Source organism: Dermacentor variabilis, chromosome 9 (assembly GCF_050947875.1).
Source record: "Dermacentor variabilis isolate Ectoservices chromosome 9, ASM5094787v1, whole genome shotgun sequence".
In the NCBI taxonomy this organism is placed as follows: Eukaryota; Metazoa; Arthropoda; class Arachnida; order Ixodida; family Ixodidae; genus Dermacentor; species Dermacentor variabilis.
Window position 1 is genome coordinate 106907450 of NC_134576.1, and position 288358 is coordinate 107195807.

The window sequence follows — 288358 nt, forward strand, 5'->3', positions numbered from 1 at the left end:
AAGGGCCACTTTATTTTTCGTCGGAAAAAAGATATTTTCCTGGGCTATAGGATTTTTTCAATTTTTCTGGGAAAAGTATTCTGCGCCTAATCGTTTATTTATCGCCTAAAACGGCATCAGCGCGAGCCCGGGGACTCATATATGCGGAGAACGAGCGCTTAAGAGCCACTGTATTTTTCGTCGGAAAAATGATATGTTCCTGGGCTATAGGCTTACCATTTTTTCAATTTTTTCGGGGAAAATTATTCTGCGCCTAATCGTTTATTTATCGCGTAAAACGGCATCCGCGCGAGCCCGGGGACTCATATATGCCGAGAATGAGCGCTTAAGAGCCACTTTATTTTTCGTCGGAAAAATGATATTTTCCTGGGCTATAGGCTTAGCATTTTTTCAATTTTTCTGGTAAAATTATTCTGCGCCTAATCGTTTATTTATCGCGTAAAACGGCATCAGCGCGAGCCCGGGGACTCATATATGCCGAGAACGAGCGCTTTCAAGCCACTTTACTTTTCGTCCGAAAAATGATATTTTCCTGGGCTATAGGCTTACCATTTTTTCAATTTTGCGGGGAAAATTATTCTGCGCCTAATCGTTTATTTATCGCGTAAAACGGCATCAGCTCGAGCCCGGGGACTCATATATGCCGAGAACGAGCGCTTAAGTGCCACTTTATTTTTCGTCAGAAAAATGATATTTTCCTGAGCTATAGGCTTACCATTTTTTCAATTTTTCGGGTAAAATTATTCTGCGCCTAATCGTTTATTTATCGCGTCAAACGGCATCCGGCCGAGCCCGGGGACTCATATATGCCGAGAACGAGCGCTTTCAAACCACTTTACTTTTCGTCCGAAAAATGATATTTTCCTGGGCTAGGCTTAGCATTTTTTCAATTTTTCTGGGAAAATTATTTTGCGCCTAATCGTTTATTTATCGCGTAAAACGGCATCAGCGCGAGCCCGGTGACTCATATATGCCGAGAACGAGCGCTTAAGGGCCACTATTTTTCGTCCGAAAAATCATATTTTCCTGGGCTATAGGCTTACCATTTTTTCAATTTTTCGGGGAAAATTATTCTGCGCCTAATCGTTTATTTATCGCGTAGAACGGCATCAGCGCGAGCCCGGGGACTCATATATGCCGAGAACGAGCGCTTAAGAGCCACTTTATTTTTCGTCCGAAAAATGATATTTTCCTGGGCTATAGGCTTAGCATTTTTTCCATTTTTCGGGCAAAATTATTCTGCGCCTAATCGTTTATTTATCGCGTAAAACGGCATCCGCGCGAGCCCGGGGACTCATATATGCCGAGAACGAGCGCTTAAGAGCCACTGTATTTTTCGTCGGAAAAATGATATGTTCCTGGGCTATAGGCTTACCATTTTTTCAATTTTTTCGGGGAAAATTATTCTGCGCCTAATCGTTTATTTATCGCGTAAAACGGCATCAGCGCGAGCCCGGGGACTAATATATGCCGAGAACGAGCGCTTAAGAGCCACTTTATTTTTCGTCGGGAAAATGATATTTTCCTGGGCTATAGGCTTACCGTTTTTCCAATTTTACGGGGAAAATTATTCTGCGCCTAATCGTTTATTTATCGCGTAAAACGGCATCCGCGCGAGCCCGGGGACTCATATATGCCGAGAATGAGCGCTTAAGAGCCACTTTATTTTTCGTCGGAAAAATGATATTTTCCTGGGCTATAGGCTTAGCATTTTTTCAATTTTTCGGGGAAAATTATTCTGCGCCTAATCGTTTATTTATCGCGTAAAACAACATCCGCGCGTACCCGGGGAATCATATATGCCGAGAACGAGCGCTTTCAAGCCACTTTATTTTTCGTGCGAAAAATGATATTTTCCTGGGCTATAGGCTTAGCATTTTTCCAATTTTTCCGGGAAAATTATTCTGCGCCTAATCGTTTATTTATCGCGTAAAACGGCATCAGCGGGAGCCCGGGGACTCATATATGCCGAGAACGAGCGCTTAAGGGCCACTTTATTTTTCGTCGGAAAAATGATATTTTCCTGGGCTATAGGATTTTTTCAATTTTTCGGGGAAAATTATTCTGCGCCTAATCGTTTATTTATCGCGTAAAACGGCATCAGCGCGAGCCCGGGGACTAATATATGCCGAGAACGAGCGCTTAAGAGCCACTTTATTTTTCGTCGGAAAAATGATATTTTCCTGGGCTATAGGCTTACCATTTTTTCAATTTTTCGGGGAAAATTATTCTGCGCCTAATCGTTTATTTATCGCGTAAAACAACATCCGCGCGAGCCCGGGGAATCATATATGCCGAGAACGAGCGCTTTCAAGCCACTTTATTTTTCGTGCGAAAAATAATATTTTCCTGGGCTATAGGCTTAGCATTTTTCCAATTTTTCTGGGAAAATTATTCTGCGCCTAATCGTTTATTTATCGCGTAGAACGGCATCAGCGCGAGCCCGGGGACTCATATATGCCGAGAACGAGCGCTTAAGAGCCACTTTATTTTTCGTCCGAAAAATGATATTTTCCTGGGCTATAGGCTTAGCATTTTTTCAATTTTTCTGGGAAAATTATTCTGCGCCTAATCGTTTATTTATCGCGTAAAACGGCATCAGCGGGAGCCCGGGGACTCATATATGCCGAGAACGAGCGCTTAAGAGCCACTTTATTTTTCGTCGGAAAAATGATATTTTCCTGGGCTATAGGCTTAGCATTTTTTCAATTTTTCTGGGAAAATTATTCTGCGCCTAATCGTTTATTTATCGCGTAATACGGCATCAGCGCGAGCCAGGGGACTCATATATGCAGAGAACGAGCGCTTTCAAGCCACTTTACTTTTCGTCCGAAAAATGATATTTTCCTGGGCTATAGGCTTAGCATTTTTTCAATTTTTCGGGCAAAATTTTTCTGCGCCTAATCGTTTATTTATCGCGTAAAACGGCGTCCGCGCGAGCCCGGGGACTCATATATGCGGAGAACGAGCGCTTAAGAGCCACTTTATTTTTCGTCGGAAAAATGATATTTTCCTGGGCTATAGGCTTACCATTTTTTCAATTTTTCGGGGAAAATTATTCTGCGCCTAATCGTTTATTTATCGCGTAAAACGGCATCAGCTCGAGCCCGGGGACTCATATATGCCGAGAACGACCGCTTAAGGGCCACTTTATTTTTCGTCGGAAAAATGATATTTTCCTGGGCTATAAACTTACCATTTTTTCTATTTTTCAGGTAAAATTATTCTGCGCCTAATCGTTTATTTATCGCGTCAAACGGCATCCGCGCGAGCCCGGGGACTCATATATGCCGAGAACGAGCGCTTTCAAGCCACTTTACTTTTCGTCCGAAAAATGATATTTTCCTGGGCTATAGGCTTAGCATTTTTTCAATTTTTCTGGGAAAATTATTTTGCGCCTAATCGTTTATTTATCGCGTAAAACGGCATCAGCGCGAGCCCGGGGACTCATATATGCCGAGAACGAGCGCTTAAGGGCCACTATTTTTCGTCGGAAAAATGATATTTTCCTGGGCTATAGGCTTACCATTTTTTCAATTTTTCGGGGAAAATTATTCTGCGCCTAATCGTTTATTTATCGCGTAAAACAACATCCGCGCGAGCCCGGGGAATCATATATGCCGAGAACGAGCGCTTTCAAGCCACTTTATTTTTCGTGCGAAAAATAATATTTTCCTGGGCTATAGGCTTAGCATTTTTCCAATTTTTCTGGGAAAATTATTCTGCGCCTAATCGTTTATTTATCGCGTAGAACGGCATCAGCGCGAGCCCGGGGACTCATATATGCCGAGAACGAGCGCTTAAGAGCCACTTTATTTTTCGTCCGAAAAATGATATTTTCCTGGGCTATAGGCTTAGCATTTTTTCAATTTTTCTGGGAAAATTATTCTGCGCCTAATCGTTTATTTATCGCGTAAAACGGCATCAGCGGGAGCCCGGGGACTCATATATGCCGAGAACGAGCGCTTAAGAGCCACTTTATTTTTCGTCGGAAAAATGATATTTTCCTGGGCTATAGGCTTAGCATTTTTTCAATTTTTCTGGGAAAATTATTCTGCGCCTAATCGTTTATTTATCGCGTAATACGGCATCAGCGCGAGCCAGGGGACTCATATATGCAGAGAACGAGCGCTTTCAAGCCACTTTACTTTTCGTCCGAAAAATGATATTTTCCTGGGCTATAGGCTTAGCATTTTTTCAATTTTTCGGGCAAAATTTTTCTGCGCCTAATCGTTTATTTATCGCGTAAAACGGCGTCCGCGCGAGCCCGGGGACTCATATATGCGGAGAACGAGCGCTTAAGAGCCACTTTATTTTTCGTCGGAAAAATGATATTTTCCTGGGCTATAGGCTTACCATTTTTTCAATTTTTCGGGAAAAATTATTCTGCGCCTAATCGTTTATTTATCGCTTAAAACGGCATCAGCTCGAGCCCGGGGACTCATATATGCCGAGAACGAGCGCTTAAGGGCCACTTTATTTTTCGTCGGAAAAATGATGTTTTCCTGGGCTATAAACTTACCATTTTTTCAATTTTTCAGGTAAAATTATTCTGCGCCTAATCGTTTATTTATCGCGTCAAACGGCATCCGCGCTAGCCCGGGGACTCATATATGCCGAGAACGAGCGCTTTCAAGCCACTTTACTTTTCGTCCGAAAAATGATATTTTCCTGGGCTATAGGCTTAGCATTTTTTCAATTTTTCGGGGAAAATTATTCTGCGCCTAATCGTTTATTTATCGCGTAAAACGGCATCCGCGCGAGCCCGGGGACTCATATATGCCGAGAACGAGCGCTTAAGAGCCACTTTATTTTTCGTCGGAAAAATGATATTTTCCTGGGCTATAGGCTTAGCATTTTTCCAATTTTTCTGGGAAAATTATTGTGCGCCTAATCGTTTATTTATCGCGTAGAACGGCATCAGCGCGAGCCCGAGGACTCATTTATGCGGAGAACGAGCGCTTACGAGACACTTTATTTTTCGTCGGAAAAATGATATTTTCCTGGGCATGAAAATGTCGTTTCAGCCAAGAAATTTAAGTTCTCTGTAAAGCGTTTGTTCTTCTTATTTGACTCCCCGCGCACGTGCTGATGCCGATTTACGCGCTAAATAAACAAATAAGCCCAGATCAATTTTCTCGTAAAAAAACCGGAAGAACCACACGCAGACACATTTGCAGTCGCACTGAATATTTTCAAGGGTGTTCGTTCAACTCGAGCAGGGATAGTTAAGCTCTTTTACTGATAAAGAAATCGGCGGCTTACTGGCACATGCGCTTGAAATTTGGTGCGATAACCCCGGAAGGTCGCCGGATTTTTCGACCCATGAGCCAGCTAAGGTTATTGGTGTAATAAGTGGTTATGCGCAGATAGGCTTACGCACACGCACACAAGAAAAGGAAACAAGAAAACGAAAAGAAATAGGCAAGTGCTCGTTACAGTGACGCCGTAGCAGTGTTCACACAGTGAATCGCTCGTGCTGAAGGAGTGCTGACGCCGATCCCCGCGATGAATAAACGGACCTGTGCCGATGTGCGCTTGTAGTGGTGCAGATGCTTCGGATGTGGTCTTCAAGTTTGGGGGTGGAAGTACATTTGTTGAGGATGAACTGGAAAGGGGAGATTTTCCTTCACCCCCTCCCCTCCGTTTTCGTGGACGGGGGTGCCCTCAGTTTTACGCGGAGCCTTTCGAGGAAGCAATGAACCTGCTTTTAAGGCAGGTGCGCCATTTCAGTGCGTTTTATGGCTGACACGCGAGAGGACTCTATAGGAAAGGAGGCAGTTTATATGGTTGCACGGCGCGGATTCTCGTTAGGCTTATTCCAGCGATGTCCATTCGTGCAGCGAACAGGTAGTTGAACTGAAAACCCGCCGTGGTTGCTCAGTGGCTATGGTGTTGGGCTGCTGGGCACGAGGTCGCGGGATCGGATCCCGGCCACGGCGGCCGCATTTCGATGGGGGCGAAATGCGAAAACACCCGTGTACTTAGATTTAGGTGCACATTAACGAACCCCAGGTGGTCGAAATTTCCGGAGTCCTTCACTACGGCGTGCCTCGTAATCAGAAAGTGGTTTTGGGACGTAAAACACCATAATTTAATATAACTTTAACCGAAAGCAGTGCAAGTTGATACCCAGTCACATTCACACATGGTTTGCGCTTGAAACACGCGGACGAAGGAAAGGCTTCCGAAGCCGCTGAGCAAGGGGTTCAACAGCCACACGATCGCTCCGAAAGCGCGTATCGCAGTCTTCAAAGGACCCACGACATTCGCAACCCAAGGTGTGAAAGCTGCAGGAGGCGTACATTCAAGAGAAAGAGGGGGAAACTTACGGAACGACTAACTGTCCGGTTCGTCGCTGTTGCTGCCCAGCTTGGCCGCTGGTCATTTTGTCCGTTATTGCGCACACGGCTCTGACCGTCGCGTCTGTCGACCACGGCGAGAGTCTATTAACCCCTTGAATAGCCGTATAAATCAGGGGCATCTATACAGAGAACTCCGGATTCTCCATACATTCCAGCTTCAGTACTGCAAAGGTTTTCGAGGGCTAGACGACCTCCGTAACACTTGGGCCCAGCAGAGGAGGAGTGTGCTGTCGCTCCATCCCATCTGTCACAGCCCGTTGAGAGTACCTCAGCTTGGGTACATTTTAGCGCATTCAATCGATTAAGTTGCTGTTGATTTGTTACTGAAATTTGCTTTATATTCGATATGCAAGAGTGATAAGTAAGAAAGCCTCATAGTCGCTGTTTATAAAGAAGTGAACTTCCTTCTGAACAACTGAAAGATACTTTAAGGATGTGCAAATCAGTAAGAAATTCCAGCCACTTACCTCCGCCTCGCTGTACGCTATACATGATATAGCTCGACCAAAACCAGCAGTCTGCTGTTCAAGCTATAGCAAGCGCCATACGACGAGGCACTGCTTCAAACCTTCCTGTGTTTTATTTCAACAAGATTTACAGCAAAATGAAATATAATAATCAAAGCATAATTAGCAGAAAACGTCGATCAATACTCGCCGCGCCCACCCTTTCAACCCGGCTTTCTGCAAAAGTTACACGGTGCGATGTTAAAACACGTGTGCCACTCGCGCATGACGGCGGCGAAGGCGGAAAGACACACATCTCCGAAAACTTTATGCTAATATCTCGACTGGTCACTAAGAAAAACGAGGAACATTTCGTACATATTTGGCATTAATTAGTCGACTGAGGAGATAAAAACTTTAGGTGCGCTCATTAGTTCAGCCCCCCCGTCCCCCTCCCTCGTCGAAACTTCTCAAACAACGCTACGGCCTCGTCTTGGACGTTCTGTGTCTCCTCTTGCGCCTCGTTCGGGGCGGAACCGAGTCCAGCGTCTCCTGCATCACCCTGAGCACGTCCCTATCGGTGCCGCTCGCTTTGCGGACGTCGGTGATGCCGCGGCTCGTCTCGGGCAGTCGCAGGAGCACGGCGACGCCGCCGAACACCGCCGAGCCGACGACGGCGAAGCCGAGGTCCTCGCGGCCCACGTCCTCGAGCATGGCGAGCGCCGAGGCGGCCACGGCGCCCAGCCGGCCGCACGCGTAGGCGCCGCACAGGGCGGTGCTGCGCACGCGCGTCGGGAACAGCTCGGCCACGTACAGGAAGTTGGCCGGAGCCAGGACGCGCGCGCAACACTGCGCCACGACCAGCAGGGCGTCGCCCACCACGCGCGGATTGGCCGAGATGGCGACGGCGAAGAGGAGGCAGGTGCCGCCCAGCAGGGTCATGGCGGCCACGAGGAACTGGAGCCTGCGGAGATATAAGCGCGATGGCCGATCGTGGCGCGCCGGACGGGTGAAACTTGGCGCGGCTCCGCAGTATACGGTCGACCGCCTTTAGGTCGAAGTGCCTGGGGCCCCTGAAATTACTCTTTGTAGAGGTCACTTCGCCCGAAGAGGCCGCGCACCACACAGCTCGCAATATAACCAGGACAGAATTATTCATTCGCTATACAGGTCATCTCGTTGTAGCGGGGTTTGTTATAGAGGTGCGCTCGACCGTACACGGTTACGAAACGAACCTATCTCGCGGAGAATTTCGTATAACCGGGACGTAATTATTCTTTCGTTATAGAGGTAATTTCATTGTAGCGGGTTTCTTTATAGAGGTGCTCGACCGTATACGGTTACGAAACGAACGCATCTTGTGGCGAATTTCGTACAGCCGGGACAGAATTATTCTTTCGTGATAGAGGTTATATTTCATGGTAGCGGGTTTCGTTACAGAGGTGCTCGACCGTATACGGTTACGAAACGAAGATATATCGTGGCGAGTTTCGTACAACCGGGACAGATTTATTATTTCGTTATAGAGGTCATTTCATTGTAGCGGGTTTCTTTATAGAGGTGCTCGACCGTATACGGTTACGAAACGAACATATCTCGTGGCAAATTTCGTACAGCTCGCAATATAACCGGGACAGAATTATTCCTTCGTTATACCGGCCAGTTCGTCGCAGCTGCTTTCGTTATAGAGGTGCTCGACCGTATGCGGCTACGAAACGAACATATCTTGTGGCGAATTTCGTACATTGCACCAATCGATCACGCCGCGCGCAGGACACCACCCAGCTGGAAAATCACCAGACCGCGGTCTAGTGTATCCTAGTGTGCCGCAGCGCTACTTGGTGTACGCACCTAAGTAGTTTGATGCCACCTTGTGTGCTAGCTGGCGCAGACTACACTGCTGTGGGTCTACCTGCTGGTGTGCACATGCAGCACTGTGGTACCCACAGCGTTTGCTTAGTGGCTTTGGTGTTGGATCCAATCCGAGGCGCTCAACCCCATTTCGATAGGGGGCGAAATGAAAAAAAATATATATGCAGATCCCATGCACGTGGGAATCGATGTAGGCGAAGCTTTCTGTGCTGATTGCTTTGATTGACGATAATTGGCGGTTATGTTGACGGCGAAAGCCTAATTTCTTCAACCTTCAGTCTAATACGAAAGTGGCGAGTTGATGTTAAACCTTACCTTGCGTGCACCACTGCTGCAAGCTTGTCTGCGTAGTGCACAGAACACAAAGGGAGAGGTGTTTGCTTGAGGCGTTGTTGTGCGCCATATTTCATAACCTCCGAGAGGGTTGAGCATTGTCACTGCCTCACATGGCACATCACATCGTGGCAGAAGCATTAAACTTGGATTGGATTATGGAGCTGTACGTGCCAAAACCACAACCAGATTATCTGGCTTGCCGTAGTGGCGGACCCCGGAATAATTTGGACAAGGGGGTGTTCGTTAACGTGTCCCTAAATCTAAGTGCATGAAGGTTTCATTTCCCCCCAGTGGAAATTAGGCTACCGCGGTTTGGGATCGAACCCGCGACCTCGCGCAATGCCATATTAAGATGATGATGATGACTGCGCAATATGTGTCGTCGTTCCGTACGTAATACGGAGATTCGCTTAAAGCAGCGGACTGCCTCAAATGGTGTGCGATAATAAGCGTTGTCACCCACCTGCCCCAGGTCATGAGCGCCAGGTACATGAACACGTATGAAGGCGCAGACAGGACGACGGACACGATGCTTATTGTCGCGTCCTTGCGCATCCTGCTAGACCAGGTGAGGCCGTAGAAACCCAGCATCAGCGTGAACGTCACGACGAACACTCCGGCCATGCGGGCGCCCCTGGCTCCCGCGCCGGGCGCGGCCGCGGGCGACGAGGTGCCCTCGCTGCGGTTGATGTCGGCGCGGAGCCTCTGCATGGCCTGCCTGGCCGTGACCCGGTGCACGTCGTTCACCCTGGCCGCCTCGAGCATGACCGCCTCGGCCTCGTCGACCCGGCACAGCACCAGCAGCCAGGCGGGAGACTCGTGCACGGCGCACGTCGCGAGCACCAGCAGCACCGTCGGCGACAAGATGACCACCTGCAGCACGGTCCAGGAGAGCGGGAACGCCGCCAGAATCAGCAGGAACACGTCGACCAGGAAGACGCCCAGCGAGCAGGAGATGCCCACGTAGAAGACGCGGTAGGCGAGCGGCACCACTTCGTAGAGGAGAATCAGGGCGACAACGAAGACGGTGCTGGCGCAGGCCGAACTCACGAACCTGGTCGCCAGGTAAAGCCAGTAGGAGCGCGTCAGGCAAGTGCACACGGTACTCAGCAGTAGCACCGCGACGCCCGACGCGATGACGAGCTTGCGCCCGTACGTGTCCGCCAGGCACCCGGCGACCGGCACAATGAACAGGGCACCGCTCATGTAGACCGCGTTGGCCAGGGACAGCAACCACGTCCGGTGGCACACCAGGTTCCAGAAGCTCCTCGCCGACCGGCGCGCTTGAGCGGCGTCGTAGTCCCACGCGTCGCACTCGACGGTCTCGGTGTCGTTCGGCTGGTGACCCGGACGGACGTACGCGAGGCACTCGCTGGGGCTCCCCGCGTCGTCGACGGGAACGCCGACGTTCTTCCAGCGGGCGGTGGAAAGGTCGGCGAACTTCGAGGGCGGTCGGCACCAGTGGTCCACGGGTCGAGCAACCAGGGAAGACGACTGGCTGTGGCAGTGCAGCACCATGAGCGTCAGCACGACGAAGCAACAGAGGAGACGCTGGAAGTCACCGTGGCCGTAGATGGTGGTGCCGCCCTCCAGCTGCTGCTGGGGTTGCGTGCCGTCGACGTCGCGGTCCTGTGCGCCGCTGGTCGCGGGCTCGCTCGACAGTTCCTTCAGGCCCCGGATCGCTGGGCCTTTCTTTATCCTGTTGGGAGTGCCGCTCATGCTCCTAGGCATCTTCGCGGCAGTCGCTGGGTTACGGACAGCGAACGATTCGTAGCGGTCGTCGCAGGTTACAACAATGCGCTAGCGCGCGCTGGTGTTCCACTGCGTGGGCTCGCTCGCTCGAGAGTTGCTGATGATGATGGCTACGGCTTTTTAGCGAATGACGCCACAGCTGCCCGGAATAATTGCGGCCTGTGCTGCTGATGATCGTGATGGTTTTCATACTATAGAACACAACCACAGCGGAACGTTTGCTCTGCTAGACCAGTTAAAGTCGGGCCGCGTCCTCCTCTGAGTTGTGGCCAGCTCGGCGCCCACAAGACAGAAATCAAGGAGCTCTACTGGCCACACACACACAAAAAAAAAAGGTAGACTGAAGAAGATGGCGCTTGCAAAACGTGCATTAAGCGTTCACTATTTCGTTGTGGCTTAAATTTAGGGCTTCAGTGAGGCCAATCCCACACGTGGCCCCATTGGTGGCAATGAAAAGTATGCACACAATAAAAACATCACCATCATGGAATTTTTTTTCTTTGAAAACGAAACACTTTTTGGTTCTCGCTTGCTGCGTAGCACCACCTTAGGGCGGTTTTTCTTAAAAACATTTTCTTTTACCAACCTTAAACCCCTATCTATCCGAATGAAGTCAGGTAGCAATGATTATGTTGCAATCAATAACGGTGCTACACAGCATTATGACGTAAGCAACGTATGGTATAAATAGGAGCGAATAAAGAGGATGTTGTGAGACTTCCTCGCCCCCCCCCCACACACACAGGTTGGTCTTAAAGCAAGCTTCCTGGAGTGGCAGGCCCGTCGCAGCTCTTTCCCAGCACAGGTGAAGCCTACCGTTGCCTCCTCATCACCTCTGAAAGAGAGATGAGGCAGATGGAGTACGATGATAACTTCAGTCATCGAGCGACGACTGCTTACCATCCGCAGTCCTACGGACTTACGCAGCGATTAAACAACACCGTCACACACACGAGATCTATGTACACGGTCGTCCACTTCCAATTTGAACACAGCTCCGGGCGGCCGCCGGCGCTCCGCGGAGCGCCGCTCGTGGGCGCCGGGGTAAACGCGCCGGCGCACTGGCAGCCACAAGCGTGGCCTCAGCCGCGTCGTCTGCTACAGCGCGCCAGCACACACTAGTGCTGACATACATACATACATACATACATACATACATACATACATACATACATACATACATACATACATACATACATACATACATACATACATACATACATACGTACGTACATATACCTTCTTGCACATACGCTCACCATAAGCGACAAAAACATTTTTGTGAGTTATCAGTGTGTGTGTGTATATATATATATATATATATATATATATATATATATATATATATATATATATATATATATATATATACAAGTGCTACGCCCTCCACTCCCTGTCGTTCTTTCCAGAATCTTTTTCGTGATGTTTTGTTCTTAAGCATGAATCCACACAAACCATAGCCTAATTTTCATCTTTTTCTGAGAGCACAGGTTACTACACGTTTGGCATCCGTCCTGTAAGCCATCTATAGCTGAATATTCGCGGAGGTTCGCCATGTGAATGAAGAAACACCGGGCAGCCGGCACAACACACAAGCGTGAGAAAAGCCGCAGAATGTCTTGCAGGCAGACAAAAAATTATACATCTCGAAAGCTATAGGCAAAGCATTGTCCTATGCACTAATACTGCGGAGCAATTGCAACAAATGATTAAGGAACTTAGCAGAGAAACTATAAGAGTAGAGTAGAACACTCACATGCACAAGACAAAGGTAATGTTCAATACCATGGCAAGAGAACAAGAATTTAGGATCAGAGGCCAAGAAAAATCAAATTATTCCCAATTTCCAGGAACTACAATCCGCTTCAAAGCCAACAAATGCACTGGTATGTCAATTATTATCCTGTTATGTTAAAGCAACTAGTCCCTATGTCAGTGGTAGGAATCATGCCGAGATGGATAACTGAGAAATCCCAAATAAAGCAACTCATTTAACGGAACAAAAGGGTAAATGTTGCAAAATACTGTACCACACAAGAACAGCTCAGCACTTTTTGTTACTTCCCGAAAATTTTTCACGAATATTCGCTTGCATGAAAACGTTAATGAAAACATACGCCTAGGTTTCAGATGGACATTTTATTGCAGCAGTGGCCATCATCATTCATTTCTGTAGACATGCCTTTGATATTTGCCATCGCAGTACAGAGACCCGTAAATCTTCAGCAGCAAAACGGCGACCACTCTTTTTTCAACGGTCTAGTCCGCTCATGGAAAGAACCGCATACGCGCTGACAAAAATCAAAGTGTCCGTGCTACCATGTCATTGTATTTCAACCCCTGTAATAACCCTACAGCGTGGAAGGCAGTGTTAATAAATAAATGAAATGAAATGCAAGCTCCTCAGCCAATTCCGGTCACTGCACTTCCGGTCAGTTCTAACTCAGCCATGTGATTACAACGGATGGCGCCGCACTCCCCGACAAGAGCCAAACTCGATCGCAGCTGCGCATTATGCAAACCCGTGCGCGCGCACTGGCTCACACTCTGAAACGAGCAATCAGGCCGTTGCTGAAGGTACCGCCCATCGGTCCTCGCCGCAAGCTTCCTCTGCGCTCAGATATCTTCAATTTGCCTAATGCTGCCCTTGACGTCGTCTGTCACGAGATAACGCCGCACGTGCCTCCAGCAGTCCTCGATCAGGTCGTCCAGTTGCATACGGCCGTCGTCGGGTGGATGGCAGACGACTCGCTCCCTGACAACTCCGGCGGCCCGCATGAATCCGTCCAAGGTTTCGGTTCTCTTCAGGCGTTCTCGCACCAAGCCAACGATTTCCGATCGGTCGATATAGGCCTGCCGAGCGACCTCGTCCAATAGCACAGGGTACCGGGAGACACGCTCCAGAGCTCCGGTGACGTACCTGCGCGTGACCAGTGCTGTTATTCTGAGTAACAGAAATTTCTTGTGTGTTGCACCGTGGTAGACATGGTTCAAGTTTGTGAATTCGCAGGCGCATATGGGAAACTTGCGCACTGCGTCCTTGCGGTCTGTGTTAAGGGCGTTAAACCCAGCAGCGACTGCTATACTGGGTTTGTACGAGGCCTCTAACTAACAAACAGGTCCTTAATACTCCCGATGGCTATGAGAACACGCTCGTACAGGTTCACTGCATCTTATGTATCGGTCGTTCAGATTGGCAAATGCACGCCAATTTTTTAAAAGCAGAAGCGAACTTCTCTCGAGGTCTGCGCAGACTTTCGTTTCACGAAAACTACGTCATCGCCCGACATGGCGGGCTCGCGGCAACTGCTGCCTTTACACAACTGAAACATACACTGACGTAGACAAGCGCATTTAATGCGTCAAAATGCCAAATTTCAATGAAAATAATAGTGCTAAATAAAGAACGACACGAAGGCACGCGTCCCACGTTCTATATACGCGTCTCAATAACATTTCAAAACGCTCAAGAACGCCGACATTGAACGCATGAATGATTTTTACCACTGCGTGTCTCATCTGATCGCGGGAGGTCGTGCCCAGTGCAGAACCACACGCTCATTCGTATCCACAAACACTCGAACGCGTCACAAGCATGGATTGGCTTGAGACTGGCTCGTATTGTGTCTGCTTCGGGCAGCATACGCGAACACATGCGCTCATCTCGCCCGCGCATCAAGTGCGGAATGCGCCAAATCGCTATAATAAATATTTTACCATGACTCGTTATTGCATCACTACCTGCTGGAGCTCCTCGAGGCCACACGTGATCATGTTTCAATGACGCGTGCGAGAACCATGCGTGCCTGCGTCAAGACGTACTGTTAGCGGTTCTTCCAGAACTGTCCCGACAGCTTCTTGTTCATGATGCGGAATTGTTCAATGAAAAACCAATTTTCAAACATTTATTAGCCTATGTAAACATATCCGCGCGTTCTGATCCAAGCTCTCGGAATGTACTCTTCTTTCACGGGTAATGGACATTCCAGTGCCATGTACTTGCGAACCTCTTCGTAAATGGTTTTGCTCTCCTATGTCATGTAAGTGGCCACAGATATTTCGCTAACCTAGTCTGCTTCAAAAATGAAAAAGGAATATTTTTTTTTTCAACGAGGGAGCTTCACTCAACGCCTATTCCTGTTTTCTTTTTGTTGTTGTTGTTGTTGTTTATATACAGGTAAACCTTAAAACGGCATTTATATGGCAGCTGCCGAAAGATGTCGAATTAAATGCGCTGCATCTAAAAGAAAATATGCAATTCTGCTGATTGCTGGGAAGAAACGCCTGCTTTGGTCCTCAAAGGTATTGCGAAAATTGCCGGAAATTCTTAAATTGCGAAAAATCTCAATGAACATATTTGTAACGCAATCACAAGCGAATGATAGCGCCTGCAATGACGCCAAGCTATGCCATTTATTTGGGCGAAACATGGCCGATGTTTACACTGCGATCTTGGACGACATGGTAACACGTAATAAGTTTTTTAGAGGCCGCTACAGGCAGGGGAGACGAAAAAAAAAAAAGAGACAAGCGACCATGTTTGTTTTACTTGTTTCTTTGCATCTGGCCGTCTCGTAGAGCGCTTTTGGTAAGTTTACGATGTCGTAACTTCTCACACCTCACTGTTGGAAGAAGACCTAGCTGTGCGAGGTTTTGTTGGGAAGCTCTGGGGGTCCGTAGACGCTCAGGTTCCTATGAGAGCGGGTAATGGACGGCGCATCTATTTTTCTGAAAATTTACGGTCCTGCAACGTACGTGAATATTTTACCAACGAACTTAGGATGTAGATTAGGTTAAGAACGCTGGGAGGCCAGAAAAAAAAAATCAGAAAAGTGAAGGTGGTGCAGAAGAGAATTCTACTAGGTTGTGGAGAGAAACGTATAGTATTTTCTACATGTACGTGTGTCACCTTACCTGTCCAAATGTGAAGCCTTCAAGAACCGAGCCGCTCGTGCGACGAGACCCGAGTTCCTCCGCGTCGTCTCGTTGACGGCGAACCAGTCTCCCGTCGTGTCCGCCTCTATGAAATAACCGCACACCACGCGCAGCAGCGTCCAGTTGTCTGCGATGTCCATCGAAAGGCGTCGAACGAAGACAGATGCGCCTTTGTTGGCCACGTCGATGAACTCGGCGAATCGGATGTTCCGGCTTCGTTTGAGCGAGTCGGCCAAGGCCTCGATGTCTGGCGTGCCAAGGTGCTTCGCGTAAACCCTCAGTTGCCTGAGGCTGTTGTTTCGAGCCAGGGACTCGGGTACGACTGACCACCACGGTCTCGTTCCCTCGGCTTCGACTGCGACGTCCCAGCCGACGTTAAGCGCGAGATGGCGCAGCGCGGTCGTCGAGCTTAGATATCGTGCAAGTGCCATAAAGAGTGTCATACTGTTCGACCACAGATCGATGCTCAGGTCAGTCACGTGTCCAAAGTTTGGCAAGACTCTCAAAGCGGCTACTAAGCGGTCGTCTGGTTCTTCTGCGGAAAGTTCTATTTTAGAGATTGCCTTGCAGTGCAGCAAGTCGACGTCGCGCGCGAAGGAGTAGAATGTGACGGAAACTTTTTCTTCCAAGCCAAGGCTTTCGACCTCTGCGTAGACGGACAGGAACTGATGGTGGTCGAATTCTGCATTGATGTTCACCTTTTTCAAGTTTTCTTTATTCGGCAGCGCCCTAATGAACGAAGCCCACTCTGACGGCCGGAACGTCTTCAAGGGAAAGCTGACTTCCTGCAATGTGTCGTTTTTAACGAGTGGAGGGACCCAGCAGCCGTAAACCGAAAGCGGCCCAACAGCAGGATCATCTCTGAGAGAAATGCTCAAGCTACTAATCACGGTGTTCTCGCTGATAAGTGCAGCTACTATTCCCGGGCTTTCTTCGTTTTCAATTAAACCGCCGATGAGGAGCTTGTCGATACTCTTGTTTTTCAGAATGCCTTCGAGAAGAGCCTTCTGCACAACCTCATTCGCCATTTCGACGGCCAAACGCTTTAGAGCCGTGGTCGTAGCAAGGTATTCGTATAGGGCGTACGGATAAGAGTCGCATATGATTTCGGAGTCTAGCAGATAGAGCTCTTTCAGTTTGTTTTTGTTTAATAGCAAGCCTGTGAAAAGTGTGTCCGCCACCGGTCCTATGAGCTGAAAGAAACTTAGGTATAGACTCTTAAGAGACGATGAAGCCTGCAGAAGCGTTGACAGCGCGGCTACAAATCCTTGTGGGGCAGCCTCGTATCTGATGCAGGAGGCGCAGTGAAGTTCTTCGATTCTCGTCAAGGAGGGTATGACTTCGAAAGCGGCGCCCAAGGATTTCATATCCTGGAAACGCAGTGTCACTGTCTTGGTCCCCGAGCTGTGCCGAAGAGTGTCAAGTACCGCCAAGCTTGTCACTTCGGCGACAGACAGCTTAAGACGGACGCATGCTACACAGCGATGTGTTCTCAGTAACCATCCAATGAGGTCTGGGTGCTGCGGCATCCGCGGTGCATCAAAATGTCCGGTCGTCGGTAAAACGTCGGGAAAATTTTGCAAGAAAAGCTGGCCGGCAGTTTCCGGCATTTCCCGCAGTTCGAATTGGGAATCATGAAGGAGCTCGTTCCAGTTCGACAGCTTGTCGACAATCTGACACGTTTTGTTTTCACTTGCCGTGCAGGGCACGAAGAGGTCAGTGGCTCCATCTCCCGAGCCTTCCATCATGTCACGTACCGTGGCACGTCACTTCTGGCGTTACGGCTTGTGTTACTGCGACATACACTCGGGAGTTCGGTGGAGCACCTGCATAATAAGAGGGTTAGAAATTGCTGGTTGCAGACCACATTGGACACCAAGAAATTGTTTTCCTTCCTTGTTTAGCCCCGTTATTAAATATTCACTTGTATGCACTTTGACAGCAGCCACCCACAACATGGTAAAACGGGCATCCCCAAGATTTCAAGCTTGCACGTGTCGCAGTATTTGTCCCGACATGCAAACATTTTGACACACACGCAGAACTAAAGCATGCGCTATTGCATCAAAATGAGGGCACCATTGACGGCGCCATAATACGTGATCGCTGCGTAAACAGGAACGACAGGAATCTCCCGTAGGCTCTAAGGCTCCCGTAAAGTGGGGCCGAAACGTCTTTTCTTTTTTTAACGCGATAGCGTTAAGGAGCTCGTGTCGCAGAAAAGCCGGTGTCGTCGGCGTCGGTGTCGGCGTCCGCGGCGTTGGCCGTGAGCGATAAATCACGGCAGGCACTTCATAAATAAAAAGCAACTTCCAAGATGGGAAACGAACCAGGTCTCCGGAGTGTGAGACGGAGACGTTACCACTGAGCCACGAGTTCGATGCTTCAAAGCGGTACAAAAGCGCCTCTAGTGAACGCGGTGTTGCCTTAGAAACGAGCTGTTTCTAAGTCTCAGGCGTGCGTCGCTTGCTCAGGCGCACATTTCGTTGTCGCGCCGAACGCTGCGTTGCTCGACGCTCACCGCGTCCGATGCGGGGCGCGTAGCCGCTGCGCCGTAGCCCATTGTCTTACACCCCTTGGCGGGTCGACGGGAACGCTGTCGCGTTCCACTCTTGAAGGCGAAGCTTAAGCGTCCTCCAATTTTTTTTTCAAAGATTGGTCGGCGTTTGATATTTCCCACCATAAATTTTCCCGACCAGACGGGTTTCCGACGAAGCCTGGATTTTAATGACAATCTATGAACCTAAATCTGTACCCGACGCTAACTCCGACAGAAACCTAATACAAACATATTCCTCACCATTGACACGGTTTAAGATAACTCTTTCCCAGCATTGTAAGTTAATAAGGCATAGTAACTGATTAAGCTCTGTCTTCATAGAGCTGTAGTAATGGTACACGTAGCTTCATAGAAGCTAGGTAGAGCTAGGAGCTAGAGCTGTGCCCACAATTATTGTTAAGACAACAGAGAACAACCCCGTTACATGCCCTTTCACAGCGAATTCGAGCGTACTGCGCTGCCTTCTAAGTAATGAATTCGTTGCTAATACGAACGCATTCAACAGGGGCGATGGCGTCCTTCTTATGACGCTTGATCAATTTCAAGGTTAAGTACAATGCGTTCGCCAATAGACTACTCCTCTTTTAGGTGAGCTAGGAGACCCGCTCGCTAAGACTATAGTGCTGCCGGATATGCTAGAAGCAGTGAAAAACGTTTGGCCGAATATTAGGCTCTGCGAACAACCGTCAAGTCTGATGCAGGTAATGAAATGCACACGCTGTGTTTAGATGCGTCGAGTAAAGTGCACAGTTCTCACTCACCAAGGTAGCTTTCAACCACAGGATCATCGGGTTCTTGACTTCGTTTGGTTTGGTTTGGTGCCTGTAGTTATAGCACAACCCACTACGGGGGATTGGCCATGAATCGGGCGGCATTAAGTCGAAAAAGAATAAATGCCTAAATAAGATTTTTTTTACTGAAGATGAGATATTAAATGAATTCTAATCGTCAATAATAATTTTCATGCTATAGTTTCTTAAATTTAGAAGTTAATATTTTTGGTTTCTTTCTTGACTGGTACCTTTTCGCTGTTCTTCTTCTTCCTTCAAAATTCTGGCAGGTACCCACGGAGGAAGGGGGGGGGGGAGGATTGGAGATGGTTCGCCGTGGAAACATAATATGAACTTCTTGATTTCCGCTAACTTATTGATCTGCACTGTCCATATTTAATTAGGAGTGAATATAAATTATTTTTCTGTTTCCGTTGCGGAGTGGTCATGCATCATCTCATGCAGGTCATGCATTAATAGTGGTCATGCTATAATTTTGACGAAGGTGCTATATCACTAAAATAACGCGATTTAGTGTTAATACTGAGGAAAACGTGCTTAACGTGAGTGAATGAACAAATGGAGAACTTTTAATTCCCCCGAAAAGTGGCTGTCTGAGCCCGCCCTTGGCACGCAGGCCGAGGGGGGATCTAGGACTGCCCCGCAGACTAGGGACTATTGAAGTTGCTTCTTCACGGCCTCAGCCTCCAGGCGGATGCACCCCACACACAAAAAAGAACGCAGGGTGCACAGAGCTGAAACCACAATAAGAAGAGTGAAAGATCAAAGAACTGATCAGGAAGCCTACGTCGAGGCACCGTTTTATTTATTTATTTGTTTCTACATTTACCCTCCCATTTCCAGCTAATGTGGCTACCTCTCTTGAGACTGTGCGCATCCCGCTTCACCACTGCTGAGCTTTTGGATTTCCTGTAGCTGTCCCTGTGTTCTATGTGCGAGGACCTGCCTTGAGCACGTTTTTTCCCCTTTCTTACATCACTTCTTGAGCGTCGAGCCGATGCTCATTCCGAGGGAGGGTGTATCATGGCATCTGCAGTCAGTGGGCACAATGCAAGAGAAGAGACAGGCAAGGACAAGAAGAAGTAAGCGTGCTGCCCACCCCGCTCGATAGCCAGGTCTCACCGCCGTGTTCTTAAGGAACCAGCTATCCTCAATCAACGTCGTCAGTTCCCTTTCAATACATGTGACAACAAACACACACACTTACACATACATACATACATACATACATACATACATACATACATACATACATACATACATACATACATACATACATACATACATACATACATACATACATACATACATACATACATACATACATACATACATACCTTTGCACATACGCTCACCATAAGCGACAAAAAGTTTTTTTGTCAGTTATCATATTATATATATATAAGTGCTACGCTCCCCACTCCCTGTCGTTCTTTCCAGAAACTTTTTCGTGATGTTTTGTTCTTAAGCATGCATCCATACAAACCACAGCCTAGTTTTCATCTTTTTCTGAGAGCACAGATTACTACACGCTTGGCATCCGTCCTGTAAGCCATCTATAGCTGAATATTCGCGGAGGTTCGCCATGTGAATGAAGAAACACCGGGCAGCCGGCACAACCACAAGCGTGAGAAAAGTCGCAGAATGTCTTGCAGGCAGACAAAAAATTATACTATCTCGAAAGCTATAGGCACAAAGCATTGTCCTATGCACTAATACTGCGGAGCAACTGCAACAAATGATTAAGGAACTTAGCAGAGAAAGTATAAGAGTAGAGTAGGACATTCACATGCACAAGACAAAGATAATGTTCAATACCATGGCAAGAGAACAAGAATTTAGGATCAGAGGCCAAGAAAAATCAAATTATTCCCAATTTCCAGGAACTACAATCCACTTCAAAGCCAACAAATGCACTGGTATGTCAAATATTATCCTGTTATTTTAAAGCAACTAGTCCCTATGTCAGTGGTAGGAATAATGCCGAGATGAATAACTGAGAAATCCCAAATAAAGCAACTCATTTCACGGAAGAATAGAGTAAATGTTGCAAAATACTGTACCGCTCAAAAACAGCTCAGCACTTTTTGTTCATTCCCGAAAATTTTTCACGAATATTCGCTCGCATGAAAACGTTAACGAAAACATACGCCTAGGTTCCAGATGGACATTTTATTGCAGCAGCGGCCATCGTCTATAGTCTGTAGTGGTTGCCATCATCATTCATTTCTGTAGACATGCCTTTGATATTTGCCATCGCAGTACAGAGACCCATAAATCTTCAGCAGCAAAACGGCGACCAATCTTTTTCAACGGTCTAGTCCGCTCATGGAAAGGACCGCATACGCGCTGACAAAAATCAAAGTGTCCGTGCTACTATGTCACTGTATTTCAACCCCTGTAATAGCCCTACAGCGTGGACGGCAGTATTAAATGAAATGAAACGCAAGCTGCTCAGCCAATTCCGGTCACTGCACTTCCGGTCAGTTCTAACTCAGCCATGTGATTACAACGGATGGCGCCGCACTCCCCGACAAGAGCCAAACTCGATCGCAGCTGCGCATTATGCAAACCCGTGCGCGCGCACTGGCTCACACTCTGAAACGAGCTATCAGGCCGTTGCTGAAGGTACCGCCCATCGGTGCTCGCCGCAAGCTTCCTCTGCGCTCAGATATCTTCAATTTGCCTAATGCTGCCCTTGACGTCGTCTGTCACGAGATAACGCCGCACGTGCATCCAGCAGTCCTCGATCAGGTCGTCCAGTTGCATACGGCCGTCGTCGGGTGGATGGCAGACGACTCGCTCCCTGACGACTCCGGCGGCCCGCATGAATCCGTCCAAGGTTTCGGTTCTCTTCAGGCGTTCTCGCACCAAGCCAACGATTTCCGATCGGTCGATATAGGCCTGCCGAGCGACCTCGTCCAATAGCACAGGGTACCGGGAGACACGCTCCAGAGCTCCGGTGACGTACCTGCGCGTGACCAGTGCTGTTTTTCTGAGTAACAGAAATTTCTTGTGTGTTGCACCGCGGTAGACATGGTTCAAGTTTGTGAATTCGCAGGCGCATATGGGAAACTTGCGCACTGCGCCCTTGCGCTGTGTGTTAAGGGCGTTAAACCCAGCAGCGACTGCTATACTGGGTTTGTACGAGGCCTCTAACAAACAGGTCCTTAATACTCCCGATGGTTATGAGAACACGCTCGTACAGGTTCACTGCATCTTATGTATCGGTCGTCAGATTGGCAAATGCACGCCAATTTTTTAAAGCAGAAGCGAACTTCTCTCGAGGTCTGCGCAGACTTTCGTTTCACGAAAACTACGTCATCGCCCGACATGGCGGGCTCGCGGCAACTGCTGCCTTTACACAACTGAAACATACGCTGACGTAGACAAGCGCATTTAATGCGTCAAAATGCCAAATTTCAATGAAAATAACAGTGCTAAATAAAGAACGACATGAAGGCACGCGTCCCACGTTCTATATACGCGTCTCAATACCATTTCAAGACGCTCAAGAACGCCGACATTGAACGCATGAATGATTTTTACCACTGCGTGTCTCATCTGATCGCGGGAGGTCGTGCCCAGTGCAGAACCACACGCTCATTCGTATCCACAAACACTCGAACGCGTCACAAGCATGGATTGGCTTGAGACTGGCTCGTATTGTGTCTGCTTCGGGCAGCATACGCGAACACATGCGCTCATCTCGCCCGCGCATCAAGTGCGGAATGCGCCAAATCGCTATAATAAATATTTTACCATGACTCGTTATTGCATCACTACCTGCTGGAGCTCCTCGAGGCCACACGTGATCATGTTTCAATGACGTGTGCGAGAACCATGCGTGCCTGCGTCAAGACGTACTGTTAGCGGTTCTTCCAGAACTGTCCCGACAGCTTCTTGTTCATGATGCGGAATTGTTCAATGAAAAACCAATTTTCAAACATTTATTAGCCTATGTAAACATATCCGCGCGTTCTGATCCAAGCTCTCGGAATGTACTCTTCTTTCACGGGTAATGGACATTCCAGTGCCATGTACTTGCGAACCTCTTCGTAAATGGTTTTGCTCTCCTATGTCATGTAAGTGGCCACAGATATTTCGCTAACCTAGTCTGCTTCAAAAATGAAAAAGGAATATTTTTTTTTTCAACGAGGGAGCTTCACTCAACGCCTATTCCTGTTTTCTTTTTGTTGTTGTTGTTGTTGTTTATATACAGGTAAACCTTAAAACGGCATTTATATGGCAGCTGCCGAAAGATGTCGAATTAAATGTGCTGCATCTAAAAGAAAATATGCAATTCTGCTGATTGCTGGGAAGAAACGCCTGCTTTGGTCCTCAAAGGTATTGCGAAAATTGCCGGAAATTCTTAAATTGCGAAAAATCTCAATGAACATATTTGTAACGCAATCACAAGCGAATGATAGCGCCTGCAATGACGCCAAGCTATGACATTTATTTGGGCGAAACATGGCCGATGTTTACACTGCGATCTTGGACGACATGGTAACACGTAATAAGTTTTTTAGAGGCCGCTACAGGCAGGGGAGACGAAAAAAAGAAAAAAGAGACAAGCGACCATGTTTGTTTTACTTGTTTCTTTGCATCTGGCCGTCTCGTAGAGCGCTTTTGGTTAAGTTTACGATGTCGTAACTTCGCACACATCACTGTTGGAAGAAGACCTAGCTGTGCGAGGTTTTGTTGGGAAGCTCTGGGGGTCCGTAGACGCTCAGGTTCCTATGAGAGCGGGTAATGGACGGCGCATCTATTTTTCTGAAAATTTACGGTCCTGCAACGTACGTGAATATTTTACCAACGAACTTAGGATGTAGATTAGGTTAAGAACGCTGGGAGGCCAGAAAAAAAAAATCAGAAAAGTGAAGGTGGTGCAGAAGAGAATTCTACTAGGTTGTGGAGAGAACCGTATAGTATTTTCTACATGTACGTGTGTCACCTTACCTGTCGAAATGTGAAGCCTTCAAGAATCGAGCCGCTCGTGCGACGAGACCCGAGTTCCTCCGCGTCGTCTCGTTGACGGCGAACCAGTCTCCCGTCGCGTCCGCCTCTATGAAATAACCGCACACCACGCGCAGCAGCGTCCAGTTGTCCGCGATGTCCATCGAAAGGCGTCGAACGAAGACAGATGCGCCTTTGTTGGCCACGTCGATGAACTCGGCGAATCGGATGTTCCGGCTTCGTTTGAGCGAGTCGGCCAAGGCCTCGATGTCTGGCGTGCCAAGGTGCTTCGCGTAAACCCTCAGTTGCCTGAGGCTGTTGTTTCGAGCCAGGGACTCGGGTACGACTGACCACCACGGTCTCGTTCCCTCGGCTTCGACTGCGACGTCCCAGCCGACGTTAAGCGCGAGATGGCGCAGCGCGGTCGTCGAGCTTAGATATCGTGCAAGTGCCATAAAGAGTGTCATACTGTTCGACCACAGATCGATGCTCAGGTCAGTCACGTGTTCAAAGTTTGGCAAGACTCTCAAAGCGGCTACTAAGCGGTCGTCTGGTTCTTCTGCGGAAAGTTCTATTTTAGAGATTGCCTTGCAGTGCAGCAAGTCGACGTCGCGCGCGAAGGAGTAGAATGTGACGGAAACTTTTTCTTCCAAGCCAAGGCTTTCGACCTCTGCGTAGACGGACAGGAACTGATGGTGGTCGAATTCTGCATTGATGTTCACCTTTTTCAAGTTTTCTTTATTCGGCAGCGCCCTAATGAACGAAGCCCACTCTGACGGCCGGAACGTCTTCAAGGGAAAGCTGACTTCCTGCAATGTGTCGTTTTTAACGAGTGGAGGGACCCAGCAGCCGTAAACCGAAAGCGGCCCAACAGCAGGATCATCTCTGAGAGAAATGCTCAAGCTACTAATCACGGTGTTCTCGCTGATAAGTGCAGCTACTATTCCCGGGCTTTCTTCGTTTTCAATTAAACCGCCGATGAGGAGCTTGTCGATACTCTTGTTTTTCAGAATGCCTTCGAGAAGAGCCTTCTGCACAACCTCATTCGCCATTTCGACGGCCAAACGCTTTAGAGCCGTGGTCGTAGCAAGGTATTCGTATAGGGCGTACGGATAAGAGTCGCATATGATTTCGGAGTCTAGCAGATAGAGCTCTTTCAGTTTGTTTTTGTTTAATAGTAAGCCTGTGAAATGTGTGTCCGCCACCGGTCCTATGAGCTGAAAGAAACTTAGGTACAGACTCTTAAGAGACGATGAAGCCTGCAGAAGCGTTGACAGCGCGGCTACAAATCCTTGTGGGGCAGCCTCGTATCTGATGCAGGAGGCGCAGTGAAGTTCTTCGATTCTCGTCAAGGAGGGTATGACTTCGAAAGCGGCGCCCAAGGATTTCATATCCTGGAAACGCAGTGTCACTGTCTTGGTCCCCGAGCTGTGCCGAAGAGTGTCAAGTACCGCCAAGCTTGTCACTTCGGCGACAGACAGCTTAAGACGGACGCATGCTACACAGCGATGTGTTCTCAGTAACCATCCAATGAGGTCTGGGTGCTGCGGCATCCGCGGTGCATCAAAATGTCCGGTCGTCGGTAAAACGTCGGGAAAATTTTGCAAGAAAAGCTGGCCGGCAGTTTCCGGCATTTCCCGCAGTTCGAATTGGGAATCATGAAGGAGCTCGTTCCAGTTCGACAGCTTGTCGACAATCTGACACGTTTTGTTTTCACTTGCCGTGCAGGGCACGAAGAGGTCAGTGGCTCCATCTCCCGAGCCTTCCATCATGTCACGTACCGTGGCACGTCACTTCTGGCGTTACGGCTTGTGTTACTGCGACATACACTCAGGAGTTCGGTGGAGCACCTGCATAATAAGAGGGTTAGAAATTGCTGGTTGCAGACCACATTGGACACCAAGAAATTGTTTTCCTTCCTTGTTTAGCCCCGTTATTAAATATTCACTTGTATGCACTTTGACAGCAGCCACCCACAACATGGTAAAACGGGCATCCCCAAGATTTCAAGCTTGCACGTGTCGCAGTATTTGTCCCGACATGCAAACATTTTGACACACACGCAGAACTAAAGCATGCGCTATTGCATCAAAATGAGGGCACCATTGACGGCGCCATAATACGTGATCGCTGCGTAAACAGGAACGACAGGAATCTCCCGTAGGCTCTAAGGCTCCCGTAAAGTGGGGCCGAAACGTCTTTTCTTTTTTTAACGCGATAGCGTTAAGGAGCTCGTGTCGCAGAAAAGCCGGTGTCGTCGGCGTCTGTGTCGGCGTCCGCGGCGTTGGCAGTGAGCGATAAATCACGGCAGGCACTTCATAAATAAAAAGCAACTTCCAAGATGGGAAACGAACCAGGTCTCCGGAGTGTGAGACGGAGACGTTACCACTGAGCCACGAGTTCGATGCTTCAAAGCGGTACAAAAGCGCCTCTAGTGAACGCGGTGTTGCCTTAGAAACGAGCTGTTTCTAAGGCTCAGGCGTGCGTCGCTTGCTCAGGCGCACATTTCGTTGTCGCGCCGAACGCTGCGTTGCTCGACGCTCACCGCGTCCGATGCGGGGCGCGTAGCCGCTGCGCCGTAGCCCATTGTCTTACACCCCTTGGCGGGTCGACGGGAACGCTGTCGCGTTCCACTCTTGAAGGCGAAGCTTAAGCGTCCTCCAATTTTTTTTTCAAAGATTGGTCGGCGTTTGATATTTCCCACCATAAATTTTCCCGACCAGACGGGTTTCCGACGAAGCCTGGATTTTAATGACAATCTATGAACCTAAATCTGTACCCGACGCTAACTCCGACAGAAACCTAATACAAACATATTCCTCACCATTGACACGGTTTAAGATAACTCTTTCCCAGCATTGTAAGTTAATAAGGCATAGTAACTGATTAAGCTCTGTCTTCATAGAGCTGTAGTAATGGTACACGTAGCTTCATAGAAGCTAGGTAGAGCTAGGAGCTAGAGCTGTGCCCACAATTATTGTTAAGACAACAGAGAACAACCCCGTTACATGCCCTTTCACAGCGAATTCGAGCGTACTGCGCTGCCTTCTAAGTAATGAATTCGTTGCTAATACGAACGCATTCAACAGGGGCGATGGCGTCCTTCTTATGACGCTTGATCAATTTCAAGGTTAAGTACAATGCGTTCGCCAATAGACTACTCCTCTTTTAGGTGAGCTAGGAGACCCGCTCGCTAAGACTATAGTGCTGCCGGATATGCTAGAAGCAGTGAAAAACGTTTGGCCGAATATTAGGCTCTGCGAACAACCGTCAAGTCTGATGCAGGTAATGAAATGCACACGCTGTGTTTAGATACGTCGAGTAAAGTGCACAGTTCTCACTCACCAAGGTAGCTTTCAACCACAGGATCATCGGGTTCTTGACTTCGTTTGGTTTGGTTTGGTGCCTGTAGTTATAGCACAACCCACTACGGGGGATTGGCCATGAATCGGGCGGCATTAAGTCGAAAAAGAATAAATGCCTAAATAAGATTTTTTTTACTGAAGATGAGATATTAAATGAATTCTAATCGTCAATAATAATTTTCATGCTATAGTTTCTTAAATTTAGAAGTTAATATTTTTGGTTTCTTTCTTGACTGGTACCTTTTCGCTGTTCTTCTTCTTCCTTCAAAATTCTGGCAGGTACCCCCGGAGGAAGGGGGGGGGAGGATTGGAGATGGTTCGCCGTGGAAACATAATATGAACTTCTTGATTTCCGCTAACTTATTGATCTGCACTGTCCATATTTAATTAGGAGTGAATATAAATTATTTTTCTGTTTCCGTTGCGGAGTGGTCATGCATCATCTCATGCAGGTCATGCATTAATAGTGGTCATGCTATAATTTTGACGAAGGTGCTATATCACTAAAATAACGCGATTTAGTGTTAATACTGAGGAAAACGTGCTTAACGTGAGTGAATGAACAAATGGAGAACTTTTAATTCCACCGAAAAGTGGCTGTCTGAGCCCGCCCTTGGCACGCAGGCCGAGGGGGGATCTAGGACTGCCCCGCAGACTAGGCACTATTGAAGTTGCTTCTTCACGGCCTCAGCCTCCAGGCGGATGCACCCCACACACAAAAAAGAACGCAGGGTGCACAGAGCTGAAACCACAATAAGAAGAGTGAAAGATCAAAGAACTGATCAGGAAGCCTACGTCGAGGCACCGTTTTATTTATTTATTTGTTTCTACATTTACCCTCCCATTTCCAGCTAATGTGGCTACCTCTCTTGAGACTGTGCGCATCCCGCTTCACCACTGCTGAGCTTTTGGATTTCCTGTAGCTGTCCCTGTGTTCTATGTGCGAGGACCTGCCTTGAGCACGTTTTTTCCCCTTTCTTACACCACTTCTTGAGCGTCGAGCCGATGCTCATTCCGAGGGAGGGTGTATCATGGCATCTGCAGTCAGTGGGCACAATGCAAGAGAAGAGACAGGCAAGGACAAGAAGAAATAAGCGTGCTGCCCACCCCGCTCGATAGCCAGGTCTCACCGCCGTGTTCTTAAGGAACCAGCTATCCTCAATCAACGTCGTCAGTTCCCTTTCAATACATGTGACAACAAACACACACACTTACACATACATACATACATACATACATACATACATACATACATACATACATACATACATACATACATACATACATACATACATACATACATACATACATACATACATACATACATACATACATACATACATACATACATACATACATACATGCATACATACATACATACATACCTTTGCACATACGCTCACCATAAGCGACAAAAAGTTTTTTTGTCAGTTATCATATTATATATATATAAGTGCTACGCCCCCCACTCCCTGTCGTTCTTTCCAGAAACTTTTTCGTGATGTTTTGTTCTTAAGCATGCATCCATACAAACCACAGCCTAGTTTTCATCTTTTTCTGAGAGCACAGGTTACTACACGCTTGGCATCCGTCCTGTAAGCCATATATAGCTGAATATTCGCGGAGGTTCGCCATGTGAATGAAGAAACACCGGGCAGCCGGCACAACCACAAGCGTGAGAAAAGTCGCAGAATGTCTTGCAGGCAGACAAAAAATTATACTATCTCGAAAGCTATAGGCACAAAGCATTGTCCTATGCACTAATACTGCGGAGCAACTGCAACAAATGATTAAGGAACTTAGCAGAGAAAGTATAAGAGTAGAGTAGGACATTCACATGCACAAGACAAAGATAATGTTCAATACCATGGCAAGAGAACAAGAATTTAGGATCAGAGGCCAAGAAAAATCAAATTATTCCCAATTTCCAGGAACTACAATCCACTTCAAAGCCAACAAATGCACTGGTATGTCAAATATTATCCTGTTATTTTAAAGCAACTAGTCCCTATGTCAGTGGTAGGAATCATGCCGAGATGAATAACTGAGAAATCCCAAATAAAGCAACTCATTTCACGGAACAATAGAGTAAATGTTGCAAAATACTGTACCGCTCAAAAACAGCTCAGCACTTTTTGTTCATTCCCGAAAATTTTTCACGAATATTCGCTCGCATGAAAACGTTAACGAAAACATACGCCTAGGTTCCAGATGGACATTTTATTGCAGCAGCGGCCATCGTCTATAGTCTGTAGTGGTTGCCATCATCATTCATTTCTGTAGACATGCCTTTGATATTTGCCATCGCAGTACAGAGACCCATAAATCTTCAGCAGCAAAACGGCGACCAATCTTTTTCAACGGTCTAGTCCGCTCATGGAAAGGACCGCATACGCGCTGACAAAAATCAAAGTGTCCGTGCTACTATGTCACTGTATTTCAACCCCTGTAATAGCCCTACAGCGTGGACGGCAGTATTAAATGAAATGAAACGCAAGCTGCTCAGCCAATTCCGGTCACTGCACTTCCGGTCAGTTCTAACTCAGCCATGTGATTACAACGGATGGCGCCGCACTCCCCGACAAGAGCCAAACTCGATCGCAGCTGCGCATTATGCAAACCCGTGCGCGCGCACTGGCTCACACTCTGAAACGAGCTATCAGGCCGTTGCTGAAGGTACCGCCCATCGGTCCTCGCCGCAAGCTTCCTCTGCGCTCAGATATCTTCAATTTGCCTAATGCTGCCCTTGACGTCGTCTGTCACGAGATAACGTCGCACGTGCCTCCAGCAGTCCTCGATCAGGTCGTCCAGTTGCATACGGCCGTCGTCGGGTGGATGGCAGACGACTCGCTCCCTGACGACTCCGGCGGCCCGCATGAATCCGTCCAAGGTTTCGGTTCTCTTCAGGCGTTCTCGCACCAAGCCAACGATTTCCGATCGGTCGATATAGGCCTGCCGAGCGACCTCGTCCAATAGCACAGGGTACCGGGAGACACGCTCCAGAGCACCGGTGACGTACCTGCGCGTGACCAGTGCTGTTTTTCTGAGTAACAGAAATTTCTTGTGTGTTTGTACCGCGGTAGACATGGTTCAAGTTTGTGAATTCGCAGGCGCATATGGGAAACTTGCGCACTGCGCCCTTGCGCTGTGTGTTAAGGGCGTTAAACCCAGCAGCGACTGCTATACTGGGTTTGTACGAGGCCTCTAACAAACAGGTCCTTAATACTCCCGATGGTTATGAGAACACGCTCGTACAGGTTCACTGCATCTTATGTATCGGTCGTCAGATTGGCAAATGCACGCCAATTTTTTAAAGCAGAAGCGAACTTCTCTCGAGGTCTGCGCAGACTTTCGTTTCACGAAAACTACGTCATCGCCCGACATGGCGGGCTCGCGGCAACTGCTGCCTTTACACAACTGAAACATACGCTGACGTAGACAAGCGCATTTAATGCGTCAAAATGCCAAATTTCAATGAAAATAACAGTGCTAAATAAAGAACGACATGAAGGCACGCGTCCCACGTTCTATATACGCGTCTCAATAACATTTCAAGACGCTCAAGAACGCCGACATTGAACGCATGAATGATTTTTACCACTGCGTGTCTCATCTGATCGCGGGAGGTCGCGCCCACTGCAGAACTACCACGCTCATTCGTATTCACAAACACTCGAACGCGTCACAGGCAAGGATTGGCTTGAGACTGGCTCGTATTGTGTCTGCTTCGGGCAGCATACGCGAACACATTCGCTCATCTCGCCTGTGCATCAAGTGCGGAATGCGCCAAATCGCTATAATAAATATTTCATCATGACTTGTTATTGCATTAATACGTGCTGGAGCTCCTCGAGGCCACACGTGATCATGTTTCAATGACGTGTGCGAGACCCCTGCGAGCCTGCGTCAAGACGTACTGTTAGCAGTTCTTCCAGAACTGTCCCGACAGCTTCTTGTTCATGATACGGAATTGTTCAATGGAAAACCAATTTTCAAACATTTATTAGCCTATGTAAACATATCCGCGCGTTCTGATCCAAGCTCTCGGAATGTACTCTTCTTTCACGGGTAATGGACATTCCAGTGCCATGTACTTGCGAACCTCTTCGTAAATGCTTTCGCTCTCCTATGTCATGTAAGTGGCCGCAGATACTTCGCTAACCTAGTCTGCTTCAAAAATGAAAAAGGAATATTTTTTTTTTCAACGAGGGAGCTTAACTCAAGGCCTATTCCTGTTTTCTTTTTGTTGTTGTTGTTGTTGTTGCTTATATATAGGTAAACCTTAAAACGGCATTTATATGACAACTGTCGAAAGATGTCGAATTAAATGCGCTGCATCTAAAAGAAAATATGCAATTCTGCTGATTGCTGGGAAGAAACGCCTGCTTTGGTCCTCAAAGGTATTGCGAAAATTGCCGGAAATTCTTAAATTGCGAAAAATCTCAATGAACATATTTGTAACGCAATCACAAGCGAATGATAGCGCCTGTAATGACGCCAAGCTATGACATTTAATTGGGCGTAACATGGCTTATGTTTACACTGCGATCTTGGACGACATGGTAACACGTAATAAGTTTTTTAGAGGCCGCTACAGGCAGGGGAGACAAAAAAAAAAGAGACAAGTGACCATGTTTGTTTTACTTGTTTCTTTGCATCCATGGCCGTCTCGTAGAGCGCTTTTGGTAAGTTTACGACGTCGTAACTTCTCACACCTCACTGTTGGAAGAAGACCTAGCTCTGCGAGGTTTTGTTGGGAAGCTCTGGGGGTCCGTAAACACTCAGGTTCCTATGAGAGCGGGTAATGGACGGCGCATCTATTTTTCTGAAAATTTACGCTCCTGCAACGTACGTGAATATTTTACCAACGAACTTAGGATGTAGATTAGGTTAAGAACGCTGGGAGGCCAGAAAAAAAAATCTGAAAAGTGAAAGTGGTGCAGAAGAGAATTCTACTAGGTTGTGGAGAGAACCGCATAGTATTTTCTACATGTACGTGTGTCACCTTACCTGTCGAAATGTGAAGCCTTCAAGAATCGAGCCGCTCGTGCGACGAGACCCGAGTTCCTCCGCGTCGTCTCGTTGACGGCGAACCAGTCTCCCGTCGCGTCCGCCTCTATGAAATAACCGCACACCACGCGCAGCAGCGTCCAGTTGTCCGCGATGTCCATCGAAAGGCGTCGAACGAAGACAGATGCGCCTTTGTTGGCCACGTCGATGAACTCGGCGAATCGGATGTTCCGGCTTCGTTTGAGCGAGTCGGCCAAGGCCTCGATGTCTGGCGTGCCAAGGTGCTTCGCGTAAACCCTCAGTTGCCTGAGGCTGTTGTTTCGAGCCAGGGACTCGGGTACGACTGACCACCACGGTCTCGTTCCCTCGGCTTCGACTGCGACGTCCCAGCCGACGTTAAGCGCGAGATGGCGCAGCGCGGTCGTCGAGCTTAGATATCGTGCAAGTGCCATAAAGAGTGTCATACTGTTCGACCACAGATCGATGCTCAGGTCAGTCACGTGTCCAAAGTTTGGCAAGACTCTCAAAGCGGCTACTAAGCGGTCGTCTGGTTCTTCTGCGGAGAGTTCTATTTTAGAGATTGCCTTGCAGTGCAGCAAGTCGACGTCGCGCGCGAAGGAGTAGAATGTGACGGAAACTTTTTCTTCCAAGCCAAGGCTTTCGACCTCTGCGTAGACGGACAGGAACTGATGGTGGTCGAATTCTGCATTGATGTTCACCTTTTTCAAGTTTTCTTTATTCGGCAGCGCCCTAATGAACGAAGCCCACTCTGACGGCCGGAACGTCTTCAAGGGAAAGCTGACTTCCTGCAATGTGTCGTTTTTAACGAGTGGAGGGACCCAGCAGCCGTAAACCGAAAGCGGCCCAACAGCGGGATCATCTCTGAGAGAAATACTCAAGCTACTAATCACGGTGTTCTCGCTGATAAGTGCAGCTACTATTCCCGGGCTTTCTTCGTTTTCAATTAAACCACCGATGAGGAGCTTGTCGATACTCTTGTTTTTCAGAATGCCTTCGAGAAGAGCCTTCTGCACAACCTCATTCGCCATTTCGACGGCCAAACGCTTTAGAGCCGTGGTCGTAGCAAGGTATTCGTATAGGGCGTACGGATAAGAGTCGCATATGATTTCGGAGTCTAGCAGATAGAGCTCTTTCAGTTTGTTTTTGTTTAATAGCAAGCCTGTGAAAAGTGTGTCCGCCACCGGTCCTATGAGCTGAAAGAAACTTAGGTATAGACTCTTAAGAGACGATGAAGCCTGCAGAAGCGTTGACAGCGCGGCTACAAATCCTTGTGAGGCAGCCTCGTATCTGATGCAGGAGGCGCAGTGAAGCTCTTCGATTCTCGTCAAGGAGGGTATGACTTCGAAAGCGGCGCCCAAGGATTTCATATCCTGGAAACGCAGTGTCACTGTCTTGGTCCCCGAGCTGTGCCGAAGAGTGTCAAATACCGCCAAGCTTGTCACTTCGGCGACAGACAGCTTAAGACGGACGCATGCTACACAGCGATGTCTTCTCAGTAACCATCCAATGAGGTCTGGGTGCTGCGGCATCCGCGGTGCATCAAAATGTCCGGTCGTCGGTAAAACGTCGGGAAAATTTTGCAAGAAAAGTTGGCCGGCAGTTTCCGGCATTTCCCGCAGTTCGAATTGGGAATCGTGAAGGAGCTCGTTCCAGGTCGACAGCTTGTCGACAATCTGACACGTTTTGTTTTCACTTGCCGTGCAGGGCACGAAGAGGTCAGTGGCTCCATCTCCCGAGCCTTCCATCATGTCACGTACCGTGGCACGTCACTTCTGGCGTTACGGCTTGTGTTACTGCGACATACACTCGGGAGTTCGGTGGAGCACCTGCATAATAAGAGGGTTAGAAATTGCTGGTTGCAGACCACATTGGACACCAAGAAATTGTTTTCCTTCCTTGTTTGGCCCCGTTATTAAATATTCACTTGTATGCACTTTGACAGCAGCCACCCACAACATGGTAAAACGGGCATCCCCAAGATTTCAAGCTTGCACGTATCGCAGTATTTGTCCCGACATGCAAACATTTTGACACACACGCAGAACTAAAGCATGCGCTATTGCATCAAAATTAGGGCACCATTGACGGCGCCATAATACGTGATCGCTGCGTAGACAGGAACGACAGGAATCTCCCGTAGGCTCTAAGGCTCCCACATAGTGGGGCCGAAACGTCTTTTTTTTTTTCAAAGATTGGTCGGCGTTTGATATTTCCCGCCATAAGTTTTCCCGACCAGACGGGTTTCCGACGAAGCCTGGATTTTAATGACAATCTATGAACCTAAATCTGTACCCGACGCTAACTCCGACAGAAACCTAATACAAACATATTCCTCACCATTGACACGGTTTAAGATAACTCTTTCCCAGCATTGTAAGTCAATAAGGCATAGTGACTGATTAAGCTCTGTCTTCATAGAGCTGTAGTAATGGTACACCTAGCTTCATAGAAGCTAGGTAGAGCTAGGAGCTAGAGCTGTGCCCACAATTATTGTTAAGACAACAGAGAACAACCCCGTTACATGCCCTTTCACAGCGAATTCGAGCGTACTGCGCTGCCTTCTAAGTAATGAATTCGTTGCTAATACGAACGCATTCAACAGGGGCGATGGCGTCCTTCTTATGACGCTTGATCAATTTCATGGTTAAGTACAATGCGTTCGCCAATAGACTACTCCTCTTTTAGGTGAGCTAGGAGACCCGCTCGCTAAGACTATAGTGCTGCCGGATATGCTAGAAGCAGTGAAAAACGTTTGGCCGAATATTAGGCTCTGCGAACAACCGTCAAGTCTGATGCAGGTAATGAAATGCACACGCTGTGTTTAGATGCGTCGAGTAAAGTGCACAGTTCTCACTCACCGAGGCAGCTTTCAACCACAGGATCATCGGGTTCTTGACTTCGTTTGGTTTGGTTTGGTGCCTGTAGTTATAGCACAACCCACTACAGGGCCATGAATCGGGCGGCAGTAGGTCGAAAAAGAATAAATGCCTAAATAGGATTTTTTTTTACTGAAGATGAGATATTAAATGAATTCTAATCGTCAATAATAATTTTCATGCTATAGTTTCTTAAAGTTAGAAGTTAATATTTTTGGTTTCTTTCTTGACTAGTACCTTTTCGCTGTTCTTCTTCTTCCTTCAAAATTCTGGCACGTACCCACGGAGGGGGGGGGGGGGATTGGAGATGGTTCGCCGTGGAAACATAATATGAACTTCTTGATTTCCGCTAACTTATTGATCTGCACTATCCATATTTAATTAATAGTGAATATAAATTATTTTTCTGTTTCCGTTGCGGAGTGGTCATGCAGGATCTCATGCAGGTCATGCATTAATAGTGGTCATGCTATAATTTTGACGAAGGTGCTATATTACTAAAATAACGCGATCCAGTGTTAATACTGAGGAAAACGTGCTTAACGTGAGTGAATGAACGAATGAAGAACTTTTAATTCCACCGAAAAGTGGCTGTCTGAGCCCGCCCTTGGCACGCAGGCCGAGGGGGGATCTAGGACTGCCCCGCAGACTAGGGACTACTGAAGTTGCTTCTTCACGGCCTCAACCTCCAGGCGGATGCACCCCACACACAACAAGGAACGCAGGGTGCACAGAGCTAAAACCACAATAAGAAGAGTGAAAGATAAAAGAACTGATCAGGTAGCCTACGTCGAGGCACCGTGCGGTAAACATGGGGCTGCAGTCTCGGCTGTCGTAGACGGTGATGGAATACCCAAAATCACGGCCTCCTCCCGCACCAGAGATGCAAGTACGGCTGAAGAAATCGCAACAGCGCTCGCTTGCGCTGGTACACAGGCGAGCATAATCATTAGCGATAGCAAAACAGCTATTCGGAATTTTTGTAAAGGAAGAATATCGGAGGAAGCTAGTGCTAGGGAAAGCTTAACATGAGTCTCCCAGTCGCAATGACGTACTCATGTGCACTGTGACACACTTCCTTTCGAGCTCGGCCAAGGGTACCTGCCCCCAAATGATAACATGTCAGTCACCGAGAGAGGAAAGCCCATATACGAAGTAGGTCTTTCTTTCGGAATAATATTTCCGGCAAAAGAGGAGGAAATGGTCCAGTGATTCTATATCCCCACATGATGCACAAAGGTTCCATGGTGCGAACCCACACCTACTCATGTACAGATTTAGTTGCGGTATTCGACATTGTAATTTTGTAATGGAAACTTCGCAATGCCCAGAGGGACAAGACCGGACATATTCCAGGGGAACGCTTAATGTTCGCAATCTGATGCAGCAAGGAGGAGCTCATTTTTTCCACCTAGGGCTTGTTGTCCCCTTTGGAATCTTGTTACCGCTAACAGAGCAAGGTTGGGTATAAACTTACTGCCCCACCAAGCGTTGCCTTTGCCAAGCTGTCTGCAGACTCATTACGTGCTATTCCACAAGGTTCAGGTATCCACAAAAACCGAATTTCTTTAACATGATGTGGAATAAAGAAGTGTATCGATCGGTGCAATAGTGAATTATTTGAGCTTTCTAGCGACATAAGAACGGAGAGGCAGTCTGTGAGCAATATTATGTGTGACATATTTTCGGAATTTTGCATACGGCCAAGCATAAGGCCATGATTTCGGCCACATAAACAAGGAGTGTAATCGGGTAGGCGGGTAGCAAAGCTCCATACTAGTGTTTGAGAGCAAATGCCTATCGGTATTCTCTCATCTCTTTGTGAGGCGTCCGTGGACACTACATTGTATGAGCGAAAATCTTCCAGATACTCATTCAAGAGTCAGACTAGTGTCTGTTTGGCTATGAATTTAGCATTCTTCGAAAAGACGTCATCGAACTTACAAGTATTACATGTTTTTGTTCAAGTGACACATTGAATTGATCACAGGTTAATGCTTATATTTGCTAGAAGACTCTGCGTAAATACGACTTGGAGGAGCTTGTATCTTGGCCACACAGAACAAAAAAATAGTGCCAGTTGAGCGACAAACACAAGTTAGCTCGTACCGGGAACATGTTCGTATGCTCTAAGAAATGTTTTTTGCTGTTAGGAGCTGAAATTTCGAGGCTAAATCTGGCATGTTTGCTTCTAAGCACAGCACACAGTTCACAACGTACTTAGGAACGCTAAGACACTGACGTATGGCCCGTCTCTCTACCATAAATAAAGGTTGCAACTTTTAATTTGGAGAGCAAAATATCGGCACGCCACCAAATTCAAGAACGGGACTTACATAAGCGCGATAAATGTAAAGTAGAGTATCCCTACGCACACGAAGCTTCCTGTTGCATTTTCTCGTCAACCAGCCAAGAGCGATTTCACCTTTTCTCACGACGTTTTTTTTTTATATGAGGAAACCAATCTAGGTCAGGATCGTAAATGACTCCCAGGTACCTTATAGTGTCCACCTGCGGACTCAGTTTATTCTGATACACAACGGATAAAGAAACCGATTGATGCGCGTAGGGAATACAAGAAGTGCACTTTTGTTAATGTTAAGTATCACGCGCAAATTATTCAGGCAGACCACAAAAAAAATTTAAATACGCTTGCAACTTTCCGTAAAGCATGCGAATATCTTTAGCGCAAGTAAATAATGCAATGTCATCTGCCTACACAAACAGCGTGAGATCCTGCATTCTTGGAATATCATGTAGTAGTAGATTAACAGTGGGGAAAGCACTGAACTCTGAGGTGCATCTCTGGTCTGGGAGAACCACTCAGAACGATGCTTTCCATCTGTGCAGAAAAATGCTCTTCCGTGCAAGAAATATTTGATCCAAGCGATGATGTACGATGGAGGGTTTAAGGCAGCAAGTTTATTCAGTAGAATGCTATACTCTACGCTGTCATAAGCTTTTGCAACATTAGTGTTACTACCCAGAGCTCACCCGTGCTCTGGGCATCTCGCTGTTATGCAATTTTTTATGTTTCTGCCATTTTCGTGAGTCATTTCATCAAGGATGAGCAAGATGTTCCCACGACCACCTGAACTAGGTCAGTCGTTTGCTTCATCGCTCACTATTGGACGACGTGCCTTTGGAAGCTCGGACCAGCTCGATTCCTGGGAGAGCTCAACGCCAGAAGCCATGGACTCTGACAGCGAGTACACCATAGCCATGGGCCGCCGTATGAAGAAGATGCGCCGTATGTCGACTGAGACTTCATCGAATCAGAGTGAGCAGGAATCCTTCATGATTTCTTACGTGCCGCTCTCGACGTCACACAGCATGAACTCCCTTAGCAGGCAGTTTCTAACCGAATATTTTGAAAGTGTGGCCCCTGGGCAAATCAACGAGATCAAGATCAACGCTCGCAAGAACATCCTCACAATAGATGTGAAAAATTCCGCAATACTGGAGAAGTTAAAGACCATTACACAGTTAAGCGCAATCCCCGTCCGCTCCTTTATTACTTACGGGAAGGAGACAACGACTGGTGTGATGTCCGACCTGGAGCTTGAAATCAAGCATGCGGACCTCAAGAGTCTTTTGAGGTCATCGGTGCGCATTCTTGAAATTTACCGCTTGGGGAACTCCCGATGTATCAAGTTAATATTTGCTTCTTCGACATTACCAGCATCTGTGAAAGTGGGCTACGTAATACACCGTATACGACCATTAGTTCCGAGGCCTGTTCAGTGCCTGAAATGTCTAAAGGTAGGACACGTGAGCGCTGTTTGTAGAAGTAAATCCACCTGCTCGCGTTGCGGCGGAGAGCATAGTAACACCGACTGTGATGCGTCTTCATTTAAATGTCCCAACTGTACTGCCTCTCAAGAAGCAACTTCGAAGGAATGCGCGAAGATGAAACAAGAAGTTCGTATTCTTCTAAAAGTGGCAAGAGACCAATCTCCACGTGAAGAGGCTGCTCAATCTGTTCGCCAAAGTGACTAACGCTTGCGAAAGAAGCGTCACAAAGCCATTTAAGAAGAATACATAGCGAGGCACAGGCGCCACGACCACCTCTGCCCGCGAGTGCATGGAGGACGCTAACGGCGCCTACTGCTAATTCAAGGTCGATGACAGCACACCGAAAAAATTCACATTGACCGGCGGATAAAGACACGGAATGGCCTTTGCTGCCCTCGAGGCCCACGGCCATGCCAGAGAGCCCTAGTGGTCCTCTGCGCCATGAAGCCAAGAATCATAGGGCCAATGAAACCGGTGACGGGACGGGCAAGCAAGGAGATGGACACAATGAGAAGGAAAGCGTTCAGAAAATGATGAAGCACCTTGTAGAATCAATGCGCATGTTTGTCGGTGGTCTCCGGAATCCGGCTGCTAAAAGTGCCCTGCAGGTGCTCGCCGTGCTGGAGCCGCTTATCGTAGCTCTTTACATGTTATAAAACTGTTGTTTGGCGCTTGTACTGCTCACGCTTCACGAAGTTTAAGGGGCATTAGCGCACCGAGTTTTCGCGCTCGCAAGTAGGAGCATGAAGAGGGGGGCGTAAAACCCCTTAAACTTCGTAAAGTAGCGACGCCCTCCTCCTCCACCTTCACTCCTCGTTTCTCCTCTCTTTCACGTTCCCTCCTCGACCGGGGCGCCGCCTACACCGCTCCAGCGTAGCAACGGCGCCAACATGCGCTTCTCGCCCCATCGTAGACGCTTCTCGGGCGAAAATGGCGCTGAAGCACGGCGCGAGGGCCCACGTGATGCTATTAGGCCAATAGCGAAGCGGCGTCGGCCAGCGCGCGCGAGGAGGAGACGGCATTCTTCAAGGCGTGGCGCTACTTTACGAAGTTTAAGGGGTTTTAGGTGAGCGAGATGTGCGCGCGTAGGGGGGCGGCTGCGCACAGCGCAGCCGCGCGCGTCCTATGTTGAAGGTAATTGGTGGTGGGTTCGAAGGCTAGTCGACCCGAGATAGCTGATGGCTTCGTGTGCGCTGTGTTCTCGCGCGCCTAGTTCGCGTTTAAGCGAGAGGCTGCAGGAAGGGGAAATCGCTCGCCGCTGCTGCCGCTCATCACGCCAGCGCGCTCCGACTGCGAGTGTCCACAGCCATCGAGTGAGACGACTTCATGCGTGCCTGTGCCCAGACGATACCGTGCTTGTTAATGTAGTTAGTAAGCGAATGTTTACACCACCTTACGCAGCTGATAAAGCTACTAACCTTACTGCACATAGTTGTCTAACAATTTGCTATCGCAATCAATGCTTCGCCTTTCGGGCAAAACGGCCATTTTTCTGCGAGCCTTCTCCAGCGCCAGGGCCACTCTGTCGAGATACTACGGCAAGCCCGGCTTGGAAGTAATGTGCGGGAAGTGCAAATGTCGAGCCGAGACGGCTGGTGCCTTGATGCAGTCTTCCCTCGCGCCTGTAGTGTTGGAGCTCGCGTAATCTCAAGTTTCGAAGCGCGGTGAAGCGAGAGGCATCACGAAGCGTTCGTTTCCCGTTCCCGGCGCTCATCACGCCAGCGTTGCGACGACTGCTCGTGGTCATCAAGCGAGATCTGTTCATGTGTGCCTGTGCGCGCGTGACACCGTGCTCAGTGGTGGCCCAGCCAGTTCAGCATTTGGAGCAGTTTTCGGAACAGCAAAGATCTCGTTCTGGAGCAGTTTAGGAGCTGACACACGAGCATTTTGGAGCAGTTACGGAGCAGAAACAAACTCAGTGCCCTTCCAAACAAGGATGACCAGCGAAGCTGTGTATGTAGGCCACTTAATGGCGAACTGCACTTCCGCTGCTGGTCGGCCTGGCATTGCACTATCTCCGGGATCGGCCCAAGTATGGAGATTTTTTTTTTGCTTGTCACGCCAACGACTACACGAAAGACCCACGAATACACGCAAAGTGCCTCAAGCAGCCAGTCGCACGACAATTTTGCGTGTATTCGTGGTCTTTCACGCTCGGAAAAACTTTTACGTAGCACGTATTCAGCAACGAAAAACTGTATCAGGAGTTTTTTTCATGCTGCTCTACAATTTTCTCACTGACACTTCATTTAACTATTACACTTAAATTGATTAATTAAGCCTAGTTGTAAAATTAGCCTGAATGCAAAAAAATATTCCGAGTATCTACGAGCGACTGTAAACATTACCTTGGTTCGGTCCAGCTGCGTCGCATTTGCACATTTTTAACGTTTGGCTCAAGTTACGTGAAACACTCTGTGCATTGACTCTGTGGCGTACTCTGGGGGTGTCACGGAATCCGAAAAATCGGGCGGCCGGAAAATCTGTCGTCGACTGTAGCTGCATGACCCTACTGAAAACATTGCACTTTTGTGCAGTTAGCGCAAATGGTACTTGAGCGGGCACAGCCAAGTCGAATTGCAGCAAAATGGCTGTCTGGCCATTACTGTATATGTAATGTAACTCGTAGACAAATTTTTACGGTATTTTATACGGCAATTAAAACTACAGGCCATTGTATATTTGTCTCTTTGCTACTGCTATCAACGCTTCACCTTCTGGGCAAAAATGCGACCCCCCCCCCCCTTTTTATTCTCAATGACGAAGAGTACTCATATCCTTTTACACTTGTTTTTACTTGGTTTTAATTTGTAAGCGTCATCTGATGATGACTACATGCACTAAGCACGGTCACTCATGGCCTCCAAGATGGGGCCGCGCAAATCTCGAACGCTGCGAGACACGCTGATGCACTCCCCTCGGTACGATGTGCATCGACGGTCATAATCGTCAAATTATGAACCGACCCACTTGCGATAATTTGTTTATAGGTGCTTCCTGAGAAGAGTCTATCCACCAGAAATGTTCTGGTAATTTCGGAACTATGTTTTACTGTCTAAACTTTCAAACCTCGACTTAACAAAATCGGCAATTTAACGGAGTTTTTCAATGCAAGTACAGATGTTATAATGAGGCTCGACTGTAAAGCCTTTTCTTTTTTTCACACTTGCAGCCTCACACTGGTTTCTGTGGTGATCGAGCCCACAAATTTTTCCGAGGCAGAGAACTGTGTGAAGTGTTTTTGTATGTACTCGGAACACTCATTTTCTCCCAACCGCAATGTATTCCTTTTGTGGCCGTTCTCGCGTCTTCGTCCCATCACACTCCTTCAATAAACGAACTCATCCAAATCAAGTTGTTGCTACCAATAAGTGCACATAAATATTTTTATTTAGGCAAAAAAAAGAAAGAAAAAAGCAGAAACTATCAGAAAGTTATTTTCGAAGTCAAGCGATAGGTTTCGGACAGGTCAGCTGCTGGGATACTTATTGGTTAGCCCTGTTGGGTTGATGGTGTGAAGCATGTGGGTGCTGTGATGTATGCAGGCCGCAGTGCACTTGGCTTCGGCATGCAGCGAGACGAGATGCCAATGTATTCATTTTTCCCTGCTCCTATGGTGGTTTCTTCAAGAAAGTGTCCCACTTTGAGATGGTGATTGACGACTGCACGGATGCTTATGATCAATGATAATATTAATAACAACACTGGCAGCAGCTACCCGCATTGTGCTACCAGTGTACCAGCAAGTTTCACCGTGCTCGTCTTCCCTTTTCCCTTACTCTTTTTTTGCCCTGTACGGTGGCAGGGAGAGCCAAGTCCGACATTTATACCTGCTTTTTAAAAAAAATTTTTTACGTGCTGGCGGGTTCTCTTCAATAACCATTAAACCCTTCTTCTCTCTCCAGAGCAAAAGAAAAAGTAACGGCTGGGAAGAAGGGTTTCACGAGTCATGTGCTGTATGCTGGTGCTGTACACACAAAATTTACGGGGGGGGGAGGCTGGACATCCAGACGCCTCCCTTGGATCTGTGCATGCCTATGGTTATATGTAGCACCATCAGATACCGCTGTCGCCAGTGCCCAGCATAGAATTGCTCATGTGGCAAAATGCTTTTTGTTTTCATCCCGTGTCCCAATGTGAGTGCTCCAGGAATGCCAGTTTAGCATTCACTTTTGCCAAAGTCGGAGATGGTGTGCATACACCGATGCACGCTCTCACCCCTCCTCCCATCTGGGACATGACCCCAAGAGTGAGGTGGTTGCAGTATTTATATAATTGCTATCGGAACGAAATAGAGGCGATGAGAGGTAAAAGAAACAAATGTGGTCAGCATAGACTTTATTACATGCTGCAAGAGCAAGAGGAAAAAAAAAAGACCTAGCAGGTTTTCTTAAGCAGATCAGGCAGGATTAGGCAAGATGGAAATGTCTTCCTTGTTCCTGATGCCATTCTTGTCCACAATCTGCACTCGGAAGGCAGGGAGGTTGACAAGAAAACGTTTCTGAACCTCACCAACACACTTCTTCAGCATACCGATCGCCTCGTCCTCGCTCATGTCTGCAAAGAGAAACCAGTGCCACCTCTTTGAGCAACCCTTTAAGTCACAGCATCTGTGCCACGGTTTCCAAGCGTTCGGGAGCATTCTTGACAAAAAAAAAATTCAGCAGGTGACAGCACAGCAGGAAAATCCCTTGTACGTAAGCTGAAGTTGTGGCTTGTTGCCACTATGCAGTGCACAGCACTGTGCGAAGTGCACCTGATGTTAAATGAGCAGTGCACACATATTTTTGAATAGGCTAGTTGGAGTGAGTCCATTGTAGTTGCCTGCCACTGAAAAAGCTCGACCACATGTTCCTGGCACATAAAAGCATGACACTCTGCAGGTATGGAGGTTGGGAAATGCTTATAATTTGTCTCCAATGTTTCTGTCTCGAACTGCCAGACCTGGTATCACTGACACTATCGCGACACCATGATAAATAAAAATGGCAATTTCGCTCTAAATGTGAAGCACGTAAAGTGACAGCAAGGTTTAGCGTTGCACTCAAGCTCCTCCGACAGTATTCTAACAACATGCAGGGGCAGCACCTAAGCACAACAAAGCTTGCGTAAAAAGTACCACTACATGGCAGAAACAGCACCCTGGCATCTGCCAGGCGTCTCACAATGCTGGCAAGTGGTGCTGTAGGCGTCGCACCTCAATGGTGCGCAAGGTGAGACTGATGCCCTCAGATTTGGTGCCCATTCTACTCAGACAAGTGTGTACACCAGGGTGTGGTATGCACACAATGGCTCAGGACAGCTAGTGTGTGTCCACACAACACTGATGGCACCAGCTGAAGGCAGACCACTGTTCTAGCTCTGCTGCAGACCCAATTGAGTGCAGCACGACGGTGCCTCTGCATGGCTTCCTCCTGTTTGCAGCCGGATGGACTGTGCTTCACTCGCGTTTCTGAAGACCTCTTAACCCTCCTTGTGCAGGATGTGCCAATGGTGACCTTAAGTGTCCGTATAATTGCGATCACAATAAATGCTCTTGCAGGAACGAAGCAAGCCTGTGTTCCACGATTCCATTGCCCATACACCTCCTGGGCACCGCAACTAGTAGTTCATGGAAACAAGTATTTAAATATTTAGGGTGCTCTACAGTTGCCAGTAGAAAGGGGACACACCATATTTCTCTTCGCGATTTAGTTTCCCATAATTCTCTCCAGGCATGACCTTCATGACTGCAAGAATGTCAAGAGTTGAAAATGTCTTATCTGTGCCATGGAAGCATGTATAGCAACGCGATTCGAAGCAAACAGTAGTACTGTATTCCAAGCAAACAGTAGTACTGTAGCAAACTCACTTTCCAGTGCTTTGAAGTGGCAGTACATGCAAAGTATACTGTGTATAATGATTCATTGTAACTACAGCAGTGCAACACAAACGAGGACAAATAAGAAAATGGGACAGGTACTCCTTATTTGTGATGCACCTACTGCTGTTATATGAAACCATTACCGACTGGCCTTGTTATCGGTCCTGTTCGTGCGCAGGTAGTTTTCAAAATGCCGTGGCAGCAGTGAGCCTGCAAGCCAAGGAACTTGCAGTCGCACGTACGATCAGGCTACTATGCCAGAAAAAAAAAAAGCCCATACAAATTTTCGATTTGTGGTTCAATGTACAGGACATTTCCACGTATTCAAATACAGTCAACATCCGATTTTCTAGACGGCGAAAACAAAAAAAATTTAGGCGGTCCGAAAAAAGAAAAGAAATGAATGCACGCCTTTTATTGTTCCCAATGGCCCAAATTGCCACAAACATGCCTGAAATACCTCTGAAGATGTGCCGTTACACTTATCAGGCTAATTAATGCTTGTGCTGTGACAGGAGATGGCAGGTGCACGCATGCATAATTAAGAAATAAATACTGTGTCCCGTAACAGTGGCCCCTTTCCACTCTTGGCAAGCCTCACTGCAATACACTGCCTAAGCTTGAGTGGGTAACATTGCTGCACCGCAGCAAAGCCGACTCTTCGGAACTGGCATTATGTAATGCTTGATCCTTGCCTTGCTTTCCACACTTTGAAGCCATTGGCGAAGATGACAAAGTCTGCACCTTCGCTGACAGCGGCAATTTCTTCAATGAAAAACACGGCACCGGAGAGCAGAGAGTTCGACAGCTAATATCAAAGCAGCTAGGCCTAGTGCTGCTGCTGTGGCGGCTACATTTGCCAGCGAATCGGCGTGTAAGGGTTTGAGGCGGTAAGGTCATCAAAATGGCAGTGGCAGCAGCTCTAAATGCTGTTTTGGAACTGTGATCACAGCAAAAAATCAGGAAAATTGGACAGCAAAGGGTTTCAGAGTTCAAAATTTCAGACATCCCTATCTACAGGCTCTAGAGGTACACAGAGGTGCCATAAAGGCATCTGAGTTATCAAGCTTGTCCAAAGAAACGGTTGTAGACTGCAACAGTAATGTGAAACATGCCTTTTCGTGTAACTTATGACGAAATTTGTTAGTAAAATTGTGAATAACTGCAGAGAAAAAGTGTAATAAAATCTCATGACTTTTGTTCTGGTGCACTTAGGTGAATCTTCATTGTCTTTTTGCCAGCAGGCTATTTCTGTAAGCAAAACAAGCTTTCCAGGGTCTCCGTTTTTAAACAGCAAGATGGTCTACAGTAAGCATGAATACGCACAGAATGCCTTTGGAAAGCAACAACTCTGAAAACAAATGTCCTCCACGTCTCTGCGGTGGAAAATGCCATTTTAATACATGGTTTGCACGAGGTTACTCAAGCCATGGAGTTTCACACAAAAAACACTAGAGGAATATTTTGCACTTGTCTCAGTGCATGTTACCATTACAGCTGCTCATTACAATAGTATTATTATGAGGCACGCTGTAATGGGAGACTCCATATAAATTTTGACCATCTGGGGTTCTTTTAATGTGCACCTAATGCAAAGTACAAAGGCGTTTTTGCATTCCGCTCCCATCAAAATGCAGCTACTGTAGCCAGGATTCGAACCCCTGCTCTTAGGATTAGCAGCATAACACCAAAGTCACTATGCCACCATGGCAGGTGATCTGTAATTGATGACAACCTATGAATTCAGTACAAGCTTTGCACATAAAATCACACTACAACCATGCTCTGTGCCTCCATGCTCCAACATAGTTCTCAAAAGATGAGATATGGAAAGAAGTTCACCTCTGCCATGGCATCATTGAAATTAGCAAACGTTGTTGGCTGGTGAATTTATTAGAAATTCTTTTTCAGTTAGAAAGTGGTTAATTTGCCCCTGCATTTTCTATAGTGCTGTAGATTCAGATGGTTCTTACCCCGCTCCAATTGGGTCTGGAGCAATACAGAGCCCTCTCAATATTTGAGCCAGAGAAAGCATGTCCTAGTTGAGCATTCAGCTGCTGCCAGAGCAATTGAAGTCACCAGGCGATGAATATTTTGTTATCTCAATCGCACTCCCAGCTCGAAGGTGGCCGCACCTCCAAGCACTTTGAGCTAGAGCGCAGTGCTCTGAATAAACTAGGTGAACGTGTTTCGAGCACTTGATTTAGACCAGCTGGACATGCCATTGGGTTATCGCTTACCTATAGATTCAGCCACATGAATGATAGTGCATTTATTTCAAGGCCTATAGATTCAGCCATGTAAATGATAGTGCATTTATTTCAAGGCCAACCGCAACAAAATTTTAGAACGTGCAGAAACCCTAGTTTCACATGGTGCTGATAGAGCGCAGCTTCTACGCAAAATTTTAATTTTGAAATACATGTAGATATGTCACAAAAATCTATCAAAAATTAATATTTTTGATAACATAATAAGAAAAAGCCACCGTTTATTGCTTGCCTGAAGTGATGCAAGACCTAGGACTTTGAGAACAAGAGCAGATTCTCGAGATGAACCCCCAAGATTTAGCCACTGTCCACAGCGCACTGAAAAATCTCGGAGGCGATGTGCCGGAACTTGCATCATACCCGCTAACACCCAGGTGCATGCATGCGTCGTCTGCTTAGGTGCTATTTAAAATCTGGTAATAAGAAAGCAGGACAATAACCAGCCCTGCAGCTTTGCCAAGATTGCTTCAATAATATATAACACTCATTTAGAGCCGATTCAGCTAAATTGAAATTTGCTGCAGTTGGACTGCTATTGGGTTTTACACGGCTGTGACTGTCTAAATAAATCCCGTTAAGACCATGCATTTTCGTCCCTTCTTTTTCTGATATCGCTTAGGTGCTGCGCAATTACGCATTTATTTTATTAGCGACCGTGTTATCAAGGGCGTCTGATCCACCTACCTTCCCTGTAGTACCTGTCAAGTACAGACATGAGAAAGAAGGCCCCGTAGCCATGTGCCGCAAACGGCACCTTCGCCATGGTCGCCAGGTAGTCAAGGTAGTAGAGCTCGGCACCCTCAGCATCATCGTGGCCAGCCAGGAGAACATTGACGGAGTATGGGGTCTGCAGCGTCACGTGTTTAGGTCATGCAACGATAGAACAAAGTCAACTTACTTACGGATCGAGTTACACAAGCTGCAAGTAAGTGCAGACATGTTGTGATGAGGCACGAGAAGACTCGGCACAGGGATAGAGAAAAAAAAGCTTTAGTGAGAGAAGGGTGGAGAGGTCGGCCTGAGTGAAGAGCCTCTTTCCTGCTACTCCACATTGAGGAAGGGGTTTGTGGGAACGACAGGATAGGAAGATGAAGGCGGTATACGAAGGTGATGATGAATGCTGCTGCGCAGTCTAATGTTTCTCGACACGCTTCTCTATACTACTGCCTATAATGTTTCATGCACAACTCGAGATGCTGTGGAGCTTAGAGCAACTTTTCACACTACCCACATTTGCATCCAAAAAATAGTGTGGGCTACATGACAAAAAGAAATAGGAATGTGCTAAATTTTTTTCCCAATTAACTGAACTCTGGGCAGTCTTATGCGTCAAAACCACAATCTAATTATGCGACGTCTTGTAGTGGGGGGACTACAAATTAAGTGCGACCGCCTGGGGTTCCTTTAACGGGCACCTAAATTTAGGTATGCAAGCGTTTTTGCATTTCATCCCCATCAAAGTGCAACAACCGCAGCTGGGATCAAACCTATGACCTCGAGCTGAGCAGCACAGTGTCAAAGCCACTGATCAATCCTGGCAGGTGTAGGAATGTGCAGAGTAATTTTGCTTACCAGTTACTTGTTATATTACAGTCACAAAATACAAAGTCAGTGCCACATAGAAGACAGCAGATATGAACCTATTAACCACAGGAGTAGAACATCTGTACGATTGCACTCACTGCACAGCTTCTACAGCACACCACCTGACTTCGCGAGAAAAACATAATACATGCATACTGTAGGCTCAAGGCATACAAAAAAAATAAAATAAAATAATAAAAAAATACATTGAGGTAAAATTGATTCCATATGCTATAGTTACGTTACAGTTGAAGCTCCATGTAATGAATATAGGTACAACAACTAATCATTGAATATAAGAAAGTAAATCTGTTTATAGCCAGTGTCGGCATGTAACAAATGCATAAAGGAATCTGACATTACAAGGGCATTTTTGTGAGATGTGAGCTGATTATAATGAGGCACAGCTGCAAGAAGCTTGTAGGTACTAAAAGACTTCGCAGATCAAAAGCCAGTTCTCTAGGAAACACGTGGAGCGATACATTCCCAAGGTCGCGTTACTTGCACAGCTTATGCAGCATTGCTTGCCCAGTATAAAATGGAGTGCATATAGATCGATACAGCCCAAGTACAGCACATTACCATTGAACATCTTTGCATTTCTACACTGACCTTCAGCTCAACCGAGAATGTACTGTGATGGCCAAATTACTTAGTCTATGAGACCTCACAACCTCATCAGCTCAAACACTAAGAACCCATGTTCAGAAGCAAGGGCAGTGCTCACACTTATGTGCAGAGTATGGCCTGTGCACTATGTAGTTTTTAAAGGCCTTTGAGCTCTGGAACTGCCTTTCGATCTTGCGGTGAACAAAATTGCATGCGTGCCTTTCCTTTCCACTTCCCCCTACCCTAGTGTAGGGTAGCAAATCAGGCGAATCCTGGTTGACCTTCCTGCCTTTCCATTTCCCTCTCTCACAATATTCCACGAACAGGAGTGATGCTCAGGTTCTGGGGGTGCCTACATTCGAGAAAATGAGGCACTCACCCTGCTCCTGAGGTAGTCCGCAAGGTTTCGCCGAGTGAAGCAGGCTGCTGCGGATGGGGAGAGCTCGTAACCTGCAGAAGTAAAGCCAGGTCGGGCCAGCTTAAAAAGGCTCGCGAACAACAGATTGCACTTTTTCTGCACCTCAGTTCTTCACAATATCCTAAGCTCCTGATAGCAACGTGATGGCTGCCATGCTGTCACTGAATATAACAGAAGTACACAGGAAGACAGAGGCTTGAACTGACCAACAGTAGTCGAACAAGGAACAGCATGCAATTGCTGTCCTTAGCTCCAGCCACATTCCTTGTACGACCTACATTACTCATCACAACAGCAAGCACGACAAGTGGGTTTGGTTAAATGACTCAGTGGAGAACATTCACCAGCCGATCAGCAAAGAAAAATGTACACTGTTTCGGATAAACATGTTCTGCACTATACTAACAACAACTTCAAGACAGGATTGGATAATTACACTGCACAAAGAGTGATCGGCAGATCCAATTGACCCCAACTACAGCTTTACAAGATCAAGCACAGTTGCTTATGATTAATCAAGGTTTGCAACTGCTTGACAGATGTGCAGGCTTCAGGCATGCAGCTGCGAACATAGAGAAATGTGCTCCCGACGAAAAAAGAGAGCTGACAAGAGAACAAGCAATGAAGTAGCTAAGTCAGAGAAAGGTGTTGCAGAGCCCCTTAAACCATAGTGAATGACCTGTTCTTCTAAACTTGTGAAGTTACGACTACAGAACAAACTGACGAGCCACAGTGTCAATACTTGATTACCCTAAATATGTGAACAGTATGTACATACCCACATTAGCACCTATAGACGGCTTCTCCAGTGAGTATAAAAAGAACATGCTGGTATTTTTTGTTGCATTTCTTTTTTCTCTTCACAGCAAGTACTAAATTTTGTAGAGGTACCTTTGGCTTTTCCTTTGTCACTCTGTAACTCAGCCATGACATTCATTGAAGATGAGTCAAGGCTGTCTTGAGAGCATGCCACAAGCCGAGTCATAACAAACTTATAGCAAAGTTCTAACAGCAGCATGTTCAAATTTCTCTCAAATTATGGGGAAATAGCCAGATGTGCTGGATGGTCATAGGGTTGCATGAATACAACAAGAGAAATGTGAGAAAATTTACAGGAGTGTTAGCCAAACAGCTGCATGAGCAGAAAGGAAAGGTGAGGTCATTTCAGATTGAGCATGCACCATGACTCACTCAGACCAGAATCTGTGCTGACTCATTGAGAGAAAGAAAGAAAAAAAAAAGTGCTGCAGTGTCACCATGCCCACCAAATTAAAAACAATGACAAGATGACGTGGACGAGGAAGTTCAACACAATTGCATTATGTTAAAGCTACACAAACTGAGATTAGGTATCAATCCCGCCAGGTGCCTGTCAGTAATGCTGCATGTTTCAACAATTAAAAAAAAAAAAGACGGCCATCATGATTAGCTAATTCAAAACCTCACTCACTTCCTACTTCCATTCAAACTAGTGCTTTTATATACTAAGAGCTGATGAAACATTTGACTTTGGCAAACACAATTTAGATAAACTGAGATATGACGTGCACAGGTGGGCAAATTCCAATACCAGTTATCTGCCATGGGATTGTAATAGCACAGAGGAGTGCTTGAATGCTTTCATAACGCCATACATCGAAGAGAATACTGATAACAATTGCCTGCCATAGTACAGTCCGATGGCATAGGACACTTTGAAAAGATCTCAGAAGATTAGACTAGATGATGGGCATTCCTGATCAAAATGCAAACTGGCATAAAAGAGAAAGAAAGAAATGAAACAATTCTGTTTTTGCTCGTACTGCTTTCTGCAGAATCTTAATACCTTAACAATGTACTGAATGCTCTGTGATGTCCACAATACTGGCCTCAAATATTAGGGACAATAGGAACAAAAAAAGGGGAATATTAGTAAAGCTGTACTGGTAAACTACACTTGTATAACAACAAAACAGCAACTAACTGCACAAAAAGGCTTAGTGAGCCACGTAATCACAAGAACAAGCAACATGTGGCAATGCCTCCTTAAAGTTTCCACCCTAGCTCTTCACGACGTGGTGAACTTTAAGTGCTTGCTGGAGAGCGAGTAATGGCTAGACAGTAAGCAAGGATTACACTTCATTATAAAGAGACCTAGCAATTAACATGACAACATTTTGAACATTTTATGCAAAAACATATTGTACATACAAGAAAATGCTTCGAAATCCATCACATCAACACGACATACTGGCACAGTGAAAATTAAAGACAAGAAGGCTTGGCCTTCATGTTCTACAATGGCAGTCTCCCGTTTCCCATCAGATTAAAAAGTTCTTTTTTTTTTTACAGATACTTTACTATCCTGAAGTGGTTTAGCGTTGCTCTTTTAGAGTCCATTTCAAATACCCGACTTCCAGCAGACAATCAAGCCTGCCAACCTGTCTGCAGTCAGAGCTGAGCCTAGATTCAGCATATGATGGAACAAAGAAATCCACGTCACACAACTTTCAGAATGAGGCAGTACAGTTTAGGATAGATGGTTGGCCTGTCAGCGTTGCTCGTTATCGTCCAGTGCACCTGTCCCTGTCCTCCTAACACCACTCTGTTTCCCAGAAATACTGATCGGATGATGACGCACAACATAGATTTTCCTCCTTCCTCAATGCAATCCAACACCTGTCTAGACAACCAGCAGCAGCAACAACAACAAAACTAGATACACTGAATGCATAATGCTACATTTCTTGCAGGATGTGGACAACGGCAAGCGCTAGCAACACTACATGCTGGTGATTGCAGGGAATTTCACATTCCAGTTTACCTGTCTGTTTATGTTTACGTTACAGAAATACTAAAGGGGATCGGGTTGATAATAAACAATGCAAAAATTGGCCAGAAAGAATTCTTGCAGAAACGATCGAAGACAAATGCCAAAGTAAGCCATAGTTTTCTCACTGCGCTGCTGCGTTTCTTATGTGGACAGAATGTAGCCTAAGCCGTGATCGTGTAGCAACGCCTTCTGCACAGTTCTATGTCACACTTACAATCCACTATTCATGAGTGGTTGGGCCCACTAATAATACAGGCAGAACGTTACTCTGACCCCTGACAAAGTGCAAAAAGCACGAAAAATGACAGCATCACAAAAGGTATCAATAAAAAATCACAGCCACGGTGCTTGCCCTCCTTACTTCTTTCCTTTGTGCTCTGTGCATGCGCTTCCCTTCCCACTCTGTACTTTCCTTTTCCTCACTCATTACCCTCTACGATGTTAGATTGCCATCAACTAATGGCGACCCAACAAGAACACAGCTCATGAAGCACAGAGAAAAACGCCAAAAATGGCAGCGTATGCCTTCGCTATTCAAAAGTATTACATGTTAGTTCACACTGCAAGATAATAGAGGGAAACATGTATACATAAACAGAGAAAAAAGACAAATGAAGTTAAATGAACAGAGGCCCAACTTACCATTGCGCATTTTGAAAAGCTGGATGTTTTTGGCAATGAACTCGGCAAACTGGACCGTGTCACCAGCCTCCCCGCAGACAGCCATGAGCAACTTGTTGCTCAGTTTGTGAATCTTTTCTTCATCTGCAACAAGAAGTGATGGTTCGTGAGTGTCAGTTCACAGCCTCAAAGGCATGGTGAACCATTTCTGCTTCAAACAACAGTTGTAAGGCGATAGCGTTAAGGGCCCCATGTCACAGAAAATCCAGCATCTGCGCCCTGCCTCCAGCGTCAACTGTCGTTTCAGCAAAAATCATTTCGAACCACACATACCCAGCTGCAGGCCCTCCATGTAGCGCTAGGAAGTTACTGAACTAATTGAATTTCTCAAGATAAAATGTCAGAAAAATTTTAAAGTACGAGTTACATACAACCAACATACATGCTAGCGTCGGATTGCAATTTGAATATACGAGAAATTATAATTCCATTAGGCAGAAACTCAAAACAAACCCCTTTTCCAGACTTTCTACCAATCATAGAGTGACCATGGCCTCAGATTCACGCATGCAAATCTCAAAGGCCATAAAGTGGCACACCCAGTTCCTTGCAACACCTCCAGATGGCACTCGCCTCTGCCGCATCGCATTTTCTTCTTAACTAAGGTAGGGCATTAGGCAGTATAATAGCAAGAGCTTGGTGGCGCAACCCACCGCCCCGTCATAACATCCATCCGTCCGTCCGTCCGTCCGTCCATCCATCCATCCATCATGGCCCAAGCAAGAGGCTACCAGGAAGCTCGCCTTTGTGTATAGCATTCGCCACCAGCGTTTCCCGCTAAACATCACGGTTACATAAGCTGCCATTGCGAGGAAGTGCAAGAAGCAGTCAAACATCTTTTAACGCTATTGTGTTCCATTCTCAAAGGCGAAGATTCAGCGTCTAAATTTTTTTAAGACTAACTCCATTACCAAGAGCCATGAGCAATACAAAGAACACTGCAGCTCTTGTAGACATACTGCTTTCACTTAAGCACCAGATGTACCAAAGATCCTCGTCTTACATTTCGACAACAGCATTATTAATGTCCTCATACAAATATGGCTGAACTGTTATCTAGTTTCTTGAAAGCATCCCACCATTCCCATTATACTTTATAGTAGTGCTGACACAAACATATTGTGTCTCACTTTCTTTTTTCAGCTCTCAACACCATAATTTTGGTATGAAGTCTAAGTTCCTTGAGAGCGCCACCAATAATTCATTACGTCTCCTTCATAGACTCGTTCAAAACGTGTATCAAGCCCAGCGCAGCTTCGGATGTGAAAATGGAGACTCATTATGTACCGAAAATAGAGGCGACAGTTGCACGTTATCACAAACATCTTCGCCTATCTGTTTCACAGCATGTGGTGCCATCGGAAGCATACGCTTTTAATGGACACTAACCGAAACATGCCGCTGTTCCCTGCTGCAGACTGTGATCGTATGTTTTTCGGCCGTAAGATCCCATGTAAACATAAAAAAACTCCAAGCGCACGCACATTTATTCCGGTACCAGCCAATTTCTGCCCGGGTTGTCGCACGCCCCCATTCACAGCTACTGCCGCCAAACTTATTGCGATAAGCATCTTCACTATCAGGTCTCGGAGCACGTGGCGCGTAGTGGAATTGGTAGCATACTGCACGCTTTTAGTAGGCGATAATCCAGTTGGCATGATGTGGGCATCACGTTTTGGCGGCGGCATCCACCATCGGCCACTAGCTCGATTTCGTTTCGGTTTCCCTCTTAAGACACCCCGCAATTGTAAAACAACAAAACGCATCTCGGGCAGCAACGATTGGTGCGACGCTTCGCATTACGTAGATGTCAGCATTAGACGAGTTTGTAAATTTTTTAAAGTTACTTTGGATCGCACGTTCTCTCGGTTAGTATGTTTCTTCTCGAGTTTCATTTTTTTTTTCCAAAAACGTATGAACGAGGTTCTACTGTATTTTTAATTGATCACAATAAAGTGCAACGGACTTGATTATCCTCTGTGTTTCCAAGGAATTAAGGTTCCATAGTGTAATTATTGGGCCGGTAGCTATTTAATAAGATAAAAGCAAGGCAAAAATTTTTTGCGAGTATTCCTGTAAGCTACCAGCAAGGTATGCAACAACTGGCACTGTTGAAATCTTTTAAGCAGATTTTACGGTCTCGTTGCTCCTTGCTAAAATTCTTTTTCGACGTTTACTTAATCATGCAATTAGTTACTTAAACCAAGCTCCGATTGACCTTAAGTGCTTAAGTGCCATAGGGAAGTTGTACACATGTAGAGAAAAGAAGCACTGCAGCAGATAAATGATTTAAGTGCCTAGTTGGGAATGGCACAAGTATTTATACAAAGAGCACATAAATTCACTGACTCGTTCTTTCCTCTTCGTTACTTGCCAACTCATCAATCTATGGCACAAAACTTCTGAAAGTTAGCCTTTTGTTCATGAAACTTCAAACCAGGGGCGCAATCGGATATTGCTGTTCGAAATGCACATTCAGTTTGCGCTCAGTTTCAGCTTATGTGATTGGCTAGACTGTTGTTCGAAACATGCATTCAGTTGGTATTCAGTTTTGCCTCAAATGACTGGCTAGATCACTGTTCGAAATGTGCATTCTATTTTACCTTACGCGATTGGCCCAGCCATTCGTTTAATCTCCATTAAAGCAGCATGCCAATAAAATACTGAATTGAGCGGAATGCTAGATTTTGACTCAAGTTGACCTACTGTCAGCAAGAGACATTTATTCTCAACACAAACAGCACACTATACCATCATGCAACATGACAAGAGTGATAACCAGGTGAATGCGATTACTGGCAAACAGCAAAAGAGCCATATTGATGCTTGGCGATATCTAACTCTGTAATGTCAGAGCAGAAGCATTCATCAGAAGCAAACAGTCATGTCCTTTGATAATAGCAATCCTTGTAGTGTTAACATACCATCTTGTCGAAATTCAATTATATTAACTATGTAAAAAAGAGAAAGGCACCTCAAGGACAACGGCATTTTTCTGTCTCACATCTGTGTGATGCCCTACAGAAATCAATTTTGCAGTGTCCTCCTCGGCGGAGTTTCTGGCTAAATGTCTTCAGCCAACACTGAATGACAGGTAGTGAGCGTCATTTGTTGGATTAGAGCCGGAGCACAGGACAAGAGAGACGCTTCACTCGTGACTTTTTCTTTTGAAAGTGGTTAGAGGAGATAGAGCAATGCAGGATCCCAGGTTGCAGTGGTATTGCACGGGTGATGTGGAGAAAATGCAGAGTACAACTCGTTTCACATACAATGAGGACTGTCTGCACTATAATTCATTCCATAAATAGCATTCAACGCTGTGGACGCTAGTGAGACTTCTTGCGGTGGCTTCGTTAGCAACTGGATGCAGTTCAATGTTTCTTTACTGCTGCTGTGCGCAACTGATTTTTATACAGGCTCAGTACTGAATGAAACAAGTTTTAATCCTTAGAAACAAACACACCATGTTATACGGCTGCTAAAGCGTTGTTTTAGATCATTTGTATTTTTGTTGTTGTTTTCGGGTTTTTTATTTGCAACCGGCCGCAAGGAGCACTGTCGGTGCGCAGCAAAGCATGACCAGAACACCCAGCGAAGCATAGATGGAATGCGCGGAGTGATAACTTTTCTTGACCGAACTTCTCGTATAGTTTCCACAGCGTTGACTGCTATGTATGGAACGGAGTACAGCTCCAAATGAAGCAACAGGTAGCTTGGGGTGGAGCTTGCTTCCAGGGATCGGCCTCTTTATTGCTGAAAAAGCTTCTGCAAAATATATTTTTTTCATGGAATAAGCCTAGCCGTTGGTGTATTTTGCAAATTCGTATGGAATATAATTTAAGGGGGGAGGGGTGGTGTACATGATTTAAACTAATAATCAGAAATTGGTACAGAGAAACAAGCATTATAGGAAACTATTATGAGTGCTCCGATACGTTCTGGTATTAGTTCAATGATTTAAAGGGCTTGGATCTTCATTTCAAACATACAAGAAAAAGAAATTGACAAGTCAAGATGTCGTGTCAGTGCAAGAAAACAGATGCAAAATTGATGATGGCTGTAATTGTCTCCAAAAATAACACTCTAAAGTGTGTAAATGTGTGTGGAAATGGAAATCAATTTATGTGGCCCACCTAGCACTTTACGAAGTTCAAAATAACCTGAAAAATAATTTTCAAATTTGTTTACCTGAAGATCACAGCTTAATATTTTCAATGTTTTATTTGTTTTGAATTCACGCACCCTTTTCTACTTTAAAGACCTTTTTATATCAACATAAATATGGTAGTCTGGCCTTTTTATGCTGCTATCCTCTTTGCTTAAAAAACAAGAAATGCTGCGTACAGTTTAGATTAAATACTTTTTTCCTTAATTGCTGCCTGTAAGATTGGTAAAACTATTCATGCTCCTCATGTGTGCATGCAATCGGCATGTCTGTGCAGCTAGTTTCGAACACTCATTTACTCACGGATATTGCCTAACATTGATGTGCAAATGAGACCAAAAAATGAACATGTTAATAACAGTCTGGAATTTTTCGCTTATCTGCAAATATCCTTCCATATTACATTCAGAAGAATTCAGCTAGAATGGCCACAGCAAAGGAATCTATAAGCAGAAATCTACTTAAAAGCAATAAAATGCCTTTTATTATTAAGTAGAATGCGCAAAGAATGGTGTGACTTGTGGAAAGGAAGCTGCACAGAGCTGTTCTTCATTTGCCACTAAACCGTTCCTAATTTTTGTCCCCATCCCAACATTCAAGTCTTTCAAGCGATGGCACAAGCACGTGGTAAAAACAGAATATAGACCCACAAGCTACTCATCCAAGATTGCCAGGAAAAGGAAGCAAAACCCAGTTGAAAAACAACAACAAAAACGTCTTTAACAGTTTGCCGGAGAATAGTTTAGCGCAGTATGCCTACGCGTATCGTCCAGCACGTGACCACAGCAATCATCCCACACCTGTTAGCAGTCCCGAGGTACGACATTTTTTTTTTTCTCCCCTTTTCCCTTCCCTCTGACAGACAGCTGCATTTCAGGCAGCCTTTATGAAGCATGTTGCTGGCGCTGAATCAGCGCTGACACAAGCGCTTGACGCTTTCGCAGTCACCAACTGTTTTGGAAAGCAAATGGCAGAGAAGACAATTTGCTGCAATATCGTTGCATAAGCTGCATGAGGGAAACTCAAGCATGAAGGCATAGCAGTGTCTGCAGCTTGCTTTTGTTGCTAGTTAGTGTTGTCCAGGGGTTATATTTTGCAAGTATTCTTTCCGCCAGTTTATTTTGCCATCCGGCCCATCGAATGGCTAATAATCCTGGTGACACCGAGGTCTCGGCTTCGTGCAGGACAATGACAAATAACATAAAACGGACACAAAGGAATGTTGTAAAATATGGCCATAGATATCAATCTCATGAAATGTGTGGAAAAAAAAAGACTAGGCCTGCTTCCCATCTGTACGTGCTCTCCAAAGTAAATATTTAATGTCGGTGTGCCACTTAACCAAAAATCTGGACAGACAACAATGAAGTGCTTCTGTTTTCTTAGTGAGGCTTCACCTGTGCTCAACATGTTTGATTATGATGATCACTAGCACAATGCTATGACACGGAAATCCAATTCCTCAGAGGCAGTTAACAGAACTCAAAATTTTAACACTGCACACAGGCTTAATTGTTTCTTGATCACGGATGTGATGTTGAGCTGCATAGCTTTATTATCCCCACCTGCACACCTGTACATCACAACCGTATCACACTCGCACATTATCCCGTACGGGTGTGATCATGTTTTCTGTGTGTGCTTCAGAGCTACGCAGTGAAACTTCACATCTGCATAGGAACTCGTTTCCATCACAACTTGTGCATATGAGCTGGATCCAAGACCTGTTCAGTACTGATAGGTGCATAGATAGGTACCCACTGCACCATTTAATTTGAGGTTGTGGATGCAACTTGTGAAATCCTTTTTTTTTTCTTTTGCAGTGCAAATGACATCCATATTTTTCTTGAAGTGGTGCATGAGGGTCATTGAGGGCTATTTATTCTTGGTAATTATTAACTCATTATCGCTAATACACAAATGCAAGTAATGTCTAAATTACTAGAATGCATTAAACACACTCTATGCAGGATAGCAGAAAAACAGATGTTCCTTCACACTGCTCACATTTAACCTATTAAGCGCTGAAGACCTGCACAATCTAAAGTGTATACGATGTTTGATGTGATATACAGTCTCCAGCAAAAGACAGGCACGAGGCTCATCGAAGAAAAGAAATAGGTGCCCTTTATTGTTCAGCACAACGGTTGGTTCGAAAGCGCATCTCGCTCACCTCTCTCGTTGAGGAAGATGATGTGCGTTTCAAGAGCAATAAAAGTGACTGTAGCAACGACGACAAGGGGAAATAAAAACAAGAAACACAGAAGTAGCAGGAGAAAAAACATGGAAGGCACTTAATCACAGGTTTCACAAGACTGCCACGTACTTTGATGTTCACACTGTCAACATGCAACAGGCTACCAAATAGCGCTGGGAGATCAAAAATTTTGTTTTCACCATGACGGAAGGTGAATGAATGCATCTGCCTCTTCTTGTCATCTTTCCAGCAAATGTAACTGCTTGGCAGTTATGTTTGATGCAGTGTAATGACATTGGGTAAAAGGAACGAGTAGCACACACATCATCGACAGGGTCCTCAGGTGACAGACCAACACTACAAAGCTCCTGCCGAAATGTTTCTGCCAATGGTTGTGGACGCAGACGGCAGAAGTTCGCTTTTGTTTTCTTTTTTCAAATAGACGAAGAACTGGGCAACTATTAGTAGCAAATACATATGAAGAAAAACATTAAAAGAAAAAGCAATCTTAACAAGTAAGCCACTGGTGTACACAATATTTTTTTACTACTAGAAACTTTTGCACTGGAATGAATGAGCCCACTGTGGCTAGCCCATTAAGTGGGCAATGGCTGAGCTACCAAAATATGAAGGAAATCATGCAGAGATCTTTCTCCCCCCTCGTATATCTACCAGAAGAAAGTGCCCCACTGTGGAACATTTTGTACTGACAAAAAGAGTTTCTTCACATATCGTAGACCTTCCCTTCTACTCAGGTGAATGGCCCTTCTGTCCACATCGTTCTCGAATCCTAACATTTTGCAAGCCCCCGAAAAAAGTCTACAGCCTGTGAAATGTCATTTTATGTCTTAAGATGCTGATGACAGGGCCCAGATGCTTGTTGACCATTTGCACCAGAATGTGAGATATTTATGAGCTAAGAACAGCTGAAATTCAGTATGAAAAACTATCTTTCAGACGACAGAGTCACTTGTGATTTTGTTAATTGGAAAAGTTGCTCTGTAAACTGGATCAGGTCAGCATGGACAGTGTCAGTAGAAAAGGCTCCCAAGTTTACACTAGGATATGCTCTTCTAAACAAAGTAACGCTTGCTACCAAAAGCTGTTAGTAAATTCATTTGTTACTTTGTACGATGACATTCATATAAAATAATTACACCAATTAGCAACTAACAGGTGCAAGAGTATTGTGGGCAAACGAGTTGTCACAAACTCCAACTTTATGACCAACGTGATCATGTTTATCTGTGTGGCACTATTCAATAGGGGCTAGAACTCTTAAGCACCTCAAGTGCTTATGCAGTGAAGGTATTAACTAATACACGGCCAGTCACGTCACGTCACAGGTGCTTTAGCGTGACGGCCACGAGCTCAACACGTGCACTTCTTTGAGTGACAAGTGTGCTTATCAATATTTGCAAAGAATAGACGCGAGAAGCAGAGATTTGCCACAGCTTGAAAACCAGACGGTTGGCCTCTCCGAGACACCTTTGGCGATTTTCAGAACCCAGCAGAGACCCCATCTCATAATTCGCAAGTGTGATGTACATTTGCCCAACCAAGGTCATCATTCAAATGAAGACTGCACATGCTAGGACTTGTCACTTACTCATGGTTTCATCGCGAGAGCCGGGTCTACGTTTTTCAATGTTCATTTTCCCCACAAACAGCACTCGGGCCTACTGTTTGCAAAATTGACTACGCTGCCGTTAGTTGGGCAAACTGCCTCGCAGGAAAGCTAGCTTCACAATTACCAAAAAGGGGCTTTTAAAAGTGGTAAGGTTGTAGCCACTGCTGTGCTTTCACCCGGCGTAACAGCGCTGCTTTTTTTTAAGGCATTGTTCATGCAAACATCCCCATTTCGCGAACTCACCAGACATGAAGTGTGACAAAACGCCACAACACGAGTCTGTATTGCACTCTTTGCTCTGACGGTGACTGAGAGATTTGCGATTAAGGCAGATGCAAAATATTTCAAGTAGAGTTTCAAGCAGGCTTTTTCCTATCAATGTTTTGTTACTCTGAAGTCGAATAAACATTTGCAAGAATAATCTTCTTATAACCCACTAGCCAGCATATTGTTGTTTTACACTAGACGATCCTGTTGCATGTATGCAGCAGTGGCAGGCAATCCGAGTGCAAACGTTCTGAAATTTTGGAGCTCAAACACTACCTTCACTACAATCAGATGCACACAAATCTTTCTTAAAGTGTGATAATAATGCAGTGTAAAACATCAGAGATAGCATCGAGCCTGCCACAATAGCTTCACCGTACATAAAAAAACTTGGCAAATGAACTACCAGTAGCAGTTCTACGCCAGCAGAAGTCTGCATTAGTAGATCATTACTCGCTCGCCAGTCAGCAACAACTGGCTAATCAACCAGCATAGAGGAGTACATGAAACAGGACACACCATAATTTTCATCCTGTACCTGCAATCTGTACGAACACACAGAGCGAAAAAGATTCAGAATTATTCTATTTAAAAAAAATGAGAAAGAAGAAAGCTTTCTGTAGAAATAAGATCCTCTAAGTGGTTTCGGCTACGCATCACACTATCTCCTACAGTAACACAGCACTGTCACCTATAAATACCTTTGGGCACTAAACTTGTCAATGGCACAAGCCATTAACCACTTTGAGCACCAACCAAGTTAATGTAGACACCGGTATTACAAACGCACACACACACACACGTGCACACAATGACTATATGAGGAAGAGAAGACATCCACCAACTAGAGCACACGGCAGATGGACACACAGGTTCCGCAAGCTCTATCTATCATGAGCTCAACCACCGGAAGGCACTAACTACAGCTGCAGAAGAGTGCAGCCCACACAGCAAGCAAAGCTCTGAGCTGTTGGGTACAATGCACAAATACCTACTGCCAAAGTCCGACTTGCATCACATTTTCTAAGGCACAAGCAAGACAAGCACGGTGCTGTCGAGACAATTGAATCGTCGCCGACAGGCCAAGAATGCAGGACAGACTCTTCCCCTGAAAGTGTGCTAGGCTTGGTTTTTGTCCCTTACCACTCCACTCCCCCCCCCTCTCTCCCAAAGTAGTTCCTTCAAGGTTGATTCACACGATGAACTGAATAGCTCAATTAGCTTGCCAACTAAACATGCTGTGGCCTAATTAACCACACAATGCCCAAAAACCAATAAAAATAAAGAAAAATTAAATCTTATAGCTGTGGGGAGAACATGTGTACAAAATAAAAGTTACTTGAGTAAACAACTAATAGGCACATTAATTAAATATACACTGCTTTTGAACTATCCAACACTGAAAACATTTTCCAGCCTGTCAGAAATGCTGCTATGTTTGCATGAAGTTTCTCAAGCTTAAATCTGAATCCTAATTTTGTGAGGCTAATGGCACTGAATCACGCTGAGAGAGGCTAAAAAGGTGTTTTGGCTTAATGTCTTGAAGCTTTGCAGTGGGTTATGAAGAACATTACGGTGAAGGTCTTTTAAGTTACTTTTGACCACTTGGGGTTCTGGGACCCCCTAGGATCAGCGGTGCTCCCACTGGAATGCAATGAGGTGGCCGGGAAATGCAAGTCGTTGATCACCGACACACTGACAATACGATAAAGAGCCAGTGAGCTACATTACACTCCACCCAGGAACCGATTTAGCTATTTCATCTGTCATGTGAATCAACCTTTACTGATTGCACAGACGCAAAGTTGAGGTGCCCCAGTGTGTCAGCCACGACAACAACACACAAAGAGACAAGACCAGCGGGCTGGGCACAAAGAGTGCAGGGGAGGTATTCTGCAACAGGCTGCTGTCGAAGTTATGATTGGCTGGTCTGGACTATGTATCCGTGGCAGCGAGGTGCTACAGCCAATCAGCACTTCAGCAGCAGACGAAATGAACATGTCCACTAGGTGGACATTAACAGAATACCTCCCCAGGTCGCATTCACAGCAATACAGCAAGTTTTGAAAACCGGTCAGGTGAGGAGTCATCCTGACCTTGCAAACAGGCAAAAAAAAAATAAAGCACCTCAACAAGAGATCAAGAAGCATGGATGGCGAGATGAGGGAAGAGGAAATATGAAGAAACGAAACGCTCAGTTTGTAGGACACATTCTGCCGAGTTCTCGACCAGCCAACGACGATAGTAAACGCAGAAGGAATGAGCTGCTTACTTTGGTCATCAGACCCTACTAAGCTTCACTTCCTCACCGGAGATCACACAAGAATTTAGTGAAGCGTAATGCCGCAAGGCAGTCCTACGAACGAGAAGGTAAGCAGAAGGCATATTATGTTACACAAATTCCAAGGCAGCATTCAGTGTACACCATGGACACAAGGCCCGCTGAATGCAATTGGGAATGCACGAACCAACATTCAGCCACCCTTCTGGCTCTGAACAGATGGAGAACACCCAGGCCAATGCAAGGTTTTATAATAATAATAATAGTAAAAGGAAACGCTAGAGAAGCCATCAGGAAGCTAACAGAAATTAGTCTCCAGCACAAACAGTGAAGGGTAACAGGAAAGCCCTACACAAGAGTGATCTCCAACAGGAGCCACAGCACACACGCAGCAGTTGTTGCTATCTGGCCATGGATAACACTATCAGCAGCCTATCCAACCTTGGACTTTGGAGAGCACCACTGGTGAGAGTGATAAACAGAAGTCAAAAGAAGAAAAAAGAAAGAAAAGAAGAGAAGGGCTTTGGAAGAAGGATGTTTGGGAACAGGACACCTAGATTTTCGAACACTTCCTTTCCTTCACCATTGAATATCATCATCATCATCATCAGCCTGGTTACGCCCACTGCAGGGCAAAGGCCTCTCCCATACTCCATTGAATATATATATATATATATATATTGTAAAGATCACGGAACCTTTGTTTGCATGCTCAAAACAAAGTTACACACCCACGGGCCAGCATGAGAGAGTGATGGACAAGCGAGATCAATGAACTCCAGTGTGAACCAAGCATTGTACACAAAAATTTTGTAGTCTCTCATTATGCGCACGAGTTTCAATCTACTAGCCACACAGGCAATGAACTCTCAGCACAAAGGGGCATCGTACAAGGTATTAGTGTATAAGCCTGCTGCAACAAAACAAACCATTCTCAGAGTGCAATGACCCAGAAGAATGAACGTGGCAAAAGGAATCCGAATGAGTCACGCTGATGAAATGCCGCTAATCAGAGCCATGCCGCAATCGCGGACAAGAGACATATTCCCGCAATGTTTGGCGCCACTCAACGAACTGTAATCTATGCAGGTATGCGACAAGCTAAGAATTACGGCCAACCTTCCTTCAAAGGATTAGCTCTCCCTCACAACCTCGAGAGTGCCTCCGTTAATGTAAACAAGACTTTGCGACACTCCGTGAAGGCACGTGACCGTTCGCACAGGCACTAGATAAAACGATCATGCGTGAAGCTACAACGCATGCACGTAGAGTGACGCCGCTGCATTTCAAGCAGTGAGGATGTTCCACTACCTTATTTTGTTTTAGTCTTTCTATGCTCTTGCGACAGTTCACAAGGATTCTGCCTCTTTCTTTCTCTGTCTCACATGCACACAAACATGCATGCTGAGTGAAATAAGGAACTAGGTAAATAGCCAAGCAAGCACAATAATAACCTGTTTTGCCTAAGCTGAGCATATAGAGGATCACACAAGCACAGCATTTTATACAAACACTACAAGAAAATCTGGAGGTTGCAATTGCACCAGCTACCACAAAAATTATGAGAAGTACATAGATATTTTTATGCATCGGTGCAGGTTTGCTAAAAAGAAAAAAATAGCCCTGTGGCTCTTGTGTTACCTGTGGGCAAGTTGCCTGGTGTGCCGACAGGCTTTTTTGATGGCAAAATCGTATCTTTGGGCAAACAGCGCCATGGCTATTGCTGTGATTAATTCATGCCTTTCACAATCAACTCCTTTCATTAATTCGGAGTGCTTAAGATAATTACGATAATTTAGGCTAATGGTAGACAGTGAACTAAACCACAATGACACAGCAGCATTAAAGAAAAGGTTAACATAGGAAGCCACAAGGATGAAATTTTAGAGAAATTCATGTGCAGCCACTCATTCTCATGCTGGCATTGTGATGGAGCACATAGACACCTCCAGCCGGATCTCATTCAGCATTTGCAGTATAGAACTTGATGCATGGAAGTAGTAGCCTCCAAAAAGGAAGTTGACAGCAACACACTAAAATGATCACAGAGACTAAACACTGGTCGATTTTCAAAGGAGCACTGCACAAGCGTCTAGGACCGCTGTGCTAAATGACACGCTGTCAAAAAAAGAAACGGTCAACATTCTGCTCTAAAGGCACCGTCAATTTATGGAGGAATCAAACGTGCAGAGGTGGCGCTCTCAACTCAACGCGTGAAAAGGTATTCTTAGACGTGTGCGCCTGCTCACGTTTCAACACAACTGCTTCCGCAGGTTTGGCCAATCTGTGCACATTGAAAGTGATACTCTTGAAGAAGAATGGTCAATGGGAGCTTGACCAATCTGTGCACACTGAAAGTGACACCCTTGAAGGTGACTGGTCAAGAAAAGGACCCAGGGGAACACGGGACGCAGCTACAAAAAAGAAGCCACATCTGAACCTGCCACATACGTTGCCGACAGAACTAGAAAGTAGACGTATGATTTCATTTTACACCATCAATAAACCAGAGGTGTCGCAACAAAAGTAGTCAACATGACTGCCGACCAAGCATTCCTAAGGGCTTGGGATGTTCTCGAAAAACACAGCCGGCACCACGATAATGGTTCACTGTGCCATCACCGATTCATTATGATGTGCTTCATTATGACACGTGTGTACACCAACATTACCTAACTTGCAAGCAATACGCATAGCAATACAGAAGGCATGGTGCACAAAGGCATTGCTGACACGCGCCCCTTGAAAAGAACAGGAAACAAATTCAATTTGTAAAAGACCTATTAGAAAAAAATATATATGTAGACACGATAAACTACAATATCAAATAAAAGTGCCGCTATTTATGTAGCATACAACTATACTGTGCAACATGGTATTAAGGACACTTAAAGTTCACCTACAAGCTTCGGCTTTGAAACAACAGCCTGCTCAAAAGTCATGTTGCCCTATGCTCGCTGTTATGTCTCAAATCAACAAAGTTCCCTGAGACATGCCACGCAAAACAAGTAATCAAAGGCACCAAGAACCCCACTAGGCTAGTTAGTATGCCTGCAAGGCTATTGTGGTCTTGCCATTCGGGGTGAAACACACATCGCATTCATATGAGGTGCTAATATAAATGAAAGCCATTGACATAAGCAGTATGCCACAAGGACTTGTACAAAAGCTTTGGTCTAAGCAGTGACACATAGAAGCACACGGCACATGGTTTACTCTACCGTTGTATCGGTGTAACAATCAGAGTGCCTACGTTAAATAACAATACAACAGGAACTGGGAAAAAAAATTAAATTACAAACTCCAAAGCAAGCAGCAGATACAACTCTTTGCATTGTATGTAGAAGGTTAAAATGCATGTTATCCAAAGAAGCAAGCCTCAAGCTAGTAAATCGCTAGCTGCATTCTAACAAGTAATTGAAGATGGAGAGGTGTGCAAACGATGACTCAGCAAACACAAGAAAGCGCGCCAAACAGGGACATGCAACCCAGCGGACCCTCCAAACATCCAGCACAAATGTCTCTGTCAAGAATCTGCCAACTCGAGGTGCATAACTCAGACTGCAAAAGTCAACATGGCAGAACCAACTGTACTGGGCCTCCACTCCAAGCACCGGACAAATATGAAAGGATAAAATGAAGAAACACGCTGTTTAAATTGTGCCTCTTGCCTCTCTAACCCCTTCTTTTCGCATATAGGTGGGTCAATGATCTGCCCCATTGCTTGAATAGCTCTAAAAGCTTGAACAAATCTCTCCATCCACACACTCCTTTCTCACTCATCACAGAGAGTGGGCATTTTGCCACACTGCCGCCATTCTACAGAAGGTGATCTGAGAGGTCTAACAAACAAGTGCCTCAATGACCACAGCGCTGTTTTTACTTCAGCTTGATTGCCACGTGCAAGTGACGAGTGAGAGGTGACGCAGGATTCATCACATGTGGTGTCTGTCAGATAACAGCGGGCTTTCTACTCGTACCCATGGGTTAGCACATACGCATTAAGGGAGCAATCCCCACAGCAAAAACAAGTGAAGCAAAAAACTGCAAACGCCGCCAGCCACTAGTGCTGCAGATTGTGAACATGGGGAATCCATCTCCTGTTTGGATCTACATTGGTGTGGAAGCAGAGGGGTGGCTTGTCTGGGCTTCTAGGGTAGTGCTGACAGCACAGCATTCACATATTTGACCTTAGTGGCACAGATACCATCCCCCACTGTGGAATGTCCTGCTCTTTCATACGGCAGTCACATACTCAGGCATCGATTCAGGGTGCGTCTTGCAGCAGTGGACAAGATGCATGCTTCACTTCGGAGGAAAGCGCCAGTGATACGCAAACTGCGGCGAGCTCACAACGAGTCGACGAGACCCGCAATTTGGGTCAACGTGCTGGAACCTCTCACTATTGTTGGCTGACAGGCTTGGGCATTCCTCAAGTTGAATTAATTGCTCAGTTGCTTAGACCTGCTCGTTTCGCCGGGGAGCGACTAAGCAGTGGTCGCAAGCGACGGGAACGAGACACATGACCGCTGCTTGCTACGGGTCGTTTCCAAACGACCAACGAGACGCGCGGTCCGTGACACAGCAACAACCGTTGCACAAAAGAAAGCACAAAACGATGCCATCTCCCTCGAGGCGTGCGAGGGAAGTCCCGTCAGAGAATCACGCAACAGCGGCAATAACGCGGCTGCGTCCCCGATCGGCCTCGCAACGGCTGCGCAGCACGGTCTGCAGCGGCGTCGTGGCCTTCGTTGTGTCTCTGAGGCTGAGGCGGCAGCGGCGGGAAGTACGTGTGGATGCGGAGCTGGGGCATGCGCGCATTGAACTTGCCCACGGCCTCGCGCGTGATCAGCTGGCAGTCGTAGAGGTCGACGCGGCGCAGCGCCGGGCAGCGCGACAGGTACTCGAGCGACGCCTCCGAGACCAGCGGGCAGTTGTCGAGTTCCAGGAGCACGAGCTTCTCCAGGCCGGCGGACAGGTGCCGTATGCCCTCGTCGGTCAGCTGCTCGCAGTGCGACAGGCTCAGCTTCTGCAGGCGCGGGCAGAAGCCCGCGAGTGCCAACAAGGTGGCGTCGGTGATGTGAATGCACTCCTCGAGGTCCATGCGCTCAAGCACGGGGCAGCTGCGCGCCAGCGCCTGGAAGCCAACGTCGGTGAGGCGCGAGCAGCCGGCCACCTCCAGAGTCCGCAGAGATCGGCAGTACTGCGCCAGCGCTAGGAGCGCGGCGTCGGAGATCAGGGCGCAGTTGGAGAGCCCGACGTAGGCCAGGTCCGGGCAGCGCGACGCGATCGCCACGACGCCAGCGTCCGTCACGGCACCGCACTCGTTGAAGCCGATGGCACGTAGCGAATGGCAGCCTTCGCCCAGTGCCTGGCACGCGGCGTCGTTGAGGCCCGGGCACCCCTTGGCGATCACGGAACGCAAACGGGAGCAGCCGCGCGCGATGCAGACGAAACCGTCGGGCGTCACTTGCTGTGACCAAGAGATGTCCAGGCGCTCCAGGTAGCGGCAACCGGCCGCGATGGCTCTCAGCGAGCGGTCCGTCAGCTGGCCGCACGAGCCGACGTCCAGGTCGACGAGGCGCGAGCAATGGGCGCCGACGCTCTCGCACGTGACGTCCGTCACGCGTCGGCAGCCGTTCAACGACAGGGCTTCGATGTTGCGGCAGCGCGCGGCGAACGCCTGCATCGCCGCGTCGCCGACGCTTTGGCAGCCGCGCAGCCCGAGCCGACGGAGGAAGCCGCCGCAGCGCATCGCGATGTTCTGCACGACGGGGCCCTCGATGTCTCGTTGAAACTCGAACAGGTCGATCGTCTGCCAGTTGCTGCCGTCGAGCGCGAGGACGTTCCATGACTTGGACACTTGGGCGCAGCGGCACAGCGAGACGAGGTCCAGAAACGAGAAGATCTTGAGGAGCAGCTCCCGGGGCAGCCGCTTGTCGATGAGGGCAACCTCGGCAGTGTTGTCACCGCCGCCGTCGCTCGCAACATCGCCGTTCGCGGTCGGGACGACGTCGACTTGTTCGCTCGTCGCCGTCGCAGGCTTTGTTGTTGTCGCCTTGGCTCTGCCCGAGAAGCTCATGGCACGCCGCAGCTCGGTCAACCTGGCACGCATCGGCCCACGCGGCTGCAGGAGGGCGATGGTTCCTTTGTGTGTGTCTTCGGCGCGGCCGGGCGGGCTTTCCCCTCCGTCACGGCCGAAGGTTCGACGACACCAGCAACGGGGGCCCGCTCTCTCCGTCAACACATCGCCATGTTCTGTCGCCCGCGAGGGACTGCTCACGGAACAGTGATCCATGCGGCACAGCAACAGCACGCACGGCTTTGTTTGCGCCCGTAGGGAGATCGTCGGCCGTGAGAGTGCGCAACGGTCCACAACGCGCACTCGTCAGCAGCTTATCGGATGCTGCACTCTGTGTTTAAAAGCGCATCACGATTCCAGTCGCTACGTGATCGTGTCTGAACATAAAGAAACTACGGCACAGCGCACAACTAGAGCCAAACTGGGTTCTGAGGGGTGGCAGGGTCACGCAGCCCACCGCCGAAGCTCAGTCGAAAACGACGACAGCGCCACCATCACGACTTGTGGTCTCCCTGAGAGGCTCGACTGTGCCATTACGAAAGAACCGGAGTGCATTCCCATGGTTGTGCAATCTTTTGATCGAAAACGCAAGCGTCATGGGACGGAACCGAGTGCACCCAGTAGCCGATAGATCGCGCTTCTGGCGAGTACGCAAATTCGAGTCCCGCGCAAGTTAGTCGCGCATTCCGAGCAATTTCTGGAAAAAACCAAAGCCGCATTGGTCTTGAAATTCGCCAGAAGCAGCCGGAAAATCAGGAGCAAATCAAGTAAGGGAAAATAAACGAACGCGATGAGCGACGCGGGTAGTACAGTGTCTATCGTTCCGGAAACACCGGCACGTTCGAAGCTGATAGGAAAATTTGGTAACAATTCGACATCGGTCTGGACCTAAGGAAACGATCGAATGTTTACCAGGAAACATTTGCTTTCGTTCCATAGGCAATGGACAATAGGAAATGAGGCGGTGCAAAAGCGCACACTCACCGTGCTTAAGGACTATGATGCTGAATGCGGTCGTCCTGTCGGCCGCCAGCAGCGCAAAGTCCTTGAAGGCGACTCCCACAAGACATTCCATGCTTAGTCCGGTGAATCGGCTTGGTGCGGACCACGCGGTTAAAGGATAACACGTGAGACAAAAAAATTGAAGTCGTCGAACAGACACAAGCTCGGACGCTCAAACTCACGACGACGACAGACCGGAAGTTGGGAAGCGCTCCCTGTTGCCTCTCCAGTACTGTGAATGTTTTGTTTCCTGTTGACACCTTTTACCGCAGCGACTCGAGTCCTTACTAAAATACTTAGCTTTGCTTCTAAAAAACTGACTATGCACATTGTGACCAGTATCAAACGAAATGCTTATCTATAGTCGTTTGAAATTTTAATCTTTTATGTATGTTGATGCAGTCAACGGTGTGGCGGCGCTGAGGTATCGCTTAGAAACCGAAACACAAGACAGCTCGCGAGATCATGACGAGTGGCGGTGCCGCAGAGGCAGTCGACGTCGATTTCCTCAGCCGTTCCACGTAGCGTGCAGACGTGAGTATCATGCCTTCCATCTCAATCTGCATTGCGAGTTTAGGACCTCTCACACGTAACGCTAAATAGGTAGTGCAGTATTTTCTTAATTCCCTTGAATCAGTCGTCGAATGAATGGAACACCGTGTACGGGCGTTGAATTAAGTTTCGTGGGTGTATCGGGTCGATTCGATCATCGTGCTACGTGAAAGCCCTGATAATTGACTCCGTGCGGACGGAAAGAGAACGTATTGCCAAATTTCCTGAGAGTATTCGAAAACATACTGTGCAAAGCGCGTGGCTTTGCTTCACCGCTTTGTCGATGCACACGGCCCTCGATCAAAGGTCGTTTCTTGATAGGTGTCATCGTGGCTGGCGGGAGCGGTGGAACACTCCCGTGATGACCAAGGGCAGCATCTTCGTGACGGGAGGCGCCGGCTACGTCGGTAGCCACACCGTCCTAGAGTTGCTCAACGCCGGCTACGATGTTGTCGTCATGGACAATTACCACAACGCTCATCCGGGTACGGATTGCTTGGCGGTCGCTTTCTTGGTATTTTTTTGCATGCTACGGCGCGTAGCGCAGTAGAAACCTTTCGCTGCGCTGTCAGGTTCGCTGCAACTTGATTGCAGCTGCCAGCGCGGTGCGCACGTCGGCTGCTTTTACGCGTGCGTCACCGCGCATGCGTCGCTCCTTAGAGCAGACGACATACAAGCTGCTGAAACTTTTTTTTTTTTTTACCTTAGTTGCACACATTTTAATGGCACCTAGTAGGCGTGGCTGTTCACATGAAGCGACAGTAACGAAATGAGCTGTCAGCCGAGAGTTCGCCGACATCTTGACTGATCAAGTACCCCGACAGTTACATGCTAGCCGGGAAATGGGAAAGGTGGAATATATATATATATATATATATATATATATATATATATATATATTGTACCGACAAGCAGTCTTGCCCTACTGATGTCATCTGCTTTTCATATTTTACAAGTGCTATTGGCACACATCTTTAATGCATTGAACTGCATAGCGTATAATGGCTTTTGCAAAGGAAGAACAGGTTTCACAACAAGATACTGAAGCTATGTACTTGTGCATTTTCCAAGAGCACCATGATGTCTCCATTGCATGACTGAATAGCTTTTTGGCCATCGCTTTCTTTCAATGAGAAAAAATCGCCAAGACACAATTGTCTGGTGACTATTGTGGACGCGCGAGCAGGTCATGTTCTGTCTGTGAATTTCCCACAGGTAACAGAATGACGGGCCTACTTTTTCTTGCAGATAAGCAAGGTAAAATGCCCGAGAGCTTACGGAGGGTTCAGGAGTTGACCGGGAAGACGGTGACATTCTACAAAGCTGACCTGAATGACCAGGACTCCATAGACAACATCTTCAAGAAGGCAAGCATACTTCCAAGTAAAACCATGCAAAACTCGCACTGAATAGCTACCTGACGAATGCATGAGAATGTTCAAACTATTAATTCAGCAAAATAAAAATGTGACAAATTCATGATTTAGATGCTATCAGAAAATCCCTGATATCAGATAAAAATTACCTGTCGGTTAAAACTGCCAGCCCTTCCCAAGAAACACGAACACTTTGTAGGTATGCCAGTACCACAACAACCACTGTGCATATCAGTGTGAATATAATTACGATGAGCATAAAGCCAAAGACAATTTCACAGATATTATGTGATGAACGAATGACCCATAAAGAGTTATTTGCATTCGGCCTGCAGCTTGCTCGTTGTCACATTTACCATTAACAGATCCTTGCCTAGTTACTCCTTCCATGAAATCAAAGCTAAAGCTAGTTAGGTTGATGTTTACAGATGCCTGAAAATGTTTGCAATTCGGATGCAGTGTGAGAAGCAAACATAACCATCAAAATCTGCTTTAAGCGAGACCTTATACTGTATCCAAGATTTCATAATCGTTTTTTAAAAGATAAGCAGAATTAATGTATTTTCATTATATATAGATAACAATCAGTCAACAGTAATTTTGTTGGCAATCGCATGCAGGAAACTTTTTTTTGCGATTAAAGACTCTGGTTCAAGCTTTTTTTTCCCCCTCTCTCTCTCTCTCTCTCTCTCTCTCTCTCTCTCTCTCCTTTTCCTGAACCATGCAGCATCACTTCGACTGCGTCATCCACTTCGCAGCGCTAAAGGCTGTCGGGGAGTCGTGGCAAATCCCGCTCGACTACTACCGCACCAACCTCGGCGGAACCGTGAACCTGCTTGACGTGAGTGCCACACATTCTGAGTACCTTGACGCCCACATAGTTTGAGCAGTAATGCCTGCCTGCCTCTCGTTTATTTTGCTGGAAAAGTGCAATAAATGTGCAGCTGGTCGTACCTGCCATATGCATCGGAAATGGTGTGCTTAGTTCTCCATCTTTTTTTCTATCTTGGATCGTAAAGTAACTGGGTAGCAAAAACAAAAGCACAGGCCAGATGGATACATCACCAGATCGTTACTTCAATTAGTAATGAGAGGCCAATTTCAGTGAAATGTTGGAGCACATAGAAGCCTTTGTTTCAGATAGCGTAGATATGAAGCAGCATTCATAATGGGAACAGCGCAAATAAGATGACGACAGAGTGAAAGGACACAGGACCTGTGTCCTTTCACTCTGCCGTTGTGTTGTTCGCACTCTTGCCATTTTGAATGTATACCAACTCACCCAACTTTCCACTTTAATCAAGCAGCATCTGAGCAAAATTTTAGGTTTGAAACACGAGTTGGATGCATTATGAAAAGCCCACAAAAAAACGGATGTATTTAATACCGAAACTAAAAAGCACGCCACCATTACCACTTGCTGCAAATTACAGAAAACTCAGAGCACGGAGAACAAGTCTAGTGCCTGGGCATGACCTCTGAGATCGGGCAGCGCCTGCAACACCCTGAAAATCTCAGAGGCCATGGTCTGTGATTTACGTCATGTGTGCTGACCACTAGATGCCCATATCATCTGCTTTAATGCTGTTTAAAGGCTGCTGACAAGAAACATTTACCAGCCTTGCAGCCTTGTCAAGGTTGCTTCAATAGTGTATAGGGTGTTTATTTTTATTACAGAATTTAACAAAATTGCCCATTTCATGTGACACGGTTCTACTTCTTGAGATGGACTACTCTCTGTAGCAGACATTATTACACAAGGAATCAAAATTAATTTCAATTTTCAATTTTATTATCATGCAAATATAAACACATGACAACAATGCTCAGCTAATTAACTACTAACCTAATTACTTCTCAGCACATTGGCTGCTGCTGCTCGTGTGTTGTCGAAAGCTAAACCATCGTTAATAAACCGTACCTGCCGTGGTTCCTTAGTGGCTATGGTGTTTGGCTGCTAAGCATGAGGTTGCGGGATTGAGTCCCAGCCAAGGCAGCCGCATTTCAATGGGGGCGAAGTGTGAAAACATCCATGTACTTAGATTTAAGTGCACGTTAAAGAACCTCTAGTGGTCCATATTATTCCGGAAACCCCCCCTACAGCGTGCCTCGTAATCAAATCGTGGTTTTGGCACATGAAACCCCATAATTCTTAATAAACCGTGTATGTGTCCCACAAAAGGCATGTGCTCAAGGCAAGCTTAAAATGAATACGTGTTGCACATGGGTAGCCGAGGCATGTTTTGGGTACGCGAAATGTTGATGCATCTCCTATGATAAGAACACATGCAACTTCTTAGAGCTCAGAATGTTGGGACCAACTTAGGCCGGGAGTCTAGTTTCTCCTTTAGTCTTGGCCTGTGGGCAATACGATTGTTTCGGCTGAAACAATAAACTTCAAGCTTCAAAACCTCATGCTTTCAAATGCAGGTGATGAGGAGTCACGATGTTAAGAAAATCGTGTTTTCGAGCTCGTGCACAGTCTATGGCGTGCCTCAGTACCTGCCAATCGACGAGAACCACCCGACGGGTCAGTCCTGCACCAACCCTTACGGACGCACCAAGTACTTTATTGAGGAAATGCTCAAGGATCTCAGTGCTTCGGAGAAGGTGAGTGTCGCAGCATGGGCATGCAAATGGCGTATCTTTGTGTGAACGTCCATTGAGAGTTATACGTTAGAGGAAAACTGATGTGACATTTACGACTTGTCTTTTTCTCTTATATACCGCATACAGTCGTGTAAGGACCATACTTTCTTTTCTAGAATCTTGGCTGGGAACGGCCCTTACACAAATCAGGCCAATGATGGCCCACTAAAGGTTCATACTGTTTCCGCAACTGTAGCAGAGGGTGAGAGAGGCGCAAATGACATAACGCTGCAGTAAACAACCTCGGATGCCAGCCCATGGTCCCTCAGCAGTGCTGACCCACACTGGGCTCCCTGCTCTAGAGGCGAAATACCACCGATCTGACTGGAAAGCAAACATAGCCGAGATGACACACCACAGCAAAGAAATAATGGCGTGCCGGCGCCGGCCTGGGCAGCATGGACGGAAAAGCAGCTAGCGTCATCTGGCAGCTATGGAACTGACTTCGCTTTGCAGCGGGATGTTTTGAACCTTTTCCCCAAAATTTTGCCCTCCAATGTGGGGGTGCGGCACTTATATGAGTGTATACAATATTAAGGTGCAAACACTAGAAAACATATAGGCAAATGTAAAAGCTCCTTAAGTGATTAATTTCGACAAACCAGTGTCAGTAGTTCTCACTTTGCGTATCTCACACATTGTGCAGTGGACTCCCTTTAAGAGCTCCATTAACACATTCACTGCGGTATAAGTCATGGCTGGCTCGTGGCAGTTATTTCTCCTGTGCGGCATGCAGGGCATTTCCACAGTGCCCGAGTAACATCTTTGCCAGAAATCGGAGGAGAGGGAATATTCTTGCTTTTGTGTTGACAAGTCAAGGCAACCGTCCCCTCTGCAAGTTCAGGAAATTTCGAAAGAGCACAGCTTCCTGGTTACTTGTAGGTAGGTCACTACGCACCAGAGGAATAAGACAAGTGACCCTATGCACAAGTAATCTCACGCAGGAATTGAGACTTTGAAAATTGCTGCCACACTAACATGTTAAGATGGCTTGCCTGGGTTCGATTCCCAACCACGGTGCCTGCATTTCAGTGGGAGCGAAATGCAAAAACACTCGTGTGCTTTGGGATGTTAAACAAACCGAATGAATGAATGAGTCAATCAATCAATCCGATAATCAGAATAGTTTGGGGACCTTTATCAAATTTCCGACAGGTTCAGTGAACTTAGAACGACAGAAAGCTGAGCTAGTTGGTAAGGATTCATTACGCAAAAAAAGGTGAGGCGTGCAGACAGGACACAAGAGAAGTTGACAACACGAACACCGGTGTTCGTGTTGTCCACTTCTCTTGTGTCCTGTCTGCACGCCTCACCTTTCTTGCATCAGTGAATTTCATTTAGTTGATTTCCTTATAAGCATATTTTTGAAATCACTTGAGATTCATCTTGTTGCTGTAAAGATAAGCCAGCTCATGCTTTTTATTTATTTTTTCATGGCAGCTGTGGTTTCAAATACAGCTGCAGCCCCACTAGAAATACAAGTGACTGTTTTCAATCAAAGAGCCAGGGTTCGTTGTATCTACGAGTTTATTATAACTTGTTTTGTTATGACAATTTTTTGACTGTTTTGCACTAGCTGCCTTCGAGCTTGCACATTTCATTTAGTTTCGGGTACAGTTCTGGTCCCACTGGAATACAAGTGACTGTTTTCAACAAAAGACCTGTAGCTCTATAGCGAGTGGCCTTTGTCTTATTCCTGTACATCCCAGGGCTGGTCGATAGTGCTGCTCAGATACTTCAATCCAGTAGGCGCCCACGAATCCGGCTACATTGGCGAAGACCCCCAGGGCATACCCAACAACCTCATGCCTTACGTCTCACAAGTGGCAATTGGCCGTCGGCCAGAGCTGTCCGTCTTTGGCAACGACTTCGGCACCCGCGACGGCACAGGTGAGCTTGATCGCCAACATAGTGCTTGATTAGCCCAGCTACTCGAACCATCTTTTTCTTGAGAGAATTGGCAAAAAGTTTCAGATAATACATCAGGCTGCCCATGTCTTATGGCCTTATAAAATTGAAAGGTGTACCATTTGGCCGGCTATAGATAATCAAGAAATTATCATTTACTTTCGTTGACCTGAACACATGTAACGCTCTGGTTTATTGTTGATGAAGGGCATTGTGCAGCAAATGCTAGAAGCACATGCGCATCGTTTAGCTTTGCAACAATAGACAATAGACAAGAGAGGTGAATGGTAATGTGCAAGCTTACAATCAAGTCTCAATATAATGCAGTAAGTATAACATTTTTCTCATTGATATGAGCATGCAACATATGTAACAAAGGCAATTATGTAATGAATGTGACTTTGTTATAACAAGGTCCAACTGTATTATGAACCTGTGCACTCTTGAATAAGGGCAGTGGGATGAAACGAAAATTAAAAGAATGTTGACATCTCAACCGTGCGTGTGTGTGAGCATAACATGCTCTCTAGCACACATGGCTGTGTACTGTTAGTGTCAAAAGTTCACGGGGCACGGAATTCCTAAAAGATCTGAATATTTCAGCAACACGGGCACACATCCTGGAATTTGAACACATGTGCCTTGAGAAACGTTTGCAACAGACAGTATCATATTGTTTTAATGGCTGTGGTCAAAAATACATAGCGGTGCAGTTTTTTTCACAAAGCCCGTGGTTTACAAATGTTCTACATCGATTGCACCAGTATTCCTTCTGCTTTCTTTGAAGGCATGCTTTGATGTGTGCCTCTAAATGTTTGATATTTCACTTCAAATGATTGCCGACCAACTGGCCACAACCCAAGCTGCTTTGCCCATCTTTTGCTTTAAAGGAGTTTTGTTGTCAGCAACACCACAGGCAGACGTGGATGGTAAGAACACCTAAAACAGATTTGTAAACATTGTACATAACTGAGGAAGCCTCTTTTGCCGCAACGCAGGCGTTCGCGACTATGTCCATGTGGTTGACCTTGCCAAAGGTCATGTGGCAACGCTGGAAAAGGTCATGGCCGGAGAGATCCACGGTTGCAAGGTTGGTTACGCTTTTTCATCTTTACTGAACAATGCTGATCAAAAGGACTCTTCCTATACAATTGAGCACTAACAAGGCAGTGCTAAATGCAATATCTTTTTCGAAAAGTAGAAAAAGTGTGGCTGTAGAATTTGATTACTCCTTACCACACCTTTATTTTTAATAAAAATAAAATAATTTTCCCTTTATTAATTACGTACTTCTTTGTACCTTTTGGCTTTCCGCAGAACTATTACGTCAACCTTTATTTTTTATGTTAACGCTTGGTATGTACAGCACGGTCCACTGTTAAAGGGAACATGCAGTTAGTGTTCTGCCATCAATTAACACTGAGATAGAGCATAACGGCTCATAGGCAATCTTTTTTTGTATAAATGCATGTCCAGCTGATGACATCAGCCACTTCTTTTCAATAAATGCAAAGAAACGTCCTGTCATTGCTAGCTAGGTGTCCTGTTTTACTGTTGACTGTAACGTACATACAGCAATGGATTTTTTTGAGAGAATGCCTTGATACAAGCAGTCCATGCTCTATTCAGATCATAAGCTCTGGAGTGCGTCAAGTGATAAGTGCCGATCGTAGGGCTTCCTACAAAAATTACCACAAGGAGCTCGGGCACTAGCGTCTATGAGAGCTGCAGGCATGACGGTTCAGCCATCCTGAGAATGGGTTCACGGATTTGCCTAAACTTCACCCTTCTAGCTTCGAACAACTTTATCCGTTTGTGAATTGATCAATTTCATCTAAATATTGCGTTATAAATGTAGCAATGCGTAATAATTCCTCTTCTGCAGAGAAACTGATCGCCGTTACATGTTTAACAAACATATATAATTTCTCGGAAAGTTGGAAAGGTAAAACATAGTAACTAACGCCACAAGAACGCCCAAAGCCATAAGCACAAAGATTAGACAAACCCATGTACTAACCGTTATTTCCATGGTAGCTTAACGACTGCCATGCCACATTTCTCTATAGTAATTCTAGTCAACTCCAGGGCGCTCGCTCACTAGCCCTCTTATCAAGCACGACTTCTTGCCTGGCAGACAGTCTGGCAAACACTGCCATCTTTGAGATGCCACCAGACGGCAAATCCCCGACCGCTGTATCTCGCTGGTGCGTTCCAAGTGTTGTGCTTCTTTTAACCTTGTCTGTTTGCAGCCCTTCAACCTGGGCACAGGCCAGGGTTCCACGGTGCTGGAGGTGATAGCCGCGTTTGAGCAAGCGTCCGGCACGAAGATTCCATACAAGATAGTCGACCGACGACAGGGCGACGTTGCCGAGCTGTACGCGATTCCGGACCGTGCCGAGAAGGAGCTTGGCTGGAAGGCTGAGAAGTCTCTCTACGACATGTGTAAGTTGCGCCACCGGTATCTTAAGATCATAGAAGGGGCACGATGAGAGAGACACCACGAATCATGTATGGCTGGTGAGGTACTCTTCCAAAACGTAATCTGCATTTCCTTAACGTTAAAAAAGAAGTGTTCATTCTTGGCACAGATAAACCTGCCGGGGTGGTTCAAAGGTTGCTGCATTCCGCTGCCAAGTTTGCATTCTGACGAAGCGGAATGTGAAAATGCTTGTTTGCCATGTAGATTAATATAACTCCAGCTGGTTGAAATTAATTCAGGACATCCCATTTTGGCGTTCCTCGCAGCCACCATAATACTGAAAATTTTGATTAGCCTGTTATACTGTAAGGTATATTGAAGCTCTGAATCGGCATAACAGGACATATGGTTAATTCAAACTGTCTGTGGTTTCCCAGGGCAGAGCATTGAGACCAAAAGCAGCCGATGAGAGGACATGTTTAAGAGTGTGTGTATGTGTGTAAATGAGTGGATTATATACTTGTTTGAAAGCAGTGCCCTGCAACTGACTACCACCCGCTGTGGTTGCTTAGTGGCTATGGTGTTGGGCTCCTAAGCACAAGGTCGCGGGATCGAATCCCGGCCACGGCGGCTGCATTTTTGTGGGGGCGTAATGCGAAAACACCCGTGTACTTAGATTTAGGTGCACATTAAAGAACCCCTGGTGGTCCAAATTTCCAGAGTTCCCCACTACGGCGCGCCTCATAATCAGAAAGTGGTTTTGGCATGTAAAACATTAATTTTTTTTTTATTTGCAACCAACGACTGTCTTTAGGGCAAAATAATTTTTGTGAGCCGAAATTCATAGCTGTGGTGAATTTGACATGTTGGTTTGGAATTCCTAATGCATTCCTTAATTGACCATTTCAATAATTGTTTTTTTAGTTAGCAACTTTAGCGCACAACCAGCAATTGAGATGCAAGTAGGGTGAAATCATAAATTTAGTTGTTCCCTTCCTGTAATCGCACTGAAGAGTGCGGCCAGTATTGCTGATATGTAAACGAATCATTGTCAAACAACCTTGTTTTTCTTTGTGGCTTTCATTTTCTAGGCAAGGACATGTGGAACTGGCAAAAGAAGAACCCCAACGGTTTTCTAGAAACAACAAACTAGCTTGCGAGTGAACGGCAGTGTTTACTTTTTTCCTCTCTCAATTTATAACTTTTTTTTGTTCTCAGTTGGATGTTGAGTGTAGTCAGGGTTGTGCCGTGACCTTTCGTTGACAAAGCTCGAGGAAAGGTCGCAAGAAAGAAAAGCAATCGAAAGAACACTAGTCTCATCTCAAAAACCATTTTTGCTGGTTGTGTTGTTCCCCGTTATGGTCAGGCCACGTTGCATGAAACTTTGAGCTTTTCTCCTTTCATTGTTGTTACTTTCTCTGCACTACCGAGCCCAAACAATTCTCTGAAGTCCTGCGCCTAGTCAGAGCATATCAAGTTGTCCATCTAGTCTCTTCATTTGTGCCAAAGACTCCGGAGTAGCGATGCAGCTTGATGTTCGCCGTTCACTGTCATATCAACGTGTGACAGTAACTAGAAAAAGCACCACTTCAAAACTTTTTGCTATATTTGATTGTTTATTAGCCTGCACGTTAAGGGTTGCCGTAAATTATAACCGCAAGACCGTTCAAGGAATCATTCATTCCAAATGATTTTTGTGTTCGACAGCATCAGAATTTCACATAAGCTCCTATTCTTTGTTGTTGTTTATTCAAGACGGCACGATTATTTTTTGTGGTGGTTGCCACCACAGGACGGCAATAACAATAAAAAAATTTTTGTCCAGTCATCAGAGCACATTAGTGCCCGTTCTTGAATATAACTGTTATGAAGCAATGATGGTGTTGAACATAAAATCAGGAAAAGAGTGATTCCTTGGAGAATTCACCAGAGAGCTTGAATGGCATTGTAGCTCTGTATTTTCAGTCAATGTTGTCTTGATACACAGCTTAAAAATCTAGATTGCAGGTTTATTTTGTTGCAGTTTTTGCCTGCAGTTGCTATTGTCTTGATACAGAACTGGAAAAGCACTACTGCAGGTTTTTATTATTATTTTTTTTTTGCCTGTTTATCAGTTCTCTACCCTTGTTGCTGAAGAATGTTAATGATTGCTGCGGAAATCATGCTTCTTATGGAAGGATATTTTGCTTAATAGTGTCAACATTTCGCAACAGTTGTTTTCAAAGAGGCATTATTGTGCATTGGCGTTTTGAATGCAAACCTCTTTCCAGTCGTCGTTTTTTATTGTTTTTGCCATTTTAAGGCACAGCATCCCCTGCGTGTACTGCATACTATATACAAAGGCAAAAAGTACTGTTTTATGCATTGTTCTGTTTACTGCATTTCTCATGCCGATATATAGCCTGGAAAAGTTCCTTTCTTCTGGAGCAAGCTTTTATGATCTTCAAGATGCAGTTCTTTTTCTACAGAGTATTTTATAGATCAACACAGACACTTTCTATGACATTTTCTCTTTCGTAATAAAGATTTTTACTTGTACAAGCAAACTTGTGTGGAGTGGCTTTCTAACAACTGCAAGAACTTATTCACGCATTCTGGTGCCACAGCACCTAAGGCATGTATCACTTTCTGGCTAAGCAATGAGATAATCACCCACAAGTGAATTTCACATTATCTAAAGGAGCAACCTGAAGTGTTTTCATTTCAGATCATTCTCTGGGCAGAAGAAATAGAATGTGGCCCACAATGAACCACAGGAGGAAGTTATTAATATGCACAGTTGTTCACAAAAAGAGAAACTCGCAGAACCAACTTTGGGTTTATATCTTTGTGATCGATAGCATGCACATTATGACACAGACACTAGGCAGGTTTCAGTGAAGAGCGTGTCCCGCAGCCACCATGGTGGGCGTTGCAGAGCAAGCGGAAGGATGTGTTGAATCGCGCTTGACCTTGCAGAAACGCACCATAGCACGATAAGATACATGCTACGAACTTCCTGTTGTTACCAAAGAATGGTTGATACTCGCTACGGGAGACTGGCCAGGAAGCAGGGGGTGTTACAAGTGTCCTTATTAAGATTGTAACCAAAATAAAATTTAGCATATCGAAATGTGGTATCCGAGACGAGCCCATCAACTTTTCTTCGTCTAGAACATGGGTGTGCTCACTTATAGGTAAACTGTTCCCATACGCCGTGCCGAGCATGCCAAACGTCTAAGCTTTGGCTTGCACGAGTTTATTCCGCCTTTTCTGGCATGCGTCCAAGGTCTAATGGCTAGAGTATCAAGCTCCTCTGCTGGGGGACCAGGGTTTGAAACCGACCATTGGACGTTATTATTTATTCATTATGTATTTCTAGTGACATCTAACATCCCAAGTTGGCCATAGATGGCTAGAAACAAACAAGCCGTAAAGCGGGTGAAAATGCCAATGAAAGCTATCGGTTACAAAAAAAAAAGCTGTCCTAATTGCGCTGAAATTATTTAAGTTGCCACAGTCGCCAAGTTAGAGTAAATAAAGCTTGTAGGAAAGCACCTCAAAGGAAAGGTTCTTTGAGAAGCACTCTGAACAGTCAGTAGTAGCTGGTTGAACAGTTACTCCACAATTGCAACACTATGGCTCCAATGATAATGACAGCTACAAATATTGCTCGCAGCTGGACGACTACGAATGGAATTGTGAGTGGACGCTATAGCAGTGCTGCAGCCATAATAATGGTAGCAATGCAGTGTTTTTGCCAAGAAAACATGACGAAGATAAATATAATGGTGATACTTCAGACAATGGTAGCAATGCAGTGTTTTTGCCAAGAAAACATGACGAAGATAAATATAATGGCGATACTTCAGACAAATGCCTTGAAGGCCGAAGAATGTTAACCTAAGTCATCGCCGTAAAAGTGTCACAAAAATATTCTTGCAGTGCTTGTAGCTTTATCAAACAGCTTGTATTCTTGAAAACACCTCTCACCACCAAAAACAAGATGCACAACCAGCCATCGCGCTACGAAGCATGGCGCATGTTGCACATCTACTACTAGGCAATGTAATAAAATCAGAACTATTTTGACACACGGAAATGACTTGCCTAACATGAACTCTCAGCCGAATCTCGGCGTTCCATAGTCAAGCAAGACTGAGCAATCCGGTGAACTACGCCTTGGTCCCACATTGTGTCCACACACAATAAAAAAAAAAAAAACTACAACACAATATAAAAATATCTATGAACTCCTGATTTTGTCACCTGAGAGAGACGCATTGTGATAGCATTTAGGGGATTTCATCAATCGGTGATCTACCACAAAACATTCTGATTGAATGAACCTAAAATTTTTCATGGAACAAAAACTGCTCGTGTCAATTTGTGAACACAAAACCAAAACTCAACGCAAGAGTATTTTTGACCATAACTTCACATTTAATTCCATTCCAGCAATCACATTGTAGCCACCCGTGGTCCACAGACATATACCTATTTCTCGTGCTTTCTATTTACACACATATACAGTCACAGCCTCCTATATACTTTCTGTGCCTGCTCGAAGGCAGCAAAGCCATTGTCTGTTCTCTCTAACCAGTTGACGCCGTTTCCCACAAGGTGGTGCCGCCAGCCTTGGGTAGTGTGCTGGGAATTCGCCACGAGCTTGTATGTCAAAACATGTGTTGCAGTCCTGCGACTGGAGATTTTTATGTGTTCTCGTGATGCCATGGCTTACTGCTGTGTTCCAAAGTGCAACTTGGATGGTAAACGTAAGGTACCTGGCCCTTCGTTTCATGAGATTGCTAGCGACAGTGAAGCGAAAGCATCTTGGTCGAGAGCCATTGCTAGGAAAAGACTGGGTGCCTAATACGACATCACATTACTTGGTTGTGTGTGGCTGTCATTTTCTACCCATGGACTCCAAAGAAGGATGCAAAACTCTGAAGCTTAAGAGAAGAGCAACTGCCAGATTTTTTTGACAACCTCCCTGAGTACATGTAATCGAAGCCAAAGACATCTCGGGACGTTGCGGCTGTGAGGAAATGGGCGGTCGTTGCTGACATCACTGCTGCATGGCCTCTCAAAGAAACCGACTGCAATGAGCCTTTTTGTTGGAGCCGACGAAGACTCCGTACGCCAAGACGTACCTCCCTCAAGTTTTAGCTCTCCAGGTACTACAGAACTTCAGTGTTTTGACCTTCCAGAGCAAGCCGAGGTGCATGCTCCTACTGAACTCGCCTCGAAACACAAAGCCACTCAAGTAGAAGTTCACAGCAGCATTTCAGTTTTAGAACGCCAGAAATTGCGATCGAAGGAGTGCGATTTAAGGGGAAAGATACAATGGCTGCAGTAGACTGTTGAGAAATACAAAGAACTCAAGCAAGTAAAAGAAGATTGTAATTTGACTGTTTTAATCAAAGTACTTGAAGTAGCACAAGAAAAGCATGTAGGAGCCTGCATCGTTGTTGGCTAGGTGACTAACTTCTCCAAAATCAGACCTACATACTCTGAAGTTACAGCTCGTAACTGGATTGTCCTAAGAAATCTATCAGCAAAACCTTACGAATTCATAAGAATTAAGAATCTCCTGAAGCCTCCAAGCCGAGCGACCTTGCAGAGGTTTCTGGGAGTGACTACTGGTGAAGTGGGATTCAAAAGTCTTGTGAAAGAGCGTCTCAAAGCAGAACTAGAAAATCTGAATGCCCTGCCACAGCAAGCCAAAGTGTGCTTGCTCGTAGTTAACGAAATGAGGATACAACGGCACCTTCAATACAACAAGCAAAAAGACGCCTTTGTCAGAGAGGTTGACTTGGGTCAGGATTATGGAACTCCAACGAAAGGTGAACCAGTCCTGGCAAATTCATTGTTGCGCTTTGTTTTGACAGGACTCTCTGTGCAAATTCGAATGCCTGTGGGGCATTTTTTTCACGAACTGCACTGGTAGCAGCTGTTCACACTGATAAAATATGTACTAAAGGAAGTGGAGACAGCTGGCTTCCTTGTAGCACGGACAGTCACAGACAACCATAAAATTAATGTCCTCGCTTTGGAACTGCTTTGCAATGGGAAACTACAGCATTCTATAAAGCATCCCGACGATGCTGCCCGAAAGCTGTTTGTTGCCTTTGACCAATGCCATCCTACAAAGAATATCAGGTCACAGTTCTCGGCCCGAAACATGGCAAAAATGGTCAGGTGACATCCTTTCATGTGAAAAGTTTATACAAGATGCAACAGGGGAGCGTCACCAAACCTGCACGGTTCCTTACGAGGAAGCATGTTTATCTATCTAATATTGAAGTGATGAATGTGCACAGAACTCTTCAGGTTCTGTCACCAGAAAAGTGACAGCAGTGTTGGAAGCTGTTGCAGGAGCAAACTGGACACACGTGTGACATCGCCTTTGCTAAAGCAGCCCTAACAGTCGAGTTAATAGACACAATGCATCGGTGGTTCATCTTGATGCACGTGAGTAAGTGTGTGCAGCACATATACAAAAACATGCCAGACAGCAAGCAGTAAGAGTCTCCTGCTGATGAGCGCCTTTTGTGGCTGAACTCGTCCTTCTTGCAATACCTCGAATATTTGAGGCTTGAATGCCAACCGAAGCAATTCCTAACCAAGGGAACTTATCATGCACTTGTGTTAACAGCCAAGTCCCCTGTTGAATGCATTAAACACCTGCTAGATGTAGTCTCCTTCAAATTTGTGCTCACAAAGAAACTCTCTTCTGACCCGGCTGAGCCAACAGATGATAAGATTACTGTGTTTTTTTCATGTGCTTTGTGTGCAGAGGAATGGGAAGTGCAGTTAGTGAGCAGGCACAGAAAATATATGAGAGGCTATGATACAGTGCATTGTCATGGCAATGCAACTACATAACCAGAGCAGTTCATGACAATACAGTTAAGATTAAAGCAGTGCTGTCAACCTATCTTTCTTATAAACCACTGTTCACTGACACTTCAATCTTAAGGAACTTCCATATATGAACAAGTCCAAAACATTTTGTAAGATATTCCGAGTTGAACATTTTCAACCAATGCATCCTTTATGGTAACACCACGATAAAGTTCCTAGATAGATTTTCCATGCTAGAAACTGACACAGGCATATTGTAGCCACATAAGGAAAGTACTGCACAAATTAATGTTTCTGCTAGCATTGGTAACATTACTAGTTAGTCTGATTATATGCTTTATTAGAGCAGGGAGTTCATATAGTGCAGCATTAGGTGGATTATGAATAAAGTTTGCATGAAGGCTCAGGTTATTTTACTATACATAGTATCTGCATGATCGTCAAAGTACAACCACTGACTTGCTACAGACACTGTCATATCTCATGGAACATTTCCAATGTAACACGTGGACTGTCATACATCAGCTGAAAAAAGAAAACACACTGAACATGTACATTTCACCCATGTTTTCATGGTGCATGTAAAATGCGTCGTTGCAATAGTTACTGATGTTACCAGACAAGAGTGGGCGCACAGGATTTTGAAGCAAAGAGGAAATTCAACCGCAGGAATGTGTCTACTGGAAATCCACCTTGGTAGGCTCTGTATCGTAGAATACAATTTACCGTATTTACTGGAACCTAACATGCACTTCCGATAAAACGGGCCCAAAAATAGCCTGTGCGTTAGAATCGAGTACGAGCCTAAATCTGCGTTACCATATTGCCATCGGAATTCCAAATGGCCACCTCACACGCGCTTCAAGCCAAGCTGCCATAGCTTCCTCCATGTGCTATAGTACGTGTGCTAAGGTTAGTGCACCGTCCGTCTTCCCGGTCTTCCCGTTTTCCGTGTCTGCTCTATCAACATGGAAGTGCCAACTGCAAAGACATGCCGAGTTCATCACGATGCCGCAATTAAAAGAAAAGTGGTCACGTGTGCGGAGATGAGGGGAGATCGGGCCGCATCATGGGCGTTCGGAGTTCCCGAAACTTGCGTGCAGGACTCGCGCAAACAGGCGAAGCTTTCTACTCTGGCGGCTGGGACGTACGGTGCGGCTGCGCGGCCCCTAGCTTGAAAGCGATCTGTGATGGAGACAAGAGTCTACACATCTAGGCGCACCGCACTGTGTTCTCGTCGCTTAGTGCACGTTGAAGCGAGTGTCCACACAAGGGTTAATTCGCTCGCTCCTGCTACCGCACTTCCCCACTCCAGCGTTTTGATAAAGTTTCCGCGGTCATTGCGTGAGACCTGTTCATGCTTGCTTGTGCGTGTGCGACACCATGCTTGTTAATTTAGTTAGTAAGTGAATGTTTGAAAACGTGTATGGCTGATAAAAGTGCTATCCTTACTTTTCATATAGATGTCTACTAATTTGCTATCGTAATCAATGCTTTACCTTTCGGGTGAAACTGCAACTTTCTTTATTTATCGCAGCTTAAGTGTATTGGGAGTAAACCTTTGTTTTTCCATATGAGAGAAAGTTGTATTCCTGTATGAAAAAATGAGGTGCGCGGTACTGTAAAGGACTTTTTCTTTTAGGTCGTGGCAAACGGGTGTGTGTTCAAATTGAGGGCTGATTTTGTTTTTTCCTTTTCTTTAGTCACGGAAAATGGGTGCGCGTTACAATCGAAGGCGCGCTAGAATCAAGTAAGTACGGCACATGAAATGTGAATGTGTGCTTCTGATAGTAGTTCATACTAATAATATCAGTCAATCCTCGACTCATTAACAATAATTAATTATACCTGATTAGCTATAACTAGGCATTACACCATGTCAAAGCAACAAGTAATTGTGTCCTATATCATGAAAGTTTTGAGTTAAACTGAATTCAAATAAGATATTGGCTTAGTATGTACCACAAAGTAAAGCAACAGGCCTGTGGCAGGCTTGCCCTCAGACATTGATTATGACTAATTATTTCACATTGCATGTCATGCAGTGTTAAACTGATAGCCAATCAACATTAAGATGTACAAGTTGAGCTAAACCTATTGTGGAAGGCAGCCAAACATAACATATAGCTGAATGCTCGTACCCAACTTGAGGTTCAGGATGATACTTGAATGTCAACAATTATTTTAAATATATTTATATGCCGTATCAGACTGGCAGGCAATGGTTTCTAGTATCGGTACACAAAATGGTTAACTGCAGAGAATGAGTCAACATTACTGCTCATACATGTCATACATAATACAAGCAGACAGAAAACTGACATGCGCATTGACCTTGACTCTTTCACGATGGTGAAAGTTGAGTGATGGAGTTCACATTATTCCTTTAAGAACAGTGCTGCAAATGACAAAGAAAGAAAGGTTTCAAGAGAGCGTGCCATCTTTGTGCAGCTTGAAGAACGCAGAGGTACGGCATTTTTGGCCAGGCACAGAGAAGAATGTTCAAGTGCAATAGATAACATTGACAAAATAAATGAATGCGTGCCTACTGCACTGCTGTGTCTATTACTGCGCTTGAACGTCTTTCTATAGCTTCTTCGTGCTTTTTACACTTTGTCCCTGTGTTGTCTGCATTTCTGCTTCCTTGACATCTATCACAATGCTCCCACGTGGCCTAACCACTTGAAAGTGGCTGATACACCATATCAGCCCGACAGGCAATGTGCTTTTGCACATCAGGACGCGCACCATCAACCACACGTAATGAGGGGACGTGAACAGCACTTAACGTAAGTCTGCAGGAGACTCGAATGTCTGCTGCCATCGACGCATCGCCTGTTGCGTGGCGAGACTTTCTACAACAGCGTGCTGCCCAGTCAGCGTCACGTCTTGGCCGGCTGAAGCTTGAGCGAGGCCATGTTGAAGCCGTCGCCCGCGTGCTTGGCGACAAGCCTCAACATGCTGCGCTTCTTGGCGACCGCCTCGGACGACTGCAGCTCGTACAGAGTGCACACGTTGAAGAGGTAGCCCTCGTGCAAGCAGAGCGCGGGGTCACCGTGCATCGTCGACTCTAGCAGGTGGACCGCCTCGCTCAGCCGGCCCAGGTAGAGGAGGCAGACCGCCATGTTGTTGATGAACTGCACGACGATTTGCATGTGGGGAGCTCCCGACAGGCACTGCCTATCAACTGGCAGGTGCCACTAAGAAGTGGCGTTCACAGTAGAAGCTGTTCTCGAGTGAGTCATTTCATGCTTAAAAAGACACTAAAGAGAAAAATAAGTCCATTTGAATTTTTAAATTACAATTTTACACTACTGGAAATGTCACGCTTACCATGAAAGGAGGCTTAGTAAGCCACAAGAGACTCAGAAATGGGTGGCAATGTGACTTCAGAGTTTCCACCCCAGTTCATCAAAACGTCATGGACTTTGACGACATCTTCTAAGACCTAGTCAATTTTTTATCGGCAAAGATGGACTACACTGTATTCTAATAGGCCACAGATTGAACTCAGCAACAAGTTTCGAGAGCTTTTACTGGAGCACGGTGTCCTAAATACTACAAAATTTGTTGAACTCTATGACATCACACCAAGGTTTAGGTCTCGCCACGAAATTCAGAACACTGCATTTTGACCTTCATTTTCTCTTCTAATAATCAACCTATTACTGCAAAATTAACACCAACAGAGTTCTGATAGAATACTTTGTCAGTTTAAACTAATTTAGTATTTCTCTTTAGTGTTCCTTTAAAGCGATAACTGCTGCATTAACATGACGACACCATAAAGGCAACAGGAACATGTGTTGCATGTATACCTAGTATTAGTGACATGTCGACCTCACCGTTTTCTGGCGAAATTGATTTCTATGATGACAAATCCTAATATAGCATGTGGAATTGATAACAGACTGCCATTAAGCTGGCACATGATCCTTTGTAAATGTGCTTATTATTCCTGTCTTTCTACCTGAAATAAATGAGCTGTGGGCATTGCATTTTTCCTGTCACCTTTCTTGCATCTGTCGTGCTAATGCTATGACTAGTGCTTTAAGTGTCCACACTGTACACCTCGATAATGCCCTCATAGAACCAGAAAGTATTCTCAAAGGCCATGAATTTGAATGCTGCAAGCAGTGAAAACATGTTGCGACCACTATGTTTTGAACAACACTGACATGCAGAGCAAAGTTGGGTCTGCAAATATGGATGCAGCAATGTCTGCGGACACACTTTCTGTGGAATGCGATGTGAAAAGCCCACAGCATATACAGGGCAACCCTTGGAAATTATTGTATGACCACTGTGCGTTTAATAGCATAGAATCCGGTTAGGTCACTAAGTCACTAGGATATTCATTAGGTCACTATCTGAGACATTAGCTCTTTCCTTACAATGTCCGTTGAACACAAATCATGGGTGACCATGATAGTATGTAACAAAAATTATTACTAGAAGATTTTATTAAAACATTGTCTTTTGTTGTGTCCCCCAAAGCACTTCTGTAAAGAATGTCTTGAATAAACGAATAAAGAAAGAAATAAAGAAATAGGGCCATTTCTCCAATGGCAAAAAGAAAGAGTTAAAGAAATCACTAACATAATGTAAAAAGAAATAAACATAGCAAAACACATTCAACGGAGAATAATTTATACCCAGCAAATGCAAAATCCTGGCTAATTAAAAAAAAATGCCGCAATTTTCATGGAGCAATGAAGTTTAACAAGTGATCGAGCTATATTGATAGACAAACCTACATGGGCGTGCAAACTCACCAGGGGATTCTTTGGCTGCAGCTTGCTGGCTTCCTCATAAAAGTGATATGCCTCTGCATAGTTGTTCAGAGCCAGGGCCATTGTACCTCTGCACAGGAACAAATCAAAACCAAGTGTAGCGGTTAAACTACCAGAGCAACTCACAAGCTATAAAGGACAGAGCAGTGAGGGAGGGGGGGGGGGGGGTACCTCTGGATTAATTTTGACCACCTGAAGTCTAAGTACATGAGTAGTCTTGCATTCTGTCCCCACCAAAATGCCTGCCATGGGAGCAAGAAAGCGAACCCACAACTCCATACTTGGCAGAAAAACACCACAGCCACCATGGCAAGATACATATGAGAACGGAAATGTGGTGTGTCAGCCAAGTCCAGAGTATGACGAAATCTCATTGAGCCATAATTTTACACCACAAATAAAGAAGACAGACAGCATCCACGAGAGTTAGAAACCATGTCCATGGCTTTGTGAACAAAGCTACAATGCATGAGTCAAAAGTTAACTCACGTAATTTTCTTTTTGTCTGCCTGTCTTCTTTATTTGCGATAGGCATGGCCAACATGAAATTTGGCTCTGCATAGTGTGTTAGATGTAGTTGATATAAACATTTTTGTGCACAGCATGCCCTGAAGACAATAATACTGCACTGAGCATGGCAGGATGGGCCTGTGATGACATCAAAAGTGTTACGCATCCTAATGCGTGTTATAATTTGGATGGTCGGTACTGCTATGCACAGTCTCTCAGACAAGCTGCATGTCTGTAAATTTAGGAAGTTCTACTAGACATAGTGTAAGAAAATAGTTTGCTAAGATACAGCCGAAAAATTGCACAGGTGTACACACTGGCTCTCCTCCCTTTGCTGCTATTTACAGAGATATAACAAATTATGAGACTTAACGAAGTAAATGAAGTTTTCTCTCGCTGATATCAGTCTAAAATAGAAATTCAGGCTAGTTGGATTGGAACAAATTATAGACAAGGCATTAGCACAGAAACAGTGCTCTGCGTGTCTTGTTTCTATGGTCGTCCCTTGCCTGTAAGGTGCGGTGACTTACCGATATTGAATAAAAGTGGCTATAACAAAGGTATTTTTGCACCAGATGTGACTTCGTTAAAATTAAGTTTGATTGCATTTGCTGTGTTGCTCTGACTTGCATGAATACAAAGCTTTTAACATATTACCGCCAAATCCTAATCTTGACTTTCGCTTGACTTTTGACAAAAACTGTGCCGGAGGAGTTCGTAATGACAGTATGTAATGAGCATACGACCTCACTCCTTGTTGCTTACTCCTACACCAATGAAACACCTCCCACCGTCAAGTTAGATTTAGAAGCTCGTCTATAAAGCACGTCACAAAGCCCCAAAAGGCAGCTCAGCGCCTCGGTATGTCCTCATCATTCATACTTTTGTGAACATGTTTTTTCCAAGTGTACTGCTTCAGCAATATCATGGATCAGCAACTAGACAGTCAGTACCCATTAAGAAGTAACCTATGTGGCTCGTCAAGCCGGCACGGTCACTGGCAGACATGGTCATCTGGTTGGTTGGTAGGCATGGCGACATCTGACTAGCTACTTGGTACGGTCAACACATAAAGTGTGTTCCAATTCTGGCTAGCATACAGTCTAGGTTGACGGCTGAGCTTTGAGCCGTAGTAAACAAACGCGTCTGGAAGATGTCTCTGTAACTTGATGCCACCTTGCGTCAACAATAAAAAAACTGAAAGATAACTGTATTTGAACACCTTGTGTGTGCGAACATTTAGAAAGCACAATGTAGCTTACATTGAGCATGTAAGAAAGCACGACTATTTTTCTTGTCCGCAGGCGACCTTCTTGTTGAGTTTCCAAGCATTCTGCTGAACTGCCATCTTGTCCAAACAGCAAAGATGTCTTTATCGTTTCTGACATCAATACTGTCTTCGAGAAGCCAACCCTACTGCCAGCTTCATGAGAACTGAAGTGAGACTTAAGATGGTTGCTGTCTGCTTATCTGCCTATTCAGCTGTCTACGGAGAGTACTGAAACACAGCGACAGGTGTGAGAAATTTGAGAATCCCGCAAAGTCTATCTTGTGGCAAATGTCCTGTCATGAGGACACTAGTGATGTGAAAAGCTTTGAAAGCCGAAGGGGGCCAGTGCTGAAAGAAGACTCACTTGTTAATGAGAATTTCGAGTCTCCCCTCCAAAGCCATGCTGTGGTACAGGGCCTCAGCTTTGTGGAAGTGGCTCTGCGCTGTTTCCACATCCCCAAGCTGTTGATGAAAAAGTCACGGAGAAGAGGGAAAAGAAAACAGAAGGGTCAATCCCACCTCTTGTCGCAAGAACATCAATGCTTTTCCACAACACACTTGAAGCACTACAATGCTCCTTGCTTTCTTGTTTTTTTTTTTTTTAATGTGATTGCTCTCTCTGTCTCCATATTCACACCCAACTATTTTTGCCATTTTCAAACCTGTCAGCATTTTGGTTCCAAGTGCCACAGCACCAAAAATTTCCTCTAAAATTTGCCAGTCATCACCATCAACAACAGTCTCCATGTTCACTGAAGCACTGAAGCCTTTCCAAGCACTCTACCGTTGTTCCCATCCGGTGTCAGCCGACTTCACCCTAGGCCTGCGAATTTCCTTATCTCATCAGCCATCTAATCTTCTGCCACACTTTACAACATTTTAATTACCTTGGCACCCATTCCTTTACTCAAATGTACCACTTATTACACATTGCACAACCTGTCCATCTCAACTCCTTCCTTTTTATGTCAAAAAGAATCTCATTTACTCGCATTTGATCTGTAATCTATACAGTCATCTTCCTATCTCTTCGTGTTTTTCCTGTCATTTTCGTTTCCATTGCTCATTGCACATTCCTCGGCGTCTCGTGAAGTTTCTTGAAATTTTTGGCTATCTTATCCTCCTGAGACCCTCATGCTTTTAAAGTCTGTTCTTATTACCAACTGGTAAGTTAACAGTATGAAAGATACATCTTGTTTAAACACCGTGCTCAGACACTGAAGGTAGCATCTTCATGTACGTGGACAGAGTAACTGTTTCCTCATGATCCTTGTCATGAAAAACAATTTTCTCAGCATCAACACAGAGACAAAGGTTTAATGTATCACCTGCTAAATTGGTATGTTGATGCTGCATCCAGACTTTTCATATCAACTCGTGATTTTCAAAACGCACTTCACAAGTGCTTTTCGTCACCTGCGACGACAACGGTACTGATCAAGCATCATTTTTCATGAAAGCTGTTGGCAAGAAAAAACTAGGCGAGAATTTAGCTTCAAGGGGAGTATGGTAGCGCGATTCAAAGACGGGACAAGAGAAGACACAAAGGGGGACACACAGCGCTAACTTAGCGCTGTGTGTGTCTTCGCACTGTGTGAGTTAGCGCTGTGTGTGTCCCTTTGTGTCTTCTCTTGTCCCGTCTTTGAATCGCGCTACCATACTCCCTTTGAAGATGCATTACCAACAAGCACACATTGCAACCCTCCAGAATTTAGCACCGCTAACTCTCTAAATATGCAACATACTTGGATTGTGACCATTGTAATGTTTCATCAGCTGCATGCACGTGAGTCTTGGATGACCTTGCCCACACCCATTCAATGAAGTGATCTTTCTATATTTCATATCTCCTCACAATGTGATGTGCTCACATCCACTCAATACACCTAGAGTTTTCTGTCAGATACCTCCAAAGTGGGTGAAGTCTGCCTATAATGCTATAAAGAAATCAGTGATCGATGGTGGGATCGAACCTCTGTCTCCGAGCACAGTAGATCAATGCTTCAACCATTAGGCCACAATCACACGAATGCATGCTTCTCTCGTGCCAAGGTTGCTCTTTTAAAGGTCAGGCACATGCGTCACATGCCAATGTCTCGCATTCTTCTCTCTAGACAGCTACCACATTGAGACGCTGTGTTAGGCCACACAACCTTCGAGATCGGCGCACATTTATCAAGCTGTACAGCCTTCGAGATCAGCCCATATTTTTCAGACTGAACATCCTTCGGGATTGGCCCAAAGTCCCCCGATGATGCTATCTCATTAAAACGTGTTCAAACCGCTCCCATACAGTTTTGCATACATCCAACTTCATGTTCAAGATGAATATTTTTGTGCAATTACTTCCAAGTCAATCTTTAAAAAGACTCAAGTCAATACGCATTATAATATACGAAGGGTCGCAAGGAGATATGCTTAAGTATAAGGCCTGTAAATTGGCGCTGGCACAGCACTTCACCACCTTACCTGGAGGTATATCCTTCCGATGGCTGAATGCAGCTGCGCTTTGCGTCCGCTGTTCTTCTCAAGCAGGATCCTGGCCACCTTTATGGCCACTATGTAGTCCTGCACGCCGCGCATGATCAGGCCAGCCTTCAGCAGGACTTCAACAACTCAAGAACTAGCAGAAAGCTGATGGGCTGGCCAGCTACAATTCACACTATGAACGATGTGAGACACAGGGCCAACCTCATCTAGTACACACTTGTTCACACTTCTTGGAACTGTTCGTGGTATGCATCCAATGCTACTGGAGCTTTTTAAGTCACGTTGTTTTCACAGCAAAATATTTCCACTTGCATTATACTCCTTTCTTTTTTGTCTTTTATGCTTGGACCACTTTCTTCATTGATGGCCATTCTAGTCAATGGCTCAATTACAGTGCAATGCAAGCTATGTAAATATGGCTAGCTTAAGCCGCAGTCTGGTTCTATATGCAGTCAAAGGTACCCTCGCCTAGCGTTGCTAATTTCGGTCTTACTGATGTTAAAGAGACACTACTAAACAAAAAAAATAAGTTTACCTGGACAAACTACACTACTTTTCTACAATACAAAACATGCCACTCCTACCATGCGAAAAGCCACAGTGAGCCAGAAAAAAGACAAAAAAAAAATTCGTGCAGAAATTACTCTGGGAGTTGTCTAAGTATGAGTGAGCATTGTGTCACTTGCTCATCTCCACACAACCCAGTGTCATTATCAATGTTATGAAACATGATCAGGCCAGTATAAATTACAGCGCTGCGGCGAAACGAGCTGCTGCGGACGGCGACACAAGGTGAATCGATGACACAAGCAAACTACTGCAGGTGACAACGCCAGGTGCGCTGATGACTTTCCAATCATTATAAGCCGTTATCGCTCTTTAGTGGCTCATCCATCTGCGTCGAACCATTATCAACCGCTGTCGACAGTACTCCAGTGGCCGTCGCACAGGCCCTATCTTGAAAGTGATCTGCGATGGGGACAGAGAGTGCGAAGTGCTGATAGCTTCGTGTGCACAGCGTTCTTGCTTCTTAGTTCACATTTAAACGAGAGGCAGCACGAAGGTCAATTTGCTCACTGCTGCTGCTGCCATGCGTAGTCTTACGTGACGGACGGAAGGCTGGTTTCCTTGATGAATGTGCGCACATATGTTCACGTATTTAAAATGAAAAATGGGTGGCGACGCCACCTTGAACTTCTTGTACTAGCTCACCGTCATGCCGTGGGTCTTGCTCTGTATTCTAAAAAAGCCAAGTGCTGAAGTGAGCAAGTTTCATAAGCATCTACTGCACTACAACATCCAAAGTACGAGAAAATAAGTTGAAATCCACTATGTCGGGATGACGTATCGGCAATGCGATCTGCGGCGCGCACTCATGAAGTGGAAGTTTGGGCAGCATTTTCTCTTCCAGTACTAATCGAGCTCTTATCGCAAAATTAACGAAAATAAACCTTTTTTAAAAAGAACAATTTATAAGTCTGAACTGTTGTAGCACTTATCTTTGGTGTCATTTTAAGCCATAACACAAAAAAAATTAAATTCTGCAGTTTTACATGCCAAAACTGCGATCTGACATGAAGCATGCCATAGTGGAGAGACTCCGATCAGTTTTGAGCACCTGGGGTTCTTTAAGTGCACCTAAATGACGAGCGCTCTTGCATTTCACCCTCACCAAAATGCAGTCACTGTGATTGGAATTGAACCCTCGACCTAAGCTCAGCAGCGCAACACCTTGGCCACTAAGCTATGATAGCGGGCAAGCCGTAACATTGCCTCACGTGGAATTTTTCGGGCTGCCTATCAGGTACATTTTTCACAAGGTTCAACTGCATTCACTCTGGCTAATAATATATCCTCTTAACGAGACCTGTGAAGGTGCCAATAGTTGTGTACACAACGCACACTGTATGTCACTCCAAGTGAACATTATTGTGTAATGTTCATACGTGAGCCTCACCACTGTGCTTTTGCATGCAAGGGCATTCGGCTTTGTACAACCTAGCAAATGGAAAACTTCAGCTGCGATCTTTCTGCCACTATAGGAGGGATGAGTAGCACAGACTTCAAACTGGAATTCACTGACATTCACTGACATTCCCTGATTCGTTTGCTTTACTGCGGGTTAGGTTTTCCAGCTTTGAGTGTTCCAGTTCCTTTCTGGTCATTTCACTTCCCTTTCGCTTGTAGCTTGGCGGTTTCACTCTATTGCTATAAAGACACAGAATATTATGCATTCCCTCACCTCACATGCCCGCTTCATGCAACAATCTGATGATGATACTGTGGCCTCTGCCAGTCACCATCAGTGAGCAGAATGACAGTTCTGAAGTGGGAAACATGCAGATTAGCAACCGCACAATGCATTACAGTATGCGCAACATTTCTAGCTACGAGTTTTGTCTGTGAAGTATATAAAGAACAACTTTAGCAATATTTTGTGACAGTCTTACTGACTGAAAAGAAATTTACGTGGTCATAACTGCACTGGGCTCTAGGCCATAAGCCAAATCAAGCCATTGTTTGTACCGCTCATCAATCCAATCACAGTGGAAGCATCGCTATGAAAACTCATGCCAACACTAGTACCAGATTTCCCTCCAAATAAGTTCGTCTGAAGCGTTATGGCCAGGAGCAAAAGCACCATATGGAGACACGGTAATCACACAAGTGGGGTAATTTAGTTCCGTTCAGTAAATGCCACCAAAAATACTTAAGTAGATGCTGCTGTGCCAGGACAGCAGTACTTTTCCGTTGAGGTTAGTGGCCTATATACTTGGTTGAACCGCAGCAAGTAAAAGAAGCCAAGTAATGTGGCACTCACCTTTTGGTTGAGGACGCAGTTGAGGATGGCAAAGTAGACTCGGCACTCACGGTCCTCCCACAACTTCATGGATGCTGCAGACGAGCAGGTTACACACATCATGAAATTCCTTCATCACAATGCACAAAGAAGAAAGTACCGTTGAGCCCTTACACATACGTGCCAACTCTCCTGATTTTTACGGAGGACTCCCTAATTCTTACTGATGCTCCAGATTATAGAGACACGGCCATAGATCTTCCCAAAGCTGCCCCAGTCCCACCGCGAAAAAAAAAATATATATACACATCATGTAGCATAGTTGCATCGTAAAGCCATTATGCACTAGCCAAAGTGAGATTTAAATACAAGCCATTTGTGGGCAGGCAGTGTAGACCTAACTCGGTTTACTTCAGATCGAGACATCTATCGAGGAATTCGCGTGTGGCAAAGGTCTGATATGCATTGCACAATGGCCCGATTCACTTAAGCCAGCTTTGCCGCTACACAGCCATGTTTGGCAGTAAGACATATTAATGGTGGAAAGGGGCCGCTGTAATGACAATTAGTATGTGCTCAGTAATTATACACGCACCGTCTCTGGTCACAGTACGAGTACCAAGATGCCTAACAACTGTACTGACAACCATTCAAAGCTGTTTCTGATGTTGCTGTAGCCCAGAAAAATAAAACAAAAAAGGGATTGAACTTCTTGTTATCAACATACCCCCTCCTACCCGCTCTCCTTAATTGTCTCGATTAGTCTTCAAAATTTCAGGTTCCCCAGGTTGATGCATATGCTTAAATATAACCCCCAAAGAGGAATATAATAAATAAGTGAATGTAACAAAGTAAATCTAAAATGTTTCTGGCAGATACCAACATATAGAGTTAAACCTCTATATAATGAAGTAGGTAAAATCGGCAATTTGTTTTGTTATATCGAAATTTCGTTGTATTGAAAGTTGACCTTTTATGCAAATGAGTACAGTCGCCGATCAATTTTTCTTACACAGAAAGGGGCCGCACAATTTTCCTAATTGTAAGGCAATCGAAAAAAGCTAACTTGAATGCGACAACAATTAATTTTGATAAATTTGGGAGTCGGCAACGAATGATATGGTTTTATGCCACGTCGAAGATATCTTCACATTGGCGGTGCGAATTAAGCCAAGCCAGCTATGCTCTCGCGCGCAATCCGCCCAAACGGCTGATAGCGTCGCCCGCACTGGGACAGTGCTATCGTGAAAAGCGCTTGCAGCAGGAAGTGAAGGCTTCATCTGTCTCTCGCTGCAACCGATCACCTAAACTCGAGATCCACACAACTCCCAATACTAAATGCTCGGGTAGACAGCTTACATGATGCCACAATGTCTGGGCATGCCCGCTCTTCCCACACACAGCAGATTACCTCTAAAGCAGGGTGCGCGGCTGCGTATTTGCTCAGCTGCACTTACAGCAATGTGCATTCATGGCTGAGGAGCATGCCAGCAATTGCGACGCGCGCCAACTTACCCGCCCCACCCCTTGCGGGCACTTGATTGCGTTACCGTGAGCTCACTCCCCTCTCCATCTTTCCATTTACTCGCTCCGGAAGGCGGCACTCGTGCATGAAGCCACCATCTTTTTTTTCTCACCCTCGCACACTTTCACTAGCACATAAAGGACAAAGTCGCCAGGTGCGATAGGGTCTTATCACACTTTGACTTTATATGGAACATGATGTGGCTCCACTTCGACGGTCGCTCTCGTCTTGTGGCACACGATTTGAGAGGTGCATTTGCAAGCAGCCGCTTGTAATTCAATCATTTGACCATCTGCATCCGTGGATGTTTCCATTTATTGTCTCAGAATTCTTTTGCAGCAGAAGCAAAATTTCATTGTCTTGAAGTCACATGCACACTTCTTTATATTGAAGTTCTACTTACATGGTGTTCTATGGACAAGAGGTTATGAAAAGTTAAACACTTTGTTATATCAAGAATTTTGTTATATTGAAGTTCGTTATATCGAGGCTTAACTGTATATACACTGATAATGAACAGAACATCAGATGTAATGAAGGCATTTTTGTGTTGGGCACAACTTATAAAAAGGTTTGAATGCATCCCTTAAAACACTGCCCATGTCTTTCACATAAAGTCAAAAATGCCCTCCTGATTGTCCCTCTGTTGCCAGAAGAAAGGAAGCGAGCGACAGTAACAACAGAACAGTGACTTGTACTTGCACTTATTGAGGGAATTTGCTGCTGCTGTATCACGCCAGCAAACCTAGAACAGTATCTCTGAGATAGTATACACAGTTGTAATCCCACTTCACTCCTTTCGCCTTGTTGCAACCACTCACTCCCTGCACTTGCACTCAACATTTCTATCACAGGGACTATCAGCGGCTACTAAATACACCAACAAAATCCAGAACGGTATTTATGAGAAGGCACGGTTGTAACAAACTCTCAGTGCTCTCCTTCACCTTGTCTCAACTGTTCACTCATGTCCAGCAAGCTGCCGTCTTCAGATATGCCGTTCGTTAAATTTCCAAGAATCTGCAAAGAGAAATGAAAAAGTTGAGCAGAAACAATTGACAGAAAGACCACAGATAAACTCTACGAGCATGACAGTTCTGCCATGAAATCTTTTTCTCTCTCTCTCACTGTAAAGAAAATTAAGCTGAATTTGGCAATTCCTCTGGCTGTGAACTCTGAACTCCACTTCCGAGGAAAAAGATTGAATTCCATGACGCAGACGTGATGTTTCTCGTCAATGCATTTCACAACACTATTAGACGGCCATGTGCAAGTAAATACTTTGCCAAACATTTAATTGAGGACCCATTTAAGTTGCAAGTAGCATACTTGTGTTAATAGGAGTGTGCGAATATTCAAGACATTTTGAATGGCGAATCCAACAATTCCCTATTCGATTCAGTCATCAAATCGTATAGCAAGCACTGCAAATACAAACATTTTTTTAATAATTTGAACTTGTTTTCAAAAAAAAGTGCACAATCAAACATACGTTTGGAGCAAAGATGGGATAAATTTCAACCTGGCGGCCACAGCAGACGTAAAATGCAAAAAGTTACATGGCGGAGGCACCCTAAACACAGCTTAGGGAGCGGACTTATAGTGATCACTCGCACTCTCAAAAGACTCCTAATAAGAAGAAAAAACTGGACTTCCATTAAACAACGCTTCAAAATGTGCAACGTTATCACAGGAACCTGTTAACGCTGTTATTACGGACCCGCATACAACGTAGCTTCTGATATAACAGACCATTCTTCTCACTTAGTTTGGTCTGCCTATACTATTCATGCAAGAAATTTCAGTTTTAATGGACCCGGCTATAAGGGACTGTCAGCTACAATGGACAAATTTTTGTTCAGATTTTGTCTGGAAGGTGTAAGTACAACAAGCTTTGCTGCAGCAATGTGTGTGTGGTGGCGCACTGCATGCAGCTATTTCCGGCAACTGGCAAAATGTGGTAAAATGCACTTTTTCTTAAAGAACGAACCCACTAGCGACAAGATCCCTGCAACGGCAGGCTCCGCGCAACGTCCTGCCGGCTCAACGTTGCTGAAGTGCAGAAGGTGCCGCTAGGCCTAACGCACTGAGCAAAGGTGTAGGATATGGCACTTCAAGAACAACTGGAAACAATCGCAAAATGCATCGTGTTCAGAACACTTTATTTATCACTGCATCAGTTCGCACAAAAAAGAAGACACACTGCTATTCGCAACTTCTAGACGGCAAAGCGTGTGATGCAAATGAGCCGTGTCACGAGTAGTGCATGGTTATGGTCATTAGTCATGGTTAATGACAAAACAAGCTCAGTGAAGAGGCGACTGTGTGTGTGTGACCGTGACTCTGGCTGGAAGCGGGCATTCTCGAGAGGGAAGGAGCGCGGCGTTTGGTTTGAAATTTCAGCTGTTTTCAAGGCACGCAGTGCCATATTACTTTGTAGACATGACCGTCAATGAATCATGTAGTATGCTACATGATGCTACACTACGCTTGTTTGTTAAAAATGGCCAAACCTGGTGAGAGGCCCTTTAAACAGCCTTTCTGTTGACGTTCAGCCAAGTGTAATGCATAACTTAATTTTTGCAGGGGCCCTGCTTACTTACCCTGTGCACAACGTTGAGGAGTTTGTAGAGGGAATTAAGAGCCGTGCAGTGGTTTCCCTGGAACTGCGGAAGCTCAGCCAGTAGCAGACGCATGGCGAATGGCACCATCGAACCTGAAGTCATCAGGAGACCCACTCTTAGAAAACGGAAACTGCGCGCTACGTGAGCAGTGTAGCTAGACTGAGGAGCATTAAACACACACACACCTCGCTTATCTGGGTAGGTATCTGGATAGAATTCGTAGAACAGGTCTGGTTTGTCCAGGTCCCCAAAGGCATCACCCTCAACCTCCGCGTAGGCAAACTTGCGTTGTTTCACAAACAGCGCCAGCCGCGTGTACCACAGCTGCAAGGGGGAAAAGCGAGTGAATTACTATTACGCCTGTTTCACATGATTATGTGATGCAAAATTGTCAGATGATGATGTATAGGGTTTTTTGGTGCAAGGGCCAGGGATGGCCAAAGAACGCCAAGAAATGGTGTGGGAAAGGAAACAATAAGAAAGAAAGAAGGAAAGAAAGAAAGAAAGAAAGAAAGAAAGAAAGTCGATGCGGTGAGTGACAACCGTCAGATGTATCGAGGCTGTATGGAGGCTGTATGGAGGCCTAAAATATTCCCTGTAAGGTACATACAAGTATTAAAATAATGTAAAGACAAGTGATGTAAGCAGTGACCATAAAATATATTCTAAAATGAAAAAACACAACAAAAGGATGTGTCGATTACACTAGCACTACCGCCTCACTAAGAGCCTTGAGCACAAGGGTCTGGAAGCACGTGCTCTACGTAACACTAAGCTTTCGGCAAAACCCTCTAGATAGAGGGAGGGCTACGAATCTCTTGGGCTAATAACATGCAGCACTACATGATTTAAAAAGTTAAGCACTGCCTTGGTTTCAAATAGAGGTTCTGGGCCAAGAAACAGTGTTGGATGTAAAGGGATACATTGTTTGTATGCCTAGGGAAAGTGCCGTCTTCGCTCTTCTTCAGCTTCCTGGCACACCAGTAAGACGTGGAGTACGGTCAGCCTCTCACCCCATCTGCCACAGAGGAGAGGTTCGGCACCAGTTAAAAGGTATGAATGTGTACCATACGTATACCCTATTCTGAGGTGGAAAAAGAGAACTTGAGATCGTCCTGACTTTGTTAATGATGGCCAGTTACCTAGCACTGGCTTAATTAGATGGAGCTTATTCAATGTTTGCTCATCCCACAAGTGTTGCCAATAGCTCCTGAGCTTTTTGCACAGGAATGGCTTCAGCTCGGTGGCAGGAATGGGTATGGATGGATTTCTAGGTTTTGTTGGGATTGAAGTTGCCATTTTATCTGCAAGCACGTTACCCTCCATAGAGCTATGCCCAGGCACCCAACATATTACAACCTGTCGGTTGTGTGCAAATTGTCTGCAAGGTGTTTCATGCCACTATGAGGAGACATTCTTTTCACATGTTTCGACTTTAACTGTCAGCCAATGTGGTGACCTCCACTCTTCTAGTCTGCTTCTGTCAGTACATACGCGTACATCCCACACTGTGCTGCTGCCATTGGCGAGATACAGTGCTGCAGCAGTTTCCATTAAGTTTGAACTTGACAGCAACACCACAGCTGCCACACATGACCAGTTCCTGCGAGTGCTACAGCCATAGCCCAGCCACAGACAACCAGTCGCAACTCATCCATAATACACAAGCCATTAACAATCCATCACTACTCCTGTCTAGTCTCACCAATCTCGGTGCCCCCTTTATAACCATCAGCCTGCAGAATAAAGGCCTCTCCCAGCCACCTTCCCCTAAACTGTCCCTCCTTGGATCCTTCTAAATACAAATGCTTCCTGGATCTCTCTGCCTGCCTGATATTGACATGTGTACTTCTTTATCTTTATCGGGCAACCACGTTTCAGCGCCTAACAAATGTTATCTCACAGCGCAGGACGTGCCTGCATGTCAGAAGTTTCTGGAATGTTATCGATGGTTCCATCCGCTGTCTGTGACCGAACCTTGTGTAATGTGATTGCATGTATGCGCGACGCCAATAATGTAGAGCTTTGTGGAAGACACGCGGGTCCCAGCGATTACTCTGGAACATTCGACAACTGATGTATGAAAGCCGACGCGCTTGACCCGCTGATCAGATTTCAACGACCGCCGATCGTGTTTGCCGCTATTGCTCTCCTCTGAGCGTAACTTGCTTTTGTGGGTGCAAGTTAGCCCAATAAGTTTCGCCAATTACCGTTTTGCTTTCTTCACCGTCACTAACATGTGACAATATATTGATCGCGCACACAAACACACACAAAAAGGGGGGGGAGGGGGGATGAGGACAGTAAGGCGTACCTGGAGTGAGTAAGGGCTGTGCCTAGATGGATGACCTCCAGCTCCGACTCCTTGGCCAATGCTGGTCAATAGCCTGGTCGTCAGGTTGATGGCCGCATTGTGGCACTGGGCCCCCTGTCAGGCACAAAAAACACATGGGTCAGCAACAAGGGGAACGTTTGATGCTGAAAGACTGAGCATTATGCACCGTAGAGGCAAAAGTCACCAATGCAGGACATACTTCCTGAGCAGCAGAAATTTTTTTGATTATACTTTGTAAAGTTCACTACATTTTCAACCTGCTAAACAATGATAATGATAATGAAAGCTCAGATTCTTTTTTATTATTCTTTCTCACAGATCTGCAAACATTATGCTAATAATGATATGAGCTAGATAGATACATTTGCACTTAGATATGAACAAGTCGGTAAAATCGGCAATTTGCTGAAATATGCCTAAATTTTATTACATTGAAACTCTACCTTTTATTCAAATAAGTACAGTCGCAACAGATTTTTCTTACACGAAAGGGGCTGCAATATTTTCCTAATTATCGGGCAATCGGAAAAAGCAAATTTGAATGAGAAAAGAGTTCATTTTGTTGAGCTTGAGAGTTGGCCACAAAATAAACGGTTTCATGCCATGTCGATGACGTCTTACATCGGCAGCACGAAGTTAAGCCAGCCACGCTTTCGCATCAATTCCACCCCCGCGGCTGATAATGTCGCCCACAATGGGACAAAGCTGTCACGAAAAGCGCCAACTCGACATTACACAGCCTCCAGTGCTAAAAGGGCAGGAAGACAGCGCACACGATTCGAGACCATCTCGGCACGCCCACTCTTTGAACACGTGGCAGATTACCTCTAAAACAGGGTGCGCGGGCTGTGTATACACTCAGCTACGCTGACAGCCATGCAAAGCCATGGCTTCGCTAGAAAACGTAGCGTGGCAGCCTCAACGTTAATGTTCGTGTTTCAGTTGCGGGTCTAAGACATCTCTGCGGCGCTGTGTCCCCCTAATACAAAGGCAGTGGTAAGGCTCACAATGAGCTGCTTCAGTCCATCTTCACTCTGCGGCACGTCATCAACAGTCAGAGTACGCCGAGCATGGGCCTCATCGATGATGTGCTCCTGAAGCAATGATCGAACGGTATCCACCTGCCAGAGATAAAAGTTAAGAAAAGAAAAGGCATAGCAGATGCAGCGAGAGACCAACAAAGGCAAAAGGACTAGCTTTTGGGTTTTTGCGCACATTTCAAAGACAGGCAGTAAAATTTGGAGTTGATAACAAATTAAGCTGTGAACGAGATGACCAACAGTGCCCTTTACCATGACACATTATTGAAATGTGCTTTAGAGTTCTTCATCTACAACACAAAAGCCATGCTATACATTATGTTGATGAGAAAGCGCAGTATGAACAACTCTTTTGGCTAAGCTACTCGCTTACTTGCACAAAATCAATAGAATTTTTCACAGAGCAGGCATTTGCTTGTGCACTGTGTTTTATTCCATGCTCGGATGCTGCACTTGCCTGTTTTATGCAGAATAACCCAGACATACACATCATACGTGGCAATGCTGAACAAAAAGATGTAGATTTCCTCAAAAAAACGTATGGTTACCTCATCTGGCTTTAGGAATATGAAACCACACAGCAGCCTCTTATCTACAATGAGTGTTTTACACTTAACAATTTGACAACGTGCTGGATGAACCACGCACATCTGTTAATCGTGGTCACGCTGCACACACTATCAGCTACAACACCCGTGACATAATGACCATCAGATACCACAGGTGAAGATTAATGTGCAAAAGCCAAAAGTAAATATTTAGAGCAAACAAAAGGGCAAACATGATATGCACTTGAAGCACCTGTGTGAATCACTTAAGGAGCCTTAGAAATAATGTCCTCAAGCGGCTTTACGCATCCCAAAATCTAAACTGCTTTGTACGCCCGTTGTGTTCTAAGTTACTCTCTGCGTACTTAAAAAAAAAAGTGTTTTGCTTTCTTTTGTAACTTTTTTGCATTCATTTGTACGCTTGGCCAATCACATCCTCTAACTTTGGGTGCCTTGTCTGAATTTCCCTATTTCAAAGTGTCGTAGCTATGGAGAAAAGAAGAAAGAAAATACTTTAACATTCAAATTACACTTTCAAAATTATCTGTGGCCCATAATGCTATCGCAACAGTACTTCTGCTGTACAGAAGAAGCAAAGGTCGCACCTGGGACTCATCGATAATGACACCAGGCATGGTGAGGTGTTCGCGCTCCGGGAAGACAGTGCCAGGCTCGGATGTTGCAAGTCTGGTCAGGAAGTCTCTTGTCGCAGCCGACGGCAGCCAGCTGTCATAAGCGCAGATGTCACTGTCCTCCACGGGCTCTGTCATCATGCAAGGCTCCTGTGATGTAACATTAGAACAGTCGGGTTAATTCTTGCTATGTTCAAACTTGCTTAACGGGAACATAAAATCCAAGCTGAGCACAGAATACGTAGTTTAAGCTCGTAATCCGGAAGTCACATCTGAAACAAGAAATACTTTTCTATCTTCAAATTTATGTTACACTGATGCTTCACCTGAATTAGAAACCCCACACACATTTGACACAAGCAGATCCTTTGAAGCGCTGCTACACCATCTACGGCTCAGTACTACATTTAGAAAACGTTCTTTCAAAGAATGCATCAACTTCAACTTGTCCAGCTTTCCAACTTATTATAAGACACTTTCTGCACAAAATTTAATGCTCTGATAGCCTGCAATTCACTTGTGGCCATGTGGATAAGGGTATACAGCATCTCCGATTCGAACGTCTGTGACACAACACAGAACTACGTTTAATATGTGATTTAGTGACATCAGACAGCTGGCCCTTCAGTCTCAAGAGGATCCTAGGTCCATGGCCAACATATTCATTGCAAAGGCAAGTGTTAATGGCTCTCCATATATTTGTGGAAGCAAGCAATATCCTTGGAAAATACTGAATTGACTTTTTATCATGTGTTGTAAGATCACTCTCTGTGTTTTAGTAAGCTCGATTTAATGTGTCTTCCCTTGAATTTCCTCCATGTTTTCTTCTGGGCACTGAATTAAGCCTTGTTATGTGACTGGATTGCACTTCAGTGCATTTTATGTGACACTTTGGGAGATGTCTATAGTGTAAATAAATGACTTGGTTTTTTAAGATTTGAGTGTGCTTCAATTATTTATGTGACTTGAGTTTAAGATTAAGTGTGTTTGACTTAAATATTTGAGTAGTCTTTAGGTTTGAGTGTGTTCTTATGCAGCTTTTCCACAGCTGTGCCTTTAATTACTGGGTGCATCAAAAGTTCTTGGACAGTGCTAGTCTGGGATATTCTGGTAAGTGTACCTATCTTTCCCAGGTAATTTTTTTTCAGACTCTGGCTTTTTTATGATGTACTATTTATTTATTTATTCAGGTTTTTTTTTTAGTAAGTGAGATTTATGGCCTTTCATTTTTTTTTTACATTGTGACACCATATCAAGCAGCAACTCTGAAATGTGCCAGCAGTGGTGTCCCGTATTCTGCGATCTCAGAAAAGCTCCGTGTGCCGAGGTCTACAGTGTATTATACAACAAAGAGATTCTTTGTGTCATTATTTACAGTATTCATTATCAGTGAATAATGACCCCTGCAATTTTGATGGTCTGTCAATGGCAGCAATACACAACACATGAACACTGCTAAATTACAAAAGGCCTTTGCACTGCCATTAATATGCAGCTGCGCAATCAGCGCTTTCACATAGGATCGGCACATTGGCTTTCTGGCTGCAGGCCAGTCAAGCCATGGGCTAAAATGTACATGCTAGTGCACAGTGTGCCATTTCAGGTTGCTCTTGCTGAGCATTTGATGCTTTTACTAACAGAGTACACACTTCAAGCAGTGGGCAAACAAATAAACTAGTTTTGACATAACCAATATTGTCTCGGATTTGGCCTTTTTCGGATTCGTTATAGCAGTAGAATGCTCATGGAAATAAAGCATGGCCAATCGAATTTATATGATTGTAATAGCAATTGTACCAATGCTCAGGGTGCGCTTGGGCTGTCGCCATCGCCGTTCTCACACACAACACCACGTGCACAGATCATGCGCCGTGCACTACCGGTCATGTGATCTGCAGCAAGTACGAGCGCAAGCATGTGAGGGTGACAGCAAGAACAAGTCGGGAAGGCCTGCGCCCTGGCGCGTGTTTTCTTGGGCTCCTTGTGGCGGAGGTTGAACGATTTGCCGAGTCTGCGAGACATGGCACACTGATACGGTAAAGGACACAGCAGCACGGAATGCATGCATGCGTGCTCCCCACAGCCAGCACATTTCACAACAGCACTGTGACAGCGAGTGCTCACGGTCATCAAGTTAGATCTGCCCACGTGTCTCTTTCACGTTTCATTCGTAAGTGAATATTTAGTGCAACTTAAACTGCTGATAAAACTACAAGCCTTATTCTATGTATTATTCTGATACCATGCCATTTGCATTTGATGCTTTGCCCACTGGACCAAACTGCAACTTTTTCACTTGATTGCACTCATTGTAAAAACTACACACTAGCGGATGCAAGACTGACAGAAGAGAAGCTCTTGTGTGCGTCTTTTCTCTCGGCCTTCCATACGTTGGTGGGCTGTTTTTACAATTGATTACCAGCTGGCCTAGTCGCATACCTTGCTTCGTTATATTAAAACTCGAATTGATAGCAAAACTTACTTAACACAGCCAAATTATATATCTGGACAGACTGACCACAAGTACAAAATTAGGGAATACGAGGCCAGGACGAACCTGTATGCAAATTCTTTTTTTTGCAAAAACTATCGCTCAGTGGAATCGAATGACGTCTGAGCAAGTGCGCAGCTTGAATGAAGATGGAATTTTTTCGAGATTGCAACCCCCCTGCTGTAGCGCCTTCGGGCAAAGCGGGGAAATGCATGAATAAAGAAAGGAAATAATTCATTATGTACAGATCTGACGCACACCTGCACAAATGAAATGGGGCTTGCACTGCCCGATGACCGCCCAGACAGCTCGACGCCAGCTATGCCAGCAGCGAGGACGTCGAAGAACGCCTTTCCCTCCTGGTCCCCACCACTGCAGTCGCTTGAGAAGAACTTGCTCAACGATGGTCCTTCTTCGCTGACGCTCCGCGAGGCATTTCTGTTCTCGGGCGACTCCACAACAGCGGGCTCTTGTGTCGGCATCGAGTAAGAGGGCGTTGGGCCTGGACAAGGAAAGGCAGATTGGTGGGATCTAAAATTTATGAACAGTTGGACATTGCAAGTACTAATCTATGGGGTCAGAAGTTATGGGATAACAATGTAAACGGATAAGAAATGACAAGCGATAGGACGAGATATTAGAAACATAGCACCAGCCCATGACATTTCTCACTCGTCATTTCTTCTGCATTAGTGTAGACCGATACAACCATACACGCTGGGAAAATATTGATAAGCATCAGAAAGACAGCGGTATGCACTAGAGGTCAAAGATGCGCAGATTACTTCTTTGTAGAGATCAAGAGTAAAAAGCACAGCTACGCTGGTCTTGTATATGTAGAACATATACAACTGGTGGTTTATTAGAGTTATAGAACTGGTGTCAAGGGAAGGAATATGGGCAGAACCGACAGTTGATTGGGTTGGTCCGTGTACCTTCTTTGGTGTGCGTGTTCCAGTCAAGAGCGTTAGTAACAGGTCCCAAAAACTTTGTAAGGTTAAGGCTACACATGAATGTTCACAATTCCGAAGACACAGGATGTTATTGGAAAATTTTTGCGTTAGGTGCCGGCATTTCAGATGCAAGCTGTCTTACTACACTGTTTTGGGCCTTCCTTAACAGAATGGTATAAAGTGATGTGGCACCTTCAACAGCTTCCTGTGCAATGACAGCGACCTCGGATCCTTGAACGGAGCTGTCGCCGAGAGAGAAGTACACGGAAGAATCCTCAGGTGGCTCCTCATTTATGAGCGGTGCTTCTGGAACTACATCCTCCAGGGCTGTGCCTGCCTTCTGCGCCATGTTCACTTCCGAGACGCTCTTCATCATGGGCGACGCGCTCACGGCCAGCGAATCGAAGAAGGAGCAGGCGGCCGCGTCTGTTGGCGTGTTGCTGAAGTACCGCTTCAGGTCTGCCTCCTTACCTGGATCAGAGTCCTGCACAGAGAGGCATGTTTAAAGTTACGGCAGTACCAACATTTGCGCATAAAGATCATACGTGTGCATACACTTGCTCCACACTGATTTCAACGGTGCGGAATACAGTGTGAGTGACTCACAAAAAAATGTGATTAGACGTGGGTATTAATGAGCGATGGTGAGCCTGAGTTGTCGCAAGTACGAACGTGCGTAAGCGTTGGTGTGTGAGAGCGGACATGAGTATGGGCATTAGTGGGTGCCAGTAACCATGCATGAAAACGAGCATGAACACAAGTGAGTGTTGGGGGGTATGCGTGGGCTCAAGGAGCATTTCAAGTGAGCGCCGACAATAGAGTAGATGTGAGTGGGAATGAAAACAATGGTGACTGGGCATGTGTGAGTGTTCACTTACTGTGCCAACCTCACTAAAGATACACGCAGCCGATACACATTTTGGAAGTTGTAAAAACTCTACCAGACACTTCTCAAACATAGAAGGATGGAACTTAAAAGCTATGAAGGTTGGGAAACAATTAGAAGTCACTTAAGTTTGGTCTCAAATGTCAGACCTAGTGTTTTTTGACATTATTGTGACGTCATGGCACTGAGGAATATTTTCTGATGTTGCATAGTATTAAGTTTAGGTGTTAAGGTGTCGTTCATAAAGAAAGTAAGAGCGCCAAGCATGATTCTCCTGGTTACACACATGCTTGGCACAGAGAGCATTCACAAGAATGGAAAGTGTAGTGTCAGTATACCATGCTGCCATGACACCCCTACCTCGTAGGTACCTAAACTAAGACTGGTTTGTAGAAGTGAGTATTATGGAGAACTACTTAGGGAGTTCTGATGTACAGTATATTCTCTGAAGTTGAAGAGGGCTTGGACTTTCATTTAACACATACAAAAAAATATTTCGCGTGACTCTGCTATCACAAACACCAGAGACCAGTGGAGCTGGGGAAAGGCCAGTAAAGTAGTGCCAAACCGCACACTTAGTCTAACTTTTGCTGGGCTTCACCCAGCTGCGCTGGTCTCTGGTGTTTGTGATAGCAGAGCCACACATAATTTTTTTTTCCACTGCGAGAGAAAGGACCGCCGAAGCAAGCATATGGGTTTTTATCAGAGAGCAATGACGTCACACTACCTGTGTCCTCGCCACGTCATTCTTTCTCCCCCGCTAGGCTCCACCCACCCTTGCCGCGTCACTATGCTGCACGATGCTATTTTTATACTATGCTTTCACTATTTGTCCCCCTGCTTGGCGAAGCTGTGGACGTCAAGAAAAATCCAGCGAGGTTTTAACAGCTCCACTGTAAAAATGACAAGGCAATCAATGATATACACCCTAGCAATTTTCAATAACATTGCAGGAGCGTTGACCACATGGTGCACAGAGTTTCATACAATAACTACTAGAGTTAACTCTGGCGCTAATGTGTGGCGCTAAGTACATGGATTTGCCTAAACTTTGTCCTTCTAGCTTCAAAGGGCTTCGTAACTTTGTAATCTCATCATTTTCAACAAAGTACTGAGCAACAAAGAATTAAACAAACATTATTAAAATTGTCCGATGGCAGGATTCGGACACACGACCTCCAGCACAGAAGCCCGATACTGAAACTGTCGCGCCACGGACGCACGCATCGAATGCCCTTCATAGAACGCCCTTGCGAGTTTCTCGTGGGCAAGTCAATGTGGTAAGCTGCTTGGCACGTTTTGATTTGGCCACCTTGACAGGCTGAATCGCTGCAATTAGTAGTGATTGTGTGAGTTCGTGGAGCCTTCTGCATTTAAAAAAGTATAAATTGCACTGAAATTTGTGACAATGAAGGCAGATAAAGCATAATAAACAACACCACAAGAACGTATGAAGCCCCAAGCATGAAGATAAGACAAATCCATATACTATCCATTATTCCCATGGCAGCTGAATGAACGCAGCGCCAGAGTTCCCTCTAGGCACAATGATCGTGCAATTAAACATGCCAATTTAAGGCTAACTAATGTGCATACTTTTATTTCCACTGTCTACAGTCCATGCAACATTTGCATTATTTTGGCTCGTACACTTAGGTAAGAGTTTGCATCACCTTTAGTGACCAGATGCGTAGCAGCATGACATTGCACTCACGAGTGCGATGGGGTGCAACGTGCATATGCGCTGTTCTACATAAAAATTTTCCTGCTGCGTTTCATTCGGTGAGTCCAGTACCTTTGGACGTAGCACACAAACAGCAGCAAACCCAGAAGGGTGAAGACTGTCAAGCAATATTTGTTTTTAGGTCACAGCGACTTTTCAGCAACATTGCTGTTGCCAATTTCATCTGCTTCAGGAACTTGTCTATAGAAACCATTTCGTGCCTAGTAGGCTTAACAAGCACCTATCTAGCCACTTGAAAATTATGCCCGGTGCAACACACTGTGAAAAGCAACGAAGGTAAACTTGCTGCATATAATTACATACTGATACCGAGCAAAAATACCCAACCATCTCCTTCTCACTCATTTTACTAAAACATTTTGCACATTTTATTCAAGCTTGCAGCACCGTCCCAATCAGAAGTGTTTCAAGATGAATGCGAAACATTTTAAATATCATTACTTTCATCAATACCATTACAGTTGATGCACAATCTTGCTGTACACAATGTGTACACAGAGCCTTAAAGGGTTACCAAGCTGCACCGAGCACATACTTTTGTATTCTGCACGGTACTGAATCGGGTAGTGAATGACTTGAATGCAGCAGAAGTGCAGGGAAATAGGTGTGTGGTAAGCAGAAAAATGAACCAACACACTAACCAAATTATGGTGCTTCACATACTTTAGTGCTCTGTGCTACATTCACATCACGAACTTAGACCAACTTGCCTGTATCGCTGTCTGGTAGCTCTTTGGTTTAAATCTAAGTAGTTCTTGTTTTAGTTTGTGTGATATACCTCACATCCAGCGCTGATAACATCGCCTGGTGGCAGCAAGTTTCGGCACCAAGAGGCAATTATTGAAATGTCAATTATGAAGGCATCTACGACTAGATGAGACCACAATGTGTGATTTAAGTTGTATAGGTGCTTCAAAGGGGTCAATAAAATGCAAGCTTCTACCCCAATGCAAGCTTTTACCACGGTTTGTAACTGCTCCTGCTTAATGTTGTGCACTGTTAACTGGTGCAGACCTCTATTTGGTGCACATTACAGATGAATAAATATGTTAAGATTACTCGTTAGGCAGATTAAATAAATGGCAACACTCGAATACAACCATGGAAACTGATTTGTTTTCACTTTCGTTTTCTGTGTAAGCGTTGACACAGAAGTACGACAACTTCCTCAGCAAGCATATGATGCACTTCTGTGATTTGCGGCACACATAATCAACATATGAAGAGTGAATTTAAAGGTGAAGGCCTGCAAAAGATGGCTCAAGAGTGACTTTGAATATGCATTTATTTTGTAATTCCACTGGTAAAATACCATCCAAATGAGCAATGCTATTTCTAAACTTTCTTTTGGATTTTTCTCAGTTAGATGTGGATAACGAAGGCTACAGGAGCCGTGAAATCATGACAGGGTCCACTCTGAATTCATAAGTTTGTGCCACGTTCTATGTGGCATCATGTCAAAGCTAGGGCCAAGAATGAATGGACCACTGTGTCTCGTAGTAGCTACTAAATGAACAAGCCCAGCTTAGCAGTAAATAAAATCTGGATCAAGACTGACACATTAGAGATGACTGACTCACTGACATGATGCGAGGCATACGAACGCGGAGTGGAACATTCTTCCGTCCTTCTCTGCCTATATAATGCAAGCATTCTGTTGCGCTCCAGTATGTCAACCAGGCCCATCTGTTTTCACAACACGTACTTCTTACCTCATGAAAGATACGGTGTTAACGCCGCACGCGTTTACATAAAAGAAAAAACAAAGAATTTTGAAACAATATAGTGGCACACATTAACAGTTGTTCTATACTATAGTTAACGCAAAGGCATGATAAAGCTGAAGAACACACACAAAAAAAAAAAAGAAACGCCAGCGACATTCTCCCAGGCACGACTTCCTCGTACTCCATAACAGCAGGAGAGCTCCTTGGTCCCTAATAATCCCAGTTTCGTTAACATAAAGATCGAGCATTTGTAGCACGCAAGCTAGTGTACGAAATGAAACGAATATTACAACCGACATTCACAGCAACGTGCTCCAAAAGAATAATCAGATCGAAGTTCAAAGTTTCGGCCTATACGCAACGAACCGCATGCTAGAAAAAACCACGTAATAGTTCCCAGCCCTACATCGCAGCATGCTGCGATCAAGGCGCAATGTTTTCGAATTTTCATCCAGTACTTCGAGGTACACATCATGTGAATCAGTAGCGCGTAGGCACTTAATTCAAGGCGGCCGTTACCTCCGAGTAGATGTCGGTTGTCTCTAGAGCCACTGTTTCCATCGGCGCCGAGTCATCCTTAGTGCCGTCTTCGACACCAGACTGCGGAGCTGCGTCAGAGTTTGTGCCGGTGTTCGCCGATTCGCCCCAGTCGTGAGCATCCGACGGCGGAGGGTGTGTTTCGGACATCACGCCGGCAACTTGCCGTTCCCGCCTGCAGAGCAGTCCAACTACTTTCGGAATTTGATCGCAGCCTTATTTTCAGTTTAACACGTGCAAGTGCGAAATTTCTGCGAGCATTTTCGTGACACAAATGACAATAAATAGCAAGAGATGCAGCCGACAGTGTAAACACCTCTCTACTAACTACAGGCTGGCTATATCGACGGACGACGGCACAATAACTCCAGTGTTATTTTCACTGCAAAGCTAAATGAAATATCTAGACAAAGGAGGCTATGATCTAGACCGTCTCCAACATATTGGTGCAGTAGTTACTTACAGAACAATGCAATAAAGTCAAGTGGCCTCAGAGACTCCGTACTATTACTTATTAACATTCTTTATTAAGTAATAACAAATTAGCCCTTCAAAACTGCCCGACCAGTGTTTTCACGTCCCACGTCGAAATAGCACGTTTTCATTCCGAAAACAGCCGGCTCGTGCTGTCTGCTAGCTGCTCGAGGAGGCTTGTGTAGCGCTCGACTGACCCATTCGTAACTGAGCAACGCTTTACGCGCCCATTTCATAGCAAAGTAATCTCAAGAAAATAATAATGCTACGTAACTTGCAAACTAAGTATCCCTAATTGATCGCTCATCGAATTCTCGCAACGCCGGCGACGACAGGGCGATGCGTTTTGAAGGCAGCTGCAAGAATCTCGTGACAGCTTCCTGAATCGTTAGGCAGAGTGCGTAAATACAAAGAGATGGAAGACGAAGCTGCTGTCATCTACGGGCTAGAGCTTCAGGTATGTTGCTACAAGCGATTGGCAAAGGTACCGGTGTAGTAGCTTTGACAATTGGCTCAAACGACACTACAGTGCCGTGCGACGTGTGGAAGCGTTTGTCCGACAGATTCGTTTCTCTTGCAGTCCCGATCATTGGCAGCTTTGGCCGCCGAGACTGAGACAGTCTGTTTCCTCGTGGGTACTCAGTCGCTCAAGTGCGACAACCAGGTTGGTTTCCATGGCGCGTCAGCGCCAGACCGAAGCTTCTAATAGAACTAATTAAGCTACACTGCATGCCATGTTCTTGCCGTAGTTATGGTAGTAGTACTATTCCCTGTAAGTGGCGCGTACCCACTCTTTTAATGGAATGATTGTTGTTCAAAGTACCACGCTGTGAACTTTGTCGTCTTTATTTGCCGACCCGCACTGCGGGAAATCTCGCCTTTCTTGTCATTCTGCATTGAATGTGCAGTAAATTATGACACATGATCAATTAAGGCCTTGTTGGGTATGCTCCGTCTGTTTGAGTCATCGAGCGAATATAATACCGCTGTCGCACGACCATTTTCGATCGCGATCAAGCCCGATCCGGATCGAAATTCTCGACCGTGATTGGCTGGATCCCTTGCGCAGATACCAATCGCGACCGAGAAATTCGATCTGGATCGGGCTTGATCGCGATCTTAAGTGTGCCGTGTGACACCCGTATAATGCATATTACAATATCAATATTTGATCATCTCGTGTACAAACCGCAGCCACATGTTCCAGCTCGTGCACACATCTATACCGAGCTCTTCTCGTATATTGCTTCCATCAGATCCACGTTCTGGTCTACAACGAAGAGACCAACTCGTTGAGCAAGGCGATCTACATCCACAGCGCTGGCGAGCTCTGGCATTTGGCCTGCTCACCCACGGACAGGACCCTCTTCTCTTCCTGCTACAACGAGATCAGTGAGCATCGAGCCTCTGTTTCCTTTGGTCATGCTTCTTGTCTTGTCCTTCTGACACTCACAATCTAAGCTTTGGTGTTGAGAAAGCTATAGAATCATGAAAAACCGAACATCTTTAGAAGGCAATTGCAATATTAATTCAGTAAGTTCCCTGCATAAGAGTAAAAATAAAGGAGAGAGAAGTACTTCGTTGGTGACACTTTTTGTGAAGGAGCACAACTATCCTACCAAAGCCCTTGTGACCCTTGTGCATGTGTGAGCAGAAAAGTACCCGTGTTGAGACTCGGAAAGCAAGAAAATGTGTGCAAGCTGTTGGAAGCTTGTTCCGACGGGCATGAACTTACCTAAATGCAGTAGATGTGTTCGTCCGTTTGAGTAAATGAGCATCAACTGAACAAGTGTTTCTCCGTATGTAATACCTTTCTCATCCCACCTTTTTCCCGGCACTGTTCTGCATCGTGCTTCGCCTAAGAGACTGCCAGCTAGTCCGCTTGTCAACTCTTGTGTTGACACCACTTGTCACATGTGGCGTCAGCTAAAATTGATTTGACAGATGTTCTCACTGGTGTGACATTGTAAGTAAGAAGCCAATAGACAATGAAGCCAAGGAACGCATGTGGTGAATTAACTATTCCTTAAGTGAATTGCAGAAGTAACGCGGTAAAGTGAAACGAAGGTGGAAGAGAAGAGCTGACAGTGTCATTCTTTCTTTAGGTCTTAGTTCCATTTGCACTCCTTCTTTAATATCATCGCACACCTTTGGTAACCAGCCAGAGGACCACTTTTTTTAAGGTGTGCCAATGGTGGTCCCACATCAGAATGAGTATGTAACGGACAAATTTGTGAAGCCGTGCTAGACTAGCAACCATGTCAAGGCCTTGCAACAGAGGCTGAAACATGAGGAGGACCACTTTGGAAATGAATTCGATCTTATTCTCAGGCTCATCAATTGCCCTTGGCATGTGAGCAGATGCAAACATTATCTTTAGAGAATCCCAGCTAAGAGAAGCAATGGGTGACTCGACTTGTTCAATAACTACTGCACATTCGAAAAACTTAGGGTTTCATGTGCCAAACACCGATTCTTTGTGGAACAGTCCAATACTACAGCATGCACAATGTCCATGGACTGATCAGCAAGGGCAAAGAGAAAAACTACTATGGCTACTAGTAGGATGAGAATGCGGGCAAGACATGAAACCGATGGGGATGACTAAGCAGCCCTTGAGTTGTCCAAGTCTCTTGGTCCTCTTGGTCAAGCTCATAGTACAGTCAAACGTCAACAGTCGCATTGCACATTAAAATACCTTTGCTATATATCTGAAATTTGTTCTGTAATTCATTACAAGGACATATTCATTACATGCTAATATTGAAAAGAGACTTTAAATTTACTCTGTTGTATGCAATACATTATTACACCTGTGTTCGTTACATCGAGGTACATGCTATGTCAGGCTAATTAGCGACACAACTGTATCGAAATCCCTCAGTTTTTTTTCTGATGTAATGCCTGTGTTTTCAGCCACAGCTTACATATGAGCATTCTTTAGTTGATGCCAGAGTTTCTTGTGCATGTTGTCTATCTCCACTCTTCAGTTTCTAGAGTGTCTTGTTAATACCGTTCGCCCTACACAGCCAAAGCTGGGAAATGCGAGATGCAAGCTGCCATCTGGAGGCTGCCGGAGGTCCCATCTGTTGGCGACCTTTCACCTCCCGATGACGGACTAGCATCACTGCCGCGACTTGAAAAGGTCACCCACCTCGACACCCTGAAGTATGGCACCGAAGTGCCCAGGTGCGTGCTTCAGCCATAGGTCTCATTTCATGCATAGTGTTTTGAGCTAAGTAAGTAGTGCGGCAGCAAAAGTCTCACTTTGCACATTTCACAGTGCAGTTATTCTTGAGCTGCCAATTTTGTACGAAATAACTACATCATATGTTACAACTTCTGGACGCAGGATTACGTCAGATCGCATAATTGCTTGGGCATATTTGTGCTTCTAGTAGCCGACGTACGTTTCGGTCGTGAGCGAGACGATGCGCTGTGGCCGACGGTTGCGGAGACATGTCACTCCGCTTGTTTGGTGGTAAATAGGTTCAGGTCTCCCATGCATTTCATCCAAAGAATACGTCACTTTTTTCCACATCAAAGTATGAGCCTAATTACTTTTACGTTGAATTACATTGCTACATTTCTTTCATATGTGGTACACTATTATTGGATTGCGAATGTGAGCAGTGAGAGAAGTCTCTAGTCTCCACAGTGTTACCTGCGAAGTATGAAATGGAGTATAGTAAGTCATTTAGTATTAAATAGGTGTGCCTGAATGGTGAAGTCTCTGAACTGAATACAAATAAGCAAGAAAAATTACCGCTCAATATTGAACCAAATGTGCATGTGCCCATTTCTAAACAAAGTGAAATGTAATGTTTGCAGGGTATTCACAACAAAATGTCCGGTCAACTGAGGAGCTTGTAAATGAGAAACTGATGTCCGTTAGCGGGTGCACAACGTCAGTGATTGTAATGAAATGTGGTAACACCGTGTCATGAGATGCACATAGAGTGCTGTGTTTGTTGAAGGCAAGACAACGGATTTGGATTACAGGCTGCATAAAGTCAGGCATTCTTATTAACGACCAGAAATTATGAGCAGAAGTTATTTGTCCCCCACATTCCCAAAAATACTAGTGCATCTGCTCAATAACTGTGCTTCTCCTGCAGCAGAAACATTCAGAGCAATTTTCACTTTTGTCAGTCCCTCTCCATAAATATTCCAGTAACTATCACCATGTTTTATATTTGAACAGGAATGCATATTAAATAATATCGGACAGCAAGTTATTGAAATTAAATACTAGTAGTGCTTTTTCCTCATTCTGACTTTTCTGCACTATAACACTGCTGGTATAATAAAAGTTTTCAGCAAATACTAATCTCATTATTAGAGGCATCACTCGTCATTTTGTCACAGCTGCACTGGTCTACAGGCAGGCAGGTTGCCATAAGGCTCACTGTTTTGTGAAATAGCACTGTACCAATGCCTCAATGCACTGAGTACCATTGTGCAATCGGTACGCTTTCCTGGATCATAAAAATTCTCTCTTCATTATAATTTACATGATCTATGCAAAGTGCAATTAATTTTGAGAACAGCAACACAACACAATGACAAGAAAGACACGCTTTTCTGGATCATAAAAATTCTCTCTTCATTATAATTTACATCACCTAGACATCTGCACAATGCACAGAAGTGGCAGAACATGGACGTTCTTTTGCGCCTCACTTTCATAAAATTGCAAAGTGCGATTAATTTTGAGAACAGCAACACAACACAATGACAAGAAAGACCACACCCATCCTTTTTGGTGTTGTGTCCCTCGTTCTAGAAGGTCTAGAATGCTTTGCGAAGGCTTACTTCCTGAAAGGTGTGTCACCAGTCACGCGAGTGCCGTCTCCTTTGTGCAGGGTGTTATGGGAGCCCACAGAGGGCCGCAAGTTGGTCTCTCTGGTCAACAACAATCTTCTCATGTTCGACCTCGCATCAGCAGGCACATCAGCTTCGGTAAAAATCACCTTCCTTTTTTTTGTGGGACAGGGTGGGCTGGCTCAACTGGACAAGGGTTGGCCTTCCACGGATGTGTTAAACAAATGTGAAGACAAAGCTCTATCTGAATTACTCAAGGTTATTAGTATAGTGAAAATGTACGTCCACAAAGAACAACACACATTCGTGCACATCTTTTTCTTTTGTCTCACATAATTGCACTATAGAATGTTTCAACAAGGAAACGTATCTTCATCAACGCTCTGATGAACACAAGGTGACCTACTGTTGACCACTTCCCTACCTTCACACATGAAAATGCAGCAACCTCAGCCACTAGACTGCTAAGCTTTGCAAAAAAGCTGACCTCTCAATAGCAGAAGGTTCTGTTTTGCAAATAGCAAAAAGCACAATTCAGCACATCAGAGGGTAATAGGAAGAGAAATAAAAAGCATACAGCGGTACAAAGCATTCCAGCTAGAGTAGGGAAACCTGTCTAGGGATTTTGTATTCTGTAGTTCAATCCATAGGGCGATGTTCTGCATGAAAATCAATTGCTGCCCTGGCAAAGACAAATTCCCTTGTCAAAACAGCTCCAGTCACATGTCTTGTTCAACCACTGTTCATCACTAGCACAGGGTGAGGAATGATATATTCTAGCAGTGTGCGTGTTACTCAAATGCATGGTTGAGTGCATCAGTGTGTACATGGGAACGGTACCGACTGGACAGTTTGGATGCAGCTTCATACTGGGGCTCCTTCGAGCAGCACTGAAACTTTTTGACCTTGGGAATCAACTGGTGCAGGATAGTAAAGTGAGCAAGTTTGATGCACATTAATGGCTGGCAGGTAGTGTAAATGGAACAAACAACAAAGTAAGTACAAAGGACAAGCGGGGAGCTGTAGTCTCGGGTGATCACTTCATGATTATCCTTCACTTTCGCCAGGCGTCGTGCAACTAGCGCCAGATGCATCAGTCTCCACAGGAAGCGCCAGCATTGATGGCACAATGGCAAGAGCACCGTCTTGTCACCGTAACGTGGTCGCCCATGGATGCCAATGGATCTGGCCATCGCAAAATCTCGCAAAAGTGAAAGCATCCCCAAAAGTGATCAGCCAAGAATACCACCCCCGCTTGCATTATCCGCCACGATGGAGTCAACTGCACGCAGGTTCAGTTCCTTTAAGCAGTGATGTTATCCAAGTGCACTGTTCCCTCCAGCTGACTGGGTGCATCACAGTGGAGCTCAAGGGCAACCCCAAGCTCACCTGCGCTGCCTGGAATCCGCACCAGAGCTGCACCCTAGTGGCCGCAGCCGTGGACACTGGAATCAAGGCCTTTGATTTGCGCTCCATGCAGTAAGTGAACTGCTTAGTTGCATGTACAAATTCCTAAATTGTGTGTAGCATTCCAAAATTTACTTTGTGATTGCATTGTCAACGTTTCAGCAGACAAGCAAATCTAGGTACTTGCCCGCTTTGTTTACATAAGCACACTGGAAGTCTGCTGACAACTCTCTGCTAAACATCTTTCAAATCAAAGATCAAGCTGTGCTTTCACGCATACAACTGCACTTGGATATGCTCAATTAAGGAGATGAACGAGGAAAACAATGTTGCCTCATCAAGAAACAACAGTTTTTGAAAGGAAAAGTTAAGCCAAACCGAGTGTGGTTAGTGGTATAAGTGTGCAAGGTTGTTGCAGGGAACATTTTAACATGAACAGCATCAGTTGATGCTCGCACATTGTTCCAAACAACCCTGCAGGCAGGTGTGGCAGATCGAAGGGGCTCACGGACAGCTCGTTCGGGAGCTAGACTTCAACCCGAACCGTCAGTACTTCCTCGCCAGCTGTGGAGACGACTGCCTGGCCAAGTTCTGGGATGTCCGGAATCCCACTGCGCCGGCGGTCACTCTGAGTGACCACTCCCACTGGTAAGAGAAAATGCCCGTGTCCTTAAGACTTTCATCAGCACACTTGCTACTAGAGCCGTTAATGCTGAACTATACTGGCTCTTGTCAACTGCTGCAGCATGCCTAGTTGCATGTCAATTCCAGCAGAAGGCAACACCTATCTGAGGTATTCGCAAAGGATCATGGCCTGCTGGTTCATTAGCATGAAATGTTGGGGTGCTAAAGAGGGAACTAAGGAAAAGTGAAAAATCAGCACATGTATTTTTAGCATGAGGAAAAAAAGAAAGACTGTTTTGAAGGCATACGACGAGATGGAATTTACATAACAAGTGCACCGTATTGCCACAAAGTAGCACTAGCATTTAACAAAAAGCAGTAATGAATGTGACTGTACAGAACAATTCTGAAGCTTTGGTTTGCAACCAGTAGCAGTGTCAGGCTGTATTGGTGAAAATTTAAAAATTGTTGCATGCAGTTATTTGCATGTTAATGTTCATTTTCTTTTAATTTCTTAAGACTAGATGAAGCTGGCATATTAGTTGCCGCGTCAGCATTCAAATCATGCTCGGACAACACGGGCAGCCCAAAGTAAAAAGCAGTGCAGAGGATGTCATCAGTGAAGGTGCGCCTGCCTCTACTGCATACCGTTTCTACTGTTCTTACCGATGCGCTTCCTGTTTTTCAGGGTCTGGAGTGTGCGGTACAACCACTTTCATGACCAGCTCGTACTGACGTCGAGCAGCGACTCGCGGGTAATCCTGTCGCGTGTCGCATCCGTGTCATCTGAGCCCTTTGGCCACCTTGTGGATGACGAAGAGGAGGGCGGCGATGAGCACAAAGAAAAGTGAGGCTGTGTTGCTTACTTACGTGCATTCCTTTGCAGTGAAACATTTTGCAACAGCAGATCTATTGAAAAATGGCCATGACAAGGTGCACTATTCAACCAATGCATTCTTCCAGTAGCAACCTGTTGGGGTTGGAACTTGCAGGACATCAGAGACCTGATAGAAGACGAAGGGCTGTGCAACAAGTGTTAGGACAAAAAATTGTAGGCATAAAGTTCAGAGGTAGAGAGACAGTTGCATAAAATAGATAGCAAATTGGAGTTGGGCAGGTCATAGATAACCGGCAGGTTTGTCAATGCAACAGATTAAGGGCCGAGAGAAAGGTAATGCAGCCAAGGGTGGTAAGGGATTAGATCGAGTGACGAGATTACGAAATTTGTAGGTACAGGATGGAGTCATGGGACAAGAATAACTTTCCTTTTGATGTGAAGCTCCTGTAACTCAAACCCACTTTTCATGCGTACCATTTTGCATATTAGAAAGCATTATTACACCATGTAAGAGGGTAAGATTTTGTTTCTTTGTCCTTTATCTTTGTGTGACACAGGGTCATTTGGAAAACCATTGAATGCAATGCAGCTTCAAGAGCTCATTTACACATGCATCCAATTTGCAGGAAATGTGAGAAAGACGGCGTGATAGCCACTTACGAGGAGCATGAGGACAGCGTCTACGCTGTGCACTGGTCGGCGGCCGATCCCTGGCTCTTCGCTTCTCTCAGCTACGACGGGCGCCTAGTACTCAACCGAGTTCCGCGCACCGAGAAGTACAGAATCCTTCTCTGACAGCGCCCGACATTCCTCTCTTTTTCTTTTGGATGTTCGCAATAAATGTAATAATTTTTATCATGTGCCACATTGGTTGTATGCTGAATGAGTGACACCTTTAGACGTTGTGGAAGGCATAGCTGGATTTTCCTAGAAAAAAGAAATATGCAAACTGCGGCAATTTTTCTGGTTCTCAACTCGTCTGCTACGACAGCTGCGGGCGCTCGCACGTGACGCCACTGTCTACCGAAGAACACACTTTGTTGAAATGCACCAAACATAGTCTTGACTTGCTGCAGTAATCACATGCTATGGCCTCCGAAATCTACACATGGAAGTCTCCACTCTCAAGTCTATAGGTTGCACAAAACCCCACAAGAATTGCCCTAAGTCTGAGATAACTGGCTTGGGTATTTTCTATTTTGACATATTTACAGTGCCAAGTCCCGTCTCCTTCGCGTTGTGTGTTCCCGTTTTGTCAGCGCTGCAAGTTAGTACGTCAAAATCCCCAGCGTGTGTCAGTCATAGGTGTGTGATAACGCAGTGGTTGGCCTGCCAAACCTCCAACTTGACACTGCCACAGGGGCACGAATTCAATTCCCAGGGGTGGTGTTGAGCGAAGTTTTGTTTTATTATGATTGCAATTATATGGACACTCTATGCACATTTCTGCCGTCGCCATGAGGTTCCGTATGAAGTCCAAGGGCGATGAAATCGTTGCCGCACGCTGTATGCTGTACGTGCGAGTGAAAGCGTGCGAGGGTGAGCCAGCAAACAAGACTCAATCTCGCATGTGCAAGCGAGGAAGGCGGGCCAGAAGCGGGCCCTCCTCTGTCATGTGCGAGACACGGGGGTGAGGCGAGATAGGCGGGTGGTCTTCTCCGGCGGCGGCTGCTTATGGCGTGGCCGTGCGGGCATTGTATCTTCAAAGCGATCTGCAATGTTTGCAGAGTGTGTGTAGTGCTGCTATCTTCGTATGCGCTGTGCTTTCAACGTTTAATTCACTCTGAAGCAAGAGATGCACGAAGGTCAATTCGATTGCTGCTGCAGCTGCTGCTGCCGCGATTCCTCACTCCAGCATTTTGACAGCATTTCCATGCACATCGAGTGAGATGTGTTCATGTTTACCTGTGTGACAACATGCTTGTTAATTTAGTTAAGACATGTTGGCGGGCTAGTCGTTCAGTCACACTTACACATTATATCATTTTTAATCTAGTTAGTACGCTTTTCCTCCTCCCCACGTGTAGGATAGCCAACTGGGCACGCCCCTGGTTAACCTCCCTACCTTTCCCTCTTCGTTTCTCTCTCTTTCTAGTTAGCACGCGAATGTTTACAAGTTTAGAAGGCTGATAAATCTACTACCCTTATTTCGTATAGCTATTTACTAATTTGCTATCGCGATCGGTTCTTCGCCTTTTGGAAGAAACTGCAACTTTTTCTGAAGTTCAGCCGACTTCAGATGGATTTGGTGTACCTGGGTATCTTGTAACCACTTCTAGAAAAAATATCAGTTAGGCCACTTGTACATGTCGTATGAGCAAGAAACTAGTATTAAATAATAGCTCGTCATGCTGAAAACACATAGCAATAGTGAACAATAAGCATATAATCAAAAACGAGTTTCATTAGCCATAAACAGGGTGGGATGTGAGTATGTGTTGCTGTCGCATTTTGCTGCACCACCGTGAAGTGCCATCTAATTTAACTGCCGTGCCCTCCACCAGATGGCAAGGAGTGCCAGAGTTTGGCAGTGGCACAGTCTTGACAGACCTGATGCGTGTGAAGCTTGTCGCGGCAGGCTTGGCAGGACATCAATAAGCATTTGGATGGAGGCCCTGGAGCAGAACAGAACTGACCAACACAGATGTGTGGCTGCCAACACTTCTGAAGAATACAACCAACATCTCCTACGTTGCAGTGTGGCCAAGGATACCTGATGGGGGGTCGACGTAATTGCACATGAAATAAGATATGAAAAAGACACATAATTAGACATATAATCAACATTTCATCATCAAATAATTTGAACCACCATGTACGTCTGCCTTGCCTGCCTTTATGTTGACACTTGGTTGACCTGTTTTTTTTTTTTTTTTGTCAAATGGCAAAGGTGAACCCCTGGGGTTAAAATAACCCCAGATGGCCAAATAATTTTGAACCCCTCACTACAGCATTCCTCATAGCACGTCTTGCTCTGGGATATTAAATTCCATAATTTTATTTTATTGTGGTTCTGCTATGATGGAAGCAGCAACACAAAGCCTTGTTGCACAGAATTGATTTATTTACACAGTGCCGTGTTTGATAATTAAAAATACATATAAGTCCTATGCACAGAGCCGCCTAGATGGTCCACTTTGTGGACCTTGTCTCAACAGACTCGACCAGGCCCTTTCCCAGGATGCTGAAGTCCTCCAAGATGGCCTCCACGTTGGGCACCATCATGTTGTTACCCTTCAGCATGTAGCCTCCGATATGGGACACCTGCATTCACCAAAATGTTTCATTGGTAAGCATCTTCTACAGAAGACTCGTGGAAAAGGATAAGAATCACCGACAAAGTATTTCCTGTACTGCATATTTTACTCATTTATTTATGCATGTACCATTATGAATGGGCATTACATAGGGGGAAAGGATTAAGAATTAACTCTTTGAGGTCATTCTGGTCAGATGCCTCATGCATTTTGGACAACAAGCAGGAAGAGCTCTTATGAGAAGGAATGCGTAGTAAGTGAATTATTTCAGAACGTTTTTCTTTGTTCCTCGGGCTCTTGTACAGTTTACCGCCAGCGTCACATAATGGGCGACCAAAACAGGAACTATTTTCTATAGGGTTCAAATCGTTGCTTTCTTCAGTGCTTTCAAAGATGTTTGCTGGCTGTCTGAAGGCAGAACCTATTTCTTCTTGGAAATTAAATATCAGATTCAGCAAGCTCGCGTGCTCTCTTCGTAAAATGCAAGCGGCGAGAACACCACCATCCTTGGTGCTCTGCAGCTCGAAAAAACACGTATGAATTCCTTCAAGTGTTCCACTAAAATGCACCGTCATTATATGCAAATGCCGTGAAGCACAATTATCAGTAATTGAAGAAATTTCCAAAAGGTTCCGTGACAAACAGGAAAATCTAGCGCGGGCATGTGTCAGGCACTTCCTGACATCTGACCGGAACCAATATTTTTGCTTCCCAGGATGCCACCAACATGTGACCGCAAAGGGTTATTATTACTTGTTATTATTATTATTACAGTGACTGTGACCTTCTGACTGTGGCCAGTGACTGTGGCAGCTTACCTTCAGTGGCTGTGGTACAAAAGCATTTGGCTTCCACAGGACGGCCACTAGGTTGCCCCCGTAACGGTCGTAGAAAAAGAGGGCCAGTTGTCCGTATGCATCCTGGAATAAATACAGCGATTGCTCATTTCTGTGACACTCCATCACACGCACTTCAAAAGGCAAACATCCGGGCTCATGGCTTTTACCACAATGCACATGGCTCGGTAATATGAAGCAGCTTGTTGGCCACTGAGGCCAGCGATGCAGAATCCATTGCAACAATCCACACACTGAAGACTCCACTCCACTTATGTACTTCAGTTAAATGAACCTTTTACCAAATCAAAAGTGCCGCTGCCAAAGTGACAGCTAATTCTCTACATGCAAGAATTCCTTAGGACATGCTTAATTCTCACAGCACACAGATGTGTTTGTGCCAGCAATGAAGAAAGAACAGTTATTGGAACTGTGAGCCGATTAATATTATCTGAGTACAACTGACCACAAAAATTTGCCAGACACGAAATTTGTAAAAAAAATCTGAAGTCCTGCAGAGCCTGGACACAAAGCCAGAAATCCAAACTTTTCATCTATAGAAGTTTTTTATGAATAGCACAGTAAGTTATTAAATTAGGAGCATTATGCTTTAGCAGACCAGAAATTTGCATTTGTCTCTTGAGCGCTGTGACCCGTAAGCTTTTCGGGTCTATTGTACGTGGCTCACAACATGCACGGCGCTGGCAGTAGAACAATGCTAGCACATGTACCTCGAGAGCCCGTACATAGCGCGACACAATGTCAAAAGCGACCACTGGCAGGACATCGCCTTTGAATGGCCTCAGGGCAGACTTGAAGGTGCAGTCAACAGCCATGTGAGAGGTGGGCACTCGCTTCTCGTCCAGGTGGATGATCACATCGTATGGGTCGAGAGGCGGCCGGAAGATTTGCTGCGCAAGGGATTAGAATGAATTAAAAGCATGCTCTATCTCAATGCAGAAATGTAGCTCTGTTTGGGAGCCACTGAAATGATTAGGACAAAATCTGTATCGTTTTATAGGTTAAAGCGTATCCCATTAACGAAAGGAGTCATAGCTACAGGCAAAGGCAGGTTTCAAACTCTGCAGTCACTTTGAAAGCTACTAAGGTCAACACATGCAAGCGTCAGTAATAGTAACGACAAAATGCGAAAAAACTCGAGGTCGTGGGTTTGATTCTCTACCTTAGCATTCATATTCCAGTGAAGTCAATGTAGGGGGTTTGCAAATATAAAATTTTCAATTTCAAAGCAAATTCAAATAATGAAAACTAAGTGCCAATCAAATCGAAAGTTTTTGGAACATTTTTTCTAATACAAATACTATCAGTTTTGCAAAAATGCATTTCTTTTTCACCAACTTAGAGCTACAAAAAAAAAAAAAGTTTATTGCACAGAAAGTACTGTACAGGAAAACTACGCTTTGTGGTCAACAAAATTCTCTAGTACAACAGCTTTCCTTGACAGTGTCATAACTGCAAGACACATTTGTGCAGCACCCCGCCTGCGTGTCAATTCTTTCAGACCCCGAAAAGAGCTGCTCACTAGACACACCCTACCATCTGGCTCAGTGGGTACCTCCTCACAAGACAAGCCAACAGTGTTTACCATGCTTACACCACCACTCACAATGGATCTTCTTTTTGGTCCATAACTTCATCATGAACGTCTTTCAGCCTGTGCTTATAGCAGTGAAAATTGCTGCCGTAAGCAAGTGAGAAGTGCTGCTGGTTGATGAGTTTATAAGTCTTGCCACAGTGCTGACATGGAAGGAGCCCCTTCAGAAGCTTTAGTTGTTGAGGACAGATCTGGGTTTCATGGTGCTGAAATTTTCCGTGCTTCTAAAGCCAGGTTTTATATTCCAGTTGGCCATTGAAGCATCCTGGTGGTACTCAACTACTTTTAAACGGGATCTAAAAACACTGCCAAGCATGCTACTTGTTCAGATTTGTAGTTTAGAAACAACATATTTAGGCACTTGGACAGATCAGTAGCAGACACAGAGGTGTCCACCAGGCGGCTGGAGTTTTCCAGATGCATGAAGAGGCAGCACAGTGTCAGTACTTCAGCTAATCGTGTTGGGTAGCCATAAGCACCAGAAGGGGCCCCCGTGATAGTGCCCCCTTTTTTGTTTTTATAATGCTTCACTGCATGGCAAGTATGCTTCACCGCAGTACAGTCTGTATGCTTCGCCATACAACATGACTGTACTGCAGCAAAGCTGACTTAGAAAACTTGACAAAAGCTGAAATTTGGGGGAGTTCGAATACTTCGAATAGTAAATGTGTCTTTCGAATCGAATACCAACCAATTCAAATCGAATATTTGAAGTTTCGAATATTCACACAACGCTATTCAAAAGGCAAATACACCTATCTTTGAGTGCTCATACGCCCGTATGGGCAGTGTGGGTTATAGATCAAATGCAGGTGGGTGATATTCTAGGTGAAATTACGAGGGAGCGAAGTACAGCAGGTTGAATAGGCCGCAGAAGAGATGATCAGTGGTCTATTCATGTAGCGGAGCAGATGCCAAGGGAAGAGCAATGCAACAGAGGGCAGCAGGGCGACTATATGGAGCGTTCAGATAAGGAAATCTACAGGTGCAGTGAGGACTCAGCTTATAGTTGGATGTTTGACAGAGGCCCCATCCAGCCGTGGCCTTAAAGATAGGCTGAGGAGGATGGAGTTAATGAAACCCAGTAGGTAAAAAATCATCTTGCATTGCGGCGCTACGGTGTTGCCTATAGCAAAGGTGACCACATTGAGGACATAAAATCGATCGGCCAGTGCTAATAAACTGCGAGGAGGGTGTGCCGGTGCAAGCAGACCTCCTAGCAGTTGGGGGGGAACGCCGAGAGACGGCACAAGTGTTGTGCAAGGAACTGCAGTTGCTGAAGGGAGCACGACATGGCGGCACGATGGGCCGCACAGTTCTTGGAGCTCACTAATAAACGAGTGGCAATCAAAGTGTAGGCTCGTCGTTGATCCCGAAACAACGATCGCCGATTCTCACCCTGACATCGGCTTCGATGGGACACAGGACTTGCCCCTCCAGCACACGAAGTGACTCCCTCGCCAGGGCCGTCAGGCGCTGCATTATTTGTCCTGTGGGGGAGTGCCGCGTCCATAGCGATGGATGCCACCCGTCCAGAGGAGTCGCAATGAACATCGGTGGTAACGTTGACCTCTGGTTGACAAAGGTGGAGTGCAACTCCGCCACCTGGTCCTCTGCGTCACCACAGCAAATATGTGCATAGTGTAACTTCTTGCGAGTCAACATCCCCAGCACAAGCTCCTCCACATCATGGGGAGCTAAGCCAGAATTTTTTATTGGTTGCCCGCATTACAAAGCCGCAGAAACTATTGTTGAAAAGGACAGATTGCCTGGGCACTTGCAAAGCGCACTGTCTACAAGCCTGCCCCAGTATTTTGTTCCTTAAATAGAAGCATTGAATGATAGGTGGCTTAGTGCAGATTAATGATTCAAATAGCTAGTGCAATGTGCTAAGATCACTAAGAAGAATTAAAAACTTACTGAACATGCACTGTACTTAGAACTAAACATTTTACTCAAGAAAGCAGTTCATATAGATTCTTTTAAAAAATCACAAAATTTGCAATGACTACTTAAAAAGAATGCTTCACACTTCAGCAATTCCATGGCTCTAAACATATTTATCAAGACAGTGGCCAGAAGAAGTGCAAAGCTCCCGATAGCTATACAGCTGCCAAGACCTGTTTATTAGGAATGATGACCTTCACATGAAGGCACTTAATGGAAGTGGATTCCCTTTTCCTTTACTGCCTTTCAGCTGTTGATTCTTTTGCTCTTAGCATTGACAAATGGCACTGCATTAACACTCTAGACAGCTGCTATCAAGTCTAGGTTATGTGACCATAAGAACTCTTGCGAACAAGAGGAAACATGGCCAGCACAAGAATGTCGACCAGTGCAGCAGCGAATACATAGCATGGCAGTCCCTTTGATTGTCCTTTACTGTCTTTCAATTATTCTACAATATAAAAATAAAAAAAGAAAGCGATTCATTCAGGAAATTGTAATTAAATTTTGCATACATATGCAAAAAGATGTGTAGACTGCAAGTATCCGGGTCTTATTATAATTTTCAGCAATACTGGTTATGCACATTATGAGAAACCTCTTGACAATGCTCTTGCAAATGGCAGTAGAAATTAAACATTTTTTTAGCTTCGTTGGAATGTGTGCTCTATGCGAAACACTGTAGGCTATTTTAGAACTCTCTTGGTCACAATACAAAGCTCCAAACATGCACAACAGGCGATAGTTTGTCTGCTTTCAGGTACACAGGCAAATAACTAAATAAGATTTTGATAAACTAAAGACATATCCAAAAATGGGATATTGAATTCTATAAAATGCATAAATTTCATCCAGCTAGCTTTCTATTCTTAATGAAGATAGATCTCCAAGGTGTATCTACATTTGAAAATTTTGAGCCCAAATTCACTTGACTTCAGTGCAAAGTTACTTTTGTTTTACCAAAGCTTTGCATGTTCTAGTGGAACAAACAATGCAGCAGTTTATCGCTTACTGGTGAACTTGTCGGCCAGGTTGAGGATGAGCGGCTGCCTCACCCAGTCATGGTTTGCGAGGAGAGTGAGAAAACGCTGAAAGCCCAGTCTTGCCGAGCTGCGCAAGATCAAAGGCAGACACATTCAGACTGACTGCTCTCATCCACCAACAAAAACACAAAAGCTTTGCAAAGAACCTCCACAGGAAGGGTCTCAAATTAGTGTAGTCGGTGACGACACAAGTAGCCAAAGAGACAATCCCTTATGTCTCTCAATAACACAGACGCAGGCTCTGGGGCATCTCAGCTTTAAACAGAATGTGTCACAGTCCGGCATTAAACAGCCAAGAAGAGTAGGCATTGCATCAGGGCATGGATGCTGAGAAGAAAACTCGCTGCACAAACCACATGCTTTAATTGCACACAGATGGTGGCAGCGGGTCGCACGTCTTGAAAGCGACGGGGTCCTCGGTGCTGTAGCATGCATGCCAAAGCGTACTAGCAGAAGGCAGTTGCAAGTGGTTGACGTGGCAATGACGAAATACAAACACACGTACGCACTACAACCTGGAAAATGAGCGACACAGATTGGCTAGCCCGCATAAAACAAAACCAGGAACACATTCATACATGCTGGCACGTTGGGAGCAAGGCGTGTGACCGGGATAGTTTGAAAACCATTAAAAAATATGTAGCAGCTTATGTGTCCATTTCTCTTGTTTGTCCTTTGTCCACTGGTGCGCTGCTTTTTTTTTTTTACAATGTTACGAGAGGATGAAGGAGTGATGGTGGTGGTAGATGCATGCCAGTTGCCTCCGAGGCGCATTTGTCACTGCACTATAGATCAGTCACTGGCTGCTTCAAGCCAATGGGCAAAACATAGCAGCAGGTGATATTTTACCCCATGTTTTCTCCAAGGCATGGCTTGAAATGGGAGCGGCTCCCTACCGTCAAATGTCAGCAATCTCCTGATACTCGAGTTTGATGGAAAACAGCCTACATAGTGAAGCAAAAGGAAGATGCCGGCCAAAACTTTTAGTAACTACAATGTATAGGTGGATCACATGTTTCGAGAAAGAATCGTGGCCAGATAGTGCATGTAAGGGACCCCACCAAGCTTCATCCAGGTGCGACGTATACAATATCCCTAGCAAGGATTCCCTAGCCTATCTGTGCAATATCCATAGGGATATTGCTAGGGATGGGATAGGGCTAGGGATAGTAATATCCCTAGCCTACATCGGTGAATTTGGAAACTTTAATTAACAAAGGAAATGGCACCGGTTGACGTGGCAAAGGCAAACTTGTCATCCAATGCACCGGCCCAAGCATCACGAAAAGACTGGCAATATCATTGACTGGGACGCAGCTGCTATCGTCGCCAGAGAAAAATCCCTATCTACGCACTTAGTGCTAGAGTCATTCTACATCCAGTCAACACCACAAGTGATTAACAGGACACGAGGCAATTTACCCGACACCTACTCCATGTTCACGGCGTCATCATTCCGGTACATACATACAGTCATACTTCGATATACGAACATGGATATAACTAAGCAAATATATTTTTTTTACCAATATCAGTGTGGTAAATATATGCTTAATGAATATCAGATATAACGAAGGCATTTTCGTGTCAGATTCCACTTCGTTATAAGGAGGTTCAACTGTATAAGCAACAACTGTGCATCTTCGTTGTTATTGTGAACAAGAGGCCTGTAGGGACCTCGAAACATTTTTTTTTTTATGCGAATAGATTTCTCTGGCTTCTTGGCGGTTTTTGTGGTTGGTCGGTGGTCGACGGCAGGTCGATGGTCGGACTCCGCAAGGAAAATGTTCCTTCTCTCTCTATTGTTCTCTAACTGCCATGCGCTCATTTGTTTGTTTGTTTGTTTGGGCTATTCACTTACACTGACAACAATCGCCAATGATTTCTTCTTTCTTAATTATTTGATTCTTATTTTGGCAAGTGTTCTTATTCCGGCAAGTGATGCTCAATGTCCTTAAAAGCTTGTTACTCATTACATTTGTGTTAAATACCAGAAACATGATTTCAGAGCCACGACTCACTTGGGTACCACGTAGGGCGCAGGGGAGACGTAGGCAGCAGCGGCGAGCAGTTCGACACATTCATCCGACACGTGGTTGCTGAGCAGGTGCGAAGCGACCCAGCGTTTGGCCAGTCGGCATGCAGCGCTGAACGTGCTGTGCTGTTGCTGGAGCCTGAAAAAAAAAAATGAGTACAGACGGCACTCGAACGTCTGGGAGACTGTCAATTTGCAGGAGTGGACAGCAGTAAAAAAAAACCTCCCCTGAAGCGATTTCAGGAGGTCGAGAAACTGTCAACTCGTTGAAAGCCTGTTCCCGTGAAATGCAAATTAAATTGCAGGTTTCAACGTTGTAAAATTGAACTGTGGGTTATGAGGGATGCCACAGTGAAGGGCCCCGAAGCGATTACGAACACCTGGGGTTCTTTAATATCCACCTAAATCTGAGCACACAAGCGTTTTTGTGTTTCGCCCAAGCGGAAATGCAGCCTGGAAGGGTCAAGCCTGTGGCCTTGTGCAAAAGATTAGGTGTGTGGGCGTGCCGTTAATGTTGGGACTTCGCAATTTTGAATTAAACTCCCGAGTTTGTACTCCGCCAGGCAGTAATTCACTGCAGTTGGCAGTGTAGCTTGATTTGAACGCTATTTACAGGGTTATGCAACAGGTTAGAACACATTTAAGTTGGTGCTTGCATTGCAACATGTTGAGTGACGTGGCCCCCACACATGCCTTCATCATACATATGCAAAAAGTAAGAAAATCCAGCATATGATTATGAGGCACACCGTAGTGGGGAACTCAAGATTTATTTTGAGCACCTGCGGTTCTTTAACGTGAACCTAAATTTACATACACGAGCCTTTTTGCATTTCGCCCCCATCAATATGCAGCCGATGTGGCTGGGAAATAAACAACAGACCCCTTAGCATTTTTCAAGTGCCTACTGGACATTTTTGAACGAATGATTTCTGTTCATTTTGCTTCAAGGCATAGCTGTACACCTGAAAAACATTCTCCCATAGAAAGACTGACGGCCTAAAAAAATAATGCCTAATAATAAAGAAATATTGAAGCAAGAATGAGCGGGATGGGGGTCTGTTACTTTTGCTCGCTAGGCTACATATACCATATTTTTGAGCGTGTAACCCACATCGAAAATTCAAAAAAATTTGACAGTGAAGCCGGGATGCGAGTTATATGTGAATTTCGCCTCAAGGTGCGGTTTCACAGCAGCGCACGCAAGGCTGTCATCAAGCCACACCTCAGGGCAAGGTTCTCTGCCATATAAAGTTTCGCTATATCCTAGGGAACCCCATCCTCTTCCCAACCCTATGCATTGAAGCTCCCCTCTTCCCTTCTTTATGACCGTCCATTCTACTTCTCTTTTCTGGTCGCCATTTTGCGTTTAGTAGCTAGCGAATAGTGCACATGGCACTGGCAAACTAAAATTCGGATCACAATGAGCAGCGTTCAATGGCCAGAAGCAGCTGCCAAAAAGAGGTGCGGGAGGGGGGGGGGAACAAACCCACTGGCCAAAGACGCGACATGGATGAGCCGTGCATCTGCCAACTGTTCTTGCAAAGGTTTGAGCGTTGTTGCATGCAGTTCTTTTTCTGCGAGTTAGGTATATGTGGAAAAATACGGCATGTGCAAGCCCCACCGACACAAATTCAGCTTAGCCATGTCCAGTCACAACCACAGATGAACATTAGTCCGTTCTGCACTTGCTGAATATAGCCATCTCAGCCTGTACATGGCCATGAGTTAGTAGCATTTCTTTCTTTCTTTCTTTAAAACAATAAATTGGAACTTTCACTTGAATTGTTTACCAGAAAAAACTAAACAAACCTTCCCGTTTTTGCCCACACAATTCTGCAAGTTCTTGCTAAGAATATTCCTTTGGAAAAAAAGAAAAGAAAAAGAGGTGTGGCAGTAAATTACACGAATTATTCAAATCTACAGATAAAAAAAACAATGCAAAGATGCTTTTACAATGACAATTGACAGGAGCAGCACAACTTGTGAGCCAAAGTGTGTTGTTCAAAACGAAACTGTCATGTTTGGTTCCGTTATTCCTCTTATGCCTTGTTTCGTACCAGAGAAGTCTGCATGATCTTAGTTAACCAGCGCAAAATAAAAAACAGAACACCAACATAGCCGTCTCTGGTTGCCTCTCAATTAGCTTGAAGAGTTAAAACTTGCAACCATGCATTGCAGACCTAAAAGCAAGCTGTGCAGACATGCCATTGTGTACACATTTGCCTCTCACTGGCTTTTCAACCGTTATTCTCCAGCTTTTCTTGGATGTTTTGATGACCAACCAGCTGTGACCATCAGGAAATGTACCGTGACAGTGGCACGAAACCGCACGGCGCCAACGTGCACTGACGGCATGATACGTCTCGATACAGAAAAGGCCATGTCTACAATGAGCGTCTCCATATTCCGGCATCCTGCCTCAGTGCACCAACAACTGGTTCAGCAGTTTTGCAACTACAGTCCCGCTACTTGAGCATTCGAGTGCAGGATTTCATTACTCTTTTCTGACAAAGTTTCTCGCGTGACTTTGATGACTTTCCCGCGAGAATGAACTTTAAATGTGCATTCACACCGGCACTCGCAGAGGTCGCACGATTGAGTTGGTCGCAAAGCAACAGTCACAAATGGTTGCTCCGGTTGAAAAGTGACCATTTAAAACGACTCGCTTGCTGCTCAAATTCTCAGCTCTGCGACTGGAGCGACAAAGACCAATCAGTGATGCAGGAGCAGCACATCAAAATACTCTTATGGTCATTTGATGCGGTGATGGCGACATGAGCACATGGCATCAATCACAAGACATTTCAGCATGAAAATGAGCAGGTCACGCTCTCCAGCGTGAACATAAGCCTCCGTGAGTCGCTCCTTGGTTGCCAGTTGCAGTCCGTGGTGCAACCTCTGTCAATCGTTGATGTGAATGCACCCTAAAGTGACACTGTGGAGCTGCGTTAGTAAGCTATACTTCCGCAATAAAGAGATGGCTACTCTTACTGCGAGAGAAAGCTTGGTAAGCAAGAAAAGATGCACAAACGAAACACAGTTGGTCGCACCACCTTGAAGTTCCTACACCAGCTTTCCATGAAGCCGTAAATTTTGACAGTGTCTACTGATGTCTAGTGAATTTTGTTTATCAGTAAAGGAAATCTACACTGCATTTTAATGTAGCTGATGAGTCAACCCCGCAAGTTTCCTTAACGTCTTCTGCACATAACAGCCCAAACAGTGAAAAAGTACACTAAAATCTGTGACTTCTTACCATTGCACCAGAACTGAGGTTTTGGGACAAAATTCAAGTAAGGGAAGCTGAGCCATGCTTTTGTGCAACAATAATCTACCTCTTCGAAGTATTCTTACAAAACAAAATCTTGAAAACAGGAATTTTGGAAGACTACACAACCAGTCTAAACTAATTTTTGGGCACCCCATAGCGACCTTTAAAGGAGTCCCGGGACCCTATTTTTAGAACTGCTTTACTTACTAAAACATTGCTGAGCACAATGTGCCGTCGACTCACCCGTGCAATGTGCTGGTGAGGCCAGGCAAGATCTCGGTCTCATACTCAATCTTGGTGCTGAGCTCGGTGTCCCTGACCTTGACGGCGCCATTTGGCGCAACAGTCTGCCGCGCTAGACCAATCTCCTTGTGGGCGGCGATGCGCACACGAAACACGAAGCCCCCCTGAAACACGAGAAACAGCAGAGGCGACCATCTGAATTTGCAGCAATGAAGCATTATGCAGCTACAATGATCAGAGCCCGAATAGCAAAACTGTCTAATAAAAAAAATGTGATAAAATCAAATCACTGCCATACGGTGTGTCTGTTTTTATTCTTTACTTTTTCAGTTTGTAAACCGAACTAATGTCATCTTGCACAATTATGAGTCGAATAACAGAATAATAATTCATATTCTATATTTAGACTATTCGTACAACCCTATGGTACAGCCTTTTCATTCAGGCAAATGTCACCACTCTAGCACTGTCACCATTTCAGTGTATTTCAGTGCACATAAACATGTCCAATTTCCATTTCATCGCCGAAGTTCGAATCCTCATCTTTCTCTTCTACTTGTTTTGGGAGCAGTACTGCTGGATTCACAATCATGGTACAACGCTAAATGCAGCTTTCGTCCACCTAGGAGCACAGCTTGTCGTGTTCCGAGTTTCACTAACTACTAATTGCAAAATGGCGATCTGTAAAAAAAGGGGGAGAATGGGACACCATGGAGAGGAGAGGGGAGCTTCAACATGCAAGGGTGGGGAGAGGGTGGGATTCCCTAGGAGAAAATGAAACTAAATGGTGGAGAACCTGGCCTTAAAACTATCACGCCATGAAGCAGCACTTCAAGGCAAAATTAGCATGTAACTCACACCCCAATTTTACTGTTATATTTCTTGCATTTTTGTAGCGAGTTATGCATGCGAAACTATGATTCGTTTCTTTTTTTTTTAAAGTCAAGTGTGCTCCCCCTAAAAGAAGAAGATGCATGCTTGCATGCAAGATAGGCGATGAGTACTGTTTGGAGACAAGAAAAGCCAGGACAAGGCTGCAAATTTTTCTTGGAATGTAAGCAAAAGTTGCCCGTGATGGTCACAGCAATTTCTCATCCACAATTTCGGACAGCCCACGTGCCTTGAAGACGTCGACGTACTCCGGGTGCGCAGCCGTGATCAAGTGCTCGTTGTCACGCAGGAGTCGAGCTAGGGTCAGGTGGAACGCAGCCTTCACCCGGCGCAGGGCTTCCAGATCGTCGGGCCACTTGCCAGTGGCTTCCATGTGAACCACAACTGCAGAGATTTTGGGAAAAGTTGGTAACATTAAAGTCGATTAAACCAGTTAACACTGGTAAAGCGTTCTTTTATAATTCTATCCATGTTTCTCTGGTGGAAAAACGTTGATTATACGGTTATATCCACATATAATGAACTCTGAAAAAAGAAAAAGAAAAAAAGAAGTGGGAATTCGATACATTTGCACCTCATTACAACGAAATGGGATATAACAAAATAATGGATATAACGAAGAAAAAAAAAGCCATTTCCCTTGAAATCCCCATAGAGATGATTGCGTTTACAACCTCATTTTAATGAAGTAATATTGTTCAGCAAATGAATATAACGAGCTTTCTTCTCTGAAGCCAAAAATACTGACCTTTGTGCACCAAGCATATTGCTTTCCGTAGGGTTCTACACCTCGTTCAGTGTGTCAGTTCAACGTTCCGACATAACATAACACTGATGAGCAACACTGGTGTTTTTCACCGCTGCCCGTTGCCGCGTGCACAAGCTGTACCTCCTTCTTACCGCACCTCTCTCTCGCTGCGGCATGTAGCTGACAAAGCCAGGCCGTGCCTAACAGCGCCACGCCACATATTGATGATGCTGCTTGCACAGAGAGTACTAAAAACCAGATCCTCCACTTCTCTCTCTCACTGTGGCGTGCTGACACAGCTAGGTGTGGCCTCCAAGACTGCGTGAAACTGACACATGCCTGCCAAGCCAAGCCGCCGCACTCACACAGCGGAGCCGCGGCAGCTGCAGGGCCATAAAAGAGTAGCGAATCAGACAACTTTGCTTTTTACAGGCCGAATGCGTCAACATATATGCCTGCATTTCTGGTACTGTGCCGAGCTCTGTCGGCTGTATATTTCCGACAGGTTCGCAAAATCTCGCAAAAGTAAAAAATATCTCCCAAAGTCAGGGAAGTCGCCCGAGAATACGGCCCTAGCTGCGCAGTCGGCGCACCATGTTGTATGTCAAATGCAGCTCGAATACAGCGTACTTCGTTCGCGTTGCAGCGTGCTAGCTGTTCCCTTTGACAGCATTGCCGCTTCACTGGTTTCACGACAATATGAGTGGGCCAGTGGAAAGCAGAAGACCACCACACTGGCACACAATGACACTATCGTAACGACTGTTGCAACAGGTGCAAAATAGTCAGCTGTTGCACCTGCCGGATAGTCCTTTGCTGTTGTTTTATTAAATTTTCATCGTATACGTGGCCGCGTAGCGGTTCGGAGGGCCGTAGTCTTCTTTGTATGTTTAAAGTTGTGCACACTATCAGGCATATACTGCAGCAGAGGGTAATAGTCAGTATATAACGAATTAATGAGCAATTTCGGCTTCCACTTAAACTTCATTATAACGAGGACGACTAAGTCAATGCAAAGCATTTCTTCCCTGCATGTAACGCAAAGTCCAAATGAACTAACGTCCCCTAGCGAAAACACTCACTCGAGAACCCCCACTTGCGTGGGCCACGACACCATGACAACACACGATCGGAACCAGAAGCAGTCACAGGTTCTACATGCCGCACCAAATTCGTCTTTGACAAAGTGCTTCCGGAAGCATGCATCTGCGTCTCACAAGTGCCAGTCCTCCAGTCAGCAACGCTTGGACTCGGCAGCCTGTTCAGAGGCCGTTTGCTTTGACATGCCACTGTTCTTTGGCTGCGCATATCTCGTCGGTCCGTTGCTTCACCTCCTGCCTCGCCATTTCAGCATGGATTGCATACCTCTGTAGCCCTTGCAGAGATTTTGCACTGTTACGCTCTTTATCCACTTGGTACTTTGGAGGGCCCATTGTTTTATCTCCAAACAGAGGCCTACGCGCAAATAGCACACCTAGCGCAACCGAGCCACATCTATTTGTGGTCCGCACACTCATACCAACAAGTGGAGCAAGGAAACGCCAAGCCAGTAGCGGAGCACAAGCGAATGCGTGAAGCAAGAAGGCGCTGAGCCGATAGCGGCTAGCGAGTGGGTGCAGGGGAACGCACGCGCATCGGTGACAAGCTCTGTGACCCAGAGCGGCCTCACATTTGACCTTGGCTCTGACTAGGCAAAGAAATGCTTTACATTAAAGCATTGTGACTGCAAATAATTAACCACTTAAATTGAATATCTGTGTGGGGGGTTTCCCGGCCCCGAAAGGACACCTATACTAGGAGAAAATGCTTCGATATTCATGTTAACGACATCACATCATGCACACTGCAGCACAAAGTTCAAAAAGAGAAGAAGCTTGGCCTTAAATGTTTTTCGTGCTAGTAGGCAACTGGTTAACAATGCAGAAATGTAGTTTTCAGGGAGTAGTTTACCATTCTAGACTGACTCAAGAGTACTTACCTTTAGCATTACTATAAGCTATGCGAAAGGCAGTCACCACCATTCTTGAGAAGAGCCCAGATAACTCACTCTTTTATGAGACAGCCAAAAGAAGATTAAAACAGGAAAGTACTAAAAGGCATTGCGCTGTAGTTAGGGTTAAATATGCATGTAAGAAAATCTTGCCTGTCGAGATGGGTATGAGATGTGGGACATGGGCCTTCATTGGAAGGGGCATCGTGTAGACCTTGTCCTGGACAAAGCCTGTGCCAAAATCTATTGCCAAAGCTCCCTTCAGTGGTGGGAAGACCTGCAGCACATAAGATTGGTAAAGTTACTGCAATGCTGAAAATTACACCCGGTGTCTCTGAGTTACGGGTCACGTTGTCATCTATAGATGGTGACACCAACACACATTTACAAGTACAGACGCGAGCACAAGTAAAAGGAACCGGCAGGACAACGACAGCGTTGTCCTGTCCGTCCCTTTTACTTTTGCTCGTGTCTGTACTTGCTCTAACCCCTGTACTGTCATCATGCACCAAATGGCCCAGCAAACCCCACTACTAGAATAGAGGCCAATTTTGGTTGGTGACTGGCTTCGAGCCGGTATGTAGCTCACAACACAACAACTACATTTCAGTTGCACAGTTCAAAGCCTCTCATGCTTCTAATAATGGTATTTTAGCAAGCCAAAGAAAAAATAAAAGATTTCAGAGATGGGGAAGAAGTGAAGAGGCAGATTAAATGATTTTTTTCAGTTTTTGCTTCTTAAGCAAGAGTGAGTAGCTACTTTGTCTATGCTGTGAAATTACAAGGCCCTTCACCTCGGGAGTTTCACCCGGGCAAACTCACCTCGGTCAAGCGCAAGGTGGGAGATGTGCCTCTGACAGACGACACGGTAAGCGGAAGGTCGTGCAGACGACGCAGGGACCGCGCCAGTTCGTCATACACGGAGACCAGTTCCTCGCCAAGCTCTTCGCCAGTGCCGTAAGGATGCGATGATGAAAAGTCGACACCCGGTGGGCACAGCAGTGGATCCAGGAAGTCGCCAACCACGGTGCACGCTTCGATGTTGGCATGCCTACCAAAGAAAATTCTTTTACTTACATTATCTATTCACAGGGCAGAATTAAATGAAACCTACTGAGGTACACATCTGAGGCTGGAGTGAATGCCCATACTATCATAAATTAGTGCAAGTTCATAACAGACATAGTTATTATGCAAGACCAACTAGCCCAACAGTCAGTTCTCCTTAAATGCCCATACAGTAGACTTTCATTAATTCGACTTCGGTAATTCGATTCTGACTGAAGGTCCCAGCCGATGCTGATGCATTTCTATGGACCCAATCTCTTGTTTTTTCTATCCTAAGTTGGTCTTCACTGGATAACTCGAACTCAACCAGTCAGCAAACACACGCCTGACCCCCATGGTGATCTCAGTAGCTATTCCTATAGTAGCAGCGTCTGCCTCGGCAGAGCTTAGGGGGCAGTCAGTGTGTTGAACACACATCAAAAATCTCCCGTTGAAAATGCCTATTTTCGGTCTGCATTAGGAAGACTTTCAAGCAATAGCCATAGCTCACACCGTCTGATTACAGTATTTATTATATTCTAATGGTATCATTTCATTTTTTAATTCTGGTGAAAATTGCCTGAACGGTGCAATTGGATACAAAACTGAAACTGCCTTTGCAACATTTTTTTTGCGTCAACACAACACGATGTATTGCGGTGGAACTGACTTTACAAAACTGTGTGGTGAAGCTGATTTTAGCAAACCGACTGCCCATTATGGAACACATATTAGACCCTTGCCCAATTTTCGTGCTAAAAAATTGGGCATGCATTAGATTTTTACTTTGTCTAACTTTAATGTTATTTCTATGTTAGTTTTCCACTTTGTACACATAAAAAAGGTGTGCACATTTGATTACAGGGCACGTTAGAATTGGGCAAATACTGTCAAGTGAAGCATCAACGTGTCTTGGCGTTTCTTCTACGCCTTGTTTAATTCGACCTGCCAAAGAATTCAATTGATTTCGTCAGTCCCATCAGGGTCGAAATAACAGAAGTCGACTGTATTAGGCCGAGGTTGCCTCTGCACATGGCATCTGCGACAGAGCATAAATTAAAACATAAACAAGTCAAAGGCCACTGATAGGCGTTATTTTGCTTTTATGGTCACCTGTGCTTGTAACAGTATCCAGATTCAAGTTACAGAATGTAGATTTGGGACTATACATTGTATAGAAAACAGACACAGAGAGATTCCCCATCACACTCCTGTGTAAGTAAGTAGATAAAATAAATAAACAAATTGTGGGGTTTTATGTGTTGAAACCACAATCAGATTACGAGGCATTTGGATTAACAGGATTATCTGTGCACCCTCGTTACAGGGGCGCACAAATTAATTTTGGCCACTTGGAGTTCTTTAACATTCACCTAAATCGAAGCGTACACAAATGTCTTGCATCTCGCCACTTAAAATGCAGCCGGAGTTGCACTTGCAATCTCTGGGTCAAACTCGCAATCTCGGGCTTGCACTCCTGTGCAATTACACGTAACAGGTGTTCTGATTACTTCTTTCCTGTTCGTGTTTCAAATGATGCTGTTTTCATTTTTTATGTTTTTCTTAGCTCTGGCAGGATTAAAAAGAAATCAACTATGGCAGCACTGTTCCACCTTTTCAGGTAGATTTCTGCAAGGGGTGGATTTTACTTACATGGCAGTCCAAAATGTGCAGACAGTTAATTAAAAAAAATTAACATATTAACTTTGAAGCGTTCATTTGAGGGCACAAGTTGCAATTTGGAAATTGAAGTGGCAAAGTAATGTCTGCTTAGAACAAATCCTTTGACTGTGCTAGCACCACTTTTATGACCTCAGTCCAACTCTGCTACGAAATACATTGGCTTTCCAGTTACCAGTCTCCCAAAAGAACCCCCTAGCAGTTCAGAAGAATCTTAACTTGAACTTCAATGCATTTTTAGACCAGGTTCTGGAGATGGCTATCTTGAAAGTGGGCTAGTCTTACCTCTGCCAAGCAGACATAACTTCAGTACTGCTAGGCCTTAACATTACAATTGCGAAATGTGCTCTAAAAAGAATAATAAAGTGTTAATTAGTGAATATTTTTAACCAACTACCCAGACACTGCGATTAATTGCGCAAGTATTAATGTCTGCCTCTTCAGGTAATGCACATGAACAGAGTGAATTGTGCTATATGATTCATGCTAGTATCCAAAAATCCATTTGAACTAACCGCCATGTGAAAAAAAAAATGTTGAAAGTTAGCACTTGTCTTGTATCCTTTTTAATAGTCCTTGCCATTTTTAGCACTGATATAAACTCACAAAGATGTCATACCAACATGACCAGACGTCAACACTTGTCATGTTGTGTTACCACAAACAAGTGTTTCATGCTCCACACAAAGCACAGTTCGGTACTTCCGTTTCAAGTTAAACTGTATCCTTCCCTAGGACATGCAGAGGATAAAAGCACTTCCCAAGCATGTTTCTAAGAAGGACTTCGATGGCCTGCTGTTCCAGCAATGAACTCGGACAAGACATGCAAGTTGTGGCATGCCTGCCTTGACCTGGCATTAGGTTACAAGCTGGACAGAAAGGTACACCACTAATTATGCAGACAAACTAGCAAGCGGCATCTCAAAACCTGACAAATTCGCCTGGTAAAACAAGCACTCGCTATCATGATGGAATCGCGCATCGCACTCTTCTTTAATTCTGCGACCTATCCTTTGCTGCATCGTGCTGTGCCGGCAGTTTGCTAATCGCACAAAAACGAACACTAAATGACTTCAAGTTGAAAACTTAGTTCTTGACTGACAAAGCAACATCTAAAAGTTGATATTCTGCACTTTGTCACACCTTTCTCTCCACCCTTCTTGTATTTTGCGCGCAGTACGCAACTCGTTCGCGCAAAACAAAGCGCACAGTATTCGCACCTCGACAGAAGGTGCCTTGCAATCCTGAGCACGATGCTGCGACGCTCGCAGGCAGTCTTGCCCGACCAGACGACCGCTTCCAGAATGCTGCTGTCCGGGAACCGGCGCAGTTCAGATCGGTCTCCCCACAGCTGCCGAAATGCGGGCGCGTTCGGCGAGTCTGCAGCCGGGCCACGCTCCACTGTGGCATAGCAGTGCGCAGCATCGAGGAGGAGGCCAATCTCCAGGGACTCGCAGACAACCGGAGGCTCCTGAATTATCTTCCACTGCAAAGCAAAGATCTCATGAAAGTAACCTCTGCAAAAACCTACAAAGTGGAGGAAGATTCAGGAATGTAAAAGTTGCCCTCTGCCTGCCCAAAGATAATGTTAAACAAAAATTTGTATGAGTTATAAGTTATAAGTTATAAATATAAGTCCAGCCCAGGAGTCAGAGCCAGAACTAGAGCAGAAAAAATGCTGCAATGGACCAGACATAATGAAATGACAGACAACATCAAGTCCATTGCACTGTTCTTTCTGCTGAAGTCATGAATCAAAATGCCCAAAGTGTATGCTTCTGCAAACACAGAACCACTGCATATATTAGCTGGGTCATTCGCTCAACTCAAATTATGAATAGGCCACCTATTGGCAGCACAAGAGCAAAGTAGCGAGAGCATTGATTTCCCTCATTTGCTTTCCGTCAGTGGTTGTGTTTGTTGTCTGCTTTATGCAGCGCTTGTTTTATGTTTGCCATCTGCTCTATGCCCGGTTTTAAGCACTGCCTCTAGTTAATTGTTAATCAGTCTGCAGCTCGAAGCAGTGGAAGCTACTGCAAGACAGTGAGAAAAAAGAAAAGGTTCTGAAATACTTAATAAAAAAAAAAAAACTGCTGCTCACTAACCTCTGATGGAGTAGGTATGCGAGTTGACACAAGGTCAGTTCGGCTGCCAAAGCCCTTGCGCAGAAGCTGGCACACAGCCTTGGCAACTGGCCTCGACTTGGAGCCACCGAAATCAGCCAGCTCCGCGCGGAGTGACTGCGCTTCGACTGCGGACTCCAAGTCCCCCTCATTAAGCCTGCAAAGAACAAAGCGAAGAGGGAGTGTGCAGAACATATCACTCCTTTTTAAAACATTTAGCACAATGTGACGAGTGACCTGTAACCACGACGTGCGCCCACACCTTTCCTGGCATGTAAGCACGCCAGGTCCTGTGTGGGAGCATATTGCAGGAACGGATTGCCCATTGCACTGTGATAAAAGGTGAAGGTGTGTGAATACCGAATTGAATACAAGTCAAGCAGTGCCAAAAGCAAACCGAATCGAATACTTTTCAAATAGTATTCAAGAAAATGGACAGCTGTTATTACCATACATAACAATCTATACATTCTAATGTATTCGCAACGTTAGCAAGTTTATATCATATATTGCATGTTATAGAATGTTGTTTATTAAAAACACAAATTGCGTATAAGAGGTGAGTAAGCCATCATTCAAATAATCAGTATTCATTGCTACTTGCAAATGACAGAGGTTTAGACGGAACAGTCGGGCTCCCTAGAATGACCCAGCATGCTCAACTACGTAACTTCTCCTGTTTTATGTCTATATTATGTAGAGCACATGAGATGGAGACAACGAGATGTTCCAGAACCGGAGCTCAAACTCAACTAACCTTTGTTTCTTCGGTCTTCAGCGCCAGCTAAGCTCTTGCGCCACTCGTGGCGTCGCCTGACCTCGTCTTCTTTCCTAAGGCGATTGCGTCAATGTCGCTGGCGCTAACCAACTATGCCCATCAGGACAACGCTCATGACATTTTTGCACCAATATTATGCTTGATTGCACACAGTGTCCGATATGAAATTTCGTAAAGTATTCGAAAAATATTCACGTTTTCAAATAGTGACTATTCGATTCAAAGACCGAAACAAATATGACAGTATTCGATTTGTTATTCAAAAGCTTTGAATATTCGCACACCTCTAATAAAAGGCACTACTCTAAGCTCACAGAAACAGCGCTATTAACATTGGTAGTTTGTGCTTTAATTATGATCATCATTAACCTACTTTATGTCCACTACCAGAACAGCTCCTCCCAGTATCTCCAGTTATCCCTTCCTCGTGCCAGCTGACTTCCTCATATTCCTGCAAGTTTCCCAATTTCATCAGAACACTGTTTCATCGTAAAACTTATTCATCACAGCATTGATTTCATCACAACACTGGTTTCATCACAACTGTCATCGATGACTGCATTTCTGTTCCCTCGGCACCAACTCTGTAACTCTAATACACTGCATGTTACCTACTCTACGCATAACATGGCCTGCTCCACTCTCTTTCTCCCACTTAATATCAACTAAAATATTGGCTAACCCCATTTGCTCTCAAACCTCACCATTGTCTTCCCTGTTTATTTAGTTTTATGCCTATCACTTCTCATTGCATCACATGTTGTGTGAGTCTTCTCTCTCAATTTGCAGAATTGTAAAAAGTCCCCTCTTGCATTACATTTACCAACGCACTGCATTAAAGGAAGTACCTATAATACCACTGTGCAGGCAATACATGGCTGGAACACAAGACTGGCAACTTACAGCACGAAGCAGTCAAATGTGCGCTCAAAGGGGAGCGGAGTCACGAAGAGCACTTCAAAGCTGTCTGCAGAACAGGAGTCCAGGAAAGTGATTGCCAGACGAGCTTCGTGCTTGACCTGCAAACGGACCAACACATGCAACTTACATAAGTTGCCACTTGTAGGGGCGGCCCTCTTTGGTAAACAAATATGCCAAAATACATGCTAAGACAGTTTTAAAGAACGTTTAAATCTGTGCAACTTTCGATAGCTGCATATCACAGACACTACCGCTGAAACCACGTCTTGCCAATCAAGCTGAATCTGCACCTCGATGCACAATGTTTCCAAATCTGCTCTCCATGCAAGGTCATGCACACCGACGTTCAGAATTGTACGGAGCACAAGTTTCTGGCAAAAACTTTATTTCTTTGTTCCTTACAGTATGCACAGGTGAGTGCATTGTCGTTCTTGTGCAGTGAAGTTTGGACTGCAGTTATCAATTTTAGGTTGCATGGCTAAGCATTAAAGAAATGCAGTTTTTTCATAGAACCCATGGTCTGCGCACTTTCGATCATGGAAGTAACAGGCTGCTAGCTGCATCTATGTTGCTGTTACCCCTTCTTGCGAACCAAGCCAAACCTGCACTTTGGTTTACTATGCTCCTAAAGCTGCTCACCACGCAAGGTGATGTACAGAACTCCACAATGCTTATCACATTTAAAAGGAAACCCAGGAATAAAGGTGTCCTGCTTATCTCGCAGTTGAAAGTGTTTAAAACGCTGCATTACAATTAAAGAAAGAGTCATCATCACCTCACAAGCTTGGGTTCCAGTCGTGGATTTCTCGACTGACATTCCACAGCAGCCAGTTGTCTCCTTCAATGCATTCCATTCTCATCTATCCTGTTCGCTGACAGCTGGGCAAGTTACTTACCCTGAGGTACGCTTCTGTGCTCACTGATGCGCAGACATTGAGGAAGCCACTGGCGTCGACGAGAACCAGGGGATAGTTGGCACGGAATTCCTCCAGGGAGGGCTGATTGGCAACTGGCTCAGTACACAGCGTGATGTCCTCAGTGGTGAGGTCTGAACGAGCTGTGAAGTAAGGAGAAGCACATGGCAACGACTAGCCAAGTCATTGTTTTGCAAGCGCCAAGCATCACTGGCTATCACCCTGAGCCTACTGAGAGACCAGAACTTTCCACGAAGACTGGTGAATATAAACAAATGAGCTAAAATTTCACTTATGCAGCCAACGCCAAGCCCTGATGAAAGGAGGTGGCTTAATAAAATTTCATGCGATAACAAGGGCTTCTTGGACAGTCACAGCACTGGTGAGAATAAGGAGCAAAGATCTCAAAGTTCAATCATGTCACTGCTGTGACCGCAAATGCAGATCAAATATTCCACCGCCAATAAATGGCTGCTTATCAGAAAGGACGCACTATCCTACGCCCCACCAACTGACCCAACAGTATAAATTACCAAATTAGTAGTTTCGCCTGTAAGCTTGGAAAAATGCTCGTGTGTTGCTGTAAAAGCTCCCAACTTAGACTGATGGCAACGGGTAGTCAGAGTGAATACGAGTAAAGGTACAGTTGGCCGTGAAGATTGTCCATGAAACGTGGTTTCCACGACAAATGAGAATGCCTGCTCTGTTAAAGCTCGGTGCTTCTAATTGAAACGACAACTGCAACGAAATTTTGGACAGTGCAATAAGCCTAGCTCATGATAGTGTAGATGTAGCGAAGCCTCTGCACAAAATTTTCTTTTTTTTTAAATGAGCGAAAGCATCACTAAATACTCACAGAGGCTTTTGATAGGGAAACTGAAAAAAATAAAAATTCTGTCATTACCCCTTGCCGGAAGTGATGCATAACCTAAAGCACGCGGCTCATTGGCGTTACCTCAGATAAAGTGGCGCCTATGGCTGCCCACGGTGCGCTGAAAAATCTCGCAGGTGGCTTGCCGAGACCGCAACTTGCGTCGCAGCAAAACCACTAAGTGCACATGTCATCTGCTTAGGTGCAGTTTAGAGGCTGCTAGCAAGAAAACTACACAATTACCAGCACTGCAGCCTTGCCAAGAGTGCTTCATTTACTCATTTATAATAAACTTGGTCAAAGTGAAATTTCGTTGCAATTAGACTGATCACTGTGTAGGTTGCAAGAACTACGACAGGCTTGAAACTCCAAATATGCAGCAATGTGCGTAGACACCGCAGGAATTTAGCCTTTTTTGCAAATCGTGTCTACCGTAAACTTTTGTGGCGGACTGTACATATGCACTGAGCAAACACAATGTGCGTGCTTGGTTTGCAAAGGTACAGCCACTAAGCTCTTCACAGCACACATGCCAAAGAAAAAAAAAAAAGAAAAGCATGAAACATAGCTTACAAAGGGTTAGCAAGACGAACCGCGCAGCTTGATACGAGCTCATCATTGGGCTCAGCTGGCGCTTCATCAGCAGGTGAACCAGGTACATGGTCATCTCAAAGCCTGAGAAGGCTCCCGGACCCTGGAGGACAGAACACCATTATTTCAGATGACTTGCAGTAATACTCCAGGCACATTGACAAATTTAGTGACACTTTATGAGCGAGTGCATTATCGTTACGGCACAGAGCACTGGCACATGAAAAAAAAAATCAGTTTCCCACAAAAATACTAACTAGAGCGCAATCCGGTGCTGCAATCCTTCAGCTTCCATGGGAACAACAGTGAGCGCACATATTTGTCTGATCTTCGTGCTTGTGGCTTAAGCGACATTCTTTATATAGTTTACTATGCTTTATTTGCCTTTACTGACCCACATTTCGAATCAGACCCGTGGGGGGGGGGGGTATTCTGTAGGTGTCCACCTAGTGGATACTGTCAATTTCAGCCGCTGCTGATTGTCTGGGCTGGCGTACGACGCATGGGAGAGAGGCTTGCTGAGAGTGCTTGCCTCATTCTTGCATGTCCCCCAGCACAGCCAATCAGCACTTCAGCAGCAGCCCAAATGGACAGTTCACTATGCGGACACTTGCAGAATACCCCCTCTGTTTGTCTAAATGCAGATGGCTATCAGATTGTGCACATATGCATAATCGCTGCAAATTGTGGCATATATATACATATACTTATATTTGTTGGAAATGATCAGCTTCCAAAGTTACAAAGCTCTGTGAAGCCATAATGATGAAGTTTCGGCAAATCTATGTACTGCCCAGTCCCTTCCATGCTTACTGAACCGCCACGCTTGCAGCTCCCATAGAAAGTAGTGACAGAGTCCCACTAGTAATTTTTGTAGGAAACTCTATGGGCAAAAAAAGTGTTATTTGGAGCTGATGGCAATCCTGATGGGTAAATTTGTTAGCTTAGGCAATCACTGCTAAATAACACTGCGTTGTAGTTAAGAACAGTATTGAGCACAAATTTTAGTGTAAATAAAGTAATTCATCGCAACTCCAAGGTGAGTTGTCACAAGCAAGGACGAGACAGAACAGCACCAAAGGTGAGTAAAGATTGGCAGTTTCCACTGAGGATGGCAGAGTGTGCTTATAACACATTTGAAATTATACACAAAAAGAAAGAAAAAAAGACCTTTGAAATCAATGCTGAACCTGCACAAATAAATACAGCAGACGAAGGGCAAACCATCTCACCTGGTCAAGATGACGTTTCCTTAGCCACACCTTCAGCAGACGAGTGGCATCTACTAGGGCAGGGGCCTGTGCCAACTTCTCGGCGAGGAATTTCGCATTGGCCACCATGCGCATGTCGGCCAACACAGAGGCATTGTACTGCGGTGATGGCAGCTCGTCAGACATGCCTGTCAACGTGGAACAAAAGAAGACAAGTTGCTCGCCAGGCAAAAAGGTTTGAACAATTCGGATTGACAATAGTATGCAGAACATATCTCGTAAAACTTAACAGCCACTGTACCACTTCCCTCAATGGCATATGCAATCGGCCAGCAAAATAACAGAGGCACAAGGGCTAAGGAAGTTCTCACTGCATAAGCAGGAATTACAGTAATTTGCAAGCAGTGTCTACGCTGAGTGTGCATTTCATTCGTGCTTGAATGGTGGTCTGCAACTTGTGTGTGCAAGAGTGGACTGGGATGTTCTGCAAGCTGAGACTCACTTTCGAATCTAGCAGCATCTACCTGGCTGATTCCTTAATGATACATTACGATCGGTTGTTTAAATGGTATTTTAGCACACACGCGATGCACATTGCCATGCACCTCACAGTGTAGGTGCGTTTGTGTCGATGCGCAGACATATGCAAACAGGCTGGTTTGTTCCCACTCTGCGTCTGTTCCCACCTTACCCAAACCAAAATGCGCAATGAGCACCTCGATTCAGATCACGCGCACTGTAGTCCCAGGCGGCTGGGTGATGTAGGCTTTCACGGTTCATGATGCTTATTGGTATGTCGAAGACCATTCTGCAGGGTGAATGACTCGAGACATTCGTGTGGAAAATTAAATGAGTAGGGATGTGCGAATACTCGAATATTAGCAAATCGCATAGTGAACGTCCTAATAATTCGATTCGCGAATTAAATATCTGCTATTCAGTTTCTCCAATATGTATTCAATATATTTGTTGCAGAGACCAGGGCAGTGTCACGTGTGCTGCGAAGCCCCTCGCGCTTGATGCTGCCCAAGCGAGCAATTTACTTCATTTTCGGTACAGAAGAAGCACCTGAGCAACGCTGTAAACAGGTCATCCCAGCTACCATGACAGTGGACCTCGTCATTTACAAGCGCTCCTTGACATTAACCCGTTGGGAGGATTGCAACAGGATAACAAGACGCCCAGACAGGAGGAATGCAACAAAAGCACTACATAATTCACGAAGTGCAAAAATCAGGCTGATAAGTCTCCGATAGGCAAGGAGGTCATGTCAGACATACGGCAAAGAACTTCACGTCGTTTCAACAGCCTTAGATCGCAAGTGTTATCACAGGAATAATCACTGATGCGTAACCCATGCAAACATATTAGTGGCAAGCATTCCCCGATGGGTTGCGGCCCGTTACCTCATCAGTAACAAGCACATTTTTGTCACGACCCCACTGCCTAGGCCATTAGGCCTAGTCGACACTGCTTTATTGGACATTTGGCAACTGAAGTTATGGTTTGGTGCTGAATTGATATAGATCTATTTGCAGCAGTCGCATGACACTCGGAAAACCGACAAACCTGGAAAGCCGACAAGCCGACCCAAGCGAAAATGGCAGATGAACAAGGAGGGAGGGGAGGGATAGCTAGCGTCGGGCAAACCTGCCACGACTCTCCAGATTTCAGATTCTTTGACAGGCGGGAAATCACACCAAACCTGACAATGAAACGGCGCCTGCTTTTTATCGTTGGCGCAAGCTACACGTAGAGTGGTGATAGAGTCATGTGTTTCACGGTCTTTTAGTCTGTCATGCAGATTGGCTTTACGACAACCCAACAGGCATAAAGTGGTTACTCTTCTGTATTTTGGAGCAAAACTTTCCATGCAATAAATAAAAGATTGCAGCCAAAACACAGGTCCACTGTTGTACTGAGAGACTCATTCGTATTAAATACAACAGAGTGTCGCTAATCCATCAGTTTCAGGGGAGAGAAATAAAAGTACTTGCTACTATTTAACAAAAATTCTATTGGTAAAAAAAAAATGTTTTTCAAATGTTCAGTTTAATACAACTGAGCTGTAATCACTGCCGGCATACTAATTTGGCTTTCCCTTTAATGAGAGTAGACCGTGTTGCATACCTTGATTTCTATGGATGTCAGTTACCGGTGGCTTGCAACATTGTTCTGCAATGCTAGGAGACTCTCAAGCAAGTGCAGTACCATATTTTCTTTCCCAAAATTTGTAAGCATTAAATATTGCGAAAAAGTTTCTGATATTCAATTCGCTATTTGGCTTTCCTTTCCTTGACTTGATTCAATATTCTATTCGAAATCTCCTATTCGGTATTTGCGCACGCTTAGAAATAAGAAGTCACGCATGCTTTTGCACGACCGACTTCATCAAGACTGTTTATGGCGCACATATAAAAAAAATTAAATTCTAAGGTATTTCCTGGCAAAACCACAATTTGATCATGAGGCACGTCACAGTGGATGGGGCTTTGGATTAATTTTGACTACCTGGGGTTCTTCGTGCACCTTAAGCTAAGTAAATTAGCATTTTTGCATTTCGCCCCCATGAAGATAAGGTGGCCTTCGATCCCGCTAAGCCACCACAGCACAGTGCCTACAGCGGTGGAAGTAAGCCACAGCACACTGCATTACTGTGTGTGAAGTGACATGAATAATAGTAAGGAAAAAAGGGGTGGAGGAGAGGAATGTTTTGAGCATTTATATATCTTTGATATAAAAGGTAAGATGGTGCAACGTAAACACAGGATGCTTCAAGCTATCGCAGCAACACTGCTGCTTCGGCTATGCTTGTCGCGTTCGCATCGCATTCAGTCCAGACGTTTTGTTCACGTAACTGGCAGCCTAACATCTGAGAAATCATAGTTAAAGATGCCAACAAGACAACCATGACAAGACAGTCATGAGGATGCATACAATTATTTTCGCTTTATCTCAATCTTACTAAAAAATTTTCCTTAACGAAGTTTTCGGCAGCATGGAGGACGCAATGTTCACCTGCGTCAAAACAGTTTCAGGAAGATTTAAGCAATGCAGAGCCAACATGCATTGCCAAATAGTTGATTCATTACAACATTTACTGTGAGGCTGCGGACTAACACATAAGCAAGGAATCAAGGCAGTGAGGGAAAGTTGGTAGAGCGTCTCAAGGCCAGAAAATGTGGAAATGCCTGAGCTAGGTACAATAGCATTCGAAAATTTCCCACCATATTTGAGGCACAGAAAAGAGACACGTACAGCACTGAGTTTTGTCAGTTTTCTCCCTCGAAGTCTTTAGTGTTACAGCCAGACCAACCCTCAACATTAACAAATGGCTTTTGCTCAACGAATTATGGAAGGCTAACAAATTAAAGCAAAAGTCAAAGCCTTTCTCTCTCTGGTGACTGCGCCAATGTATACTCATACAAAATGGTAAGTCTGTTCTGCGGAAGCTTGCCGGGTGGAGGAAACTTCATGAATGAAAAAAAAAAAAAGAAAATCTCGGACCAGGCCAAATTTTTCTTAAACTGCAAAATTTAAATTTTTTTTTAGAAGCCTGTATAGCTTCATGCTACAAGTCGGGTGGATGACAATTTCTACCTTTTCCTCAAACAAAATGCTAAATGCTGAGATGTCGTACAGTATGGCTCGTTCTTAATGGGAACGCTTTAGTCATAATAATGCAAACATAACAACAACGATTCATCCTTATCGGGGGAAAAAAAAGGCCTAGCGTGAAGCGTCATTCGCGGCATCTATAGGTACTAACATAGCCTGCAGGCCTTCACATCATATCTTGGCGGCAATCCACAGCGGAGTACTAACTTGGTGTTCTTTTTTTACAGTGTACTGTACTGTACATATGGCCAGCTTCGGTTAGACATGAACATCAGAGCATAGGTACCAGCATTCACGCACCACTGGAGTTGTCCTTGAAGAACCACGATGCCCGCAGGTTGCTGCGTGCTGGCACGAACCGGGATACCTTGAACTGCTCCGCACATGGGTAAGGCAGCAGGCGGACCCGAAAGTGCTTCCCAGCGTGGCCTGTGGGAGGTTTCAAGAAGAGAACATGGGCACAACGAAGTGTTGTGGTACAGACGCCTTGCAAACAATAAGAAAAAAAGAAAGGAACATTGCCATCATGATGAAAGTGATATCTCTGGTACAGACGAGACCTCTTATTATGATACCAATATTGACGATATATCGGGTAAAACAAGGAGAAGCCAATGCACCGCCAGCTTTTGCATGTGTTCTATGGTAAAATGAATTGCTTACTATAATTCTCTCATATCGCGCTATCGGTTTTAACAATCTGGCAAGTAGGTGCATGCACAAGAAGGAAAAAAAAAAGATAGAGGCGCAGAAAAGCCTAAAAAGAAAATAATAATCTAAACTGCTTCGTCACACACACCTTTGTGCCATGCACACCTCACAGCACGCCTACATCGCAATGCCTCGAGAAGAAAAAAAAATAAAAGGAAAAAGAAAACTGGAGTCACTGTGTTGCATCCGGCTTCACACCATGCAACCCACATGCCCCCCTTTCGCCTTCTTTCTACCCTCTCACCGACGACGGGAGAGGTGGTGGGAAAACGGGAAAGGGGGCAAGGAAGGCATGCGGTGCGGGGCTGTGTGGCATAAAGTCCAGTGTGGTGAAGCGGCTCATGTTCTTAGCCAGGTTTAATTGTTACAGCCAATAATGCGGCATGGGAACACTGTAGTAAGCAGTTTAATTTACCACTTACTTTACCATTTACCATTTAATTTACACACTTAACACAAAAGTTAATAGTGCAGCAGCTGCTCACTGTTACATCCAGATATTGATAAAACTGTTATACAATATTTGAAGTAGTAGCTTAGCACAAATAAAACCACAGACACAAGGAAGACAGACAAGGACTGTGGTTGTCTCTGTGGTTTTATTTGCGCTAAGCTACTACTTCAAATATGGACGACCAACTAGCCCAACAGTCAACTCTTCTGGTATACAGTACATAGTGCTGTACTCACTTCCGTCTAAATAAAATGTTTGAACATTTGTACCCTCTGCTTTTTTTCATGCAACCCAGTTATAAAAATGGGATTTTTCTCGGCACTTGAATATTGTTATAGAAGGGTTCAACCATATTCCAGAAATGTAACCTACTATGCATCCTTTATGAGACGATAACCCTATAAGACCCAAACATAGTTCCAGGTCACAGAAAATTAAAAACTTGTTCACCTCTATCTTTGGACAAGGAGAGTACATAGGTGAAAAAGAAAGAAAGTGTTACAGTAAAACCTTGTTAATTCAGACTTCACGGTGCCGCAAGAAATCTCTGAATTGAACAAACATTGAATTGTTGAAGGTATAAAGAAAACAATTAACAAATGCTAACTACGTCAACACGCTTTTCAGTTAATGAATCAGCAAATCCCATTTCTATTTTGTACAAAAACAATGCGGTAGCCATGATTCTTGTCATTTCGTTACTGCTTGGTGCCTGTACCAGTGAAGGCCATGCGGCTTCCCTCGCAGTGCTGTCGGAGTGTGCGTGTTTTCAATAACGCATGCGTGCACATTCTGATTAATTTTTTTTTCCAGTGAGCTGGTTGCCAAGAGATCATCCGTCCATCGCCACACATTTGGCGCTCTTCATCCTTGACAGCTTCCGCCGTGTTTCCAACATTGTATGCGCAGCCGTATATTGCACTGAGACAAAACGAAACTACCGTTTGCCGTAACTGCTGCACACAAAACTATAGTTGTTACCAAGGCTATTATGGATGGTGACCACACACAGTTACAAAGGCACATGCAAACGCGCTGTTATGCATGGAGGCAAATGCAAGAATGAGGGTTATAAAGGCATGAAGCATTCTGCTGCTCTTGTCATTCATACGATTATAGTGACGTGGACTCCGCCTCTTAGTTTCGATTGGATGTTAGTGCCACATTTACTCTTTTGTGTCGCACATTCATAGCACTCCACACTCATTGAACTCCAAGAGTTGTCCAAATTGACCGGTGTGCAGCCAAATACGTCCAAATTAACGAGGGTTTGATTCCATTAAATAACACACACACCTGCCGGGACCAGAGGACGACATTTAACTGCATTTATTACGCAGGCATGAGGAACTGGTAAAATTTTAATGATGCCTTAATCGCTTGTGGTAAAACTATGTCCTGACACGCCACACCACTGGCATTTGCTTACCTGATGGCCTCAGAATCAACGTGGGGGATGCAACATCTCCGCGATGTGTGCTGAATGCCATCTCTTCAACTAGTTCTGACTTCCTAAGACGAGATGCTATGACGGCGAGGTAGAGCGCCCTCTTCACGTGGTATCGCTGGTTCAGGAAGTCTGTCTTTTCGAAGCACTCCTGGCAATTCAGAAAGAGAGCAGTCACATGGCCTCACAAGAGAAAGCTTTACAGCAGGAGCTCCAATCTAAACACGTGGTAATGGAAAAATCACCTTGTTTTGTTGATTTTCATTGTAATAAAAGCCTGAAGAATTAATACAGTACACTTCTAAACTGGCATTGGCGGCTAATTCGTACATCATTTAGTGCGTACCTAAACGTCGATCCCGGCTCAATACATATTAATAAGGTTGAACTGTATATGGCGCCCAGTGCCGGTGAATAAACATTGTGAGTTTAGCGCTTGTTATTAACGCGAGAGCGTTACTTGGCTCACTGTGCGACCCCGCCGTCATCAGAAACCCATGGCAGAAAAACTGCACACAAATTACGCCATCTTCATCAAACTAAAAAAGCGGCCACAGTGAGGATTCAATCCTCTGCCCCACCGCCACTGCTACCGCTCCCTAGCTGAGCGCACTAACCACTGCACCACCATTAGAGGGCACCACCGTTGCAGCAGGCGACAGTGATAGATATCAGGTGGTTGGGCTCTGCCTGGCGGGCGATTCACTAGATGGTACATTATAGGAGTGGTGCCATTGCAGGAGCCTTCATCATATCAAGTTGAATTGCTTGCATCTGCATCATCAGGTAACACAGCAAAGCGTGGACAGAGGTGCCAGTTCACTGCCAACGAAGTATGAAACCACCACTACGCAGCAAAATGTGCAAAGCAAGCTACTGCAGCAAAACAACACTCACCACCCAGGCCCTTGACAATACGAAAGGCAGAGCGAATGGCTGCGGAGTGAGCATGGCGAGCTGTAGCGAGGCAATGTACAACCCCAAAGTACCTGACAACATTTTGCCGCAACAATAAACTCAGCAACATACTCGGCGACAAGTAATGCTCTCGCATTTAGACATCATAAGAATTGCTCAGATGCCCCCGTAGCTTTTGTACCTTCCCGTGTGATTGTGTCTTTTTCGCACTGCCTTCTGTTACAAGTCACAACGCCGCCAGTTCATGTAACCTTATTTTCCCGAGACGAGTCATCGCCAGAGAAGTTCACCAAGGGCTACTCATTTGTGCCGTCCAAAGGGTTCCACATTAGGTGCTCCTTGAAAGCACACATGAAAAGTGCGCCAACGTAATAAGGAGCCAGCAGCGCTCATAAAATGGGTAATGCACTGCTTGCTGGCCCTAAGCCCTGGGTGCTTAAAGCCAGAAATATTGAGGAAAACTTTCTATAACATTCACTCCAGTCTGTGTCATGTTCTTTTGCAGACGGTTGTGCCAAAAGTTAGCAAAGTGGAGAGACACAGCTTCCTCCTCCTCTTTCTTATCTTGCCTTTTGCTTCTTACCGTCGCCATCAGTTCAATTCTTTCAACTCAGTACTGGTTTACAGATCAGGTGCAGGTGTGACGTCAGCCGATAACTGCTCTTCAAGTGCATTATTCTTCTTTCCTGTTGTGGCATGGGCAGATACGCAATATCACGCACAGTGAGTCTTTGACATTTTCGTGCCATATCAGTGGAAGCAAACATTTAAGTGACAGCAGAGCAATCTCCTCTCAAGAATAAGAAAAATTCATTCATTGTGGAGGTAGCATTCCCCAGTAATCAAGCGGAGAGAAACAACTAGTACTTCTTTCTCCTCCTTTGCATCCGGCTTTTAAGATTTTACTGCTGGCCTCATTTAAAGGGGCCCTGAAATACTTCTTTAACATAATAACAAAACGTTGCCAATATGTCGCAGAGGCTGCCGTGAACATGTGAGCAAAATATTACTGCACTGCACGCAGCAGGGAATTTACAATGCCCTGTGCAAAATCGCTTGCTTTTGCAATGCCGCCATGCAGCGTTATCAAAAGCAGCAGGCCCACCAATGCTATTGGCTGGCTGATCTTGTGATCGACAGAGCATTCTCGGTAGTAGATATAATTGTAAATTTTGGGTGAAATAAATGAAAAATATATATGCCTCCAATCTCAAAAAGACAGTAAAAGTCTGGGGGTGCGCAAATATCAAAATTTTCGAATACGAATAGAATACTAATGCTTAGCTTCAAATATCAAATAGAATATAGAATAACGATATGCACACACCTCTATTAGCAAGTTGTGTTAACTTGTCACATTGAAACACTGCAATTGCACCGTCAATGTTAAAAAACTAGACTACTAAGCCATCACACTAAAACAATGTGTATCTGGCTAATGTTAACCTGGAAAAAATAGTAATTCCCACTAGTTGTCGTCACCATCCTGTGCCTTATTACACTGCATCAAATGCCCGTAAACCTGGAGGCAATTGACCCTGTGCCAGTCGTCATTCATTGTACCTGCTCTCAAGCAATAAGGTCAGAATTGAAAGTGACGCTGCAACAAAAAAAAAAGGAAGAAAGAAAGGGAACTGTACCCTCGCTGTCTGCAAACCCGCGCCCCCTTGCGATTGAGAGATTGGCTTTCCCGCAGAGTTTAGACGTTCAGTGGCTAAGTGTGCTTTACAGGTTAAATTTCACTAGCAGCGCAAAATCACCATGAAATTCAGCACGAAATCGCCCCAATATTCTTAGATTAGATTAAAAAACAAATGCTAAGAACCTGCACCTGCACATTCTGCTGTGGGACCAGGGTTCGAATCCCACTTGGGGCACTGCAAATATTCTTCATTTTCGTACCTGACAGTTTCAATCTTTAAAATTCGTAAAAGGCACTCCTGTGCATGACAAAGGGTGGAGTGTTAAGGTGGGAGAGAAGGAAGCAGCATGCTTTTTTGTTTATGTGTGCCTCAAGCAGGCACATTTTACGGGATAAATGCGCACTTTCTTTACGATTATTTACATTTATATGCTGCACATAGGGAGCAGCAAGCTAGGCCAACAGCAGAGACTTGGAAGCAATACAGGGTTCTTAAATCACAGCAATTATTTCAGCGAGTTAGCTCTTGACGATTTAGCCTGCTTCAAAAAGCTGTCTGAAGAGACTTGCGCAAGGCAAGTAGCCCTCTGTTTAGCGCCCTGTGTGGCCACAATATCACAGTACAGGCACCATACAATTACTTTCTTGAACATATTTCATTCTTCCACCAATCTTTCAATCTTGCTTGGCCATCCTTCAGCATCTGTAAAGCATTTCCCTGAACAGGACCCATTTTTCATAAAACTTGATCCAACATTCCTAAAATCGTAGAACGAGCCTGAGTTCACACTCTTTGCAGCAAATCCAGTAGAGTTGACAGGTATGCGTTTCTTTATAAGCTTGCAAAGCACTTTGGGATTCCTGTGACGGCCACCAGTGGACATTAAAACAACTACGTGGGCGAGCCCAGAACATATATCACTGTAAAAGTAATTTATTGCTAAGGCCGCTCTTGGTTCTGTGTCAACAACTCTGGGCTCAGCTTCTTCGGCTACTTACCAGTGGCATTTCTACGGCCAAGTCCACGACAGCGTCAGGACCAATGGCCCCACCGAAGGCGTGGCTTCCCACCACCTGAACGGTCTTGGGAGGCACGAAACGGAAGCGGCACTTCGGGTCACGCGGCAGTCCACTTGGGAGTGGCAGTGGCACTTTCTTCAGCATGGTCTCAGGTTTGTCCTGAGGCAACACGTGCGGAAAGGAGAGCGATGCGTTAAGCAGTGCAAGCCAGACATACACGAGCAACGTGCGTACAAGGCAACAGTGCGCACACTTTGAGACACTGTAGTTAAAGCTCCAAAGAGGCTAAATTTGATCCTGTTATTTCCAACAATTAGTAAAACAAAATAATGTTGATCACGTGAGTTTTGCACCAAAAGAAACAAAGACAAGACAGACCTATTTCGGACGCAGTTTTGTAAGGACATTGGTCATCAAAGAAGGAGGTCAAACTGTGGCGACACAGTTTTGCTGCCACTGACAACTTTGTTTATCTTTGTCTTAGCAACAGCTTCTCCATGCCGTGTGGCTGTTTCTTGAACCCGATGACCAAGCTCGACGAATGGAAAACAAACGCACAAAACTGCTTTCTGTGGGAGCATAGACGAAGGATGACAGTGGCCTATCAACAAATGGATGGGCATAGCCAACACAGTTTTGAGTTTTGAGCCTTTAACTGCTGTTACACTGAAAGAAATCACAATTAATACATTATGTCAGGATTGCCCACGAACTTAAATTGCACCCACGAGGCCTCTCTCCTCAAAAATATTGATTCGCTGAGAAAAAAACTACACACACACGCCAAGGTCATACCAAGACTTTCCACGTTGCAAAATTGCAATGAAGGCCATCTCCTGTATGCATGTAGTACGAACGCATCTAGCGGGGATGGCAAGTGTTTGCTTCGACAAGACAAGGGTTCAACAGAAGGCAGGCCAGATATCAGGGCACCTCAGATTACATGAATTTCTTGCAAAAGATGCTAGACAGAACTTTTGCACTCGGATCGTTCGTTCAGCCACCGTGGGTATCATTGATGGTGTTACGTTTCGCCTACGACGCGCGGTATAGCCGGCGCGGATGCAACGGACGCCGGGGCTTCGTTCAAAGCGGCGGACATTTTGGCCCGTTCAGCGCCGCCGCAACGCCTCCCCGCCAAGCGCGTCCAGGCATGTTTCAATGCCACGTGTATTCGTGTGTGCGTGTGTGTGTGTGTGCATGTTGGTGCCCACGCTTGTCAAAGCGCGGCAGCCGGGGAGAGGAGCTCCCCAAGTGTGAAGCGAGGAGGTCTGACCGGCGCCGGCCCGGCGGATGCGTCACTACACTCGTCTCAACGTGTCTCTCAGCGTGTCCGTGCCCCACCATTACGTGCGCCTCTGACGAGGCGTTCCTTCTTGCCCTCAACTCTGAGAGTATAAAAGCAGCTGTCCCCGGACGCCAAGAGAGAGGCTCCGATTTCATCCGTCGAGTAACGTGCTCTCCCGTCTCTCCACTTCGGTCGACCTGACCGGCCGCTCTTTTGCGATGCTAGAATAAACAAGTTGTTCTGTTAGCAGTCGACTCATGCTTTGCCAGGACCTTCAGATGCTTCCAGTTGTGCCCCAGGCCGCCAGGCCAACGCTACCCTTGGGGCTTGAGACCCATTTACAACAATGGGTAGTACATGGACTTGTCTAATCTTCATGCTTTTGTGGCTTCAGGCGTTCTTGAGGCCTTATCAGCAACCCTGGAACTGCAAAAGCGGGGGGAGTTGCAGTGGGGTTGATCACCCCCACAGATACATTGCAGGGGGACACTGGTCCCCTCTAATGTAATACTAGTTAACATTAGGCCTTGGTTTTACAATAGCAGAAAAAAAAGAGTTTGTGTAGGTGAAATGAGCTCAGCTCTTGCCCCCAGACTCAAAATACACTTCCAAAGCCCCTGGACATTATTTATTATGCTTTACCTTTCTAAACTTTTTCTTAAACACAATAAGGAAATAAGTCTATGTGCAGATGCATAATAACTGCACATTGCTGCATCTATAATGCAATAGGGGATGTCTAAAACATGGTGGCTATGACTTGCTTCCAGCTCGGCAATAGGTGGTGCTCAAATCCAAACTTCAGTGGTGGCATTCTCTGGATAATAGATTAAGATCTTTAAGGCTATGCTCTTGCTAGTTGCATGCAGTGGAAGCAATTGAGTGAGCCGGTAAGATGTCATAAACATCGGGTCTAGGACTGGCTCCTGCAGTTAAAGAAAACAAAGCCTTCGAGATCCACTCCTGTTACATAAAGAGAGTCATGGCTGGGGCGTACATTTGGACACCACGCCTCAGCGATGGTGTGGCAGTACGGTGCGATCCGTACTAGCCGTTAGTCCCATGATGGCTCAACTGCCCCACTTACACCAGAGTTCCCTCTAGTAACATTTGTAGGAGAATATGAATCGGATGATGCGGATTTGCACAAACCGCACTATCTGTAACAGCAACAGGGTAGCTTACGTGAATGCGGTCCCACGATGGAATAGTCGTAAGCGTCTTTCGGAAGAGGCCGAGCCAGGCATCAAAGTGATGATTGTGCTTCTCCTTTGGGGCAATCTCCTTCAGCATGTCTGATAACTGCAAGATGATTCACAATCAATCGATCGATCAACCAACATGTTTATGTTTTCAAAGGTGTTACATTTAGGGTTCAACGTACAGATGGAGGCCCCATAGCTCAAGGCTGCAAGGGGACCTCCCCTTCAGTCGACCACATCTTGGCCCAAAATTTCACCGACAGAAAAAGCGGAAAAGTTTGTAAACACAACTCATATACATGTAAATACAGCTTCAAATTATGCCTACAGTGTGTTGGCAGCAAACATCAAGCAGCAGATGCTTCAAACATTATCTAGATATGCCAAAATTAAAATCTGAAGAAAGGTGGTTAACCGAGGGACCCGATTTTTGTTATTCACATCATAAGAAGCCAACAAACACGTGTTTGTTGGCTTCTTATGATATGAACATTAAAATTTGGAAGATGCTACAGTCAAGGCCAACAAAAAAAAAGAAAAAGAAACTAAAATTTGGCAGGAAAATAGCAAAAATTGTTTTATTACTTAACCATAGAAAGCACAAAAACCATTACAGATCAAGAAAAATTTAAACAATTTATTTGACCTTTATTTCTGACCATCAAGAGTACACTTGTAAAAAAAAACAATGAAATGGTACTTGAGTTAAAGATTAACCAGTACAGTTTAATTAATTAATCAGCTTATTGTTTATTTAATTTGTTAAGTTTGCTGAGCTATCCACAACTGGAACTTTCCTTTAGCGCATGATAAACACTGCTATGGGCTTTCCGCACAGCAATTAAATCAGAATTTTGAGGCATCAACTTGGTGCATAAGAAAATGTTTGGCATTGCGGAGTTAACTGAGTGTTTATTTTTCAATAATCACTTCATTTGTTCTGTAGGGACACAGCAGTCAAAGACAGCCTTATCTCTACCAAAGACAAAATGAGATATTCACGAAAGATTCAAATAAAATTCACTTAATAATGGCAGCCAAGATTTAAGTTGCTACGACCATTTTGCTGGCTCCTCTGCTTATATTACAGCAGTGGTGCCTCACTGAGCGACATTTTACAGAGCAAATCAGACTCATTTGTGATCCTTAACTCGCAGAGCAAATTATACCCAAGTCAGACGGACTACAATTTAGTGACACTTCGAGCGAGCGCATTTTGCGTCGCGGAAGGTCACTTTGGTGCCACGGTGCAAGATGGCAAAACAAAGTGTCATTCAGGATTGATGACAGCAATGATCTAGGAAGCCATAGGGCTTGGTATGATTCTCAGCACTTCCCATTTTCAGAAACGGTTCCTGGCACATTAAAAAAAGGGAAAGATTATCCGCAAGAACCTCTCCAATGAAAAATAGATACTACAATATCATTAACATGGCTACTCATACTGAGCCGATACAAACAAGCAACATATCCAAAATCCAGAGTCAAAATGGCAGACTTTGTGTCGGGCATTCTGATGGGTACAGAAAGTGAATGTTGCAAGCTTGTTCTGACTTCACTAATGTCACGGTGTGCTTATAACATTTGAAATTATGAAAAAGTGATCTTGGAATTAGTGCAGACTTTGCATAGAGTGCCTTTTATTTGTTCTTGGAGTGCTGTTATCGAGGCTACACACTTCAGAGCAGCGAAGTGAGTGCATTGAATGCATTCACTGGCAACTGCACTCCCCCAGCGAACTTAACTAAACCTTTCTGTCCGACAGCCTGTGAATGACACTGATGGCAAAACAAACTCGTTCAAAGTGACACTAAATTTGCCTCTCTAACTGGGGTATTTGATACCTCTGCATATCTGCTCCACCTCTCTGTCTGCCTCTCTGTCACCCACCCACCTCTCTGTCACCTATCTGCTCCACCATCAGCTTTCCCTGCCTAGCCTCTCTCTCGCCTCACGCTCAGATGTGCGCTGAAGAAAAAGCAGAGACAAATAAATGGCAAAGTTCTTCCCTCCTGGATCTTTAATTAAAAAACGAAAAGGCAAGGACAGTGACAGACGTAAATTTTCACACGGTGTCTTCCACCTCATCTAGCTGAGAGAGACCAATCCAGACTGAAGCCAATAAATAAAATTATGGTGTTTTACATGCCAAAACCACAATCTGATTATGAGGCACGCGACGGTGGGGCGCTCAGGATTACTTTTGGCTACCTGGGGATCTTTAATGAACACCCAATTGCCTGGCAACCAATTCAGAATGAATTAAGAAGCACTTTTAAAAGTGCAAATGGGTGTATAGTAGCTATGTAAATAGCCCCCATTCCTCTTATCTTCCGTACACTCATCTCTGGATGCTGAATGTTCATTATTCTTGGTAAATACATGTACAAATTTCTTTCTTTAACTTGTGATATCACTTGCACCTTTTTTATGAATAACAAGCCTCCCGGGACAAGTTAATAGGTTTTCTATGAATGTGAAAACACATCGCACAGAATGACGTCTCGGAGAACAAACCAACCCACGGAATGAATTAGGTTTGTTCTGCAAGCAAGGTACTGCTGTGGTGTCATGGGTTTCAGTTTGTGTATGACTGACTCATATGCTTCCAGTGGCTATACTGTGAAGCCCTGATTGCACACACATATACACATACACACACACACACACACACACGCGCGCGCGCGCGCACACACACACACGCACGCACGCACGCACGCGCGCGCACGCACAAACACACACTTGCGCGCGTCTATTAAAGGAAGCTATTTGGTGTCTGCACTTTGTCTGCACCTGTGCTGTCGAACGCTGACTTCAGGTGTACTCCCCTGTTCTTTGGAGGCGTCCACCCATGTCAACTCAACAGTTATGTACCAACTTGCCCACCAAGCAACCCTTATGAGACAGACAATAAACTCACCTGCAAGCCAAACAGGTTTGAATGGAACAGCGTCTCGACCTCCTTAAGGTTGTTGAGCTCCTCCGCAGTTGGCGGTTTGTACAGGTCGGACTTCTTGAGCTTCTTGGAAGCCTGCGAGTCGGCCGCCGAATCGACAGCACGCTTATGAACTCCCCCATGCTCCTTCTCTTGTTTGATATCATCGTTGTCATCACCAAGGTCACCCAGAAACTGTGAAATGTCTTGGTCACCGTCTGAGTAGTCCTCGTCCTCTTCGTCCTCAAAGTCATCCTCAGACTCTGGATCAGGTGAAGGTGCTTTTGGCGGAGGCTTCCTCGATTTTGACAGTGCCATCTGGCGCTGCCGCGATGCCTGAAAGTTTTGGAATGATAACAGCAAGGCCAGAAAGTGTTGGTGCTATAACAATTATTCTCACAGTGATGCAAAGCAATATATATATATACACAAAAGCTGTTGAAGGCAGTCACAAACTAATATGGCCATCATGACACTGCTTAACACAGTTGCAAAACATCTTGAGCAAGAGAGTTCCTTCTGCAAGAATTTTTCCCAACCAAGTGAAATTACATGTCTTGGTCAGCTGACATTATGAGGTAAATCACGTGTAGATCTGTAACAAATTCGTTGGGCAATGCAATAAACAAAGACAGCTTTTAGTGCTTGTGTCATGTCTTTCTAGTCTCTGTCCACTTTTTTTTAACTGTTTCTCACACTTTCTAATATAATTCAATTAGCCCACCATTACAGCCTTCTGGAACAGAAATTGTATTTCCACCCAAGAGCAATACATGGTTTATGAGGACCACTGCAGCGAGATTCTCTGGATTAACTTCAACCACCTGACATTTTTTAAGCATTCACATATATAAAGTATGATAGAGTTTTTGCATTCTACCATCAGAATGTGGCAGCAGTGACCAGGGATCGAATCTGTGACTGTAATACAACCTGGGGAAGCACGATGAAGGCGGGAGATGGAAATTCAAGACGATGAGCAAAACGAGCTTTCACCTTTCACCTTGCTTTCACGTTGTTCTCGTTTTGCTCATCGTCCTGTAATACAACCTGTGGTCAATAAATAGTCAATGACTGATTTCGGGATTTATTAGCAGGAGAGGTGGTACAAAATTACATAAGCGGTGCCATATAAAACTCCTGTAGCCTCCACCAACATTCCAAGCATCAGTCGACAAGCTTCGGTCAAGATTTGGTGTATTTTCTCTATATTTTCATCAGTGCATGATGTCACGGGCCTACCTGGCCGCTGCCTGTCTTTCACACAGTCTCGACTGTGATGGAAGTGCTTGTACCACCCGTGCACATACTTTTTTGATAAAGCCCTGTGTCCGTACACCTGGCACAGCATGTTGTGACATTTTCTTTACGTTCTCCAAAGTCTGAAGCAGAATTTCACATTTCTATGCTGCTCCATTTCACCACTAACAGCGTCGCTGCACTACACCTTACTGCACGTCTGGACAACCAGCACGGCTATGTGCATGATGACTGACAGACCTCGGGCTTCGCTGACCTGACTGTCAAGCAACAGTACCAACTACACCGCACGCCAGGCATTCATTCCCCGCATTTATTGATCACAGGTTGTATTTCAGGAACGTGCAGTGAGAGCCGAGTCATCGAGGGTCAGAAGTGGCGCTTTGCTGCACTTGAAGTTTGTAGTTTTTTAGGTAACACTGAAATGAAAACCTATAAAGGCACGCAATAGACCCTTTACCAAATTTGAAAGTGCGTGTGTCTGGACTGCACATTTGCCCAACTAATGGCAGCATCGGCCATTGTTCAAATGGACACGATGTGCCCATGCTGGGGCTTGTCTCTTGCAGATGGTTTTCATCTTGAGGACCACATCTACATTTTCCATGTTACATAAGAAACAACCCTATGCTCGTGGACACCGGTTGGAAAAATGACTACGCCACCATTAGTGTAGTTACTGCCGCACAGAAAAGCTAGCTTTACAATTGTGAAAAGGATTATTAGGGCCGCCACCCGGCATGTCTTCAACCGGTACAACCGGTCTTTCCCTCATGTGGCCAGGTACCGTTTCGACCCCACACTGGCACACCATTTTCCGGTTCTCCCTCAATAGACACAGCTGCGTCGCACACCCTGTCGGGCATTAATGCAAAGCAGTCAACTGAATTATGACAAGACTAGTCCATTCCTAGCTTCTTAAACCATGATGTATTGTTTTGCCATTAGACTTCTACGTAAAAATATGTTAGTTTTCCCTCTCCCTCTTATTTACATGTACGCATGATGCGCATGGCAGAGAAAAAAACAGGTCACGGTGAATATATTGCGCATGTACGAGAAGATGTTCGTTTTTTTTCTGACGCCTTCTTTTCATTAAAAAATTATGGTAAGGGCGCTAAATTTGTGTGGTGTCTATTTTCACGCCGTTAAAGAGAGTGTTGTACCGAGGGTTCCCGTGACGATAAATGCACTGGAAAGTCGACAGCGTGAACACTGCCATAATAATTAATCGCATAACTTCATTGTAGTTAAGTAGTACGATGAAGAGAGTAATTCGATCGTGAATAAAAGGAGAAGTATAATAGACTACACTGGCAAGAGCACTAATCCCTGGAGGCAGACCTCATGGGTGAAAATAGTTTAGCGGTGGTAGGCTTTTGCGCGCAAACTAGCGGACGGAAACAGATGACGAATAATCACCGTTCTCTAGTTTCTGAGCAAAAGCCAACCGTCGCGGGATGCTAACAACTCGGCCAAATGAGTATAGCCTATTTAGTTAGCTTTCCGTCTGACAATCGCGTGCGGCGATCGTCAATATTACACAGCCTGAGTCAATCAATCGACCACTTGACAGCTTTCGCCTAACTATACACGCCGAAAGGACGGTATAGCACACAAGTACCGTCAACAAGTGTTAAGACGATTTGAAAACGATGTGAGGTGTGTCTGAACTGACTACTCGACACGTGACATAGCGCTGAAATTTAATTTAAGCATCCAGTAAAGCGGGGAAGTGCGCAGACTTGCATACACACATACAAAACTTCAAACATACATGTCACGTCAGCCGCAATCACGCTTGCACAAACGACCATTTTCACTGAATATCGCGCCAATGAGAGCATTTTGGAGCAGTACCGGTGACTTTGCTGACTTGGCCGGACGTTTCATTGCTTGTAAATCGCTGCTGCAACTGATCAACACGTGTTCACATTGGTCACGACAACACGTTAAAATACATCTGCGCAAGCCGCCATGTGCTCGGATGGATGGATGGATGGATGATTGAGGCTCAACCCTTTGAATCGGGCGGCGGCGGCGCGCGCCACCTAGCCTTTAATGGTTCTATATGCATGCATACCTATGTATTTGCTCCTTTACTTTTGCGTTGATATTATCCACCAATCAGATAGTCTCCGTTTAGTTATTTCTACCTGTTCAAAGTCTATTCTACTTTCACTGTCTTTAAAACCCAAAGCTTTGAATAGTTCCCCGTTAGATTCAACTGCAGGGTGAAGTTGTTTACAAGCAAGTATCAGGTGTTCAGCCGTTTCCTCCTCCTCTCCACACGCCTCGCACACCAAATCTATCTCCTGATATCTGGCTCGGTACGCTTTAGTCCGCAGTACACCTGTCCTGGCTTCAAACAACAATGAGCTTCCCTTAGAGTTATCGTACATTTTTTCTTTGGCTATTTCTTGCTTAAACGTCCTGTATGTCTCCAACGCCGATTTGGTTTGCATCTCTGTACTCCACATACCCCTCTCTGTCTCCTTAACCTTTTTCTTGACAGATGATTCCTTACTTGTCCCCCCGCTACTGCCCAAGTATTTGCTTGTCAATTTTCTAGTTCGCTTCCTCCACCGCGTGTCAATATTCCTCGTGTATAAGTAACTGAGAACCTTCCTAGCCCACCGAATTTTCCCCATTTTTCTCAATCGCTCCTCAAATGCTATCTTGCTACTAGCCTCTCTGCCCTCGAAAGAAGACCATCCCAGATCCCCCTGCACTCCAAGATTTGGTGTCTTGCCATGTGCTCCCAGAGAGAGCCTATCCACAACACGTTGCCTAATTTCCAACTGTTGCCGGGTCTCTGTTCTAATACATAGAACTGCATTGGCAAAAGTCAGGCCTGGTACCATTACCCCCTTCCATATCCCTCGTAGTACTTCGTACCTTATGTAGTTCCACAGTGCCCTACTCTTCATAATCGCTGCATTTCTGTTACCTTTAGTCGTTAGATATTTTTCGTACTCTGTCAGATACTCAATGCCATTATTTATCCACACCCCAAAGTACTTGTATTTATCGACTATCTCCAGCGTGGCCTCCTGTATCTTATGCTCGCCGCAAATATGTTATCATTAAAAATCATGACTGCTGATTTTTCTTTGCTAAACTTCAAGCCTAATCTGTCTCCTTCTGTACCACATATGTCCATTAATTCTTGCAGATCTTCTGCATTGTCAGCCATTAATACAATATCATCCGCGTACATCAGTCCTGGTAATGACTGTTCAATCAATTTTCCTTGTTTTAAAAATGATAGGTTGAAGCCGAGTCCGCTTTGCTGTATTTTGGCCTCTAAACCTTGTAGGTACAGCATAAACATCAGAGGTGACAATGGGCACCCCTGCCTAAGCCCCCGCCGAATCATTACAGGCTCCGAAACCTGCTTTTCCCATTGTATAATCACCCGGTTACCTTTATAGATATCTGTTAAGAAATTGGTTACTCCATCTTGCACTCCATCTTGCGCTCCAATAACGACGGCAGCGCCACCGGAAACCGAGACGGCCGACGCAATAACGCATTAGAGATATGGCGCACCGTGGCCTCCGAGCCTGACAGCGCACGTAATCTCGAAAGCTATGCACTACAAGCATATTAAACAAAAAGTGAAAGCGAAACTAAAAGAAAGCGTTTTGGAAAATTATTACGCGTTCTACTGTTGCGTGCTCGTAATGCTATATAGTGCCCGTGACAAATGAAAAAAAAATTATGTGCAATGCAGTGCGCAAGATGCAGAAATATTCGTATCACACTTTACGTACCTGTTCAAAAAATTCTGTAAAAGTATTGTTCTTTTTTTTTTCTTTGCAGATAGCCTGTTGTAATATGTGCAACAATGTTTTGCTTCCGCCATGGCTATTTAATATCTTGTTTTTTTTTTTGCTTTTGTGGTAACTGTCAGTCATTCACTCTCTCCCCTTATTTCGTTCGCTCTCTCCCCTTCTTGCTTGAGCAGTTCAAATGCATGGCGGAAAGTATACAGCTTCGGTTCCATTCCTCTGCTATGTTTGCGCGTTTGCCTAACTTTTCATAAGCAGTATAGGTACCAGCGCGTGGCCGAAGCAGTTTCGGGCCCACAAGAACTGTTCTGTACTGCAGTATCCAGGTGAGGCGTTCACAAGTACATATGTATCTTCTATAGTTTCGAGTTTCGGATTACTGCGGTCAAGTTGCGCCTGCAGCTGCGTCGATAGTACGAACCGTGCACGGAGGCACGAATGTGCCATCGACGTTAATGCACAGTTTAAACGTTCCATAGTTGTTAAGCCGAGTCTTAATTGTCGCTTTGTGTTTTTATCACGGATCACGGAAGCGCGCAACAAAGAGTTTCTTGAATATAAGGCCGCTGACACGTATTTGCACTGCGGAAGTATGTGGGCACGCGCTCGCTTAATTTCGTTGGAAAAAAGGAGGGATTAGCATATAGTGTCACATCTAAATGGAAAAGACTAGCCGTCATCTGATGTGCCTTATATATTTATATATATCAATGTTCAGTTTAAGTCAATGGTCATGCGGTCACACTTTTTGAGGGTAACTCTGTCAACTTCGATTTAAAAAAAAAATGTTCGATACATCCAAGCCAGGCAGGTGAATGAATTACTCGCTAAGAAAATTGCAAATGAAGATATCATGTCCTTTCCCTCTAAAAATCACGCTAGGCTAGAGAGACTTCACCAAACCCGATTTCCGGCCATTTCGTAAGATTTCTAAAAATGTAGCGGCGTGCGTAATTCCGAATATGTGTTCAGGGCTATACTGATGTAAATGGTGTGTTATATATCGCATTTCCAACTGCGAAATTCATGTCAAGGAAGCACATTATATCCCACTCCTGCGTGTGCGAAGCAATGTGCATATATGCAGATCAGCTAGTGCATATACATCTGAAAGCTGCAGCTTCTCAATAAGAAGTATCGCGCGGTGTGGAGTGTGGACGGAGTGGACTGCACGGCAAAATAACGGGGAACGTAATCGTGGCATCGCTGTAGACCAGAAACACATCAGCTGCTATCCGACATTCAAGGTACTTTCCCAAGTCCAACGTTGATGCGGGGGGAAAATGATTTCTACGACAGTGCTCATATATTCCGCAGCAGTATGAATAACAAATAATTAAAATAAATCGGAAATACCGGCTATTTTGTAATTCATGCTCATTGCATGACACCGACATATGTTAATAAAATATATTACTAGCCGGCTTCACTGGCCACCCTACTTCCGAAAACAGTCTGCCCGACGTCTCCTTCCAGCTACATCGGCACGCGGCAGGCCGCACGGGCTGGGCCTCCGTCAGAGCACGACTGGACGCCGAGCGCGCCCAACGCTCGTCGGTGCGACAAGCCGGCAACGCATCGGGCCGGCTTTAGTTGCCGACTGAACTTTGGCTCCGCGTATTTTTTTGTTTTTTTGTTAGACAGCATAAACTGTATAGCACAAAGTACATAACTACAACGATAACAAGCATTTTGCACGCTGCCACAGCTGATGCACACTGCAGAAGCACCAGACTGCGACTCTGGACTTCTTTAAATTCTTTTTTTAATCAGTTTGCTCGTGCTGCTGCTTGGTTTCAACTCACGTTTCGCTAAAATGCGGCATTTTTTTGTTTGTCCGCATCGGTGAAACGCCTTGCAATGCTTTTAAACTGGTTCGTTCGCAGCTGGTTCGGTTCGACTGGGTAGTAAGTGTCTTTTTCGCAAGAACCATGGCAAGCAGAGATACTAATTAAACACTCTGTGAAAAATGCAAGAAGAAAGAATGCGACCTCATTGCGAAATTTGAGCGCGAATGAACAAGCAATGCAAACGCGCATTCCTACTTCCAACGAGAACTGATATAGCCTCTGGCGACTCGGGCTATAAGGGGGAAAAACAGTAAAGGAAAATAGTCCAGAGGCGGGGAAGAATGCGGGCAAGAAGGGAGAACCGAGTCCAAGGCCGAATAGCGGGGCCGGGTAACCGCAGTATGGAGCTAGGAGGGGAAAGAAAAAAGAAAGAAAGAAAAAGACAACGCGTGCAACCAGGGAAGACAGGCGTAGAAGCGCGGGAAACTTCTTTTCGGCCGCCTTTCTTTTCCCTCCATGTTTTCGACTTAGCCATGTGACATCGACTGGAGTTGTACGCTGCGCTTGCGGCCGAGAAGCCAGCTGTGTCTGTCGTCAGTAAATTTTGATTAAACGGTGCGATCTATCTGAGCCCAAGATGAGAAATTCAGAAACGTGCCCGAGGCAGCACCACAAAAGCACTTGCATGCGGAAAAATTCACATGGACGCATACGCTATAGTGCGTCGCAATAAATGTACAGTCTAATTGTGATATGTTTTTAATCAGTATATAGTTTTGCCTAATATAGTTACAAGTTTCTGGCTGAAAACATGTAATGGCTTACATTAGGCAGTATCATATAGGTTTCTTTTTTCTTGTCCATCAAAGCTGCTGTCAACTTTATACGTTTTCACGCATAGCGCTTTCACATATCGCTCCTGCGCCAGAGGAAGGGCCTTCTGGACAAAATTACACCACTTCCCAAATGGCAGACTGCGCGCTGCATGCAGGCGCCCACGTGACCTAGCTCCCACGTAACCTATAGCTGCCATCTGAAATAAAGCTTCGTCATTAGAATATACGACTCATGCTTGTACTGCCTCAGTATACGAAATCGCATGCGTCGGAAGTCTCATTGTGGATATTTTATATATGAACGTCCGGTAGATATCCTGCACTACTTCTAGCTGGCACATGTACGAAAAAAAAAATTAAAAAAAAACCAGTCGTTTAACGTGATGGAACTTTCGTGATGGAACTTTCTGGTTCCTATACGGGGCTATGATGCAATATCGCGCTCAATGTGAGCTACAACGCGAATGCGCGTGGTTAAAGCGGTCGCGCGTTGTAGCTCGTACTGAGCGCGATGGTGCGTGACAAATCGAGACAATCGAACGTCCGAAATGGAGTCTATATAATTGATAAAAACATATATACCATAATGCATAAACGGAGATTTACGCCTAAATGAGCATTTGTCTGGCTACCCTGTATACGCAATGCCTCATAACCTCAAGCGTGCCGGAATCTTGGAAGAACGCTAGCATAATCCTAATGCATAAGAAAGTTGACGTCAAAGACTTGAAAAATTACAGACCGATCAGCTTACTGTCCGTCGCCGACAAAGTATTTACTAAGGTAATCCCAAATAGAATCAGGAACACCTTAGACTTCTGTCAACCAGAGGACCAGGCAGGATTCCGTAAAGGATACTCAACAATAGACCATATTCACACTATCAATCAGGTGATAGAGAAATGTGCGAAATATAACCAACCCCTATATATTACGAGAAAGCGTTTGATTCAGTCGAAACCTCAGCAGTCATGGAGGCATTGCGGAATCAGGGTGTAGACGAGCCGTATGTAAAAATACTGAAAGATATCTATAGCGGCTCCACAGCCACCGTAGTCATCCATAAAGAAAGCAACAAAATCCCAATAAAGAAAGGCGTCAGGCAGGGCGATACGATCTCCCCAATGCTATTCACAGCGTGTCTACAGGAGGTATTCAGAGACCTGGATTGGGAAGAATTGGGGATAAGAGTTAATGGAGAATACCTTAGTAACTTGCGATTCGCTGATGATATTGCCTTGCTTAGTAACTCAGGGGACCAATTGCAATGCATGCTCACTGGCCTGGAGAGGCAAAGCAGAAGGGTGGGACTAAAAATTAATCTGCAGAAAAGTAATGTTTAACAGTTTCGGATGAGAATTAACAGCAGTTTACGATAGGTAGCGATGCACTGGAAGTGGTAAGGGAATATATCTACTTAGGGCAGGTAGTGACCCCGGATCCGGATCATGAGACTGAAATAATCAGAAGAATAAGAATGGGCTGGGGTGAGTTTGGCAGGCAATATCAGATCATGAACAGCAGGTTGCCATTATCCCTTAAGAGAAAAGTGTGTAAGGGCTGTGTCTTACCAGTACTCACGTACGGGGCAGAAACCTGGAGGCTTACGAAAAGGGTTCTACTTAAATTAATCGGGATTTCTTGCATGCGAAAGTGAAAAAAGTCCACTAATTCATTTGCATGCATGGTTCACATAGTTATTCATTACTATATTATTTTTTGTACGTTTGTTTCAGTTTTTATGAGCACTGTAACTATCCAAGCTTCACTCTCGACGGTGACAGAGAAATGCCGGATGCTATTGGCGGCGAGGAGTTACGGAGTCGCCATCTATCGGAGGCGCCTCGCTGGCGTAGTATGAGGGATCACGCGGCGCGCTCCTCATAGGTTCTGCTGTCAGCGCTCACAGAAAACACCACGCGGGAGCTCTCATGGACGTTTCCGTAAGTACTTTCGAAACGAGAGAAGTTTTTTCCTGTCTAAATAATAATCTTGGGCAAACTGAAAGCACAGAATCGTTTACAGACGCTATGTCTCTTTACCGAATACGTACAGTGAATGCCACTGCGCGCGGTCGCCGCGATGGAGTCTCCCGAACCGGCTTCTTGCGTGAAAGGTAGGCAAACGCTGAGAGCAAACTATGTGAAATATGTTCTTATAGTCTTTGTATAACTAAATGGAGCGTAATAGAATGGAGCCTCAATGCAGCGATCGCACAGGTTCGCAGCGACCGACTGCGCATCTACGTGCTTGTCCGCGCACTGTTTCGCTTTCGCCGCGTGCTCGTTTTCGCACCGTGCCATGAGCTTTTGCCGCAGAATATGAGCATTTGACAGTATACAAGCAACCATTGTTGCGTGGGCGCTGTCAGAGCTGTTCAAAAATAATTTCGTTGTAGAGACTTCTACGCCTACGGGGACTGCAGTGATGTGCCGTCGCGACGATTCAATATTTTTTTTCTTCTAAATTCTTGGACGTTCAATATTATTTCTCGAGTTGCGTCGCACTGTATGTTTATCGGGGTTCTCAGCGTGCGATTTCCCGCTGCTTTTTTTTGTAATCCTGTGCATTATTTCATAACACAAACATGACCATATGCCATGCTTTTTTTGTAATGCGCCTCTTGCCGCTCCCTGTCCACTCCAGTGAACTTGCCAGTATTGATAGCATCGACAAGTTCATAGACCAAACCGTCATGATTTTAGTAGGGCATCGGACTCGGGCGAGCGTCTCAGTGCGCGTTTTTCGAACATCGCAGACCCGGCGCCGTAGCAGAAATCTTCCTCGCGTCTTTGCTCGCTGCATACTCGAGTTGTAGCCGATGACTGTTCGCCGGTTTTATGTTTCGCGAGCCAAGCTTCCCGCAGCTTCTTGTCCTGCGGCTACGTGTGAATAAGGCTGACACCGGGCTCCGTTGCGTACGTCCGGCACTGCGGCACCGAGCAGTAGCCTACCATGTTGCGCGCCTTCAAAGGCAGCTACTACCTGTTGTAGTGCTTTCAAGCGTTGTGAAGGAGACACTCGAAGCGGGAAAATCTCGCCACTAAATGAGGACCGGCGCGTACGAGGGAATTTAAACTCGTTTTCAGCTCGCTTCGGCGCTCTCGAAGAAGCCGACGCGGCTGCTATGTCCACGTGATCCCTCATAGCACGTCACGCCGACGGTGGCGCCAGATTTTCCAGTGGTGGAGCTCGAGGCCAGACAAGAATATGGGAACGGCTGATATAGGGCCTCCCGGGCATTAGGAAACTCTCACAGCAGACCAGCGCTGTCCTTTAGCTGTAGCATACTATTTCAGTGAACAAGGACTACTTGCAAATTGTTAACACTGCTACACGAAAAGATTAATGCATTTTATGATTGCAAAATAAATACCTAAAAAGAGAAAACATTGCGTTCACGAGTTTCTTTTGTTTCTGTTGCGTATTTACACTAACGAGTACAGATTAGAGGCGTTTAATGATGTTGCACATGTGAATTACGCGCATATCGCGTATATTGATTTTTAGCGCGAGTTAAACGCCTCTAATAAACTGTGCATCGTTGACCTGAAAACGCAACACGCAGCAAAACAAGAAAAACCTGATGTGTTTTTTAATATAAAAAATAATAATTAAAAAAACGTCCGCACCCGACGATGGCCAACGGCAAACTGGTGCTTACGAAATAATTGGGTCGTAGTCGGCTCGCGTTGCAGTGTGCACTCAGCCACGTCGGCTACAGTGGCCGGGCCACTGGCCGATGGTCGCTAGACGTGAGGCCAATGTCAATCCCCGATACCGGCACCCCACCGGGTGCCGAGGTCGGGCCAACCGTTTTCCAGTCGGCCAGAGGCGCCGGGACGATTTTGTAACGGGGAGATTCTGGCGCTGCTTGGGAACAAGTTCTTGCAATTAGTAAAAAAGCACGATTGAATAAATATAGTCCCGTCCAGCCGCCAACTTGTCACGCTAAGTTCAGCACCACCGCGCCCCGCGAATTCTGCAACACCAGTCAGAACTTTGCCTCTGAGTGCACGTCGGACAGACTTTCTCGCGCCTGCGGCGCTGGTGCTGGGTCAGTCACCGTCACCGGCAGCCTTTGAGCCACTTGCGTTCAACCGCGATTGCTCAGGCGCTCTGCTCTGCTTTCTAGATTTTCAATATATGTGGCCCAGGCTCTACTACGCGTACAGTCCCTACTGCTCCCACAGAAACATCTGTGATGTTATTTATAAGGTACATCGCCGTAAGGCGCGAGAAAGCTACGACACGCCACGACTGACTTGCCCGCTGCTTCACCTACTTTACCGCGCCGGCAGCCAGCGTCCGAGCGTGACCAAGTTGGATCCCAATTCGCAATGCCGGCTCGCCTAGGGACAAAAGCCTACAACACGCGCTAAGAAGCCTCCTCCGTAGTACCTAGGCAGAGTCATATTTAAAGAGCAAAAGCCCCCAGATTTTCTCTCTCGTTCTCTCTCTTACTGGCGCCTGCGCAAAAACGACTGGCGATCCCTCAAATGAACGTCTCATCGAGCTGGTCGTGATAGAGTTTCTCACTATAATAGCATTCACTAAATGAAATATTGTACTCATAGAGTTTCCTATAAAAATTACTAATTTTTGTAGGAAACTCTATGATTGTAACCCTTTCCAGTCGCGATCGCAACGAGGCTTCCGAGATCACGGTACGCGCAAAGAGTTCTCTACGCGCGCAATGCTACGCAAGTTAAGTTATGATGGCTACGCAAAATATGACACAAAAGCCGTCACTTTATTAAGTATCGCACGGTAACGCAGCGGGCCAATCCCTAGTTAAGGGGCGTTATTTAATCTCTAGATCAAAAAGATTGTTTTCTCTAGGGATTGGTTACCTTGTTTATCTAGGATTCAGATCAAGGAGGAAGTGCGGTCCGTGCGGTCCGTGCGTATTGCATGTATATGTTGACCCTCGTACAGTACATCGTACAAACGATATCCCATCGGTTGTCTCAGTGCTGTGCGCGTTGTTTGAACAGCAAGAGGAACTTGTATAGCGTCGATGTGGCAACCTTGTTCCGTGTTTGATACAGTTGATTCTTTATTCTATGGCTTGATACCACGGGAACGCCTATCGGAACGATCGAGATCAACACGCCGAAAGGCAGGGCGAAACCGGCGAAAGTTCCACAAGGCTCTTGTGCCCGTGCCGGCGCCTTATGTTCGGCCAGTTGGACAAGCAGCACAGAGCTGCAAGAATGAACTGTGGTGTTGAGCTGGTGTCAATGCCATCTGATTAGCGCAGTACGATCACGCCGGCTACCAATCTTCCGTATTGAATCGTCACTACAGAGTCTATAGCCCCTAGAAGCGGATTCGACATTTGATCGGTTGCCGTTATGCTGATCGCATGCTAGCGTTACGGGCCTTACTACCATCCTCGCCTCTTCCGTATTAGGCACCTGTGAATCTGCTCATCGCATTGCGCAATATTGCATCCAAACGTTGCAACATCTAGAAGGAAGCGGGCACTATGGAAGCGGGTTTATCGCAACCATAGAGTTTCTCACTACATGATCGCAGCGACTTCGCGGTTCACGCTCCTCCAGACATGGCTGTCGCGTTCAGTCCAGACGCTCAACTCCTCCCCAAAGACGCTGCGATTACGCAGGCTTTGCAGACGCCCGCCTGCCGCTATGTAGCCGTTGTCAACGAATTAGTTGGCGTCGACCGCGTGCGCTTCGCGTTTCTCGTGTACGGCGCGATGAACTCTCAGCACGGCGTACCGCCTTCGCAGCGATCGCGCGCCCTGGTGCGCTACCTGACCGGTGCCAGTTCCGATATCGACGTCGTCAAAGGTTGTTTGGTCGAGTGCGGCGCGTCGGTCGATGAAACCGCCTTGGAGATGCTGTACGTAATGCACAAGTTCGCGCTCATGCGAAGGATATTTGGAATCTGCAGCCACAAAGCCAGCACACTTTACCAGTCGCCCAGGAGTGTCAGAAAATTTTGGTAAGTTGCCTGAACTATACATGTTGGCCAATCTGACTACATACCCTGGTTGTAATGAGTTATACCGTCAGCACCTAAGACGCTCGGGCAGAAAGGAGAGAGGCCATGAGACTACATATACATTAGCAGCCATTTGGAACGTTGTTGGGAAGCCCAAGAATTGGGACAAAGGGGACAAACGGAACAAACAGATCTCTCTGATCCCACATCAATGTGGGCAGCCATCGTGGCAGCAGGTGTTGATTGATGCTTTTACATGCTGTTTCTTATTAAGGGCCGGCTGTGCAAATTCCAGTGATGCAAGCTCGCGTCATAGTCACTGTTAGCTGTACGTTTCATCTGTCGTCATCACATATCAGTTAAGGGGCAAACAACCATGGCAACGCTCAGCAGTCCCGTTTGACCTGTGCTGTGGCAGCTATCTGTGTCGTTCAAATAGTCATTGAGTGATGTGCAGAAGTGGGAGTGCGTTCAGCTCTGACGCTGCTTGGGCCCATTGTGTGAGAGGTGCACTCTATCAATAAGCGATTTCTTACAAAATATTTCCAAAAATGCTTATTTACAGCGAACGAGAGCCCTTTTTATAGAAAGCCTTTTAAGTGGCAAATGAATGTGCATGGGAAAGTGCCTTTCTTTAACTGCCGATAGTGCTTGGAAACCTTTATATTTTTGCAACCTTTCTCTCCCGTTCAAGGCGCGAGTTGGCCAGCTTCTGCGAGTCCTGCTTGGATGAGGAGGCTGCAGAGATCTTGAGGCACTTTCTGCCTGAATCTTCGCTGTCCGGTGTGCCAACACACGCAGAAGCAGTCATCGTGCTGCTGTATGAGAACAGCATCATTACTCTGGACAACTATTCTGCTCTTTACGAACATATAAGGGCAGCATACAACAATGAAGAACTCTTAGAGCATCTTTGTAAGTCTCATACTTTGCAAGTGATTTGTCCTAGTACTGGTGTTATTAGCAGTTAAGCGAAGCTTTGGGCGAGTTGCTACTGCACTTCGACAACCAGTGTGAAGGACACGGGGACAAAGACGAACACTGACCGTGTCTCCCAGTGTCCTTCGTCTCTGTTATGCGCTGGTCATGTGGTGTTGTAAGCGTGCTTCTGTAGCAGTTTCTTGTTTTATGACTGCTGCTTGTCAGTGTTGCTTTGGAAAATGTTGAAGCAATTTAATTTTGCCAAACCAACTAGCACATGTTGAGGCAATTTAGTTTCGCCAAACCAACTAGCACATACAATAATACACATCCGTGAAGCTATCATTCATTAAGAAGTATATACTTTGTCTGAAGTCTGTCGATTCGGCAGCTAAGGCACCCTCTTTGGTACTGTGAAGAACACACCTCAAGCCACAGTCCTCATTGTTAGGAATGATCCCCCGAGTGTTTATTCATGCCATAGAGTTTCATACACTTGCTAAAGGGGACTGTGGGGCTAATGTCTACGGAAGCTGCATGCAGGGCAGTTCAGCCAGCATAGTAACGATGGGTACTACATGGATTTGCCTAAACTTTGTCCTTCAGGCTTTAAATGGCTTCGCGGGTTTGCAAAATGATCATTTATAATAAAGTACTGTGTTATAAATAATTAAATGAACATTATTAAGGTTGACTGATGGCAGGATTTGAACACCAGACCTCTAGCGTAGAGGCCTGGTATTGAAAGCATTACGCCACAGATGCATGATCAAGCAAAACCACTGTAATTAGCAGTGATTATTGCATGCTAGCAGAATATTATTACTCTCTGCATTAAAGAAGTATAAATTGCTTTGAAATTTAGGCCAATTTAAGCCCGGATAAATTGTTATAAACGAATCCACAAGAACGTCTGAAGCCCCAAGCAAGAAGATCAGACAGAATCCATCTACTACACATTGTTGCCATGGTGGCTGATGATCGCAGTGCCAGAGTTACGTCTAGTAATTTTACGAAACTATGATTTGCGAGTTTCTCACTGTATTACCTAGAGGGAAACCTGGTGCCGCCATCTATGGGAGTTTTCTAACGAGTGCTGTGCCGTCATGGGAATGATGGTATATGGGCGTGCGAGGCTTGTATTGGCTGGTGTTGTACGAGGCTTCGTCTAAAACGTGGATATGGCTACACGGATTATGCGTTCTTAAAATAAAATCTTCATGAAAGGTTTTTTTTCACCCATATTACATCTTTTAATGAAGTTTACTCACATAAAATGCAGAATCTAGCAATGCCAACATGAAAAGATGACAAACTGTTCCAAAGCGAGTGCAGACATTATCATCTGACCTCCAACTTTTCCTCCAACGCTAATAGTTTTTATGACTCATATAATTAGATATTCAATCACAAGTCCTCATAAATAAACAAAACATGTTTTTGTGTAATAATAAAGGTAAACAGCTCATTACATGATGTTTTAGTAGGAAATGAATAATTTGACAGACGAAACGTACTACCCAGGTGCGTCTTCAAGGTGTCCTGGTTCTCTGAGGACGATGCCAATCCGCAGTCACCATATACCGGCATTCCCATGCATTCAACAGTGCAGCAGTGCCAGATTTTCCTATAGGTAGTATAGCGAGAAACTCTTATGATTCATGCCACTATTTATACATACGTATGGCTAACCTATACTGATTAGCCACTGAGAAATACAAGAAGGGGCAGAATGGTATGCTGCGCCACCTAGGCTACACAGTGCTGCCTGTAGTGCTATATACAGGTACTGCCGATTTTTGTTTAGATTTGAATGACGAAGAGCTAGTTAAGGTGTGCTCCAAGTAAAAAACAGGAGTCCTTTCGCACAGCCCAAATGATATCAGGTGGAGACAAAGCTAAGGCATGCATTGTGAGATGCATCGTGACACTCCAGACATTCCCGCAGTCAACCTCAACGAGGTAGCACACCGCGAAGCTCGAGGTCTTACTCGCCGAGCTGAGCAAAGAGTGACTTCCATCGGTGAGGAGAACGCGGAGGAGGAAATCTGGAGAGAAAAAGATATATTAACAAGATTTAGCGATATTACCAAATTCTATCAAAATCGGAGGCGAGTATTACTACCGCCTCACACTAAACTGAACAGAGTTGAGTCCGTTACTTGGAGGCGACTACAAACAGAAACTTATACGAGTCCCGTGCAACTAAAACTTTTCTACCCCGATATATACGAGAGCAATATGTGCAAGCTATGCAATTCTGTTAGAGCCACCCTTCAACACATGTTGTGGGGATGTGAAATATACCAAAATAAAATGGCAGTCTCCCCAGAAAATCTACGGGCGCGGTGGTCGGCCGTGCTGCTCAGCTCAGAACTCCAAGACCAACTTTGGGCCGTCCAGCGAGCCAAGGAAGCCGCACGGGAGCAGCAGCTCCCAGTGGCCGTCTAGGCGGCCCCAGGCCCGGGCCTTCCAATCGCCGGATTCCAAATAAAGTTATCACATCACATTATCAGTGCCTTTTAATGCTCCCAGTAGCCTTAACATCAAAACATGGGTACATTATGATTGTACACGCTCTGTGAATGTCCCTCTCATGAGAAATTTCTAGCCGAATTGCTATGCCCTGGGAAAATAAAAAAAGTTTGAACTAACCGAAAGCCTTGTTTAAATTAAGCAACTCATCAAGAGAAGTGAGGAGTTGTCAATGTGGTGAACACTGCTTGGATATCGTTGGACAGTGTGGAGTTTTCTCTCCCCCATTTTTCAAAGCAGTTTGTTAAAATGCATTTAAAGCACGCTGGACAACTGAAATATTTAGAACGAACTGGAATTCTAAATTTTCATATAACTTTGCATTATCACAAGTCATTTGCAAGTTTTACGAGGCACGGCGGATGTGGCAGCGAGTCCGTGAGTGTTGAATTGCAATGTGTTTGTGCGCTATGTAGAATGCCATGCAGGAAGCCATTTTTCTTATAGCAGTCGTGCAGATGTCTGGTTGAATGAGACACACAGCAAACTTAAATTGGTGGTCTTGGTTTTTGGGGTAGATCTCCCAAGCTTTTCCTAATGAATTACAAGCGTATGGGTGACTGTAATGCTTAATTTGAGCCTAGTAACCAATCACTTCAAGTACACAATTCAAACTGGGCAACATATGGCCATATGTTGGGGCATAGATTTGCAATGGGGCTGTGTCTTTAATGACTCACTAGGGCCAGTTCTTTATGTAAATAAGACACCACATACTATTTAATTTGTATTGTCAAAAATGGAATGCCCAAAGAATTAGTTAAACTGGTACATACTTGCGTGATAGCGAAATCTTGTGCCGTTCTGTATCCACTCTGGCTGTTCAGAGGAGACACTCAGTGTTGACAGATAAAGCTGCCTGTTGCTTACTGAAGGTCAATTTCTTCATGTCTAGGTGAAACAGTGCCCCGGTATTCCATGACAAACAGTCCCCATGGATATGCTGTCATTTTAAACCATAATGTGTTCAAAGATCCAAAGAGGGAGATCAAGCTGGAGGAACGACGGGGAACAAAGAAAGATGTTGGTAAAAGAAAATGTTTGCTTTCGTTCCGTTCCGTCAATGTGGTGTTGTCAGGTTGTTTAGAGAAGCAAGATGCACATTTGGGTTAGTTGGTTTAGGCGTGATTAAACTAACAGCATAGAGACAAAACTTTGACGAAAAGTAGAAAAAAAAAATGAATGTGGTGCTGTGATCATTCCCATTCTTTTTTTGTCCAAATTTTATCTTCACACTTTTAGTTTAATTGTGTTCAGAGAGATGAGAATATGAAAGAAAAGCATATTTACATTTATAACGTCTCAATTTAGACCTGTTGTAGGCTGATCACCTTGAATTTTACATAGCACAACACTGGACAAGTTCATAAGAGGTCACACACAGCAATGACTTCTAACAACTTTTCGTTATTCTGAAAGGGCAGACATATAATTAGACAGAAATAAAAGACAAGCACAGAAAAATGAAACTAATATGTAGTAATCATGTCATGTCACTCGTGCCCTTGATGCCCAGACGGTGGGAGTGACATGACATGTTTACGTATGTTCTTGTTTTTTATTTCTCTATTTATATATGTTTGTATAAAGACATTCTTACAAGTAATTGCTGTGTGTGTGTGTCTTCTTTTTATGTTCTTGCCCTGTGTTGCACTGTTCACGGCACATTAGCAGCGCTAATTGATCACTTTGGTGAGATGCTTTCGGTGTCACTTTTGTGCAGTACGCAACTTGGTTCGTGACTTGGAGCAGCACATAGCTTATTAGCATGAAAAGTCCGATTGGAAACTGAACTTCTCCTTCACAGTCACCTTTGTGGAAATGATTCATGAATTTGTGTGTGTTTTTGTTAAACATTGCAGTTTTTGAATTCGGCCTAAATTCTCTTTGCCACAGCACAGGTTCATATTCCTCAGCACTGCTAATAGAAAGACTGAAGAAATAAAAAAAAATGTAGGACATCTCCTGTTTCCCAGTTGTTGTTTCTGCACTGTCTGATGCAGTTTGTAGAATTGCAGTTTCTTTTCGATTTAATTTTTTCACTTTGTTAAAAATTTCGGTGGCTAAATAATATATAGCTTTGCACAGCTGTTGTTACAATTGTACTGTTTCATTTTTAATGCAGCCAATTTCATCCAAACTGGTTTAGCATTTGTCTAATGAGACCACTTCATGCATTCAATTCATATATATTTAATACAAGTCAGTAAGAGGTAAATTTCTTTTAGAATTTATCTAAACATGCTTTAGCTAGGCAGGCATCGGGTTGCCTGATGTGTATACAGTCGGCCACAAAAGTTTACAGACTGTGATATTTGTGAAAACGTTTGGAATCCCACAAATCATTAGCAGGTTGCCTCAGACTAAAAAGTTTCAACCTGCAGTTTTTACTGCCTGCACAGTGATCCATTAAATGAGAAGTTTCATGTCTTAACAGAGCAGAAATTCACATCCATTGTGGAATCCATCTCACATGCTACGTTGTTAAAGGATACACACGAAAAAGCTGAGCCCGTGATGATACCGCTGAAGGCTTTTTCATGGCGAGTTAAGGCCTTCTGGACGAACCATGGAATGAGCTTGTAGCCTGTTTAATAGTCAGTCCAGACACTTCCTGTGACCACGCACCATGGTGCACGCGCTCAGCCAATTCCATCTTCTTTGCTATGTGAAATTTAAGTTCGTTACGTAGCTGCTACGAGATGTTTATTTATTTATTTATTAATTATAGTTTTACTTACTACACAGGCCTGCACACATCTACGTCACCCATAAGATGTAATTGTAAGGTTTAGTCGGGACCTAAAATTGGCATAATGGGCAAATGGTAATACAAATAACAAAAATAAATTTTAAACTTTCATAAAGCAGTAAAAACAAACACTCGTAAAGAGGAACATTGGTTGCAAATAGTTTTGAGTACTACAAACAACAAGTTGTGTAAAATTGGTGCATTTGAAGCTGATCAGGAAATATTATAAATACAGTCAAAAACTTGTTTCAATAGTATCTCCATAATGATAGCATAATGGCCAAGTGTAATCTTATATATGTGCAAGGTTCAAGTGGCTTAAACTTTTTTAAACTGGAAAAAGTGGAACAGTAAGACACGACTGCGCTAGTTCCCATGATTGAGGGGCGTTTGTCATTAAATATTATTTGTGGGGCAGTGTTATTTCTGGTCATTTCGTAAGGTATTTCCTGCAAATTTCTTTGTGCAAAGCTTGTAGCAAGCTGTGCAGCTTGGTGTATATTCTATAATGTCAATGTATCTGTTTTACTACAAGTAAAAAGAATGCTTTATATTTTTTAAAAGACTAATGTTTGCTTTGCTACAATTCCTCCACAATGGCAAGGACATTTGCTTGCTTTTAACCTCCTGTCCATTAATACACAGCTTTAACTCATATTAAAAATTTCTCTTCCCTTCAGAGGCGCTCAAACACCTGTGGGAGGAGCTGGATTTCGATGTCAGAGTGTATGACGACTACACATTAAGTGAAATTGAAAAATTACTACGTGAAATTGCCACAGTTTGGGATCACCGGAAGAGTGATGCTCTTGTTTTCATCATCTTGTCACATGGGTACAGAGGTAAGATGACCTGACCCTAATAATTGTGCAAGCCATTGAGTCATTATTATTTTGACAGCAATACATTGTTTGAGTGAACGATTATGTTTGTCCTAAAAATGAGTGCTGTTCACTTGTGCTGGTTCAAAACTGCAGTTTACAGAGTGACAGCTCTTTCAGGTTTAAGCGTGGTGTGTATCATGGATTAGGTCCATACTGAAAGGCAAAGTGAAGAGATGGAAGCTTTTGACTTTTATGAGGGCACGCAGTTCATGGTTATCACAGACTTTGCAAGCTGACTATTCTGTAATCTGGATTCACATATTTGTGGTGGAAGGCCGTGACATCTGGTGTGGCTTATAGAACTTTAGCTGGTAAGGCTTCTGGCATGGGATAAGCCCTCTTCATCACTCATGCCGTATGTTAATGCCCCTGCTGTAGGATGGCATTGCTTCCGATGCTAAAATTAAGCGTTACTGTTAACAAGCTTAGAGCTGGACAGGTGTCAAGTGAATGACGTGCGTCACTTGAACATCACAGTACTACTGTACAGGGGGTTTAGCCTCAGAGGTAGAGGTGAAAAGCTACAAACACTGGCCCACTACACACAGGTGGAGGCAGAATGGAGACATGGCTATGGCAGTATGCAATGAACTGTGATTTTTTTTTCTTCGACCATTCTGATAAACTGCGTATCGTCTAACCTAACCTGTGACCTCATGATTGTTAGCAAAGTGTCGTAGGCCACCTAGCCCCTGGGACAGTTCCCGAAAAGAAGTGCTTATCACGTGACATTACATATCCTTCCAGGTGGGTTTTATGCAAGCGACTGCAAAAAGGTGGATCTTGACACCATTGAGAGCTACCTCTGCGAGAAATGTGATGGTCTCCGGGACAAGCCAAAGGTTCTCTGTGTCCAGGCTTGCCAGAACGAAGGCTTATCTGGTTGGTTCCATGATGCATAAAGTCTTCTGTGCAATGTGGGCGGCTGTTGATGTGGAATTGTTTGAATGGATGACAGCTAATTGAGACCTACAAACAAAGCTATGCTTCGGTGAAATTTAGATCAGTGGGAAAGTAGGCTGTGGGTATATGAAAAGGGGAAGTCAGCATCCACCATCTAGCAGCCAAAAGATATGAAGGAAACATACCCAAGGAAGATGGTGAGGTTGGCTAGCTGGTTAAAGTTAAACAGGTACTGATTTAAAGTGTAACCTTTAATTAAAGTGTAACCGTTTTCGTTTCTAACAGGTTACAAATGATCATGTAAGTGTAAATTTCTTTTTTCAATTTGTTTTTTTTTGTGTGTGCGTTTGAAATGTGTTTCTGTATGCATTTGTAATGTTGTTTTGATGTTATTTAAATTATGGGGTTTTACGTGCCAAAACCATTATATGATTACGAGGCACACTTTCGATGTTATAATTTTGAACTTATCAATTGTGCTTATTTATAGGAGGCTCACCTGTAGTGATGAGCTACGGGACCCCCTTGTGGGTACTTTTATAAGTAACAACACCAATGCAAATTGGCAAGGTTCTGATTGGTGCTAAGCAAAACAAAGACTAAAGCAATGCGTCAAAGCCAAAACACCCAAACAATGCCTTCAGACGCAGCTGAAGCCAAGACCTCGGGTGTGGGGTATCACGTGGTGTTTTTGTTTGCAGTCGCTACTGTTCGCAGACCAGTTGTCTTTGTTGCATGAATTGAAAAGTGGAGCATTGTCACATTACTGCCTTCTGCAGCAAGTCACAGATCACTTCCATTTCATTTCAGAACCACTGCCAAGGACAACTGGTGAAAGACGGAGCCGGGCTCACATGCTGAAGTTCATGTCGACAGTGCCTTAGTAAGATTGCTATTGTCGTATGCATGACAGACGTCCCCCCCATCTAGACCTGAAGAAATTGCCTGTAGCAGAGATAGTACAGTTCCTTTTTCATCTGTATTAATTAGAAGGTTATTTAGAACCACATTGTTGTAAATAACTGCGTGTATGCAACTTTCCACATAATATATTAAGAAAACAAAAATAAGACAAACTAACTCATTAAAGTGAAACACTATCTTCCACCAAAGAATGGCACATTGTTGAGTTGTTTAATTTGGCCTCACGCTGCCATCTGCTAACCTTTTAGTCAGCTCAGATGGCAGAGCGACTGGCCTGGAAAAGTGTTGGGTCCCAGGTTGAATCCCTGAACCAGGATGCATTTTTCTTTAACGCAAAACTTCCTTTCTGAGAAGCCTGCATAACTTTCTTTTGTATCTTCATAAAACTCTCTGGCGAGTGACAATTTTTCTCTTTGACAAACACCTCCTCAAAATTGTAGATTTTTGCAGAAGTTACTTGCTGAATGTTTTCATTAGCTAAAAACAAGAGCAGCGAGAGCGGTAGCCTTCACATTGTCTGCAAGCAGGCCTTCATTGTTTTGTTCTGGAAGCAATCTGACCCTAAAATCGTGTTAGTAGGGCCTGGTGCCCAACATCCCCCCTGATGTGTGTGTTGTTGAAATTATTTGCAGCTCCCTGTCCTACCGGGATCCTCACTATGGCAGCGTGTTCGTGCAAGCGTTTGTGGACGCGGTCCGCCGTCACTGGCGCAACCACGACCTTCTGCAAATTGGGACGTTCATCAACAGTGGCGTCGCTGACAAGCCCATCCCTGTGGTGTCCAGCGACGGCCGAAATATCAACTGGTCAAGCCAGACTTCGGAAGTGAGCAACACGTTGACCCGTTCCCTCCACCTGGGAAAAAAGTGAAGCACTGTGGTTGTTTGGCCTTGACACAAAGGACCCTGCCACAAGAATATGCGCGAGCCAAGTGGAAAGCAGGAGTGAAGGACCATCACATTGGAACATAAGGATGCTATTGCAAAGGCTTTAATGCTTTAATGCTTTTGTTCCCTTTTTTTTCTCTAAAGGCAGACACGAGAGTTACCAAGTCAGTCTAGAATGGCAAACTGTCCTCTCAGAAATCTTTTATGCATTCCCTTGACAGAAAAAATTTCTTACTATACTCGACCCTCATTATAACGAAGTTGAAAGGGAAGCTGAAGTTACTTTGTTATATTGATTATCGTCTTTTACTGCAATATGTACCCAGTGGTGTGTACAACTTTAAACGTGCAAAGGAGACTACGGCTCCACGGCCTACCGAACTGCTACGTGGCAGCATATGCAATGAAATTTTCATGAAACAACAGCAATAACTCACTGGCCTGTGGAACACACGACTTTTTAGTGCCTGAGGCGACAGCTTTTGCAATAGCATCCTTATGTTCCGATGTGATGGTCCTTCACTCCTGCTTTCCACTTGGCTCGCACATATTCTTGTGAAACCAGCGACACAGTGACGCGGTCAAAAGGACCAGCTAGCACGCTGTGATGCTAACGCAGTCCATTGTGTTCGGTCAGTATGTGGCACACTACACGGTGCACCGACCACGCAGCTGGGGCGGTATTCTTGGGCGACCTCCATGACTTTCGGAGGTGGTTTCACCTTTGTGTGATGTTGCAAACCCGTTGAAGTGTACAGCCAGCAGAGCTTGCTTGGTGCAGTGCCAGAAACACTGTGGCCATATGCATGAACGCGATCGGCCCATGAAAGCAAAACTATTTGACTCACCACTCTCTCCTGGCCCCGCAGCTCCGCCGTCAGGGTTAATTCTATGTCTGCTGTGTGAGCGCGCTGACTTGGCTTGGCTTGGCTTGCTCATGCTGGTGTCATCTTGGAGGTCACGCCCAGCTGCGTCAGCCAGCATGGTGCGCCGCAGGGAGAGAAAGTGGAAGCACTGGTCTTTTGTTATTCCGCGTGCAAGTATCATCATGAATACATGGTGCGATGCAGCTAGGCATGGCCTCCGAGATTGCAGTATCGAAGGGTGCACCTACCAGCCTAGCTTTGCCAGCTACTTGCCACAGCTGGCTGTGCACAGAGGCTGTCTTGCTTATGCACAGCCTCTGAGCACGTGGCTACGCACGGCGATGAGAGAGATCGGTGTTGCTTGACGGTGTGTGTAATGCAGAAATTTTGAATAGCCGCACCAAACGAGCGCGCAACCCGGCGGAAAGCGATATGCTTGGTGTACAGCGGTCGGTACTTTCGGTTTTGGAGACTAATCTAGTTCATTATATCCATTGGCTGAACAGTTTTACTTCGTTAAAACCAGGCTTTAAATACCTGGATCTCATTAGGGATTTCAAGGTGAATTACATTTACTTCACTATACCAATTATATCCTGTCTCACTATAACGAGGTTTAGGTGTAGTGAAGAAAATGGTAGGCCGAACTTCCTAACATGTTTGCACCTATATCACGGATTCGGTGATAGCAGTGTGATGCGAATAATTTCGTGGTATTTTTTCGTACCTTGGACTGGCTGTCGCACAGAGAAAGTAACCAAAAGCTCTCTCTCTGACTGAGTCTTAGCTTACTTTCATATGCAGTGTAATCACGCATTATTGACGAGCAATGAACTAGCTTTAAGTGTGTGTAGGAATTGCAAGGTGGTGTTATCGCCCATCTTTCTAATTCCTTCCTGCCTTGCTGGCCTTCCACTCACAGCCTGTCATGGTATTCTGGACACGTTAGCTATCAGTGCGCGTTAAGCTAATGTTTCTATAAGGTGTCCCTTTAATGCTCAGTACTTTGTGCTCATGCACTATCGATTTCTGAGCCATTGCATATCTGAATATGTATTCGGCTTCCCCCCTTTCACACCTGCCACCCTCGTTGGGCTGCCTCGTTGCAGCTTTGAGCACGTGTCCTCGCAGGTTGCATTTGGCCATCTGCTTTGCTGTGAAACGTGGGGTTAGGCTTTCTCTTGTTATCTCCCGAGGAGTCACTCTGCATCTTTCGCTGGTTCTCATATGGGCAATTTATCAAATGACCCATCGGCTTATCAGCTTTGGTTACAACTAGTAGTGCATGCTTTGTTCCTTCTTTTCTTTGTTTTTTGTGAGTTACTTCTTGTTCATCAAAGGGAATGCCCAGATGACAAATGAGCAGTGAGCTTGTGAACTATATGAATCACCGCTTTGCCTCTGGTGACATTGCACAAATGAAGACATCTGCGGTGGATGACAACACTGCACAAATAGATACAAAGGGCCAGAAAAAGGAACCACCTTTCTTGCCTTTCGTCTAACCATGCTAATTCACGGTACTGCCATCATGCCTTCGGTATATATATTTTTTTACTGCTGTTGTACCACCTTTAACAATTATGTATGTGCCAACTTTCCTATTCCAACACCAACTTGTCCATGCTGCTAAAAGGAATCTATGGGCAGGTATCATCACCATCAGCCTATTTTATGTTCACTGCAGGATGTGGGCCTTCTCCAAGTGACATTAATTTGCCCCTGTCTTATGCTGCGTGACCCCGTCTGATGTCTGCAAACTTCCCCATTTCTTCAGACCATCTATGCTTCCCTTCCCTTGGTACTCATTCTGTAACTCCAATAGACTACCAGTTATCCGCTTTACGTATCTCATGGCCTGCCTAACTCTTCTAATGTCAACTGGAATATCGGCTACCAGCTTTTGTCGAAGTCTATTAAAAAAAGGATCTCACCAGGTGCTGTAGCAAATTTTGGTCATATGCTGGAAGCTGTTAGATGCCCTCTAGGGAACGTTCTACCGCTACAATTTTTCAAATTGGTTCATTAATAGCAGAGATGGAAACATTTGAACAGTCACAAACCCATGATTTCAGAAGACGAGCTTCGCTGCCAACATACACTCTCTCCCCCCATCTAGCCTCCGCAAGCGAAATTCCTTCCCTGCGTTCTCCCATACCGGAGCCAGAGGAGTGCGTAATGACTACGTCATAAGCCCCACCTCTTTTTTTCTCTCCCTCTCGCAGGTTTTTGCTGTGTGGTGCACTTCCGGTGACGGTCTAATGCGCGAGCTGCTGCGTGTGTCTAATTTTGCAGGCTGTGCATGCGAACGCCTGACTAGCGGTGTGATAAGCCAGTGCCAGACGAGCACTAAGGCAGATGCAAGCCTATCAAAGAACACGATCGTGCACTGAAACCTGTTAGAAGGTGGCAGATAGTTTCGCTTTCTGTGCATGCGACTGCACGACGTGGGAAGCAGACGACGCAGAAGTATGTCCCTTTTGCCATGGCACGTAGTAAAACGAGAATCGCAGATATTCAGTTTGTAGGTTTTATTAATTCTCTGTATATTGTCTAATGAAGCAACAGATAAAACAGATAACTGCTATAGCCTTGAATAATTCTCAAAGTCACATGCTTAACGGTGAGTGACGTTTCAGCAATGTGAATTACGTAGGCGCTCTTATGTGTCTGGCCTCGACAATCCGGCTTATAGTGTCGCTCCCTTCAGAAGGCCACACGACGTTTGGTTTGAAATTTCAGTTTTCATGGTGCACAGCAGTGCAATACTTTGCCAGTGTGATCGTCAGTGCGCATTGTGTACAGTGCTCTTGTCTGTTAAAAATTGCCACACCTGGTTAGAAGCCCTTCGACATTACGCCCCGCACTTTCTGTTCCATCGCTTATTACGCAGTCCTTAACTACTTCTCAAACTCCTCCTCAATTGTAGTGTTTGAGCCATGGCTTGCAGGGCTGCACAGTAACGTCACTGGCTTTAACTGCTGTGTGAAAACCTGCCACACCTGTAGAGTGTACCGTCACAACATTGTCGTCACGTGTGACAACAAACACATCTGAGTGTCACTGTTCTCACAGCATGCTGCATCTTCTCTTCTTGCTCTTGTATTATATTCCACTTTGCAATTGCTTTATGTGGCTTTCCGTCCTTTCCATTTTTGCTATTCTTTCAATGGATGACTGTGCCTTACGAGTGTTTTTTTGCTCATTGTTTAGGGCAGTCCTTCAGACCCGAGTTCAGTCTAGGACTTTGGCTACACTAGTCCTGTGTCAATTGTGCATATGCCTAAGGGCACTTGTTGCAATCAGTCAGCTCAGTGCTGCAGACGTCCTCATTAAGTAGTTTGCACTTGGCAGCAGAGAGTCTGTATTTATGCAGTAAGACCACGTTAACTCGAAGTTGTAGAAACCGGGGAGAATTTTGAGGTAAGCAGAGTCTTGAGATAAGTTAATTTACGAAAATACTATAAGCACCTGACCCCACCACAAGACCACGTAGAGCCTTTCGAAATAGGCGCCAGTAGCCACTAAATTCCTTGCAAAAGCCCAATACACCAGGAGCGGTATTTTCGGTAGATGACCTTTGCCAAGTAACATGCGCGAGATATCATTTTTTGTGAGATATTTTGCACGGTTTGTGATGTCATGCTGACACTGCGATCTCCACACAATCGTTTAGCAGCAACGCTAGTGCATTTGTGCTTGACACTCATGCTGGCAGTGGCAAGGTCGCTTCCCTCGCTCCACTTGCAAATCCGTTTGAGCGAAGCGCGTCTGCTTGGATTCTTGGTCGTTTTGCAGCCAAGCTGATAGCGCGTCGCTTGCATCTTGGCAAGACGCGGTTATCGAATGCGAAGTCTACACTTCCCTGCAGCGTCTCAGCGCGTGAAATCTGAGCAGAGCGAAACGTAAGGGGCGTTTAACTAAAACTGTCTATTATCAATGAGATCGCAGCCGGCTCTGAACAGTAGGCAGCTGTCAAGAGCCGTGCAGAATCAAGTGCAATTTGTTACAAACTTTTTCGCGGTCCTGTCACTTTTTTCCGATATCACAGCAGTGTACAAAGTGTGGAAAGCTTTGCATAGCAACTTATTCCGCAATGTTTTATTGGTCGAGATTTCGAGTTATTCGGAGTGTGGCACAAAAGCATTTTGAGATGCTCAGGTGAAAAATGCATTGAGTTCGCACTAAGCCAAGAAAAAAAAAAAAATTTTGACTTAGCCGATATTTCAAGATATAAAAGTTCAGTTAATGAGGACTTACTGCACACTTGAACCATGTATTAGTGAACACAGATATAAGAAATTACTGGATACAACGATGGGAATCTAAAATTTGTCTCTATTTCAGCGAGTATTCTACTGCTATATTGAAAACAAAAGCCAGATCAAACACAGTGTTGGTTTTAACAAAGCAAATGTATGTTTGTATGTGACTCAAAATGTGTGTATTCTTAGGAAAAATGTCACTCTGCAAGAGCAAAATGAAACGGTATAACCTGGATGCATGGAAGTCTCATGGCTAGCAGCTTGGCTTGGCTAGCAAGTTCTGTGCGATTGCCACAATCGCATAATTGTGCATTAAGAATGGTGCAAAGTGGGTGTCTGTAACTGGGTGCTTTTTTCCGTGTCTCATATCAGCACAACAGTCCGCCGACAGGCCATCAAAATTGACAGAAGATCCTTTGCTAGCTTGCAAGAGGCATCATACTTTTTTTTTTTACACACACCCTATTGCAAGATTCTTCCTGCCGATATCAGCATGTGTGCTTAATGTGTATCAGATATTACAAAGGTCTTTTTCATGTCGAATGTGATTTTGTTGTAACTGGGTTCAACAGCATTGAGAAACCCTTTATGGAACACTTGAATGCCCATAGTAGCCGCTTGTGTTTCATAGGTGCTCAAAGCTTATTTACGTTTGGTTTTGTTAGCATTGCTGCCTTTCAGTACAAATCAGCAAATCATGTCATCCTGCACACGTTCAACTGGAAGATGCATGTTTGGATATTACCTTTGCATTTCTTTGTGAATCCATATGTGAGCTGCATCAAACTCGTCAGAGCTGATGCAGCTGATGATGGCTTTGAATTTTTTACACATTTCTTGCAAGACCTACTTGCCCCACACATGTGTGTTTGTACTCCTGGACACATCTCGCATGGAAAGTTTGCACTGATGTGGACTGGCAAGTTCGAAATGGCTTGCCGCGTGGTTCAACCAGGCTCTCTTTCCATTAGTGTTCAAAAGCTTGGTCATACACTGGCTATCTAGTGCGCACTCGAGATGGAAACCAGAAAACCATGTGTAAGGCGGGAAGTTTAGAGGGCATGTGTAGGCTGTGATAAGCGTGATATTCAGAGATGGCTGAGATTTTCTGAAACTGTGTGTCTTGCATGGCCCCGATGTACAATTTTGTGAGCCATCAGAACATGCCTGGCACCACTGCTTCAGAAAAAAATGCCGATTGTGAGTGGGCTTGGATTTTTCGGTTTGGCGAGGCTCGAGTGACTGTGATGATTTTTAAGTGATCTGAAGTGAGGTGTTCGATGAAGCTTGCCTTTGATTGAGACTAATCATAGTCAACGGTAAAACATTGTGAATAAGGCTCATGTACAAGTGCTGAAACGTCTTGTTATTGTTTATGGTCGGTCTTCGTTTTACCTCTGACTACGATCTACAGCGGTTGAACAATGGACGTCACAGGAGGCAACTTCTACAGCGAAGCTGTTAAGGGGAGTTCTGCAGCAGTTTTCGTGTGGTGGTGAATGCTGGCGTGTGACGGCGGTGTCAATATCAAACGTAAATGCAATGCAAAGCGTGTTAGGGCCCTAAATTTGCTTTGAAACATAATGATGAAATAATTATGAAATAGAAGTTACCTCTCTATACGCCATTCGAATAGCCAACTTGTATGTGAATTTTTTTTTAAGACCAGTAATCCGTCATTTTTGCTTCTCACGTCGCATTACGCCAGCCTCACATTGGAGGTCAGCTAGGAGCTTGTACGGCTGTAGCTGTGGTGCTACAACACAGCCTATGTGGGAGCTGTTACCAAGAACAGCCAGCCACGACTATGCTTCAACGCTAGCGAGGCCATGAGCCGGCAAAAATACCCATAGTACTTCCCAAGAGTGTGTGAAGTCGCTTGAGCTTTGCTGCCTCGGATGTATCAGTTGTCAGACTGGCATGCATCTGTAAATAACTTATTGCGATTCGGGCACCTCATTTTGTCAGTCGACTAGACGAAGGCGAGTGTCCTTGTCAATATGTCGGCTACAGTGACATCCCTAGTTTGACAGTTGTTGATCTCTTCGAATCACAAGCTTCTTGTGATCCTGTCCTGTAATGGATTTTGCATTGTTTGGTACAAGTTCTGCTTTTGAACTTTTAGAGGGAGGTTACGTGCACTTTGGTGTAGTGTTTGTTTATGGCAAAAGTGTGTGCAGTAAAATATGAGAAAGTGGCATAACGTTGGGAGAAATGCTTGCCATGTTGCTTTATTTTTTAGACCTATAGCAACTTCCACAGTTGTAAGTGTGAGTACTGGCGCTGTGCTTGACACTTTCATGAAGGGCATGACCTCCCATGAACTACAAATTTGCCTGCAGTCTAGTTTGTTCTAGAAAATGGCTGTTAAGGGTTTTTTACAAAGTTTTTTGGTTCCCTGTCCATGCTTAGCCAGTGATAACAACATTTTAGATTACACATGTGTGCTGCCTGTGAGTTGCTTTGCCAAAATTTTCACACTTGAAGCTGTTCTAGGTATTGAATGCATTTTGATAGAACCATGCAGAAAGGCACAGTGGAAAAAAAAAAATTGGCTGCAAACAGACACTGCAGTCAAGTGGGGGCTCCAGATTAATTTGGACCATCTGCGATTTTAATGTGCACTGGATGCTCACTGTAACAAGTGCTTCCAAGTCCGCTGCCACTGCTCGGAATTTAACGCACGACCTAGTTCTAGCAGACTGTGCTGTATTATCATTTGTGCTGCTGTCATGAATATTTCATGTGGTGCCTTGTGGCATATTAGTACGTGGCGCCAGTGCATGTAAACAGTGTACATAGGTGGGATACAGAAATGTTGGTAAGAAGAGCCACATGCTACATGTAGTGGTAGTCAAATGTTGTGAAAAATGTTACATTTTTATATGATGAATTTTTGATGTATCTCAAGTGGTGCGACTATGCAACAAACAACTTATTTAATAAACGAAAGGAAAGGGGGTTAATCGAGGGGCCTGATTTTTATTAATCATCATGAGAAGCCAACAAGCACTGATGCCAAGGACAACGCACGCGAAATGCGAAGGTTGTGGGGTCGTTCCCCACCTGCGTTCCCCATCCACTTTCATTTGCATTAATTTATCGTTTCTTTATTGTGTTTATTAAACACAAGTAATTTCCCCTATGTTGTCCTTGGCTTCTTATGATATGACTAATAAAAATCGAGCCCCTCGGTTAACCCCTTTTCTTCTCGTTTATTACATAACGAGGGTCTCAAATCCGGCAACATTGATGCCTTGTGGTAGCATGTGTGGGTTTATTGACCGGTTGCTTTCACCCAGAAAGATAACGTTCTCGTGATGACTGTGGCAAAAAGGACGTTCCACATCCGCCCCCAAGGTCTGTGTGGTTAACCAGCACCCCCAAGGTGGCGCTGGCTAACACTCCCATGGTTCTACTAGGAAACATTAATGCCCAAGAAAGTGGATGGGGAAACGGCGCCACGATAGCTCGACGCGAAATGCGAAGGTTGTGGGATCATCCCCCACCTGCGGCAAGTTGTTTTTTCATCCACTTTCATTTGCATTAATTTATTGTTTCTTTATTGCATTTATTAAAGACAATTTCCCCTATGTTGTCCTTGGCATCAAAGCTTGTTGGCTTCTCATGATAAAACTATTTATTTGCCACTTATGTTACAGACGATCCCTACGAAAGAACAATAAGGAGAATTGAGGGCCGGATTTCTTGTTTGTTACAACCACCCTGTCAAAAGACAATGAAGCCAGCAAAAGCATAGGGTTTTGCGGGCTTCATTGTCTTTTGACTTCGTGCAGTTAGTAACAACCCCTGTGCCTTAAAACCTAGTGATTGTAGAGCATTAAAAATTATGGTGCTGTTCCCTTAGATGGTGCCTGTTACTTGGCAGCATTGCTTAACGATGAGTATTAGTTCTAGAGTGATAGCTCAAGCAGCTGAAAATGACCTAACATTTCCGAAAGTTCTGCACGGGTCTTGATCAAAGAGCAAAATCTCAACTGATGTAGGTACTTTTTTTCATATTGTAATTGCCTGTAAACGCAGTGGGCACATGCAATTTGTGGCCTCGAGATCATTGGCATAGCAGCTGCTGTGTACCAGAGATCTCAGAGGCCATGCTTTACCATCGTGGTAGCAATACACAAGGTACTGCGGTGAGAGGAAAAAGCACACTTAAGTCGGAAAAAAGAAAAGTCTTACTTTGTGGCATGTGGCTATTTCAGCCATTGTAATTCTGTGTTTTCCCAAGTCGGTCACACCTTCCCCAGTCACACTTGGTGCCCAGTCCACAAAAGAAGGGTTCCCAGTAGCATTTTCAATTCAATTTCAGTGTACCTTAATGAAATTACATTGTTTTGCATTGTCATAGTGAGAAGCACCACTTTCAGCATAAATGGCTCATCGTTACTCTCTGCCAAAAACTATGCACAAAAACCACCTTCCAATCTCATCTTGTGGCGTAACGCAATGAAAGCCTTTGTGTAGTGTGCCTTTCTTGTATTGTGCAAGTTTTTTTGTTATGCCTGTGCCCCGACTTTCATGTGGCACATTTTTATGCTTTTACAAAGTGTCTTGTTAACGTGTGTAAGTTTGACGTGGGTGGCTAGTCATGTATGTAAATAAACTTGTGCACAAAACAAAAGTTGCAAGATGCATATTTACATGCTGCAACTAAAACCATCTTGAAAGCAATGCAAATCGAGTGTGCGTCTTTATTCATCATGCCCTTATCACATACAGACATCGTGTTTTTATCCCATACGATGTACTTCTAGTGAGATATATAGCAGTGTGTGTTAAAACACTTGAAGTAAACAAGCAACATACTTCTTTATAAAGTATATTTGGCAAAAGTGCAAACATGGCTGCATTTAACTGTTCATACAGGTGTCCTCTTCCTACGTGTGGTTTTGTAAACGTAAACCTTTTGTAGCATGTACTATATGATATATTAAGTACCATTCAAAGAAAGCTATGTACCATACTCAAAAAGTATTTATGGCATTTAAGTTGGCCCCTGCGATAGTAGCTAAGTGTTATCATATTCTTCAGTATCAACAGACAAATACAAAGTACAAATCACCACCAAGGTGCGAGTGCTTGGTTCTATCGGCGTCAACGCCATGCTTTGTTCTTGTTGCCAGAAAAACTAGGAAAATATGCTATTTGGGCATTGACATTATATGTTACTGAACACAGTGCTTGCTTCGACAACTTCGTGTGTTGATAGTGCAATGGAAATTGTATATAAAAAATAGAGTTCATTCCTTGGGGGCTACTACTACGGGCCATCATAATGGCCAGATGCTATTGTCACGAGTTTACATGATGTCCATTTTGCAACAAACCTGAATTACAGTTTGGTTTGTAGCCAGTAGAAAAATGGATCACTGCTGGGGAAGCACATACTGGAGTAGACAGCAGTATTGAGCGCCAGTCTTTCCTAAAATTCGGGTTCTTCGGGGACCCCGCGTCTCAAAGCATTTATAGCCAACTGTACATTCTGTGAAAACAATACTAGTTTGTCGTGGCCATCATCTCTTAGGTATGCAGCCTCTTTTTAATATCACTAACGTCTCGGTTATCTACATAAACAGACGTGGCTAGTGTTCACAGGTTGTGCCGATACAAATGTAAGGACCTCGATACTGAAAAGAAGTCCCATCAGAATTGCAGCTAGATGACGTTGCTATGCGCTGCAGTCAATCACCACTCTGATGGCCCAACCAGCACCAGTCTTGGCTGTCCGAAAGACTAAGAAAGCAATGCCCTCTGGTTGTAGCCATCAACTGTAAAGTACTCTGTTTTTAAACATTGCTAATGTCTTCGGTATATAAGTAAATTCATGTGAGTGGTGCTCACAAGTGCTGCAGAAAAACCAAAAGCCTGCAGTTCACGCCGTGCCGCCAACATGAATGTAAGGAGCTCGACGTGGAAAGAAGTTCCGTCAGAACTGCAGTCAGATGAGGATGTCATTAGGCGCTGCAGTCAATCACCACTTTGATGGCCCCGCCAGCACCTGTCTTGGCTGTCTGGAAGGCTTCAACCGCAGATGCAAGTTTGAAGTGATGAGTTACAAGAGGCTTGACGTTCACTTTGCCCGAAGCGACCATGGCGAGTGCCGTGGGATAACTGCGAAAAACAGTATGGACATGCAAGCTTCGTGTGCCTTTCTATCTACAGTTTCAATGCTACTCAGTTAGTATACACTCGACTTCCGTTAATTCGATTCTGACGAAACTGGTCGCATAAAGGCAGAAAGAACGCCGAAACGCGCCGGTAATTCACTCGGCAGTATTTGCCTTTAAAGTTAGCTTCGGCGCAATACAACCGTGCTGTGCAGTGGAGCATACCAAGCGGTAAAAGGTGCTAATGTTACGGGACCTAGCACTTGTTCCTTAATTACGTACGCACAGGCGTCATCTCCGGTTACAGCACGAGCACCGAGACGCCTAACAAGTTTACCGGCAGACTTTCAAAGTTTTAGAAAACCCCCCTCTTTTGTTGTCTCTAGCCATCGCCTCAACATTCTGAGTGTTTTTTTTTCAGTTATTTTCGCTGGCTTTCCCCAAACACAGATGTTTTTTCGCCCTCTTATCAGCGCACGTGTAAGGAACGCATACTAGCCCCTGTTAAGTCTCTTATACGAGACATGCATGGCGGGCGAAACGAGGGCTTAAGTCGCCACAGCAACGTCAGAAACGGCCCTGAATGGCTGCCAGTATGCTTATTAAGCGTCTAGGTGCTCGTACTGTGACCGTAGACTGCACGTGCTTGCGCGTGTTATGTCCTGTGACAATGGCCCCTTCCCATTCTTGGTAGGCTTCACCGCTTAACACGGTGTTATTGCAGCATAGCCGACCAGTCGAGTTTGAATTATTCGGCGAGGGCTAATTTCGAGATAGAAATAACGGAAGAATGGGCCCATAGAAATGTATGGGTGCAGGCCTAGACCTTTGGTCGGGTCCGAATTTACGAAGGAAATCGAATTAACCGGCGTCTAATTAACAAAAATCTACTGTAGTTGCTTACAAAGATTTATGGCAGATTGCAAGTATAGTGACTGGCATTTGACTGGCTATGCCTGAGCTCTGGCAGGCACTGGTCTATGTATCAGTGAGTTCCTTAATTAGTTTTGTTGACAGCTGTTGGTGATAAAAAAACTGTTGCTGTGGGCAGAGATGAAAGGGCATTTCAACATGACTGAAAGCCAACTGAGGAGGCTTGAAAAAAATTTTGTTGAGCGTTCTGAAAATTATGTGCGAGCATATATGTCTCCAAAAACGCTGCAAGCCCCTAAGTGCCACACACTTTTGTAGAAGTTGAAGACGAGACAGTTGGCATGGTAACAGGAAATGATACAAAGCGGCATCACACTATGGTGCCAGATGAGATGAGTGATAAATTTAACAGTGTGGAGTGCATATCAATGCTAGTGTTTCCATACATGTCTAAGGATTGTAATTCTTTCGAGAAATAAAACTGCTCTACAATGACAATAACAAAAAGCTTTCGTGCATCTTGTGAATGTGCGATGTTCCAAGGACATGCTGCTGTCACCTTGACCTGAATATGGCTGAAAACATATTTGAAAACTGGCCCTCATAAATAGCATTGCCTATTTTTAGAGCCACAATCTTTTACACTAGAACCCCATTGATATGTATTCGAAGGGATTGTGGAAAAATAAAAAAAGAAACAGCAGTTTTAACAGTGAGGAAGGCTGCAAATTGCCGCAGAAAGAGCTCTGAATGGCTGCCGGTGCAGTTTCCACGTTCACACTGTGACAGGAAACGGTGCATGCGGGCGTGCAGGAATACATACTACTTCCTATGACAGTGGCCCCGTTCCACTCAATATGGTTCACCACAAACCATTGGGCGTGCATCGCCGCATAACACGGCTGTACTGCGGCAGAGCTAACTTTAGAAAAGCGACAATAAGCACAACCACGTCGAGACATGCTTTGCGGCATAGGCTTGTACAGGGTTACCGAACAGGGGTTAACCCTGTGCATGCAGTATTGGGACACAAGCTCAAGGGACATTATAGGACAAAACATTTTTTTCTGTACGGTTTATTGTGCAGTAACTGGGGGGTACATAAGGCTATGAAGGACACCGTAGTGGGAGGGTTTTGGAATAATTTTGACCACCAGGGCAGTTTTTTAACGTGCAACAAAAGGCGAGCATTTCTGCATTTCGTGACCAGTGAAATGCGGCTGCCACCACCGGGTATCGAATCCATGACCTCGTGCTCGGCAGCAGAACGTCATTTCCACTAAGCCACAGCAGCCAGGTACAGAGCAACATTAAACCAATTTAGACTAGTAAAAAGTAGTCCTTCACTACTACATTTTCATTCACTTTGCGGGAAAAAAAAGAGGTTGAATATTCCTGGAGAACACGGAAGCTGAAGCTACCGTTTCTTGGATTTTGCGCAGAAACCAGAGTGGCTATACGTCAGGTGTGATGTCACACAAAATGGACCAAAAAGAAAAAAAAAAAAGAGATAAACGTCCGAAAAAACAAATGCATGCTTTTAACTGCTCTTAAGGGCTCAAATCGCCACAGCCACAGCAGAGACGGCCTGAAAGGCCTGCTAGGGCACTTATTAGGTGTCTCGGTGCTTGTACTGCGACAGACAGCAAATGCGCACATCTATAATTAAGGGACAGTGGCCCCTTTGTATTCTTGGCATGCTTCAATGCAGTATATTGTATGCTTGACTGCATAACACCGGCGTAGTGCCGCGAAGCTGACTTTCAAAAACCTACATTATGCAACGTTCTTGCTGTGCTTTCCGCCCTTCGACGCCATTGGTGAGGATGATGGTTCTAAGTGAACGCAACGTCACTGTCGTCTGCTACTGTGGTGTAGAGGCGCAAGCGTGCAACAAGCGAAAATTCAGGAACCGGAAATTCTGTAAGCATAACTACCGAAAACAGAAATTGCAGAAACGGTGCAAGTGACAAATAAGGGAACAGTGGTGCACAATCAAAGGTTGGTGCTACTTGGCAAAAGTGACCGTAACAAGTGGACGGAAAGGCTCCAGTCATGGAAAGCTGGGGCAGGAACTTTGGGGTGGTGTTTCCCCCGTTTTGTTTTTACGTTGGATCAGGCTTGCCAAGCCTCTTTCTCACAGTAAACGTGGCCATTTGGCTATTGCAGAACCAGAATATACAAACACAATACAACTTGAAAGGGTGTCTCGAAGTGTAACCCAACAGGTGGAAACTTCGTAGCCACAGATTACATACCAGTTTGCGTAACGAAAGATTCCACGGATGTCAATTTCACGGCAGGCGGCATCCACCAAGGGCACCTTCACTTCATTTGGCCCCATGCCAACAAGAACCAGAGTGCCTCCAGATTTAGTGGCCTGCAGAAAGTGAGCATAACTATGAATTTGGGCAGTTTGTAGAATTTAACTTGGTGCATTACTTCATTCAACATTTGTCCAGTTTTCCATTAACTTGCGCAGAGCAATGAAATTGGATAAATATGCAGGCAGACGACAAATGGAAATGAGAGGGCAGATAGCATTAACTCACAATAGTTTCTAACTTTGTGACCCCCCCCCCCCCAAGCCAAGCCATTTCGCTGCTCCCACATGCTGCAGTAATGGCTCACTAACAAGTGCAAAAAGCAACACCAGAAAAAACACTTCATACACGCACTTCTGGTTGGCAAGAATTTCCAGGCCTTGCAAATGCTTACACAACATCTGCTTATGAATACAGCATAGAGATATCGCATCACTTAGTTGAAAGTCAATGAACCCACAAAAAATTGCACAAAGTAGCACTACTATCGAAACAATGAACTGCATTGAGTGTGTGCACAACCATCATGTTCAAAAAATATTAAACAACGTTTATGTGTTTGCATACTTGGGAACCTGAAAGGAAATGTCATTCACCTGAATGTAGCACAAAGCTACAAAGAAAATCCATACTGGTTTATCAGAAGCAAAGCTTTGCAGTTGAAAAACTTGTTCTGGTCCGGGGACCGAACCTGGGACCAACGCCTTATGGGACCGATGGGATTGTCGCTCTGTCATCTGCGCTAACCTAACCAGGAGGGTTGTATTAATCAACTTGATGCACTACAAGGACACAGAATTCGTAAAAGTGTTGCTGCAATGTCCCTACAGTGGTTTGAGTTGTCAGTTAATTCACCCTTGCTCTGCGGTCCGTTAGCCTCTTGGTTAGGTTAGCTCAGATGACAGAGCGACTGTCCTGGAAAGGCGTTGGTCCTGGGCTCGATACTCAAACCAGGACATATTTTTTTTCTCACTTGCGAAGCTTTCTTCCCGAGAAACCTGTATGGATTTTCTTTGTAGCTTTGTACTACAGTCTATTCATTTCAATACAATTTTCTATTCCATAAACCTTGATCCACCCTGAGAGCTTTCATAGAACAGATTTGCCATCCTTATAGGAACCGTTCATTTGTATGTAGGAGACACAACAATGAAGATTTGATCAACCTATATTTGTTCTGAAGAAACTAGGCTTATTCGAAATTTTGTAGCAGGACAACCTGCTGCTCTGTGACCACTTACCACCATGCCAAGCTGGGTGGATGACTCGGCCCCAGTGCATTCAATGGTGACCTCGGGCAGGTCGCCGATTGCGCGGAGGATTTCTTGCTTAGTGTCCTGCACCGACTTCGAAGCAACGCTGATGACGAAGTTGGCACCAAGCGATTTTGCCACCTCAAGCCTGCTGCTTATGATGTCTGCCAAGGAAACACACAAATGCCAAGCATTGTTGGGAGCAGTTCATATTCATATGACACCTTGGTACAGAACAAAGAATTCAAGCCTTTGAACAGCTTCCTGGAACTCCTTTGGTGACACAAATGCTATGGCATTTCATTTCCTATTTATATTTTTTTTCTGTCGGCTTTTTTCCGTATCTATTTTTGTATCCGATCTAGCACACTGTAATCCTTATTCAAATTTTCCATTCTTGTTGAATGTACAGTTTTCAATGCTTGAGACGTGGTACTCGGAGCACATGGCTGCCAGCACTTTCTGCACCAATGGTGATTGTTAGATGATTGCTTTGGGGCCAATTTCAGTCGTAATGCACCACAAAGGCTTTCCCTTTTGTTCTATACCACAATACATCAGCTCAATGTCCGCAGTGTCTCACAATGGAAAAAAAAGCGCTGGGACCCACGCAATCAGAGTATAGCATATCAATCACCAAGCACTGTACCTCACATGCCTCAAACTTCCATGCAATGAAACTGCTTCTTTCGAAACTGGCAAAGAACAGTGTGTAACAGATACTGCTAAAATATATGGTGTTAGGGGCTCAGTACAATGACACTTTTCCAGGGAAAAAAAGAAACAATTCCAGGAGAGCTGACCAGGGTGGCAAAAGTGAAATGATGAGAGCTACCAGGGCAAATGCCATCTGGATGGATGAATGGATGGATGTTATGAGAGAGTCCCCTTTGCAATGGGGCGGTGGGTTGCGCCACCAAGCTTTTGCTATTATACTGCCTAATGCCCTACCCAGGTTAAATAAAACAAAGAACACTATGAACTCCTACAATCAAATTTTCTGATCCCCTATTGCGCACTGTGCTTTCGTATGTCTTCGTTTTTTGTCGTTTCCCTACTTTTATTCCACCAATCCTCCAATCGCCTCTTACTTATCCCTATTGCAGACTGCTCCCACTGAAACCAAGGGCTTCAAGGAGGCCAGCGGTGCCTAAATCGACCGCTGGGTAGATGTCTTCACATTCTAATAAAACATGCTCCATAGTTTCCCTAGCTTTACCACAGCAAGCACATGCTTCTTCTTCCTTCTTATATCTCGCTTTATAGGTGCGTGTTCTAAGACATACCGATCTCGCTTCGAAAAGTAATGAGCTTCCCTTTGAGTTATAAATTGTTTCTTTTCTGATTTCGTTTTTTCCTCTGAAGTAGTTACTCATGGCAGGTTTATTTTCCATTGTCGCCACCCATGAGATTATTTCGGCCTCTCTGAATTTCGGCTGCTGCAAGCTTTACCACGCCATCTAGTGGCTGCTTCACGAAGCGTAGAGCCACCAGTAAGCAAGCAGTGCAATATGCATCCAGGTCGATGTCAACATAAGAAAATAACCTGACAAGCTAGATTTGATTTTTTGTCAACTAGTTTAATGCGCAAAGAGATGAATGAATAAATGAACCAGCCTATAATAAGCTAGGTTTGTTTTTTGTACATATATAAAAAAAAAAGCTAGAGGCAAAAGTAAGAGCACACAAAGTGTCAGAAATATTGGCAATTTACGAAAAAAAGAAAGAAGAAAGAGGATTCTGTTGTACAATTTAAAAAAATTGCTTTCAATAATATGCATTACAGTTCAAGGAAAGATTTTTTTGTTGGTGGCCCCCAAGTGAGAATTGGAAACAAAGTCCAATTCCATTCTATCCACAATGCGGAGCAAAATCAAAATGAATTGCAAATATTGCAAGTGCCATTTGTTCTGCAAGCAAACAGATTGTAGCTTCTGGTGCAACGCAGGTTGCTGTCAGAAGAAGGGTAATAGCAGAATGTGTCATGTAGGAGAGGAAATTTCAGTTCACAACAGAAAGAAGAGGTCATGCTGCAGTGGCCGAGTGTTGATGTACACCCACCAGTCATGATGACGCGGCTGGCTCCCATGGCTTTTGCTGTGAGCAGGCACACGAGTCCAATGGGACCTAGTTGATCACATTAAAAAAGAAAGAGGAGAGAGAGAAATCAGTTATTAAAAATACCATGATCCTGTGAATCTGCAACTTGTATTACACTATACACTTATCAGGCAACGCTGCAGTAGCTACATAAGCAGTGCGGTTTTTGGGGTACAACAAGCCGTGTATGGCCAAACTGTGCTGAGGCTGTATAGCATACGTAATCGCATACTTTTTCTGCCTTGACTTCTTTGGCAACTTTGCCCTGAAAAGGGCCCTGAAAAGGGCCCTGAAAAGGGCCTTTCGTGTGGAAATTGCATCATGTGTGATTTTTTTTCACTGCCAATGCAAACTGTTGAAATTGGTGAATTTTGCAGTGCGCTTGCTTTTTTCATCTCCGACGCTTTCTGCAGTATAACTACTTCACACATTATACAACGACAACTGCGAACATAAGGTTAGGTCAAATGATGCGTTACTGGTGCACTTACGTGCTTCCGGTATGCGATGTGTTATGTTTTGGTCGTGAGCGCACGTGGTGTGGTATGGCCGCTGGCTGGAAAAATGTGTCACTCCACTTTGTTGGTGGTAAATACCGTAAAAACCCGCACATAATGCAAGGATTTTTGCATTCATAAGCGTCCCAAATTTCTGGCTCGTACTACATGCAGATCTGAACCAAAACTTCAACCAGAAATCATGCTAAAAGTTTTGGTTCTGTTATTGCTACATGGCTACCACTGTCCTCATTGTCCTCTAGCGTACAGGGGACGCCATCTAGAGATGGTGGGTTCGGCCACCATAACGTGCTGACACAGCAAGCAAGCGTGGCACTTTTAAGAAGTGCGGCATAATTTATTTATTTATTTATTTATTGAAGATACCTTACAGGCCCCTTGACAGGGCATTGAGTAAGGGGGGGTAATAAAAGTTCAAAGTAACTCATCAGTGTACAAACATACGGCTCAAATTTGCAATTTAACACAAAAGAAATGGAGAGGAATTGATGATAATGTGGTATGATGGCAAATATAAGGTTGGGCAGAAAAAAAGGATATCACGAAAAAATAAAATATTGGCTGGCATTATACGTATGGCAAAACTGCACACAAGAACTATAATGAATAATAGAACTATATAAAGAACTATAACTTAATGCATTGGATGGCACAGATTATGACTATCTCTGGGAAGAGTTCTCAGAAAAGGAACTGTGCAAAGATGGCGCAACCGAAGATGAGGATCACTGAAGCGTGAAGCCGTGTGTAAATAAATGCCCTCCAGGAGTTTGCTGCACTTGTATTATAAGCAGATGAAATTTTCTTTCTTTCACTTATCACTATCCCAAACCTCACCTCATATTAGTGTGGGTCCACATTATATGCGGCTTTTTTAGGTTTGTTCACATCAGCGGTGTCTATCACACAATAATTAGGTCATCACCTGCGACACGAAATAATGACACAAGGTTACATCAAATTACGTGATGCACACCTATACCCTTCTGTTGTAAGTGATGCTCTACTTTTACGATTTCAAATACAAGCACAGAGAGAAGCCTCTGGGCTTCGTAGCGTTGGCTATGTATGAAATGGACTACAATCAGCCAGGTCTCATAAAAAAAAGAAATAAAAATTTAAAAAAGGGGAAAGAAAACATAGCCCCTGAATTACCTTCTATAAAAGTCCGACAAGGGATCCTGGTTGTCTTGGAATTTGTGAGACACGGACACTGGCAATAAATTTTGTACATGAAACAGCGTAGCACAATTACGCATGTTATATGGCCCATATGAACAACAGAAAGAGCAGGCCATATAATGTGAGGGTAATTATTAGTGGTTTTTAGAGTACAAAGAGCTGTGTATGGCCAAACAGTGCCGATGCTTCATAGCATACGTAATCGCATACTTTTTCTGCCTTGACTTTTCTGGCAACTTCACCCTGAAAAAGGTGTTTTGTGTGGAAGTTGCAGCAAAAGTGATTTTTTTTTACTGCTGATGCAAACTGTTAAAAGCCAATATCTTCAATATGTTTAGTATTGTTTCAAACATAATCACTACAGTCTTGGGTTTCCAGTGTGCATGTTTTATTTTTGCCTGTATTGCTTGACATACTGGTATGTTTAAAGCAAATTATATACGTATGTGAAAAAAATGGGAACTTGCATACTTGTCGAAAAGCATATTAGCATAAATCAGTTGCCTAACTGACCGTAACATGTTACTACAAATAAGTGTTACGTAGTAGTACCCCCTTAGCGGGTTTTCATGAAAAATGGTAGCATTATCATTTTTTGTAAACACTTTGGATGGCTAGATTAAAGTGTGAAATCTACTTCTATGCCGCTACTAAGATGCATACGAATTTACAGCCAGAAAGAAGCTTTTGTGGATGGTTTGGGCTTTGCTGCTTCTTGCTGACAAATTCTTCATTTGCTTCTCTACTAACGGTGCATTTCATTATGGATGACATATTACATTCGCTTCTGTATTTCAATGTTACCCTTGCTGTGGTCATAAAAGCATTGATGAAAGCATTTCATGCTATAAAGAAAGGCTCGGAAGTGTGTAGTATTAGGTCTATTACATTGCGTTCTTCAAAAATATGCTTTTTTGAAAAACAGGTGTCATGAGAAATTCAAAGGTCTCTTGGCTATTTTACCACAGCGTGTACTGCGCATGCGTAGAAGGCTTCTTCATTACGTACCCTGGACTATCATTTAACAGATAGCAGCTCGTGCTTCTCTGTTTCTAGTCTTTCTCAGTTCCATGTTGCTCAAGTTTCCCCAAGTAGAATAATGTATAGAAGAAAGCACTAAGGCTACCAGAGCGACTGTAGAGTCTGTGTAAATTAAGTTTGTTCAGTTCGCAGCACATTTACAGTGCCCCTAAGGCAATGGCCAAGTACTGTTAATTGACTGATTCTACAAAATATAAAGAGTGAGAGACGAACCTGCACCACATATCAGCAACGTCTGGCCAATTTGGAGTCGTGCTCTGCGACAGGCATGAACTGCCACTGACAGCGGCTCCAACAACGCGGCTTCGTCAAAAGACACGTGGTCAGGCAACCTGCAGAAAATGAAAATATGAGCTTGGATCCTTCTCGTCCTATTATGTTATGATGCGTAAAATTATTGCACAGCTGAGGCAGTCAAATTGGTCTAAGGAGCAAACCTTGCTCAGACTAAGCAACAGGCTCAGGCTCAAGCAATGCACAGAACCACGTGAAGAACAGGAAAACTCGAAAAGCTACAGTCGGCTGGCTCCTTGAAACGCCCCTCAACAGGCCCAATTGCAAATTCTGGCTGTATACTGGAAGCTGTAAAACACTATCCAAGAAGCATCTTACCGAATTTTCATTTTTTTCCCAGATCGGATCATTACTGGAGAAGCTAGACAAAATTAACTGTCCTGTTACCATGCCGGGCAAGAGGCGACAGTCACTGCCAACGGAGACACTCTCTTCCTTTGTCTCTATTAATGTTCCCAAGTGGTTTATCGTTCCCTGCCTTCTCCCATACCAGAACTGAGGAACATACCACGGCATTGAGCCCAGCTTCCCTTTTTTTCCTTCTTTTCCCGTTTTGCAGCATTGCGCTTTTTGCATTGGTTGGCTAGTCATGGTGAGTGACGAAACACAGACTGCGAAGAGGCATTTGCACGTGTGACGGTGACTCTCTGGAGCAGGCTTCCTCAAGAGGGAAGGTGCTTGGCATTTGCTTTGAAATTCCAGCTGTTTTTGTGGTGCACAGTGTTGTAATATTTTGCAGCCACAATTGTCAGTGCATCATGTGTACGCTACACTTGTTTGGTTAAAATAGCCAAACCTAGTGAGGGGCCATTTAAACAGACACACTTTAAGCCAACTACAACGAAATTTCACTTTGGCAAAATATGTTGTAACTGAGTGGCTTATACTATTGAAGAAATATTGGCAAGGCTGCGGGGCTCGTAATTTCACGATTTCTTTATTAGAAACTGTTAAGCAGCACCTAAGCAGACGACGCATGCACCTGGTGGTTCGCAGATATGATGTAAATCCCAGCACAATGCTTTTGAGATAGTTCAGCGTGCTGCAGGCCAGCCACAGGAAGCTCCCAATCTCGGAGGCCATGCTGAGCAGCTGCGCATTCTTGGTCGTGTATCACTTCCGGAGAGTAGCAATGGCAGTGTTTTATTTATTTATATATATATATATATATATATATATATATATATATATATATATATATATATATATATATATATATATATTAAATGTTTCGATACCTAAACTGAAAACAAATATATATATATATATATATATATATATATATATATATATATATATATATATATATATATATATATATATATATATATATATATATATATATATATTGTTTTCACTTTAGGCATCGAAACATCTAATTTTGTGAGCTTTTCATGATGCATCTACCCGTACTTCAAAGATAATATTTAGCACGGAGGTTGCTTTATATCTACACCATCTGCAACTAGGAGTACTATTATTGCACATACAGACAAGGACGCAAGGCACATGACAGAGACAGACAGGGCGCCATTTATTTTTCATGCGCAAAAGGGCCCGTTGAACAGGAAATGAAGTCAATTGTGTGTCTGCGTCTCATGCCTGTCTTTCAGAAGGCATACCACGTTCGTCTTTCATGTGCCCTCTCATGCACTACCACAGTACTCCAAGATGCCATACCAACAAAAGCCTGCATTGCAACCAGGCTTTTTATGGGTTCTACAATTACTCTGCATAAGGCAAGCATAGTGCACAGTTAGTGTGCAAAATGACATAACAAGAACAGAACTTTTGCGAGTGAGAAACAGACATAAAGAAAGGAGAAAGTCGGCCACCACCACTGTGAGAATATGGAACCGGCTGCCCAGCTAACCAGTAAGGCAGTAGGCCAGCTTACCAGTGGGCAGGCCTTAGTTAGGTTTGGAGAACACCATTTGGCGATCTTTATGTAGTTTCTTTCTTGTAAATGAATTGTAACAATAATAATTATTACAATAATAATGATGTTATATGCCCATTGCAGTAGGCAAATGGTAGTGAACCAATGATTGTAAGGTCAATTACTCTTACATTTGAGCATGAATAAAGATACAAGTTGGCCGATATAATTCAAGTACCCTAGAAAAGAATGCAGTGACACTTCTTTGCATTACTCTGTTAATGTTGCTTCTAGGATAGTGCTGCCCCCTGTATGCAGCCCTCAGGCTGCTTGTGTAGCACAAGACCCCCGTGCTCACTGCTGGCACGTAGATGGGGTATTTGCACCCATTTTTTAGGGCGATCCGCTGTCTTTGTGAAATATATGCTGTCTTCAGTTGCCGCCCCCTCAGCAATTCGGTCATCCAATGGGGCAGGGCAAATCCTGAGACCGCTCTGAGCACTGCAATCTATCACTCTAGTTGTACTTATTATTTGCTTTAATGATGTGTTTTGTTTGACAGTCACCAATGGAGCTCTTGTAGGAGGGGCCTGAAAATTTAATGCTATAAGGTTACATTACTTGGCCACGCATGTAAAACAGTTGCCGCACAGGCGAGCACACAGCAATGAATGTACCGAATGCTCTGTCAACAAAAGCTACATGTGACACCCCTCTTCACCAGATACACTATGGCGCAACCGAAAATGTGCGCTCACATGGGGGTGCTAGTGAACAGTTAACAAACGATAAGAGTGCAAGCAAAAGGCACTGACTTGTAGCAGAAGTCAGCAGCATGTGTGTAGAACCGAGTGAGCGTCCCGTGATATGGTGGTGTGGCGCAGAAGACGACATCGGGACACAAATTGTATCGGCCTTCCTTGCAGAAGTTGCAGTAACGACATGGCACCCCAGGTTCGATTGCCACACGATCACCTGGTGGGTAGTGGGGTGACCACAAGCATGAAATGTGCAGCTGATTGCAAGAAAGAAAATCTAAAAGCAGATAAATATCCTGCATGCAGGAGAAAGATGAGACACAATTGCCCTATTGTCCACCTTGCCCAGATTTATCAAATGTGACACATACAAGGCCTGTCTTAAAGGTATTCAAGCATGCTTCCCCCAGCAATTTCATTGTCCCAACCCCCTTCAGACTAGTTCCCTACTGCTTCCACCACACACAGAGTCCCACGATGTTTCCACTTTTCAAAATACTCCTGGAACACCTCCTCGGGAAGTGCTGATAGGGTAGCCATCACGCTGGACTTGATGTCCTCTCAGGCTTGAAAATGTTTTCCTTCCACATGCCTTTCATTTTCAGGAATAGCCAAAACTCACCTGAGGCCATGTACAGAGAGTTAGGAGCTTCACGGACCACAGTGTGCTTTGCCAAAAAAAGACTAAATATTCATTATTCTAGTGCAATTGCCAGGTCTGAATTCTTCCTGGGCACTACCTTTGCAGGCACCTCTGCGCAGCTTTGTTGCTATGCACCAGCCGAGCAATTTCTCTCACAGGTAATCGATAGTTCTGCATTACCAAGGTTCGTACTTCATAAGCAGTGACATTACAATGGCTTGTTGATAGCCTTCCAAAGCCTGGCTCGCTCCAATGGATGTTTGGCCTGCCTTGAGGTGGTTGCATCACACTTTTTCTCTGCTTTGTGTCTGTTATGTCATCTCCAAATGCTATTTAAATCTTTCGAATTGCTTTTGCTTAGCTATCACCGAGCTTTGCACAGAAATTTATGCAGTATCTCTGTTCAACTCACTCCTTCATTTTTTATCACTTAAAATTGTGCTGAGATGTAGTATTCAACACAACTGCTCCCGCGCAACAGCAGATACAAGTGAAGGCTATGCAGTAAAGTGAACTAGAAAGGGGCAATGCAACGCGTGGAGGCAGCGATGCATAGGATCACCTAATGCCGCCGGTGGCGAACCGAGTGGTGGCACCGCAATCGCTCACTCTTGCATGCGGTGGCTGTTGGGTGGCTTGAAAGTGCTTGTTAGGTGGTGTTTCACCCACTTACTCTGAACGTCTGGCGCTTTTAAATTCATGAACATTTCAGCTCGCGTCAACAGCAACGAGGCCGGCTGATTCTGTGCGACATTATTCGTTTGTGCAGTTATATTGCAAGGCATCACTTAAGTGTGCTAGCTGTTGAAAGGTGTGCCAAGGAGAGAACAATTGTACAGTGTAACTGCCTAACTTAAACTTTCTTTTGTTGTTATGAGGACAAGAATTTGCTGAAGCAAACCAAGGAGCAGGACTTTTGTACTGAAGTTATTTTGTTCTTGTGCCCATTATCACAGCGATTAATGCTGTCATTGCATTAGTGTGGAAAGCTATTAAATATATCAATGTTCTGTGCCCTACCAGCTCTTAAGTGTGCATCGCCATACTCTGTGATGCCTGTATGGTGAGCATTTAGTTACAGGTTACATAGACCATGAGCTTGTGCCCGTTTTGTGAACTGCTGTACTTCACCAGTGACAACAATGGCATCCTATTCATATCCTATAGCCTATGCTTCTCCGCGATACCTCAATTGTCATGTTTTTAGTTTCTGAACTGTGTAATGTATAGCGAACATATTAGGAACAAATGTAACTGCAGCAAGTTGATCTTGGAGATGCAAAGTTGCTTACCTGGCTTCAAGTGCTTGACATTCTTGCCAGTTTTTACCACGGTGCCACTGCTTTCATGGCCAAGGACCATTGGCTCGCGAACAATGAAGTTGCCGATGGCTCCGCGAGTCCAGTAGTGCACGTCTGAGCCGCAGATGCCGACTGAATGCACCTTTATTTGGACATCTGCGACATCACGGCAGACCGGTGTTACTTTGGGGCCAGAGAAGATGGTCATTGTTGCAATAGAAAGTGTTGGATGGATGTTGCATGTGTCCCCTTTGACACTGGGCCGTGGGTTGCACCACCATGCTCTTGTTCTTATTTTGCCTGATGCCCTACCTATATATATGTATATGTATTTAACCACACAAAGAATTCTTAGCGTCAAACTTTCTGTACATTATTGGTAACGTTGTTTTGTATGCCTCCATGGTTCGTGGTCTCCCTACTTTTCAATCGCCATTTACTAATCGCTTTTATGGACATGTTTACTTTACCCCTGCTCTCCTTGAACCCAAGGGCTTCAAGGAGGCCAGCAGGGCTAGACCGACAGCTGGGTAGATATCTTCACATTCTAATAAAACATGTTTTGTCATTTCCCTAGCTTTACCGCAGAAAGCACATGCGTCTTCTTCTTTGGTGTACCTCACTTTACAATTATGCATTCTAAGGTGCCCCAATCTCGCTTTTTGAAGCGAGACCAGGATGAAGCCTGAAGCCGATCTGTTCACAGCAACTTGTACTGCTACCTGGTGTTGTGGTCCAACATCAAGAGGAAGAAGTAGATGACGAATGAACTGGGCGGCTGACTGGGCTGAGAGGCCCAGTGCGTTTGTATGGCTAATATGTGGCTCAGAGGAGGCACAATTTGTGCCTCCTATGAGCACAAACTGTGACACACTTCGTGCAACAATTCAATTATAAGGAGACATACAATGTTAAAAAACACTTTCGTTATCCGAATGGCCCAATTACAGTAAGGTAGCTGTCATGTCAGAATACAGTATAACCAGTGTTTTTATTCCAACAACTTTAAAAAGAAATGCTTAGTGCCTGCTTTGGTTTTGGTAAAATTCCGAAACAAAATTTTATTTTTTGGTGCCCTTGTTTGTCTGTAGTTTACCCGGCCTCTCAGTTGCCGACAGGGAACCAGAACAAGTCTACATGTCTGCAGCAGATGGCTTCTTTAGCGATACGATACACATACAATAGTGATGTTTATTATGTTTTTGTGAAATAAACCAGGAAAGCAACAGAGCCAAGTGTTTTCCTAAATGATTTGCTGCAGAAATTCCGTATTATTGCAAAATTTCAGCAAAAAGTTAGCAGTGTCGTGAAACATGCGTTTTTAATGTTGTTAGAATAAATATGTAGGTCACTATATATGTCAACATGGTAAACAAAATGTCAAGGTGTTGTTTTGGTGCCACTTGTACGCACTCGCCGATGCCTATTGAGACATATCAGTAAAAAAGGCATAGCTGGTGAGACATTCAACAATGTACATACTCTGCATCACACTGTTTGCTGCGGTGCCCTCATGTATAGAACTTCAAACAAGTAATATATTACAGTCACCGCAATTAGGTATTGGCATCACTGATACAGCATAACACCAAACTGACGTAGCCTTCTACAGGGGAAAGTAACTTCGTTAAACTTCCTGCTTGTGCAGCTGCTTTTCTGATGGTACTGCATGGTTAGAGGAGGGAATTTGCCAATCCATGCCAATTACCGTCCACGTGCCGTTTAACGGCTCGTACATGTTATAAATGTTATATATCTTATAAATATATAAACTTCTCACTCGAATACGCGAAGTATACGCGTACGTATGCATAAGATTTTGAAAGCAGGAAAGAAAGAAAAGCTTTGGTGGCGTGATATACCATTTACTCTACAGCATGTTCTGCAGTGCCTTAACGTAATTTATGACAACGAAGGCTTGTTGCGAGCAAGCACCAAAAAGCCGTACCGTTATCGCCAGGCTCTGGTATGGGTCGCTGTTCCTGGAATAGAAAACATGAAATTTCCAGCATGACACCGACAAGTTATTCATAAATTATCACCAGCGCACTGCTGGCAAATCGCCCCCAAATTAGCATGTAACACGTACCAATCGGAGATCGTCCTTCTTGTAAAGCACAGCAGACAGATTGTCGGCGTTGGCACCAGCCATAGTTAACGTAGTGACGCGTTATTTCACTTCGAGCGCGCACCTTAGAGTACTTTGCAATGGGTTCCGCAGAAAAAGTTCGCCAGCAGCCCAGACGTTGTGTGGAATGTCGGTGTAAATCGGGGCGTACCGTCTCGAAGCTAGGGCAGCTAGGGTACGTGGCTGTCGAGGCGCTTGAACTCCGATCGCGTCAAGTGCTGTGACTACACCGCCAAGGCCACTTTTGCAGCCGGCACCAAGTCGCGCGCGTCACACCATTGATGAAAACAAACGGAAAACATTGGCGACAACGCCGGCGATACGAGGGTCGCGTTGTGCACATGACCGGCCAGCCAGCTGCAACCGTTGGCGGTAGGCGCCACGCGACGGCATTTGTTTTGGTTTCGTTTTTCTCGGTCGAGCAGAGATGGAGCAGAGGGGGCGCTATTGCAATAAGTTTGTTTGGAAACAATGCCGGTAGATGGCGCAAGCAGTTCACACGTTATGAATCGATGTCTTCTTCTTCTTTGTGTGCCAGCGGAATGGGCCGCACTTATGAACAATCGAAAGTGAGGGTAATTAAAATTGTATGCACACTACACGTAGTCTGCAAGTGCTGTGTGCGTGTGATTAAAACAGCACGTGCTCCTGAAGCCGAACAAGGCATTGAGCGGTCGCCTGTCCATGCCTGCCGTTCAATGGACTGAATGGCTGTAAACGCGCATGCACGCACGAAGACCGTTCGATCCATAGCATTGAATCAATAACATCATGCTAGCCCTGCATTGATTTGTTGCGGAGAACGCGACCTGGTTGGGCAGAAAGACAGTGATTGCGACAGAACTGCCAGAAAAACCGATTTCAGTGTAGGTTAACGAAGATGCACCTGTTAGCCGACCTGATAGGAAGCGATTAACGATAAAGCAATTCAACATGGTAGGAATCAGGTTGAAGACGAAATTGAAGTTTACGGCAACGACTTGAGGTGTCATCGCATACACCGATCTAGTGCACGACGACCGTAAACACCCGCTGGCCAGTATTTCAATTAATGTCACGAACATTAATTTCTAGTAGTACCTCCCTGATGCATAATGCAGTGAGAGCGATTGCGTAAGGCACACTCTGGCTTTAATAATAATAATAATAATAATAATAATAATAATACACCTTCGAACAGCATCTTGGCTCCTGCCATCGTTTTTTCTTTCTCTTTTCTTTTTTCTTTCTTTTTTTTTTGAAGTTTAACTGAAGAATTTAATACAAGCCCCATGTGTCATCCTAAAACCAGGGACACAAAGAACCTGCACGGAGAAAAGCGCACGCAATACCGCTTAACGTCACGAAAACAAGCATGTATGCAAATTGTGTACGAGTTGGACAATTTATTCTTTTATTTTCACCGTGTATAGTTACGGGCTCGCTAAAGAAAGGACTATGTAGACAAAGCGTGTTACACTATTTCTACAGCAGCAAAAAAAAAAAAAAAAAACGACAACGTGACAGTCTCTGCGGCGTACAGACAACCACAAAACTTTGCGGAACACGAAATCCGAGGAAAAGATAAATATATACGCATTCTCACAACGCAGCTATAGTACTATTCGCATTTATGCAGCCTCTACCAGATATGTGAACAACGCTGTGATGTTCGGTTTTACTGACTACTGTTACAAGCTGCCCGGAAATTGAAACGTTTTCTGAGATCCCTTGGTCCGTAAGCTTTTGTCATCGACTGTACTTATGTTGTTCTACAACAAAAGTAACTCGGCTCTATACCATGAGCAAAGCATTCAGTCACTTTCCCATGGAACAAGGGAGTAATATCTACTTTTAAACAAGGTGGGCCTTACACATCCATAATCCTTGTAGTTATTGAGACCAAAATATTTATGAAAGATTTCGTGTAGAACGATTCGATGCGAGAACTCCAAAGTTTGTCGAAGCGTATACATGTGTTCGTGACAGGAAAGCAATCCCGCAGGAACGATGACAAGCACTGTGTTAAAGGAATGACCTACCGCGGAGGTTTTTTAACACAATTTTTTTTTTCCTTCTGGCACGTACTTCTGTTCAATCGTCAGTATTTAGACAGAACCACTTAATCGTGCTTGATAAAGCAGGAAATCGGCTTCTAATTGCGTCAGGCTGTGATCTTGCTATAGTTGATATTGCTGACTCCCGAAAGTGGTGCAACCCCAGTGTCGGCTCTGATAAGAGTCTCTACCCTTCCGGCCTTGTCCCCAAACGATAATCGTCATATCTGTCTCGCCAGCCTTCCTGTAACGCTGCGCGCCCGGCACTTTCCAGGTCACGTCGATACGGCACGCGAGCTATCAACGTTATTACATATCTGAGTCGCGACCAATGACAATGCAATTTTAGGTGCCGTTTCTCTGCTACAGACGACAGACGCCGACTCTTTCGCTGAGTGGGCCCATTTGACGCTTTCGCATAAAAAAAAAAAGTGTGCGTTTGTGAAGTGTGGCTAGCCGTGTCACGTGGTAGGGGTAGAGAGGGAATTGTATAGCTTAGAAGAGCGCGCGCGCGTGTGTCAGCTTTGTCAATTTCGAGTGAAACTGTGAAATGAAGTGGAACGAAGTGAAACTCTGACGGCGACGAAGTGAAACTGACAGTTTCTAGTCGAGGCAGGGCGCGTGTCGAATGAGCTCCTGAACAACATTTTGCAATGTGGTGACCGCGGTTTAAGTCATGGATTCACAAACTCAAGGAGTTGTGACGTAATGGTAACGCATTTCTCTCGCATTTACGGCTAAATCGCGACTGAACTTTTTTTTTTTTTAAAGAGATCTCGCAACTCTGTTCACCGCTTTGCACCGAGTGGCAACTATCTGGCGACATTTAGGAGGTGCGCTGTCACTGTCGTCACTGTACCACCGCGGTGTCACATGTCAGCTGCCAATAAATACTCGGTCTTCCTCCTTCTCATCACCATCCTACCTGTATATTCATGTCCACTGCAGGATGAAAGCCTCTCCCAGCGATCTTCACTTGCCCCTGTCTTGCGCTAGTTGATTCCAACTTGCGCCTGCAAATTTCTTAATTTCATCACTGTATCTAATCTTATGCCGTTCTTGACTGTGCTTCCCTTCCCTGGGCATCCGTTATGCACACGTGGTACACGGGGATACGTGAATACTTGGTATAAGCGGACAAATACAGGCTAGTGATTTTTTACGGAACTGGAACAAAAGTTGTAACGCGATCCGAGCCACGAGGGCCCTGCAGTTATACTTACGCCAGTCAGCTCTCATAGACCTTCTTTGATCTTTTATAGTCATACGAGCATGATTTGTTTATTTATTTGTTAGTTTCTTCTCTTTCTTTTGTCTTCTCTGACTCTCGTGTTCGTTTGCTCCTTCATGCAATCTCAAACACTACAGCTGATGTAGCAAGCCCTGCATCTAGCGGGGCTGATATCTTCTATTTCCGTTAAATTCTCTCTCTCTCTCTCTCTACAGGAACACTAAATGCAACTACTAAATTAGGCTGGACTAGTAAAGTATTCTTTCAGAACTACATATCCATTCAGCGATTTTCGAGCAAGAGAACTTGTTGTACATTGCTAGGTTGATTCCGTTTATCTCACAAAGCAACATAGCTCTTCTTCACCAATTATCACTCACTGGACCCTCTTAGACGGTGTTATAATCCCTGACGTCACGGTAATATGGTGCGAGGACTTCACGGCGGCGTCACCACCCGTCTTTCGCTTTTGCGTATTTTGTGGTTCACGTACCGAACCTCCTCTCACTGTAAGAGAGGTCGTTTTGTTCATTGTAGCTTAAACCTAGCTTGTTAATACAGCTTCACTTAAAAGCCACAGTTTCCTCCGTAAAGCGACGCACTGATAGTGATATAAAAAAAAATGCACAATTAACTACACGAAGTAGGATTCAGTTTTGTTGGCCATATGAATTATTTGTAGCAAGCATTCGGCTACTAATTAAGTTAGCAAGCACGGTGTCACGCGCACACAAACATTTACATATCTCACTCGATGACTGAAAACACTCGCGCCGTCACAACACTGACGTGGTGAAGAGCGCCGACCTCGAGGCAGCTTCGTGCTGCCTCTCGCTTCAACGCGTCTCCGAAACTTGATATTACACGGCCTCCAACACTAGAAGGGCAGCGGATTGGGCGAGTTGGTGTTGCATGGTAACAATAAAATTCAAACAGCGCTAAACGAACGGGACCAGAATGAGGAGGAGACAGCTCCTCCTCATTCAGCGCCGTGTTTGTCTCCTCCTCATTCTGGTCCCGTTCGTTTAGCGCTGTTTGAATTTTATTGTTATCTCCAGCACTAGGCGCGCGGAAAGACAGCGCACATGGAGCGACCAGCCATATCGGCTCGCCCCACGTTGCACCCGCCGCAAGTTATCTCCGAGGTATGGTGCGTTGGCCACGTATGCGCTCAGCCAGGCGGATAGCCATGCGCCTCCACGCCCATCGAAATCTAAAGACAGAGGATGCCCCGCTGCCTGGCGTAGGCTCCAGACGGACACTTACGCGAACCTACGCATAATACATCGCATGCACCCCAAAGCCTACAGAGACAAATGCCCATGGTGCGGGGCCACACCTATACCACATTACGTGGGAGTGCACGCTACACAACACGGAACACCCCGACACGAACACCACGAGGGAGCAATGGGAGCCACTGCTGACCAGCTTGGCCCTCGACCACCAGCTCAAGCTGATCCAGATAGCTGAGGAGATGGCAAGAGCCAGCGGAGCCCTGGACTAGGGGCCCCGACCATTAGCTATTATTCTGACTGTTATTTTAATAAAGTTTATCTATCCTATCCTATCCTCCACGGCCAGCTATAGAGGAGGAGTTGTACGCTCACATGCCCCTTCCCACCTCCCCTAGCGCACGCTTCAACACATTACCGCACGCTAAACTAAACATCCCTCCCCCTCCCCTTGCCCCACACATGCACATACTTGCGCGCACTTGATCACTTGCTCTCAAACACTGGGTGCGGGAAGATGGCCTCCATCAAGCCACCACCCATCCCGGCTCGCCCTCGCGCGCTTTTCCGCGCACCCACATGCACATGGCGCTGCGGGCGCAATCTTGTCGCACTTGGACTTCATACGGAACCTCATACGGAACCAGACGGGCGGCGACGGTGAACATTTGCCTACAGTGTCCCTATAATTAAGTAATAATCACACAGGTCAAGAGTCGGTCCGTAGTGCAGTCAGAGGCATGAAACACAGTCCACGGCTGAACATCTCATCTTGCCCTTAATTAAAACCTCTTTCTTTGGGACTGCAATGGGAGACAGGAAACGTGCTACCCAGTGCTCAAAAACAGGTTTAGAAAAGATGGCGACGATGATAATGACTGAGCGGCCACGATTGCTTGAGTTGAACGGTGTATGGTTAGAGAAAAGAAAGCTCTACTTATAGGAAACCGAAGTTCGATACCGCTGCCGGGTGAAAAAAAGAAAAAGCACTACGTGGTTCTTACTGCCCGACAATCACATCGCTGGTGTAGCCGTCCACGGGCACAATACACTTTTACGGCTGCGATTCCCTCAACTCTCCATTTTCACGATCAAGGGATTTGCCTATGCCGGAGACAAATGGTTATATAGCAAACAAGTCAGAAACACAAAAAACACTTGCGCGTTAGTCTATAGCACTCCAGGATTGACTGGTATGCGTATAGTGGTCGAGAAAGAACAAAAGCAAGGATCCGCCAGCAACGGAGAAACAAACAACTATGCATGTTTATGCAAGGCTGACTACCGTATTACACATTATTCTATTTCATTTATTACCGCTTTCTTTCGGATCTACGATTACCTTTAATTTTCCCTCTTGTTTTTCTTTATCATATTAGCATCCGGTTCGTGGCCTATCCCCCACACTGGGTTTGTGCCATTAAATAAGCAATCGCCATCATCACCATCATCAATCCGCCTAGGGCCGCTTCCCAGGGCTCGGTCCTGTGTGGACCGGCGCACGGTGTCCACAACGGGGACAGCGCACATTGGTAGCGCAAGTTCTACGGGCCGCAGGACAGCGCATACCCTGTAGGCGCCGGTGTGGTCGACTGGGATTCGGCCTTCCGGCGTCGGACCTTTCCTTAGGGCACCGGCTGCAGGACAAGCGCGCAAGTCCTTCGGGCCATTACACGTGGACGGCGATGAAAATTAGGGGCCACCCATCGACGTCACGCTCCGAGCGCACCTAGCTGCTGGCCCAGTATGAGCCTCGACGCGTCGTCTTCGCGAGGAGACGGCTGATTCGCGCCACGCTTCTCCGCTAGCAGCGACGACGTAGACGCGTTTGATCCTCCAGTCGCCGTCGGGTATAATACGACCCCGCCGCGACCAGCATGTCCTTTGGCGGCTTCTGCCGCACTCCGCTGTGGCAGCCCAACGTCACGTGGCACACCGACTACCCTCGCCTGACGCCATGCTTCGAGAACACGGTGCTGACGTGGATACCCTTTTCCGCGCTGCTGGTGTTCCTCCCGATCAAGGTGGCCTCCTCTGTCGGACCGAAGGTGCGTCCATATCCGATGACCCTGCTCTCCTACGCCAAGTACGCCTTCATGTTTTACCTCTGCCTCCTCCGCGTCCTGTGCCTCAACGACTACGTCGGTCCCGACGTATCCGCGAGCGAGTTCATGGCATGCGTGATGAGACTGGCCGGCTGCGTGATCTCGATCATGTACCAGTATGCTGAACAGAGGCGCGGCCGACAGACGTCCAACGTGCTGTTTCTGTACTGGACGTTGGACGCGTGCTGCAGCAGCGCAAGCTACTACAGGGTGCTGCGAAACACGTTCAGCTCGCGCAGCGTGGCGCTGCCCTCGGCGTTCACTTACACGCTCCACATGATCGCCTACCCAGTCATGTGGTGCCTCGTGGTCCTCTATTCGTTCACGGAGCGCCACCCGAGTGACAAGGCCAGGATATGCCCCATGGACGTGGCGTCGCCCATATCGACCATCAGCTTCGAGTGGTTCACGTCGCTTATCCTGTCCGGCTACCGGAAGACACTGAAAGCGGACGACCTTTTCCCAGTTTCCGAAGAGATCAAGACGGTGGAGAACTACAAAAAGTGGCTGCGGAAGAACAACGACATCATCGATGGCAGACATCTCACGTGGTCACTTTTCCGGACTGTCTGGGGCATGGTACTGTCAACTCTCGTGATACAGATTCTGTTCGCTTTCTTCAGGACTATGCCGCCCGTCCTCCTGACGCTCATCATTCGCTTTGTGGTCGTCAAGGAAGAGTATTATTGGAAGGGTTACTTTTACGCTTTCGCCATCTTCCTGGCGGGAAAGACAGGCATGACACTTTTAAGGCACTGCGACTTTCATTACGTTATCATGGGCATACAGCTTAAGGGCATATTGGTCCACGCGGTTTACACAAAAACCCTCCGGGTAGCAAGCACTTGCTTGACAAAATACACAGCGGGAGAGATCATCAACCTTATGACTGTGGACGCAGATAAGATATACCAGGCGTCCCTGTTCGTGACAGCTGGCATGGCTGCGCTTTTCATGACGTTAATGTCGGCAGGGTGGCTATGGCTTTTCATAGGTTCATCGTCGCTCACGATCATCGTTGTCACGGTCGTGATACTCCCAATAACAGCGCTACTCGCCCGTGTTGCTGACAGGCTGCAGCAGAAACTGATGGCCTTGAAGGACAATCGGCTCATGTTCACCAACGAGGCGCTCAGCAATATCCGCATTCTCAAGTTCTACACCTGGGAAGTGCCCTTCATGAACCGCATTCTCAGCATCCGCAACCAGGAGATGCTGACGATCAAGTTCTACGCCGTATTAGCGGCCACCATGCGGTTCTTCTGGTTTACGCTCCCATTTGTCCAGTCGCTAGCCATATTTGCAGTCTACATGCTCACGCAGGGACTCACCACGCTCGACGTAGAGACGGGATTCGTATGCATAACGCTGTGCAACATGCTTCGGATGAACCTCGCCACCTGCCCCGACGTCATATCTAACGTCATCCAGTCATCCGTGGCTCTCGGTCGCATCTCGGAATTTCTGGATGCCGAAGAAAAAAACAATGAGATTATCGGCAGTGATCCCGGTGAGGGTAACGCGATCCGCTTTTCAAACGCCTCCTTCACGTGGTCCCCCCACTCGAACGAGCCACCGTTTCTGATAAACATAGACCTGACCATACCCAAGGGTCAGATCGTCGGCGTGTTCGGCCTCGTCGGGAGCGGTAAGTCCTCATTTCTCAACGCCATGCTGGGAGAGATGGAGATCGTCGAAGGCAGCCTAGACATTGACGGCGAGGTGGCCTACGTGCCACAGCGCGCGTGGATCCTACACGGAACTATACGCAAGAACATCACGTTCATGAACGAGTACGAGAAGTACTTCTACAAGAGGGTCACGGACAAGTGCTGCCTCAGAAGCGACTTTGACATGCTCATGGACGGAGACAAGACCGAGATCGGCGAGAAAGGAGTCAACCTCAGTGGCGGTCAGCGCCAGCGGGTGAGCCTTGCCAGGGCCGTTTATCTGGACAAGGACATTTACCTTCTGGACGACCCCCTCAGCGCCGTGGATGCGCAGGTCAGCTCAAAGATCTTCAACAAGGTCATCGGCTCGCGGGGGATCCTGCAGAACAAGACGCGCATCTTCGTGACGAACAACCTCGCCCTACTGCAAGCCGTCGACGTGGTTTTGTTTCTGCACGACGGCAGAATCGCAGACTACGGACCCTACCGCGACCTGATCTCCAGGGGAGGCGAATTCTCCCGCGTCGTTCGCGAGTTCTCGAGAAAGAGCGACGATGACGACAAGCGCGACACCAATGCCACGATGATGGCCAAGGTGATGTCCAGCATCGCCGACAGCGTGGACATCAGCAACACGATGTCGGCCATCACCAGGGCCAACGCGCTCGTCTGCGAGGAAGGCGTGCAGGTGGGCTCCATCAACAAGCAGGTGTACATCAACTACCTCCGGCACGTAGGCTGCCTCGTTTTCATACTCACCTTCACGGGCTACGTGGGCTGCCGAGTGTTCGACGTAGGGTGCGGTCTCTGGATCGGCAGCTGGAGCCAGGACTCGAACCTACCCAAGGAGCAGCAGACCGAGGAGAGAAGGAATCATCGGATGCTCATCTACGCGGTGCTGGGAACCCTGATGGGTCTTTTCGCGTTCCTGGGCACGTCCATGCTCAGCTACGGTACCATCAAGGCTTCAAGGACACTGCACGAGAACATGATGGCGTGTATGTTTGATGCGCCCATGTCCTTCTTTGATACGACACCCGTGGGGCGCATCCTGAACAGGGTGGGCAAGGACATTGACCAGCTGGACGTGCAGCTACCCCTTATGTCAAACGTGTTCTTCGAGCTCTTCTTCCAGCTCATGGCCATGGGCGTCCTCATATCGATCGTCCTGCCGCAGTTTTTGATCGTAGCTGTGCCGTTGGGTGCCCTTTACATCTTCATGCAGAAGTTCTACCTCCGCACGCTGAGACAGCTCAAGCGACTGGAGGGTGTCACCAGGTGCGTCTGAATGTTGTCGTCCCGTGAAAAGAGCGAAGACAGTGCAAGCTGAAGATTAGTTGCCCCTTTTTGCCTATACTCTATATGGTAGCGCGTTGAGTTGAGTATATGGTAGCGCAGGTATAGAGACTAGATGCGCTGGAGAACGCCCTCTTCAAATGTCGGCTCAAGAACGTGCTCTCAAAGCATCAGCGCTCAGTATCGATGGAAATTCGTTGAGAGAACAAATTTCATGAGGATGTTGGACATTCTACTACCGTTATGCGGGCAAAGTTAAAATAATGCTTGCTAATAATTAGGAGCGTCGGCGTGTACAACTGTAAAGTTTTTGTTATTTCTGCTTTATAGCTGTCAGTGCTTTTCATTAGTGGGAAGTTTCAGCTATTTAAGTCATATCGACTTGAAACGATAGAATTAAGACGTGGCGTAAGATGAACACGCTAGAGAATTTGCAACGTTGCAGGTAGTTTCGAGGGCGCCGTAGGAAGGTTTCCAAAGCTTCGTCTAAACTCCTGAAAGCCTCTTTCGAATATCGATTCAGACGTTAATAGCTGTTTGAAGAAAGAATCTAAGAACGTAAATTTAAACACCGTTACTCGTATACTGGAGACCCCACCAATCGCGGAAAAAAATAATGTTAACTTGAAAAGAGCGTCACATGACAATGGTGGAATATATTCATAATATCACAGAAGGTTCAAGTGAAAAGAGCCCTCCTCACGTGATAGGCGAGCATTAATTTCATGTCGCTTCACGCGTTGTAGAGAGGGCTAGAGCGTATAGAGGAAGACAAAGGTGAGGTAGAGTGAGAGAAAGCTGACATGCTGTCGCTTTAGGTCTGCCTAACGTTGGACTTACGGGAAGAAAATAGTGTGGCGGTTTCACACACTGGGTGGCAAATTCACCACAAAACAATGATTGAACTGACGCAACGTATATAACACACAGTGCTGGGTGAACGAGCTCACCAATAGCAGCTATGACGATTTCCAGCTAACGGAGTTGTCGAGCAGAATCTTGTGAACCTTAGCAGTCGCCGAAAGTATGTAGTGAATTCAGTATCCTGCGCAGTCATAACAGATGAAATGCTGAAGCGAACAATTGAAAATAAAAGAAGGTGTTGTTGATGGATATTCAATAAAAGAGCACCCGCATTCTCCTTTTCCATAAGAGTGGCGTTTGTCGTGCGAAGAGGTACAAATAATCTCTACGAATGCCTGAAGGGCCCTAAATACGAGCTTCCCGATTTAGCATGCTTCGATTCAATTTTCCAGTTTAGTTTATTTTTTGCCCATGACTGTACGGTTACCGAGTCAGCTTAGTCCTGTTACGTGCTGACCATATGCTCTACTCGACACGCGGTGCCTCGCTTTCGACCCTTTCTTGACGATCCCGTTCTCCGATCTCCAGGTCACCCGTGGTGAACACGTTCGGCGAGACGCTGGACGGCCTGAGCAGCATACGGAGTTACAACGCCGAGCAGGTCTTCATCGATCGCTTCCTGGGCGAGGTGGACACTACGCAGAACTGCTCCTTCTCGCTGCTTATCTCCAAGCTGTGGATGATCAGCAGGCTCGACCTGATCGGCTGCGCACTGGTGCTGACCACCGCCTTCCTCATCATTCACTGGCGGGAAACCATCAGTCCCGGCACGGCCGGCTTGCTCATGTCCTACATCATCACGTCCACGTACGCCTTCAACAATCTGGTCCACTTCGCCGCCGAGTCCGAAGCGGCCATCGTGTCCTCGGAGCGGGTCGAAGAGTACTCCAAAGTCGAGGGCGAGGCGGCGCGCTTCGTCGAGCCGGGCCCGCCCGAGGACTGGCCCCAGAAGGGAGCCATCTCATTCATCAACTACAGCGCCCGTTACCGAGAAGGGCTGAGGCTGTGCCTGCGGGACATCAATGTGGAGTTCGACGCGGCCGAGAAGGTCGCCATCGTGGGCAGGACGGGCGCCGGCAAGTCTACGCTCACGCTCGCTTTGTTCCGCATGATCGAGGCGGCCAAAGGCTGCATCATCATCGACGACATTGACATCTCCAAGATTGGTCTGCACGACCTGCGCTCCAAGATCACCATCATACCGCAGGAGGCGGTGCTCTTCAGCGGAACGCTAAGGATGAACTTGGACCCGGAGGACGAGCACGAAGACGGCGATCTATGGGAGGTTCTGGACACCACCAACCTGAGAGACCGGTTTCCCGACGGCCTCGAGACGGTCATCAACGAAGGCGGTGCCAACATCAGCGTCGGACAGCGACAGCTCGTGTGTCTGTGTCGCGCCGTGCTGAAGCACTCGAGGATCCTGATCCTGGACGAGGCCACGGCGGCTGTGGACGTCGAGACGGACGCGCTAATTCAGAGGACTATCCGGGAGTTGTTCAAAGAGAGCACCGTGATAACGATCGCGCATAGACTCAACACCATCCTGGACTCGGACAGGATTGTGGTGATGGCGGATGGCGAGGTGATCGAGATGGGGCCTCCTACTGACCTGCTGGCGGACTCGACCACGGAGTTTTACAGTATGGCCAGGGAAGCTGGTCTCGTCTGAAATATGCACTTACGTTGCGTTTCAACAACGGTTTCTATAAAATACGCGTGGCTTCGTTGATGTGCTTCATTCAGGAGAGGCTGATGGCCTATTGATGATAATGAAAGTATAGGTAACGGTAGGGGAGCGTTAGAAGTTGCGTCGACACAGCGCTTCGCGCATCTTTTATGGGCTAGAATATTTGACGTTCAATCGCAGCGACATATTATGAAAACGTTACCAAAAGCTACTTTTATAGGTTCTCACTGAGAACCTGTAATCAAATATAATCAAAGAACGTCAAATCGCTGTCAACAGTAATTTGTGTGGTATGATCAAGGAACGTCAGATTGGTATTTCACTGATTCACATATAATCAAGGATCAATTAATGTTCTGCCAGTAGAGACATTTGCGCGAAAAACGTACTTGCGGCAAATAAGCAACGTTATGCGAAGCTATAGCGGACCCAAGGCGCACACACTACGTGTGCCACGTTGTGTCCGCGTTCGCTCCACGCAAAATTTTGAGACGAGCAATCTGTTCTGTCACAAAGTCTTGAAGCAAAATAAGTGGTACAGGGGTCAAGTTTCGAGCGTTTTATTTGACGAGTAAGACTTTCGAGCACGCTGCAGGGACGCACAGCCTTCCATATTTTTTACGCGCCAGTTACATGTTTGGGCCTCCTTTGCTGCAGAAGAAAATTACGAACGACGGGGCACAAGTGCCTACCACGGTATTGCTTCCTCTAGCCCAATTGAATCCGCTAGCTAAATGTTAACACAAGCATTCGAGCAAGCAAAACCACGCGACACCACTGTTTGTTAAAACTGAGATGTTCTTGAAATGGTAAGCAGGTCAGTTTGAACACGTCAAAGGGGAAGCCCGTTTGAAGCCACCTGGGGACCGTATACGCTTCTTTTTAAGAGCACTTGAAAACATTCGGTCCTTAGTGGAATGAGAGGTGGCAGACGGAAACTGGAGTTAGCGGACGACGCTGGAGGGGTTGGAAGCATGACGAACGTGGCAGAACTCATAGAAGTCGACCTTACAGGAAGGAGACTCGATACTTGCAGGAAACGATGGCTGCTGTCGGCGGTTCTGACACTCCGAGTGGTCAGATGCACAGCAGCGTGTGGAATCCAGATATAAGTACGTCCACAGATGCGGGCACAGTGTTGAGGCATGGTAAGCAAAGAGCGGGCCAGGGGCTTGGGTGGTGTTCGGTATAACGGGAGTGCGGACCGAAGTCATTTGACAGAAGGGCGGTTCTTGAAGGAAGACGAGCTTAACGATGAAAGGGCAGGTAGGGCTTCCCAGAACAAGACAGCAGCGTGGTTTTCGTCGAGCGAAAGGAGGACACCTCGAGTCTGAGGGCTCGAAGCTCGCAAAGGAAAGGCTGTGGGCCTGCCGCGCTACCTGTCAGTAGTGGCAGTAGGCCCCGAAGGCCGGCAGCTCCTGGGGCACGACATTACGGTCGTCCAGTTTGCCGAAGCCGTTCTTTTTCTTGCGGCGCAGGTTGTCGATGGGAGAGCGAACGCTGCTCCAGGCCGGCGCGCCGCCTTTGTCGGTCTTCTCCTTGACGCGCGCCTTGAAGTTGCCCCACTTGCGGTCCAGCTTGTAGCCGAAGATGGTCAGGAAGCGCTTGAAAGAGTTGGCCATGTCGGCCACGGTGGCGGCGGGCGGACCTCGCGAAGCGAGGACCGCGACGAGGGCCCTGAGGGAGGGAGGGAGGAGGGGTTCTTCAGACGCGAAGGGGCCTCTTAGGCGGGAGGCTACCGTAGTCCGGGAGCGGCCAGCTTCGCTGCTGAGCTTTTGACGGAGAAAAGCCGTTGGGGCGCGTTTCCCTCGCGCTGGTGGCACGCCGCGCCTTCTTTGTCGCTGTCTTTCCCTGTGCGCGCGTGGTCCAGAGATAACTCTGCGGTTGACAGGTAACGCCCATCTGTGGATGTTGTTGTGCAAGATGAATTAGGCCTTCAGGGGAACGTGGTAGGCCTTCAGTAGAAGCGGCACTGTGGTAGAAAATACATTAGGCCTTCAGAGAAGCACTATGACACCAGGTTTAGGCTTTGCCGGCTGTCTAGCAGTAGATGGGTGTGTGTGATAGGTAAAGTTGTGATACTCCTAAGGAGAGAGAGAGACGAGGGAATTTATTTACAGGAAAGCAGAGAGTCTGAACTTGCGTTTGCCTTCTGCTGTGCACTGACTTACCAAAGGCAACATAAGTAGCTACAAATAAACACATAGTGATTCCTCAGCAGCATGGAGCTACAGTGAAAAGACGTGCTGGTTCCTCAGAAAAATTAGAGAACCCATACGGGTACCCTATGCTTTAAAACGGACGTCCAGCTTTACATTTCAAGAATGCATTTGTCGATTTCTGCGCAATTCTGTTGGTACATAAATGAATTCAGCTAAATGACCCGTCTGCGCATGACTTCCGTTACAGTTCCCCATAACGCTACGAAGGAACCATAGACGTTAAACTGAAGCCTCCTGTAGCAAGCCCCCCGCGATGTTACACAGCAGCACATGACTCGCAGAAGGGAGGGTGAGGGTATGGGAGGAGCGAGGAGCGGTTGTTGGGGGATGGGATGGTGGTAAATAGGGAAGATTCCATAAATAGTCGCACCGCTTGGCAATACGTCTAATTCCCCTCCACGTCAGAGGAGGCGATGTCAGGATCAGTGTTTGTAAAGTTCTAACCTCGATCAAGGAAATCGTTTCGAAATGATCCCGCATATTGAGACACAGGGTGTGGATGCTGAACCCGACGTACACTGTGACGCAAAGTATAAAACCCGTAGAAGAAAAGGAGGCAGGAAGGCCGTCGGATTGACTATGCACCAACTAGCCCGACGTAGTACTCTGCTGAACGGGATAGTGGCACTGCAGGGTGATATTATTTACAGGGAACCACATTTGCGTTTTTAAATCTGCAGCGTAGTTATGCATGGAATGGTCGGGTTGCTCGTTCACGTAGTAGTAGTAGTAGTAGTAGTAGTAGTAGTAGTAGTAGTAGTAGTAGTAGTAGTAGTAGTATATCATAGGAGGTATAGAACAAACTAGCTGCACTTGCCGTCAACAGCACTGCTGACGTCAGCCACTTGGGAGTGGACATATTAGAGTCATTTGATAATTTTTTCTTCTTTTTTTTTCCCGAGTGGACAGTTTAGTGCATATATTTCTCACCACATCTAGTCGCATTGAAAGCTTCGCTTGTGAAACTTCAAACGAGCATTCGTCATAGCTAGTCTGTTTTTTCGGGAACCACGAAGGAATAATATTTATCGACGTTGTCCACGGCAGTGCGTAGATCTAGATGTAGGTGTAGAGCGGATCTAATGCTGCTGCTGCTGATGATGATGAACCTCTGTCATGGCTCGTATACACTAAGGGGGATAGGTCAAGAATCGGGCGGCAGGAGATAGTTCAACGAAATTCTTATTTGAAAACGAGATGCGCAAATTAGAAAAGAAAATAGCAAAGACGGCACATTGTAGTAACTACACTAGTATGCGAACGAGCAGTCAGAATAACTGAAGACCAACATTAAAAGAAGTTACACTCGAGAAGCGAATAAATGCAATATTAATAAAGCACTTTCAGAAACCAGTTTCAGTGAACCGAATGCTGATCTGATAGGTAGAATAAAGCGACAATAATTAGCAGGGCAATCGATTTGTCTAAGTCTAAAAAGTTACAGTGACGTTTCATCAGAGGGGGAAATAACTACTACAATTCTCAACCTAAAGAACAGTAGTGCCAGGGATATTGACGGCCTTCAAATTAAACCTATAAAATACGTTGATGATCTTATATCTCAGTGCATTACTTATGTCTTTAACCTCTGTTTAAATGAAGGTACCTTTCCTCATAGGATGCAGATAGCTCGCGTCATTGCACTTTTTAAGAAAGGTGATAAGAACGACTTGGGAAATTACCGGCCATTATCAATACTTCCTGTGTTTTCAAAGGTCTTCGAAAAAGTTATATTAAGGCGGCTAACTGAAATTGAGCAAACACATAATCTGCGAACTGACGGTCGGTATGGTTTCCGTAAGGGGATGGGCGCTCAACTCGCTTTGCTAGCACAAAAAGAACGCCTACTACAGCATTTGGAGGAACGCAAACTTGTTCTGGGCATCTTCATTGACCTATCAAAGGCATTTGATTGCATTAATCACAATCTTCTAATTCAAAAACTTGAACGCTATGGTTCTCGTGGCAATGTCACTTCTCTTATACGTTGTTATCTGAATACCGCCAACAAATAGTTGTCATAAATGGCTATCACTCAGATCCACTTCCTATCTCCTCAGGCGTCCCACAGGGTAGCATTCTAGGGCCTTTTTATTTAATATGTATGTGAATGACAGTGTTAAAATTAATGAAAGTGTGAAATTTATCATGTACGCTGACGACACCAGCATATCGATAGGTGGTAAAGATATTGATGACCTTGTCGACGACGCTAATTTCACGTTAGCAAAATCAAGTGAATGGACACGTAGGAATAGTCTCCTGATAAATGAGAATAACGCAAAAGCTGTAATATTCCGAGCTAAAAACAAACATATATCAATCAGCAAACTTATCTCAATAAATGCAATACCCATTGAGATGACTTCCTGTAATAAAACATTAGGTGTCACTTTTCATGAACATATGTCATGGGATGCTCATGTGGATAGCGTGGCAAATAATCTTGCGCAAGTAATAGGTTTAACATACAGAGTTCGTCATATACTTCCACCGCACACTATGATGTTAATCTATAATTCATTTTTTTTCCAGCAGAATAAACTACTGCCATCTAATATGGTCTGACACAACACAGGGAAACTTAAACAGGCTTCATAGGTTGCAGAAAAAGTTCCTTAGAATTGTTGAGTGCTTGCCCTATCACTCGCACACACAGCATCTTTTTGACAAGTACAACGTAATCCCAGTTGCCAAATTGTTCGACTACTATCTTAGGCAAAGCATTTAAGAACAAAAAACATAATAGCTCCTTTTTACAACGTTTAGCTAACCTACAGGAAAACACTTCTGCCCGCCTGACACGTAATACTATGCCCTGGAAAGTGAGAACTTACAAAACAACGTATGGTCTAAAGACACTACAGAACAAATTGCCCAGGTTACTTAATAGATTACATAATGAACACGTTAAACTTGAAGATATAACATTCAAAGAACTTCGACAGCATTTTAACAAATTCTACGCCGTTACTTACCTAACTTTTCGTTTCTGCAAACAAAGTTTTTCTTTACCCCATTATCCCTAACAGTGTACATGGTGAGGGAGTGGTTTCGTTTTCCCTCTTTCAATTTACAATGTGTGCTTTATCTGTTTTGTTTCTCTTTACCATCATTGTGTATGTATTACTGTTATTTCTTGCGGATAAGTGAAACTGCATTTATGTTACTTCTTTTGTGACTACTCCGTCGTTGACTGTGATGTTTTATTGTATGAGTGAACTTGCAATTTGTATTTCCATGTAGCCTTATTTTTTGTGTACGTTACATTGTGCGCTCGGAATGTGTAATTTCAAATGTGACCATGTATTATATGCCTTTTTTGTCGTTATGTAACTGCCCCCTGTATGGGGGGGCCTACGGCTCTGTCAAGCTGTCATTCATGACAGCTTTTACTGCAGGTCTCCCGTGTCGTGTACTTTTATTGGACACAAATAAAGACATTATTATTATTATTATTATTATTATTATTATTATTATTATTATTATTTTTTTTTTTTTTTTTCGCGAACACGGGTGACGCGCAAGCCTATAGACGCTATAGCGCACACCACGCCATCGGCCCTCGGTGTGCCTTGACGCCTACACTCTCTACATTGCAGATCGCATTCAAGACAAGGCTCGCGCTGCCGCGCCAAACGCAGTAGCCGCCAGAGTAGAACGCCCGCTGTAAACAATTGCTTACTGTTTAATTTACCCAGCATGGTGTCAGCGAGCACAGGCAGACAGCGAGTGCCCGCACTCGATGACCGCGGGCACTCGCCTTGAAAACGTTGGCATGCGGAATCGCAGCAGCAGCAGCGAGCGAAGTGATCTTCGTGCTGTCTATCGCTTCAACGCGAACTCTAGCGGCGAGAACACAGCGCACGCAAAGGTGCGAACGAACCGCCGGCCCACCTAGGTAGACTGTGCCCCCAAAGCAGATCGCTTCCAAGATGAAGCGCACGCAACAGACGTCTCTATGACTACAGCCTATAAGTGTCGGGACCCCAAATGATAACATTACCGGTACACTTAATCCTAATTCAATTTTGCAGAGTCGAGTTTCGAGTAATGTCTTTGTCTGGGTTGAATATCGCCGCCATGATAAAAGGGTTACAGACACGTTGCACTTCGGGAACGTGGGTTATGCGCATGCGCATGTGAGCCGCGAACATGCACAGAGAGCACCGTATCGTCGAAGCACGAAGGGAAAGGGCGCGAACGCGGCGTTCTCTCCTCCACCTCCAAGCGCCTTTCTCCTACGGCGCTCGCTTTCCTCGCGGCCCCGACACACACTCTCTCTCGCCGATCTCACAGACGGGAGATCTGCGCATGCGCGCAGAAGGAATGGTATATTGATTCAATTTCCGTACCTTGGTGGCATAGAGGGGACATTGTCAGAGCAGCTCTATGTAAAATAGAAATTTAACTGCGGGATGCGACAGGCGTAATCTCGTGTGCGTAACTTACAATCGCCGAGAAGGATGCCTCTGTTTATTCCAGTAAAAATCGAGATGCTGAAAGTCTGGAGATGGTGTCAGCGACGACTCGCTTAAATCATTTTGCAGGCAAAAATTTTCTGTATCTCGGTACAGTGACGTAAGTTGTATCCGGTAAAATAGGAATCAAAGGTCCCTTTAAAGACGTTCTGGCTAATAAATCTGCCATTCGGCTTAAGTATGAAACGCAGTGGCCAGGAACCCATGGCAAACTAATTTTTTGTAAAGCTTTAGGGACTAAATTTTGAAAAACACTGAAGAACTGCTGCCGTTCTTCGTGCTTGCTTCTTCTTCTTCTGCTCTATTTGCCTCAAAGATCCCCGACTGCAGAGGTATTACCAGCGGCCGTGGTATGACATAAGGGGTTAGATATACATATGTATGCATCTACAGAAAACAACAAAATGAAAATACACAGTAAAAGGATGCATGGAAATATAAATGCATGTATACACATAAATATATGTAGTCATTTGTTTCCCCGTGTGTCACGGGCAATCGCATCTGCAAACGCGCCTGTGCAGGTGGTTTTCTCGATGTGATAGGGCAAGCCGTTCCAGTCTGTGGCTGTTCGAAAAAAAACCAAAGAGGCAGGAAAAGTGACGGACAGCTTGGCCTGCCATTGAACACTCCGGTACTACTGTCTTTCGGAGCGTCTGTGCTTGGGCACTTACACAGGAATGTGTGCTTCGCCTTAGAAAAACTTATTATTGAATCAAACCGATTTCATTGATGACCATATTATTCTATTTATTCCTCCTCTATTGCCGCATTGATATATTATAGATAATTTTTTTTCCTCTACGTAGCATGACAGTCTACTGAACCGTTCCGATTTTCTCTCGGCTAAATTCATGTAACAAAATTTTAGGTTGTTACCTCCATTTTCTGCACACTTAAGCAAAGTCTGCCCGACTCTTGGCCAATCCCCGCGAGTGGGTAAGCGCCAAACTCATCAAGGACATCATCATCATCATCATCGAATGATAGCGCGGTTGGGTGGCTTGCAGAGTGGACTTTGACCTACCCGATTCTTGCTCAGTCCACCAGAGTGGGCACGTAGCAGTGTGTCAAAAGGATCTACATCTACATCGACCTGCAAAGGGCGTGGTGCGAGAGGGGCGTGCAGGTGAGTGCAAGACGCTGTGTGCGCAGGGATGTGAATTGCGATAAAACTTGTGGAACAAACTGGCGATTCGGAGACGAGGCGTCAGCGTGTGTAGATCAGATCATGCTCTTCAAGATGAAACGCTGATGCCGCGCGAGTACGGGGAATGAATGTTGAATCTGAATGTTGAACACTTGAATCTGTCTTGGAACAGATTGAAGTGTTGCTGTTAGGTATGTTTGGTGTGGGCACCAGATAGGTGATCAATATTCAGGTCTGGGACGTATGAGTGTTTTGTATGGGCAAGCAGTTTAACGCATTCTGGTGTATGTCGGAGATGTCGTTTCCCAAAAGAAAGAAGCTCCGCGTTTTACTGGCCGTGGATACGATGTTTGTGATATGTGCCGGCCAGTTAGGAGAGGGTGATGCCTAAATATTTAAATGACGCAACTGATTCAAGGGATGTGTTAGCAATACAGTAAGGTATAGATAGGGTATTCTGGCGGCTAGGGAAAGTTATTGTTTTACCTTTAATAGAGTTAAAGGGTCATACGCCAATCGTCACATCAACCTTGTACGCTCTTAAGGCCGAGCTGTAGCTGCTGTTTGTCCATAGTATCGTGGATTGGTCGGTAGCTGACGCCGTCGCCTGCGTACGTTAAAAAAATATAAATTATGGCGTTTTTACGTGCCAAAACCACTTTAAGATTATGAGAAACGCCGTAGCGGAGGACTCCGGAAATTTCGACCTCCTGGGGTTCTTTAACGTGCACCTAAACCTAAGTACACGGGTGTTTCCGCATTTCGCGCCCCATCAATATGCGGCCACCGTGGCCGGGATTCCATCCCGCGACCTCGTGCTCAGCAGTCCAACACCATAGCCACTGAGCAACCACAGTGGGTGCGAACGTTCGTATTTGTGAATGCACCAGTAGTGGAAGGTCATTATTTTGAATTAAGAAAAGTAGCGGACCGAAAACGCATCCTTGTGGAACGCCCGATGTTACTGGGAGGGAACTGGAGGAGTGGTTATTGATGTGTACTGACTAATCTAGTTATGGGCTTTTACGTGCCAAAACCACTTTCTGATTATGAGGCACGCCGTAGTGGGGGACTCCGGAAATTTTGGCCACCTGGGGTTCTTTACTGTGCACCTAAATCTAAGTATACGGGTGTTTTCGCATTTCGCCCCCATCGAAATGCGGCTGCCGTGGCCGGGATTCGATCCGGCGACCTCGTGGTCAGCAGCCCAACACCATAGCCACTGAGCAACCACGGCGGGTGATGTGTACTGACTGGAAGCGATTAGTAAGGAACTGTACTATGCATTTTAGTACGTCATGATGCAAGTTCAGTCGACATAGTTTTAGTACTGTGCATATAGGCGAACAGTTTAGTAACACCAACCATGCAAGCGGAGTCACATTGCCAGCGACCAAAACGATGGACATCATAAACACAGCACGCTGATGATGAAGCCCATCGAATCTTTTCCTCAACCGCGATGATTTACCTTTACTTGCGGCATCCAAAGCGTAGCCGTTAGGGGTCCCGAGTGAAACGTTTTTTCTTGTTTTCCCAGTGCGGGTTTGTTTACGCAGTAAAAGAAACGAAGGACGCTGCGGGACACCCTGGCAATGACCGCTGTACGAGCGGTGAGACGACTGCTCTGTGGGAAGGCATTCGGTAAAACTACCTAATCACGTCCGCAACTGCCCCTGCCGCCCATTTATTCACCCCCTGCACGAACGAAACTGCTCGCTAATTGCGCTTTGATGGAACTGTGGCTTCACAACCTAACCGGCCACCACGGTGCAGCCAAGCGGCAGAGCTACAGTGCACAGACCCATCTCGCGGAGGTAAAGTGCAGAGAAGCCGACACACGGCACGCTCGTATAGTCCAACAGGGAGCGTGCCTCTGTAACGAAACGACCGATTACACAACACCTGCTGCGCTCGTCGTTGCTGCAAATGCGTACGCTTTTACACATTTGCCGCCTTTGTGGGATAGAGAGAGAGAGAGAGAGAGAGCATCTTTATTGAAAAGTCCCTGCAGAATTCGAAAGGGGAACGGAAGGGCCGGGAGGCTAATCCCACAAAGCTCGAATCCCTTTCCGTCAGACGCCGGCTTCAGGCCTCGAACCGTAGCGGCGTCCTCCGCCCAGAGCAGCCAGAACTGGTCTACTGGGCATTCGCTGAGCAGTGCAGCCTGCCACTGGTCAGGGGTCTCTATTTAAGCACTGTGGTTTGCGCTGTGTCTGGTATTGTTTGGAGCTGATGGACATGCCCATATAATGTGATGTAGGTCTGCACTGGGTGTGTTGCGTGCCTAACAATGTGATGAGTATGCTTCTGGGTTCATTCGGTGCATGAGTAGTGGTGTATAGGCAAGGTGCATTTGTAGAAGTGTTCATGTAGTTGCTTGATGTTCGTTTAATGATTTGCCAGGAGTAGAGTATTTGTAGCGAGCATTGTGATAGTATTTGTGGGAATAACCTCCACAAGCGAAAATGAGTAATCAAAATGTCATCATCTAATTACATCAGTTCGGGAAGTGGGACAATAAGTAGCGAAGCTCTTGCACTGGAGAAGGGTGCGAAAGGAAGGAAAACATGAAACTAAGCTGTTATAATGCGAAAAGCTTTTTGACTCATTTAATGAGGCACTATAAAGCAAAGCACTAAAGCAGTTTAACCAGATAAAGCATTCTTTCAAATCTCGGTTGTCGTTAATTTCGAAATAATGGGTTGGTTATTAGAAGAGAAAGATGAAAATTAAGGTTTCAGTGTTCTTTTTTTAATTTAGCGCCGAATCCCGAACTCCGGTATATGTAACTGTGACGTCATGGATTTCGAAGCCTTTCTTCGTGTTTAGGAGCTAGGCCGCGTTGGCTCGGCAAAAATTCCCGAAACTTTGTCTTGTTCAATGTTTGGCTCCTTTAGAACGCAATGTAGTGTATCTCTGCCGCTAAATCAACTACGCCCGAGAGGGCGCTGTGAAAACCAGTGACGGCACAGCAAACTGATGCGGGAACCTCAAGGAAGCGTCGCCACCCGTGCGTTGTCACTGCGCTTTTCTTTTTCTCTGGGTTACCGGGCGTCTTATCGTGGTAAGAGGGGTGTTTTTTGATATTGTAGGATAATTGATTGGTACAGAAGAAATCATTTTACTCTTTAAGTGTCCCCTTTAAAGCACTTTGCGGTTGGTCGCTATTTCCTGACTCGCTCAACTTGGGACACCTGCAATAAGAACGGGTGCATGGCCGACAGTGGGGTCGAGCCTCTACCTTCGAGTACAGCAGCCCACTGTTCAAACCACTGGGCCACGATCACTTTTCAATGCGAAGATTCCTTTTCCTATTTTCCCATGGTTATCAATTGGCTGCTGTGTTGCTGTTAGTCGGTCGCTATCTCGGTGAATGCATTTCGTGTATATCTAATAAAAATATTGGGGTTTTACGCGCACCAAAAGCACTTTCTGATTATGGGCCCGTCGTAGTGGTGGACTCCGGAAATTTAGACCACCTAGGGTTCATAAACGTGCACCTAAATCGGTTGTTTTCGCTTTTCGCCCCCATCGAAATGCGGCCACCGTAGACCGATCACGCGATCAGCAGTGCAACACCACAGCCACTAAGCAACCACGGCGGTTTGTATGTGTAATCGAGGGTAATGATAAAGTGCTAGAGAAGTCCATCAAACAACGCTGGTATGCTGGTAGCGTTGAAGTACCACGTGTTCCAGCATTGTTGCAGACGGCACGTCGACATGTAAAAAGAATTTCGAACCAGACATAACCAGGCCTACCACGTGACGCAATAAATTCACTGAACTAATTGAATTGCACAAGCTAAAATACTTGGAAAAATCGTAAACTACGACTTATACGAAATTTATAGACATGATAGCTCTCGGACTGTAATTTGAATATACGAGAAAATATAATTCTGTCAGGCGAAAGCTCAAACAAACCCCTTTTCCAGCACTTCTATAACGCACACACCGTAGACGGCGCCCGCCATTTGCGCACACCGGCGCGTAAATATCTCAGAGTCCACAGAGCAGCGCGCCCGCTTCCTTAAAAGCCTTTCAGATGGCGCTCGCCTCCGCCGCATCGCGGCCCCTACAAGAGGCCGCGTTTCGTCCAGAGAGCCCGCCTTCGTGCATAGCGTTCACCGCGAGCGTTTCCCGGTGAACATTACAGTTACATACTTTGCAGTTGCCAGGAAGCGTGAGACGCAGTCAGGGATCTTTGAATGTTATCGCGTTCCACTCTTAAAGGCGAAGCTTAAGCGTCCTTCAAATTTTTTCTAACAACTCGCTACATAAAACCTGAACTCGTAGCGTCGGTTCACGTGTATGTATCTCTAAAGAACAGTGATCTGTTGACGCAATGGCGAATTATATTTACGTGTTATTGGATTTACTTTATTTTAGAGCGCAGCTCTTTGGCGTCCGTTCCTGGGTTTCGCGTCGTCGTCGGCGTTGTCGTCGGCCTCGTAACCAGCTCCGCCCCCCTTTCATCCCCCCAGCGCTAGCAGCGACCGACTGATACCGCTGGATGCCGCTGACGCCGCTAGAGAGTCAAGATAACGTGACTGCATAGAACACCGTCGCCGCCATGCAGAAAGAGGAGGAAAGGGTCCCCCCCCCCCCTGTTCTTGTGTGGCGGATAGGGTGCTCTTCAGTTGCCGACGCGCCGGTTATTTCACGTAGGCCCCGGCACGTCGACGAATACGTGACCACCTTCCCACGGCTACACCTGGTTCTTAGCGCTGCGGAAGCGAGGGTATCATATTGTTTGTGTCGGCATCGGCGGCGTTGTCCCTGAAACCAACTCCGCAGTTGGGGTTGACTCACTATCGGCGTCAGCGGCATCAGTCAGTCGCTGCTATCTCTTCCCTCCTCCCTTTATCGTGTTGTCCGCTTGCTGCGCGCGCTTCTGCCCCCATCGTTTGCCGCTGGGTGTACACGCCGCCCCCCTCCCCCCTCTTCCTGCGAGTCTCCGGTTGTCAAAGCGCCGGCTCGAACTTAATTCCTTTCTTCGCTCCTCCTCCAATGCAACCCCTGTGCGGTGGCAATCAGAGAGCCAGATCGGTGGCGGCGGATCTGTATATGTGCACCGCCCGAGCCGAAATTGCCGCTGCCGTTCGCCCTGTGCGGTGGCAATCAGAGAGCCAGATCGGTGGCGGCGGATCTGTATATGTGCACCGCCCGAGCCGAAATTGCCGCTGCCGTTCGCCCTGTGCGGTGGCAATCAGAGAGCCAGATCGGTGGCGGCGGATCTGTATATGTGCACCGCCCGAGCCGAAATTGCCGCTGCCGTTCGCCCTGTGCGGTGGCAATCAGAGAGCCAGATCGGTGGCGGCGGATCTGTATATGTGCACCGCCCGAGCCGAAATTGCCGCTGCCGTTCGCCCTGTGCGGTGGCAATCAGAGAGCCAGATCGGTGGCGGCGGATCTGTATATGTGCACCGCCCGAGCCGAAATTGCCGCTGCCGTTCGCCACTGCGAAATTATCTGCCAGTTCTTTCTCAGCCATGAGCGAGACGACCGATGGAAGTCCTCCGTCTGCTGCGGCTGCTGCTGCTGCTAAACGAGCTGCCAGAGCAGAGGCCCAGCGCCGTCGCCGTCAGAATCCAGAGGTGCGTGCCGCCGAAGCAGAAGCTTACCTAGTGGAGTCTTTGTTAAAGGAATACGTGTGAAAAATAAAAAAAAATTCTGTGATAGCGCATACATGTGTTGCTCGATTTCTTTGCCTCAATATATCGAAAAGGTGAAACAGCTTATTTGCTGCGCTCAAATTTCGCATTAGGAAGTAACGTAATAGTCGGTAATTTTTTCTTTATTCTAAAGGTATTGAACGCTTCTTAGCTAACCCCTCGTTGTGGGTATGTGAGATGTTTTGGAAATCATCATCCTCAACATGCGGCGATCATCTGGAAGTAGTTGGCGTTGATTGCGATAAAAGCATACGTGCGATTGTCGTCCTACTGATTATAGAGCATCGGGCCATACTTTGAAGGGGAACTGAGGTTCGAGCCCTGCATCGGACACGTAATTTATTATTCTTTTTTGTTCCTTTTTACGCGTGGCCGAAGTTCTTAAAGAAAGTTTTTTCTTTGATTTAGCCACTGAGTATACTCAGTGATACATGTAGTCGGACATGCCTATTCTGCAGTATCAGCCAGGAATGGGCATGTCACACTACGATTCTTCCACAAACCCTGAACGTTTAATGTCGGCTCACAGATATCGCTAAAGAATACCGATTTGTTAATAGAATGGTCATTTACATTGCACGGATTTTTAAATTTGCGTTATTTGATATTTAACTTTTTCTTTTCAGTTTTAGCCATGTGGTATCTGCCACTGGGGTTGTGCCCGTTATTGCCCAGTCCTCTATAGGATGGGTATGTCCCACTGTGCATCCCCTGAATTGGAGCTTGCGTTTCGGCATATTTTGCGTGACGATACTGTGCATAAACCTAAATAGCTGCATGACAGTGCAGTTCTGCTCGCTGTGGCGGATAAACATAAACATTCCATGAGATTGCGCGTTGCAAGGATGAAAGCCAACCAAATTGTACACATCGCCGTTAGCTGTAAAATATGCAATTAACCGCTTTATTAAAGCTTCGCTTCACATGGATTCCAACAGGTGCGCTGGATATATATATATATATATATATATATATATATATATATATATATATATATATATATATATATATATATTCTTTATTGCCTCCGTGGTACAAATAAAACTGTTTGCAATGAGAAATTATCTATACAATTGATAGGATTCCCGCATAGCTCAGGCAGAATAGCACTAATGGGCTGCAAGACCCGCCTTGCGCGGCACTACGCTTTTGTGCTCACGCTTTTGCCATACCCTCCTCCTCCGCTTCCTGCCTCATATTTCCGCTGCACCCTCCTCCTCAGGTGTCCTTCTCGCGCTCTCTTCACTATCGCTGTCTTCGCTATCGCTATCATCTCCCGCTGCGCTCGGCGTTCGCTTTCATCCTTCGCTGTGTTCGTTCGCTTGGTTACAAGGGACAAGGCCGACGCTCACCGCAGGAACGGGCGCCTAAGAGGTGCGCTTTGAAGAAAAGGGCAGTTTCGCCTAAAGAGCGAAGCTGATAGAGCGATGGCCAGTTATTAAAATACCACCCTAAGCACGACTAGTAGATCTATGGGCAGTAAAATTGCAGTAAGAATTCGCTCGCCAACAAAACGTGCGTGGTGGCGAAGTGCCCAAAGACACATTTGAACAGAGCTTACTCGATGACCGAGAGGACTCGCGCTCACATCGCCGGAGTGATGAACGCTGCCGCTCCATTCGCCCTTTCAACGTTGCCGCGCCTCTTAACAAAGTCACTGCATCACGTGACTTTCGACACTGGGCGCGCAGGAAAACAGCTAGAGTTGGGGGGGGGGGGGTTGCGACAGCCCATAGTCGGCTCGCCCTAGATTTCGTAAACTCGCATGCTCGCCCTCACAGCAGATCACATGACCACTAACGCGAGGCGCGCAGGGTCACATGACCACTAACACGCTGCCGCGCATGCGCCTCGAGCGTGCGCAGATAAAGGTAGCACGAAGCTTCAAAGGAATTAAAGCTATACAGTTTCCTCGAAAAGAAAGCTTCGCAGTTGGAAGACAAGTTCGTCCTCGTCCGGGGGTTGAACCCGCGAACGCCGCGAGAAAGTAAGGCCTGCCTAACGCGTCGTCTCTGCCCAGCTTGAAGCTTATAGCCGAACATCGCTAAACAGTATATAGTCGGTGGGGAGGAGAACGGGAGGGAAACAGCACAGCGCTTTTCATGTTCTTAAAACCAACCAATGAAATCCCCCCCCGCCCCAAAAAAAAAAAACATTCATTACCGCGAAGAAGATTGGCGTGCGCTTCGTCCGCATCATCAACGCCTCGCTCGAGGACAGCTCGCGCTTTCAGTGGCTGACCCTCCATCAACAGACGTTTCTGCATATCGTCATTTTGTGGTGATTATACCATCTTTCATATTAAATAAATATTAACGTGCGATGTGAACCACAGACATGACATGACATGACAAGAACTGTATTTGAGTCCTGAAGAACTGAGATCTAGGGGAGCCGAAGACCTCCAAGATCATGTCGGTGGCTCCGCCCATGATGGGACCGGGAGATGAAGTCCCGCCGCAATGTCGTGGGCCCTCTGGACACCCTGGAGTTGAATGTTGAGATTGCTCCTCTTGAGGGACTCCTCCCATTACTCTTTCGTGATGGGCGGGGAGGCGCTAAGGGCTGGGCACAGCCACAGCATGGGATCAAAAGAGCATGAGTCATGACCACATTTGGGGCACGACTGTGAGTGGTCAGGGTCTATCCTGTTAAGGGACAGAGGAGTGGGATACGAACGGGTTTGCAGAAATCTGAGTGTGCTAACCTGAGGTTTGTTCAATTTGGGTTTTGGAGGGGCGGAAATGTCCTCCTCCCCAGTCGACAAAGGTAAATAATTTCGTGGAAAGTACATAATGGATCTTTGTGGATGTTGACCTCGTTCCAAGCCTCGCTACCCGCGACAGCGCGGTACGTGAAATCGCAAGCTCTCCGGTGGGCCTGCTCGTTAGGATTACATCCGAGCGGGTTAAGTGAGCCATCTAGACGGGCTGGGAACCACGAGATGTGGTATCTTCCTTCGCTGCTCTCCCGAGTTCTTTGACGATGAACCACATCATTAAATTTTTTCAAGCAGCCCTTAGGGACTTATATCATGGTAGCGACTTGTTGAGGCTGTAGTCAACTGCGGATTATTCAAGGATACGTACACTGGATTCACAAACAAGAAAGAAGGATTTGGTTTCCTGATATTTTCTGTCCTTTTCTGACTAGAACAAATAAAACAAAGGCTGGAGAGACTCCGAGATCTTCGACGTCACAAAAAGACATCATCTGTGGGTTTGGACAGGAGAAAAATTAATCCAGAAATACGCGGCCTTCAGTTGTGATGTTCTCGCTGTACTCGCGGACAACTTTTCTCGACTATGAAGCGAAAGCTACGAGGGAGGAGCTTGTGCACGTGGCTGTCTGTTTTCGTACGCAATGTAGTCCGGGCGCGCCCACCATCGGTTTCGGTTCCGCCAACCTCGCACAACCTCTTTAGGCAAGGCAGATACGATTAACTCTGCGGGAATCAATGTTTATTCACATCCGATATGTACCAAGTTCTGAACGGCGAGCATCGCATCCTGCGTCGGAGCTCCGAAGCAGCCGTATGGCGTCAATTACAACTTGGACGCGCAACCGACGCTGCAGCGTCGGTAGAACCGGCGCAGCAGTCAGCTCGCTCACTCATTTTGTACATGCCGATGGTGGCGATTTTCAGCTGGGTTCGCTCGGTGTTCGCGCAGACGTCGGAAAAACTTTTGTGTGTGTGTGCGCGCTTCGACACTCTTTTGTTGCTAAAGTTGGCCAACAGCCTCTCAGGGGAGTTGATTGGCGGGACAGCAAGCGACGAACACTCGCCAGAAGATGCGGGCATCATTTTGCGTTTGATGAATGTGCAAAACGTGCGACGGTCTCGGGTGTGCGAAAACTGGAAAAAGCTAACTAAAAATACATTAAAAGACGAATAGCTGACTGATGTATCACGTATCGTTTCAAATTAGGTGCTGTAAAAAACAAAAAAAAAAGAAGTTTTCTTTTCTATTTCAAGCGTAAGAAAACGTGAGCAAATTTGCGGAACTACTTCTAGCAGCGGTGAAACAGGCGCGCTTAGTTTCCGTAGCCTTCGCTTCGTAGCAAAGAAAATTTGTCTGCGATTATAGTATGTCCAGATCTTGAGCCTAAAAAGCAGAGATTGAAAAAAAAAATTACAACGATGCAGTTTTTCTGGGCTGTGATGTCTTTTTAAGAACCATTTCCATTGACTGACCTTAGACATCTGGCTTCACATTTTATGCTCGTGGCTGTTATGTAGAACCGTGTGATTTATGGTACAGAATGTATGAGATGTTCAGTCCAGATGGAAGACCTTAAGTTGTACCATTGGCGAACCTTCTGGTAAATGTTGAATTTGCTCTGTAGCGAATATGCTGACGATGAGAAAACGTAACACCCTAATAGGCAAATACGATAACATAATCCACTGCTAATCCCGTGTGATTAGGTGTAATGGCAGTCAAGGGGATGAGATCGAGATGACTGGGGGAATTGAAGCCAGAAAGAAGGCTAGGCTGATGTCACTTTTAAAGTTAAAATACGTATAAAAATCCTTCAAAGCTTTAATGCTGCGAATAAGCGGACATTACGGTCTTGGTCGGTTGGTTTGCTTCGGTACGATGATCATGATGATGATGATGATGACTTTAAAGGAAAAGACCCCCACCCATCAGGGGGATTGTTCAAGAGTCGGGTAGTCAAAAGTATTAGAGGGATCAATTTGAAATTTATAATAATGATGATAAATAAATGAAAGTGGAGAGGTCTTTTTGCTTGAATAGCTATTCTCGATGAACAGTAATGAAAATGTCGACAAAGAAAAGTTGAAGGAAGACACAAATGACCAATGAGATAAATAATTAAATCAATAGGATCCGCCATGATGTTTTCTCTGTGGCAATGCACAACACGGCCCAGCTGTAGTGTCCCAGCACAGGATCCCCGAAAGACAGCAGAACAGGGGACCATTTTTTTTTTCATATATTTCGGTATTCGACATCTCCTTCGATCTTCTCTTCTAGTCATGCACGTCCTCTATGCCAAGCGTTTAGCCATAATCCACGACGTCTACGATGTCTCTTCGTTCCTTTCTACCTCCACGACCTATCCATATGACATGAAGACTGCCCTGATCGAGTGAAAAAAAAAATTCTTTAGCCCTAATGCAGCGGGTCTGAATGGTCTCTTTTCTTCTGGCGTGTTCGTTGATGCCTTTCGAGCTGCCTCTCATCACGGATCGTAGGAGTTCGCATAGAATTGAAGCAGGCCAGCGCTATGACCGATGTGCGGAACCCGTGACCTTTCCGCTGAGCGCCTTGCCGCCTCGGCGCACCCTGGGTGCATCTATCATCTCTTCCGCATTTGATAGCGATACTTCCGCGTCTGTGGGCACTTCCGCATCAGTAGGCGCGTGAGCGCGCCTGCATACGCTATAACGCAGAGGGTTGGTTTGACGGTGGTCGCTGAGGTGTGTTGGGCGAATTCATCACCATATGTGGGCGTCGCGTGTCGATGAATTCGTCAAACGGCGTAGGGTAGCAGTCGTAGTATTGCAGCCCATGAATGGAACGATGGGAGGAACGATAAACTAGAATAGATGGCGTGAAACCTTGCGAGTATAGGACCGACGAACACTAAAAATGAATTGTAACTCTAATTTTTCTTTTGAAGGAACAGAAATTGAATAACGTGAAGAAAGTGTCATGAAAACTTTACTTTGGCGCCAGAACTGTGCCGCCGATGATGTTGCTGTGATAGTGTGATGTGTCAACTATGTCAGCATGTTTGCACGTATTAGGTGATTTTTGTGCGGGGAATGTTCACAAAAATTGCCATGTTATAGTCACGGCTAACATTCGAGTACATTTTACCTGTTTAATAGCAACAAACACTTAGCCCCCTAGGAGACAATACCGAAATCTATAACACTACGTACGGGCTTGTTGCATGCGGGAAGTCCTATAGATGACGTCCCCTGCCACTTTTCTTGCGTGTATTCTGGCCTACCGCGTTTCCGCTCGTCGTTGGACAGTCCTGTATTTGCAATTCCGGAGGTGTGACGTGTCAGTTTAGCTAAGCTCGGTATCTTGCTTTAGCACGCTTTTAGCACTGTCGCTGCGTCGCTGCACGCAAGGTTGTCAAACACGCCGTAGTACCTAAATCCGACTCCGAGGATTAAATGCGTCAATATCATCTCACACTGACAAATGGAGCTGCACGGAGACCAAAGACGAGCTGAAACTTGTTCTCATCGAAGGTGCTCATATCGTCGCACTCGACAGCGTGAGGTCATTCCTTCAGGCCAATAATCGATTAAGTGGCACGCTAAAAGCAAAGGCAAACTTTCTATTTTCTTTCTATTTTCGCTTCTTTCCGAGTCATTTGAGGAAGAGCCAGCTGCTGTTACTACTACTACTACTACTACTACTACTACTACTACTACTACTACTACTACTACTGCTGCTGCTGCTGCTGCTACTGCTACTACTACTACTACTACTACTACTACTACTTCCGACTAGTTATAGTCGGCGTTTGTTAGCATACAGAGATAGAACTACATAAATTTCGCTTGACGTTTAATGTACGTTCCGCTCAAAGCAGCGTATGTTCCACGGTGCGGGATAAGTACACAGCTGCTCAGCAGAAACGCTAGCCTGTGGTGGTATTCTGTAAGTGTCCACCTTGTGGACAGTCCATTTCGGCCGCGGCTGATTGGCTAGGGCAGCTCGTCTCCTCCTCTCTCGTACAGGTACATCCAATAAGCAACGGCCAAAACGGACAGTACACTGTAGGTGGACCCTCACAGAATACTCACTCCCCCCCCCCCCCCCCCCCCTCCTGCGCGCGCACAACGCTCGTCGCAGCGCTGGAAACACGAGCGCTGCCCTGGCTCCGGCCACGTCGATTGGGCGAGGCGTGACGTGACGCGGCATGACGCCGCGTGACGCGGCTTCGTCGGAGCCAAGCGCACGCGGCGCGTCTCTGATGGCCTTCTGACGCTCCGCGCGCGCGGGCCGCGCATACTCTGTCGATTGCAGGGCAGCACAAAGACGCCGACGCCGACGGCGCAAATGCGCCTCGAGCGTCCGTACAATTGCGCTCACAATAAAAGCTTATAGACACTCCAGCACTGGCAGATTCAGAAGGAGGGCAAGCACTGCGGGGCGGCCCGGCTGGTATACTCTCGTGGAAGTCCGACCTCTGGGCTTTTCTCTTATAAGTATCTCTACACCTCTCTCTCTCTCTCCTGGAAGCGACTTTAAAAGGCCTTCATAGGCGGCAAGAGCAGCTGCTCCATTCTTCGTTGTTTAGTGAAGTCTGTGACTTCAGTGCATATGTTTCTCTCTGTTTGATATAGTATATACCGTACGTGACTCATACATACCTGTTCTTGAGATTGTAACGCACGAACAATATTATTAGGGCTGAATGGTATGCTGCTTAATATTAAACTACATCATATTTTTGGTCACTTTTTCAAGGAACGTGAACGTTTTTTGGCGTCCGTTACAAATACGTTTAAATGACTATCGAGTGAAGGAGGCCGGTTGGATGGTCACCAGATGTTGACCGACAAATTGTTACTGTGCTTCTACATATGGCTCGATAGCGATGTCCACTTCCAGCCTTGATGCGAGATAATCACCTATGGACGATTTTTCAGCTTTTCACTGAAGTCTTCGGGAGCACCTAGCTTCCCCTAACCACGGCAACAATGAAGGGGTGCGCCATTCACAGAGAACCCAGACCCGAGCACCGCGGCATTGAGTGCAAGCACGCACATGTCTTGTGAGCCAGGTGCTCGTAAGTTACAACACAGCCCTTCTCTCGCTAACCGAGCGATTTTTCAGTGTCACCGCCAGATGCCTTCACAAGAAAACGAGGGAAGATTGCGGAAGAAGATATTGAAAAGCAATCGTTAGTAAAGATAAACAACGTGTGAAGGGCCGCAGAGGACGCAGTGAAAGAGTCGAGTCAGCTCGTGCCACTTGCTGTACTTGAGCAACTCTAATAAGGTAGCGTGGAAAGTAAGGGGAAAGTAATCGCTTGCTTCTTAGAAATTGCTCAATCACTTTCGCGGGGCAGTAAAAGGTGACTACAATCAACCACATTTTTCCTTATTCTAAGTAAACTAGCGCTTTTTTTTTTTTTGCATTTCGTCCCGTAAACAATGCGGACGCGGCGGAAACGCCGGCTCGAGTCCGCGGCCTCCTTGTTCGGCCACTCTTGGTCGCCTGCGATCAAAGGCAACGCGAAAATCCGTAAACGCCCCCACATTGGAGTAATTGAACCGTGGGCCCCTTGTTCAGGAAAATAAAACCTTTAACTTATCGGCGCTTTCGATACCCGTTTGCCCTGCCTCCACCTTGACAGCAAAGTGGCTCCCCCTCGCGGTCCCTAACGTCGGTCTTCCTATCCACGCGACCGACCGTGCACCGACAGGCTAGGTCTTTCTCTTGCGACGGCTTTTGTTGCTTCTGCCTCGCTTTCTTGTTTTCAGCAGTTCATTCAGGTGAGGGCACAGGGCAGAGAAGGCAGGTTGGGTTGGGACGGGAAAGAGCTATAACGGTTTACTAGGTCGCCCGACCGACTGATCTCCTCCGAAAGCCATTGCGTCATCGGCGTGACCTCGGCCGCGCTCGCGCTCGGTGAGGTCGTTGATTCTCGTTTCTTGCCGTTCGAGTGTGTGCGACGTGTTTGCTTTCCGTCTCGCGAAGAAGGGACGCGCAGCGGAGGGAGGGAGGGGGGTGGGGAGTGGCGTCTCGCTGCCCCCCCCCCCTCGTGGTGTCTTGTTTGGCGCCACGCGGCCGGGTTGCCCGGTCGGCCCCGTGTAGCGTAGAAGCGGCACGGTTTCTTCACTTCCGCGCTGAACTTGGTTTCGGTCAGTAGCCTCCTTTTGAAAGAGCGGAGTTAAAGAGGGGGACGGAAGGGAGGGCGAGGGCCGAAGGCGCCTTTCGTTCGGTCAGATGCGGCGCGCTTGTGCAAGTCGGCCAGCACGTATTGCGAATGTTGCGCGGTTACCCGCTATCGAAAAAGAAAAAGAAAGAAAGAAAAATAAACGCGTCTATGCAGAAAGCGGTTTCGCCCGAAGTTGAAAGCAGCGACGCTTATAACACAGCTTGCTCAACATCGGAGAGCCGGCAGCCGTGAATGCCCGTCCCTCTGCTTTTTTGTTTTTTTCTTTTTTTCGTGTTGCGAGTCTAAATTTTTGAGATAATCGTTATGAGTCTACTTATATCTGCTGCAGGATGAAGGCCGCCACTCCCATCGATCTCCAATTACCCTCGCCTCGAGCCAGCGGCTCTTCTGCATCTGATGCCTGCAAATTTCCTAGTTTTATCGTACCACCTGTACGCTTGTCTGCCGTGCCCCCGACTGCGCTCCTAGCTCTTCCCTTGGCACCCATTCTGTGACTCTAATCGTCCACCGGTTATCCGCCCTACGCATTAAATGGTCTGCTCAGCTCCACTTACTTCGCTCGAGGTCAGCTATATAGATATCGGCTACCCCCGTTTGCTCTCTAATCCGCACCGCTGTCGTCTTCCTGTCTCTTAACGTTACATGCCTTGTCGTTCGATCGCAGGGTGCGCGGTGGTGAACTTCTTGTCCAACTTCTTTGCTAACCTCCAAGTTTCTGCGGAGTGTGAATAATAGCGGTCTCCTAAAGGCTGTACTGTGTAGTGCGCTAGCCGCCAAGCATATATGAATGACTTAGATGGTTCTCTGCGTTCATTGGTGACCAATCAATTTTAGAAAGAACTGCCTAACCATGTTAGTTGACATTCTTGTGTTCACAAGTTATGTAACCCACCTCTGCTATGTCTGTGAAATGAGACAGCAGTATTTGCAAATAAATAAATAAAATAAATAAATAGACCTTAATGAGTTTGGCGTGAGAACGCAGGTAGTGGAACGATCGTTCACGCGTCCGGGCCTCTTACCCTTCTTTTTTCTTTGAGGTTTCGTTCTGGGCATGCGTCGTAAACCGCGCGCGGAGCGCACACCCCTTTGAGCAGACATCCTACGAGTCTAGTGTTATTCACGTTTAAAGTGCGCATAAAGGTACCTTGCTCACGAATAGCGTTTCTGTCTCCACTATAGACCATTATATTTGAAATACCGAAACTAACATTTATGCTTAGGACTTGCCACGAGACATATTTACCAAAAAGGTAAACCGAATGAAAAAGTAGTAATAATTCTTTGGTCATTCATGACAGGTACTGGCGAGAGCTCTGGAAACATCCAAGAGAGTCAACGATCCGGGGACGAGTTATCGACGGAAAATGTACTGCACCCAATTGTCACGCACTTCCATTTCTTTCTTTCTTTCTTTCTTTCTTTCTTTCTTTCTTTCTTTCTTTCTTTCTTGCGACCTCAGTGTTTCGCAAAATCGCTTCACGTTTGCCTGTTTGCTCTATTACGAATGTTGAAACATCGATTCAGTTTTTTTTTTCTGCTTACCGAAGCCGTAAACACCAGAACGAGTTCGCTAAACTGTGCAGCCCCTTTCAGTCGAGGCACGTTCAGGTTCCCCGTGGAAAAGGGTTCGTTGATCGAATGTCAAGACGCTGGATGTGAAACTGCGCGTATGCTGCTGTCGATCAGTGAGGTACGCGGTGCCGTTATGTGTGACGTTCAGGAAAGCAGATCCAAAAGATACAGAAACTTTTATTCCGTGGACCGCAACGCGAGATAAGGTCTCATATACAGCCGAAAACTCATTTAGAAAAGTCAGTTCGACGAGAGAGACAGAGAGAGAGGTCATAAGGAAGAGGTGGGGAGGCTAACCAGGCTGAGCCCGGTAGGCCACCCTGCACTGGGGAAGCGGGAAAGGGGATTGAAAGAGGCGAAGGAAGAAAGACGATCACCGTCTCCACTGCTGAACGCACAAGCGTGCACCGCTGAGTCAGTCACAGGCGGTCATACAGGCTGCTGCATTTCAAGAAACGCGCCAGCACCTTTGTGGCCTTGCACATGGACGCACGAGGCCACGGGCCCAAGATCTTCTCTGTGGAAGCACGGTCGTCTAAGTGCCCCAAAGCTGTCCGAAGGGCACTCCTCTCGTCTTCGTATGTACGGGAAGTAACACATGACATATTTGGTCGTTTCTTCGACACCACATCTGCTGCAATTGGGATTGTCCGCCATTCCAATTAGGAATGAGCACACGTTTGTGCAAGAAACACGGAGCACAGTAGCGTTTCTTCCCGTCGGTTAGGACCAGGTAAAGGTTGCAATGTCATATGCGGGTCCATGGCATATAGGCGCCGGTTGGGGAACTCTGGTGTGTTACATTTTCTTACAGTATTAGTATGGGCAAGATTGCTGAGGTGCCGCGCTGCATCCGTTCTCGACAAATGGCACGGAGGTGCTTTCACATACATCATGTGCCTTACGGGCAGCTTTGTCGGCACTCTCATTGCCAGCAATGTTACAGTGCCCGGGTAGCCACTGAAATACAGTGTCGTGGCCTCCGTCCGCCGCTTGGTGGTAGCGTAATCTTATCTCTGCTACCAATTGTTCACGTGGGCTGTGGCGCAGGGATGATAAGAGTGATTGCAGGGCTGCCTTTGAATCAGAATATAGCCCAGCGATTAAGTGATCGTTGCTGCACATATAGCACTGCGCTACGGTGGGCGGAGAGTTCGGACCCTGTCGATGTTATGACGTGGCCGATCCTGAACGTCTTGCAGATTGCGGTACGACGAAAAGTCGATTGTGAACAACAAGCCCGTCAGGGCTAGTTGTTCACCTTTGCTCTAACTTTATGTTTATTTGTTTGGGCATGTTGTTCGAAGCATCAAATAAAGGGACACTAAAGATAACCATTCATTAATTTACTCTGATAAAGCACTCTTTCAAAATTCCATTTTCCTTAATATCGCTTTAATGGACTGATTATTAGGGGTGTGCGAATAGCGATTTTTGCAACCGAATCGAATACGAATCGAATAGGGCCAGAAGCAAATTTCATAGAATATCCAATAGTTTTCGAATATAGAATAGCCGTTATCACAATTAATATAAAACGATGTTCGCATCTTAGTATTCTTAAAGTTAGCAAGTTTTTCATTACAGGGTGCGCTATGGACCGTCATTTATCGAAAGCACAAATGGAGCATTAGGAGCAAACAAGCAGTTTCTTCGAATGCGCAGGACTCCTCAGAGACCACGAATGATCAGTGTTAAGCCTGTAAAGTATAGTTACCTAAGCTACGTAGCCTGCTGCACTGCCCAAGGTCTCATGTTTTGTGCCTTTACTATGCCAGTGCGGGTGAAAATTTACCGCACTTTTGCTCGAGCTTTATGTTTATTTGAGCGCAGTTGAAGTTTTGAGATATTCAAAAAATTATTCTAAAAATATTCGCATTTACGAATAATGACTATTCGACCCGTTATTCGAAAGTTTCGAATATTCGCACACCCACTCTGATTATTAGAAGAGAAATTGAATGTCAAACTTCATTTCTTTAAAATTTCGGGCCGGAACCCCAGTGGTGGTACGTCAGTGTAACGTCACAGATTTCTGCGAATTTTCTCGTACTTGCACTCTTGGGACTCAGTAAATGTTCTTGAACTTCCCCTATTCCTTCTCTGGCTCTTTTCGAACATAAGGTGGTTCATCTTTACAGATTAACAAAAAATAACTTGTCCCGAGTAGAACGCCGTCGAAATCCATGACGTCATGGAGCTCTAGTGCGGAAACTTCTCGGTGGCGTCGCTACTACTCTTCCTACGGCGAACCCCTCAGAACCATGGACACGGAATGGATCAAGAGGTCAAGAAAATTGGCAGCCAAGTACAGGGTAACTGAGACTGCAAATAGACAACCAGTTTTCCTAAAAAAGAAAGTGAGAGAAACAGAGAGGGTAAGTTTTTTATTTGATTCTTTCTGTACAGAAATTGGATGATATGCTGTAAATTGAGGCGGTGGACTGGACAGAATGAAGCCATGCGCATGCTGCAAAAAAAAAGAAAAACGATTGGGCACATCGTAATGGAATGCCAAGATATTCACCCAGCAAGGCCCACAGGGAGTGTCGACCTTCAAAAGAAGATAGAAGGATTAGCTGGTCAGCAGTCGAGATAGGTAAGAGACAATTAGAATAATGGTGGAAGAAAGAAGGGAAGAGATTGATAGAACCGGAGTCATTGCAAGCATTTGCAATAGTACAGCATAGTGAAAAAGGTTTTGAATACGAAAGTTAAGATCGAGTTATGGTAGGCGAAATGCTAGATAGCGATATATGTAGTAAAACCAGATTAGGTCAAGCAGGCTAGGTGACTCTGTCCCCACCTGGTTTCAAAGGGGATGCCAATAAACATCATCATCTGCATCATCTCGCCTCTTTTCTAGCTTACCTAGCCCATTCTCAGGGCAAGAATGTTAAGGATGAAATAATTTTCGCTCCCGTTGTCGGCGACCTTCAAGAGACCTTTAGCCAAAATCCAGAGCTGTTATCCGGGCACCCAAGAATAGAATGAGACTAGAACGAAACAAGGACATCCAGGCATCGCTGCGAGAGCAAAACGCCATCATCCGGGCAACCAGTCAAAACTTAAGAAAATGCGGTCTATGGACCCCAACCCCTTGTACAGGACCGCATTAAATACGCCAGTTAATGCCAGAATAACTTTAAAGATTATTGCTTTCGATTTCTTCCTAATGTTTGTTCGCAATATCACTCAAGCTGTACTTTCTTGTACGCTGAAGTTTAATTTGGAATTTCGAATAGGGACGTTCAAAAGGCAGATACTCTGCACCATACACTCGATTGTCATCTTTCGGCGCTGACACAGGGTTGCCCGCGCACTTTTCAGTGCCAGCGGTCCGTGAGTTCCACGGCACAGGTTCTGCGTCGCCTCCTTCAACAGATGGCGCCGCGCTGCGTAACCAGGCCTGCAGCGTCCGACCTGGTTGTGAGATGGTTGTGACGGTTGTAAGATGGTCGCGCGTAATCGTCGTAACCATGCCAACCAATCTGCTTCGCCGGTGGCCATTTCGTGCTTGCACCTACTCTCAATTACGGGAGAGCCAGCATTTTTTTTGTTCGTATTGTAGAAACGTACTTCACTAACACGTACAGATGAAATAATTTTTCTCTTTAGCGTCCTTTCAACTTTTGACTTGATCAGTGCCCAGACGTCTTTTTTTTCGGGGGACCAGGTCAGCAACCTCGTTGAATTCGCAGACGCGTTGGCGCCCCCTGAACGCTGGTGGAGACGCCCATTCAGCACGTCTGCACAGGTTGGCTAACACGTCTGCTCGCTGTCGCGCGAGTGCATGCTTGCCGTTACAGCGCGTCTCGACTGCATCTGTCGCCCGATCCTGTTTCGCAGCGAAAGCTGTCACAGAAACGGCGCTTTATATCGCTCGTTTTGGGCTGCGTCGGACGACATCGTTTCGCCGAGTTATGCGTAAGCCGGGTTGATTTCGTATACGATATTTCGCAGGCACAGGAGCTTCGCATCGTAAAAAAAGGCACTTTGAATGCTGCCACTCCGGTATTTGTTCAACAATCTTGCGCCATTTGGTCCGCAGTCTGTTCAACGACCCTATCTAGAGAGACGATGGGTATCAAAGTATATGTTCTCGTCGTGTTCAAAGTGAAATGTATGTGTGTTGCCAAGCGTGACATTAGGCAAACTGGATCGCGTTATACGCGAGTCTTTCTTAGCTTGCTCGCTGTAGTGGATTCGGTGAACGGGCTTGCCTCGAAAGTTGGGAGGTTGTAGGGGGGCGGGGGGTGTCTAAAGCGTACGAAACGGTCTGAGTAATGTCTCCTCGCCTTGTGAATAGTGCTGCAGGGTACGTGCTATGCGCGAGTTCGGCAACACATCTGCAGGGGCTCGTGCTTGTTTGCTGTTAAAAGAAGCGCTTTTGATAGGCTGCATGGTTTTTGGTTTTCTTTGGGCATTAAAACATGTTTGCGAACGCCAAGCTTTATGGCTCATATTGTCGTGCGCCCAGACTGAAAATATAGTTTTCCTCGATTATGTGTCTGGTCTCCAAGTACGTACTGAAATCTCTCGACTACAACCCGCCCACGGTATAGGCAGTCTGCAGCGGTAAACGTAAGCCTAAACGTGAAAAAAAAAAAGAATGATCTCACGCATATTGCTCTAGCACTAATTGATTCAAGAACAGTTTTGGTGTTTAGTGACTCGAGATCTGCGATTAAAGCCTTCTCGAGCGGACTTGTTGCGGAACCGGCTAACAGACAGCTGCAGGGTATTATCACTTCGCGTACAGTTACTTGGTTCCCGGCGCACATGGGGACAGTGGAGAGAGCCCCGTGTAACCTCAACGAGGTGGAGCACAGGGAGGCACGAGGATTAGTGTGCCGTGTACTCCCTGAAGGGGCTGGATCTCCCACTCCTGAGTAAAGGGACCAACTGTTAATCTACAACGAAATCACCAAGCACTATTACTTAGGGCGCAGGGCATTCCCGCTGCCACATTCTAAATTAAATAGGCCACAGACGGTTACATTAAGGCTTCTGCAGACACGAACGTACCCTAACCCGGTCATCATGAATAAAATTAATCCAGACTGCGGGGTTTCAGTCTACTGTAGTAAGGGTGGGGGTTTGCTCGATTTAGAACACACGCTTTGGCGCTGCTTGGAGTTGGCCGGTGATGGTTCTCGAGGTGAACAGTGAAGGCAGCGGATGCTGCACAGTGAAGTGCTGGCGGACCAACTCAGGGCTGTCCGGAGGGCCCGTGTGACGGCAGAGGGGCCGGCCTCTCTGTACCGACGTGGGAGCGGCCCGCATCAGTCCCAGACTGATCCCTCAGGACCTAAATAAAGTTCTTCATACCATACCATAGTAAAGAGCCCCGTGGCGAGGCGCTTGTGAGTGTTTACTGTAAGAATTCATTAAACTCATAAATGCTCCAGGAAACCCAAACACGCGAAATACGGCGTCACGTGCAAAGCCGAAATACTTCCAGTGTATCTTTTTTAAGATAAGGTCTTTGCTGAATTCATAAGTGTTCTGCGTATCTGGTATTTGGCTGTCTATACACGTGTAATTAACCTCTTAGTAAAAGGAGAAATGTTGTTACTTTTGAATGCCGTAATATGTCGCCAAAGGTCTCAAAATGTAGGTCTCAACGAGACAAGAAGCAATATATTAGTTGCAAAGCGTAGGTAAAATGAGTAAAATGAACGATAGAGACGTAATTATCAGCAAACTAAGCACAATGAACCACTATGAATAGTATGAAATAAAGAAACGAGCAGGAGTATACTGTTCTGGGCACTCGGCAAATTACGCCATACTGTAGAATTGGACATCCTGTCAGCTCTGATTGGCCGACGGGGTGGCTAAGGCCGTCTCTAGCTGATCAGCTGAAAACGCAAAATGGCGGAATTCGACAAGATGAAGGAATTATACAGTGTTCAGAATAGGGCACTGAATTAAATTGAATTAATTGAACACTATTAATTAAATCTTGCTTTGGCTAACCTCGCCGCCGTTCTAATGTATACTGCGATGCGGTAAGTGATGTTGCAATATAACATGTAGCAGAATAATGCACACAATAAAACTGGCTCACACCTGACACATCGCGGTAAGCCTTGTACGCGTGAACCTTGGTTGTGAACGACTCGAATTCAAGAACGAAGCGGTCATACAGCTGCACAAGAGTCGGCTGATAGGCCTATGTTATCAAGAAAAAAAAAAGGAGATTCATGGGAAAGTAAGCCATCTATTGTGCTCGACAGTAAATGATTTAGCTTTCTGGGAGATCGCTTTCGAATACATCTCGGTGAATGCTCTTTGTACTGGGCTCTCAGCGCATATGTGCTGTTTAGATGTAATGGCATCCTTTTTTCTGAGAGTACATTTCTTGTAATAATAATCAGTAAGTCATTGAAACCTTCACTATAGCGCCCAGAAATAGCTAAGGAACCATTTGCACTGATGTACTTAAAAATTAATACGGAAGACACAGGGAACAGAAAATACTAACGTGGTAGACAGAACAATGTGAAGTAGAGAAACAAATAGGGAAAAAGAAAACGAATTGGCGGGCGTAAAAGGAAGGCAGACATACAGTATGATTACCTAGACATGTACAGAACATAGGGAAGGAACTCTTAAATATGTCAATACAGGTAGAATACTTATTGTTTCTTGAAGTCGAGCCACAGATCAGTGAGTATTGCAACAAGGTCACGCAGAAAACGCGGAATGCTCCCTGATACACTTTTGCGGCATGGGACATTTTACATGACCAAGAAGCCTTGGGCAATGTTCAGTGCAACGCACTAACTTTTAAAGGAATAGAGGGTCTGGTTTAATACTTCTTCATTTTAGAGGCGCGAGTTGAGGTACACCTGAAAGGGCGGGGCTATTGTCGCTAAAACACCAAAAGTCTTGCTTGAAAATAGATAGAAATTTATCCAATAGCGATATCAATCAATCAATCAATCAATCAATCAATCAATCAATCAATCAATCAATCAATCAATCAATCAATCAATCAATCAATTTAACGTGCCAGGAACAACACTGAAGTCTGAGTGCTGGTGCACAGTGAAAAAGAAAAGGGGCACAAATTTAATATGACTATAACAAAAGTTATGGGACAATAAATTAGATGAAAATTAAAAACAAGAAACAGCTACATATAACGCTATAGATATTAAGCAACAATACCGCAAGAACACACCGCAGTTGCGGGATGGAGTACACTTACGCAAGAACAGAGAAACTATGTGAAAACAGGAGAGGAACACCGCTAAAGAAGCCTGCAGGAAAATGCGAGGCTCGGAGAAGAAAGAAGACAACCCGTTTTAAAAGATACCGAGATGGAGAGAAATGCATCAGTTACGCAGGCTTTGCGTTCTGTGGAGAAACCAGTGTCTGCTGAAAGAGGCAGGAGTGTGGAAAGGCCTGCGTTCCCTGGTGCAGTTTTCTTCGAAACCCGCAGTGGAACAGAAGCTCGCAGATCAGGGCATGTAATAATTCAATTAATGATTTTGTATAAAAAAGAGAACCTCGGTTCGACTACGTCTGCAGCTAAGCGACGGGAGTGTAGGATGATTACATAGGCTTGAAAAGTTGTTGGTGCGTGAGGTCCAGAAAACCATGTTTATATATGCCCACGAACGTTTGCGGCGCACGCTCAATTAAAATGCTATATATTTGAGTTGCTGTGCCATTCCACATCCCGGAGAAATAATAATAATAATAATAATAATAATAATAATAATAATAATAATAATAATAATAATAATAATAATAATAATAATAATAATAATAATAATAATAATAATACACATCCACCCGCCGTGGTTGCTCAGTGGGTATATGGTGTTGGGCTGCTGAGCACGAGGCCGCGGGATCGAATCCCGGCTATAACGGCCTCATTTCGATAGGGGCGAAATGCGAAAACAACCCTGTACTTAGATTTAGGCGCACGTTAAAGAACCCCAGGTGGTCGAAATTTCCGGAGTCCTCCACTACGGCGTGCAGAAAGTGGTTTTGGCACGTAAAACCCCATAATTACAATAATACACATCTCCGTAAGACCCAAACTTGGGCTGATATCGTTGTAAGCGATAGCTTGCACATTACGACAACAGACGCCCTGTAGATTTCAGTAACGAAGACGTCCTTCGACCACCACGGTGGGCTTTGTAGAAACGCGTCACGGCGCCACAGTACGATGAAGGCAAGCAGCGAATTTCGGCGATGAACGCGTTCAGCCTCTTCTAGCTTCATCATCAGGTCGAAGATGCGCCGCTCACATTTGTTAAGATTGCTGCCATGTGACGCGCCTAGTTCTCCATAGCTTCTCGAAGCGGTGGCTTGCACGCAGGGAATTTGCCAAGGCGTCCGTGTGCTGATGGTTTGACCATTGAACTTTTGCGCCGGGGTAACAGGCTTCGAAAGCCCCTTTCGGAAATGTAGCTGTGTATGGCTTAGGGTTCCGTGCATTCTTGTTCTCCGTCAACAAAAACTATCATCATCAATGACTTATATCCCGCAAGCAAGCAAAAAGTGCAATGGCTCAAAGCACCGTAAGGCAGCGTCTGCAAGCACTCAGCCAAGTGAAGCGAACAGTGCTTGCATTCTTTTTATTCATGCATACAACATACAGAACATCATGCCAAAAATTGTCATCGTCAATGACCCATATACCCTCCCCCCCCCCCCCTTCAGAAATGGCTCAAACCCCCTAAGCAAGAAGATACTGCAATGGCTCATAGCCACGTACTTTTCATGGCTACTCACTTTGTGTGGGTTCGTTCCGATTACACGACCCCTATGGTCGTTGTCGGTGATTTCAATGTGGATATGTCGGGACCGAACAAAGGACTGGTTTACGTGTTTCATGTTGCAGACATATAGCTTGCGATGCCACAGCGATCGGGCCCAATCGACCACCCAGCCAAAAAATAAAAATACATTGATCAAGGCAAATGATGAGTTCGCACCTTTGTTCAAAATTCTGTCACCTCATTGCCGTGTACTTAACAGCTTCGCTGGTCACCCACCTGCACAGAGTGGAATGGCTCGTGATCTTTTCTGTTCTGTGTTTGCGTCCCCAGTACATACCCGGTGAACCAGGTTCGCTATAAACTGCCAGAAACATATTAACTGCAAAGCGGAAGCCAAAAAAATGCCAATTCCTTATATCTGCGCTATCCTGTTTCAAGCAATGTCGGGCGATGACGTAATCTGGGTGAAACAGAAGTGTGCCCCCCCCGGGAGAACTGGAGAAAAAAAAAAGCACTTCCTCGGTTAGAAACGTAGAAACGGATGTCAGCCATCTATTGGAGTGGAAGTGAACGTATACTGGTTTCCCGAAAGGGTCAGCGCATTCGAGAAAGTTCCAAGGGCTTTTTCGAAGACGCCGAACTACCAAGGTGGTACAGGGGACACGTCGAAGGAGAGAGAAAAGACAGAGAAGAAGTACGGCGCAGTCGGAGGCCTTGACGCCGGTTTCATGGACAAGGCCCGGACCTTGGTTATCTTTCCGGGGACATCAATGAACGGATAAGTCTCTTTACTGTGCGTCGATAAGCGCTTCTCTCTCTGACAATACGTGACAATAACGGTCGCGCTAGCTCGATCTTCAAGGTGCGCATGTGGCAAGGTCTGTCAGCTCCTCAATGAGGTGGGGGGGCTTAGATTACTTGCGAATGCTGTTCACTTACACGAAAAAGCGATAAATTTCCCGAAAGCCTTGGTGTCACGTCCTTCGACGAACGAGAGAAACTGTCAGTGAAAACCGTGCAGCCTCCGAGAAGAAGGCTACAGCGCAGGACTGCGTTTCAGTTCAGATCTAATCGGAAGTTAGTAATTAGTAGAACTGGTCGCTAAGCAGCGTCAAGTAATGGAAAATGACGTTTCGGCTTGCAGATCAGTTCACGTTATAGTGACCCGCCGCGGTAGACCACGTGGCTATGGCATTGCGTTGCTGAGCACAAGGTGGAGGGTTCGATGCCGCTCGCGGCGGCCGCATTTCGATGGGGGCGAATCGCAAAAGACGCTCGTGCACTTATATTTAGGGGCACGTTAAATAACCACAGGTTGTCAAAATTAGTCCGTAGACCGCCACTAGAGCGTGCGTCCCAGTCATTCGGCAGGTGAAACCCCGGATTTAAATTAATTTTTTTTTTCACCTTGCAGTCAAACATTAGACCAGTGGGAGGCTCTGCTGACGTGTCAGGACCCTGGGAGCAGCTGCTGCTGCTGGTGGACAGGGCCAGGCTGTCGGCAGAGAGCCATGGTTTCCTGGAATAAGGAGGCCACCCAGCTAGGGCAACGCGAGCCTGCTCGTCACAATAAAGTTTATTCCATCGAGTTAAACCTGTCGAGACTTGGCAGAGCGCAAACCATCGGGACTGAACCCGCAACCTCACCATTGACCAACGCAGCAGTTGTGTATGGCTTATGCGACTGCCCAGCGGCTCTACAAGGATAAGCAAGGTTAAATCGCATAATTACCACAGCATGCTCTACTAAAAATGTCCCCAGAAAAAAAAAAACTCATTCCAGTATGGGAAGTTAGTTAAACGGCCATGGTGTTTCAGGTGAGTGTGCCAATGGTGAATCCAGTTCGGTTAAATACGCTTATTGATTGTTGAGTATCACAGAAATTTGGGAAAACGCCGGGCCGGTTGTTGTCTCGGCGATCATCGTATAGCATCTCTCGCGGCGACGATAAGAATGAAATTCAAAGGTTTTTAGAGAAGAAGGCACCGCGACCTGCACCGAAACCGAGACCTTAGCTCTGAAAAATTGTTTCAAGATAATGTGACATTGGAGTGCCTACTGGCGTGGGGCACTGCATCTAGCGTCAGCCAATCAGACCCACGGTCACGCGGACGAGCCTGTTCCTAAGCTTCGTGTTGTTGTTTTTTTTCCACAAGAGCGTCACCTGCTGACGTTTTCACCTGTGTAATGGCACGTTCGACTAGTTCCTACCGTGCTCCAACTAAGTTGGCAGCCCTCTCGAGACTAGAGCCCGAGAGAGCTTGCCCCGGCCGAACGTTATCGAGTTTGTGACGCATATTGGGTCGCGCACCAACCTCGAAGGAGAGAGACCGACAGAGAACTCTTGAGCTGAAGCACACACAGCTCTCCGAAGGAACCAGGAGAATGTGCTCCAAGCGCTCGAAAGCGACCTGTCGAATACCAGTAAACCGAAAATGTTTCTGCGACTTTATAAGGATATAGGTCCTAATCTCTAAGTCCAAGACCGGACATCTGCTAGGCGTCACAGGCTGGTACGTTATTGCCAGGGAAATCTAGGACGTCGAGAATATGTTGCTTTGACTGAACGGGCGGCCTGTAGATTTCATCACGTGACCGTCAGCGTAGTATGTTGCGACAACTTGACAAATATACCTTTTTTTTAAGTCCCCACGTGAACAATCGTCCTCCCAGAGTCCTCATTTTCCAGTTTCCCTATGGCAGAATTATGTTCTCTCATTTGTTCAAGTTAAAATTCGAAACTATCATGTTTGCACCCCATATGTGTGCGTCTACGTTGCGTATATTAAAAAAATATGTACTGTTAAATATTTTATTAATTCAGTACGCCAGTTATGCTCGGTGGGAGGTCTAGAAGAATGAGCACGCTGTACTTCCTCTTGCGCACACATGCATGCACATACGCGTACGTGTGCATGCGATGCATCTGTTCTTATTGTGTGGGAGTTCTGCCGTTTGCATCTATCACATAACGTCTGCTGTGAATTAACGTAATATCCGTTGTTGCAAACACCCTGCAAAAGCCTCTGGTATGCGGGGCAGTCACACATGCCCGTGAAAGTCGAAGCAAACAACCTATGCAAATCTGAAATGTCTGCCCTGTGCAGAGTATCTATGGTGGACGTTTTAAATACCCATGTGTTACATATGAGCGACGTTTCTGCAACATCATTCGGACGGCCATTTCTCGGCTGTGAGAACGTTGGGTTTCTAGCAGAACGGATAAGAAAAGAACATCTCATGTATTTGTGTTGGATACAACCCCGAACATCTCGTGGATCTTGCAATGCGCTGTTGTTTACCGGTTTACTAGTATGTCCCATAGAGTACACATTCCAAGCGCCAGAACACGCCTTATAGCTTTCATTTCAGCACCACATGACTGAGAAATTAAGTATTCCATCATCATCATCATCATATTTTATGTACACTGCAGGACGATATCGAATTGCCTCTGTCCCGCGCCAACTAATTCCAACTTGCACTTACGAATTTCCTAATTTCATCACGCCACCAAGTTTTCCGCCGTCCCCTACTGCGTGTCCTTCCTCATGATCAGAAATGATAAGTCAGTGTTAAATCGGTAATCATAGGTCGACAGAACGAAACCAGCCCACCAGCTGGTTTCGTTCTCGTCAAGCCATGCGCCGTTCTTTCTCAGTCACTTTGACACTTAGTCGGCGTAGCCTGTACACCTTCACAGTCGCTGGTTAATAGCCTTGGAGTTACCGTTAGCTTAGAACGTGTGTATGCGTACACGCGTACGCGTTCACCAGCGTTTTTCTGTCGCCCGGATTATTTCTTTCCGTTTTTTCTTTCTCTCCCTCTCTTTCGCCATTATCTTCTGCCACCGATCTCTAGAACACACGCCCGTTTGGCGAGTTGCCTCCCGATCAATTTTCTTCGATTCACTCCAGTTGGGCGAGGGATACGGAGACAGAAAACGGCAGCACACATGCCCATTCGAATGGGACGATAAAAGCGGCGACGCCTGGGACGTGAAGAGATCGCTCTAGTCGATATTTATATACTCCGTCCGATCAAATCCGTGCACTGAAGCGAACGCTAAGGTTCGTGTCAGCCGATTAGCGAGGAGGCCCGGCTCGCGGTTCCAGGGAAAGAAAGAACGGATAAGACGGTGTCCTCCCCTATAGAACGGTCCTCCTGTAGAATGGCCCTCCTAGCTCTTCCCTTCCAGAGAAGGAAACTCGCCCATTGTGCTCTAATAAACCGTCTGTGAAGTTTCCGTTCAGTCGATGTCACAAGGACGGCGATCAGAGGCGGACAATGGGAAAAGTTTTCTGCTTATCTGTTTCTAGTGGTTTGGAGCGGCTCGGTAGCTTTCGGTAGGCTGCAGGCATTTAGCGAGGCGGTGTACATACGGTGTCGCGCTCTCCGCGAGGGAGCCAAAGGACGCGTGGCCGCGGCAACCCGCAGTCCCTGAACGTGATCCGTCGTCGCCGCTATGCGCGCAGCATAAAAAAAGAGAAAAAAAGAAAAAAAGAAAGAAAAAAGCGAGCAACTGGAAGTTCGCGTCCCGGCAATACGAGCCCGCTGGAACGACCTGTTTTGGGGGCGTCCGAGAGACGCTGCGATACGGCTTGTACTATTATGCGGTGTCCCGCAGTTACACGGCTTCGAGTTTCGGTGTCGGTGAGAGAGGTTATGCCGGCCCGCTGTGGATTAGGTGTTGAATCTAGGTTACAGATAGAGGCATCGCGTAAGAGGTTACAGCTATAGCGCTCGCGGTTACGGCATAACTTATGTCACAGAGAGAGACGTGATGCAGCAGGATAGCTGCAGTGTCGAGCTGAAGTATCGTTCTGGCAAAGAGGGCTGTTGTGCAAGGGATTACTGATGCCCATTCGGGTTACGCGTGGTAAGCTTTAAGTTACGAAGAGTCATCGTGTAAGAGGTTTTACCGCTAAAGTTTCTTGTACATCTTTAATGCGAAACATTCTGCGCCGTTTACCCGGCCCCTTTGCGTCTGTCTCCCATGAAATGCCATAAGGAGAGCGGGGAGGGCAGAGGTGTTGGGTAGTGTGGAGGCCGTGGCGATAGGAGGCCGTCGTTTCGTCGTCGTCACCGTCGTCGTCATGTCATTATCATCGCCGTCAAGCCATGCCAGTCGTCATCGTCAAGCTGTCGACACCGTCATTTTGCCATCGTAGGTCACTGTCACGTCATCGTCATGGCGTCCTTGTCGCCCGCGCAGTCGCGTCACACACACGATTGCTCACATTTCCCCATTACAGGGTAGCTAACCTCCCTGCGATGCCTTTTCCTCTCTCTCTGTCTCTCTTTCTCTCTCTTCTTTTACGCCTTGAGTTATAGTGAGGGCGGTAATCTATCTATCCATTCTTGCGGATAGATTCTGGGACGTTGCGCGGAGGGTCGGTGTTTTAGGAGCCAGGGATGGGAGGCCCAAATGCAGGAGAGATGGCGCCGGACAACGGCCCTAAGATGGTTCGTTACTTTCGCCTAAACGGGTTCGCTGCTTTCATGATTTACCGAATCTGGGTATATGTCTCTCGCTTGTCGGAACACCCAGTAATTTGGAACGCGTTATCAGGAGGATCTATCCTGGCTTTCATGGACCGGCGGTGGCCTCTCGACTCAATTAGGGAACGATCTCGTATCTTCCTCCACATGCTCAACTTGGATTAGCCAAAGCCCATTCTCTTGCACGATTAGTCTCTCACTCTCTCACCTATACATCTTCCTTTCCTTTCAGCTCACACTAGACCCTCTCCCTCTTATGCCGAGGCCTGATGCGTTAACAACATACACCCGTTGCTTTCTTGGCTAACGAACGTATCTTATGGTGACAGTAGTTGAAAGCAGTAGATCAGTTTGGTAGTGATTAAGTATTCTCTCAAAACTCTACTTCTGTTAATTCCGCGGTAATAGGTTGATTAGTGTAAGATAAAATGAAGTTCGATTTCTTTCTTTTTTTGAACGCCGCGCCGAAACCACAGCGCCGGTGCGTCAGTGCGACGTCACATATTTCAGAGTTGGGACCTTTCATTTCTTTATTTATTGTTATTTTTTATGCCGTCGGGCGGCCTTGGCTCAGTAAAACTTTCTGAAAATGGCAAAGTTTCTCTTAGATTTCAATGTAGCGCATCTTTACTGATAAGCAAAAAATTAACAAAGCCCAAGCAGGCACCATCAAAAATCTGTGACGTCGGGGTGAGTTGGTGCGAGAACTTCCCGGTGGCGTCGCCACCAGTATTGTATATTCGCGTGCTTTTCTGGCTTTATACCAAGCTTACTTTTCGCGGCAAACACGTATTTTAGGTATCGGGAAAGAGTAATTGTTAATGCAACGCTGAACCATTTCTTTCTTCTCTTCAGTGCCCCTCGAAACAACAACAGCAATAATAGCAACAACGAGAGCAGCTACTACAGGAACGACAGCTCTTGCTTCGGCTTCCCTTTACGACACACGCACTGGCGGCACAACAGTTCGCCCCGCGGTGTCTCCCGGGGTACATTATCTGGCCACGCTCCGGCGCCCAAGTAAACGGCTTAATCCCACTTTTGTGACCGCTCTGTACATCGCCTTGCGTAAACAAAGCAAGATCAGCAAGCCGAATGCTCGATCGATTCCCCTTTCTCTTATTTCCTCTCCCTCCCCCTCCCCTCTCGTGTTATATATCATCTAGCCGTCCCTCAGAGAGGTTGCCATTAAAGGAAACCAACGGAGTAAATAAGGCAATAAATCATGGATGCTTTACGTTTGTTGTTCTCGCTGGCTCGGCATCAAAGCCGACGGCATTATTCACCTGCGCACCAGAGCAAATCCCGAGAAGGTCGCAAGGCGCGCGGCTTGCTGGTCCTTCACGGAAATGGACAGCCTAATATTTTCTTCTGTGTTTTTTTGCGAAATGTTCGTTTATTAGTACCTTAGCTATTTGTGGGCATAACGAGAGCCGTTTATTTGCGGTGCTCTGCTGTTCATATATACAGCGCCTGTTGCACTAAACTGCCGTTCATTTTTGTCATATCGCGCTCACGATATTTTCGTTGCTCTAGTGCGTGCTGATGGCGTACTCCTTTGCAACTATAAGTTGTTACGACGAGGGAACCGCAGTTATGACAGAATCGCCCATTTGTATCCATAAGAAGAGCGTGACGCTAAGTATAGCGATGTCGGAGAGACGAATAACCCAATGAGAAAGAAAAAAAACCAATAAAGACAAGCAAACGTACCAGATTAGGTCGCGATACTCAATCTCGGTGCGACGTTTTTAGCAGATGGGTCTAGGTTTTGTCACACTAGGCCACTACTTTGAAAGGGAACAAAAAGTGGCGTCCGTGCGAGTGTGTAGCACGATGCTACAAAGGAAATCCATACGGGTTTCTCGGGATACGAGACCAGGACGACTTTATTTCTTCAACTGCAAAACTTTCTTTCCGAAAAACCAGCATGAACTTTCTGTTACTCTCCGGTGGATGACAATTTTTTTTTGATGCGAAAGCGTCAAATGGACTGCTGAGAGAAAAGGCCGTCGTCCGTCGTCGTAGCAGTGAAACGGCACTTAAAATCGCAGTGCTATTGGCTGCGACGCCGCGTCACGAACTGCGCCTCGATGGAGAAGAGAGGGCAAAAGGGAGCACCTGCTGCAACCATAGCGCGCCAGGTTGCGTGAGCGGAGAGGGCATCGCCGCGACGCCACGTCAGCCTCGCTCTCTGCACGAGTGCTCCTCGACGGAGCAGAGCCAATGCCTCCTACATGACAGGCATGTGCGCTCTGCTTCATGACTTCACGCTACTTGGACCCAAATTTCCGCTGTCAAGCCCGGTGCGACGATAGCGGTGACGTCAAAATCACCGCGGCTTACTCAGGAGCATTCCCATTAGATTCCACGGCAGTCGGGCCAGGTATCATGACGTCATGGATAGAAGTGTACAGGCCTCGCGCTCTCTGGGAGGCGGTGCAAAAGCGGGCGAAAGGAAACGCCGGCTGCTCCATTAGAGAGTTTTAGATTAGGGGACGCAAGCGGCTTGCGTACGGAAGAGCTAGGGGCGACGGTACTGCACATGCGCAGACCCAGACGCAAGGGTCTGCGCATGTGCAGTACCGTGGCCCTTAGTTCTTGAATACGCAAGCCGCTTGCGTGCCCTAACCAAAACCCTCGATTAGCACGCCAGGTGTTGCGTTAGGAGAGAGGGCATCTGCGCGACGCGTCGCCCTATCGACCTCGCCGCGTCGGTAGCATGTGGCGTTGGCACCGCAGGCTGCAGCTCCTTGCTGGATCGGACAGCACGTACCGCTGTGGTACATTACTACCAACACAAAAGTCGAATGATCGCTCAGCGCCGTTCAATTGGACAATAATGCTTTCGCATTCACAACTCATAAGAAGCGCTGAGGTGTCCTCGGATTTGTTCCTTTCATGAAACTCTCCGCGCCTTTAGGAGTTCCGCAGATCCGATGCGAGATATTCAGTGGCCAACATCTCTACATGCCATAATTCCACACAAAAATGCGACCGGGACACCCAGACACCCAGATGGAGTGTCCTGTGTATGACTCATAGGAAGTGGCAGTTAGAAAGTGGGGCAAGACATCGCGCAACTGGCGTACATATGTACTCTCCTTAGCAAGGGCATACGGACGGGGATACCGCGATATAACCGATTCCTTACTCCTCCTATGAATGTAACTTGAAATTGAAGACTGTGTTCCAAACTTGGCGCTGCGAACTTTCCACTGAACTCGTCAATTTCAGTTTGTGCTTCTGAATTACCAATAAATTCAGTTTCTTTTTTTTTTCTTGGCGAGCATGGGGACCAGTACTTTTGCTCATGGGTTGTACAAGAGCAAGACCATAACTCCTTTGTTGCATTCTACTGGCCGATGTACGCTGCCAACATGATTCACGGGACCTCAGACAATTGTATCATAGACTTGGCAGCGGTTAATCCAGAATACTGCTGTTTGTTTGTTGATAAGCACTAAGTTCAGGTGGTATTTCCCTTTGAAGTTTGGCGGTAGAATCGTAAGTGACTCAAAGTTTCTTGTTCCCTTTATATAAAGTTTTAGCCATTGTAACATTCTTTAACACTCGTGGGTGCCAAGAAATCCGCGAGCCCCTGCATTTCCCTTTCTTGTAGGTGGTTTATAGAAAGGGTCCCGTACCGGAATTCGTCTTCGTTGTCGCCAGTCGCATCGTCCGACAAGTTTCAGCCGAACGTGACGTACATCCAATGCCAGACGTAACGCATTTTTCATACAGAGCGAGAGATAAGGAAAATTGATATCTCCTACGACGATCTGCGCTCACTATCCACGATCTGCAGGGGCGTTTCGCGTCCCTGACTGTGACGTCTAATCTTCGCCATAGAACTATTGGCCAGAGCTTCAAAAATTGCGGGCACATTGGCTCCTTTGCCAAGGTTCGGCTGCTTATCTCTGTGAGCAGAGGCGAAGGTTGCCGGCGTCGCTTGCTACGTCGATGATTTCGAGCTTTTCGAGTCTGTACGCATACGCGCGTTCAGTACTCAACATAGCCTTCTCTCTCTCTCTCTCTCTCTTTCCCTGCACTCTCCTGAAGCTGCCTTCGGATGCGAGAGTTGGCCATACGCTGGAGACACATTCAGAACCGTTCCCGTTTGATGGTTAGCTGCCGCGACGGCTCAGTGGATGCGGCTGGGAGCGAGGTGACGTGTTCGAATCCGGTACGCGACGCCCGAAATGCCCCTTCACTCCCCCCACACGCAACGCACATTCAAGACGGTTAGAATTAATTTGAAGACTTCCAATACAGCTTCCCCCGTAAACTACAGTTCAAACTGCCCCTCTCACTTTCCTTTATTCCCTCCCCTCCCGCGTTATGTGGGGTGACCAAGCTGGACGTTCGTCCGGTTACCTTGCCTAACTTCCCTAACTCACATCTCTTCGCTTTTCTCTTTCTCTCTTTTGTGGCGTACAAACCCGTTGTAGCAATTGCCACGACCGGGTGGATGTCTCATTTTCCCTTTATTCATTACTTCTCTCCACCTTGCGGGTTTCCGCAGAACTACTACGTCAAACTCTTGCCTTTGCTTCGTGTTGTCGACAAATTCGACTTCGCCCTGCCATCTGCTAACCGCCTGGTTAGCTCAGATGGTAGAGCGGCTGCCCCGGAAAGGCGGTGGTCCCGGGTTCGAGTCCCGGACCAGGACGAATTTTTCTTCAACTATGAAGCTTTTCTTTCGAGGAACCCGTATGGGTTTCCTTTGTAGCAATTGCTACGACCGGGTGGATGTCTCATTTTCCCTTTATTCAAACCCGTTAAGCAATCAATCAGTGGTACATGCATGTTTCTTGACTTGTCCATAGTCAACGTCCCATTTCTGCCCAATTGAATAAACACTGCGGGAGGCGACGCTAGCAGCGAAAAGGAAGATCCACACGCTACTGTGTCGGCATCGAAGGCTTGAAGAAACATAGATGCGCTCACGAGAACCAGAAAGGAAGCTCAGAACGGCTCGTTTCCGCGTTAGCTATAGTTGTCGATCCGTTTAGCGCGAGGAACAGGACAGGCAACAACAGCCCCAAGGATGGCCGAGAGTGACCACGCTTGAGACAATACAGCTTGTTTTGTATGCATTCTTTGTACTTCTTGCCTCGCCGTACTGTGGGCTGCAGGGTATTCCCGAAGAAAGGACAGGAAAAGCCTCGACGAAACGGGATCCCTGCCGGGATACAGCGCATCACAGATGGCCGGGCCCTTCACAGAAAAGCTGTGCTGAAGCCACTGGCGTGCCGACTGTCGGTCGACGCATATATGACTGAACATGCATACACCGTATCGTCAAATTTTTATTTAGTAAATTTTGGGCCATAACTATTACGACTGACGGGGCCGTTATAGAGGCTTTTACAGGGCACGACCCTCTCTGTCTCATTGGGCACTCAGTCTCCGCCGGCGTCCGGTAAGGTGCCGGTGAGGCGTCGTATTGCTTAGTGCGGTGTCTGCCCACTGTATTGTGGTTAATCAACAAATGTTATGCGCCGCGTTAGAGACAGAATCCTTTGATAATATTTTAAAAAATTCGGCAAGACCCAACTCGCGATGACTGTCGGCGGTATAACGCGTTTTGCACTGAATCAGTATAGCGACACAACGTATTGCCACCGTCAAAACGAGTTATGCGTACAACTGATTGCCGCACGGAGAACAGTTGTACGATTCGGAAGAACCCTTCTCTACCAAAACCAGGGCTGGTTCGCATACCATAGACGTCAACTCGAGTTGAGTCCGCTTTGTTAGCGCGTTAGCATTTTAGGAGTACTTGCCGCACTTTGCGGGGGCTAACTATGTATGTTTGTCTAACCGTTTTCCCGCCCACTTGGGTCACTGGGTAGCCGATGGTCGAATGGTTCCTGCCCGCCGGGGTCACTGAGTACGTGGGAACGCGTGCACGTGTGCGGCTCTTCAACGAACCTCTTTCACGCTGACATGTGTCACTGTAGATGCGGGACTCGGGTAGCTGCTGTTCGAAGAAACACTTTGGCGCCTACTTAATAGAGCACTGCATATGTGCCACTTGGTCTGTGCAGGTCTTCAGTGAACCTCTTTAATGCCAATCTGCTTCGCTAGGTGCGTGCCAAACTGGTGTGTGCTGCTCTTCAATGAACGTCCATGGCGACAGCTTGGGTAACTAAGCGTGTGACACTGGTAATGTGGCACTCTGCAGTGACGGTTTCTCCGATGCTGAGCGCAATCGAACCCACGTGACCAGCGATCCAACGCATTTAGCAGGCTGTGCCAAATGTGTAGTGAATATGTGCCGCTCTTGAATGAACCTCTCGCCAACTTGGATCACTGAGTATGTGCCACTGAGTGCGCGGAAAGTGAGGGAACAATTATCAGCGTTCGCAGGCACCGGCGCGCCACACCTCTCTCGTCTCGGAGTCCACGCGCGGACTTCTCGGCCGTGCCACTAGATGGCGCAGCGTGTCCAGAAAGGATCTCGTGAGAGAAGCCCGGTTAATTACAGCAGGACTAGTTTCTCAGCTAAGTAATGTGGAAAGTTTGGCTAGTTGGGGATTAATCATCACGCCTTGCTGGTGAAGCAGCGCACTGACACACAGCAGCGAGTGTCGTCTTTTCTTGTGTGTGTCTTCACTGTGTCCGTGTCAGTGTGCTGCTTCACCAGCAAGGTATGATGAGTTTTTCAGCGTTCGCACGCACCGCCACCCCATGCATCTTGGAGGCCAGGCGCAGGCTTCGCGGCGACGGCGCTAGATGGCACAAAGTGTTCTTAGGGAAGCGCGATAGGGAAATTCCGCTGTAGTACGCACCTCATACATAACTAGTGTCGACGGTGGCAATGCGTTGTGTCACTATGTTCGTTCAATGCTAAACGCATTACCGTCGACAGTCGTCGGGAGACTGGTTGCTCCACATTTTTTTCATTAATCACGTTACGACACATATTTCAATCTACGAATTGTAGCCGGTGACTTCCCAAGGCCTATCTACTCGGAACAAATTCTCAGGTTTTCCTGCTCAAGTAAGTGGAACAACATCGCGTGCATTTTTTTTATCTCAAATTTGACGGCAGATGTGTCGAAACAGGTGCCATCCTTAGAATTCGTTCCAAGTCGGTATGTCTTGCAAAGCCACTAGCTACGATTCGTAGACTGAAATATGCGAAGTAAAACAATTAATTAATCACCCATTCTGATTTTTTATAGAATTAATGGCCGCCTCACCGAAGAATTTAGTTCAAGGTTGGGAATTGTGCTTACAGACAATTTTCGAACATTTGATGCAGCTAAAGAACACTATATATATATTTTAAGGAAGAAGAAGTGCGCCGTGCCGAGCTCCGCAGACGGATCGCCAGCGCTACGGAAGTGGGGCTCGGGCTAGACGCTGTTCCTGGTGTGACTGGCTAAGCCTACGCTGTTGCGTCTTTTTGTCCGCGTCCTTCGTGTCGTCCACAGCCGTGTCGGAGACCCAGCACCTCCACCAATTATGGCAAAGAAGTCCGACACGGCTGTGGACGACACGAAGGACGCGGACAAGAAGACGCAACAGCGTAGGCTTAGCCAGTCACAACCGGAACAGCGTCTAGCCCGAGCCCCACTTCCGTAGCGCTGGCAATCCGTCTGCGGAGCTCGGCACGGCGCACTTCTTCTTCCTTACAATATATATATATATATATATATATATATATATATATATATATATATATATATATATATATATATATATATATATATATATATATATATATATATATAGTTCGAAGAATAGAAGCACGTAGGAAAAATAACAGGACTTCACTAAGGTTTCGGCCGCTGGACCGGGCGTCGTATACGCCTCAAGGTACCTCTAACACGTGACCGGCTTCCCACACTGCACTTTTACCACTTCTACACTCCTGATGCCAGCGCACTGAAATAACGCTGCAGACCTTTCGGTGTTATTCCGCCGGGTCTGTACGGAACCGGCAGCCGACGGCCTCTCAAACGAGTTCAAGGAACGCGACACTTTCTGTGCAGCAGCCGAGGGGGCCGTTCCTGCACTCCGCTCGTTTTCGCTCTCGCGCTTTCGCGATTCACAGACTCGCTGGCCTCGTTTGCGCGCAATTTGCATCGCTCCGATGAGTGATCTGCTTGTTCTTTCAGTGACGGGTTCGTTCGCCAGTTGCGCCAAGTTCACTCCTGTTTCCCTCGTACAACGGGCTTTCTGTTTTCTTCAATCAATCAATCAATCAATCAATCAATCAATCAATCAATCAATCAATCAATCAATCAATCAATCAATCAATCAATCAATCAATCAATCACTAGTTTCTCATTGCAACGATCTCGAATAAAACGGTGATTTCCAAAAGGACCCCCAAAGACCGGAGGATGCCAGAGAGCATCTAAGTTCACAAGAGAGAGAGAGAGAGAGAGAGAGAGAGAGAGAGAGAGAGATAAACAAGCAAAACCAAAACGAAACACTTATGCGAGCATAACTGCGAGTCGGCCTAGTTGGAACATATTCATATTTATACTTTTTGTGCGCAAACAAACAGGGACGAAGAATAGGGGCAACACAAGGACGAGCGCTTTCTAACAACTGGTTTCATTTTTGAAGAACTACTTACTTCTTTTCTTCTACTTACTTACTTCATTTTTGAAGAACTACTTACATGTTCTTGGCAATGCATTGCCAAGAACATGGTTGCTCCCCTTGTGTTACTAGCACAGACACTTTGTACAGGCATAGGAATCAAACCGCTAGGGAAATCGTGGAAGCATACTGGATTGAAAAACAAAAAGAAAAATGCATCAGCCATCCTTCTGTTTCATTGTTAGATAAAGAAAATTCGCTCCTATCATCACATCTTTAACGCATGTTATTGTAAGTGGTTGTTTTTATGCACTTTGCTGTTTTTAGTATGACTGGGTGGCTTTTGTCCACGCCTTCTTTTTTATCACAAGTGTTATATGTAATATTGACGTTGCTCTTTTGACTTGATCGCGCAGATCAGCGGGTATCATATGCGCTGTAGGCGTGCTCTGTTTCTCTAGATCGCGCAGTTCTGTGGGTATTTAAGTAAGTAGTTCTTCAAAAATGAAACCAGTTGTTAGAAAGCGCTCGTCCTTGTGTTGCCCCTATTCTTCGTCCCTGTTTGTTTGCGCACAAAAAGTATAAATATACTTATGCGAGACAACGCACATGTACATGAAGCGAGGCTCTCGTGAATCGGGTAATTAAACGCCACGAAGCTAAATGCGATGCCCGCAACTGTGTTTGTTCTCGCGCAAAGCAACGCGGAATGTTCCGCTGAACTAACTGGCAGACTATATAGCCAGTGGCGTAGCTGAATCGATCGTCAGCGGGATGCCTAGGAGCGCCAAGATTTGTTGGTTACATTCGCAGTGAGTCCAATCGGCTTACTAGGGAAATTTCCCGTTCCTGCTGAGGAGGCGCACAAACTGGTGCCATGGGCTTTTTCTTGGGCTGTAGGAGGCGGCACTGAAACTGTCGGCTGCAAAGCTTGAGCCATGGACTGCCTGAACAATTGGTTTTCTGCATCGTGTGGAGACTATACACCACTTCTAAAGTTGGAAATGGGTGCCACAAACATTAGCTCCGTAAACTTCATAGCGTTGTTCGTGGAATAAATATTTGCCTGATATAAAATGGCAGCATTTTACGAGTAAGCTTTCTTCCCTAGTTCGTCTCATGTTCCTGGTGCAACTCACTATTGCACATGGTCGATAATAACTGCTCACGATTCAATGTACGTTGAATGTGTTTTTCGGTTCAGTTCACTTCTTGCATTGTGCACTTTTCAATTTATAATTACTATACCGCCGCCGAGCTTCATACCCTCTACCAGTAGCTTTGTTTTGTGAGATAGGAATGAATGAATGAATGAATGAATGAATGAATGAATGAATGAATGAATGAATGAATGAATGAATGAATGAATCATCCTTTTTCAGCGGATTCCAAATTGTTGTAGCTTGGCAAACAGTGAGCGGTGTCATTTAAGCTGTTCCATTAGCCCACGAACAGCGTCTATGTAGCAATGTTTCAAGAGTGGACTCTGTGATAAAAATGTAATGCGTGTGATGTGACGTAATGGCCCTCGGGCCCTTGAGATGCAATGTATGAAATAAAATGAAAGAAAAGAAATCCCCATGTTTGCACGCCATAGCGCATTACCTTATGGAACGGAACGCACTTTTGACGCACGCCGACTTGCTTCCCTGGACGTGCAACTCACAGCTTCTATCGAACCTACCATGAACGAACACGAGGCTTACGAGTCGACAGTATACAGTTGTGCCTGGCATTCACCGTAGAACTTCCTACAAGAAATCACTAGGGGGCGCTACAATCGTTCATATACCATGCTGAAGCGATGGATTTGTCTCATCGTCATTCACTGCTCTTTATCTTTCTGAAGTTCAAACAAATCAAAGTTTTCTAAACGCCCCCAGGAAGAAAATTACGCAGTTGCGCACATTCGCATTCTTTGCGAACTGCTACATTTGCAGCGTAATATACAGTCAATATACAGTTAAGTCATGGTGCACTGTTGACCGGTCACAGGAAACCAACGAAACAAGATAGAAATGTGAAAACTTTATAAAATAAGAATGAAGCGCTCCAAGTCAGTCTTGCTTAGGTGTAATTGTCGGGCACACGCCCGCACACATCTTTTAGGGCTCCATAGGTAGCTCTCCCGTATAGCCTCTACAGACTCGTAACTTACCGATGGCCTACCAGAACGAGGTTTGTCCGACAAACTGATGGTATCTTTCAAATGCTTATCCCACCGACTAATGTTATTCCCATGTGGCGGCGCTTCGTTGTGCACGCGATGATACTAACGTTGCACTTTGGTACGTCACGGATTCGAATTTAGCAAGCCAGAGAACATACTGAATTTTCTTCGGTACCGTCCGCATCTCGACGGGCTTGGGCTGATCCGCTGCTCGCGGTTCGTGCTGCTGCGTCATCACCTGTGTGCGCACACTCTTGCACATGCTACTACGGAAACTTGGACAGCTTCCCTTGCGTTTGGTGAAGATTTCACATTCCTATCTTGTTTTGTTGCTTTCCTGTGACCGGTAAAAAGTGCGCCATGACTTTACAGGCACACTGTATATTACGTTACAAATTATCAAAATGCCTTCTCAAAGCCGTTAGCAGCCAAAGGGACGAAATTTCAGGTAACTCTATGTACTAAATGTAACGGCACTCCAATCAATACTCAAAGTTTTTGGCAATCAACTAGAAGGGCACCACACTATCATATGGCGTCCGGCAGACGAGGTAATGGCAGGAAACGTGAGGGCAGACCGTATTGCTCGAGGATTAAACGGCCGAGCAACGGCATGGCCTAGCGACGACCTTCCACCGAATTCTCGTGACATCCTCCTACAGCAGAGGAGCGAGCGAAGACGTTTTGGACATCCTCACTCCGATTTGAACAGCCAACAGGAGGGGCACTGGCGTCGTGTTCGGACGAACACATGCCCCAACCTGCACCACCTACACAGAACACACCCCGCGACGTTCACTGACGAGTGCCCGTGGTGCACAGACACACCGCCCACACTAAAACACATGCCATCGGAGTGCCCCAGGAGGCTTGCGCACATAGGCAACACCATATTACACCAACATCCACTAATGATGAATAGGCAGTGGGAGGCATGGTTTGCAGACGAGGGTCAGGAGAGCCAATTGGCTCTTCTGGGCCAAGCCCAGCGAGCCGATCGTGCCAGTGGGGCCCTGGAATAGGGGCCCCAATCATCGTGTCTCATTTTCCTTATATTCAATAATGTTTTAACTCACTCACTATATGTACTAATAATCATTTCCCATGCTGGCTGAACAGTAATACCTTACTATTATTATTTGGCATATCCTGTTGCTGTTTACTGTTACTTTGTTTCATTATTGTCATTATCGTGACGCACAATGCACCTTTCTTTGTGCGTGTCATTTACAAGCTTCTTCTCGCTTGATACGACATCCGAGTCTTTATAACGACATTACATGTGCATCGCATAACGTGAGTATTTCGTTTGACAAACGGCCTCCAGCGAATCCTTTGTGTTTGACGTTATCTATAAATCTGCAATACCCGACATTCGCATTCCATCATTCGTAGGTCGTTTTTCTCAAATTATTACAGTCACCACCATTTATTCCACCCTCAGGGGCCCTTTGCAAGGCATTGCAAAGAGGTCGTACGAGCAATAACAAAAATGAACATGTTGTAAAACGAATGCTATATTTAACGACACGGCAGCCATTTTAGTACAAAGCGAGCAGGACAAATAGAGATGAAATTCTAATGTTCAAATTGTGCATAGTGTAGCAGCAGTGGGCAAAAGCGAACATAAACATCCATCACATAAGGGAGGAGAAGTAGGAGGGGGGAAATGAGAAAACGAATAAAATGATATTTGTATTTGATTTGACTCGAAATATCGCTATTCGGACGTCCTCTATATCATTTTTTCCCCTTCCTTTTCATTCCTGCAGTTGTCATTCAACAGCTGTCAATGCCTCCTGTCAGTCAACCACTGTCACATTCTCAACGTCCAGGTTCTTTTTGTTTTAGTCTCGTGTTGACGGCGCGGTATTCAGAACTGCAATCAACCCACTTCATTTCGTCCCGCTTGATGCACGCGTTCGGCTTCACGGCCAAGCGAGAAAGAGCGGGCGGCGCGGTGAAGGCTCGAGAAGAGGCCTTTATATATAGCCTCGACCGAGCGTCCATCGAGAAACAAGAAAAAAAAAATAAGAAAAACACCCGCACGCTGGATCTTCGAGGAGCGATCGAAAGAGAGAAAGAGAGAAAAGAAGACAAAGAAGAAAGAGAAAAGCATGTCAAGGACCCTCACGGTCGAGCGCTCCGCAAAACGCAGTCCTTGCGTCGCCTCCTTTCATAGCGTTATCGAAGTCTGCAGCGCATAGTCGATGGCGATCCGTTTTGCATCGCTAGCGGCGGTACCATGATATGCGGTTAAGGCGGCGTGTATATATATACGCACGTGTCTCGGAGAGCGTGCGCATACCGCGTTTTTTCGCGTATAATCCGATCGACGTAAAAGCCGAGGAGCCCCGGAAAACTCAGGTGCAGGCAGTGTAATCTTTCCTTTGTCTCAGCTCACGTCCGCTCAGAGATGCAATACCAGCTATCCCAAGAAGCTATGCCGGAGAAACTCGCTCGCGGCACTAAGGTCGATTACAACCAAATGTTCGGCCTCGAAAAAAAATCCAAGTTGCAAACAGTGTACACACAAGCCATCTTTCGCGCAAATTGTTTCACGTTTGAAATGCCAGGAGACGAAGGGGAATGCGCGGCACGTAAACGTTGTCGCGCAAGTGTGAGCGCGATGCGCCAAGAAAATGCGATACGCTACCATCGAATTCACGCGAGCGCGGCCTTTAAGCAGGATCATTCGGTACAGGCCCCCCACTTGCGCTAGTCTTTCTTTCCCGAGATTCCAGCGAGTGTCGTTGTTCCTTCTATAAGCGAACTTTCGCTTTTACCACCCAAAAGGACGCCTTTGAAGTGTGACAGGGAAACGCTGATAACACGAAACAATGGTTGGCTAAGGTACGATGAACGCGTTGACGGCGTTGACGGCGTTGACGCTGAGGATGGAAAAGAGGACGACAGCGATGGCTCACGTGTCGCAAGGCCTCGGATCACCGAGTCCTCGGTAAGGGCAAATAACATTCGGGGCGACTTCTGTCAAGGAATGATGATGGTAAACACGCGTCATACCTATACGACAGGTGGTCACGAATCTGGATTACGTTCCCCTATCAGTTATCGCCGAATAAAAAAAAAATATCGATCAAGCGCAGAATCGGAGATAAAGAAACGACGAAATATCTGGCGAACTTCTTGCTCAGGCAATGTTCGTGGGCTAGATTAGTGGAAAGGGTTCACCTGCAAGATGTGACGTGGCTCATTCCCCCGTGCGTTCATGCCCTCTTCCCCCCTTCCCCATCCCCCGTGACATCACAAGGGCGGAAAGGAAGTTTCGCTGAAGAGAGGATTCGGGTTGGCGTTCGAGCCCCCCCCCCCCCTCCCCCTTCCTGCCACTAGCAAGCTGAAGTCTCACATCAAGGGTGTTACTATGTGCCCTAAAGTATACGACCCTGGCCCGAAATGCCGACGTGTACACCCCCCACGGTTTTGTCCATGTACAAAGACACATCCGAAAGCCCTTGCTGAGATGATCTGGCTTCCGGGATGACGCAGTGACCAGCTTGATGACTTCAGCATGTGGGTTCAAAGAAGACACCCACAGTAGACCCTTACTAATGTTCCTGCACGATACGAGATTGCACCCATTCACAAACTGTCTTTCTTGAACACATAAAGAAAGAGTAAATAAATAAGAACTTCTTGAAGAAAGGGGCTCTTCAGATTTCTCTGCATGAGGTTGGCTTAAACTTGGACCATCCATATTTGTGCTTTCTTTCGGAGCATCATTTGTGCGAGGCAACCCACGTCACTTGTCGTCGTCGTTGTTGTTCTTCTTGCTTTATTTTATTAACATGCCATTCTTGCACTGCGAAAGTAGTTGTCCAGCGAAGCTACTGGAAAACCGCCACTACAACGGCTGAGGGGGGAGGCATGCAGTGATTTATTGATGGTTCGGATGCTTGTTCTGTGCTTGTTCTTTATGAAACGTACGCTGTTTTGCACGTTGTATGCGTTATTTCAATGAATGCATGCACTGCTCGCTTCACTTTGCTGAGGGCTTGTAGCCTCTGCATAACGACGGGGATGAGCCATTGCCTTTTTGCTTGCTTAGGGGGGGATGGAGCCATTGGTGATGACGATAATTTTTCTTCTCGGGCGGACACGAAAAATGTCGACAACGAAGAGGCTAACAGCTTCGCTGTAATGCGGCATGTAACCCACGAATGTAAACGGTACAATGAAAAACTTCATTCCCGGATAGGGCCTGCTCGGCTGTTAATTATATCGTTGTTTTATCATTCGTACCTCTTTCTTTGTCGTGCGTTTCTCGTTCGCACAAAGTACCATGTACTTGACGCGCATATAATACTGCTCAGTCTGACGCTTTCTGCTTGTTTCCTATTTTTCATCTGTTTTAGCTTCCCTGAAGCTCATTTTCGTGCGTTCCGTCCAAACCTCCAAATTTTGCGGCCAATCTCGCAGAGAGGGTACGTGCCGTTGTCATGGAGAGAGAGGAAGAGGAATGTTATAGAAGAAAAGTGCTCCTCCTCCTTTCTGAAATTACTTCCTCTTTCTTTTGACGTCATCACTGTAATCATGCAGGGGAGAGAAAGAGAATTGGTTTGCAGAAAGGCAGAGAGGTCGGTCTGAGATAGCTATAGGTGTAGCCTGCGGCTCTGCAGTTGGAAAGCAATGGGAAAAGAAATCGAAGAACGAGGGACCACTAAGAAGATTCTAAGCCAAGCACGTGTAGACAGGTGCGCTACCCTGGGGCATTTTATTGCGAGAGCAATTATACGGACCCTAGAGCCGCATGCGTGACTGGTGGGGTGGGGGTGGGGGGGGTTTATATTGGGGGTCTTCAGAGACACGGAGCGCAAGAACGATGCGGCGAAGTGGATACAACACTACGCTCGCTTGGCTAATCCGCCAGGGTGCCCTGACTGCTTTGACGAAGAGAGTCCTACTCTCAAAACTGCTTGCATAAATAAACTGAGTTTTTGTTTACGAGAACGCCTGCATTGTGCCTGCGCCATCATTTCTTGAAATAACAACTGGCCCCTTGATTTCCTACATTGTTCTGATTTTATATATATATATATATATATATATATATATATCCGGAGCAGCCCACCGTCATTTGCACTTTGCTCCTCGAAGAGGCAGAACGTGATGCATCGAGTGAACTCCTGAACACTACATTGCAATGGAATGAACGCGGTTTAAATCGTGGATCTGGGACCTCGAAGAAGTGTGACACCAGTGCTAACGCACTTCTCTCACATTTACCGCTCAATCACCACTGAACGTTTTTTGCAATAAGAATTCTCGTTTTACGAAATAAGCAAGACATACTTCCCGAAAGTTAACGCGGCAGTCGTTTTGTGCCAAGGACGCAGTTATGAGCTGTGGCAGAAGCCCAGCGAAGACGTTCCGACAAGGAACGAGTGACTGCTGATGTCGTTGCCCACTGAACATGGGAACGCCACTGAGGACGGCCCTTCACTCCAGTGTTGTGAGAAGCCTGGTACCAGCGCGCTGTTCCTTCCTCTCATCAGGAGTTGTCCTGCGTTCTGCGTAGTGCCATCATGTCGCAACCGCGTATATATAGCTACAACACCGTCGGAGGAGCTTAAGCTCAATGCTAAATATTGTTATCGCTGTCATTCCTTCCCCTTCGGGCGAAACTGCCACGTTTCTTAAGAACGCATGTTATAGGCGTAGTCAACGGTTGGCGAGACCTCGGTTAGCTGCTTGACAAGACGAACGACCGTCAAGATTTTAGCTGGAAGCAAATGCACAGAATTAGCACGCGACCATCGAAGTCGGTTTCATGTTCGTGGCGTTCTTTTTAAAAAGTGAAGCTCTTCTTTGCGAGCCTCGCCGTGTGCCGTAACGGTGGGTGCTGAGGCCCGGACGTTCTCTTGCCGAATAAGCCAACCAATCACAGCGAAGGAGGCGCGCCGCACGCGCCGGTTTGTTCCTTGCGCCACCACCAGATGGCGCTCACCTCGGCGCATCCGCGGCAGTGGCGGCGCCTGCCATGCGGGGTAAAGAAAAAAAAGGACCAGAAAGCTCGCTTTCGAGCATCCGCGCCATCGGCGGCGGCATTGCATTAGCCTCTCTGCACTTCCTGAATAAAACCTTCCGTGTCGCTTTACGCGGACGTTCAATAAGCACAAACTCGTGTTTCGACTCTTTGTGCACTCGCGCAAAGCTTTGCTGTATATAGATTCGAACTCGTTGGATCTGCTGCTTTTAAAAAAAATTTTGCCCAAGCTTCCTCGCCGATTCAAACGTGTACAGTACGTGACGACGCACGTTCCGTAATACATTTTAACAGGAATTTGATTGGAGACTCAGCCTTTGAAACAAGCCTGCATCAACGCTCCCGTTGTGTTCGTGTAAATGCGGCATTAACGGAAGCGAATCGGGTAGCCAGCGCTCTTTACGTTTATTCGTTGTTACGGTTACTTTTTTTGTCTATTTCGCATTGCAATACTACACATCTTCATCGTGACACAGTACTGCAATGAATATGAAGTGGATCTTCGTATAGGAGGCTACGTCGTTGGAAGCAGAAGACAGGCGTGCGATGTGTTCGTGCAAATGCAGTATTCATATATGCGAATCGAGTGGCCCGTGTTTGCATGGACACTTGACGTGTCTGTTTATTCGTTTGACAGAGAATGGGATGCAGTATGCTTGTTTATTCTTTCGTTCCACTCGTCGGAAGCTTTCTGGCCTATCGACTTTCTCCCTTATTTACTTTCTTTTTTTTTTTTTGCTACAGTGCCCTTCACTACGTAGAAATCGATAAAAATGAAAGTGTTCGAAGCAGACGACAAGTGCGAGTCATGTTAGCGCCAGTGCGGTATCCGCGCACAAGAATGAAATAACCAATGAGCCGTGTTCTGTGCGTTTGCTTTGCGATTTTGCTTCGTCGGTACTGTGCACTCTTTTCTGAGGATATCGATTTTCTCCGACTACAGCGCGCTGCCAGGAATTATAAGTGGATCATTGGAGATCGACGAGGTGCCTCGAGCAGACGACGTATAAGAGGACACTGGTGAAGGTTGTCGTCGGGAAACGGTCTCCCGCCCGGGCTCTGCAATCGTAGTTAATCCGGTCGGGCTTCGCTTGGAGGAATTCTAAGATAAAGCTATAAAGCGCGTGCTCTTTATAACGCCCCGTCTATTCGCAGGCAGAACCTAAGCAGAAGTATGCAGAGCAGGATATCACGAAAGTTCACAGCATTTGGCAGGGAGGAATGTCAAAAATTTTTCAACGTGCCGTCGATGGTATCGCGATTTCGTTCATACTATAAGATGGCCTCTGCATTTTTTTTATAAGATAACACAAAACATGCGCGTCAAGTGTTCGTTTCAGAATGTTAATACGCTGCTCGTCGTTACAGTGGCGTGCTAATGACGCTGCGATGTCTAGAGTGTTAAGAACCCTATTTTAACCCTTTTCAAAACGAAAGTTACGGGAAAAAGAAACACTCGTGTTACGTGAATGTTTCCGACATGATGTGCGTAGGTACCTCATTGCTGTATTGATTTTTATTTTTGTAGCAATTACCACTACCAGTCTGCAAAAAACAAAAACAAAAACGGACATTGTGCCTCACCACATGGTAGTAAATCGTGTGAAAATTTATACGAAGCATTGAAACGTGGGCTCATTGACGAACTGCTCTTTGTAAGTCGCTCTCACGTTAGCCCCACAAAGCCCAACGTATCATATTTGCTACGCAGAATCGCATATTTCAATATTCTGGTTTAGAGGGTCCCTCACTGGGCCCTAATGCAAATTTTGGCTACGACTGCAAGTTTTGTAAGTCGCCGTTCAGGGAGCGTTTGAGCGGAAACACTTTTCGCATCGGGTAATTATTGGAGCAGGTCGAAGAAATTGAACGGTCCTGTTACCATGCCACCAGGGGGCGAGCGTCACTGTCAACAGATACACTCTTCCCTTTCGTCTCGGCTAGCGTCCACAAGCCGCGTACCTTCCCCGCCTTCTCCCATACAAGATCCGAGGGACTACGTGACGGTCACGTGACGAGCCTTGCCTTCTTTTTATTTTCTCTCCCACCTTTCTTGTAGTTTGGCGCATTTCCAGTGGCGGCATTGCGCGTTCCGCATTGGATGATGAACCGAAGTCACGTGCCATGGTCGGTGACGTTGCAATCAGTGCATCTTGCGCAGACTTGTGCGTAACGAATTGCGTGTTTTTAAATACTTGTAATCAGTTACACCGTTTGGTTGTTCTGTAATTTAACTACTTTGTTTACTCGGTAACGCTCACTGGAATTCAATTAGCTGTGATCAGTTAATTTATTTACGAAAGAAGTTGCAACAGGGAACGCAGCTTTCTGAACCTGAATTTGGCGAAAAACCACAATAGGATGCTCGAGATGATGCGACGCAGCAGCCTGGCGAATGCACATGTTCAGACAGGCAAACATGGGGGGCTCAGAATTTGTTTCCTCATCTTAACGCTCCACTAACTGTGGAGGGGATGCGTTTCCTCACCAGATGTGCTCCCTCATCTTAACATTTCACCAGAGGTGGGGGGGATGTGTTTCTTCACCAGATGCGTTTCCTCATCTTAAGACTCCACCAGGCGTGGAAGAGATGCGTTTCCTCACCAGATGTGTTTCCTCATCTTTGGAATCCACCAGACGTGGAGGCTATGTGTTTCCTCATTTAACGCTCCACCAGATGTGGGGATGTGTTTCCTCACCAGATGTATTTCCTCGTATTAACGCTCCGCCAGATGTGCAGGGGATGTTTCCTCACCAGATGTGTTTCTTTATCTTAAAGGGACACTAAAGGTTACTATTAAGTCAACGTGGACTGTAGAAATATCATCACAGAAACCTCGAAACGCTTGTTTCGTGCCAAGGAGAGACTTATTTTAAGAGAAAATGCGTTCTGAAGCGTCCGCGTACCTCTAGCGCAGTTCAAATCGCCCGCCCTCCGATCGAGGAGTACTGACATCATGGTCTCGTAGTGACGTTGCGCTATCGGTGAGTAGAACGGCGTCCGCAGACGGCGCTACGGCTTTTCTGCGCAAAACGCGAACGCGCGGCCAGAAACAGAGCCAAGACAGAGCCGACAGCAGAGCGAAAGCCCAAGCTGGCACGACCCAGATGTCGTTTCCCGCACCGCCACCAGGCGCCGCTACTATACCTCAAACTCCAGCGCAAGACGCCCATAAGCTGGTACTTCATGCTATGACGCTAA

The 288358-nt window shown here is 45.7% G+C and overlaps 14 protein-coding genes, 1 long non-coding RNA gene and 1 other non-coding gene across 16 annotated transcripts in view; 5 read left to right on the forward strand and 11 right to left on the reverse strand.

The window, feature by feature from the left end:
- Positions 1 to 6889: 6889 nt before the first annotated feature.
- On the reverse strand, positions 6890 to 11417 carry LOC142557228 (solute carrier family 22 member 6-like). Its single transcript, XM_075668932.1, has 2 exons — positions 9483 to 11417; positions 6890 to 7775 (listed from the first exon to the last, which is right to left on the reverse strand). The coding sequence occupies exons 1-2, from the start codon at positions 10748 to 10750 to the stop codon at positions 7292 to 7294; spliced, it is 1752 nt and encodes a 583-aa protein (XP_075525047.1). The 5' UTR covers positions 10751 to 11417; the 3' UTR covers positions 6890 to 7291.
- Positions 11418 to 12920: 1503 nt separating this feature from the next.
- Positions 12921 to 19151, reverse strand: LOC142557229 (uncharacterized). Its single transcript, XM_075668933.1, has 3 exons — positions 19028 to 19151; positions 15686 to 17532; positions 12921 to 13691 (listed from the first exon to the last, which is right to left on the reverse strand). Exons 2-3 carry the CDS (start codon positions 17452 to 17454, stop codon positions 13388 to 13390), a joined length of 2073 nt encoding a protein of 690 aa, XP_075525048.1. The 5' UTR covers positions 17455 to 17532; positions 19028 to 19151; the 3' UTR covers positions 12921 to 13387.
- A 2541-nt stretch (positions 19152 to 21692) lies between these two features.
- Positions 21693 to 24514, reverse strand: LOC142558120 (uncharacterized). Its single transcript, XM_075670277.1, has 2 exons — positions 24020 to 24514; positions 21693 to 22028 (listed from the first exon to the last, which is right to left on the reverse strand). The coding sequence occupies exons 1-2, from the start codon at positions 24481 to 24483 to the stop codon at positions 21725 to 21727; spliced, it is 768 nt and encodes a 255-aa protein (XP_075526392.1). The 5' UTR covers positions 24484 to 24514; the 3' UTR covers positions 21693 to 21724.
- Positions 24515 to 28857: 4343 nt separating this feature from the next.
- On the reverse strand, positions 28858 to 33941 carry LOC142558484 (uncharacterized). Its single transcript, XM_075670616.1, has 2 exons — positions 32392 to 33941; positions 28858 to 30400 (listed from the first exon to the last, which is right to left on the reverse strand). The coding sequence occupies exons 1-2, from the start codon at positions 33939 to 33941 to the stop codon at positions 30097 to 30099; spliced, it is 1854 nt and encodes a 617-aa protein (XP_075526731.1). The 3' UTR covers positions 28858 to 30096.
- A 9461-nt stretch (positions 33942 to 43402) lies between these two features.
- Positions 43403 to 71161, reverse strand: LOC142557234 (proteasome subunit beta type-2-like). Its single transcript, XM_075668937.1, has 5 exons — positions 70927 to 71161; positions 53282 to 53404; positions 49789 to 49859; positions 47901 to 48063; positions 43403 to 43640 (listed from the first exon to the last, which is right to left on the reverse strand). The coding sequence occupies exons 1-5, from the start codon at positions 71015 to 71017 to the stop codon at positions 43483 to 43485; spliced, it is 606 nt and encodes a 201-aa protein (XP_075525052.1). The 5' UTR covers positions 71018 to 71161; the 3' UTR covers positions 43403 to 43482.
- LOC142557231 (uncharacterized) lies at positions 59590 to 70918 on the reverse strand. The gene has a single exon (XM_075668935.1). It carries the CDS (start codon positions 70156 to 70158, stop codon positions 68515 to 68517), a length of 1644 nt encoding a protein of 547 aa, XP_075525050.1. The 5' UTR covers positions 70159 to 70918; the 3' UTR covers positions 59590 to 68514.
- A 177-nt stretch (positions 71162 to 71338) lies between the features above and the next one.
- Positions 71339 to 82397, forward strand: Gale (UDP-galactose 4'-epimerase). Its single transcript, XM_075668936.1, has 9 exons — positions 71339 to 71478; positions 71818 to 71981; positions 72745 to 72863; positions 73600 to 73713; positions 75303 to 75482; positions 77231 to 77411; positions 78428 to 78519; positions 79682 to 79874; positions 80943 to 82397. Exons 2-9 carry the CDS (start codon positions 71858 to 71860, stop codon positions 81002 to 81004), a joined length of 1065 nt encoding a protein of 354 aa, XP_075525051.1. The 5' UTR covers positions 71339 to 71478; positions 71818 to 71857; the 3' UTR covers positions 81005 to 82397.
- LOC142557230 (trafficking protein particle complex subunit 12) lies at positions 82046 to 115945 on the reverse strand. The gene is made up of 14 exons (XM_075668934.1): positions 115585 to 115945; positions 110901 to 111192; positions 110016 to 110257; positions 107238 to 107414; positions 106052 to 106165; positions 105024 to 105137; positions 102895 to 103033; positions 102689 to 102801; positions 101033 to 101105; positions 98582 to 98655; positions 95740 to 95838; positions 93635 to 93732; positions 91473 to 91560; positions 82046 to 89834 (listed from the first exon to the last, which is right to left on the reverse strand). The coding sequence occupies exons 1-14, from the start codon at positions 115750 to 115752 to the stop codon at positions 89580 to 89582; spliced, it is 2046 nt and encodes a 681-aa protein (XP_075525049.1). The 5' UTR covers positions 115753 to 115945; the 3' UTR covers positions 82046 to 89579.
- Positions 115946 to 116187: 242 nt separating this feature from the next.
- On the forward strand, positions 116188 to 124636 carry LOC142557235 (EARP-interacting protein homolog). Its single transcript, XM_075668938.1, has 9 exons — positions 116188 to 116533; positions 116657 to 116740; positions 117333 to 117468; positions 119106 to 119265; positions 120942 to 121038; positions 122243 to 122379; positions 122788 to 122955; positions 123620 to 123778; positions 124396 to 124636. The coding sequence occupies exons 1-9, from the start codon at positions 116492 to 116494 to the stop codon at positions 124562 to 124564; spliced, it is 1152 nt and encodes a 383-aa protein (XP_075525053.1). The 5' UTR covers positions 116188 to 116491; the 3' UTR covers positions 124565 to 124636.
- Positions 124637 to 126810: 2174 nt separating this feature from the next.
- On the reverse strand, positions 126811 to 170267 carry Mat89Ba (nucleolar protein 6 Mat89Ba). Its single transcript, XM_075668940.1, has 22 exons — positions 170140 to 170267; positions 167005 to 167355; positions 164068 to 164184; positions 161574 to 161753; positions 157997 to 158165; positions 155703 to 155831; positions 151806 to 151972; positions 150556 to 150676; positions 149094 to 149254; positions 148180 to 148295; positions 146481 to 146655; positions 145596 to 145861; positions 142471 to 142699; positions 141802 to 141925; positions 139140 to 139294; positions 138020 to 138183; positions 134489 to 134641; positions 132437 to 132534; positions 130876 to 131090; positions 128594 to 128773; positions 127845 to 127946; positions 126811 to 127033 (listed from the first exon to the last, which is right to left on the reverse strand). Exons 1-22 carry the CDS (start codon positions 170170 to 170172, stop codon positions 126893 to 126895), a joined length of 3546 nt encoding a protein of 1181 aa, XP_075525055.1. The 5' UTR covers positions 170173 to 170267; the 3' UTR covers positions 126811 to 126892.
- A 9126-nt stretch (positions 170268 to 179393) lies between these two features.
- On the forward strand, positions 179394 to 207754 carry LOC142557238 (uncharacterized). The gene is made up of 8 exons (XM_075668941.1): positions 179394 to 180669; positions 181364 to 181584; positions 185021 to 185152; positions 187558 to 187719; positions 188509 to 188643; positions 189475 to 189547; positions 190221 to 190413; positions 207291 to 207754. The coding sequence occupies exons 1-8, from the start codon at positions 180269 to 180271 to the stop codon at positions 207336 to 207338; spliced, it is 1365 nt and encodes a 454-aa protein (XP_075525056.1). The 5' UTR covers positions 179394 to 180268; the 3' UTR covers positions 207339 to 207754.
- LOC142557239 (sorbitol dehydrogenase-like) lies at positions 200305 to 218413 on the reverse strand. Its single transcript, XM_075668942.1, has 9 exons — positions 217990 to 218413; positions 217849 to 217882; positions 215892 to 216056; positions 214014 to 214173; positions 211239 to 211357; positions 208246 to 208311; positions 206173 to 206348; positions 204866 to 204987; positions 200305 to 201738 (listed from the first exon to the last, which is right to left on the reverse strand). Exons 1-9 carry the CDS (start codon positions 218050 to 218052, stop codon positions 201582 to 201584), a joined length of 1062 nt encoding a protein of 353 aa, XP_075525057.1. The 5' UTR covers positions 218053 to 218413; the 3' UTR covers positions 200305 to 201581.
- A 5994-nt stretch (positions 218414 to 224407) lies between these two features.
- LOC142558121 (multidrug resistance-associated protein 1-like) lies at positions 224408 to 230137 on the forward strand. Its single transcript, XM_075670278.1, has 2 exons — positions 224408 to 227583; positions 228994 to 230137. Exons 1-2 carry the CDS (start codon positions 224408 to 224410, stop codon positions 230135 to 230137), a joined length of 4320 nt encoding a protein of 1439 aa, XP_075526393.1.
- A 1400-nt stretch (positions 230138 to 231537) lies between these two features.
- Positions 231538 to 231831, reverse strand: LOC142558122 (uncharacterized). The gene has a single exon (XM_075670280.1). The coding sequence runs from the start codon at positions 231775 to 231777 to the stop codon at positions 231538 to 231540; it is 240 nt and encodes a 79-aa protein (XP_075526395.1). The 5' UTR covers positions 231778 to 231831.
- A 24678-nt stretch (positions 231832 to 256509) lies between these two features.
- The window catches only part of LOC142558123 (uncharacterized), a 74676-nt gene continuing 42827 nt past the window's right edge, over positions 256510 to 288358 (reverse strand). Inside the window, exon 3 of the long non-coding RNA XR_012822959.1 lies at positions 256510 to 256637. This is a non-coding gene — a long non-coding RNA (uncharacterized LOC142558123). The remainder of the gene's footprint in view (positions 256638 to 288358) is intronic.
- TRNAS-GGA (transfer RNA serine (anticodon GGA)) lies at positions 273016 to 273090 on the forward strand. Its single transcript has one exon. It is a non-coding gene; the product is annotated as a tRNA-Ser (tRNA).

Excerpts from the sequence above, each read along its gene's own strand:
- LOC142557228 (XM_075668932.1), bottom strand. The coding sequence starts at position 10,750 with ATGCCTAGGAGCATGAGCGGCACTCCCAACAGGATAAAGAAAGGCCCA. Across the intron at positions 7,776-9,482 it reads GCGCTCATGACCTGGGGCAG|GCTCCAGTTCCTCGTGGCCG; the intron begins GTGGGTGACAAC and ends ATATCTCCGCAG.
- LOC142557229 (XM_075668933.1), bottom strand. The coding sequence starts at position 17,454 with ATGATGGAAGGCTCGGGAGATGGAGCCACTGACCTCTTCGTGCCCTGC. Across the intron at positions 13,692-15,685 it reads AAGGCTTCACATTTGGACAG|GTACGTCACCGGAGCTCTGG; the intron begins GTAAGGTGACAC and ends GGTCACGCGCAG.
- LOC142558120 (XM_075670277.1), bottom strand. The coding sequence starts at position 24,483 with ATGACACTCTTTATGGCACTTGCACGATATCTAAGCTCGACGACCGCG. Across the intron at positions 22,029-24,019 it reads AAGGCTTCACATTTCGACAG|GTACGTCACCGGAGCTCTGG; the intron begins GTAAGGTGACAC and ends GGTCACGCGCAG.
- LOC142558484 (XM_075670616.1), bottom strand. The coding sequence starts at position 33,941 with ATGCCGCAGCACCCAGACCTCATTGGATGGTTACTGAGAAGACATCGC. Across the intron at positions 30,401-32,391 it reads AAGGCTTCACATTTCGACAG|GTACGTCACCGGTGCTCTGG; the intron begins GTAAGGTGACAC and ends GGTCACGCGCAG.
- LOC142557231 (XM_075668935.1), bottom strand. The coding sequence starts at position 70,158 with ATGGATCACTGTTCCGTGAGCAGTCCCTCGCGGGCGACAGAACATGGC.
- LOC142557234 (XM_075668937.1), bottom strand. The coding sequence starts at position 71,017 with ATGGAATGTCTTGTGGGAGTCGCCTTCAAGGACTTTGCGCTGCTGGCG. Across the intron at positions 53,405-70,926 it reads CATCATAGTCCTTAAGCACG|ATGAAGAAAAGATTCACAAA; the intron begins GTGAGTGTGCGC and ends TTCTTGTTGCAG. Across the intron at positions 49,860-53,281 it reads GCTTTTCAAAATGCGCAATG|GTTACGAGCTCTCCCCATCC; the intron begins GTAAGTTGGGCC and ends TTACTTCTGCAG.
- Gale (XM_075668936.1), top strand. The coding sequence starts at position 71,858 with ATGACCAAGGGCAGCATCTTCGTGACGGGAGGCGCCGGCTACGTCGGT. Across the intron at positions 72,864-73,599 it reads TAGACAACATCTTCAAGAAG|CATCACTTCGACTGCGTCAT; the intron begins GCAAGCATACTT and ends TGAACCATGCAG. Across the intron at positions 79,875-80,942 it reads GAAGTCTCTCTACGACATGT|GCAAGGACATGTGGAACTGG; the intron begins GTAAGTTGCGCC and ends TTCATTTTCTAG.
- LOC142557230 (XM_075668934.1), bottom strand. The coding sequence starts at position 115,752 with ATGTCCGAAACACACCCTCCGCCGTCGGATGCTCACGACTGGGGCGAA. Across the intron at positions 101,106-102,688 it reads TCCTCAACGTTGTGCACAGG|ATTCTTGGAAATTTAACGAA; the intron begins GTAAGTAAGCAG and ends TTCTCTTTGCAG. Across the intron at positions 89,835-91,472 it reads TGCAGCCAAAGAATCCCCTG|TTCATCAACAACATGGCGGT; the intron begins GTGAGTTTGCAC and ends ATCGTCGTGCAG.
- LOC142557235 (XM_075668938.1), top strand. The coding sequence starts at position 116,492 with ATGGAAGACGAAGCTGCTGTCATCTACGGGCTAGAGCTTCAG. Across the intron at positions 116,534-116,656 it reads TCTACGGGCTAGAGCTTCAG|TCCCGATCATTGGCAGCTTT; the intron begins GTATGTTGCTAC and ends TTTCTCTTGCAG. Across the intron at positions 122,956-123,619 it reads CTGAGTGACCACTCCCACTG|GGTCTGGAGTGTGCGGTACA; the intron begins GTAAGAGAAAAT and ends CCTGTTTTTCAG.
- Mat89Ba (XM_075668940.1), bottom strand. The coding sequence starts at position 170,172 with ATGAAACGTCCGGCCAAGTCAGCAAAGTCACCG. Across the intron at positions 167,356-170,139 it reads CCAAGTCAGCAAAGTCACCG|GCATCGCGGCAGCGCCAGAT; the intron begins GTACTGCTCCAA and ends CAAAACTTTCAG. Across the intron at positions 161,754-164,067 it reads CATCGTGGGACCGCATTCAC|GACAAACCTGAGACCATGCT; the intron begins GTAAGCTACCCT and ends GTGTTGCCTCAG.
- LOC142557238 (XM_075668941.1), top strand. The coding sequence starts at position 180,269 with ATGGCTGTCGCGTTCAGTCCAGACGCTCAACTCCTCCCCAAAGACGCT. Across the intron at positions 185,153-187,557 it reads GGGAACAAAGAAAGATGTTG|AGGCGCTCAAACACCTGTGG; the intron begins GTAAAAGAAAAT and ends TCTTCCCTTCAG. Across the intron at positions 188,644-189,474 it reads CCAGAACGAAGGCTTATCTG|AACCACTGCCAAGGACAACT; the intron begins GTTGGTTCCATG and ends ATTTCATTTCAG.
- LOC142557239 (XM_075668942.1), bottom strand. The coding sequence starts at position 218,052 with ATGGCTGGTGCCAACGCCGACAATCTGTCTGCTGTGCTTTACAAGAAG. Across the intron at positions 216,057-217,848 it reads ACCAGAGCCTGGCGATAACG|ATGTCCAAATAAAGGTGCAT; the intron begins GTACGGCTTTTT and ends GTGATGTCGCAG. Across the intron at positions 201,739-204,865 it reads ATCTTTCGTTACGCAAACTG|TTATCCCACGGCACTCGCCA; the intron begins GTATGTAATCTG and ends TGTTTTTCGCAG.
- LOC142558121 (XM_075670278.1), top strand. The coding sequence starts at position 224,408 with ATGTCCTTTGGCGGCTTCTGCCGCACTCCGCTGTGGCAGCCCAACGTC. Across the intron at positions 227,584-228,993 it reads CGACTGGAGGGTGTCACCAG|GTCACCCGTGGTGAACACGT; the intron begins GTGCGTCTGAAT and ends TCCGATCTCCAG.
- LOC142558122 (XM_075670280.1), bottom strand. The coding sequence starts at position 231,777 with ATGGCCAACTCTTTCAAGCGCTTCCTGACCATCTTCGGCTACAAGCTG.